This window comes from Mercurialis annua, linkage group LG7 (assembly GCF_937616625.2).
Source record: "Mercurialis annua linkage group LG7, ddMerAnnu1.2, whole genome shotgun sequence".
Lineage (NCBI taxonomy): Eukaryota > Viridiplantae > Streptophyta > Magnoliopsida > Malpighiales > Euphorbiaceae > Mercurialis > Mercurialis annua.
The window spans coordinates 24817914-25106271 of NC_065576.1; positions in this window are offsets into that span (position 1 = coordinate 24817914).

Genomic DNA, 288358 nt, shown 5'->3' on the forward strand with positions numbered 1-288358 from the left:
CACACTTTGAGTAAAATAACCTAACAATTCTTAGGTAATCAAAACAGCGGGTTAGAGAGACTTGTGATTCGACATAAGCATGGTAATCAAAACAACGCGTTAAAGAGACTTAAGATGCGACATACTAATCTAGCGTCACTTTTCAAGCACACATTGCGTTATAACCTAACCATGCTTAGGTAATCGGAACGACGAGTTAAAGAGCCTTGACACGGGACATACTAATCTAGCGTTACTTTTCACGCAAACCTTGCGTAATATAACCTAACCATGTTTAGGTAATCGGAACGACGCGTTAAAGAGACTTGAGACGCGACATACTAATCTAGCGTCACTTTTCACGCACACTTTGTGTAACCTAACAATGCTTAGGTAATCAGAACGACGCGTTAAAGAGACTTGAGACGCGACATACTAATCTAGCGTCACTTTTCACGCACTTGTTGCGTAATATAACCTAACCATGCTTAGAAAATCGGAACAACGTGTTAAAGAGAAATGAGATGCGACATACTAATCTATCCTTGTCACGCACAATTTGCGTAATATATCCTAACCATGCTTAGGTAATCGGAAAGACACGTCAACTCGACTTGAGACGCGTACTAATCTATTGTTACTTTTCATGCACACATTGCGTAATATAACCTAACCATGCTTAGGCAATAAGAACGGCACGTTAGAGAGACTTGTGACCCGATATAAGCATGGTAATCGAAACGATAAGTTTAAGAGACTTGAGACGCGACATACTAATCTTGCGTCACTTTTCACGACATACTAATAACGTAACCATGCTTAGGTAATCGGAACGACGCGTTCGAGGGATTTGAGACACGACATACTAATCTAGCCTCACTTTTCAAGCACACTATCGTAATATAACCTAACCGTGCTTAGGTAATTGCAACGACGCGTTAAAGTGACTTTTGACGCGAAACAAGCATGGTAATCAAAACGACGCGCTTAAGAGACTTGAGAGGCGACATACTAAATCTCGCGTCATTTTTCACACATACTTTGCATAATATAACCAAAACAAGCTTAGGTAATCCAAACGACGCGTTAGATAGACTTGAGACGCGACATACTAATCTATTGTCATTTTTAACGCACAATTTGCGTAATACAACCTAACCATTCTTAGTAATCGGAACGATGCGTTAAATAGACTTGAGACACGACATACCAATCAATTGTCATTTTTCACGCACACTTTGCGTGATATAACCTAAACATGCTTAGTTAATCGGAACGACAAGTTAGAGAGACTTGTGACGCGACATAAGCATGGTAATCGAAAAGACGCGTTAAAGAGACTTGAGACGCGACATATTAATCTAGCGTCACTTTTTACGCACACTTTGCGTAATATAACCTAACCATGCTTAGGTAATCGGAACAACACGTTAAAGAGACTTGAGACGCGACATACTAATCTAGCATCACTTTTCACGCACTCTTTGCTTTATCTAACCTAAGCATGCTTAGGTAATCGGAACGACGCGTTAAAGAGACTTGATACGCGACATACTAATCTATTGTTACTTTTCACGCACGCTTTACGTAATATAACCTAACCATGCTTAGGTAATCTGAATGACGCGTTAGAGAGAATTGTGACGCAACATAAGCATGGTAATCGGAACGATGCGTCAAAGACACTTGAGCCGCGACGTACAAATCTAATGCCACTTTTCATGCGTACTTTGCGTAATATAACCTAACCATGCATAGGTAATCGGAACGATGTGTTAGATAGACTTGAGACTTGACATACTAATCTATTGTCATTTTTCACATACACTTTGCATAATATAACCTAACCATGATTAGGTTATCGGAACGACGTATTAAATAGATTTGACACGCGACATAATAATCCATTGTCATTTTTCACGCACACTATGCGTAATACAACCTAACCATGCTTAGGTAATCCGAACAAAGCGTTAGAGAGAATTGAGACGCGACATAGTAATCTAGTGTCACTTTTCACGTACTCTTTGCGTAATATAACCTAACCATGCCTAGGACTTCGGAACAACGCATTAGAGAACCTAAGACGCGACATACTAATCTAGCGTCACCTTTTACGCACACTTTGCGTAATATATCCTAACCATGTTTAGGAGATCGGAACGACGCGCTAAAGAGACTTGAGATGCGATATACTAATCTAGCGTCACTCATTACGCACACTTTGCGTAATATAACATAACCATGATAAGGTAATTGGAACAACGCGCTAAAGAGAATTTAGACGCGACATACTAATCTAGTGTCACCTTTCAAGCACACTTTGCGTAATATAACCTAACCATGCTTAGGTATTCGGAAAGATGTGTTAGATAGACTGGAGCGCGACATACTAATCTATTGTCATTTTTCAAGAACACTTTGCGTAACCTAACCTAACCATGCTTAGGTAATCGGAAAGACGCATTAGAGAGACTTGTGACGCAAAATAAGCATGGTAATCGAAACAACGCGTTAAGGAAACTTGAAACTCGCCATACTAATCTAGCGTTACTTTAAACGCACACTTTGCGTAATATAACCTAACCATGCATAGGAAATCGGAACGACGCGTTTGAGAACTAGAGACGCGACATACTAATCCAGCGCCTCTTTTCACGCATTCTTTGCTTAATATAACCTAACCATGCTTAGGTAATTGTATCGACGCGTTAACGAGACATATGACGCTAGATAAGCATGGTAATCGAAACGACGCGTTAAAGCAACATGAGACACGACATACTAATCTAGCATCACTTTTCACGCACACTTTGCATAATGTTACCAAAGCATGCATAGGTAATCAGAAAGACGCGTTTGATAGACTTGAGACGCGACATACTAATCCATTGTCATTTTTCACGCACATTTTGTGTAATACAACATAACTATGCTTAGGTAATCGGAACGACGCGATAAATAGACTTGAGACGCGACATATGCATGGCAATCGTAACAACGCCTTAAAGAGACTTGAGAAGCGCCCTACTAATCTAGCGTCAGTTTTTACGCACACTTTGCATAATATAACCTAACCATACATAGGTAATCATAACGACGCGTTAAAGAGACTTGAGACGCGATATTCTAATCTAGCGTCACTTTTCACGCACACATTGCATAAAATAACCTAACCATGCTTATGTAATTGGAACGACGCGCTAGAGACTTTTGACGCAACATAAGCATGGCAATCGAAACGACGCGTTAAAGAGACTTGAGATGCGCCATACTAATCTAGCGTCACTTTTGACGCAAACTTTGCGTAATATAACCTATCCATGCTTAGGATAAGAACGGCGCGTTAAAGAGACTTGAGACGCGTTATACTGATCTAGCGTCACTTTTCATGCACACTTTGCGTAATATAACCTAACCATGCATAGGTAATCAGAACGGGGAGATAAAGAGACTTGAGACGCGACATAATAATCTAGCGTCACTTTTCACACACACTTTGTGTAATATAAACTAACCATGCTTAGGTAAGCAAAACGACTCGTTAAAGAGATTTGTGGCACGACATACTAATCTAGGGGCACTTTTAACGCACACACTGCGTAATATACCCTAACCTTGCTTAGGTAATCTGAACGACGCGTTAAAGAGACTTGAGACACGACTTACTAATCTAGTGTAACTTTTCACGCACTATTTGTGTAATATTACCTAACCATGCTTAGGTAATCGGAACGACACGTTAGAGAGACTTCTGATGCAACATACTAATCTACCGTCACTTTTCATGCAAACTTTGCGTAATATAAACTAATCATGCATAGGTAATCGGAACGACACGTTAGAGAGACTTATGACGCGACACAAGGATGGTAATCAAAACGACGAGTTAAAGAGATTTAAAACGTGCCATACTAATAACATAACCATGCTTTGATAATCGGAACGATGCGTTAAAGAGACTTGAGAGGCGACATACTAATCTAGCGTCACTTTTCACGCACACATTGCGTAATATAACCTAACCATGCTTAGGAAATCGCAACGACGCGTTAAAGAGACTTGAGACACGACATACTTATCTAGCGTCAGTTTTCACGCACAATTTGCGTAATAGAACCTAACCATCCTTAGATAATCGGAACGACACGTTAAAGAGACTTGATACACGACATACAAATCTATCGTCACTTTTCACGCACCTTTTAAGTAATATAACCTAACCATACTTAGGTAATCAGAACGACGCGTTAGAGAGACTTGTGACCGGACAAACTAATCTAGCGTCACTTTTCATGCACACTTTGCGTAATATAACCTAACCATGCATATGTAAGCGGAATGACGCGTTAGCGAGACTTGTGACGCGACATAAGCATGGTAATTAGAACGACTCATTAAAGAGACTTGAGACTCGACATACTAATCTAGCGTCATTTTTCGCGCACACTTCCATAATATATAACACAACCATGTTTAGGTAATCGCAACGACGAGCTAAAGAGACCTGTGACGTGACATACTAATCTAGCGACACTTTTAACACTCATTTCACGTAATATAACCTAACCAAGCATAGGTAAACGGAACGGCGCGTTATAGAGACTTGAGACACGACTTACTAATCTAGTGTCACTTTCCACGCTCTATTTGCGTAATATAACCTAACCATGCATAGGTAATCAGAACGACACGTTAGAGAGACTTGTGCGGCAACATACTAATCTAGCGGTACTTTACACGCACACTTTGCATAATACAACCTAACCATGCTTAGGTAATCAAAACGACGCATTAAAGAGACTTGTGACGCGACATTCTAATCTAGCAGCACTTTTAACGCACACTTTGCATAATATATCACAACCACGCTTAGGTAATCAGAACGACGAGTTAAAGAGACTTGTGACGTGACATACTAATCTTGCGGAACTTTTTAACGCACACTTTGCTTAATATAACCTAACCATGCATAGCTAACCGGAACGACGCGTTATAGAGACTTGAGACGCGACTTACTAATCTAGTGTCACATTCCACGCTCTATTTTCATAATATAACCTAACCATGCTTAGGTAATCAGAACAACACGTTAGAGAGACTTGTGAGGCAACATACTAATCTAGCGTCACTTTACACGCACACTTTGCGTAATATAACCTAACCTTGCTTAAGTAATCAGAACAAACGCGTTATAGAGACTTGAGTCGCGACTTACTAATCTAGTGCCACTTTTCACGCACAATTTGCGTAATATAACCTAAACTTGGTAATCAGAACGACACGTTAGGGAGACTTGTGATGCAACATACTAATCTATCGTCACTTTTCAAGCACACTTTGCGTAATATAACCTAATTAGGTAATCGAAACGACGCGTTATAGAGACTTGTGACGCGACATACTAATGTAGCAGCACTTTTAACGCACACTTTGCGTAATATAACCTAACCATGCTTAGATAATCGGAACGACGCGTTACAGAGATTTATGACGCGACACAAGGATGGTAATCGAAACGATGAGTTAAAGAGACTTATAGTGCGCCATACTAATCAAGCGTTACTTTTTTACACACACTTTACGTAATATAACATAACCGTGCTTAGATAATAGTAACGACGCGTTAAAGAGACTTGAGAGGGGACATACTAATCTAGCGTCACTTTTCACGCACACTTTGCGTTATCCATGATTAGGAAATCGGAACGACGCGTTAAAAAAAACTTGAGACGCGACATACTTATCAAGCGTCACTTTTAACGCACAGTTTGCGTAATAAAACTTAACCATCCTTAGATAATCGGAACGACAGGATAATGAGACTTGAGACACGACATACTAATCTACCCTCACTTTTCACGTACACTTTGCATAATATAACCTAACCATGCTTAGGTAAACGGAACGATGCGTTAGCAAGACTTGTGAAGCGACATAAGTATGGTAATCGAAACAACCCGTTAAAGAGACTTGCGACGCGCCATACTAATCTAGCGTGACTTTTTACGAAAACTTTGCGTAATAAAAGCTAACCATGCTTAGGTAATCAGAACGACACGTTAATGAGACTCGAGACTTGACATACTAATCTAGCGTCACTTTTCCCCCACACTTTGCGTAATACAACCTAACCATGCTTCGTTAATCGGAAAAACGCGTTAAAGAGAATTGAGACGCGACATACTAATCTAGCGTCACTTTTCACGCACACTTTGCATAATATAACCTAGCCATGCTTAAGTAATCGGAACGACGCGTTAAAGAGACTTGTGCCGCGACATACTAATCTAGCGTCACGTTTTACGCATTCTTTGCGTAATATAAAATAACCATGCTTAGGTAATCCGGATTACGCGTTAAAGAGACTTGAGACACGATATACTAATCTAGCGTCATTTTTCACGCACACTTTTTGTAATATAATCTAACCATGCCTAGGTAATCGGAACAACGCGTTGAAGAGACTTATGACGCACCATACTAATCTAGCGTCGCTATTCTCGCACACTTTGCGTAATATAACCTAACCATGGTTACGTTATAAGAACGACGCGTTAAAGAGACTTGTGATGCGACATATAAATCAATTGCAACTTTTCACGCACATTTTGAGTAATATAACCTAACCATCTTAGGTAATCGGAACAATGCGTTAGAGAGATTGTGACGCGATATACTAATTTAGCGTCACTTTTCACGCACACGTTTTCTAATATAACCTATTCATGCTTTTGTAATTCGAACAACTCGTTAGAGAGACTTGTGACGCGACAAAAGCATGACGCATTAAAGAGACTTGAGACGCGCCATACTAATATAACGTCACTTCTTACGCACACTTCGGGTAACCAAACCAAAGCATGCTTAGGTAATCAGAACGACGCGTTAAAGAGACTTTAAATGCAGCATAATAATCTAGCGTCACTTTTCATGCACACTTTACGTAATATAACCTGACCATGCTTAGGTAATCAGAATGACGCGTTAGAGAGACTTGTGACGCGACATACTAATCTAGCGTCACTTTTCACGCACACATTGCGTAATATAACCTAACGATACTTAGGTAATAGGAACGACGCGTTAGAGAGACTTTTAATGCGACATAAGCATGGTAATCGAAACAATGCGTTTAAGAGACTTGAGACGCGTCATACTAATTTAGCATCACTTTTCACGCACACATTGCGTAATATAACCTAATCCTGCTTAGGTAATAAGAATGACGCGTCAAAGACACTTGTGACACGACATAAGCATGCTAATCGAAACGACGGGCTATAAAACTTGAGATGCGACATAGTAATTTTAGCGTCACTTTGCACGCACACAAAATTAACATAACCAAACCATGCTTAGGTAATTGGAATGACGCGTTAAAGAGACTTGAGACGCGCCACACTAATCTAGTGTCACTTTTTACGCACACTTTGCATAATATAACCAAACCATTCTTAGTTAATCAGAACAACGCGTTGCATCACTTTTAACGCACACTCGCGTGAAATAACCTAACCATGCATAGGTAATCGGAACGACGCGCGAAAGAGACTTGAGATGCGACATACTAATCTAGCGTCACTTTTCACACACACTTTGCATAAAATAACATAACTATGCTTAGGAAATCGGAACGACGCGTTAAAAAGGCTTCAGAATCGACATATTAATCTAGCGTTACTTTTCACGCACACTTTGCGTCGTATAACCTAACCATGCTTAGGTAATCGAAACGACGCGTTAAAGAGACTTTTGACACGACATACTAATCTAGCGGCACTTTTGACGCACACTTTGCGTAATATAACCTAACCATATGCTTAGGTAATCGGAACAACGCGTTAAAAAGACTTGAGACGCGACTTACTAATATAGTGTCATTTTTCACGCACTATTTGCGTAATATGACCCAACCGTGCTTAGGTAATCGGAACAACACGTTAGAGAGACTTGTGACGCGACATACTCATCTAGCGTCACTTTCACGCACACTTTGTGTAATATAACCTAACCTAGCTTATGTAATCGGAACGACGCGTTAGAGAGACTTGTGACACGACATAAGGAAGGTATCGAAACGACGCACTAAATAGACTTATGACGCGCCTTACTAATCTAGCGTCTCTTTTTACGCTCACTTTGCATAATATAATATAATCATGCTTAGATAACCGGAACGGCGCGTTAAAGAGACTTGAGAGGCGAAATACTAATCTAGCATCACTTTTCACGCACACTTTGCGTAATGTAATCTAACCATGCTTAGGTAATCAGAACGACGCGTTAAAGAGACTTGAGACACGGCATACTAATCTAGTGTCAGTTTTCACGCCCCCTTTGCTTAGTATAACCTAACCATCCTTACGTAATCGGAAAGATATTTAAAGAGACTTAAGACGTGATATATTGATCTAGCGTCACTTTTCACGCACACTTTGAGTAAAACAACCTAACCATGCTTAGGTAATCGGAACGACGCGTTAAAGAGACTTGAGACGCGACATACTAATCTATTGTAACTTTTCACGCACAGTTTGCGTAATATATCATAACCACGCTTAGGTAATCGGAACAACGCGTTAGAGAGTCTTGTGACGCGATATACTAATATAGCGTAACTTTTCACGCACACTTTGCGTAATATAACCTAACTATTATTATCAGAACGAGTTAAAGAGACTTGAGACGCGACATACTAATCTAGCCTTAATTTTCACGCACACTTTGCTTAATCTAACCTAACCATATTTAGGTAATCGGAATGACGCCTTACAGAGACTTGAGACATGACATACTAATCTAGAGTCGCTTTTCACGTACACTTTGCTTAAAATAACCTATCCGTGCTTAGGTAATTAGAACGACGCGTTTGAGAGACTTATGACGCGACATACTAATCTAGCGTCACTTTTCACGCACACATTGCGTAATATAACCTAACCATGCTTAGGTAATCGGAACGACGCATTATAGAGACCCGAGACGCGACTTACTAATCTTGTGTCATTTTTCACGCACTATTTGCGTATATAACCTAACCATGCTTAGGTAATCGGAACGACACGTTAGAGAGACTTGTGACGCAACATACTAATCTAGCACCACTTTTCACGCACACTTTGGGTAATATAACCTAACCATGCTTAGGTAATCGAAACGACGCATTAAAGAGACTTGAGACACGACATACTAACCTAGTGTAACTTTTCACGCACACTTTGTGTAAAATAACCTAACCAAGCTTAGGTAATCAGAAGGATGCGTTAAAGAGACTTGAGACGCAACATACTATTCTATTATCACTTTTCACGCACACTTTGTGTAATATAACCTAACCATGTATAGGTAATAAGAAAGACGCGTTAGAGACACTTGTGACACGACATAAGCATGTTAATCGAAACGACGGGTTAAAGAGACTGAAGACGCGACATAGCGGCACTTTTCACTTACACTTTGCTTAATTTAACCTAACCATGCTTAGGTAATTGGAACGACACGTTAGAGAGACTTGTGACGCGACATACTAATCTAGCGTCACTTTTCCACCACACTTTGCGTAATATAACCTATCCATGCTTAGGTAATCAGAATGTCGCGTTAGAGAGACTTGTGACGCAACTTACAAATCTAGCATTACTTTTCACGCACACTTTGTGTAATATAACCTATCCATGCTTAGGTAATCGGAAAGATGCGTTAGAGAGACTTGTGACGCAGCATAAGGATGTTAATCAAAACGACGCGTTAAGGAGACTTATGATGCGACATACTAATAGAACCTAACCATGCTTAGGTAATCAGAATGACGCGTTAGAGAGACTTGTGATGCAATTTACAAATCTAGCGTTACTTTTCACGCACACTTTTCGTAATATAACCTATCCATGCGTAGCTAATCGGAATGACGCATTAGAGAGACTTGTGACGCGGCTTACTAATCTGGCATCACTTTTCATGCACTCTTTGCATAAATATAACCTAACCATGCTTAGGTAATCGGAACGACGCGTTAAAGAGACTTGAGACGCGACATACTAATCTAGCGTTACTTTTCACGGACACTTTGTGTAATATAATGAAACCATGCTTAGGTAATCGGAACAACGCATTAAAGAGACTTGAGATGCGATATACTAATAATACTTTTCATGCACACTTTGCGTAAAATAACCCAACCATGCTTAGGTAATCGGGACGACGCGTTTAAGAGACTTGAGAAGTGACATACTAATCTAGCGTCACTTTTCACGCACACTTTGCGCAATGTAACCTAACCATGCTTAGGTAATCGGAACGACGCGTCAAAGACACTTCAGACGCGGCATAATAATCTACCGTCACTTTTCCACCACACTTTGCGTAATAAAACCTAACCATGCTTGAATGATCAGAATAACGCGTTAAAGAGACTTGAGACGCGACATACTAATCTAGCGTTAGTTTTCACGCACAATTTGCTTAATATAATGAAACCATGCTCAGAACGACGCGTTAAAGACACTTGTGACGTGACATACTAATCTAGCAGCACTTTTAAAGTGCACTTGGAGTAATATAACCTAAACATTCTTAGGTAATCGGAACGACGCATTAAAGAGACTTAAGACGCGACTTACTAATCTAGCGTCATTACTCTCGCACTCTTTGCTTATATAACCTAACAATGCTTAGGCAATCGGAACGACTCGTTAAAGAGACTTGTGACACGACATACTAATCTATTGTAACTTTTCACGCACACTTTGCATAATATAACTTAACCATGCTTAGGTAATCGGAACAAGGCGTTAGAGAGACTTGTGATGCGATATACTAATCTAGCGTCACTTTTCACGCACACTTTGTTGAAAAGTTATAACCTAAACATGCTTAGGTAATTGGAACGATGAGTTAGAGTGACTTGTGACACGACATAAGCATGGTAATCGAAACGACGCGATAAAGAGACTGTAGACGCGCCATACTAATCTAGCGTCACTTTTTACAAACAATTTGCGTAATATAACCTAACCATGCTTAGGTAATCGGTATGGCGCGTTAAAGAGACATGAGACGCGACATACCAATCTAGCGTCACTTTTTACAAACAATGCGTAATATAACCTAACCATGCTTAGGTAATCGGTATGGCGCGTTAAAGAGACTTGAGACGCGACATACCAATCTAGCGTCACTTTTTACGCACACTTTGCGTAATATAACCTAACCATGCTTTGTTAATCGGAACAACGCTTTAGAGAGACTTGTGACGCGACATAAGCATGACGCATTAAAGAGACTTGAGACGCGCCAAACCAATCTAGCGTCACTTCTTACGCACACTTCGTGTAACCTAACCTAACCATGCTTAGGCAATCGGAACGACGTGTTAAAGAGTAGCAACATACTAATCTAGCGTCACTTTTCACGCACACTTTGCATAATATAACCTTACCATACTTCGGTAATGGAACGACGCGTTAGAGAAACCGGTGACGTGATATACTAATCTACCGTTACTTTTCATGCACACTTTGCGTAATATAACCTAACCATGCTTAGGTAATCGGAACGACGCGTTAGAGAGGCATGTGACTCGACATAAACATGGTTATCGAAATGACGCGTTAAACAGACTTGAGACTCGACATGCTAATCCAGCGTCATTTTTCATGCTTACGTTGCGTAATATAACCATGCTTAGGTAATTGGAATGACGCGTTGAAGAGACTTGAGAGGCGACATACTAATCTAGCGTCACTTTTCACGCACACCTTGCGTAATATAACCTAACAATGATTAGGTAATGGAACGACGCGTTAAAGAGACTTGTGACGCGACGTACTAATCTAGCATCACGTTTCACGCACAATTTGAGTAATATAACCTTTAGGTAATCGAAATGACGCGTTAAAGAGACTTGGGACGCGCCATACTAATCTAGCAGCACTTTTAACACGCACTTGGGTTAATATAACCTAACCATGCTTAAGTGTAATTGGAACGACGCGTTAAAGAGACTTATGATGCGACATACTTATCTAGCGGCACTTTTCGCTCACACTTTGCATAATATAATCTAACCATGCTTAGGTAAACAGAACGACGCATTAAAGAGACTTGAGACGCGCCATATTAATCTAGCATCACTTCTTACGAACACTTTCTGTAATATAACCTAACCATTCTTAGGTAATCGGAACGACACGTTTAAGAGACTTGCGACACGACATACTAATCTAGCATAGCTTTTCACGCACACTTGCGTAATATAACCTAACCATGCTTAGGTAATCGGAACGACGTGTTAAACAAACTTGAGACGTGACATACTAATCTAGCGTCACTTTTCACGCACGCTTTGCGTAATATAACCTAGCCATACTTAGGTAATCGGAAAAACGCGTTAAAGAGAATTGAGACGCGACATACTAATCTAGTGTCACTTTTCACGCACAATTTGCATAATATAACCTAACCATGCGTAGGTAATCAGAACGACGCGTTAAAGAGACTTGACATGTGACATACTAATCTAGCGTCACTTTTCACGCACGCTTTGCGTAATATAACATAACGATGCTGATGTAATCAGAATGACGCGTTAAAGAGACTTGAGACGCGGCATACTAATCTAGCGTCACTTTTCACGCACATTTTACGTAATATAACCTAACCATGGGTAGGTAATCGGAAAGCATGGTAATCGAAACGACGCGTTAAACAGACTTGAGACATGCCATATTAATCTAGCGTCAATTTTTACACACACTTTGCCTAATATAACCTAACCAAGCTTAGGTAATCGGAACGACGCGTTAAAGAGACTTGAGACGCGACATACTAATCTAGCGTCACTTTTCTCGCACACTTTACCTAAAATAACCTAACCATGCTTGGGTAATTGGAACGATGCGTTAAATAGACTTGAAAGGCAGCATACTAATCTATTATTACTTTTCTACACGCACACTTTGCGTAATATTACCTAACCATGCTTAGGTAATCGGAACGACGCGTTAAACATGGTTAGGTAATCGGAACGACGCGTTAAGCAGACTTGAGACGCGACATACTAATCTAGCGTCACCGTAATATGACCTAACCATGCTTAGGTAATTGGAACGATGCGTTAAATAGACTTGAGACGGGATATACTAATCTATTGTCATCTTTCACGCACACTTTATGTAATATAACCTAACCATTCTTAGGTAATCAGAACAATGCTTTAGAGAGACTTCTGACGCGATATAAGCATGGTAATCGACACGACGCGTTAAAGAGACTTGAGATGCACCGTATTAATCTAGCGTTGCTTTTTGCGCACACATTGTGTAGCATAACTTAACCATGCTTAGCAAATCGAAACGACGCGTTAGAGAGACTTGAGACGCGACATACTAATAATCTAAAGTAACTTTTCACGCACACTTTGCGTAATATAACCTAACCATGCTTAGGTAATCGAAACGACGCGTTAAAAAGACTTGTGAAGCGACATACTATAACCAAACCATGCTTAGGTAATCCGAACGACACGCTAAAGAGACTTAAGATGCGACATACTAATCTATTGTTACTTTTCACGCACACTTTGCATAATATAACCTAACCATGGCTAGTTAATCGGAACGACGCGTTAGAAAGACTTATGACGCGACATACTAATCTAGCATTACTTTTTCACGCCTACTTTACGTAATATAACCAAACAATGCTTAGGTAATCGGAACGACGCGTTAAAGACACTTGAGACGCGACATACTAATCTAGCGTCAGTTTTCACGCACACTTTGCATAATATAACCTAAGCCTAGGTAATCGGAACGACGCGTTAAATAGACTTGAGAAGTAACATACTAATCTATAGTCACTTTTCACACACACTTTGCGTAATATAACCTAATCATGCTTAGGTAATCGGAACGATGGTTAAAGAGCCGCGACATACTAATCTATTGTTACTTTTCACGCACTTTGCGTAGTATAACCTAACAATGCTTTTGTAATCGGAACGATGCGTTATAGAAACTTGTGACGCAACATAAGAATGGTAATCGAAACGACGCGTTAAAGATACTTGAGACGCGACATACTAATCTAGCGTCACTTTTCACGCAAACTTTGTATAATTTAACCTAACCATGTAAGGTAATCGGAACGACGCGTAAAAGAGCCTTGAGACGCGACATACTAATCTAGCGTCACTTTACACGCACACTTTGCGTAATATAACATAACCATGCTTAGCTAATCATAGCGACGTGTTAAATAGACTTGTGACGCGACATTCTAATCAATTGTAATTTTTTAGTCTCACTTTGCGTAATATAACATAACCATGCTTTAGAATTAAAACAACACGTTAGAGAAAGTTTTCAAGCGACATAAGCATGGAAATCGAAACGACGCGTTAAATAAACTTAAGACGCGCCTTACTAATCTATCATCACTTTTTACGCACACTTGCGTAATGTAACCTAACCAGACTTAGGAAATTAGAACGACGTGTTAAAGAGACTTGAAACGTCACATACTAATCTAGCGTTACTTTTCACGCACACTTTGCGTAATATAACCTAACCATGCTAAGGTAATCGTAACGACGTGTTACAGAGACCTGAAACGCGACATACTAATCTAGCATCTCTTTTCACGCACACTTTTCTTAATATAACCTAACCATGCTTAGGTAATCAGAACGACGCGTTAAAGAGAATTGAGACGCGGCAAATTAATCTAGCGTCACATTTCAAACACACTTTGCGTAATATAACATAACCATGCTTAGGTAATTAGAATGGCGCGTTAAAGAGACTTGAGACGCGGCATACTAATCTAGCGTCACTTTTCACGCACATTTTACGTAATATAACCTAACCATGCGTAGGTAATCGGAACGACGCGTTAGAGAGCCTTGTGACGCGACATGAGCATGGTAATCGAAACGACACGTTAAACAGACTTGAGACACGCCATATTAATCTAGCGTCAATTTTTGCACACACTTTGCCTAATATAACCTAACCAAGCTTAGGTAATCGGAACGACGCGTTAAAGAGACTTGAGACGCGACATACTAATCTAGCGTCACTTTTCTCGCACACTTTACCTAAAATAACCTAACCATGCTTGGGTAATTGGAATGACGAGTTAAATAGACTTGAAGGCAGCATACTAATCTATTATTACTTTTCTACACGCAAACTTTGCGTAATATTACCTAACCATGCTTAGGTAATCGGAACGACGCGTTAAACATGGTTAGGTAATCGGAACGACGCGTTAAGCAGACTTGAGACGCGACATACTAATCTAGCGTCACCGTAATATGACCTAACCATGCTTAGGTAATTGGAACGATGCGTTAAATAGACTTGAGATGGGATATACTAATCTATTGTTACTTTTCTGCACGCACACTTTGCGTAATATAACCTAACATGCCTTGGTAATCGGAACGACGCATTAAAGAGACTTGAGACGCGACATACAAATCTATCATCCCTTTTCACGCACACTTTTCCTAATATAACCTAACCATGCATAGGTAATTGGAACGATGCGTTAAACAGACTTGAGACACGACATACTAATCTAGCGTTGAGACGCAATATACTAATCTATTGTCATTTTTCACGCACACTTTTCTAATATAACCTAACCATACTTAGTTAATAAGAACAATGCGTTAGAGAGACTTCTGACGCGACATAAGCATGGTAATCGATACGACGCGTTAAAGTGACTTGAGATGCGTCGTACTAATCTATAGTCACTTTTCACGCACACTTTGCGTAATATAACCTAACCATGCTTAGGTAATCGGAACGACGTGTTAAAGAGACTTGAGCCGCGACATACTAATCTATTGTTACTTTTCACGCACACTTTGCGTAGTATAACCTAACAATGCTTTGGTAATCGGAACGATGCGTTAGAGAGACTTGTGACGCAACATATGAATGGTAATCGAAACGACGCATTAAAGATACTTTAGACGCGACATACTAATCTAGCGTCACTTTTCACGCAAACTTTCCATAATTTAACCTAACCATGTAAGGTACTCGGAACGACGCGTAAAAGAGCCTTGAGACGCGACATACTAATCTAGCGTCACTTTTCACGCACACTTTGCGTAATATAACATAAGCATGCTTAGCTAATCGTAACGACGTGTTAAATAGACTTGCGACGCGACATTCTAATCAATTGTAATTTTTCAGTCACACTCTGCGTAATATAACCTAACCATGCTTTATTAATTAGAACGACGCGTTAGAGAAAGTTGTCATGCGACATAACAATGGTAATCGAAACGACGCTTTAAATAGACTTAATACGCGCCATACTAATCCATCATCACTTTTACGCACACTTGCGTAATATAACCTAACCATGCTTAGGAAATTAGAACGACGTGTTAAAGAGACTTGAGACGTCACATACTAATTTAGCGTCACTATTCATGCACACTTTGCGTAATAAACCTAACCATGCTAAGGTAATCGCAACGACGCGTTACAGGGACCTAAAACGCGACATTCTAATCTAGCATCTCTTTTCACGCACACTTTGCTAAATATAACCTAACCATTCTTAGGTAATCGGAATGACGCGTTAAAGAGAATTGAGACGCGACAAATTAATCTAGCGTCTCTTTTCAAGCACACTTTGCGTAATATAACATAACCATGCTGAGGTAATCAGAAAAACGCGTTAAATAGACTTGAGACACGGCATACTAATCTAGCGTCACTTTTCACGCACATTTTACGTAATATAACATAACCATGCTGAGGTAATCAGAATGACGCGTTAAAGAGACTTGAGATGCGGCATACTAATCTAGTGTCACTTTTCACGCACATTTTACGTAATATAACCTAACCATGCATAGGTAATCGGAACGACGCGTTAGAGAGCCTTGTGACGCGACATAAGCATGGTAATCGAAAGGACATGCTAAACATACTTGAGACACGCCATATTAATCTAGCGTCAATTTTTACACACACTTAACCAAGCTTAGGTAATCGGAACGAAGCGTTAAAGAGACTTGAGACGCAACATACTAATCTAGCGTCACTTTTCTCGCACACTTTACCTAAAATAACTTAACCATGCTTGGGTAATTTGAGCGACGCGTTAAATAGATTTAAGCGCATACTAATCTATTGTTACTTTTTTGCACGCACACTTTCTGTAATAACCATGCTTAGGTAATCGGAACGACGCGTTAAAGAGACTTGAGACGCGACATAAAAATCTAACTTCCCTTTTCACGCACACTTTGCCTAATATAACCTAACCATGCTTAGGTAATCGGAACGACGCGTTAAACAGACTTGAGACGCGACATACTAATCTAGCGTCACCGCAATATGACCTAACCATGCCTAGGTAATTGGAACTATGAGTTAAATAGACTTGAGAGGCGATATACTAATTTATTGTCATTTTTCACGCACACTTTACGTAACATAACCTAGCCATGCTTAGGTAATCAGAACAATGCGTTAGAGAGACTTCTGACGCGACATATGCATGGTAATCGATACGACGCGTTAAAGAGACTTGAGATGCGCCGTATTAATCTAGCGTCTCTTTTAACGCACACATTGTGTAACATAACTTAACCATGCTTAGGAAATCGAAACGACGCGTGAGAGAGACTTCAGACGCGACATACTAATCTAAAGTAACTTTTCACGCACACTTTGCGTAATATAACCTAACCATGCTTTGGTAATCAAAACGACGCATTAAAAAAGACTTGTGACGCGCCATACTATAACCAAACCATGCTTAGGTAATCCGAATGACACGTTAAAGAGACTTAATATGCGACATACTAATCTATTGTTATTTTTCACGCACACTTTGCATAATATAACCTAACCATGGTTAGTTAATCGGAACGACCCGTTAGAAAGACTTCTGACGCGACATACTAATCTAGCATTACTTTGCACGCGTACTTTACGTAATATAACCAAACAATGCTTAGGTAATCGGAACGACGCGTTAAAGACACTTGAGACGCGACATACTAATCTAGCGTCAGTTTTCACTCACACTTTGCGTAATACCTAAGCCTAGGTAATCGAAACGACGCGTTAAATAGACTTGAGAAGCAACATACTAATCTATATTCACTTTTCACGCACACTTTGCGTAATATAACCTAACCATGCTTAGGTAATCGGAACGACGTGTTAAATAGACTTGAGCCGCGACATACTTAATCTATTGTTACCTTTCACGCACACTTTGCGTAGTATAACCTAACAATGCTTTGGTAATCGGAACGATGCGTTAGAGAGACTTGTGACGCGACATAAGAATAGTAATTGAAACGACGCGTTAAAGATACTTGAGACGCGACATACTAATCTAGCGTCACTTTTCACGCACACTTTGCGAATATAACATAACCATGCTTAGCTAATGGTAACGACGTGTTAAATAGACTTGCGACGCGACATTCTAATCAATTGTAATTTTTCAGTCACACTCTGCGTAATATAACCTAACCATGCTTTGGTAATTAAAACGACGCGTTAGAGAAAGTTGTCACGTGACATATGCATGGTAATCGAAACGACGCGTTAAATAGACTTAATACGTGCCATACTAATCCATCATCACTTTTTACGCACACTTGTGTAATATAACCTAACCATGCTAAGGAAATTAGAGCGACGTGTTAAAGAGACTTGAGACGTCACATACTAATTTAGCGTCACTTTACACGCACACTTTGCATAATATAACCTAACCATGCTAAGGTAATCGTAACGACGCGTTACAGAGACTTGAAACGCGACATTCTAATCTAGCGTCTCTTTTCACGCACACTTTGCTTAATATAACCTAACCATATGCTTAGGTAATCGGAATGACGCGTTTAAGAGAATTGAGACGCGACAAATTAATCTGGCGTCACTTTTCAAGCACACTTTGCGTAATATAACATAACCATGCTAAGGTAATCAGAATGACGCGTTAAAGAGACTTGAGACGCGGCATACTAATCTAGCGTCACTTTTCACGCACATTTTACGTAATATAACCTAACCATGCGTAGGTAATCGGAACGACGCGTTAGAGAGCCTTGTGACGCGACATACGCATGGTAATCGAAACGACGCGTTAAACAGACTTGAGACACGCCATATTAATCTAGCGTCAATTTTTACACACACTTTGCCTAATATAACCTAACCAAGATTAGGTAATCGGAACGACGCGTTAAAGAAACTTTAGACGCGACATACTAATCTAGCGTCACTTTTCTCGCACAGTTTACCTAAAATAACCTAACCATGCTTGGGTAATTGGAACGACGCGTTAAATAGACTTGAGAGGCAGCATACTAATCTATTATTACTATTTTGCACGTACACTTTGCGTAATATAACCTAACCATGCTTCGGTAATCGGAACGACGCGTTAAAGAGACTTGAGACACGACATACAAATCTAGCGTCCCTTTTCACGCACACTTTGCCTAATATAACCTAAACCATGCTTAGGTAATCGGAACGACGCGTTAAACACACTTGAGACGCGACATACTAATCTAGCGTCACCGTAATATGACCTAACCATGATTAGGTAATTGGAACGATGCGTTAAACAGACTGGAGACGCGATATACTAATCTATTGTCATCTTTCACGCACACTTTATGTAATATAACCTAACCATGCTTAGTTAATCAGAACAATGCGTTAGAGAGACTTCTGACGCGACATAAGCATGGTATTCGATACGACGCGTTAAAGAGACTTGAGATGCACCGTATTAATCTAGCGTCGCTTTTTACGCACACATTGTGTAACATAACTTAACCTACTTAGCAAATCGAAACGACGCGTTAGAGAGACTTGAGACGCGACATACTAATAATCTAAAGTAACTTTTCCTGCACACTTTGCGTAATATAACCTAACCATGCTTAGGTAATAGAAACGACGCGTTAAAAAGACTTGTGACGCGACATACTATAACCAAACCATGCTTAGGTAATCTGAACGACACGTTAAAGAGACTTAAGATGCGACATACTAATCTATTGTTACTTTTCACGCACACTTTGCATAATATAACCTAACCATGGTTAGTTAATCGGAACGACGCGTTAGAAAGACTTCTGACGCCACATACTAATCTAGCATTACTTTTCACGCGTACTTTACGTAATATAACCAAACAATGCTTAGGTAATCGGAACGACGCATTAAAGACACTTGAGACGCGACATGCTAATCTAGCGTCAGTTTTCAAGCACCCTTTGTGTAATATAACCTAAGCCTAGGTACTCAGAACGACGCGTTAAATAGACTTGAGAAGTAACATACTAATCTATAGTCACTTTTCACGCATAGTTTGCATAATATAACCTAACCATGCTTAGGTAATCGGAACAATGTGTAAAAGAGATTTGAGCTGCGACATACTAATCTATTGTTACTTTTCACGCATACTTTGCGCAGTATAACCTAACAATGCTTTGGTAATCGGAACGATGCGTTAGAGAGACTTGTGACGCGACATAAGAATGGTAATCGAAACGACGCGTTAAAGATACTTGAGACGCGACATACTAATTTAGCGTCACTTTTCACGCAAACTTTGCATAATTTAACCTAACCATGTAAGGTAATCGGAACGACGCGTAAAAGAGCCTTGAGACGCGACATACTAATCTAGTGTCACATTTCACGCACACTTTGCGTAATATAACATAACCATACTTAGCTAATCGTAACGACGTGTTAAATAGACTTGCGACGTGACATTCTAATCAATTATAATTTTTCAGTCACACTCTGCGTAATATAACCTAACCATGCTTTAGTAATTAGAACGACGCGTTAGAGAAAGTTGTCACGCGACATAAGCATGGTAATCGAAACGACGCTTTAAATAGACTTAATACGCGCCATACTAATCCATCATCACTTTTTACGCACACTTGCTTAATATAACCTAACCATGCTTAGGAAATTAGAACGACGTGTTAAAGAGACTTCAGACGTCACATACTAATTTAGCGTCACTTTTCACGCACACTTTGCGTAATAACCTAACCATGCTAAGGTAATCGTAACGACTCGTTACAGAGACCTGAAACGTGACATTCTAATCTAGCGTCTCTTTTCACGCACACTTTGCTTAATATAACCTAACCATGCTTAGGTAATCGGAATGACGCGTTAAAGAGAATTGATACGCGACAAATTAATCTAGCGTCACTTTTCAAGCACACTTTGCGTAATATAACATAACCATGCTGAGGTAATCAGAATGACGCGTTAAAGAGACTTGAGATGCGGCATAATAATCTAGCGTCACTTTTCACGCACATTTTACGTAATATAACCTAACCATGCGTAGGTAATCGGAACGTTGCGTTAGAGAGCCTTGTGACACGACATAAGCATGGTAATCGAAACGACGCGTTAAACAGACTTGAGACACGCCATATTAATCTAGCGTCAATTTTTACACACACTTTGCCTAATATAACCTAACCAAGCTTAGGTAATCGGAACGACGCGTTAGAGAGACTTGAGACGCGACATACTAATCTAGCGTCACTTTTCTCGCACACTTTACCTAAAATAACCTAACCATACTTGGGTAATTGGAACGACGCGTTTAATAGACTTGAGAGGTAGCATACTAATCTATTATTACTTTTCTTCACGCACACTTTGCGTAATATAACCTAACCATGCTTAGGTAATCGGAACGACGCGTTAAAGAGACTTGAGACACGACATACAAATCTAGCGTCCATTTTCATGCACACTTTGCCTAATATAACCTAACCATGCTTAGGTAATCGTAACGACGCGTTAAACAGACTTGAGACGCGACATACTAATCTAGCATCACCGTAATATGACCTAACCATGCTTAGGTAATTGGAACGATGTGTTAAATTGACTTGAGACGCGATATACTAATCTATTGTCATCTTTCACGCACTTTATGTAATATAACCTAACCATGCTTAGGTAATCAGAATAATGCGTTAGAGAGACTTCTGACGCTACATAAGCATGGTAGTCGATACGACGCGTTAAAGAGACTTGAGATGCGCCGTATTAATCTAGCGTCGCTTTTTACGCACACATTGTGTAACATAACTTAACCATGCTTAGGAAATCAAAACGACGAGTTAGAGACACTTGAGACGCGACATACTAATAATCTAAAGTACCTTTTCACGCACATTGTGCGTAATATAACCTATCCAGGCTTAGGTAATCGAAACGACGCGTTCAAAAGACTTGTGACGCGACATACTAATCTAAAGTAACTTTTCACGCACACTTTGCTTAATATAACCTAACCATGCTTAGGTAATCGGAATGACGCGCTAAAGAGAATTGAGACGCGATAGATTAATCTAGCGTCACTTTTCAAGCACACTTTGCATAATATAACATAACCATGCTGAGGTAATCAGAACAACGCGTTAAAGAGACTTGAGACGCGGCATACTAATCTAGCGTCACTTTTCACGCACATTTTACGTAATATAACATAACCATGCTGAGGTAATCAGAATAACGCGTTAAAGAGACTTGAGACGCGGCATACTAATCTAGCGTCACTTTTCACGCACATTTTACGTAATATAACCTATCCATGCGTAGGTAATCGGAACGACGCATTAGAGAGCCTTGTGACGCGACATAAGCATGGTAATCGAAACGACGCGTTAAACATACTTGACACATGCCATATTAATCTAGCGTCAATTTTTACACACACTTTGCCTAATATAACCTAACCAAGTTTAGATAATCGGAACGACGCGTTAAAGAGACTTGAGACGCGACACACTAATCTAGCGTCACTTTTCTCGCACACTTTACCAAAAATAACCTAACCATGCTTGGTTAATCGGAACAACGCGTTAAATAGACTTGAGCGCATACTAATCTATTGTTACTTTTCTGCACGCACACTTTGTATAATAACCATGCTTAGGTAATCGGAACGACGCGTTAAAGAGACTTGAGACGCGACATACTAATCTAAAGTAACTTTTCACGCACACTTTGCGTAATATAACCTAACCATGCTTTGGTAATCAAAACGACGCGTTAAAAAGACTTGTGACGCGACATACTATAACAAAACCATGCTTAGGTAATCCGAACGACATGTTTAAGAGACTTAAGATGCGACATACTAATCTATTGTTAATTTTCACGCACACTTTGCATAATATAACCTAACCATGGTTAAATAATCGGAACGACGCGTTAGAAAGACTTCTGACGCGACATACTAATCTAGCATTACTTTTCACGCGTACTTTACGTAATATAACCAAACAATGCTTAGGTAATCGGAACGACGCGTTAAAGACACTTGAGACGCGACATACTAATCTAGCGTCACTTTTCACGCACACTTTGCGTAATATAACCTAAGCCTAGGTAATCGGAACGACGCGTTAAATAGACTTGAGAAGCAACATACTAATCTATAGTCACTTTTCACGCACACTTTGCGTAATATAACTAACCATGCTTAGGTAATCGGAACGACGTGCTAAAGAGACATGAGCCGCGACATTCTAATTTATTGTTACTTTTCACGCACACTTTGCGCAGTATAACCTAACAATGCTTTGGTAATCGGAACGATGCGTTAGAGAGACTTGTGACGCGACATAAGAATGGTAATCGAAACGACGCGTTAAAGATACTTGAGACGCGACATACTAATCTAGCGTCATTTTTCACGCAAACTTTGCATAATTTAACCTAACCATGTAAGGTAATCGGAACGACGCGTTAAAGAGACTTGAGACGCGACATACTAATCTAGCGTCTCTTTTCCCGCACACTTTGTGTAATATAACCTAACCATGCTTAGGTAATCGGAGCGACGCGTTAAAGAGACTTGAGACACGACATACAAATCTAGCATCCCTTTTCACGCACACTTTGCCTAATATAACCTAACTATCCTTAGGTAATAGGAACGACGCGTTAAACAGACTTGAGACGCGACATACTAATCTAGCGTCACCGTAATATGACTTAACCATGCTTAGGTAATTGGAACAATGCGTTAGAGAGACTTCTGACGCGACATAAGCATGGTAATCGATACGACGAGCTAAAGAGACTTGAGATGCGCCATATTAATCTAGCGTCGCTTTTTACGCACACATTGTGTAACATAACTTAACCATGCATAGAAAATCGAAACGACGCGTTAGAGAGACTTGAGACGCGACATACTAATAATCTAAAGTAACTTTTCAGGCACACTTTGCGTAATATAACCTAACCATGCTTAGGTAATCGAAACGACGCGTTAAAAAGACTTGTGACGCGACATACTATAACCAAACCATGCTTAGGTAATCCGAACGACACGTTAAAGAGACTTAAGATGCGACATACTAATCTATTGTTACTTTTCACGCACACTTTGCATAATATAACCTAACCATAGTTAGTTAATCAGAACGACGCGTTAGAAAGACTTCTGATGCGACATACTAATCTAGCATTACTTTTTCACGCATACTTTACGTAATATAACCAAACAATGCTTAAGTAATCGGAACGACGCGTTAAAGACACTTGAGACGCGACATACTAATCTAGCGTCAGTTTTCACGCACACTTTGCGTAATATAACCTAAGCCTAGGTAATCGGAACGACGCGTTAAATAGACTTGAGAAGCAACATAGTAATCTATAGTCACTTTTCACATACACTTTGCGTAATATAACCTAACCATGCTTAGGTAATCGGAACGACGTATTAAATAGCCGCTACATACCAATCTATTGTTACTTTTCACGCACACTTTGCGTAGTATAACCTAACAATGCTTTGGTAATCGGAACGATGCGTTAGAGAGACTTGTGACGCGACATAAGAATGGTAATCGAAACGACGCGTTAAAGATACTTGAGACGCGACATACTAATCTAGCGTCACTTTTCACGCAAACTTTGCATAATTTAACCTAACCATGTAAGGTAATCGGAACGATGCGTAAAAGAGCCTTGAGATGCGACATACTAATCTAGCGTCACTTTGCACGCACACTTTGCGTAATATAATATAACCATGCTTTGCTAATCGTAACGACGTGTTAAAGAGACTTGCAACGCGACATTCTAATCAATTGTAATTGTTCAGTCACACTCTGCGTAATATAACCTAACCATGCTTTAATAATTAGAACGACACGTTAGAGAAAGTTGTCAAGCGACATAAGCATGGAAATCGAAACGACGCGTTAAATAAACTTAAGACACGCCATACTAATCTATCATCACTTTTTACGCACACTTGCGTAATATAACCTAACCAGGCTTAGGAAATTTGAAAGACGTGTTAAAGAGACTTGAAACGTCACATATTAATCTAGCGTCACACACTTTGCGTAATATAACCTAACCATGCTAAGGTAATCGTAACGACGCGTTACAGAAACCTGAAACGCGACATACGAATCTAGCGTCTCTTTTCACGCACACTTTGCTTAATATAACCTAACCATGCTTAGGTAATCAGAACGATGCGTTAATGAGAATTGAGACGCGAAAAATTAATCTAGCGTCACATTTCAAACACACTTTGCGTAATATAACATAACCATGCTTAGGTAATCAGAACAACGCGTTAAAGAGACTTGAGACGCGACATACTTATCTAGCGTCACTTTTAACGCACATTTTACGTAATATAACCTAACCATGCGTAGGTAATCGGAACGACGCGTTAGAGAGCCTTGTGACGCGACATAAGCATGGTAATCGAAACGACGCTTTAAACAGACTTGAGACACGCCATTTTAATCTAGCGTTAATTTTTACACACACTTTGCCTAATATAACCTAACCAAGCTTAGGTAATCGGAACGACACGTTAAAGAGACTTGAGACGCGACATACTAATCTAGCGTCACTTTTCTCGCACACTTTACCTAAAATAACCTAACCATGCTTGGGTAATTGGAACGACGCGTTAAATAGAATTGAGCGCATACTAATCTATTGTTACTTTTCTGCACGCACACTTTGCGTAATATAACCTAACCATGCTTTGGTAATTGGAACGACGCGTTAAAGAGACTTGAGACGCGACATACACATCTAGCGTCCCTTTTCACGCACACTTTGCCTAATATAACCTAACCATGCTTAGGTAATCGGAACGACGCGTTAAACAGACTTGAGACGCGACATACTAATCTAGCGTCACCGTAATTTGACCTAACCATGCTTAGGTAATTGGAACGATGCGTTAAATAGACTTGAGACGCGATATACTAATCTATTGTCATTTTTCACGCACACTTTTCTAATATAACCTAACCATACTTAGGTAATCAGAACAATGCGTTAGAGAGACTTCTGACGAGACATAAGCATGGTAATCGATACGACGCGATAGAGAGACTTGAGATGCGCCGTATTAATCTAGCGTCTCTTTTTACGCAAACATTGTGTAACATAACTTAACCATGCTTAGGAAATCGAAACGACGCGTTAGAGAGATTTGAGCCGCGACATACTAATCTATTGTTACTTTTCACGCACCCTTTGCGTAGTATAACCTAAGAATGCTTTGGTAATCGGAACGATGCGTTAGAGAGACTTGTGACGCGACATAAGAATGGTAATCGAAACGACGCGTTAAAGATACTTGAGACGCGACATACTAATCTAGCGTCACTTTTCATGCAAACTTTGCATAATTTAACCTATCCATGTATGGTAATCGGAACGACGCGTAAAAGAGCCTTAAGACGCGACATACTAATCTAGCGTCACTTTTCACGCACACTTTGCGTAATATAACAAAACCATGCTTAGCTAATCGTAAGTAGACTTGCGACGCAACATTCTAATCAATTGTAATTTTTCAATCACACTCTGCGCAATATAACCTAACCATGCTTTAGTAATTAGAACGACACGTAAGAGAAAGTTGTCAAGCGACATATGCATGGAAATCGAAACGACGCGTTAAATAAACTTAAGACGCGCCATACTAATCTATCATCACTTTTGACGCACACTTGCGTAATATAACCTAACCACGCTTAGGAAATTAGAACGACGTGTTAAAGAGACTTGAGACGTCACATACTAATCTAGCGTCACTTTTCACGCACACTTTTCGTTATATAACCTAACCATGCTAAGGTAATCGTAACGACGCGTTACAGAGACCTGAAACGCGACATACTAATCTAGCGTATCTTTTCATGCACACTTTGCTTAATATAACCTAACCATGCTTAGGTAATCAGAACGACGCGTTAAAGAGAATTGAGACGCGACAAATTAATCTAGCGTCAAATTTCAAACACACTTTGCGTAATATAACATAACCATGCTTAGGTAATCAGAACGACGCCTTAAAGAGACTTGAGACGCGACATACTAATCTAGCATCACTTTTCACGTACACATTGCATAATATAATCTAACCATGCTAAGGTAATCGGAACGACGAGTTAGATAGACTTAAGTCGCGACATACTAATCTATTGTCATTTTTCACGCACACTTTGCGTAATAAAACCTAACCATGCTTAGGTAATCGGAACAACTTGTTAAATAGACTTAAGACGCTATATTACGCAAAGTGTGCGTAAAAAGTGACGCTAGATTAATATGACGCGTCTCAAGTCTTTTTAATGCGTCGTTTCGATTACCATGCTTATGTCGCATCACAAGTCTCTCTAACGCGTCGTTCTGATTACCAAAGTGTGCGTGAAAAATGACAATAGATTAGTATTTCGCGACTCAAGTCCATTTATCGAGTCGTTCCAACTACTTAATCAAGGTTAGGTTATATTACGCAAAATGTGCGTGAAAAATGACAATAGATTAGTATGTCGCGACTTGAGTCTATCTAACTCGTCGTTCCAATTACCTTAGCATGGTTAGATTATATTATGCAATGTGTACGTGAAAAGTGATGCTAGATTAGTATGTCGCGTCTCAAGTCTCTTCAACGCGTTGTTTTGATTACCATGCGTATGTCTTGTCACAAGTCTCTCTAATGGGCCGTTCCGATTACCAAAGAATGGTTAGGTTATATTACGCAGAGTGTGCGTGAAAATTAACAATTGATTAGTATGCCGCGTCTCAAGTCTCTTTAACGCATCGTTCCGGTTATCCAAGAATGGTTAGGTTATATTACGCAAAGTGTGCGAGAGAAGTAATGCTAGATTAGTATGTCGCGTCTCAAGTCTCTTTAATGCGTCGTTCCGATAACCTAAGCATGGTTAGGTTATATTACGCAAGGTGTGCGTGAAAGGTGACGCTACATTAGAATGTCCCGTCTCAAGGCACTTTAATGCGTCATTCCGATTACCTAAGTATGGTTGTTATATTATGCAAAGTTTACATGAAAAGTGACGCTAGATTAGTATGTCGCGTCTCAACTGTCTTTAACGCGTCGTTTCGATTACCATGCTTATGTCGTGTCACAAGCCTCTCTAACGCGTCGTTCCGATTACCTTAAGCATGCTTAGGTTATAGTACGCAAAGTGTGCGTGAAAAGTAACAATAGAATACTACGTCACGTCTCAAGTCTCTTTAACGCGTCGTTACGATTACCTAAGCGTGGTTAGGTTATACTATGCAAAGTGTGCGTAAAAAGTGACTAGATTAGTATGTCGCATCTCAAGTTTATTTAACGCGTCGTTCCGATTACCTAATCATGGTTAGGTTATATTACGCAAAGGGTGCGTGAAAAGTGGCGCTAGATTAGTACGTCGCATCTCAAATCTCTTTAACGCGTCGTTCCGATTACCTATGCATATGGTTAGTTTATTTACGCAAAGCGTGTGTCAAAAGTGACGCTAAATTATTATGCCGCGTCTCAAGTCTGTTAAACGAGTCGATCGGATTACCTAAGCATGGCTAGGTTATATTACGCAAAGTGTGCGTGAAAAGTGACGCTAGATTAGTATGTCGTGTCTCAAGTCTCTTTAACGCGTCGTTTCCATTACCTAAGCATGGTTAGGTTATATTACGTAAAGTGTGCGTAAAAAGTGACGCTAGATTAGTATGGCGCGTCTCAAGTCTCTTAAACGCGTCGTTTCAATTACCATGCTTATGTCGAGTCACAAGTCTCTTTAACGCGTCGTTCCGGTTACCTAAGCATGGTTAGGTTATATTACGCAAGGTGTGCTCTTTAATGCGTCGTTCCGATTACCTAAGTCTGCTTGTTATATTATGCAAAGTTTACTTGAAAAGTGATGCTAGATTAGTATGTCGCGTCTCAACTGTCTTTAACGCGTCGTTTCGACTACCATGTTTATGTCGCGTCACAAGTCTCTCTGACGCGTCGTTTCGATTACCTTAAGCATGGTTAGGTTATAGTACGAAAAGTAACAATAGATTAGTACGTCATGTTTCAAGTCTCTTTAACGCGTCGTTACGAATACCTAAGAATGGTTAGGTTATATTACGCAAACGGTGCGTGAAAAGTGACGCTAGATTAGTATGTCGCATCTCAAATCTCTTTAACGCGTTGTTCCGATTACCTAAGCATGGTTAGGTTATTTACGTAAAGCGTGTGTCAAAAGTGACGCTAGATTATTATGCCGCGTCTCAAGTCTGTTTAACGTGTCGAACGGATTACCTAACCATGGCTAGGTTATATTACACAAAGTGTGCATGAAAAAGTGACGCTAGATTAGTATGTCGCGTCTCAAGTCTCTTTAACGCGTCGTTCCGATTACCTAAGCGTGGTTAGGTCATATTACGCAAATTGTGCGTAAAAAGTGATGTTGGATTAGTATGGCTTGTCTCAAGTCTCTTTGACTCTTTGTTTTGATTACCATGCATATGTCGCGTCACAAGTCTCTCTAACGCGTTGTTCCGATTACCTAAGCATGCTTAGGTTATATTACGCAAAGTGTGCGTAAAAAATGACAATAGATGTATGTCGTGTCTCAAGTCTATTTAACGAGTCGTTCCGATTACCTAAGCATGGTTAGGTTATATTACGCAAAGTGTGCGTGATAAATGAAAATAGATTAATATGTCGTGCCTTAAGTCTATCTAACGCGTTGTTCCGATTACCTATGCATGGTTAGGTTATATTATGCAACGTATGCGTGAAAAGAGATGCTAGATTAATATGTCGCGTCTCAAGGCTCTTTAATGCGTCGTTCCGATTACCTAAGCATGGTTAGGTTATATTATGCAAAGTTTGCGTAACAAGTGACGCTAGATTAGTATGTCGTGTCACAAGTCTCTTAAACGCATCGTTTCGATTTCCATGCTTAGGTCGCGTCACACGTCTCTCTAAGGCGTCGTTCCGATTAACTAAGCATGGTTAGGTTAAATTACCCAAAGTGTGCATAAAAAGTGACGCTAGATTAGTATGTCCAATCTCAATTCTCATTAACGCGTCGTTTCGATTATCTTAGCATGGTTAGGTTGTAATACGCAAAGTGTGCGTAAAAAGTGGCGCTAGATTAGTATGATTCGTCTCAAGTCTCTTTAAAGTGTCGTTTCGATTACCATGCTTATCTCGCGTCACAAGTTTATTTAACGCGTTGTTCCGATTACATAATCATGGTTAGGTTATATTACGCAAAGTGTGCGTGAAAAGTGACGTTAGATCAGTATCTCGCGTCTCAAGTCTTTCTAACACGTCGTTTCAATTTCCTAAGCATGGTTAGGTTATATTACGCAAAATGTGCGTGAAAACTGACGCTAGATTAGTATATCGCGTTTCAAGTCTCTTTAACGCGTCATTTCAATTACCTAAGCATGTTAGGTTATATATATTACACAAAATGTGCATAAAAGTGACACTAGATTAGTATGGCGCGTCTCAAGTTTCTTTAACGCGTCGTTTCGATTACCATGCTTATGTCGCGTCACAAGTCTCTTTAACAAGTTGTTCCGATTACCAAAGCATGGTTAGGTTATATTACGCAAAGTGTGCGTAAAAAATAACAATTGATTAGTATGTCGCGTCTCAAGTCTATTTACGAGTCGTTCCGATTAGCTAAGCATGGTTAGGTTATATAACGCAGAGTGTGTTCTAAAAGTGTTGCTAGTTTAGTATGTCACGTCTCAAGTCCCTTTGACGCATCGTTCCGATTACCTAAACATGGTTAGGTTATATTATGCAAAGGGTGCGTTAAAAGTGACACTAGATTAGTATGTCACGTCACAAGTCTCTTTGATGTGTCATTTTGATTACCTAACAATGGTTAGGTTATTTTATGTAAAGTGTGCGTGAAAAGCGACGCTATATAAGTATGTTGCATCACAAGTCTCTTGAACGCGTCGTTCCGATTATCTAAGCACGGTTAGGTTATATTACGCTAAGTCTGCGTTAAAAGTGACTAGATTAATAGGCCGTGTTATAAGTCTCTTTAACGCGTCGTTCTTATTGCCTAACAATGGTTTGGTTATATTATGCAGTGTGCGTGAAAAGTGACGTTATATAAGTATGTCTCATCACAAGTCTCTTTAACTCGTCGTTCCAATTACCTAAGCATGTTTAGGTTATATTAAGCAAAGTGTGCGTGAAAAGTGATGCTATATAAGTAAGTCGCGTAACAACTCTCTTTAATGCGTCGTTCCGATTACCTAAGCATGGTTAGGTTACATTACGCAAAGTGTGCGTTAAAAGTGAGGCTAGAATAGTATATCGCGTCACAAGTGTCTTTAACGCGTTTTCCGATTACCTATGCATGGTTAGGTCATATTATGCAAAGTGTGCGTGAAAAGGGACGCTATATAAGTAAGTCGCTTCAGAAGTCTCTTCAACGCGTCGTTCCAATTACCTATGCATGGTTAGTTTATATTACGCAAGTGTGCGTTAAAAGTAACGCTATATAAGTATGTTGCGTCTTATGTCACTTTAACGCGTCGTTCCAATTACCTAAGCATGGTTCGGTTATGTTGCGCAAAGTGTGCGTTAAAAGTGACGCTAGATTAGTATGTCGCGTCTAAAGTCTCTTTAACGCGTCGTTCCGATTACCTAAGCATGGCTAGGTTATATTACGCTAAGTGTGCATTAAATGGGATGCTAGAAACAAGTATCTTTTACGCGTCGTTCCGATTACCTAAGCATGGTTAGATTATATTACGCAAAGTGTGCGGTAGATAAGTATGTCGCGTCACAAGTCTCTTTAATGCGACGTTCCGATTAGCTATATGCATGGTTAGGCTATATTACGCAAAGTGGGCGTTAAAAGTGACGCTAGATTATTATGTCGCGTCACAAGTCTTTTTAACGCTCTGTTCCAACCTATGCATGGCTAGGTTATATTATGCAAAGTGTGCGTGAAAAGTGAATTTAGATTACTATGTCCCGTCACAAGTCTATTCAATGAGTCGTTCCGATTACCTAAGCATGGTTAGGTTATATAGCGCAAAGTGTGAGTTAAAAGTGACGGTAGATTAGTAGTATGTCGCGTCTCAAATCTCGTTAACGTGTCATTCCAATTTCCAAAGCGTGGTTAGGTTATATTATGCAATGTGTGCGTGAAAAGTGATGCTAGATTAGTAGAATGTCGCGTCTCAAGTCTCTTTAACGCGTCGTTCCGATTACCTAAGCGTGGTTAGGTTATATGACCCAAAGTGTGCGTTTAAAGTGACGCTAGATTAGTATATCGCGTTTAAAGTGACCCAAAGTGTGCGTTTAAAGTGACACAAGTCTTTTTAACGCGTCGTTCCGACCTAACAATGGTTAGATTATATTACGTAAACTGTGCGTGAAAAGTGCCGCTATATAAGTATGTCGCATCACAAGTCTTTTTAACACGTCTTTCCGATTACCTAAGCATGGTTAGGTTATATTAGGCAAAGTGTGCGTTATAAGTGACGCTATTTTAGTATGTCGCGTCTCAAGTCTCTTTAACGCATCGTTCCGATTGCCTAAGCTTGTGTTTTAAAAGTGTCGCTAGATTAGTATGTCGCGTCTCAAGTCTCTTTGTCGCATCGTTCCGATTACCTAAGCATGGTTAGGTTATATTACGCGAAGGGTGCATGAAAAGTGACGCAATAAAAGTATATCGCGTCACAAGTCTCTTTAACGCTTCGTTCCAATTACCTATGCATGGTTTGGTTATATTACACAAAGTGTGCGTTAAAAGTGACGCTTTATAAGTATGTTCCGTCTTAAGTCTCTTTAACGCGTCGTTGCGATTACCTAAGTATAATTTGGTAATATTACGCAAAGTGTGCGTCAAAAGTGACGCTAGATTAGTATGTCGCGTCTCAAGTCTCTTGAACGCGTCGTTCCGATTACCTAAGCATGGTTAGGTTATATTACGCTAAGTGTGCGTTAAATGTGACGCTAGATACAAGTCTCTTTAACGCGCCGTTCCGATTACCTAAGCATGGTTAGGTTATATTACGCAAAGCGTGCGTGAAAAGTGATGCTAGATAAGTATGTCGCGCACAAGTCTCTTTATCGCGTCGTTCTGAATACCAAAGCATGGTTAGGCTATATTACGCAAAGTGTGCGTTAAAAGTGACACTCGATTATTCTTTCGCATCAGAAGTCTCTTTAACGCGCCGTTCCGATTAGCTATGCATGGTTAGGCTATATTACGCAAAGTGTGCGTGAAAAGTGACTCTATATTACTATGTCCCATCACAAGTCTATTCAACGAGTTGTTCCGATTACCTAGGCATGGTTAGGTTATATAACGCAAAGTGTACATTAAAAGTTACACTAGATTAGAATGTCGCGTCACAAGTCTTTTTAACTCATCGTTCTTACCTAACAATGGTTAGGTTATATTACATAAAGTGTGTGTGAAAAGTGATGCTAGATAAGTATGTCACATCATCAGTCTTTTTAACACGTCGTTCCGATTACCTAAGTATGCGTTATAAGTGACGCTAGATTAGTATGTCGCGTCTCAAGTCTCTTTAACGCGTCGTTCCGATTACCTAAGCATGGTTAGGTTATATAACGCAAAGTGTGTTTTAAAAGTGTCACTAGATTAGTAGGTCGCATCTCAAGTCTCTTTGTTGCATCATTCCGATTAACTAAGCATGGTTAGGTTATTTTACGCGAAGGGTGAGTTAAAAGTGACATTAACTTGTCGTTTTGGTATAACACAGTGGTTGGGTTATTTTACGTAAAGTGTGCGTGAAAAGTGACGCTATATAAGTATGTTGCATCACAAGTCTCTTTAACGCTTCGTTTCGATTATCTAAGCATGGTTAGGTTATATTACGTTAAGTGTGCGTTTAAATGACGCTAGATTAATATGTTGCGATACAAGTCTCTTTAACGCGTCGTTCTGATTAACTAACAATGTTTTGGCTATATTACGCAAAGTTTGCGTGAAAAGTGACGCTATATAAGTATGTCGCGTCACAAGTCTCTTTGACGCGTTGTTCTGATTACCTAAGCATGGTTAGGTTATATTACGCAAAGTGACCATGAAATGTGACGCTATATAAGTATGTCGCGACACAAGTCTCTTTAACGCGTCATTCCGATTACCAAAGCATGGTTAAGTTATATTACGCAAAGTGTGCGTTAAAAGTGAGGCTAGATTAGTATGTCGCGTCACAAGTCTCATTAACGCGTCGGCCGATTACCTATGCATGGTTAGGTTATATTATGCAAAGTGAGCGTGAAAAGGGACGCTATATAAGTATGTCGCGTCACAAGTCTCTTTAAGGCGTCGTTCCAACTACCTATGCATTGTTAGGTTATATTACGCAAAGTGTGCGTTAAAATTGGCGCTATATAAGTATGTCGCGTCATAAGTCTCTTTAACGCGTCATTTCTATTACCTAAGCAAGATTCGGTTATATTACGCAAAGTGTGCTTTAAAAGTGATGCTAGATTAGTATGTCGCGTCTCAAGTCTCTTTAACGGGTTGTTCTGATTACCTATGGTTTGGTTATATTACGCTAAGTTTGCGTGAAAACTGACGCTAAGTATCTTTAACGCGTTGTTCCGATTACCTAAGCATGCTTAGGTTATATTACGCAAAGTGTGCGCGAAAAGTGACGCTATATAAGTATGTCGCGACACAAGTCTCTTTAACGCGTCGTTCCGATTAACAAAGCATGGTTAGGTTATATTACGCAAAGTGTGCGTTAAAAGTGAGGCTAGATTAGTATGTCGCGTCACAAGTCTCATTAACGCGTCGGCCGATTACCTATGCATGGTTAGGTTATATTATGCAAAGTGAGCATGGAAAGGGACGCTATATAAGTATGTCGCGTCACAAGTCTCTTTAAGGTGTCGTTTCAATTACCTATGCATTGTTAGGTTATATTACGCAAAATGTGCGTTATAAGTGACGCTATATAAGTATGTCGCGTCTTAAGTCTCTTTAACGCGTCGTTTCGATTACCTAAGCATGGTTCGGTTATATTACGCAAAGTGTGCGTTAAAAGTGATGCTAGATTAGTATGTCGCGTCTCAAGTCTCTTTAACGGGTTGTTCTGATTACCTAAGATTGGTTAGGTTATATTACTCTAAGTATGCGCTAAAAGTGACGCTAGATTATTATGTCGTGTCACAAGTCTCTTTAACGCGTCGTTCAGATTACCTATGCATGGTTAGATTATATAACGCAAAGTGTGCGTTAAAAGTTACGCTAAATTAGTAGTATGTCGCTTCACAAGTCTCTTTAACGCGTCGTTTTGATTTCCTAAGCATGGTTAGGTTATATTATGCAAAGTGTGCATGAAAAGTTATTCTAGATTAGTATGTTGCTTCTCAAGTCTCTTTAACACGTCGTTCCGATTATCTAAACATGGTTAGGTTATATTACACAAAGTGTGCGTTAAAGAGTGACGCTAGATTAGTATGTCGTGTCATAAGTCTCTTTAACGCATCGTTCTGATTACCTAACAATGGTTATGTTATATTACGTAAAGTGTGCGTGAAAAGTGACGCTATATAAGTAAGTCGCGTCACAAGTCTCTTTAACGCGTCGTTCCAATTACCGAAGCATGGTTAGGTTATATTGCGCACAGTGCGCGTTAAAGTGATACTAGATTAGTATGTTGCGTCTCAAGTCTCTTTAACGCGTCGTTTCGATTACCATGCTTATGTCGCGTCACAAGTCACTCTAACCCGTCGTTACGGTTACCTAAGCATGGTTAGGTTATAGTATGGTTAGGTTATATTACGCGAAGTGTGCGTGAAAAGTGACGCTATATAAGTATGTCGTGTCACAAGACTCTTTAACGCGTCGTTCTGATTACCTAAGCATGGCTAGGTTATATTACGCAAAGTGTGCATTAAAAGTGAGGCTAGATTAGTATGTCGCGTCACAAGTCTCTTTAACGCGTCGTTCCGATTACTATGAATGGTTAGGTTATATTATGCAAAGTGTGCGTGAAAAGGGACGCTATATAGTTATGTCGTGTCACAAGTCTCGTTAACGCGTTGTTCCAATTACCTATGCATAGTTAGGTTATACTATGCAAAATGTGTGTCAAAAGTGACGCTATATATGTCGCATCTCAATTTTCTTTAACGCGTTGTTCCAATTACCTAAGCATGGTTAGGATGCTTGTAAAGTGATGCAATTTAAGTATGTCGCATCACAAGTCTCTGCAACGCATCGTTCCGATTACCTAAGCATGGTTAGGTTATATTACGCAAAGTGTGCGTTAAAAGTGACACTAGAATTGTATGTCGCGTCACAAGTCTCTTTAACGCGTCGTTCCGATTACCTATGCATGGTTAGGTTATTTTATGCAAAGTGTGCGTGAATAGGGTCGCTATATAAGTATGTCGCATCTCAAGTCTTATAAAATCGTCGTTCCGATTACCATGATTATCTCGCGTCACAAGTCTCTTTAACGCGTCGTTCCGATTACCTCTAAGCATGGTAATATTACGCAAAGTGTCCTTGAAAAGTGACTTTAGATCAGTATGTCGCGTCTCAAGTCTCTCTAACGCGTCGTTCCGATTTCCTAAGCATGGTCCGGTTATATTACGCAAAATGTGCGTGAAAAGTGAAACTAGATTAGTATGGGCATCTCAAGTCTCTCTAGCGCTTCGTTCCAATTTCCTTAGCATGGTTAGGCTATATTACGCAAAGTGTGCGTACAAAGTGACGCTAGATTTATATGGCGCGTCTAATGTCTTTTTAACACATCGTTCCGATTACCTAAGCATGGTTAGGTTATATCACGCAGAGTGTGCAAGAAAAATGACAATAGATTAGTATGTCGCGTCTTAAGTGTATTTAACGCGTCGTTCCAATTACTTAAGCATGGTTAGGTAATATTACGCAAAGTGTGCGTGAAAAATGACAATAGATTAGTATGTTGCATCTTAGGTCAATCTAACTCATCGTTCCGATTACCTAAGCATTGTTAGGCTATATTATGCAATGTGTACGTGAAAAGTGACGCTAGATTATCACGTCTTAAGTCTCTTTAACGCGTCGTTTTGATTGCCATGCTTATGTCGCGTCACAAGTCTCTCTAACGGGTCGTTCCGATCACCTAAGAATGGTTAGGTTATATTACGCACAGTGTGCGTGAAAAGTAACAATAGATTAGTATGTCTCATCTCAAGTCTCTTTAACGCATCATTCCGATTACCCATGAATGGTTAGGTTATATTACGCAAGGTGTGCTTGAAAGGTGATGCTAGATTAGAATGTCCCGTCTCAAGGCTCTTTTATGCGTCGTTCCGATTTCCTAAGCATGGTTATGTTATATTATGCAAATTGTGAGTGAAAAGTGAAACTAGATTAGTATGGGCGTCTCAAGTCTCTCTAACGCGTCATTCCGATTTCTGAAGCATGGTTACGTTATATTATGCAAAGTGTGCGTACAAAGTGACGCTAGATTAATATGGCATGTCTTAAGTCTTTTTAACGCGTCTTTTCAATTACCATGCTTATGTCGCGTCAGAAGTCTCTCTAACACATCGTTCCGATTACCTAAGCATGGTTAGGTTATATTACCCAAAGAGTGCGTGAAAAATGACAATAGATTAGTATGTCGCATCTCAAGTCCATTTAACGCGTCGTTCCAATTACTTAAGCATGGTTAGGTAATATTACGCAATGTGTGCGTGAAAAATGACAATAGATTAGTATGTCACGTCTTAGGTCAATCTAACTCGTCGTTTCAATTACCTAAGCATAGTTAGGTTTTGTTATGCAATGTGTACGTGAAAATTGACACTAGATTAGTATATCGCGTCTCAAGTCTCTTTAACGCGTCGTTTTGATTACCATGCTTATGTCGCGTCACAAGTCTCTCTAACGGGTCGTTCCGATTACCTAAGAATAGTTAGGTTATATTACACAAAGCGTGCGTGAAAAGTAAAAATAGATTAGTATATCGCGTCTCAAGTCTCTTTAACGCGTCGTTCCGATTACCCAAGAATGGTTAGGTTATATTGCGCAAAGTGTGCGAGAAAAGTAATGCTAGATTAGTATGTCGCGTCTCTAGTCTCTCTAACGCGTCGTTCCGATTACCTAACCATGGTTACGTTATATTACGCAAGGTGTGCGTGAAAGGTGACGCTAGATTAGTATGTCGCGTCTCAAGGCTCTTTAATGCATCGTTCCGATACCTAATCATGGTTGTTATATTATGCAAAGTTTGCGTAAAAAGTGATGCTAGATTAGTATGTCGCGTCTCAAGTATCTTTAACACGTCGTTTTGATTACCATGCTTATGTCGCGTCACAAGTCTCTCTAACGCGTCGTTCCGATTACCTTAAGCATGGTTAGATTATAGTACGCAAAGTGTGCGTGAAAAGTAACAATAGATTAGTATGTCGCGTCTGAAGTCTCTTTAACGCGTCGTTACGATTACCCAAGCATGGTTAGGTTATATTACGCAAAGTGTGCGTGAAAAGTGACTAGATTAGTTTGTCGCATCTCAAGTCTATTGAACGCGTCGTTCCGATTACCTAAGCATGGTTTGGTTATATTACGCAAAGGGTGCGTGATAAGTGACGCGAGATTAGTATGTCGTGTCTCAAATCTATTTAACACGTTGTTCCGATTACCTAAGCATGGTTTGGTTATTTACGCAAAGCGTGTGTCAAAAGTGACGCTAGATTATTATGTCGCGTCTCAAGTGTGTTTAACGTGTCGATCGGATTACCTAAGCATGGCTAGGTTATATTACACAAAGTGTGCGTGAAAAATGACAAAAGATTAGTATGTTGCATCTCAAGTCTATTTACGCGTCGTTCAGATTACTTAAGCATGGTTAGGTTATGCGTGAAAAAAGACTATTGATAAATATGTCGCGTCTTAAGTCTATCTAACGCGTCGTTCTGATTACCTAAGCCTTGTTAGGTTATTTTACGCAAGGTGTGCGTGAAAAGTGACGCTAGATTAGTATGTCATGTCTCAAGTCTCTTTAGCACATCATTTCGATTTGCGTCGTCCCGTTTACCTAAGCAGGGTTTGGTTATATTACGCAAAGTGTGCGTGAAAAGTGACGCTAGAATAGTATGTCCAATCTCAAGTCTTTTTAACGCGTCGTTTCGATTATCTAAGCATGGTTAGGTTATATTACGCAAAGTGTGTGTTAGTATGATTCGTCTCAAGTCTCTTTAAAGCGTCGTTTCGATTACCATGCTTATCTCGCATCACAAGTCTCTTTAATGCGTTGTTCTGATTACCTATACTTGGTTAGGTTATATTACGCAAAGTTTGCGTGAAAAGTGACGTTAAATCAGTATGTCGCGTCTAATGTCTCTATAACGCGTCGTTTCAATTTCCTAAGCATGGTTATATTACGTAAAGTGTGCGTGAAAAGCGACACCAGAGTAGTATGTCGCATCTCAAGTCTCTCTAACGCGTCGTTCCGATTTCCTAAGCATTGTTAGGTTATATTACGCAAAGTGTGCGTAAAAAGTGACGCTAGATTAATATGACGCGTCTCAAGTATTTTTAACGCGTCGTTTGGATTACCATGCTTATGTCGCATCACAAGTCTTACTAACGCGTCGTTCTGATTACCAAAGTGTGCTTGAAAAATGACAATAGATTAGTATGTTGCGACTCAAGCCCATTTAAAGAGTCGTTCCAATTACTTAAGCATGGTTAGGTTATATTACGTAAAATTTGCGTGACAAATGACAATGGATTAGTATGTCGCGACTTAAGTCTATCTAACTCGTCGTTCCGATTACCTTAGCATGGTTAGGTTATATTACGCAAATTGTGCGTGAAAAGTAACAATAGATTAGTATGTTGCGTCTGAAGTCTCTTTAACGCGTCGTTACGATTACCCAAGCATGGTTAGGTTATATTACGCAAAGTGTGCGTGAAAAGTGACTGGATTAGTTTGTCGCATCTCAAGTCTATTGAACGCGTCGTTCTGATTACCTAAGCATGGTTAGGTCATATTACGCAAAGGGTGTGTGAAAAGTGACGCTAGATTAGTATGTCACGTCTCAAATCTCTTTAACGCGTTGTTCCGATTACCTAAGCATGGTTAGGTTATTCATGCAAAGCGTGTGTAAAAAGTGACGCTAGATTATTATGACGCGTCTCAAGTCTGTTTGACGTGTCGATCGGATTACCTAAGCATGGCTAGGTTATATTACACAAAGTGTGCGTGAAAAGTGACGCTAGATTAGTATGTCGCGTCTCAAGTCTCTTTAACGCGTCGTTCCGATTACCTAATCATGGTTACGTTATATTATGCAAAGTGTGCGTAAAAAGTGACACTAGATTAGTATGGCGCATCTCAAGTCTATTTACGCGTCGTTCAGATTACTTAAGCATGATTAGGTTGTGCGTGAAAAAAGACAATTGATATGTATGTCGCGTCTCAAGTCTATCTAACGCGTCGTTCTGATTACCTAAGCATGGTTAGGTTATATTACGCAAAGTGTGCGTAAAAAGTGACGCTAGATTAATATGGCGCGTCTCTAGTCTTTTTAACGCGTCGATTCGATTACCATGCTTATGTCGCATCACAAGTCTCTCTAACGCGTCGTTCCGATTACCAAAGTTTGCATAAAAAATGACAATAGATTAGTATGCTGCGACTCAAGTCCATTTAAAGAGTCGTTCCAATTACTTAAGCATGGTTAGGTTATATTACGCAAAGTTTGCATGAAAAATGACAATAGATTAGTATGTCGCGACTTAAGTCTATCTAACTCGTCGTTCCGATTACCTTAACATGGTTAGGTTATATTTTACAATGTGTACGTGAAAAGTGATGCTAGATTAGTATGTCGCATCTGAAATCTCTTTAACGCGTCGTTCCGATTACCTAAGCATGGTTAGGTTATTTACACAATGCGTGTGTCCAAAGTGACGCTACATTATTATGCCAGGTCTCAAGTCTGTTTAACGCGTCGATTGGATTACCTAAGCATGGCTAGGTTATATTACCAAATTGTCGCGTCTCAAGTCTTTTTAACGCATCGTTCCAATTATCCAAGAATGGTTAGGTTATATTACACACAGTGTGCGAGAGAAGTAATGCTAGATTAGTATGTTGCATCTCAAGTCTATTTAACGCGTCGTTCCGATTACCTAACCATGGTTAGGTTATATTACGCAAGTTGTGCGTGAAAGGTGACGCTAGATTGGAATGTCCCGTCTTAAGGCTCTTTAATGCGTCGTTCCGATTACCTAAGTATGGTTGTTATATTATGCAAAGTTTACGTGAAAAGTGACGCTAGATCGCGTCTCAACTGACTTTAATGCATCGTTTCTATTGCCATGCTTATGTCGCGTCCCAAGTCTCTCTAACGCGCTGTTCCGATTACCTTAAGCATGGTTAGGTTATAGTACACAAAGTGTGCGTGACAAGTAACAATAGATTAGTATGTCACGTCTAAAGTCTCTTTAGCGCATCGTTACGATTACCTAAGCATGGTTAGGTTATATTACGCAAAGTGTGTGTGAAAAGGGACTAGCTTAGTATGTCGCATCTCAAGTCTATTTAACGCGTCGTTCCGATTACCTAAGCATGGTTAGGTTATATTACACAAAGGGTGCCTGAAAAGAGACGCTAGATTAGAATGTCGCGTCTCAAATCTCTTAAACGCGTCGTTCCGATTACCTAAGAATGGTTAGGTTATTTACCCAAAGCGTGTGTCAAAAGTGACGCTAGATTATTATGCCGTGTCTCAAATCTGTTTAACGCGTCGATCGGATTACCTAAGCATGCCTGGGTTATATTACACAAATTGTGCGTGAAAAGTGACGCTAGATTAGTATGTCGCGTCTCAAGTCTCTTTAACGCGTCGTTTCGATTACCATGCTTATGTCGCGTCACAAGTCTCTTTTACGCGTTGTTCCGATTACCTAAGCATGGTTAGGTTATATTACGCAAAGTGTGCGTGAAAAGTAATAATAGATTAGTATGTCACGTATGAAGTCTCTTTAACGCGTCGTTACGATTACCCAAGCATGGTTAGGTTATATTACGCAAAGGGTGCGTGAAAAGTGACGCTAGATTAGTATGTCGCGTCTCAAATCTGCGTTGTTCCGATTACCTAAGCATGGGTAGGTTATTTACGCAAAGCACAGCGTGTGTCAAAAGTGACGCTAGATTATTATGTCGCGTCTCAAGTCTGTTTAACGTGTCGATCCGATTACCTAAACATGGCTAGGTTATATTATACAAAGTGTGCGTGAAAAGTGATGCTAGATTAGTATGTCGTGTCTTCTCTTTAACGCGTCGTTCCGATTACCTAAGCATGGTTAGGTTATATTACGCAAAGTGTGCGTAAAAATTGACACTAGACTAGTATGGCACGTCTCAAGTCTCTTTAACTCGTCGTTTCGATTACCATGCTAATGTCGCGTCACAAGTCTCTTTAACGTGTTGTTCCGATTACCTAAGCATGGTTAGGCTATATTACGCAAAGTGTGCATAAAAAATGACAATTGATTAGTATGTCGCATCTTAAGTCTATTTACGTGTCGTTCATATTACTTAAGCATGGTTAGGTTGTGCGTGAAAAAAGACAATTTATATGTATGTCGCGTCTTCAGTCTATCTAACGCGTCGTTCTGATTACCTAAGCCTTCTTAGGTTATTATACGCAAGGTGTGCGTGAAAAGTGACGCTAGATTAGTATGTCGTGTCTCAAGTCTCACACAACATTTCGATTACCATGCTTAGGTCGCGTCATACGATTCTCTAACGCGTCGTTCCGTTTACCTAAGCAGGGTTAGGTTATATTACGCAAAGTGTGCGTGAAAAGTGACGCTAGAATAGTATGTCCAATCTCAAATCTCTTTAACACGTCGTTTCGATTATCTAAGCATGGTTAGGTTATATTACGCAAAGTGTGTGTTAGTATGATTCGTCCCAAGTCTCTTTGATGCGTCGTTTTGATTACCATGCTTATCTCGCGTCACAAGTCTCTTTAACGCGTTGTTACGCTTACCTATGCATGGCTAGGTTATATTACGCAACGTTTGCGTGAAAAAGTGACGCTAGATTAGTATGTCCAGTCTCAATTCTCATTAACGCGTCGTTTCGATTATCTGAGCATGGTTAGGTTGTAATACACAAAGTGTGCATAAAAAGTGACGCTAGATTAGTATGATTCGTGTCATGTCTCTTTAAAGTGTCGTTTCGATTACCATGCTTATCTCGCATCACAAGTCTCTTAAACGCGTTGTTCCGATTACATAATCATGGCTAGGTTATATTACGCAAAATGTGCGTGAAAAGTGACGTTAGATCAGTATGTCGCGTCTCAAGTCTTTCTAAAACGTCGTTTCAATTTCCTAAGCATGGTCAGGTTATATTACGCAAAATGTGCATGAAAAGTGACGCTAGATTAGTATGTGGCATCTCAAGTATCTTTAACGTGTCGTTTCGATTACCTAAGCATGGTTAGGTTATATTACACAAAATGTGCGTAAAAAGTGACGCTAGATTAGTATGGCACGTCTCAAGTTTCTTTAACGTGTCGTTCCGATTACCTAAGTATGGTTAGGTTATATTACGCAAAGTGTGCGTGAAAAGTGATGCTAGATAAGTATGTCGCGCACAAGTCTCTTTAACGCGTCATTCAGAATACCAAAGCATGGTTAGGCTATATTACGCAAAGTGTGCGTTAAAAGTGACGCTCGATTTTTCAATCGCATCACAAGTCTCTTTAACACGCCGTTCCGATTAGGAATGCATGGTTAGGTTATATTACGCAAAGTGTGCGTGAAAAGTGACTCTATATTACTATGTCCCATCACAAGTCTATTCAACGAGTTGTTCCGATTACCTAGGCATGGTTAGGTTATATAACACAAAGTGTGCATTAAAAGTGACGCTAGTTTAGTAGTATGCCGCGTATGAAATCTCTTTAACATGTCATTCTGATTACCTTAGTGTGGTCAGGTTATATTACACAAAGTGTGGGTGAAAAGTGATACTAGATTAGTAGTATGTCGCGTCTCAAGTCTCTTTAACGCGTCGTTCAGATTACCTAAGCGTGGTTAGGTTATATGATGCAAAGTGTACATTAAAAGTGACACTAGATTAGTATGTCGCGTCACAAGTCTTTTTAACGCATCGTTCTGACCTAACAATGGTTAGGTTATATTACATAAAGTGTGTGTGAAAAGTGACGCTAGATAAGTATGTCACATCACAAGTCTTTTTAACACGTCGTTCCGATTACCTAAGACTTTAAATTAGTATGTCGCGCCTCAAGTCTCTTTAACGCGTCGTTCCGATTACCTAAGCATGGTTAGGTTATATAACACAAAGTGTGTTTTAAAAGTGTCACTAGATTAGTATGTCGCGTCTCAAGTCTCTTTGTTGCATCATTCCGATTACCTAAGCATGGTTAGGTTATTTTACGCGAAGGGTGCGTTAAAAGTGACACTAGATTAGTATATCGGGTCACAAGTCTCTTTAACTAGTCGTTCTGATTACCTATCAGTGGTTGGGTAATTTTACGTAAAGTGTGCTTGAAAAGTGACGCTATATAAGTATGTCGCATCACAAGTCTCTTTAACGCTTTGTTTCGATTATCTAAGCATGGTTAGGTTATATTACGATAAGTGTGCGTTAAAAATGACGCTAGATTAATATGTCGCGATACAAGTCTCTTTAACGCATCATTCTGATTAACTAACAATGGTCTGGTTATATTACGCAAAGTTTGCATGAAAAGTGACGCTATATAAGTATGTCGCGTCACAAGTCTCTTTAACGTGTTTTTCCGATTACCTAAGCATGGTTAGGTTATATTATGCAAAGTGTGCGTGAAAAGTGACGCTATATAAGTATGTCGTGACACAAGTCTCTTTAACGCGTCGTTCCGATTACCAAAGCATGGTTAGGTTATCTTACGCAAAGTGTGAATTAAAAGTGAGGCTAGATTAGAATGTCGCGTCACAAGTCTCATTAACGCGTCGGCTGATTACCTATGCATGGTAAGGTTATATTATGCAAAGTGAGCGTGAAAAGGGATGCTATATAAGTATGTCGCGTCACAAGTCTCTTTAAGGCGTCATTCCAATTACCTATGCATTGTTTTGTTATATTACGCAAAGTGTGCGTTAAAAGTGACGCTATATAAGTATGTCGCGTCTTAAGTCTTTTTAACGCATCGTTTCTATTACATATGCATGGTTCGGTTATATTACGCAAAGTGTGCGTTAAAAGTGATGCTAGATTAGTATGTCGCGTCTCAAGTCTCTTTAACGAGTTGTTCTGATTACCTATGGTTTGGTTATATCACGCTAAGTTTGCGTTAAAAGTGACGCTATATAATGTCGCGTCACAAGTCTCTTTATCGCATTGTTCCGATTACCTAAGCATGGTTATGTTATATTACGCAAAGTGTGCATGAAAAGTGAAGCTATATAAGTATGTCGCAAGACAAGTCTTTTTAACGTGTCGTTTCGATTACCAAAGCATGGTTAGGTTATATCACGTAAAGTGTGCGTTAAAAGTGAGGCTAGATTAGTATGTCGCGTCACAAGTCTCATTAACGCCTCGGCCGATTACCTATTACTTAAGCATGGTTAGGTTATATTACGTAAAATTTGCGTGACAAATGACAATGGATTAGTATGTCGCGACTTAAGTCTATCTAACTCGTCGTTCCGATTACCTTAGCATGGTTAGGTTATATTACGCAAATTGTGCGTGAAAAGTAACAATAGATTAGTATGTTGCGTCTGAAGTCTCTTTAACGCGTCGTTACGATTACCCAAGCATGGTTAGGTTATATTACGCAAAGTGTGCGTGAAAAGTGACTGGATTAGTTTGTCGCATCTGAAGTCTATTGAACGCGTCGTTCTGATTACCTAAGCATGGTTAGGTCATATTACGCAAAGGGTGCGTGAAAAGTGACGCTAGATTAGTATGTCACGTCTCAAATCTCTTTAACGCGTTGTTCCGATTACCTAAGCATGGTTAGGTTATTCATGCAAAGCGTGTGTAAAAAGTGACGCTAGATTATTATGACGCGTCTCAAGTCTGTTTGACGTGTCGATCGGATTACCTAAGCATGGCTAGGTTATATTACACAAAGTGTGCGTGAAAAGTGACGCTAGATTAGTATGTCGCGTCTCAAGTCTCTTTAACGCGTCGTTCCGATTACCTAATCATGGTTACGTTATATTATGCAAAGTGTGCGTAAAAAGTGACACTAGATTAGTATGGCGCATCTCAAGTCTATTTACGCGTCGTTCAGATTACTTAAGCATGATTAGGTTGTGCGTGAAAAAAGACAATTGATATGTATGTCGCGTCTCAAGTCTATCTAACGCATCGTTCTGATTACCTAAGCATGGTTAGGTTATATTACGCAAAGTGTGCGTAAAAAGTGACGCTAGATTAATATGGCGCGTCTCTAGTCTTTTTAACGCGTCGATTCGATTACCATGCTTATGTCGCATCACAAGTCTCACTAACGCGTCGTTTCGATTACCAAAGTTTGCATAAAAAATGACAATAGATTAGTATGCTGCGACTCAAGTCCATTTAAAGAGTCGTTCCAATTACTTAAGTATGGTTAGGTTATATTACGCAAAGTTTGCATGAAAAATGACAATAGATTAGTATGTCGCGACTTAAGTCTATCTAACTCGTCGTTCCGATTACCTTAACATGGTTAGTTTATATTTTACAATGTGTACGTGAAAAGTGATGCTAGATTAGTATGTCGCATCTGAAATCTCTTTAACGCGTCGTTCCGATTACCTAAGCATGGTTAGGTTATTTACACAATGCGTGTGTCCAAAGTGACGCTACATTATTATGCCAGGTCTCAAGTCTGTTTAACGCGTCGATTGGATTACCTAAGCATGGCTAGGTTATATTACCAAATTGTCGCGTCTCAAGTCTTTTTAATGCATCGTTCCAATTATCCAAGAATGGTTAGGTTATATTACACACAGTGTGCGAGAGAAGTAATGCTAGATTAGTATGTTGCATCTCAAGTCTATTTAACGCGTCGTTCCGATTACCTAACCATGGTTAGGTTATATTACGCAAGTTGTGCGTGAAAGGTGACGCTAGATTGGAATGTCCCGTCTTGAGGCTCTTTAATGCGTCGTTCCGATTACCTAAGTATGGTTGTTATATTATGCAAAGTTTACGTGAAAAGTGACGCTAGATCGCGTCTCAACTGACTTTAATGCATCGTTTCTATTGCCATGCTTATGTCGCGTCCCAAGTCTCTCTAACACGCTGTTCCGATTACCTTAAGCATGGTTAGGTTATAGTACGCAAAGTGTGCGTGACAAGTAACAATAGATTAGTATGTCACGTCTAAAGTCTCTTTAGCGCATCGTTACGATTACCTAAGCATGGTTAGGTTATATTACGCAAAGTGTGTGTGAAAAGGGACTAGCTTAGTATGTCGCATCTCAAGTCTATTTAACGCGTCGTTCCGATTACCTAAGCATGGTTAGGTTATATTACACAAAGGGTGCCTGAAAAGAGACGCTAGATTAGAATGTCGCGTCTCAAATCTCTTAAACGCGTCGTTCCGATTACCTAAGAATGGTTAGGTTATTTACCCAAAGCGTGTGTCAAAAGTGACGCTAGATTATTATGCCGTGTCTCAAATCTGTTTAACGCGTCGATCGGATTACCTAAGCATGCCTGGGTTATATTACACAAATTGTGCGTGAAAAGTGACGCTAGATTAGTATGTCGCGTCTCAAGTCTCTTTAACGCGTCGTTTCGATTACCATGCTTATGTCGCGTCACAAGTCTCTTTTACGCGTTGTTCCGATTACCTAAGCATGGTTAGGTTATATTACGCAAAGTGTGCGTGAAAAGTAATAATAGATTAGTATGTCACGTATGAAGTCTCTTTAACGCGTCGTTACGATTACCCAAGCATGGTTAGGTTATATTACGCAAAGGGTGCGTGAAAAGTGACGCTAGATTAGTATGTCGCGTCTCAAATCTGCGTTGTTCCGATTACCTAAGCATGGGTAGGTTATTTACGCAAAGCACAGCGTGTGTCAAAAGTGACGCTAGATTATTATGTCGCGTCTCAAGTCTGTTTAACGTGTCGATCCGATTACCTAAACATGGCTAGGTTATATTATACAAAGTGTGCGTGAAAAGTGATGCTAGATTAGTATGTCGTGTCTTCTCTTTAACGCGTCGTTCCGATTACCTAAGCATGGTTAGGTTATATTACGCAAAGTGTGCGTAAAAATTGACACTAGACTAGTATGGCACGTCTCAAGTCTCTTTAACTCGTCGTTTCGATTACCATGCTAATGTCGCGTCACAAGTCTCTTTAACGTGTTGTTCCGATTACCTAAGCATGGTTAGGCTATATTACGCAAAGTGTGCATAAAAAATGACAATTGATTAGTATGTCGCATCTTAAGTCTATTTACGTGTCGTTCATATTACTTAAGCATGGTTAGGTTGTGCGTGAAAAAAGACAATTTATATGTATGTCGCGTCTTAAGTCTATCTAACGCGTCGTTCTGATTACCTAAGCCTTCTTAGGTTATTATACGCAAGGTGTGCGTGAAAAGTGACGCTAGATTAGTATGTCGTGTCTCAAGTCTCACACAACATTTCGATTACCATGCTTAGGTCGCGTCACATGATTCTCTAACGCGTCGTTCCGTTTACCTAAGCAGGGTTAGGTTATATTACGCAAAGTGTGCGTGAAAAGTGACGCTAGAATAGTATGTCCAATCTCAAATCTCTTTAACACGTCGTTTCGATTATCTAAGCATGGTTAGGTTATATTACGCAAAGTGTGTGTTAGTATGATTCGTCCCAAGTCTCTTTGATGCGTCGTTTTGATTACCATGCTTATCTCGCGTCACAAGTCTCTTTAACGCGTTGTTACGCTTACCTATGCATGGCTAGGTTATATTACGCAAAGTTTGCGTGAAAAAGTGACGCTAGATTAGTATGTCCAGTCTCAATTCTCATTAACGCGTCGTTTCGATTATCTGAGCATGGTTAGGTTGTAATACACAAAGTGTGCGTAAAAAGTGACGCTAGATTAGTATGATTCGTGTCATGTCTCTTTAAAGTGTCGTTTCGATTACCATGCTTATCTCGCATCACAAGTCTCTTAAACGCGTTGTTCCGATTACATAATCATGGCTAGGTTATATTACGCAAAATGTGCGTGAAAAGTGACGTTAGATCAGTATGTAGCGTCTCAAGTCTTTCTAAAACGTCGTTTCAATTTCCTAAGCATGGTCAGGTTATATTACGCAAAATGTGCATGAAAAGTGACGCTAGATTAGTATGTGGCATCTCAAGTATCTTTAACGTGTCGTTTCGATTACCTAAGCATGGTTAGGTTATATTACACAAAATGTGCGTAAAAAGTGACGCTAGATTAGTATGCCACGTCTCAAGTTTCTTTAACGCGTCGTTCCGATTACCTAAGTATGGTTAGGTTATATTACGCAAAGTGTGCGTGAAAAGTGATGCTAGATAAGTATGTCGCGCACAAGTCTCTTTAACGCGTCATTCAGAATACCAAAGCATGGTTAGGCTATATTACGCAAAGTGTGCGTTAAAAGTGACGCTCGATTTTTCAATCGCATCACAAGTCTCTTTAACACGCCGTTCCGATTAGGAATGCATGGTTAGGTTATATTAAGCAAAGTGTGCGTGAAAAGTGACTCTATATTACTATGTCCCATCACAAGTCTATTCAACGAGTTGTTCCGATTACCTAGGCATGGTTAGGTTATATAACACAAAGTGTGCATTAAAAGTGACGCTAGTTTAGTAGTATGCCGCGTATGAAATCTCTTTAACATGTCATTCTGATTACCTTAGTGTGGTCAGGTTATATTATACAAAGTGTGGGTGAAAAGTGATACTAGATTAGTAGTATGTCGCGTCTCAAGTCTCTTTAACGCGTCGTTCAGATTACCTAAGCGTGGTTAGGTTATATGATGCAAAGTGTACATTAAAAGTGACACTAGATTAGTATGTCGCGTCACAAGTCTTTTTAACGCATCGTTCTGACCTAACAATGGTTAGGTTATATTACATAAAGTGTGTGTGAAAAGTGACGCTAGATAAGTATGTCACATCACAAGTCTTTTTAACACGTCGTTCCGATTACCTAAGACTTTAAATTAGTATGTCGCGCCTCAAGTCTCTTTAACGCGTCGTTCCGATTACCTAAGCATGGTTAGGTTATATAACACAAAGTGTGTTTTAAAAGTGTCACTAGATTAGTATGTCGCGTCTCAAGTCTCTTTGTTGCATCATTCCGATTACCTAAGCATGGTTAGGTTATTTTACGCGAAGGGTGCGTTAAAAGTGACACTAGATTAGTATATCGGGTCACAAGTCTCTTTAACTAGTCGTTCTGATTACCTATCAGTGGTTGGGTATTTTACGTAAAGTGTGCTTGAAAAGTGACGCTATATAAGTATGTCGCATCACAAGTCTCTTTAACGCTTTGTTTCGATTATCTAAGCATGGTTAGGTTATATTACGATAAGTGTGCGTTAAAAATGACGCTAGATTAATATGTCGCGATACAAGTCTCTTTAACGCATCATTCTGATTAACTAACAATGGTCTGGTTATATTACGCAAAGTTTGCATGAAAAGTGACGCTATATAAGTATGTCGCGTCACAAGTCTCTTTAACGTGTTTTTCCGATTACCTAAGCATGGTTAGGTTATATTATGCAAAGTGTGCGTGAAAAGTGACGCTATATAAGTATGTCGTGACACAAGTCTCTTTAACGCGTCGTTCCGATTACCAAAGCATGGTTAGGTTATATTACGCAAAGTGTGAATTAAAAGTGAGGCTAGATTAGAATGTCGCGTCACAAGTCTCATTAACGCGTCGGCTGATTACCTATGCATGGTAAGGTTATATTATGCAAAGTGAGCGTGAAAAGGGATGCTATATAAGTATGTCGCGTCACAAGTCTCTTTAAGGCGTCATTCCAATTACCTATGCATTGTTTTGTTATATTACGCAAAGTATGCGTTAAAAGTGACGCTATATAAGTATGTCGCGTCTTAAGTCTTTTTAACGCATCGTTTCTATTACATATGCATGGTTCGGTTATATTACGCAAAGTGTGCGTTAAAAGTGATGCTAGATTAGTATGTCGCGTCTCAAGTCTCTTTAACGAGTTGTTCTGATTACCTATGGTTTGGTTATATCACGCTAAGTTTGCGTTAAAAGTGACGCTATATAATGTCGCGTCACAAGTCTCTTTATCGCATTGTTCCGATTACCTAAGCATGGTTATGTTATATTACGCAAAGTGTGCATGAAAAAGTGAAGCTATATAAGTATGTCGCAAGACAAGTCTTTTTAACGCGTCGTTTCGATTACCAAAGCATGGTTAGGTTATATTACGTAAAGTGTGCGTTAAAAGTGAGGCTAGATTAGTATGTCGCGTCACAAGTCTCATTAACGCCTCGGCCGATTACCTATGCATGGTTAGGTTATATTATGCAAAGTGAGCGTGAAAAGGGACGCTATATAAGTATGTCGCATCACAAGTCTCTTTAAGGCATCGTTCCAATTACCTATGCATTGTTAGGTTATATTATGCAAAGTGTGCGTTAAAAGTGACACTATGTAAGTATGTCGCGTCTTAAGTCTCTTTAACGCGTCGTTTCGATTACCTAAGCATGGTTCGGTTATATTATGCAAAGTGTACGTTAAAAGTGATGCTAGATTAGTATGTCGCGTCTCAAGTCTCTTTAACGGGTTGTTTTGATTACCTAACCATGGTTAGGTTATATTACGCTAAGTGTGCGCTAAAAGTGACGCTAGATTATTATGTCGTTTCACAAGTCTCTTTAATGCGTCGTTCTGATTACCTATGCATGGTTAGATTATATAACGCAAAGTGTGCGTTAAAAGTGACGCTAAATTAGTAGCATGTCACGTCACAAGTCTCTTTAACGCGTCGTTTTGATTACCTACGCATGGTTAGGTTATATTACGCATAATGTGCGTGAAAAGTGATGCTAGATTAGTATGTCGCTTCTCAAGTCTCTTTAACACATCGTTCCGATTACCTAAGCATGGTTAGGTTATATTACGCAAAGTGTGCGTTAAAGAGTGACACTAGATTAGTATGTCGTGTCACAAGTCTCTTTAACGCGTCGTTCTGATTACCTAACAATGGTTATGTTATATTACGAAAAGTGTGCGTGAAAAGTGACGCTATAGATTAGTATGTCGCATCATAGGTCAATCTAACTCATCGTTCCGATTACCTAAGCATTGTTAGGCTATATTATGCAATATGTACGTGAAAAGTGACGCTAGATTAGTATATCACGTCTCAAGTCTCTTTAACGCGTCGTTTTGATTACCATGCTTATGTCGCGTCACAAGTCTCTCTATCGGGTTGTTCCGATTACCTAAGAATGGTTAGGTTACCATGCTTATGTCGCATCTCAAGTCTCTTTAACGCGTCGTTCCAATTACCCAAGAATGGTTAGGTCATATTACGCAAAGTGTGCGAGAAAGTAATGCTAGATTAGTTTGTCGCCTCTCAAGTCTCTTTAACGTGTTGTTCCAATTACCTAAGCATGGTTAGGTTATATTACGCAAGGTGTGCGTGAAAGGTGATGCTAGATTAGAATGTCCCGTCTCAAGGCTCTTTTATGCGTCATTCCGATTTCCTAAGCATGGTTAGGTTATATTATGCAAAGTGTGAGTGAAAAGTGAAACTAGATTAGTATGGGCGTCTCAAGTCTCTCTAACGCGACATTCCGATTTCCTAAGCATGGTTACGATATATTACGCAAAGTGTGCGTACAAAGTGACGCTAGATTAATATGGCGCGTCTAAAGTCTTTTTAACGCGTCTTTTCGATTACCATGCTTATGTCGCGTCAGAAGTCTCTCTAACGCATCGTTCCGATTACCTAATCATGGTTAGGTTATATTACCGAAAGTGTGCGTGAAAAATGACAATATATTAGTATGTCGCGTCTCAAGTCCATTTAACGCGTCGTTCCAATTACTTAAGCATGGTTAGGTAATATTACGCAATGTGTGCGTGAAAAATGACAATTGATTAGTATGTCGCGTCTTAGGTCAAACTAACTCGTCGTTCCAATTATCTAAGCATGGTTAGGTTATATTATGCAATGTGTACGTGAAAATTGACACTAGATTAGTATATCGCGTCTCAAGTCTCTTTAACGCGTCGTTTTGATTACCATGCTTATGTCGCGTCACAAGTTTCTCTAACGGGTCGTTGCGATTACCTAAGAATGGTTAGGTTATATTACGCAAAGCGTGCGTGAAAAGTAACAGTAGATTAGTATGTAGCGTATCAAGTCTCTTTAACGCGTCATTAGTATGTCGCGTCTCCGGTCTCTTTTACGCGTCGTTCCGATTACCTAAGTATGGTTACGTTATATTACGCAAGGTGTGCGTGAAAGGTGACGCTAGATTAGTATGTCGCGTCTCAAGGCTATTTAATGCGTCGTTTCGATATCTAATCACGGTTGTTATATTATGCAAAGTTTGCGTGAAAAGCGATGCTAGATTAGTATGTCTTGTCTCAAGTCTCTTTAACGAATCATTCCAATTACCTTAGCATGATTAGGTTATATTATGCAATGTGTACGGGAAAAGTGATTCTAGATTAGTATGTCGCGTCACAAGTCTCTTTAACGCGTTGTTTTGATTACCATGCTTATGTCGTGTCACAAGTCTCTCAAATGGGTCGTTCCGATTACCTAAGAATGGTTAGGTTATATTACGCAAAGTGTGCGTGAAAATTAACAATTGATTAGTATGTCGCATCTCATGTCTCTTTAACGCATCGTTCCGATTATCCAAGAATGGTTAGGTTATATTACGCAAAGTGTGCGAGAGAGGGAATGCTAGATTAGTATGTCGCGTCTCAAGTCTCTTTAACTCTTCGGTCCGATTACCTAAGCTTGGTTAGGTTATATTACGCAAGGTGCGCGTGAAAGATGACGCTAGATTAGAATGTCCCATCTCAAGGCTCTTTAATGCGTCGTTCCGATTACCAAAATATGGTTGTTGTTTTTTTCTAAAGAAGATAAGTATGGTTGTTATATTATTCAAAGTTTACGTGAAAAGTGATGCTAGATTAGTATGTGCGTGAATGAAAATAGATTAGTATGTTGCGACTTAAGTCTATCTAACTCGTCGATCCGATTATGCAATGTGTATGTGAAAACTGATGCTAGATTAGTATGTCGTGTCTCAAGTCTCTTTAACGCGTTGTTTTGGTTACCATGCTTATGTCGTGTCACAAGTCTCTCTAATGGGTCGTTCCGATTACCTAAGAATAGTTAGGTTATATTACGCAGAGTGTGCGTGAAAATTAACAATTGATTATTAGTATGTTGGGTCTCAAGTCTCTTTTACGCATCGTTCCGATTATCCAAGAATGGTTAGGTTATATTACGCAAAGTGTGCGACAGAAGTAATGCTAGATCAGAACGTCGCGTTTCAAGTCTATTTAACGCATCATTCAGATTACCTAAGCATGGTTAGGTTATATTACGCAAGGTGTGCGTGAAAGGTGACTCTAGATTAGAATGTCCCGTCTCAAGGCTCTTTAATGCGTCGTTCCGATTACCTAAGTATGGTTGTTATATTATGCAAAGTTTACGTGAAAAGTAACTCTAGATTAGTATGTCGCGTCTCAACTATCTTTAACGCGTCGTTTCGATTACCATGCTTATGTCGCGTCACAAGTTTCTCTAACGCGTCGTTTAGTACGCAAAGTGTGCGTGAAAAGTAACAATTGATTAGTATTTCACGTCTCAAGTCTCTTTAACGCGTCGTTACGATTACCTATGCATGTTTAGGTTATATTACGCAAAATGTGCGTTAACAGTGACTAGATTAGTATGTCGCATCTCAAGTATATTTAACGCGTCGTTCCGATTACATAAGCACGGTTAGGTTATATTACGCAAAGGGTGCTTGAAAAGTGATGCTAGATTAGTATGTCGCGTCTTAAATCTCATTAACGTGTTGTTCCGATTACCTAAGCATGGTTAGGTTATTTACGCAAAGCGTGTGTCAAAAGTGACGCTAGATTATTATGTCGTGTCTAAGTCTGTTTAACGTATCGATCGGATTACTGAAGCATGGCTAGGTTATATTACACAACGTGTGCGTGAAAAGTGACTCTAGATTAGTATGTTGCATCTCAAGTCTCTTTAACGCGTTGTTCTGATTACCTAAGCATGCGTAAAAAGTGATGCTAGATTAGTATGGCGCGTCTCAAGTCTCTTTAACGCTTTGTTTCGATTACCATGCTTATGTCGCGTCACAAGTCTCTCTAACGCGTTGTTCCGATTACCTAAGTATGCTTCGGTTATATGACGCAAAGTGTGCGTAAAAAATGACAATGGATTAGTATGTCGTGTCTCAAGTCTATTTAACGCGTCATTCCGATTACCTAAGCATGGTTAGGTTATATTGCGCAAAGTGTGCGTGATAAATGACAATAGATTAGTATGTCGTGTCTTAAGTCTATCTAACGCGTTGTTCCGATTATCTATGCATGGTTAGGTTATATTACGCAAGGATTGCGTGAAAAGAGACGCTAGATTAATATGTCGCGTCTCAAGACTCTTTAATGCGTCGTTCCGATTACCTAAGCATGGTTCGGTTATATTACGCTAAGTTTGTGTGAAAAGTGACGTAAAGTCTCTTTAACGCGTTGTTTTAATGCTTATGTCGTGTCACAAGTCTCTCTAATGGGCCGTTCCGATTACCAAAGAATGGTTAGGTTATATTACGCAGAGTGTGCGTGAAAATTAACAATTGATTAGTATGTCGCGTCTCAAGTCTCTTTAACGCATCGTTCCGATTATTCAAGAATGGTTAGGTTATATTACGCAAAGTGTGCGAGAGAAGTAATGCTAGATTAGTATGTCGTGTCTCAAGTCTCTTTAACGCGTCGTTCCGATTACCTAAGCATGGTTAGGTTATATTACGCAAGGTGTGCGTGAAAGGTGACGCTAGATTAGAATGTCCCGTCTCAAAGCTCTTTAATGCGTCGTTCCGATTGCCTAAGTATGGTTGTCATATTATGCAAAGTTAACGTGAAAAGTGACGCTAGATTAGTATGTCGCGTATCAAGTTTGTTTAATGCGTCGTTCCGATTACCTAAGCATGGTTAGGTTATTTACGCAAAACGTGCGTGGAAAGTGACGCTAGATTAGTATGTAGCGTCTCAAGTCTGTTTAACGCGTGATTCCAATTACCTAAGCATGGTTAGGTTTGATTAAGAAAAGTGTGCGTGAAAAGGGGACACTAGATTAGTATTAAGCATGGTTAGGTTATTTACGCAAAACGTGCGTGAAAAGTGACGCTAGATTAGTATGTCGCGTCTCAAGTCTGTTTAACGCGTCATTCCAATTACCTAAGCATGGTTAGGTTTGATTAAGCAAAGTGTGCGTGAAAAGGGGACACTGGATTAGTATGTCGCGTCTCAAGTAACTTTAACGCGTCATTCCGATTACCTAAGCATGGTAGGTTATATTACGCAAAGTGTGCGTATACAGTGATGCTAGATTAGTATGGCGCGTCTCAAGTCTCTTTAACGCTTTGTTTCGATTACCATGCTTATGTCGCGTCACAAGTCTCTCTAATGCGTTGTTCCGATTACCGAAGCATGCTTAGGTTATATTACGCAAAGTGTGCGTAATAAATGACAATAGATTAGTATGTCGTGTCTCAAGTCTATTTAACGCGTCGTTCCGATTACCTAAGCATGGTTAGGTTATATTACGCAAAGTGTGCCTGATAAATGACAATAGATTAGTATGTCGTGTCTTAAGTCTATCAAACGCGTTGTTCTGATTACCTGTGCAAGGTTAGGTTATATTACGCCAGGTGTGCGTGAAAAAAGACGCTAGATTAATATGTCGCGTCTCAAGGCTCTTTAATGCGTCGTTCTGATTACCTAAGCATGGTTACGATTTGCGTAAAAAGTGACCTTAGATTAGTATGTCGTGTCACAAGTCTCTTAAACGCATCATTTCAATTACCATGCTTATGTCGCGTCACACGTCTCTCTAAGGCGTCGTTACGATTACATAAGCATGGTTAGGTTAAATTACCCAAAGTGTGCGTGAAAAGTGACGCTATATTAGTATGTTCAGTCTCAATTCTCTTTAACGCGTCGTTTCTATTATCTAAGCATGGTTAGGTTGTGTTATACGCAAAGTGTGCAAAAGTGACGCTAGATTAGTATGATTCGTCTAAAGTCTCTTTAAAGTGTCGTTTCGATCACCATGCTTATCTCGCGTCACAAGTCTCTTTAACGTGTTGTTCCGATTACATAATCATGGTTAGCTTATATTACGCAAAGTGTGCGTGAAAAGTGACGTTAGATGAGTATGTCGCGTCTCAAGTCTTTCTAACACGTCGTTTCAATTTCCTAAGCATGGTTAGGTTATATTACGCAAAATGTGCGTGAAAAGTGACGCTAGATTAGTATGTCGTGTCTCAAGTGTCTTTAACGCATCGTTTCTAAGCATGGTTAGGTTATATTATACAAACTGTGCGTGAAAAGTGACGCTAGATTAGTATGGCGTGTCTCAAGTTTCTTTAACGCGTCGTTTCGATTACCATGCATATGTCGCGTCACAAATCTCTTTAACGCGTTGTTCCGATTAACAAAGCATGGTTAGGTTATATTACGCAAAGTGTGCGTTAAAAATAACAACTGATTAGTATGTCGCGTCTCAAGTCTATTTACGCGTCGTTCCGATTACTTAAGCATGGTTAGGTATTACGCAAAGTGTGCGTGAAAATGACAATTAATTAGTATGTCGCGTCTTAAGTCTATCTAACGCGTCGTTCTGATTACCTAAGCATGGTTAGGTTATTTTACGCAAGGTGTGCATCAAAAGTGACGCAAGATTATTATGTCACGTCTCACAGCTCTTTAATACGTCGTTCCGATTACCTAAGCATGGTTAGGTTATATTATGCAAAGTTTGCGTAAAAAGTGACGCTAGATTAGTATATCGTGTCTCAAGTCTCTTTTACGCATCATTTCGATTACCATGCTTAGGTCACGTCACACGTCTCTCTAACGCGTCGTTTTGATTACCTATGTAGGGTTAGGTTATATTACGCAAAGTGTGCGTGAAAAGTAACGTTAGACTATATCTAGTGTCAAGTCTCTTTAACACGTCGTTTCGATTATCTAAGCATGGTTTGGTTATATTACGCAAAGTGTGCGTAAAAAGTGACGCTAGATTAGTATGATAAGTCTCAAGTCTCTTTAAAGCGTCGTTTCGATTACCATTCTTATCTCGGGTCACAATTCTCTTAAACGCGTCGTTCCATTACCTAAGCATGGTTAGGTTATATTATGCAAAGTGTGCGTAAAAAGTGACGCTAGATTAGTATGTTGCTACTCAATTCTCTTTAACGCATCGCTCCGATTACCTAAGCATGGTTAGGTTAGGTTACACAAAGTGTGCGTAAGAAATGACGCTAGATTAGTTTGGCGCGTCTCAAGTCTCTTTTATGCGTCATGCTTATGTCGCGTCACAAGTCTCTCTAGCGCGTCGTTCCGATTAACAAAGCATGGTTAGGTTATATTACGCAAAGTGTGCATAAAAAGTGACGCTAGATTGGTATGTCACGTCTCAAGTCTCTTTAACGCGTCATACCGATTACCAAAGCATGGTTAGGTTACGTCACAACTCTCTCTAACGCGTCATTCTAATTACCTAAGTATGGTTAGGTTCTATTACGCAAAGTTTGGTGGAAAAGTGACGGTAGATTATTAAGCCGCGTCTTAAGTCTCTTTAACGCGTCGTTCCGATTACCTAAGCATGGTTATGTTACAATGCGCAAAGTGTGCATGACAAGTGACGCTAGATTAGCATGTCACTTCTCAAGTCTCTTTAACGCGTCGTCCCGATTACATAAGCATGGTTGGGTTATTTTACGCAAAGTATGCATGAAAAGTATTGCTAGATTAGTATATCGCATCTCAAGTCTCTTTAACACGTCGTTCCGATTACCTCAGCATCGTTATGTTATATTACGCAAAGTGTCCGTGAAAAGTGACGCTAGATTAGTATGTCGCGTCTCAAGTATCTTTAACGCGTCGTTTATGTCGCCTCACAACTTTCTCTAACACGTCGTTCCAATTACCAAAGCATGGTTAGGTTATATTACACAGAGTGTGAATTTAAAATTACAATTGATTAGAATGTCGCGTCGCAAGTCTATTTAATGCGTCGTTACTATTACAATGCTTATGTCGCGTCACAAGTCTGTCTAACGCGTCGTTTCGATTACCTAACTATGGTTAGGTTATTGTACGCAAAGTGTGTGTGAAAAGTACAAATAGATTAGTATGTCGTGTCTCAAGTCTCTTTAACGCGTCGTTCGGATTACCTAAGCATGGTTAGGTTATATTACACAAAGTGTGTGTGAAAAGTGACAATTGATTAGTATGTTGCGTCTCAAGTCTATTTAACGCGTCGTTCCGATTACCTAAGCATGGTTTCTATTATAGTACGCAAAGTGTGTGTGAAAAGTCATGCTGGATTAGTATGTCGCGTCTCAATTATCTTTATCCCGTTATTCCGATTACCTAAGCATGGTTAGGTTATATTACGAAAAGCGTGAGTGAAAAGTGACGATAGATTAGTATGTTGCGTCTCAAGTCTCTTTAACGCGTCGTTCCGATTATCAATGCATGGTTAAGTTATATTATGCAAAGTGTACGTGAAAAGTGACCCTAGATTAGTATGTCGCGTCTAAAGTCTCTTTAACACGTCGTTCCGATTACCTAAGCGTGGTTAGGTTATATTAAACAAAGTGTGCGTAAAATGCGACTCAAGAATTGTATGACGTGTTTCAAGTCTCTTTAACGCGTCGTTTCAATTACCATGCTTATGTCGAGTCACAAGTCTTTCTTACGTGTCGTTCCGATTACCTAAGCATGGTTAGGTTATATTACTCAAAGTGTGCGTGAAAAATGACAATTGATTAGTATGCCGCCTCTCCAGTCTATTTAATGCGTCGTTCCTATTACCTAAGCATGGTTAGGTTATATTACGCAGGGTATGCAAAAAGTAATGCTAGATTAGTATGTAGCGTCTCAAGGCTCTTTAATGTGCCGTTCCGATTAACTAAGCATGGTTAGGTTATATTACGCAATTTTTGCGTGAAAAGTGACGCTAGATTAGTATGTTGCGTCTCAAGTCTCTTTAACGCGTCGTTTCGATTACCATGCTTATGTCGCGTGACAAGTCTCTCTAACGCGTCGTTCCTATTACCTTAGCATGGTTAGTTTATAGTACGCAAAGTGTGCGTGAAAAGGATCAATAGATTAGTATGTCACGTCTCAAGTCTCTTTAACGCGTCGTTCCGATTACCTAAGCATGGTTAGGTCATATTACGCAAAGTGTGCATGATAAGTGACGATAGATTAGTATGTCGCATCTCAAGCCTATTTAACGCGTCCTTCCAATTACCTAAGCATGCTTAGTTTATATTACGCAAAGTGTGCGTGAAAAGTGACGCTAGATTAGTATGTCGCGTCTCGAATCTGTTTTCCGTGTTATTCCGATTACCTAAGCATGGTTAGGTTATATTACGCAAAGTGTGCGTGAAAAGTGACGCTAGATTAGTATGTAGCGTCTCAAGTCTATTTGATGTATCGTTCCGATTACTTAAGCATTGTTTGGTTATATTACGCAAAGTTTGTGTGAAAAGTGATGCTAGATTAGTATGACGCGTCTCCATTCTCTTCAACGCATTGTTCCGATTACCTAAGCATGGTTAGGTTATATTACGCAAAGCGTGCGTCAAAAGTGACGCTAAATTAGTAAGTCGCGCCTCAAGTTTGTTTAACGCGTTGTTCCGATTACCTAAGCATGGTTAGGTTATATTAGAAAAAGTGTGCGTGAAAAGTGACGCTAGATAATTAAGTCGCGTCTCAAGGATCAATAGATTAGTATGTCGCGTTAGAAGTCTCTTTAACGCGTCGTTCCGATTATCTAAGCATGGTTAGGTTATATTATGCAAAATGTGCGTGAAAAGTGACGCTAGATTAGTATGTCCAGTCTGAAGAGTCTTTAACGCGTCGTTCCGATTACCTAAGCAAGGTTAAGTTATCTTAAGCGAAGTGTGCGTAAAAAGTGACCCTATATGAGTATGTTTCGTCTCAAGTCTCTTTAATGCGTAGTCCCGATTACCATGCTTATGTCGCGTCAGAAGTCTCTCAAACGCGTCGTTCGGATTACCTAAGCATGGTTAGGTTATATTACGCAAAGTGTGCGTGAAAAATGACAATAGATTAGTATATCGCATCTCAAGTTTATTTAACGTGTGGTTCCAATTACTTAAGCATGGTTGGTTATATTATTACGCAAAGTGTGCGTGTAAAATGACAATAGATTAGTATGTCGCGTATTAAGTGTATCTAACGCGTCTTTCCGATTACCTAAGCATGGTTAGGTTATATTATGCAAAGTGTGCAGGAAGAGTGACGCTAGATTAGTAAGTCGCATCTCAATTCTCTTTAACGCGTTGTTCCGATTACCTAAGCATGCTTAGGTTATATTACGCAAAGCGTGCGTGAAAAGTGACGCTAGATTAGTATGTCTCCTCTCATGTCTATTTAACGCGTAGTTCCGATTACCTAAGAATGGTTAGGTTATTAGGCAAAGTGTGCGTGAAAAGTAATGCTAGATTAGTATGTCGCTTCTCAAGTCTATTTAACGCGTTGTTTCGATTACCATTCTTATGTCGCGTCACAAGTCTCTCTAACACGTCGCTTAGCTTACCTAAGCATGGTTAGGTTATATTACGTAAAGTGTGCGTTTTCAGTGACGCTAGATTAGTATGCCGCGTCATAAGTCTCTTTAACGTGTCGTTCCGATTACCTAAGCATGGTTAGGTTATATTACGCAAAGTGTTCTTGAAAAGTGACGCTAGATTAATTTGTCACGTCTTAATTCTCTTTAACGCGTTGTTCCGACTACCTAAGCATGGTTAGGTTATATTACGCAAAGTTTGCGTGAAAAGTGACGCTAGATTAGTATGTCGCGTCTCAAATATCTTTAACGCGTCGTTTCGATTACCATTCTTATGTCGCGTCATAAGTCTCTCTAACGCGGCGTTCCGATTCCCTAAGCATGGTTAGGTTATAGTACGCAAAGTGTGCGTGAAAAGGATCAATTGATTAGTATGTCGCGTCTCAAGTATCTTTAACCCGTCGTTCCGATTACCTAAGCATGGTTAGGTATATTTTGCAAAATGTGCATGAAAAGTGACGCTAGATTAGTATGTCCAATCTCAAGTCTCTTTAACGTTTTGTTCCGTTTACCTAAGAATCGTTAGGTATACTACGCAAGTGTGCGTAAAAAGTGACCCTAGATTAGTATGTTTCGTCACAAGTCTATTTAACGCGTCATTTCGATTACAATGCTTATGTCGCGCCACAAGTCTCTCTAACGTGTCGTTTTGATTACCTAAATATGGTTAGGTTATATTACGAAAAGTGTGCGTGAAAAATGACGTTAGATTAGTATATCGCGTCTCAAGTTTCTTTAGCGCTTCGTTCCGATTACCTAAGCATGGTTAGGTTATATTACGCAAAGTGTGCTTGAAAACTGAGGCTAGATTAATTTGTCGCGTCTCAAGTCTCTCTAACGCGTCGTTACGATTTCCTAAGCATGGCTAGGTTATATTACGCAAAGTGTGCGTAAAAAGTAACGCTAGTTAATATCAAGCGTCTCAAGTCTCTTTAACGCGTTGTATCGATTACCATGCATATGTCTCGTCAGAAGTCTCTCTAATGCGTTGTTTTGATTACCTAAGCATGGTTAGGTTATATTACGCAAAGTGCGCATGAAAAATGACAATAGATTAGTATATCGCGTCTCATGTCTATTTAACGCGTCGTTCCAATTACCTAAGCGTTGTTAGGTTATAATTCGCAATGCGTGCATGAAAAGTGACGCTAGATTAGTAGGGCGTTTAATGCGTTAAAAAGACAGGAGACGAAACATACTAATCTATCGTCAATTTTCATGCACACTTTGCGTAATATAACCTAACTATGCTTAGGTAATTGGAACGACGCGTTAAAGAGACTTGAGACGCAACATACTAATCTAGTGTCACCTTTTATGCACACTTTGCGTAATATAACATAACCATGCTTAGATAGTCGGAACAACACGTTAAAGAGACTTGAGAGGCGACATACTAATCTAGCGTCACTTTTCAAGCACACTCTGCATAATATATCCTAACCAAGCTTAGGTAATCAGAACGACGCGTTAAAGGGATTTGAGACGCGACATACTCATCTAGCGTCACATTTCATTTACACTTTGAGTAAAACAACCGAACCATGCTTAGGTAATCGGAATGACGCGTTAAAGATACGTATGACGCGTCATGCTAATCTAGCGTCACTATTCTCGCACTCTTTGTGTAATGTAACCTAACCACGGTTAGGTAATCGGAACGACGCGTGAAAGAGACATTAGACGCGACATACTAATCTAGCGTCACTTTTTACGCGCACTTTGCGTAATATAACCTAACCATGCTTCGGTAGTTGGAACGACGCGTTAGAGAGACTTATGACACGAAATAAGCATGGTAATCGAAACAACGCGTCAAAGATACTTAAGACGTGCCATACTAACTAGCATAACTTTTTACGCACACTTTGTGAAATATAACCTAACCATGCTTAGGTAATCGGAACGGTGCGTTAAAGAGACTTGAGACGCGAGATACTAATCTAGCGTCGGTTTTCACGCACACTTTTCTTAATATAACCTAACCATTCTTAGGGAATCAGAAGACGCGTTAAAGAGACTTGAGACGCGACATACTAATCATGCGTCACTTTTCACGCACACTTTGCATAAAATAACCTAACCCAGCTTAGATAATCGGAACGACGCGTTAGAGAGACTTGTGACTCGACATACTAATCTAGCGTGACTTTTCACGCACACTTCGCGTTATATTAGATAACCATGCTTAGGTAATCGGAACGACGCGTCAAAGAGACTTGGCACGCGACATACTAATCTAGCGGCACTTTTAACGCACGCTTTGCGTAATATAACCTAACCATGCTTAGGTAATCGGAACGACACATTGTAGATACTTGAGATGCGACTTACTAATCTTCTGCCACTTTTCACGCACTATTTGCTTAATATAACTTAACCATGCTTAGGTAATCGGAACGACACGTTAGAGAGACTTGTGATGCGTCACAAGGATTGTAATCAAAACGACGCGTTAAAGAGACTTATGACGCGCCATACTAATCTAGCGTCACTTTTTACGCACACTTTGCATAATATAACATAACCATGCTTAGATAATCGGAACGACGCGTTAAAGAGACTTGAGAGGCGACATACCAATCTAGCGTCACTTTTCACGCACACTTTGCGTAATATGACCTAACTATGCTTAGGAAATCAGAACGACACGTTAAAGAGAATTGAGACGTGACATACTTATCTAGCGTCAATTTTCATGCACATTTTTCATAATATAACCTAACCATCCTCAGGTAATCAGAACGACTCGTTAAAGAGACTTGAGACGCGACATACTAATCTTGCGTTACTTTTCATGCACATTTTGCGTAATATAACCTAACCATACTTATGTAGTCAGAACGACGCGTTAGAGAAACTTGTGACGCAACATACTAATCTAGCATCACTATTCACGCACTCTTTGCGTAATTGACTTAACCATGCTTAGGTAATCGGAACGACGCGTTAAAGAGACTTAGGACAAAACATACTAATCAATTGTTATTTTTCACGAACGACGCGTTAGAGAGACTTGTGACGCGACATAAGCATGGTAATCGATAGGACGCGATGAAGAGACTTGAGATATGACATACTTATCTAGCGGCATTTTTCACCCAAACTTTGCGTAATATAACCTAGTCATGCTTAGGTAATTGGAACGACGCGATAGAGAGACTTGAGGCGCGACGTACTAATCTAGCGTCACTTTTCATGCACACTTTGCATAATATAACCTAACCATGCTTAAGTAATCAGAACAACGCGTTAAAGAGACTTGAGACGCGACATACTAATCTAGCGTCACTTTGCACTTTGCATAAAATAACCTAACCATGCGTAGGTAATCGGAACGACGCGTTCAAGAGACTTGTGACGCTATGGTGACTTTTCACGCACACTTTGTATAATATAACCTAACTTTGCTTAGGTAATTAGAACGATGCGTTAAAGAAACTTATGAACGACATGTAATCTAGCGTCACTTTTCACGCATACTATAACTTTTACCATGCTTAGGTAATCAAAATGACGCATTTAAGAAACTTAAGACGCAACATACTAATCTAGCATCACTTTTCACGCACATGTTGCGTAATATAACCTAACCATGCATAGGTAATCAGAACTTAAAGAGACGTGAGACGCGACATACTAATCTAGCTTCCCTTTTCACGCACATTTTGCATAATATAACCTAACCATACTTAGGTAATCGGAACGATGCGTTAAAGTGACTTAAGACGCGACATACTAATCTAGCGTCACTTTTCATGCACACTTTGCGTAAAATAACCTAACCATGCTTAGGTAATCGAAAAGACGCAATAAAGAGACTTGAGACATGACATACTAATCTTTTGTGACTTTTCATGCACACTTTGCGTAATATAACCTAACCATGCTTAGGTAATCGGAACGATGTGTTAGAGAGACTTGTGACGCTGCATAAGCATGGTAATCGAACTGACGCGTTATAGAGACTTGAGACGCGCTATACTAATCTAGCAAAACGTTTAAAGCGCACTTGGCGTAATATACCCTAACCATGCTTAGGTAATTGGAACGACGCGTTAAAGAGACTTGAGACACGACATACTAATCTAGCGTCACTATTCACGCACGCTTTGCGTAATATAGCCTAACCATGCTTAGATAATTGGAATGACGCGTTAAAGAGACTTGAGACACGACATACTAATCTATTGTTACTTTTCATGCACACTTCGCGTTATATAACCTAACCAAGCTTAGGTATTCGGAACGACGGTTTAGAGAAACTTATGACGCGACATAAGCATGGCAATCGAAATGACGCGATAAAGAGACTTGAGACGCGACATACTTATCTAGCGTCACTTTTCACGCACACTTTGCGTAAAATAACCAAACCATACTTAGGTAATCGGAACGACGCATTAAATAGACTAAATTTGTGACATACTAATCTAGTGTCACTTTTCACGCACAGTTCATGTAATATAACCTACCATACTTAGATAATTAGAACGACGCGTTAAAGTGACTTGAGAGGCGACATACTAATAATCTTTTGTCACTTTTCATACACACTTTGCGTAATATAACCAAACCATGCTTAGATAATCGGAACGACACATTAAGGAAATTTGAGACGCGACATACAAATCTAGCATCACTTTTCACGCACACTTGCGTAACATAACCTAACCATAATTAATCGGAACGACGCATTAAAGAGAGTTGAGACGCAACATACTAATCTAGCGTCACTTTTTACGCACACTATGTGTAATATAACCTAACAAAGCTTAGGTAATGGAACGACGCGTTAGAGAGACTTGTGACGCGACATACTAACCTAGCGACACTTTCAACGCGCACTTGGCGTACTATAACCTAACCATGCTTAGGTAATCAGAACGATGCGTTAAAGAGACTTGAGACGCAACATACTATTTTAGCGGCACTTTTCGCGCACACTTTGCGTAATATAACGTAACCATGCTTAGGTAATAGGAACGACGCGTGAAAGAGACTTGAAACGCGACATACTAATCTAGCGTCAATTTTCCCGCACACTTTAAGTAATAACCTAACCATGATGCTTAGGTAATCAGATCGACGTGTTAGAGAGACTTGAGATGCGACATAAACATGGTTATCAAAACGACGCGTTACAAAGACTTGAGACCCGACATACTAATCTAGCGTCGCTTTTCATGCACACTTTGTGTAATATAACCTAACCATGCTTAGGTAATCAGAACGACACGTTAAAGAGACTTGAGACGCGACATACTAATCTGGCATCACTTTTCACGCACTCTTTGCCTTATATAACCTAAGCATGCTTAGGTAATCAGAACGACGCGTTAAATAGAATTGATACGCGACATACTAATCTATTGTTACTTTTCACGCACGCTTTGCGTAATATAACCTAACCATGCTTAGGTAATCGGAACGACGCGTTAAAGAGACTTGAGACGCGACATACTAATCTGGCATCACTTTTCACGCACACTTTGCGTAATACAACCTAACCATGCCTGGGTTATCAGAACGACGCGTTAAAGAGACTTGAGACGCGACATACTAATCTGGCGTCACTTTTCATGCACACTTTGCGTATAAAAACCTAACCATGCTTGGGTAATCAGAACGACGCATTAAAGAGACTTGAGACACGACATAATAATCTGGCATCACTTTTCACGCACAATTTTCTTAATATAACCTAACCATGCTTAGGTAAACGGAATGACGCGTTAAAAACACTTGTGACGCGACATACTAATCTAGCGGCACTTTTAACGCACACTTTGTGTATTGTAACCTAACCATGCTTAGGTAATTGGAACGTTGCGTTAAAGAGACTTAAGACGCGACTTACTAATCTATTGTCACTTTTCACGCTAACTTTGCATAATATAACCTAACCATGCTTAGGTAATCGGAATGACGCGTTAGAAAGACTTGTGACTTAACATATTAATCTAGCGTCACTTTTCACGTACACTTTGCGTAATATTAGATAACCATGCTTATAGGTAATCAGAACAACGCGTTAGAGAGAGACTTGTAACGCGACACGAGCATGGTAATCAAAATAACGCGTTAAAGAGACTTGAGATGCGACATACTAATATAGCGTCACTTTTCACGACACTTTGCGTAATATAACCTAACCATGCTTAGGTAATCAGAACGACGCGTTAAAGAGACTTGTGATCTGACATACTAATCTAGCGGCACTTTTAACGCACACTTTGCATAATATAACCTAACCATGCTTAGGTAATCGGTATAACGCGATAAAGAGACATGAGACACGACTTACTAATCTAGCGTCACATTTCAAGCAGACTTTTCGTTATATGACCTAACTATGCTTAGGATATTGGAACGACGCGTTAGAGAGACTTGTGACGCGACATAAGCATGGTAATCGAAATGACGCGTTAAAGAGACTTGAGACGCTACATACTACTCTAGCGTCACTTTTCACGCATACTTTGCGTAACATAATCTAACCATACTTAGGTATTCAGAATGACGCGTTAGAGAGACTTGTTAGGCGACATTCTAATCTAGCGTCACTTTTCACACACACTTTGCGTAATATAACCTAACCATTCTTAGGTAATCGAAACGACGCGTTAAAGAGACTCTAGACGTGACTTACTAATCTAGCGTCACTATTCACGCACTCTTTGCGTAATATAACCTAACCATGCTTAGGTAATCGGAACGACACGTTAGAGAGACTTGTGACGCGACTTACTAATCTAGCGTCACTTTTCACGCACACCTTGCGTAATATAACCTAACCATGCTTAGGTAATCGGAACGACACTTTAGAGAGACTTTTGATGCAACATACAAATCTAGCGGCACTTATATCGCACACATTGCGTAATATATAACCATGCTTAGGTAATTGTAACGACGCGTTAGAGAGACTTTTGACGCGACATAAGCATATGACAATCGAAACGACGCGTTATAGAGACTTGAGACGCGCCATACTAATCTAGCGTCGCTTTTCACGTACACTTTGCGTAATATAACCTAACCATGCTTAGGTGCACTTAACGACGCGTTAAAGAGACTTGAGACGCGACATACTAATCTAGCGTTTCTTTTCACGCACACTTTGCATAATATAATCCAATAATGCTTAGTTAATAGAAACGACGCGTTAAAGAGACTTTCGACGCGTTATAATAGTCTAGCTTCACTTTTCACGCACATTTTGCGTAAAATGACCTAACCATGCATAGGTAATCGGAACGACGCGTTAAATAGACTTGAGACGCGACATACTAGTCTAGCGTAACTTTTCACGCACACATTGCGTAATTTAATCTAACCATGCTTAGGTAATCGGAACGACGAGTTAAAGGGACTTGTGACATGACATACTAATCTAGCGGCACTTTCAATGCACACTTTGCTTAATATTACATAACCATGCTAAGGTAATCGGAACAACGCGTTAAAGAGACTTGAGACGTGACTTACTAACCTAGTGTCACTTTTCACGCACTATTTGCGTATTATATCCTAACCATGCTTACGTAATTAGAACGCACGTTAGAGAGACTTGTGACGCAACATACTAATCTAGCATCAGTTTTTACGCACACTTCCCGTAATATAACCGAACAATGCTTAGGTAATCAGAACGACGCATTAGGGAGACTTGTGACACGACATAAGGATGGTAATCGAAACAACGCGTTAAAGAGACTTAAGACGCGCCTTACTAATCTACTGTCACTTTTATGGAAACTTTGCGTAATATAACATAACCATGCTCAGATAATCTGAACGATGCGTTAAATAGACTTGAGAGGCGACATACTAATCTAGCGTAACTTTTCACGCACACTTTGCGTAATATAACTAAACCATGCTTAGGCAATCTGAACAACGCGTTAAAGAGACTTGAGGCATGACATACTTATCTAGCGTCAGTTTTCACGCACACTTTGCATAATATAACTTAACAATCCCTAGGTAATTGGAACGACGTGTTAAAGATACTTGGACGCGACATACTAATATAGCGAATTTTTGCGAAAACTTTGAGTAATATAACCCAACCATGCTTAAGGTAATCGGAACGACGCGTTATAGAGACTTGTGACGTGACATACTAATCTAGCGTCGCTTTTCACGCACACTTTGCATAATATAACCTAACCATGGATAGGTAATCGGAACGACGCATTTGAGAGACATGTTGCGCAACATAAGCATGGTAATAGAAACGACCTGTTAAAGACACTTGAGACGCGGCATACTAATCAAGCGACTCTTTGCTTAAACTTTTAGTAATATAACCTAACCATGCTTAGGTAATCGGAACGACGCGTTATAGAGACTTGAGACGCGACTTACTAACTTAGTGTCACGTTTCACGCATTATTTGCGTTATATAACCTAACCATGCATAGGCAATCGAAACGATGCGTTAAATAGACTTGAGACACGCCACACTAATCTAGCGTCACTTTTTACGCACACTTTGCATAATATAACCTAACCATTCTTAGGTAATCAGAACAACGCGTTAAAGAGACTCTAGACGCGACGTGCTAATCTAGCGTCACTTTTCATGCACACTTTGCGTAATATAACCTAACCATGCTTAGGTAATCGGTACAACGCATTAAAGAGACTGGAGACAGAAAATACTAGTTTAGCGTCACATTTCACGCACACTTTACGTAAAATAATCTAACAATGCTTAGGTAATCGGTACAACGAGTTATAGAGACTTGAGACGCGACATACTAAGCTAGCGTAACTTTTCACGCAGACTTCGCATAATATAACCTAACCATGCTGAGCTAATCAGAACGATGCGTTAAAGAGACTTGTGACGAGACACACTAATCTAGCGGCACTTTTGACGCACACTTTGCGTAATATAACCTAACCATGCTTAGGTAATCAGAACGACGCGTTAAAGAGACTTGAGACGCGGCTTACTAATCTAGCGTCACTTTTCACGCACACTTTTGATAATATAACCTAATTATGCTTAGGTAATTAGAATGAAGCTTTAGAGGGACTTGAGAAATGACATACTAATATGTTGTCAATTTTCACGCACACTTTGCGTAATATAACCTAACCATACCTAGGTAATCGGAACGACGCGTTAAAGAGACTTGAGACGCGACATACTAATCTAGCGTCAGTTTTCACGCACACTTTGAGTAATATAACCTAGCCATGGTAATCAGACCGACGCGATAAAGAGACTTGAGACGCGACATACTAATCTAGCGTCACTTTTCACGCACACTTTGCGTAATATAAGATAACCATGCTTAGGTAATATTACGCGAGGTGTGCTTGAAAAGTGATGCAATTTAAGTATGTCGCATCACAAGTCTCTGTAACGCGTCTTTCCGATTACCTAAGCATGGTTAGGTTATATAATAAGTGTGCGTTAAAAGTGACACTAGAATAGTATGTCGAGTCACAAGTCTCTTTAACGCGTCGTTCCGATTACCTATGCATGGTTAGGTTATTTTATGAAAAGAGTGCGTGAATAGGGACGCTATATAAGTATGTCGCATCACAAGTCTTATTAAATCATCGTTCCGATTACCATGATTATCTCGCGTCACAAGTCTCTTTAACGCGTCGTTCCGATTACCTCTAAGCATGGTTATATTGCGCAAAGTGTGCGAGAAAAGTAATGCTAGATAGTATGTCGCGTCTCCAGTCTCTTTAACGCGTCGTTCTGATTACCTAAGCATGGTTATGTTATATTACGCAAAATGTGCATGAAAAGTGAAACTAGATTAGTATGGGCGTCTCAAGTCTCTCTGACGCGTCGTTCCAATTTCCTCACCATGGTTAGGTTATATTACGCAAAGTATGCGTACAAACTGACGCTAGATTAATATGGCGCGTCTAATGTCTTTTTAACGCATCGTTCCGATTACCTAAGCATTGTAAGGCTATATTATGCAATGTGTACGTGAAAAGTGACGCTAGATTAGTATATCGCGTCTCAAGTCTCTTTAACGCGTCGTTTTGATTACCATGTTTATGTCGCGTCACAAGTCTCTCTAACGGTTTGTTCTGATTACCTAAGAATGGTTAGGTTATATTACGCACAGTGTGCGTGAGAAGTAACAATAGATTAGTATGTCGCATCTCAAGTCTCTTTAACGCGTCGTTCCGATTACCCAAGAGTTGTTAGGTTATATTACGCAAAGTTTGCGAGAAAAGTAATGCTAGATTAGTATGTCGCCTCTCAAGTCTCTTTAATGTGTCGTTACGATTACCTAAGCATGGTTAGGTTATATTACGCAAGGTGTGCGTGAAAGGTGATGCTAGATTAGAATGTCCCGTCTCAAGGCTCTTTTATTCGTCGTTCCGATTTCCTAAGCATGGTTAGGTTATATTATGCAAAGTGTGAGTGAAGTGAAACTAGATTAGTATGAGCATCTCAAGTCTCTGTAACGCGTCATTCCGATTTCCTAAGCATGGTTACGTTATATTACGCAAAGTGTGCGTACAAAGTGACGCTAGATTAATATGGCGCGTCTAAAGTCTTTTTAACGCGTCTTTTCAATTACCATGCTTATGTCGCGTCAGAAGTCTCTCTAACACATCGTTTCGATTACCTAAGCATGGTTTGGTTATATTACGCAAAGGGTGCGTGAAAAATGACAATATATTAGTATGTCGCGTCTCAAGTCCATTAACGCGTCATTCCAACTACTTAAGCATGGTTAGGTAATATTACACAATGTGTGCGTGAAAAATGACAATAGATTAGTATGTCGCGTCTTAGGTCAATCTAACTCGTCGTTCCAATTACCTAAGCATGGTTAGGTTTTCTTATGCAATGTGTACGTGAAAATTGACACTAGATTGGTATATCGCGTCTCAAGTCTCTTTAACGCGTCGTTTTGATTACCATGCTTATGTCGCGTCACAAGCCTCTCTAACGGGTCGTTCCGATTACCTAACAATGGTTAGGTTATATTACGCAAAGCGTGCGTGAAAAGTAAAAATAGATTAGTATGTCGCGTCTCAAGTCTCTTTAACGCGTCGTTCCGATTACCCAAGAATGGTTTGGTTATATTGCGCAAAGTGTGCGAGAAAAGTAATGCTAGATTAGTATGTCGAGTCTCCAGTCTCTTTAACGCGTCGTTCCGATTACCTAAGCATGGTTATGTTATATTATGCAAAATTTGCGTGAAAAGTGAAACTAGATTAGTATGGGTGTCTCAAGTCTCTCTGACGCGTCGTTCCAATTTCCTCACCATGGTTAGCTTATATTACGCAAAGTATGCGTACAAACTGACGCTAGATTGATATGGCGCGTCTAATGTCTTTTTAACGCATCGTTCCGATTACCTAAACATGGTTAGGTTATATCACGCAGAGTGTGCAAGAAAAATGACAATCGCGTCTTAAGTGCATTTAACGCGTCGTTCCAATTACTTAAGCATGGTTAGGTAATATTACGCAAAGTGTGCGTGAAAAATGACAATTGATTAGTATGTCGCATCTTAGGTCAATCTAACTCATCGATCCGATTACCTAAGCATTGTTAGGCTATATTATGCAATGTGTACGTGAAAAGTGACGCTAGATTAGTATATCACGTCTCAAGTCTCTTTAACGCGTCGTTTTGATTACCATGCTTATGTCGCGTCACAAGTCTCTCTAACGGGTCATTCCGATTACCTAAGAATGGTTAGGTTATATTACGCACAGTGTGCGTGAAAAGTAACAATAGATTAGTATGTCGAATCTCAAGTCTCTTTAACGCGTCGTTCCGATTACCCGAGAATGGTTAGGTTATATTACGCAAAGTGTGCGAGTAAAGTAATGCTAGATTAGTATGTCGCCTCTCAAGTCTCTTTAACGTGTCGTTCCGATTACCTAAGCATGGTTAGGTTATATTACGCAAGGTGTGCGTGAAAGGTGATGCTAGATTAGAATGTCCCGTCTCAAGGCTCTTTTATGCGTCGTTCCGATTTCCTAAGCATGGTTATGTTATATTATGCAAAGTGTCAGTGAAAAGTTAAACTAGATTAGTATGGGCGTCTCAAGTCTCTCTAACACGTCATTCCGATTTCCTAAGCATGGTTACGTTATATTACGCAAAGTGTGTGTACAAAGTGACGCTAGATTAATATGGCGCGTCTAAAGTCTTTTTAACGCGTCGTTTCAATTACCATGCTTATGTCGCGTCATAAGTCTCTCTAACACATCATTCCGATTACCTAAGCATGGTTTGGTTATATTACCCAAAGGATGCGTGAAAAAATGAAAATAGATTAGTATGTCTCGTCTTAAGCATGGTTAGGTAATATTACGCAATGCGTGCGTGAAAAATGACAATAGATTAGTATGTCGCGTATTAGGTCAATCTAACTCGTCGTTTTAATTACCTAAGCATGGTTAGGTTTTCTTATGCAATGTGTACGTAAAAATTGACACTAGATTGTTATATCGCGTCTCAAGTCTCTTTAACGCGTCGTTTTGATTACCATGCTTATGTCGCGTCACAAGTCTCTCTAACGGGTCGTTCCGATTACCTAACAATGGTTAGGTTATATTACCCAAAGCGTGCGTGAAAAGTAAAAATAGATTAGTATGTCACGTCTCAAGTCTCTTTAACGCGTCGTTCCGATTACCCAAGAATGGTTAGGTTATATTGCGCAAAGTGTGCGAGAAAAGTAATGCTAGATTAGTATGTCGCGTCTCCAGTCTCTTTAACGCGTCCTTTTGATTACCTAAGCATGGTTACGTTATATTACGCAAGGTGTGCGTGAAAGGTGACGCTAGATTAGTATGTCGCGTCTCAAAGCTCTTTAATGCGTCGTTCCGATACCTAATCATGGTTGTTATATTATGCAAAGTTTGCATGAAAAGTGATGCTAGATTAGTATGTCGCGTCTTAAGTATCTTTAACACGTCGTTTCAATTTACCATGCTTATGTCGCGTCACAAGTCTCTCTAACGCGTCGTTCCGATTACCTTATGCATGGTTAGATTATAGTATGCAAAGTGTGCGTGAAAAGTAACAATAGATTAGTATGTCGCGTCTGAAGTCTCTTTAACGCGTCGTTACGATTACCCAAGCATGGTTAGGTTATATTACCCAAAGTGTGCGTTAAAAGTGACTAGATTAGTATGTCGCATCTTAAGTCTATTGAACGCGTCGTTCCGATTACCTAAGCATGGTTAGGTTATATTACGCAAAGGGTGCGTGAAAAGTGACGCTAGATTAGTATGTCGCGTCTCAAATCTCCTTAACGCGTTGTTCCGATTACCTAAGCATGGTTAGGTTATTTACGCAAAGCGTGTGTCAAAAGTGACGCTATATTATTATGCCGCGTCTCAAGTCTGTTTAACGTGTCGATCGGATTACCTAAGCATGGCTAGGTTATATTACATAAAGTGTGCGTGAAAGTGATGCTAGATTAGTATATCGCGTCTCAAGTCTCTTTAACGCGTCGTTCCGATTACCTAAGCATGGTTAGGTTATATTACGCAAAGTGTGAGTAAAAAGTGAGGCTAGATTAGTATGGCGCGTCTCAAGTCTCTTTAACGCGTCGTTTCGATTACCATGCTTATGTCGCGTCACAAGTCTCTTTAACGCGTTGTTCCGATTACCTAAGCATGGTTTGGCTATATTATGCAAAGTGTGCATAAAAAATGACAATAGATTAGTATGTCGCATCTTAAGTCTATTTACGCGTCGTTCAGATGAATTAAGCATGGTTAGGTTGTGCGTGAAAAAAGACAATTGATATGTATGTCGCGTGTTAAGTCTATCTAACGCGTCGTTCTGATTACCTAAGCCTTGTTAGGTTATTTTACGCAAGGTGTGCGTGAAAAGTGACGCTAGATTAGTATGTCGTGTCTCAAGTCTCTTTAACGCATTATTTCGATTACCATGCTTAGGTCGCGTCACACGTCTCTCTAACTCGTCATTCCGTTTACCTAAGTAGGGTTAGGTTATATTACGCAAAGTGTGCGTGAAAAGTGACGCTAGAATAGTATGTCCCATCTCAAGTCTCTTTAACGCGTCGTTTCTATTATCTAAGCATGGTTAGGTTATATTACGCAAAGTTTGTGTTAATATGATTCGTCTCAAGTCTCTTTAAAGCGTCGTTTCGATTACCATGCTTATCTCGCGTCACAAGTCTCTTTAACGCATTGTTCCGATTACCTATGCATGGTTAGGTTATATTACGCAAAGTTTGCGTGAAAAGTGACGTTAAATCAGTATGTCGCGTCTAATGTCTCTCTAACGAGTCGTTTCAATTTCCTAAGCATTGTTAGGTTATATTACGTAAAGTGTGCGTGAAAAGTGACACTAGAGTATATGTCGCGTCTCAAGTCTCTCTAACCCGTCGTTCCGATTTCCTAACCATGGTTAGGTTATATTACGCAAAATGTGCGTAAAAAGTGACGCTAGATAAATATGGCGCGTCTCAAGTCTTTTTAACGCGTCGTTTCGGTTACCATGCGTATGTCGCATCACAAGTCTCTCTAACGCGAAAAATGACAGTAGATTAGTATGTTGCGACTCAAGTCCATTTAAAGAGTCGTTCCAATTGCTTAAGCATGGTTAGGTTATATTACGCAAAGTTTGCGTGAACAATGACAATAGATTAGTATGTCGCGACTTAAGTCTATCTAACTCGTCGTTCCGATTACCTTAGCATGGTTAGGTTATATTATGCAATGTGTGCGTGAAAAGTGATGCTAGATTAGTATGTCGCGTCTTTAATTTCTTTAACGCGTCGTTCCGATTACCTAAGCATGATTAGGTTATTTACATAAAGAGTGTTTCAAAAGTGACGCTAGATTATTATGCCGGGTCTCAAGTCTGTTTAACGCTTCGATCGGATTACCTAAGCATGGCTAGGTTATATTACGCAAATTGTGCGTGAAAAGTGATGCTAGATTAGTATGTCGCGTCTCAAGTCTCTTTAACGCATCGTTCTGATTATCCAAGAATGGTTAGGTTATATTACGCAAAGTATGCGAGAGAAGTAATGCTAGATTAGTATATCGCATCTCAAGTCTATTTAACGTGTCGTTCCGATTACGTAAGCATGGTTAGGTTATATTACGCAAGGTGTGCGTGAAAGTCCTAGATTAGAATGTCCCGTCTCAAGGATCTTTAATGCGTCGTTCCAATTATCAACTGTCTTTAACGCGTCGTTTCGATTACCATGCTTATGTCGCGTCACAAGTCTCTCAAACACGCCGTTCCGATTACCTTAAGCATGGTTAGGTTATAGTACGCAAAGTTTGCGTGAAAAATGACAATAGATTAGCATGTCGCGACTTAAGTCTATCTAACTCGTCGTTCCGATTACCTTAGCATGGTTAGGTTATATTACACAAAGTGTGCGTGAAAAGTAACAATTGATTAGTATGTCGCGTTTGAAGTCTCTTTAACGCGTCGTTACGATTACCCAAGCATGGTTAGGTTATATTACGCAAAGTGTGCGTGAAAAGTGACTAGCTTAGTATGTCGCATCTCAAGTCTATTTAACGCGTCGTTCCGATTACCTAAGCATGGTTAGGTTATATTAAGCAAAGGGTGCGTGAAAAGAGACGCTAGATTAGTATGTCGCGTCACAAATCTCTTTAACGCGTCGTTCCGATTACCTAAGTATGGTTAGGTTATTTACACAAAGCGTGTGTCAAAAGTGACGCGAGATTAATATGCCGGGTCTTCAGTCTGTTTAACGCGTCGATCGGATTACCTAAGCATGGCTAGGTTATATTACGCAAATTGGGCGTGAAAAGTGACACTAGATTAGTATGTCGCGTCTCAAGTCTCTTTAACGCGTCGTTCCGATTACCTAAGCATGGTTAGGTTATATTACGAAAAGTGTGCGTAAAAAGTGACGCTAGATTAGTATGGCGTGTCTCAAGTCTCTTTAACGCGTCGTTTCGATTACCATGCTTATGTCACGTCACAAGTCTCTTTCACGCGTTGTTCCGATTACCTAAGCATGGTTAGGTTATATTATGCAAAGTGTGCATAAAAAATGACAATAGATAAGTATGTCGCATCTCAAGTCTATTTACGCGTCTTTCAAATTACTTAAGCATGGTTAGGTTGTGCGTGAAAAAAGAAAATAGATAAGTATGTCGCGTCTTAAGTCTATCTAACGCGTCGTTCTGATTACCTAAGCCTTGTTAGGTTATTTTACGCAAGGTGTGCGTGAAAAGTGACGCTAGATTAGTATGTTGTGTCTCAAGTCTCTGTAACGCATCATTTCGATGACCATTTTTAGGTCGTGTCACAAGTCTCTAACGCGTCGTCCCGTGTACCTAAGTAGGGTTTAGGTTATATTACCCAAAGTGTGCGTGAAAAGTGACGCTAGAATAGTATGTCCAATCTCAAGTCTCTTTAACGCGTCGTTTCGATTATCTAAGCATGGTTAGGTTATATTACGCAAAGTGTGTGTTAGTATGATTCGTCTTAAGTCTCTTTAAAGCGTCGTTTCGATTACCATACTTATCTCGCATCACAAGTCTCTTTAACGCGTTGTTCCGATTACCTATGCATGGTTAGGTTATATTACGCAAAGTTTGCGTGAAAAGTGACGTTAAATCAGTATGCCGCGTCTAATGTCTCTCTAACGCGTCGTTTCAATTTCCTAAGCATGGTTAGGTTATATTACGGAAAGTGTGCGTGAAAAGTGACACTAGAGTATAGTGTCGCGTCTCAATTCTCTCTAACACGTCGTTCCCATTTCCTAAGCATGGTTAGGTTATATTACGCAACGTGTGCGTAAAAAGTGACGCTGGATTAATATGGCGTGTCTCAAGTCTTTTTAACGCGTCGTTTCGATTACCATGCATATGTCGGATCACAAGTCTCTCTAACGCGTCGTTCCGATTAACAAAGTGTGCGTGAAAAATGACAATAGATTAGTATGTTGCGACTCAAGTCCATTTAACGAGTCGTTCCAATTACTTAAGCATGGTTAGGTTATATTACGCAAAGTTTGGGTGAAAAATGACAATAAATTAGTATGTCGCGACTTAATTCTATCTAACAAGTTGTTCCGATTACCTTAACATGGTTAGGTTATATTATGCAATGTGAACGTGAAAAGTGATGCTAGATTATATTGCGTCTCAAATCTCTTTATCGCGTCGTTCCGATTACCTAAGCATGGTTAGGTTATTTACACAAAGCGTGTGTCAAAAGTGACGCTAGATTATAATGCCGGGTCTCAAGTCTGTTTAACTCGTCGATCGGATTACCTAAGCATTGCTAGGTTATATTACGCAAATTGTGCGTGAAAAGTGACGCTAAATTAGTATGTCGCGTCTCAAGTCTCTTTAACGCATCGTTGCGATTATCCAAGAATGGTTAGGTTATATTACGCAAAGTGTGCGAGAGAAGTAATGCTAGATTAGTATGTCGCATCTCAAGTCTATTTAACGCGTCGTTCCGATTACGTAAGCATGGTTAGGTTATATTAAGCAAGGTGTGCGTGAAAGGTGACGCTAGATTAGAATGTCCCGTCTCAAGGCTCTTTAATGTGTCGTTCCGATTACCTAAGTATGGTTGTTATATTATGCAAAGTTTACGTGAAAAGTGACGCTAGATTAGTATATCGCTTCTCAACTGTGTTTAATGCGTCGTTTCGATTACCATGCTTATGCCGCGTCACAAGTCTCTCTAACGCGCCGTTCCGATTACCTTAAGCATGGTTAGGTAATAGTACGCAAAGTGTGCGTGACAAGTAACAATAGATTAGTATGTCATGTCTAAAGTCTCTTTAGCGCATCGTCACGATTACCTAAGCATGGTTTGGTTATATTACGCAAAGTGTGCGTGAAAAGTGACTAGTTTAGTATGTCGCATCTCAAGTATATTTAACGCATCGTTCCGATTACCTAAGCATGGTTAGGTTATATTACGCAAAGGGTGCGTGAAAAGTGACGCTAGATTAGTATGTCGCGTCTCAAATCTCTTTAACGCGTCGTTCCGATTACCTAAGCATGGTTAGGTTATTTACACAAAGCGTGTGTCAAAAGTGACGCTAGATTATTTTACCGGGTCTCAAGTCCGTTTAACGCGTCGATCAGATTACCTAAGCATGGCTAGGTTATATTACGCAAATTGTGCGTGAAAAGTGACGCTAGATTAGTATGTTGCGTCTCAAGTCTCCTTAGCGCGTCGTTCCGATTACCTAAGCTGGTTATGTTATATTACGCAAAGTGTGCGTAAAAAGTAACGCTAGATTAGTATGGCGCGTCTCAAGTCTCTTTAATGCGTCGTTTCGATTACCATGCTTATGTCGCGTCACAAGTCTCTTTTACGCGTTGTTCCGATTCCCTAAGCATGGTTAGGTTATATTACGCAAAGTGTGCATAAAAAATGACAATAGATTAGTATGTCGCATCTCAAGTCTATTTACGCATCGTTCCGATTACTTAATCATGGTTAGGTTGTGCATGAAAAAAGACAATAGATTAGTATGTCGCGTCTTATGTCTATCTAACGCGTCGTTCTGATTACCTAATCCTTGTTAGGTTATTTTACGCAAGGTGTGCGTGAAAAGTGACACTAGATTAGTATGTCGTGTCTCAAGTCTCTTTAACGCATCATTTTGACTACCATGCTTAGGTCGCGTCACACGTCTCTCTAACGCGTCGTTCCGATTACCTAAGCAGGGTTAGGTTATATTACGCAAAGTGTGCGTGAAAAGTGACGCTAGAATAGTAAGTCAAATCTCAAGTCTCTTTAACGCGTCGTTTGAATATCTAAGCATGGTTAGGTTATATTACGCAAAGTGTGTGTAAAAAGTGACGCTAGATTAGTATGATCCGTCTCAAGTCTCTTTAAAGCGTCGTTTCGATTATCATGCTTATCTCGCGTCACAATTCTCTTTAACGCGTTGTTCCGATTATCTATGCATGCTTAGGTTATATTACGCAAAGTTTGCATGAAAAGTGACGTTAAATCAGTATGTCACGTCTAAAGTTTCTCTAACGCGTCGTTTCAATTTCCTAAGCATGGTTAGGTTATATTACGTAAAGTGTGCGTGAAAAGTGACACTAGAGTAGTGTGTCGCGTGTCAAGTCTCTCTAACGCATCGTTCCGATTTACTAAGCATGGTTAGGTTATATTATGCAAAGTGTGCGTAAAGAGTGACGCTAGATTAATATGGCGCGTCTCAAGTCTTTTTAACGCGTCGTTTCGATTACCATGCTTATGTTGCATCACAATTCTCTCTAACACGTCGTTCCGATTACCAAAGTGTGCGTGAAAAATGAAAATAGATTAGTATGTCGCGACTCAAGTCCATTTAACGAGTCGTTCCAATTACTTAAGCATGGTTAGGTTATATTACGCAAAGTGTGCGTGAAAAATGACAATAGATTAGTATGTCACGACTTAAGTCTATCTAACTTGTCGTTCCGATTACCTTAGCATGGTTAGGTTATATTATGCAATGTGTATGTTAAAAGTGATGCTAGATTAGTATGTCGAGTCTCAAGTCTCTTGAACGCGTTGTTTTGATTACCATGCGTATGTCGTGTCACAAGTCTCTCTTACGAGTCGTTCCGCTTACCTAAGAATGGTTAGGTTATATTAAGCAGTGTGCGTTAAGATTAGTATGTCGCGTCTCAAGTCTCTTTAACGCATCGTTCCGATTATCCAAGCATGGTTAGGTTATATTATGCAAGGTGTGCGTGAAAGGTGACGCTAGATTAGAATGTCCCGTCTCAAGGCTTTTTAATGCGTCGTTCCGATAACCTAAGTATGGTTGTTCTATTATGTAAAGTTAACGTGAAAAGTGACGCTAGATAAGTATGTCGCGTCTCAACTGTCTTTAACGCGTCGTTTCGATTACCATGCTTATGTCGCGTCACAAGTCTCTCTAACGCGTTGTTCCGATAAACTTAAGCATGGTTAGGTTATAGTACGTAAAGTGTGCGTGCAAAGTAACAATAGATTAATATGTCACATCTCAAGTCTCTTTAACGCGTCGTTACGATTACCTAAGCATGGTTAGGTATATTACGCAAAGTGTGCGTGGAAAGTAACAATAGATTAGTATGTCGCATCTCAAGACTATTTAACACGTCGTTCCGATTACCTAAGCATGGTTAGGTTATATTACGCAAAGGGTGCGTGAAAAGTGACGCTAGATTAGTATGTCGCTTCTGAAATCTCTTTAACGCGTCGTTTTGATTACCTAAGCATGGTTAGGTTATTTACGCAAAACGTGTGTCAAAAGTGACGCTAGATTAGTATGTCGCGTCTCAAGTCTGTTTAACGAGTCATTCCGATTACCTAAGCATGCTTAGGTTAGATTAAGCAAAGTGTGCGTGAAAAGGGACACTAGATTAGTATATCGCGTCTCAAGTCTCTTCAACGCGTCATTCCGATTACCTAAGCATGGATAGGTTATATTACGTAAAGTGTGCGTAAAAAGTGATGCTAGATTAGTATGGCGCGTCTCAAGTCTCTTTAACGCTTTGTTTCAATTACCATGCTTATGTCGCGTCACAAGTCTCTCTAACGCGTTGTTCCGATTACCTAAGCATGCTTAGGTTATATTACGCAAAGTGTGCGTAAAAAATGACAATAGATTAGTATGTTGTGTCTCAAGTCTATTTAAGTCGTTCCGATTACCTAAGCATGGTTAGGTTATATTACGCAAAGTGTGCGTGAAAAATGACAATAGATTAGTATGTCGCGTCTTATCTAACGCATCAGTCTGATTACCTAATCATGGTTAGGTTATATTACGCAAGGTGTGCGTGAAAAGTGATGCTAGATTAATATGTCGTCTCAAGGCTCTTTAATGCGTCGTTCTGATTACCTATGCATGGTTAGGTAATATTATGTAAAGTTTAAGTAACAAGTGACGCTAGATTAGTATGTCGTGTCACAAGTCTCTTAAACGCATTGTTTCGATTACCATGCTTAGGTCGCGTCACACGTCTATCTAAGGCGTCGTTCCGATTACCTAAGCATGGTTAGGTTAAATTACCCAAAGTGTGCGTGAAAAGTGACACTAGATTAGTATGTCCTGTCTCAATTCTCATTAACGCGTCGTTTCGATTATCTAAGCATGGTTAAGTTGTAATACGCAAAGTGTGCGTAAAAAGTGACGCTAGATTAGTATGATTCGTCTCAAGTCTCTTTAAAGTGTCGTTTCGATTACCATGCTTATCTCGCGTCACAAGTCTCTTGAACGCGTTATTCCGATTACATAATCATGGTTAGGTAGTGTGCGTGAAAAGTGACGTTAGATCAGTATGTCGCGTCTCAAGTCTTTCTAACACGTCGTTTCAATTTCCTAAGCATGGTTAGGTTATATTACGCAAAATGTGCGTGAAAAGTGACGCTAAATTAGTACGTCGCATCTCAAGTCTCTTTAACGCGTCGTTTCGATTACCGAAGCATGGTTAGGTTATACTACACAAAATGTGCGTAAAGAGTGACGCTAGATTAGTATGGCGCGTCTCAAGTTTCTTTAACGCGTCGTTTCAATTACCATGCTTATATCGCGTCACTAGTCTCTTTAACGCGTTGTTCCGATTACCAAAGCATGTTTAGGTTATACTACGCAAAGTTTGCGTAAAAAATAACAATTTATTAGTATGTCGCGTCTCACGTCTATTTACGCGTCGTTCCGATTAGCTAAGCATGGTTAGGCTATAAAACGCAGAGTGTGTTTTAAAAGTGTTGCTAGTTTAGTATGTCGCGTCTCAAGTCTCTTTGACGCATCGTTCCGATTACCTAAGCATGGTTAGGTTATATTACGCAAAGGATACGTTAAAAGTGACACTAGATTAGTATGTCCCGTCACAAGTCTCTTTGACGCGTCATTTTGATTACCTAACAATGGTTAGGTTATTTTATGTAAAGTGTGCGTGAAAAGCGGCACTATATAAGTATGTCGCATCACAAGTCTCATTAACGCGTCGTTCCGATTATTTAAGCACAGTTAGGTTATATTACGCTAAGTGTGTGTTAAAAGTGACTAGATTAATATGTCGCGGTACAACTCTCTTTAACGCGTCATTCTGATTACCTAACAATGGTTTGGTTATATTATGCAGTGTGCGTGAAAAGTGACGCTATATAAGTATGTCTCGTCACAAGTCTCTTTAACTCGTCGTTCTGATTGCCTAAGCTTGTGTTTTAAAAGTGTCGCTAGATTCGTATGTCGCGTCTCAAGTCTCTTTGTCGCATCGTTCCGATTACCTAATCTTGGTTAGGTTATATTACGCGAAGGGTGCATGAAAAGTGACGCAATAAAAGTATATCGCGTAACAAGTCCCTTTAGCGCTTCGTTCCAATTACCTATGCATGGTTAGGTTATATATTACACAAAGTGTGCCTTAAAAGTGACGCTATATAAGTATGTTGCGTCTTTAGTCTCTTTAACGCGTCGTTGCGGTTACCTAAGTATAATTCGGTTATATTACACAAAGTGTGTTAAAAGTGACGCTAGATTAGTATGTCGCGTCTCAAGTCTCTTTAACGCAAAGTGTGCGTTAAATGTGATGCTAGATACAAGTCTCTTTAACGCGTCATTCCGATTACCTAATCATGGTTAGGTTATACTACGCAAAGTGTGCGTGAAAAGTGATGCTAGATAAGTATGTCGCGCACAAGTCTCTTTAACGCGTCGTTCTGAATATCAAAGCATGGTTAGGCTACATTACGCAAAGTCCGCGTTGAAAGTGATGCTCTATTTTTCAGTCGCATCAGAAGTCTCTTTAACGCGCCGTTCCGATTAGCTATGCATGGTTAGGTTATCTTACGCAAAGTGTGCGTGAAAAGTGACTCTATATTACTATGTCCCATCACAAGTCTATTCAACGAGTTGTTCCGATTACCTAGGCATAGTTAGGTTATATAACGCAAAGTGTGCATTAAAAGTGACGCTAGTTTAGTAGTATGTCGCGTATGAAATCTCTTTACGTGTCATTCTGATTACCTTAGCGTGGTTAAGTTATATTACGCAAAGTGTGGGTGAAATGTGATGCTAGATTAGTAGTATGTCGCGTCTCAAGTCTCTTTAACGCGTCGTTCAGATTACCTAAGCGTGGTTCGGTTATATGATGCAAAGTGTACATTAAAAATGACACTAGATTAGTATGTCGCGTCATAAGTCTTTTTAACGCATCGTTCTGACCTAAGAATGGTTAGGTTATATTACATAAAGTGTGTGTGAAAAGTGACGCTAGATAAGTATGTCACATCACAAGTCTTTTTAACACGTCGTTCCGATTACCTAAGCATGGATAGGTTATATTACGCAAAGTATGCATTATAAGTGACTTTAGATTAGTATGTCGCGCCTCAAGTCTCTTTAACGCAAAGTGTGCGTTAAATGTGACGCTAGATATAAGTCTCTTTAACGCGTCATTCCGATTACCTAATCATGGTTAGGTTATATTACGCAAAGTGTGCGTGAAAAGTGATGCTAGATTAGTATGTCGCGCCTCAAGTCTTTTTAACGCATCGTTCAGATTACCTAAGCGTGGTTAGGTTATATGATGCACAAAGTGTACATTAAAAGTGACACTAGATTAGTATGTCGCGTCACAAGTCTTTTTATCGCATCGTTCTGACCTAATAATGGTTAGGTTATATTACATAAAGTGTGTGTGAAAAGTGACGCTAGATAAGTATGTCACATCACAAGTCTTTTTAACACGTCGTTCCGATTACCTAAGCATGGATAGGTTATATTACGCAAAGTATGCGTTATAAGTGACGCTAGATTAGTATGTCGCGCCTCAAGTCTCTTTAACGCGTCGTTCCGATTACCTAAGCATGGTTAGGTTATATAACGCAAAGTGTGTTTTAAAAGTGTCACTAGATTAGTATGTCGCGTCTCAAGTCTCTTTGTTGCATCATTCCAATTACCTAAGCATGGTTAGGTTTTTTTACGCGAAGGGTGCGTTAAAAGTGACACTAGATTAGTATTTCGGGTCACAAGTCTCTTTAACTCGTCGTTCTGATTACCTATCAGTGGTTAGGTAATTTTACGTAAAGTGTGCGTGAAAAGTGACGCTATATAAGTATGTCGCATCACAAGTCTCTTTAACGCTTCGTTTCGATTATCTAAGCATGGTTAGGTTACATTACACTAAGTGTGCGTTAAAAATGACGTTAGATTAATATGTCGCGATACAAGTCTCTTTAACGCGTCGTTCTGATTAACTATCAATGGTTTGGTTATATTACGCAAAGTTTGAGTGAAAAGTGACGTTATATAAGTATGTCGAATCACAATTCTCTTGAACGCGTTGTTCCGATTACCTAAGCATGGTTAGGTTATATTACGCAAAGTGTGCGTGAAAAGTGACGCTATATAAGTATGTCACGACACAAGTCTCTTTAACGCGTCGTTCCGATTACCAAAGCATGTTTAGGTTATATTACGCAAAGTGTGGGTTAAAAGTGAGGCTAGATTAGAATGTCGCGTCACAAGTCTCATTAACGCGTCGGCCGATTACCTATGCATGGTTAGGTTATATTATGCAAAGTGAGCGTGAAAAGGGACGCTATATAAGTATGTCACGTCACAAGTCTCTTTAAGTCGTCAATCCAATTACCTATGCATTGTTTGGTTATATTACGCAAAGTGTGCGTTAAAAGTGACGCTATATAAGTATGTCGCGTCTTAAGAATCTTTAACGCGTCGTTTCTATTACATAAGCATGGTCGGTTATATTACGCAAAGTGTGCGTTAAAAGTGATGCTAGATTAGTATGTCGTGTCTCAAGTCTCTTTAACGGGTTGTTCTGATTACCTATGGTTTGGTTATATTACGCTAAGTTTGCATGAAAATTGACGCTATATAATGTCGTGTCACAAGTCTCTTTAACGAGTTGTTCCGATTACCTAAGCATGGTTAGGTTATATTACGCAAAGTGTGCGTGAAAAGTGACGCTATATAAGTAAGTCGCGACACAAATCTCCTTAACGCGTCGTTCCGATTACCAAAGCATGGTTAGGTTATATTACGTAAAGTGTGCGTGAAATGTGACGATAGATTAGTATGTCGCGTCTCAAGTCTCTTTAACGCGTCGTTTCGATTACCATGCTTATCTCGGGTCACAAGTCTCATTAACGCGTCGTTCCAATTACCTAAGCATGGTTAGGTTATATTACGCACAGTGCGCGTTAAAGTTACACTAGATTAGTATGTTGCGTCTCAAGTCACTTTACCGCGTCGTTTCGATTACCATGCTTATGTCGCGTCACAAGTCACTCTAACCCGTCGTTCCGGTTACCTAAGCATGGTTAGGTTATAGTACGCAAAGTGTGCGTGAAAGGATCAATAGAATAGTATGTAGCGTCTCAAATCTTTTTAACGCATCGTTCCGATTACCTAAGCATGGCTAGGTAATATTACCCACGGTGTGCTTGAAAAGTGATGCTATATAAGTATGTCGCATCTCAAGTCTCTTTAACGCGTCGTTCCGATTACCCAAGAATAGCTAGGTTATATTACGCAAAGTGTGCGAGAAAAGTAACAATAGATTAGTATGTCGCCTCTCAAGTCTCTTTAACGTGTCGTTCCTATTACCTAAGCATGGTTAGGTTATATTACGTAAGGTGTGCGTGAAAGGTGACGCTAGATTAGAATGTCCCGTCTCAAGGCTCTTTTATGCATCGTTCCGATTTCCTAAGCATGGTCAGGTTATATTATACAAAGTGTGAGTTAAAAGTGAAACTAGATTAGTATGGGCGTCTAAAGTCTCTCTAACGCGTCATTCCGATTTCCTAAGCATGGTTATGTTATATTACGCAAAGTGTGCGTACAAAGTGACGCTAGATTAATATGGCGCGTCTAAAGTCTTTTTAACTCGTCTTTTCGATTACCATGCTTATGTCGCGTCAGAAGTCTCTCTAACGCATAATTCCGAGTACCTAAGCATGGTTAGGTTATATTACCCAAAGTGTGCGTGAAAAATGACAATAGATTAGTATGTCATGTCTCAAGTCCATTTAACTCGTCGTTCCAATTACTTAAGCATGGTTAGGTAATATTACGCAATGTGTGCGTGAAAAATGACAATAGATTAGTATGTCGCGTCTTAGGTCAATCTAACTCATCGTTCCAATTACCAGAGCATGGTTAGGTTATATTATGCAATGTGTACGTGAAAATTGACACTAGATTAGTATATCGCGTCTCAAGTCTCTTTGACGCGTCGTTTTGATTACCATGCATATGTCGCGTCACAAGTCTCTCTAACGGGTCGTCCCGATTACCTAAGAATGGTTAGGTTATATTACGCAAAGCGTGCGTGAAAAGTAACAGTAGATTAGTATGTCGCGTATCAAGTCTCTTTAACGCGTCGTTCCGATTACCCAAGAATGGTTAGGTTATATTGCGCAAAGTGTGCGAGAAAAGTAATGCTAGATTAGTATGTCGCGTCTCCAGTCTCTTTAACGCGTCGTTCCGATTACCTAAGCATGGTTACGTTTGTTACGCAAGGTGTGCGTGAAAGGTGACGCTAGATTAGTATGTCAGGTCTCAAGGCTCTTTAATGCGTCGTTCCGATACCAAATCAAGGTTGTTATATTATGCAAAGTTTGCGTGAAAAGTGATGCTAGATTAGTATGTCGTGTCTCAAGTCTCTTTAACGAATCATTTCGATTACCATGCTTAGGTCGCATCACAAGTCTCTCTAACGCGTCGTTCCGATTACCTAAGCAGGGTTAGGTTATATTACGCAAAGTGTGCGTGAAAAGTGACGCTAGAATAGTATGTCCAATCTAAAGTCTCTTTAACGCGTCGTTTCGATTATCTACGCATTGTTAGGTTATATTACGCAAAGTGTGTGTAAAAAAGTGACGCTAGATTAGTATGATTCGTCTCAAGTCTCTTTAAAGCGTCATTTTGATTACCATGCTTATCTCGCGTCACAAGTCCTTTAACGCGTTGTTCCAATTACCTATGCATGGTTAGATTATATTATGCAAAGTTTGCGTTAAAAGTGACTTTAAATCAGTATGTCGCGTCTAAAGTCTCTCTAACGCGTCGTTTCAATTTCCTAAGCATGGTTAGGTTATATTACGTAAAGTGTGTGTGAAAAGTGACACTCGAGTAGTATGTCGCATCTCAAGTCTCTCAAACGCGTCGTACCAATTTTCTAAGAATGGTCAGGTTATATTACGCAAAGTGTGCGTAAAAAGTGAGGCTTAATTAATATGGCGCGTCTCAGATCTTTTTAACGCGTCGTTTCGATTACCATGCTTATGTTGCATCACAAGTCTCTCTAACGCCTCGTTCCGATTACCAAAGTGTGCGTGAAAAATGACAATAGATTAGTATGTCGCGACTCTAGTCTATTTAACGAGTCGTTCAAATTTTCTTAAACATGGTTAGGTTATATTACGCCAAAGTGTGCGTGAAAAATGACAATAGATTCGTATGTCGCGACTTAAGTCTATCTAACTCGTCGTTCCGATTACCTTAGCATGATAAGGTTATATTATGCAATGTGTACGTGAAAAGTGATGCTAGATTAGTATGTCGCGTCTCAAGTCTCTTTAACGCATTGTTTTAATTACCATGCTTATGTCGTGTCACAAGTCTCTCTAATGGGTCTTTCCGATTACGTAAGAATAATTAGTATGTCGGGTCTCAAGTCTCTTTTACGCATCGTTTCGATTATCCAAGAATGGTTCGGTTATATTACGCAAAGTGTGCGAGAGAAGTAATGCTAGATTAGTACGTCGCGTCTCAATTATATTTAACGCGTCATTCCGATTACCTAAGCATGGTTAGGTTATACTACGCAAGGTGTACGTGAAATGTGACGCTAGATAAGAATGTCCCGTCTCAAGGATCTGTAATGCGTCGTTCCGATTACCTAAGTATGGTTGTTATATAATGCAAAGTTTACGTGAAAGTGACTCAAGATTAGTATGTCGCGTCTCAACTGTCTTTAACGCGTCGTTTCGATTATCATGCTTATGTCGCGTCAGAAGTCTCTCTAACGCGTCGTTCCGATTACCTTAAGCATGGTTAGGTTATATTATACGAAGTGTGCGTGAAAATTAACAATAGATTAGTATGTCACGTCTCAAGTCTCTTTAACGCGCCGTTACGATCACCTAAGCCTGGTTAGGTTATATTATGCAAAGTATGCGTGAAAATCGACTAGATTAATATGTCGCGTCTCAAATCTCTTTAACGCGTCGTTCCGATTACCTAAGCATGGTTAGGTTATATTACGCAAAGGGTGCGTGAAAAGTGACGCTAGATTAGTATGTCGCGTCTCAAATCTCTTTAACGCGTCGATCGGATTACCTAAGCATGGCTAGGTTATATTACGCAAAGTGTCCGTGAAAAGTGACGCTAGATTAGTATGTCGCGTCTCAAGTCTATTTATCGCGTCGTTCCGATTACCTAAGCATGGTTAGGTTATATTACTCAAAGGGTGCGTGAAACGTGACGCTAGAGTAGTATGTCGTATCTCAAGTCCTTTTTAATGCGTCGTTCCGATTACCTAAGCATGGTTAGGTTATTTACGCAAAACGTGCGTGAAAAGTGACGCTAGATTAGTATGTCACGTCTCAAGTCTGTTTAACGCGTCATTCCGATTACTTAAGCATGGTTAGGTTTGATTAAGCAAAGTGTGCATGAAAAGGGACACTAGATTAGTATGTCGCGTCTCAAGTCTCTTTAACGCGTCATTCCGATTACCTAAGCATGGTTAGGTTATATTACGCAAAGTATGCGTGAAAATCGACTAGATTAATATGTCACATCTCAAGTCTATTTAACGCGTCGTTCCGATTACCTAAGCATGGTTAGGTTAAATTACGCAAAGGGTGCGTGAAAAGTGACGCTAGATTAGTATGTCGCGTCTCAAATCTCTTTAACGCGTCGTTCCGATTACCTAAGCATGGTTAAAGGTTATTTACGCAAAGCGTGTGTCAAAAGTGACGCTAGATTATTATGCCGCGTCTCAAGTCAGTTTAACGCGTCGATCAGATTACCTAAGCATGGCTAGGTTATATTTACGCAAAGTGTGCGTGAAAAGTGACGCTAGATTAGTATGTCGCGTCTCAAGTCTATTTATCGCGTCGTTCCGATTACCTAAGCATGGTTAGGTTATATTACGCAAAGGGTGCGTGAAACGTGACGCTAGAGTAGTATGTCGTATCTCAAGTCCTTTTTAATGCGTCGTTCCGATACCTAAGCATGGTTAGGTTATTTACGCAAAACGTGCGTGAAAAATGACGCTAGATTAGTATGTCGCGTCTCAAGTCTGTTTAACGCGTCATTCCGATTACTTAAGCATGGTTAGGTTTGATTAAGCAAAGTGTGCGTGAAAAGGGACACTAGATTAGTATGTCGCGTCTCAAGTCTCTTTAACGCGTCATTCCGATTACCTAAGCATGGTAGGTTATATTACGCAAAGTGTGCGTAAACAGTGATGCTACATTAGTATGGCGCGTCTCAAGTCTCTTTTACGCTTTGTTTCGATTACCATGCTTATGTCGCATCACAAGTCTCTCTAACGCGTTTTTCCGATTACCTAAAGTGTGTGTAAAAAATGACAATTGATTAGTATGTCGTGTCTCAAGTCTATTTAACGCGTCGTTCTGATTACCTAAGCATAGTTAGGTTATATTACGCAAAGTGTGCGTGATAAATGACAATAGATTAGTATGTTGTGTCTTAAGTCTATCTAACACGTTGTTCCGATTATCTATGCATGGTTAGGTTATATTACGTCAGGCGTGCGTGAAAAGAGACGCTAGATTAATATGTCACGTCTCAAGGCTCTTTAATGCGTCGTTCCGATTTACCTAATCATGTTTAGGTTTTGCGTAAAAAGTGACGTTAGATTAGTATGTCGTGTCACAAGTCTCTTAAACGTATCGTTTCGATTACCATGCTTATGTCGCGTCACACGTCTCTCTAAGGCGTCGTTCCGATTACCTAAGCATGGTTAGGTTAAATTACCCAAAGTGTGCATGAAAAGTGACGCTAGATTAGTATGTCCAGTCTCAATTCTCTTTAACGCGTCGTTTCGATTATCTAAGCATGGTTAGGTTGTGCTATACGCAAAGTGTGCAAAAGTGACAGTATGATTCATCTCAAGTCTCTTTAAAATGTCGTTTCGATCACCATGCTTATCTCGCGTCACAAGTCTCTTTAACGCGTTGTTCCCATTACATAATCATGGTTAGGTTATATTACGCAAAGTGTACGTGAAAAGTGACGTTAGATCAGTATGTCGCGTCTCAAGTCTTTCTAACACGTCGTTTCAATTTCCTAAGCATGGTTAGGTAATATTACGCAAAATGTGCGTGAAAAGTGACGCTAGATTAGTATGACGCGTCTCAAGTCTCTTTAACGCGTCGTTTTGATTACCATGCTTATGTCGCGTCACAAGTCTCTTTAATGCGTTATTTCGATTACCAAAGCATGGTTAGGTTATATTACACAAAGTGTGCGTTAAAAATAACAGTTGATTAGTATGTCGCGTCTCAAGTCTATTTACGCGTCGTTCCGATTACTTAAGCATGGTTAGGTATTACGCAAAGTGTGCGTGAAAAATGACAATTAATTAGTATGTCGTGTCTTAAGTCTATCTAACGCGTCGTTCTGATTACCTAAGCATGGTTAGGTTATTTTACGCAAGGTGTGCGTCAAAAGTGACGCTCGATTAAAATGTCACGTCTCACAGCTCTTTAATGCGTCGTTCCGATTACCTAAGCATGGTTAGGTTATATTATGCAAAGTTTGCGTAAAAAGTGACGCTAGATTAGTATATCGTGTCTCAAGTCTCTTTTACGCATCATTTCGATTACCATGCTTAGGTCACGTCACACGTCTCTCTAACGCGTCGTTCCGATTACCTATGTAGGGTTAGGTTATATTACGCAAAGTTTGCGTGAAAGGTGACGTTAGACATACTCTTTAACGCGTCGTTTCAATTATCTAAGCATGGTTTGGTTATATTACGCAAAGTGAGCGTAAAATGTGACGCTAGATTAGTATGATACGTCACTAGTTTCTTAAAAGCGTCGTTTCGATTACCATTCTTATCTAGGGTCACAATTCTCTTCAACACGTTGTTCCGATTACCTATGCATGGTTAGGTTATATTACGCAAAGTTTGCGTGAAAAGTGACATTAGATCAGTATGTCGCGTCTCAAGTCACTCTAACGCGTCGTTTCAATTTCCTTAGCATGGTTACGTTATATTATGCAAAGTTTGAGTGAAAAGTGACACTAGATTAATATGGCGCGTCGCAAGTCTTTTTAACGCGTCGTTTCGATTACCATGCTTATGTCGCGTCAGAAGTCCCTCCAAACGCGTCGTTCCGATTAACTAAGCATGGTTTGGTTATATTACGGAAAGTGTGCGTGAAAAATGACAATAGATTGTATGTCGCGACTCAATTCCATTTAACAAGTCGTTCCAATTACTTAAGCATAGTTAGGTTATATTACTCAAAGTGTGCGTGAAAAATGACAAAAGATTAGTATGTCGCGTCTTAAGTCTATCTAACTCGTTGTTCTGATTACTTTAGCGTGGTTAGGTTATATTATGCAATGTATACGTGAAAAGTGAAGCTAGATTAGTATGCCGCGTCTCAAGTCTCTTTAGCGCGTCGTTCTGATTACCATGCTTATGTCGCGTCAGAAGTCTCTCTAATGGGTAATTCCGATTACCTAAGAATGGTTAGGTTATATTACGTAGGGTGTGCGTGAATATTAATAATTGATTAGTATGTCGCGTCTCAAGTCTCTTTAACGCGTCGTTCTGATTACCCAAGAGTGGTTAGGTTATATTACGTAAAGTGTGCGAGAAAAGTAATGCTAGATTAGTATGTCGAGTCTCCAGTCTCTTTAACGCGTCGTTCCGATTAGCTAAGCTTGGTTAGGTTATATTAACAAGGTGTGCGTGAAAGGTGACGCTAGATTAGAATGTCCCGTCTCAAGGCTCTTTAATGCATCGTTCCGATTACCTAAGGGCGGTTATTATATTATGCAAAGTTTGCGTGAAAAGTGACGCTAGATTAGTATGTCGCGTCTCAAGTCTCTTTAACGCGTCGTTTCGATTACCATGCTTATGTCGCGTCACAAGTCTCTCTAACGCGTTGTTCTGATTACCTGAGCATGGTTAGCTTATAATACGCAAAGTGTGCGTGAAAAGTAACAATTGATTAGTATGTCGCGTCTCAAGTCTCTTTATAGCGTCGTTCCGATTACCTAAGCATGGTTAGGTTATATTACGAAAGTGTGCGTGAAAAGTGACAATAGAATGTCGCATCTCAAGTCTATTTAGCGCGTCGTTCTGACTACCTAAGCATGGTCAGGTTATATTTCGCAAAGTGTGCGTGAAAAGTTACCTTAGATTAGTATGTCGCGTCTCAAATCTCATTAACGCGTCATTCCGATTACTTAAGCATGGTTAGGTTATTTACGCAAAGCCTGCGTGAAAAGTGACGTTAGATTAGTATGTCGCGTCTCTGATTTGTTTAACGCGTCATTCCGATTACCTAAGCATGGTTAGGTTTTATTAAGCGAAGTGTTCGTGAAAAGTGACGCTAGATTAGTATGTCCCGTCTCATGTCTCTTTAGCGCGTCGTTCCGATTACCTAAGCATGGTTAGGTTATATTACGCAAAGTGTGCGTAAAAAGTGACGCTAGATAAGTATGGCCCGTCTCAAGTCTCTTTGACGCGTCGTTTCGACTATAAAGCTTAAGTCGCGTCATAAGTCTCTTTAACGCGTTGTGTCAATTACCTAAGCATGGTTAGGTTATATTACGTAAAGTTTGCCTAAAAAATGACAATAGATTAGTATGTCGCCTCTCAAGTCTATTTAACGCGTCGTTCCGATTTCTTAAGCATGGTTAGGTTATATTACGCAAAGTGTGCGTGAAAAATGACAATTGATTAGTATGTCGCGTTTTAAGTCTATCTAACGCGTCGGTCTGATTACCTAAGCATGGTTAGGTTATATTACGCAAGGTGTGCATGAAAAGTGACGCTAGATTAATAGGTCGCGTCTCAAGGCTCTATAATGCGTCGTTCCGATTACCTAAGCATGGTGTTATGCATAGTTTGCGTTCAAAGTGACACTATATTAATATGTCACGTCTCACGGCTCTTTAATGCGTCGTTCTAATTACACCTAAGCATGGTTAGGTTATATTAACCCAAGTGTGCGTTAAAAGTGCTGCTAGATTATTTATGTCGCGTCCCAAGTCTCTTTAACGCATCATTTCGATTACCTAAAGGTTATATTACGCAAATTGTGCGTGAAACGTGATGCTAGATTAATACGTCGCGTCTAACGCGTCATTCCATTACCTAATCATTGTTAGGTTATATTACGCAAAGTGTGCGTGAAAAGTGACACTAGATTAGTATGTCGTATCTCAAGTCTCTTTAACGCGTCATTCCAATTACCTAAGCATGGTTATATTACGCAACGTGAGCATGAAAAATGACGCTAGATTAGTATGCCGGGTCTCAAGTCTGTTTAACGCGTCATTTCGATAACCATGTTTATGTCGCGTTACAAGTCTCTCTATTTGCGTGAAAAGTAACGCTAGATTAGTATATCACGTCACCAGTTTCTCTAACGCGTCGTTCCATTACCTAAGCATGGTTAGGTTATATTATGCAAAGTGTGCGTGAAAAGTGACGCTAGATTAGAATGTTGCTACTCAATTCTCTTTAACGCGTCGTTCCGATTACCTAAGCATGGTTAGGTTAGGTTTCACGAATTGTGCGTAAGAAGTGACGCTAGATTAGTTTGGCGCGTCTCAAGTCTCTTTTATGCGGCATGCTTATGTCGCGTCATAAGTCTCTCTAACGCGTCGTTCCGATTAACTAAGCATGGTTAGGTTATATTACGCAAAGTGTGCGTAAAAAGTGACGCTAGATTGGCATGTCACGTCTCAAGTCTCTTTAACGCGTCATACCGACTACCTAAGCATGGTTAGGTTATATTACGCAAAGTGTTTGTAAGAAGTGACGCTAGATTAGTATGGCGCATCTACAGTCTCTATAACACGTCGTTTTGATTACCATGCTTATGTCGTGTCACAAGTCACTCTAACTCGTCGTTCCAATTACCTAAGCATGTTTAGGTTATAACTTTTCAACAAAGTGTGCGTGAAAAGTGACGCAAGAATAGTATATCATATCACAAGTCTCTCTAACGCCTTGTTTCGAATAGCTAAGCATGGTTAGGTTATATTACGCAAAGTGTGCGTGAAAAGTTACAATAGATTAGTATGTTGCATCACAAGTCTCTTTAAGGAGTCGAACCGATTGCCTGCATTGTTAGGTTATAAGCAAAGAGTGCGAGAATAATGACGCTAGGTTAGTATGTCGCGTCTTAAGTCTCTTTAACGCGTCATTCTGATTACCTAAGAATGGTTAGGTTATATTACTCCAAGTGCGCGTTAAAAGTGCTGCTAGATTAGTATGTCACGTCACAAGTCTCTTTAACGCATCGTTCTGATTACCTATGCATGGTTTCATTATATTAAGCAAAGTGTGCGTGAAAACTGGCGCTAGATTAGTATGTCGCATCTCAAGTCTCTTTAACGCGTCGTTCCGATTACCTAAGCATGGTTAGGTTATATTACGCAAAGAGTATGAGAATAGTGACGCTATATTAGTATGCCGCGTCACAAGTCTCTCTAACGCGTCATTCCGATTAGCTACGCATGGATAGGTTATATTACGAAAAGTGTGCGTGAAAAGTAACGCTAGATTTGTAAATTGCGTCACAACTCTCTCTAATGCGTCATTCTGATTACCTAAGTATGGTTAGGTTCTATTACGCAAAGTGTGGTGGAAAAGTGACGGTAGATTATTAAGCCGCGTCTTAAGTCTCTTTAACGAGTCGTTCCGATTACTTAAGCATGGTTATGTTACATTGCGCAAAGTGTGCATGAAAAGTGACGCTAGATTAGCATGTCACTCCTCAAGTCTCTTTAACGCGTCGTCCCGATTACATAAGTATTGTTGGGTTATTATAAGCAAAGTATGCATGGAAAGTATTGCTAGATTAGTATATCGCATCTCAAGTCTCTTTAACACGTCGTTCCGATTACCTCAGCATCGTTATGTTATATTACGGAAAGTGTCCGTGAAAAGTGACGCTAGATTAGTATGTCGCGTCTCAAGTCTCTTTAACGCGTCGTTTATGTCGCCTCACAACTTTCTCTAACACGTCGTTCCAATTACCAAAGCATGGTTAGGTTATATTACGCAGAGTGTGAATTAAAAATTACAATTGATTAGAATGTCGCGTCGCAAGTCTATTTAACGCGTCGTTATGATTACAATGCTTATCTCACGTCACAAGTCTGTCTAACGCGTCGTTTCGATTACCTAATAGGGTTAGGTTATTGTACGCAAAGTGTGTGTGAAAAGTACCAATAGATTAGAATGTCGTGTCTCAAGCCTCTTTAACGCGTCGTTCCGATTACCTAAGCATGGTTAGGATATATTATGCAAAGTGTATGTGAAACGTGACAATAGATTAGTATGTTGCGTCTCAAGTCTATTTAACGCGTCGTTCCGATTACCTAAGCATGGTTTCTATTATAGTACGAAAAATGTGCGTGATATGTCGCGTCTCAATTATCTTTATCGCGTTATTCCGATTACCTAAGCATGGTTAGGTTATATTATGGAAAGCGTGAGTGAAATGTGACGATAGATTAGTATGTTGCGTCTCAAGTCTCTTTAACGCGTCGTTCCGATTATCAATGCATGGTTAAGTTATATTATGCAAAGTGTACGCTAAAAGTGACCCTAGAATAGTATGTCGCGTCTAAAGTCTCTTTAACACGTCGTTCCGATTACCTAAGCATGGTTAGGTTATATTAAACAAAGTGTGCGTAAAATGCGACTCAAGAATCGTATGACGTGTTTCAAGTCTCTTTAACGCGTCGTTTCAATTACCATGCTTATGTCGAGTCACAAGTATTTCTTATGCGTCGTTCCGATTACCTAAGCATGGTTAGGTACACAAAGTGTGCGTGAAAAATGACAATAGATTAGTATGGCGCGTCTCAAGTCTATATAACGTGTCGTTCCTATTACCTAAGCATGGTTAGGTTATATTACGCAGAGTGTGCGTAAAAAGTGACGCTAGATTAGTATGTCGCGTCTCAAGGCTCTTAAATGCGTCGTTCCGATTAACTAAGCATGGTTAGGTTATATTACGCAATGTTTGCGTGAAAAGTGACGCTAGATTAGTATGTCGCGTCTCAAGTCTCTTTAACGCGTCGTTTCGATTACCATGCTTATGTCGCGTCACCAGTCTCTCTAACGCGTCTTTCCGATTACCTAAGCATGGTTAGTTTATAGTACCCAAAGTGCGCGTGAAAAGGATCAATAGATTAGTATGTCGCGTCTCAAGTCTCTTTAACGCGTCGTTCCGATTACCTAAGCATGGTTAGGTTATATTACGCAAAATGTGCATGATAAGTGACGATAGTCTCAAGCCTATTTAACGCGTCCTTCCGATTACCTAAGCATGCTTAGTTTATATTACGCAAAGTGTGCGTGAAAAGTGACGTAGATTAGTATATCGCCTCTCAATTCTCTTTTCCATGTTATTCTGATTACCTAAATTACGCAAAGTGTGCGTGAAAAGTGACGCTAGATTAGTATGTCGCGTCTCAAGTCTGTCTAACGCGTCGTTCCGATTACCTAAGAATGGTTAGGTTATATTAAGAAAAGTAAGCGTGAAAAGTGACGCTAAATTAGTATGTCGCGTCCAAGTCTCTTTAACTCGTCGTATCAATGTTGCTTATGTCGCGTTTGAAGTCTCTCTAACGCGTCGTTCTGATTACCTAAGCATGATTAGGTTATATTACGCAAAGTGTGCGTGAAAAGTGAGGCTAGATTAGTATGTAGTGTCTCAAGTCTATTTAACGTATCGTTCCGATTACTTAAGCATCGTTAGGTTATATTACGCAAAGTTTGCGTGAAAAGTGATGCTAGATTAGTATGACGCGTCTCCATTCTCTTCAACGCATTGTTTCGATTACCTAAGCATGGTTAGGTTATATTACTCAAAGCGTGCGTCAAAAGTGACGATAGATTAGTAAGTCGCTCCTCAAGTTTGTTTAACGCGTTGTTCCGATTACCTAAGCATGGTTAGGTTATATTAGGGAAAGTGTGCGTGAAAAGTGACGCTAGATAAGTAAGTCGCGTCTCAAGTCTCTTTAACGCGTCGTTCCGATTACATTAAGGATGGTTATGCAAACTGTGTGTAAACAGTGACGCTAGATTAGTATGGCACGACTCAAGTCTATTTAACGCGTTGTTTCGATTACCAAGCTTATGTCGCGTCACAAGTCTCTCTTACACGTCGTTCTGATTACCTAAGCATGGTTAGGTTATATTACGCAAAGTGTGCGTGAAAAATGACAATTGGTTAGGATGTCGCGTTTCAAGTCTATTTAACGCGTCGTTCCAATTACCTAAGCATGGTTAGGTTATATTACGCAAGGTGTGCGTAAAACGTGACGCTAGATTAATTTGTCGCGTCTCAATTCTCTTTAACTCATCGTTCCGATTACCTAAGCATGGTTATGTTATATTACACAAAGTTTGCGTGGAAAGTGATGCTATATTCGTATGTCGCGTCTCAAGTGTCCGTAACGCTTCTTTTCGATTACCATGCTTATGTCGTGTCACAAGTTTCTCTAACACGTCGTTCCAATTGCCTAAGCATGGTTAGGTTATAGTACACAAAGCGTGCATGAAAAGGATCAATAGATTAGTATGTCGCGTTACAAGTCTCTTTAACACGCCGTTCCGATTACCTAAGCATGGTTATGTTATATTATGCAAAATGTGCATGAAAAGTGACGCTAGATTAGTATGTCCAGTCTGAAGTCTCTTTAACGCGTCGTTCCAATTACCTAAGCAAGGTTAAGTTATCTTACGCGAAGTGTGCGTAAAAAGTGACCCTATATGAGTATGTTTCGTCTCAAGTCTCTTTAATGCGTAGTTCCGAATACCATGCTTATGTCGCGTCAGAAGTCTCTCAAACGCGTCGTCCGGATTACCTAATTAGGATGGTTAGGTTATATTACGCAAAGTGTGCGTGAAAAATGACAATAGATTAGTATATCGCGTCTCAAGTCTATTTAACGTGTGGTTCCAATTACTTAATCGTGGTTTGGTTATATTATTACGCAAAGTGTGCTTGTAAAATGACATTAGATTAGTGTATCGCGAAAAATGACAATAGATTAGTATATCGCGTCTCAAGTCTATTTAACGTGTGGTTCCAATTACTTAATCGTGGTTTGGTTATATTATTACGCAAAGTGTGCTTGTAAAATGACATTAGATTAGTGTATCGCGTCTTAAGTGTATCTGACGCGTCGTTCCGATTACCTAAGCATGGTTAGGTTATATTATGCAAAGTGTGCAGGAATAGTGACACTAGATTAGTAAGTCGCATCTCAATTCTCTTTAACGCGTTGTTCCGATTACCTAAGCATGGTTAGGTTATATTACGCAAAGCGTGCGTGAAAAGTGACGCTAGATCAGTATATCGCCTCTCATGTCTATTTAACGCGTAGTTCCGATTACCTAAGAATGGTTGGGTTATATGAGGCAAAGTATGCGTGAAAAGTAATGCTAGATTAGTATGTCGCGTCTCAAGTCTATTTAACGCGTTGTTTCGATTACCATTCTTATGTCGCGTCACATTCCTTAGCATGGTCAGGTTATATTGTGTAAAATGTGCGTTTTCAGTGACGCTAGATTAGTATGCCGCGTCTTAAGTCTCTTTAACGTGTCGTTCCAATTACCTAAGCATGGTTAGGTTATATTACGCAAAGTGTTCTTGAAAAGTGACGCTAGATTAATTTGTCAAGTCTTAATTCTCTTTAACGCGTTGTTCCGACTACCTAAGCATGGTTAGGTTATATTACGCAAAGTTTGCGTGAAAAGTGACGCTAGATTAGTATGTCGCGTCTCAAGTCTCTGTAACGCGTCGTTTTGATTACCATGCTTATGTCGCGTCATAAGTCTCTCTAACGCAGCGTTCCGATTTCCTAAGCATGGTTAGGTTATAGTACGCAAAGTGTGCATGAAAAGGATGAATAGATTAGTATGTCGCGTCTTAAGTCTCTTTAACGCGTCGTTCCGATTACCTAAACATGGTTAGGTATATTATGCAAAATGTGCATGAAAAGTGACGCTAGATTAGTATGTCCAATCTCAAGTGTCTTTAACGTGTTGTTCCGATTACCTAAGAATCGTTAGGTATACTACGCAAAGTTTGCGTAAAAAGTAACCCTAGATTAGTATGTTTCGTCACAAGTCTATTTAACGCGTCGTTTTGATTACAATGCTTATGTCGCGTCACAAGTCTCTCTAACGTGTCGTTTTGATTATCTAAGTATGGTTAGGTTATATTACGAAAAGTGTGCGTGAAAAGTGACATTAGATTAGTATGCCGCGTCTGAAGTCTCTTTAGCGCTTCGTTCCGATTACCTAAGCATGGTTAGGTTATATTACGCAAAGTGTGCTTGAAAAGTGATGCTAGATTAATTTGTCGCGTCTCAAGTCTCTCTAACGCGTCGTTCCGATTTCCTAAGCATGGTTAGGTTATATTAGGAAAAGTGTGCGTAAAAAGTGACGCTAGTTAATATCGCGCGTCTCAAGTCTCTTTAACGCGTCGTATCGATTACCATGCATATGTCTTGTCAGAAGTCTCTCTAATGCGTTGTTCTGATTACCTAAGAATGGTTAGGTTATCTTACGCAAAGTGTGCATGAAAAATGACAATAGATTAACGCGTCGTTCCAATTACGTAAGCATGGTTAGGATATAATACGCAATGCGTGCGTGAAAAGTGACGCTAGATTAGTATGTCGCGTCTCAAGTCTGCTTAACGCGTCGTTCAGATTACCTAAGCATCGTTAGGTTATATTAGGCAAAGTGTGCGTGAAGAGTGACGCTAGATTAGTATGTCGTGTCTCAAGTCTCTTTCACGCGTCGTTCCAGTCACCCTTATGGTTAGGTTATTTTACGCAACGTGTGTGTAAAAAGTGACGCTAGATTAGTATGGCGTTTCTCAAGTCTCTTTAACACGTCATATCGATTACCATGCTTATGTCGCGTCAGAAGTCTCTCCCACGCGTCGTTCTGATTACCTAACCATTATATTACGCAAAGTGTGCGTGAAAAATAACAATAGATTAGTATATTGCGTCTCAAGTCTATTTAACGCGTCTTCCAATTACTTAAGCATGGTTAGGTTGTATTACGCAAAGTGTGCGTGAGAAATGATGATAGATTAGTATGTCGCGTCTTAAGCTCAGATTTCCTATGCATCGTTAGGTTATATTACGCAAAGTGTGCGTTAAAAGTGACGCTAGATTAGTAAGTCGCGTCTCAAGTCACTTTAACGCGTCGTTTCGATTATCATGCTTATGTCGCGTCAGAAGTCACTCTATTACGCATCGTTCCGATTACCTAAGCATGGTTAGGTATATTACGCAAAGTGTGCGTGAATAATGATAATAGATAAGTATGTCGCGTCTCAAGTCTATTTAACGCGTTGTTCCGATTACCTATGCATGGTTATGTTTTAGTATGCACAGTGTGAGTGAAAAGTGATGCAAGATTAGTATGGCGCGTCTCAAGTCTCTTTAACGCGTCGTTTCGATTACCATGGTTATGTCGCGTCACAAGTCTCTCTAACGCGTCGTTCCGAATACCTAAGCACGGTTACGCTATATTGCGCAGAGTGTGCGTGAAAAGTGAAGCTAGATTAGTTTGTCGCTTCTCAAGTCTCTTTATCGCATCGTTCCAATTACCTAAGCATGGTTAAGTTATATTACGCAAAGTGTTCTTGAAAAGTGACGCTAGATTAATTTGTCGCGTCTCAATTCTCATTAACAATTTTTTCCGATTACCTAAGCATGGTTAGATTATATTACGCAAAGTTAGCGTGAAAACTGACGCTAGATAAGTATGTCGTGTCTCAAGTCTCTTTAACACATCGTTTCGATTACAATGCTTATGTCGCGTCACAAGTATCTCTAACGCGTTGTTCGATTAACAAAGCATGGTTAGGTTATAACGCAAAGTGTCCCTGTAAAGTAACAATAGATTAGTATGTTGCGTCACAAGTCTCTTTAACTCGTCGTTCCGATTACCTAGGCATGGTTAGGTTATATTACGCAAAGTGTGCGTGAAAACTGACGCTAGATGAGTATGTCGCGTCTCAATTCTCTTTAACGCGTTGTTTCGATTACCTAAGCATGGTTAGGTTATATTATGCAAAGTGTGCGTGAAAAAGTGACGCTAGATTAATATGGTGCTTCTCAAGTCTCTCTAACGTGTTGTTCCGATTACCTAAGTATGGTTAGGGTAAATTACGAAAAGTGTGCGTGAAAAATGACAAAAGTCATTCCGATTACCTAAGCATGGTCTGTTTATATACGTAAAGTGTGCGTGAAAAGTGACGCTAGATTAGTAAGTCGCGTCTCAAGTCTCTTTAACGCATCGTTTCGATTATCATGCTTATGTCGCGTCACAAGTCACTCTAACGCATCGTTCTGATTACCTAAGCATGGTTAGGTTATATTACGCAAAGTGTGCTGGAATAATGATAATAGATTAGAATGTCAGGTCTCAAGTCTATTTAACGCGTCGTTTCGATTACCTAAGCATGGTTATGTTTTATTATGCACAGTGTGGATGAAAAGTGATGCAAGATTAGTATGGCGCGTCTCAAGTCTCTGTAACGCGTCGTTTCGATTACCATGGCTATGTCGCGTCACAAGTCTCTCTAACGCGTCGTTTCGATTACCATGGCTATGTCGCGTCACAAGTCTCTCTAACGCGTCGTTCAAATTACCTAAGCATGGTTAGGCTATATTACGCAGAGTGTGCGTGAAAAGTGACGCTAGATTAGTTTGTCGCGTCTCAAGTCTCTTTATCGCATCGTTCCAATTACCTAAGCATGGTTTGGTTATATTACACAAAGTGTGCGTGAAAACTGACGCTAGATGAGTATGTCGTGTCTCAAGTGTCTTTAACGCGTTGTTTCAATTACCTAAGCATGGTTAGGTTATATTATGCAAAGTGTGCGTAAAAAAGTGACACTAGATTAATATGGCGCGTTTCAAGTCTCTCTAACGCGTTGTTCCGATTACCCAAGTATGGTTAGGGTAAATTACGCAATGTGTGCGTAAAAAGCGACGCTAGATTAATACGGCGTGTCTAAAGTCTCTTTTACGTGTCCTATCGATTACCATGCTTATGTCGCGTCAGAAGTCTCTTTTACACGCCGTACTGCTTACCTAAGCATGGTCAGGTTGTATTACGTGAAGTGTGCGTGAAAAATGACAATAGATTAGTATATCGCGTCTCAAGTCTATTTAACGCGTCGTTCCAATTACCTAAGCATGGTTAGGTCATATTACGGTGACGCTAGATTAGTATGTCGCGTCTCAAGTCTGTTTAACGCGTCGTTCCGATTACCTAAGCATGGTTAGGTTATATTAGGCAAAGTATGCGTGAAAAGTGACGTTAGATTTGTATGTCACGCCTCAAGTCTCTTTAGCGCGTCGTTCCGATTACCTAAGCATGGTTAGCTTCTATTACGCATATTGTGCGTGAAAAGTGACAATATATTAGTATGTTGCGTCTCAAGTCTATTTAACACGTCGTTCCGATTACCTATGCATGGTTAGGTTATATTAGGTAAAGTGTGCGAGAAAAGTGATGCTAGATTAGTATGTCGCATCTCAGGTCTCTTTAACGCGTCGTTCCGATTACCTTAAGCATGGTTAGGGTTTATTATGCAAAGTGTGTGTGAAAATTGACGCTAGATTAGTATAGCGCGTCTTAAGTCTGTTTAACGCGTCGTTTCGATTTCCATGCTTATGTCGCGTCACAAGGCTCTCTAACGCATCGTTCTGATTACCTAAGCCAATTAGGTTATATTACGTAAAATGTGCGTGAAAAGTGACGCTAGATTAGTATGCCTCGTCTCAAGTCTCTTTTAGGCGTCGTTCTGATTACCTAAGCATGGTTATGTTATGACGCTAGATTAATTTGTCGCGTCTCAATTATCTTTAACGCGTCGTTCTGATTACAGGCATGGTTAGGTTATATTTAGCAAAGTGTGCGTGAAAAGAGACGCTAGATTAGTATGCCGCGTTTCAGGTCTCTGTAACGCGTCGTTAAGATTATCTTAGCATGGTTAGGTTATATTACGCAAAGTGCGCGTGAAAAGTGACGCTAGATTAGTATTTGACGTCTCAAGTCTCTTTAACTCGTCGTTCTAATTTCCTAAGCGTGGTTTGGTTATATTACTCAAGTGTGCGTAAAAAGTGATGATAGATTAGTATGGCGCCTAACCATGCTTAGGAAATCGGAACGACGCATTAGAGAGACTTGAGACACGACATACTACTCTAGTGTCACTTTTCACTCACACTTTACGTAATATAACCTAACCAGACTTGAGACGCGACATACTAAACTAGCAACACTTTTAAAACACACTCTGCGTTATATAACCTAACCATACTTAGCTAATTGGAAAGACGCGTAAATAGACTTGAGACGCGACATACCAATCAATTGTTATTTTTTACGCACACTTTGCGTAATATAACCTAACCATGCTTTGATAATCGGAACAACACGTTAAAGAGACTTGTGACGCGACATAAGCATGGTAATCGAAACGACGCGTTAAAGAAACTTGAGACGCGCCATACTAATCTAGCGTCACTTTTTACGCACATTTTGTGTAATATAACCTAACCATGCTTAGGTAATCGAAACGACGTGTTAAAGAGACTTGAGACGCGACATACTAATCTAGCGTCACTTTTCATGCACATTTGGCGTAATATAACCTAACCATGCTTAGGAAATTGAAACGACGTGTTAGAAAGACTTGAGACGCGACATACTAATCCAACGTAACTTTTCAGGCTCACTTTGCTTGATATAACTTAACCATGATTATGTAATCGGAACAAGGCGTTAATGAGACTTGTGATGCGAGATAAGCATGGTAATGGAAACGACACTTTAAAGAAACCTAACCATGCTTAGATTATCGAAACGACGCGTTAATGAGAATTGAGACTGGACATAATCTACCGTCACTTTTCACACACACTTTGGGTAATTTAACCTAACCATGCTTTGGTGATCGAACGACGCCTTAGAGAGACGTGTGACGCGACCTAAGCATGGTAATCAAAACGATGCATTTAAAAGACTTGTGACACGACATACTAATCTAGCGTCACTTTTTACGCACACCTTTTGTAATATAACAAAACCATGCATAGGTAATTGGAACAACGCGTTAGATAGACTAAAGACACGACATACTAATCTATTGTCATTTATCACGCACACTTTGCGTAATATAACCTAACCATGTATGGGTAATCGGAACGACGCGTTAAATAGACTTGAGACACGACATACTAATCTATTGTCATTTTTTACGCACACTTTGCGTAATATAACCTAAGCATGCTTAGGTAATCGGAACAACGCGTTAGAGACTTGTGACGCGATATCAGCATGGTAATCGAAACAAAGCGTTAAAGAGACTTGAGACGCGCCATACGAATCTAGCATCACTTTTTACGCACACTTTGCATAATATAACCTAACCATGCTTAGGTAATCGGAATGACGCGTTAAAGAGACTTGAGACGCGACATACTAGTCTAGTGTCCCTTTTCACGCACACTTTGCTTAATCTAACCTAACCATGCTTAGGTAATCCGAATGACGCGTTAAACAGACTTGAGACGCGACATACTATTCTAGCGTCACTTCCGACACACGCTTTGTGTAAATAACCTAACCATACTTAGATAATTGGAACGACGCGTTAAAGAGATTTTAGACGCGACATACTAATCTAGTCACTTTTCACGCACACTTTGGGTAATATAACCTAACCATGCTCAGGTAATCGTAACGATTCGTTAAAAAGACGTGAGACGTGACATACTAATATATTGTTACTTTTCACGCACACTTTACGTACTATAACCTAACCATGCTTACGTTAATCGGAACGACGCGTTAGAGAGACTTGTGACGCAACATAAGCATGGTAATCGAAATGACGCGTTAATGACAGTTGAGACGCGACATACTAATCTAGCATCACTTTTCACGTTAACTTTGCATAATATAACAACCATACTTAGGTAATCGGAACGATGCATTAAAGAGCCTTGAGACGGGACATTCTAATCTAGCATCACCTTTCACGCACACCTTGCGTAATATAACCTAACCATGCTTGGATAATCGGAACGATGCGTTAAAGAGACTTAAGACGCGACATACTAATCAATTGTTAATTTTCACGCACACTCTGCGTAATATAACCTAACCATTCATAGGTAATCGGAACAACCCATTAGAGAGACTTGTGAGACGACATAAGTATGGTAATCAAAACAACATGTTAAAGAGACTTGAGACGCGACATACTAATCTAGAATCACTTTTCACGTACACATTGCATAATATAACCTAACCATGCTAAGGTAATCGGAACGATGAGTTAGATAGACTTAAGTAGTGACATACTAATCTATTGTCATTTTTCACGCACACTTTACGTAATATAACCTAACCATGTTTAATTAATTGGAACGACTCGTTAAATGGACTTGAGTCGCGACATACTAATCTATTGTCATTTTTCACGCACACTTTGGTAATCGGAACGACACGTTAGAGAGACTTGTGATGCGACATAAGCATGGTAATCGAAACGACGCGTTAAAAAGACTTGAGACGTGCCATATTAATCTAGCGTCACTTTTTACGCACACTTTGCGTAATATAACCTAACCATGCTTAGGAAATCGGAACGACGCGTTAGAGCGACTTGAGAAGCGACATACTACTCCAGTGTCACTTTTCACGCACACTTTACGTAATATAACCTAACCATGCTTAGGAAATTGAAACGATGCGTTAGAGAGACTTTACACGCGACATACTAATTTAACGTCACTTTTCACGCAAACTTTGCGTAATATAACCTAACAATACATAGGTAATCGAAACAACGCGTTAAAGAGACTTGTGACGCGAGATAAGCATGGTAATCGAAACAACGTTTTAAAGAGACTTGAGAGGAATCATACTAATCTAGCGTCATTTTTTACACAAACTTTGCGTAATATAACCTAACCATGCTTAGATTATCAAACGACGTGTTAAAGAGACTTGAGATTTGACATACTATTCTAGCGTCACTTTTCACACACACTTTGTGTAATATAACCTAACCCTGCTTAGGTAATCGGAACGACGCGTTAGAAAGACGTGTGACGCGACCTAAGCATGGTAATCGAAAAGATGCGTTAAAGAGACTTGAGAGACGACATACTAATCTAACGTCACTTTTCACGCACACCTTGCGTAAAATAACCTAACAAGGCTTAGGTAATCAGAACGACGCGTTAGATAGACTTAAGACACGACGTACTAATCTATTGTCTTTTCTCACGCACAACCTAACAATGATTAAGTAATCGGAACGACGCGTAAATAGTCTTGAGATGGGACATACTAATCTATTGTCATTTTTTATGCACACTTTGCGTAATACAACCTAACCATGCTTAGGTAATCGGAACAACGCGTTAAAGAGACTTGTGACGCGACAAAAGCATGGTAATCGGAACGACGCGTTAAAGAGACTTGAGACGCGCCATACTAATCTAGCGTCACTTTTACGCACACTTTGCGTAATATAACCTAACCATGCTTAGGTAATCGGAACGACGCGTTAAAGAGACTTCAGACGCGACATACTAATCTAGCGTCATTTATAACGCATACTTTGCGTAATATAACCTAACCATGCTTAGGTAATCAGAATGACGCGTTAAATAGACTGGAGATGCGACATACTAATCTAGTCACTTTTCACGCACACTTTGCGTAATATAACCTAACCATGCTTAGCTAATCGTAACGACGAGTTAAAGAGACTTGAGACGTGACATAATAATCTATTGTTACTTTTCACGCACACTTTGCGTACTATAACCTAAGCATGCTTAAGGTAATCGGAACTACGCGTTAGAGAGACTTGTGACGCGACATAAGCATGGTAATCGAAACGACGCGTTCAAGACAGTTGAGACGCGACATACTAATCTAGCGTCACTTTTCATGTAAACTTTGCATAATATAACAACCATACTTAGGTAATCGAAACAACGCATTAAAGAGCCTTAAGACGGGACATTCTAATCTAGTGTTACCTTTCACGCATACCTTGCGTAATATAACCTAACCATGCTTAGGTAATCCGAACGACGCGTTAAATAGACTTGAGACGCGACATACTAATCTGGCATTACTTCTCTCGCACACTTTGCGTAATATAACCTAACCATTCTTGGATAATGGAAACGATGCGTTAAAGAGACATGAGACGCGACATACTAATCAATTGTTAATTTTCACGCACACTCTGCGTAATATAGCCTAACTATTCTTAGGTAATCGGAACGACCCATTAATCTAGCATCACTTTTCACGTACGCATTGCATAATATAACCTAACCATGCTAAGGTAATCGAAACGACGAGTTAGATAGACTTAAATGGCGACATACTAATCTATTGTTATTTTTCACGCAAACTTTGCGTAATATAACCTAACCATGCTTAAGTAATTGGAACGAGTCAATAAATGGACTTGAGTCGCGACATACTAATCTATTGTCATTTTTTCGCACACTTTGGAAATCGGAATGGCGCGCTAGAGAGACTTGTGATGCGACATAAGCATGGTAATTGAAACGACGCGTTAAAAAGACTTGAGACGCGTCATATTAATCTAGCGTCACTTTTTACGCACACTTTGCGTAATATAACCTCACCTTGCTTAGAAAATCGGAACGACGCGTTAGAGACACTTGAGACACGACATACTATACTCTAGTGTCACTTTTCAAGCACACTTTACATAATATAACCTAACCATGCTTAGGAAATTGAAACGACGCGTTAGAGAGACATTAGACGCGACATACTAATATAACCTAACCATGCTTAAGTAATTGGAACGACTCTTTAAATGGACTTGAGTCGCGACATACTAATCTATTGTTATTTTTCACGCACACTTTGGCAATCGGAATGGCGCGTTAGAGAGACTTGTGATGCGACATAAGCATGGTAATCGAAACGACGCGTTAAAAAGACTTGAAACGCGTCATAATAATCTAGCGTCACTTTTTACGCACACTTTGCATAATATAACCTAACCTTGCTTAGAAAATCGGAACGACGTGTTAGAGAGACTTGAGACACGACATATTATACTCTAGTGTCACTTTTCACGCACACTTTACGTAATATAACCTAACCATGCTTAGGAAATTGAAACGACGCGTTAGAGAGACATTAGACGCGACATACTGATACAACCTAACCATGCATAGGCAATCGGAACAACGCGTCAAAGAGACTTGTGACGCGAAATAAGCATGGTAATCAAAACGACGCTTTAAAGAGACTTGAGACGAATCATACTAATCTAGCGTCACTTTTTACACACACTTTGCGTAATATAACCTAATCATGCTTAGATAATCAAAACGACGCGTTAAAGAGACTTGAGATTGGACATACTATTCTAGCGTCACTTTTCACGCACACTTTGCGTAATATAATCTAACCCTGCTTAGGTAATCGGAACGACGCGTTAGAGAGACGTGTGACGCGACCTAAGCATGGTAATCGAAATGATGCGTTAAAGAGACTTGAGACACGACATACTAATCTAGCGTCACTTTCCACGCACACCTTGCGTAAAATAACCTAACAAGACTTAGGTAATTAGAACGATGCATTAGATAGACTTAAGACGCGACATACTTATCTATTGTCTTTTTTCACGCACAACCTAACCATGCTTAAGTAATCGGAATGACGCGTAAATCGACTTGAGATGCGACATACTAATCTGCTGTCATTTTTTATGCACACTTTGCTTAATATAAGCTAACCATGCTTAGGTAATCAGAACAACGCGATAAAGAGACATGTGATGCGACATAAGCATGGTAATCGAAACGACGCGTTAAAGAGACTTGAGACGCGCCATACTAATCTAGCGTCACTTTTTACGCACACTTTACGTAATATAACCTAACCATGCTTAGGTAATCGGAACGACGCGTTAAAGAGACTTGAGACGCGACATACTAATCTAGCGTCACTTTTCACCCATACTTTGTGTAATATAACCTAGCCATACTTAGGTAATCCGATCGACACGTTAAACAGACTTGACACGAGGCATAATAATCTAGCGTCACTTTTGACACACGCTTTGCGTAAATAACCTAACCATCCTTAGGTAATCGAAAAAACGTTAAAGAGACTTGAGACGCGACATACTAATCTAGCGTCACTTTCACGCACCATTTGCGTAATATAACCTAACCATTTAGGTAATCGGAACGACGTGTTAAATAGACTTGAGACGCGAAATACTAATCTAGCATCACTTTTCACACACACTTTGGTAATCGGAACGACGCGTTAGAGAGACTTGTGATGCGACATAAGCATGGTAATCTAAACGACGCGTTAAAAAGACTTGAGACACGCCATATTAATCAAGCGTCACTTTTTACGAACACTTTGCATATTATAACCTGACCATGCTTAGGAAATCGGAATGACGCGTTAGAGAGAACTTGAGACGCGACATACTACTCTAGTGTCACTTTTCACACACACTTTACGTAATATAACCTAACCATGCTTAGGAAATTGAAACGACGCGTTAGAGAGACTTTAGACGCGACATACTGATTTAACGTCACTTTTCACGCAAACTTTGCGTAATATAACCTGACCATGCATAGGTAATCGGAACAACGCGTTAAAGGGACTTGTGATGCGAGATAAGCATGGTAATCAAAACGACGCTTTAAAGAGACTTGAGACGAATCATACTAATCTAACGTCACTTTTTACACACACTTTGCGTAATATAACCTAACTATGCGTAGATAATTGAAACGACGCGTTAAAGAGACTTGAGATTGGACATACTATTCTAGCGTCACTTTTCACGAACACTTTGCGTAATATAACCTAACCCTACTTAGGTAATCGGAACGACACGTTAGAGAGACGTGTGATGCGACCTAAGCATGGTAATCAAAATGATGCGTTAAAGAGACTTGAGACACGACATACTAATCTAGCGTCACTTTTCACGCACACCTTGCGTAAAATAACCTAACAAGGCTTAGGTATTCGGAACGACGCGTTAGATAGACTTAAGACGCGACATACTAATCTATGTCATTTTTTATGCACACTTCGCGTAATATAACCTAACCATGCTTAGGTAATTGGAACAACACGTTAAAGAGACTTGTGATGCGACATAAGCATGGTAATCGAAACGACGCGATAAAGAGACTTGAGTCGCGCCATACTAATCTAGCGTCACTTTTCACGCACACTTTGCGTAATATAACATAACCATGCTTAGTTAATCGGAACGACGCGTTAAAGAGACTTGAGACACGACATACTAATCTAGCGTCACTTTTCACGCACACTTTGCGTAATATTACCTAGCCATGCTTAGGTAATCTGATCGACGCGTTAAACAGACTTGAGACGCGGCATAATTATCTAGCGTCACTTTTGACACACGCTTTGCGTAAATAACCTAACCATGCTTACGTAATCGGAACGACGCTTTAAAGAGATTTGAGACGCGACATACTATAATCTAGCGTCACTTTTCACGCACACTTTGCGTAATATAACCTAACCATGTTTAGGTAATCGGAACGACACGTGAAAGAGATTTGAGATGCGACATACTAATCTATTGTTACTTTTCACGCACACTTTGCGTACTATAACCTAACCAGGGTAATCGGAACGACGCGTTTGAGAGACTTGTGACGCGACATAAGCATGGTAATCGAAATGACGCGTTGAAGATACTTGTTATGCGACATACTAATCTAGCATCACATTTCACGCAAACTTTACATAATATGACAACCATGATTAGGTATCAGAACGACGCATTAAAGAGCCTTGAGACGCGACATACTAATCTAGCGTCAGCTTTCACGCACACCTTGCGTAATATAACGTAACCATGCTTAGGTAATCGGAACGACGCGTTAAAGAGACTGGAGACGCGACATACTAATCTAGCATTACTTTTCTTGCACACTTTGCGCAATATAACCTAACCATTCTTGGGTAATCGGAACGACCCATTAGAGAGACTTTAGAAGCGATGTCAATTTTCACGTACACATTGCATAATATAACCAAACCATGCTTAGGTAATTGGAACGACGAGTTAGATTGACCTAAGACGCGACATACTAATATATTGTCATTTTTCACGCACACTTTGCGTAATATTACCTAACCATGCTTAAGTAATTGGAACGACGCGTTAAATGGACTTGAGACACGATATACTAATCTATTGTCATTTTTCACGCACACTTTGCGTAATATAACCTAACCATGCTTAGGTAATCGGAACCATGGGTTAGAGAGACTTCTGACGCGACATAAGCATGGTAATTGAAAAGACGCGTTAAAAAGACTTTAGACACGCCATATTAATCTAGCGTCACTTTATACGCACACTTTGCGTAATATAACGTAACCATGCTTAGGAAATCGGAATGACGCGCTAGAGAGACTTGAGACGCCCATACTAATCTAGTTTCACTTTTCACTCACACTTTGCATAATATAACCTGACCATGCTTAGGAAATCGGAACGACGCATAAAAAGATCCTTGAGACGGGACATTCTAATCTAGCGTCACCTTTCACGCACACCTTGCGTAGTATAACCTAACCATGCTTAGGTAATCAGAATGACGCGTTAAATAGACTTGAGATGCGACATACTAATCTAGTCACTTTTCACGCACACTTTGCGTAGTAACGACGAGTTAAAGAGACTTGAGACGTGACATAATAATCTATTGTTACTTTTCACGCACACTTTGCGTACTATAACCTAAGCATGCTTAAGGTAATCGGAACTACGCGTTAGAGAGACTTGTGACGCGACATAAGCATGGTAATCGAAACGACGCTTTAAAGACTGTTGAGACGCGACATACTAATCTAGCGTCACTTTTCATGTAAACTTTGCATAATATAACAACCATACTTAGGTAATCGGAACAACGCATTTAAGAGCCTTGAGACGGGACATTCTAATCTAGCGTCACCTTTCACGCATACCTTGCGTAATATAACCTAACCATGCTTAGGTAATCCGAACGACGCGTTAAATAGACTTGAGACGCGACATACTAATCTGGCATTACTTCTCTCGCACACTTTGCGTAATATAACCTAACCATTCTTGGATAATGGAAACGATGCGTTAAAGAGACATGAGACGCTACATACTAATCAATTGTTAATTTTCACGCACACTCTGCGTAATATAACCTAACTATTCTTAGGTAATCGGAACGACCCATTAATCTAGCATCACTTTTCACGTACGCATTGCATAATATAACCTAACCATGTGAAGGTAATCGAAACGACGAGTTAGATAGACTTAAATGGAGACATACTAATCTATTGTTATTTTTCACGCAAACTTTGCGTAATATAACCTAACCATGCTTAAGTAATTGGAACGACTCAATAAATGGACTTGAGTCGCGACATACTAATCTATTGTTATTTTTACGCACACTTTGGCAATCGGAATGGCGCGCTAGAGAGACTTGTGATGCGACATAAGCATGGTAATCGAAACGACACGTTAAAAAGACTTGAGACGCGTCATATTAATCTAGCGTCACTTTTTACGCACACTTTGCGTAATATAACCTCACCTTGCTTAGAAAATCGGAACGACGCGTTAGAGACACTTGAGACACGACATACTATACTCTAGTGTCACTTTTCAAGCACACTTTACGTAATATAACCTAACCATGCTTAGGAAATTGAAACGACGCGTTTGAGAGACATTAGACGCGACATACTAATATAACCTAACCATGCTTAAGTAATTGGAACGACTCTTTAAATGGACTTGAGTCGCAACATACTAATCTATTGTTATTTTTCACGCACACTTTGGCAATCGGAATGGCGCGTTAGAGAGACTTGTGATGCGACATAAGCATGGTAATCGAAACGACGCGTTAAAAAGACTTGAAACGCGTCATATTAATCTAGCGTCACTTTTTACGCACACTTTGCGTAATATAACCTAACCTTGATTAGAAAATCGGAACGACGCGTTAGAGAGACTTGAGACACGACATATTATACTCTAATGTCACTTTTCACGCACACTTTACGTAATATAACCTAACCACGCTTAGGAAATTGAAACGACGCGTTAGAGAGACATTAGACGCGACATACTGATATAACCTAACCATGCATAGGCAATCGGAACAACGCTTCAAAGAGACTTGTGACGCGAAATAAGCATGGTAATCAAAACGACGCTTTAAAGAGACTTGAGACGAATCATACTAATCTAGCGTCACTTTCTACACACACTTTGCGTAATATAACCTAACCATGCTTAGATAATCGAAACGACGCGTTAAAGAGACTTGAGATTGGACATACTATTCTAGCGTCACTTTTCACGCACACTTTGCGTAATATAATCTAACCCTGCTTAGGTAATCGGAACGACGCGTTAGAGAGACGTGTGACGCGACCTAAGCATGGTAATCTGAATGATGCGTTAAAGAGACTTGAGACACGACTTACTAATCTAGCGTCACTTTCCACGCACACCTTGCGTAAAATAACCTAACAAGACTTAGGTAATTAGAACGATGCATTAGATAGACTTAAGACGCGACATACTTATCTATTGTCTTTTTTCACGCACAACCTAACCATGCTTAAGTAATCGGAATGACGCGTAAATCGACTTGAGATGCGACATACTAATCTGCTGTCATTTTTTATGCACACTTTGCTTAATATAAGCTAACCATGCTTAGGTAATCAGAACAACGCGATAAAGAGACTTGTGACGCGACATAAGCATGGTAATCGAAACGACGCGTTAAAGAGACTTGAGACACGCCATACTAATCTAGCGTCACTATTTACGCACACTTTGCGTAATATAACCTAACCATGCTTAGGTAATCGGAACGACGCTTAAAAGAGACTTGAGACGCGACATACTAATCTAGCGTCACTTTTCACCCATACTTTGTGTAATATAACCTAGCCATACTTAGGTAATCCGATCGACACGTTAAACAGACTTGACACGAGGCATAATAATCTAGCGTCACTTTTGACACACGCTTTGCGTAAATAACCTAACCATCCTTAGGTAATCGGAAAAACGTTAAAGAGACTTGAGACGCGACATACTAATCTAGCGTCACTTTTTACGCACCATTTGCGTAATATAACCTAACCATTTAGGTAATCGGAACGACGTGTTAAATAGACTTGAGACGCGAAATATTAATCTAGCATCACTTTTCACACACACTTTGGTAATCGGAACGACGCGTTAGAGAGACTTGTGATGCGACATAAGCATGGTAATCTAAACGACGCGTTAAAAAGACTTGAGACACGCCATATTAATCAAGCGTCACTTTTTACGAACACTTTGCATATTATAACCTGACCATGCTTAGGAAATCGGAATGACGCGTTAGAGAGACTTGAGACGCGACATACTACTCTAGTGTCACTTTTCACACACACTTTACGTAATATAACCTAACCATGCTTAGGAAATTGAAACGACGCGTTAGAGAGACTTTAGACGCGACATACTGATTTAACGTCACTTTTCACGCAAACTTTGCGTAATATAACCTGACCATGCATAGGTAATCGGAACAACGCGTTAAAGGGACTTGTGATGCGAGATAAGCATGGTAATCAAAACGACGCTTTAAAGAGACTTGAGACGAATCATACTAATCTAACGTCACTTTTTACACACACTTTGCGTAATATAACCTAACTATGCGTAGATAATTGAAACGACGCGTTAAAGAGACTTGAGATTGGACATACTATTCTAGCGTCACTTTTCACGAACACTTTGCGTAATATAACCTAACCCTACTTAGGTAATCGGAACGACACGTTAGAGAGACGTGTGATGCGACCTAAGCATGGTAATCAAAATGATTCGCTAAAGAGACTTGAGACACGACATACTAATCTAGCGTCACTTTTCACGCACACCTTGCGTAAAATAACCTAACAAGGCTTAGGTATTCGGAACGACGCGTTAGATAGACTTAAGACGCGACATACTAATCTATGTCATTTTTTATGCACACTTCGCGTAATATAACCTAACCATGCTTAGGTAATCGGAACAACACGTTAAAGAGACTTGTGATGCGACATAAGCATGGTAATCGAAACGACGCGATAAAGAGACTTGAGTCGCGCCATACTAATCTAGCGTCACTTTTCACGCACACTTTGCGTAATATAACATAACCATGCTTAGTTAATCGGAACGACGCGTTAAAGAGACTTGAGACGCGACATACTAATCTAGCGTCACTTTTCACGCACACTTTGCCTAATATTACCTAGCCATACTTAGGTAATCCGATCGACGCGTTAAACAGACTTGAGACGCGGCATAATTATCTAGCGTCAGTTTTGACACACGCTTTGCGTAAATAACCTAACCATGCTTACGTAATCGGAACGACGCTTTAAAGAGATTTGAGACGCGACATACTAATCTAGCGTCACTTTTAACGCACACTTTGCGTAATATAACCTAACCATGTTTAGGTAATCGGAACGACACGTGAAAGAGATTTGAGATGCGGCATACTAATCTATTGTTACTTTTCACGCACACTTTGCGTACTATAACCTAACCAGGGTAATCGGAACGACGCGTTAGAGAGACTTGTGACGCGACATAAGCATGGTAATCGAAATGACGCGTTGAAGATACTTGTTATGCGACATACTAATATATTGTCATTTTTCACGCACACTTTGCGTAATATAACCTAACCATGCTTAGGTAATCGGAACCATGGGTTAGAGAGACTTCTGACGCGACATAAGCATGGTAATTGAAAAGACGCGTTAAAAAGACTTTAGACAAGCCATATTAATCTAGCGTCACTTTATACGCACACTTTGCGTAATATAACGTAACCATGCTTAGGAAATCGGAATGACGTGCTAGAGAGACTTGAGACGCCCATACTAATCTAGTTTCACTTTTCACTCACACTTTGCATAATATAACCTGACCATGCTTAGGAAATCGGAACGACGCATAAGAAGATCCTTGAGACGGGACATTCTAATCTAGCGTCACCTTTCACGCACACCTTGCGTAGTATAACCTATTCATGCTTAGGTAATCAGAACGACCCGTTAAAGAGACTTGAGAGTCGACATACTAATCTAGCATTACTTTTCTCGCACACTTTGCATAATATAACCTAACCATTCTTGGGTAATCGGAACGACGCGTTAAAGAGACTTGAGATGCGACATACTAATCTATTGTTACTTTTCACGCACACAGTGCGTAATAAAACCTAACCATTCTTAGGTAATCAGAAAGACCCGTTAGAGACACTTGTGACGCAACATAAGCATGGTAATCAAAATGACGCGTTAAAGAGACTTGAGACGTGATATACTAATCTAGCGTCACTTTTCACGTACACATTGGATAATATAGCCTAACAATGCTTAGGTAATCGGAACGATGAGTTAGATTGACCTAAGATACGACATACTAATCTATTGTCATTTTTCGCGCACACTTTGCGTAATATTACCTAACCATGCTTAAGTAATTGGAACTACGCTTTAAATGCACTTAAGACGTGACATACTAATCTATTGTCCTTTTTCACGCACACTTTGCGTAATATAACCTAACCATGCTTAGGTAATCGGAATGACGCGTTAAAAAGACATTAGACGCGCCATATTAATCTACCGTCACTTTGTACGCACACTTTGCGTAATATAACCTAACCATGCTGAGGAAATCAGAACGACGCGTTAGAGAGGCTTGAGACGCCCATACTAATCTAGTTTCACTTTTCACGCACATTTTGCATAATATAACCTGACCATGCTTAGGAAATCGGAACGACGTCACTTTTCAAGGACACTTTGCGTAATATAACCATGCTTAGAGGTAATCGGAACGACGCGTTAAAGAGACTTGTGACGCGACATACTTATATAGCGTCCCTATTCACGCATACTTTGCATAAAATAACCTAACCATGCATAGGTAATCGGAACGGAGCGTTAAAGAGACTTGTGACGCGGCATAATAATCTAGCATCACTTTTAACGCCCACTTTGCGTAATATAGCCTAACCATGCTTATAGCTAATCGGAACGTCGCGATACAGAGAATTGTGACGCGACATACTTATCTACCGCACACTTTGCGTAATATAACCTAACCATAAAGGGTAATCAGAACGACGCGTTAATGAGACTTGTATCTAGCATCACATTTAACGAACACTTAGCGTAATATAACCTAGCCATGCTTAGGTAATCGGAACGACGCGTTAAAGAAACTTTAGATGCGACATACTAATTTAGCGTCACTTTTAACGCACACTTTGCGTAACATAAACAAACATGCTTACGTAATCGAAACGACGCGTTAAAGAACCTTAAGACGCAACATACTTGTATAGCGTTACTTTTAACGCACACTTGCGTTATATAAATTAACCATGCATAGGTAATTGGAACGACGCGTTAAAGAGACTTCTGAAGCGACATACTTATATAGCGTCCCTTTTTACGCACACTTTGCATAATATAACCTAACCATGCATAGGTAATCGGCAAACGCGTTAAAGACACTTGTGACGCCATATACTAATCGAGCCTCACTTTTAACGCACACTTTGCGTAATGTAACCTAACCATGCTTAGGTAATCAGAACGACGCGTTAAAGAGAGTTGTGACGCGACTTACTTATATAGCGTCACTTTTCACGCACACTTTACTTAATATAACCTAAACATGCTTAGGTAATCGGAACGACGAGTTAAAGAGACTTGTGACGAGACATACTTATATAGCGTCACTTTTCACGCACAGTGCGTAATATAACAAAACCATTGTTAGTTAATCAGAACGACGCGTTAAAGAGACTGGTAACTCGACATATTAATCTAGTCACTTTTAACGCACACTTAGCGTAATATAACCTAACCGTGCTAAGATAATCGGAACGACGTGTTTAAGAGACTTGTGATCCGACATACTTATATAGCGTCGCTTTTCACGCACACTTTACATAAAATAACCTAACCGTTGTTAGGTAATCAGAATGACGCGTCAAAGAGACTTGTTACGTGACATACTAATCTAGTGTCACTTTTAACGCACCCTTTGCGTAATATAACCTAAACATGCTTAGGTAATCAAAACGATGCATCAAAGAGACTTGAGACGCGACATACTAAACTTAGTAACACTTTTAAAACACACTCTGCGTTATATAACCTAACCATGCTTAGGTAATCGAAACGATGCGTTAAAGAGACTTGAGACGCGACACACTAATCTAGCATCACTTATAACGCACACTTTGCGTAATATAACCTAACCATGCTTAGGTAATCGAAACGATGCGTCAAAGAGACTTGAGACGCGACATACTAAACTTAGAAACACTTTTAAAACACACTCTGCGTTATATAACCTAACCATGCTTAGGTAATCGGAACGATGCGTTAAAGAGACTTGAGACGCGACACACTAATCTAGCGTCACTTATAACGCACACTTTGCGTAATATAACCTAACCACGCTTAGGTAATCGGAACGACCCGTTAAAGAGAATTGAGACGCGACATACTAGTTTCTTTAACGCGACATACTAGTTTCTTTTACGCGACATACATGTCTCTTTAACTCGTTCCGATTACCTAAGCATGGTTAGGCTATTTTACGCAAATTGTGCATGAAAAGTGACGCTAGATTAGTATGTCGCGTCTTAGGTCTTTTTAACGCGTCGTTCTGATTACACAAGCATGGCTATGTTATTTTACGCAAAGTGTGCGTGAAAAGTGACGCTAGATTAGTATGTCGTGTCTCAAGTCTCTTTAACACGTCGTTCCGATAACCTAAAGCATGGTTAGGTTATATTATGCGAAGTGTGCGTGAAAAGTGATGCTAGATTAGTTTGTCGCATCCCAAGTCTCTCTAACGCGTCGTTCTGATTACCTAAGCATGGTTAGGTTATATTACGCAAAGTGTGCTTGAAAAGTGACGCTAGATTAGTATGTCGCAAATGAAGTCTCTTTAACGCATTGTTCTGATTACCTAAGCATGGTTATTTATATTACGTAAAGTGTGTGTAAAAAGTGACGCTAGATTAGTATGGCGCATCTTAAGTCTCTTTAACGCGTCGTTTCAATTACCATGCTTTTGTCGCGTCAAAAGTCTCTCTAACGCGTCATTCCAATTACCCAAGCATGGTTAGGTTATATTACGCAATATGTGATTTAAAAGTGACGCTAGATTAGTATGTCGCGTCAGAAGTCTCTCTAACGCGTCGTTCCGATTACCTAAGAATGGCTAGGTTATATTACGCAAAGTATTCATGAAAAGTGACGCTAGATTAGTATGTCGCGTCTCTAGTCTCTTTAAACCGTCTTTCCAATTACCTATGTATGGTTAGGTTATATTAAGGAATGTGTGCGTTCAAAGTGACGCTAGATTACTATGTCGACTCTCAAGTCTCTTTAACCCGTCGTTTCGATTAGCATGCTTATGTCGCGTTACAAGTGTCTCTAACGCGTTGTTCTTATTACTTAAGCATGGTTAGGTTATATTACGCAAAGTGTGCGTGAAAAGTGACAATAGATGTATGTTGTGTCTCAAGTCTCTTTAACTCGTCGTTCTGATTACCTAATCATGGTTAGATTATTTTACAAAAGTGTTCGTTAAAAGTGCCGCTAGATTAGTATGTCGCGTCACAAGTCTCATTAACGCATCGTTCACATTACCTGAGTTAGGTTATATTATGCAAATAGTGCGTGACAAAAGACGCTATATTAGTATGTCGCGTCTCAAGCATCTTTTACGCGCCGTTTTATTATCCAAGCATGGTTAGGTTATTTTACGCAAAGTGTGCGTAAAAAGTGACGCTAGATTAGTATGGTAAGTCTCAAGTCTCTTTAATGCGTCTTTCCAATTACCTATGTATGGTTAGGTTATATTTAGAAAATTATGCATGAAAAGTGACGCTAGAATACTATGTCGCGTCTCAAGTCTCTTTAACTCGTCGTTTCGATTAGCATGCTTAAGTCGCGTCGTAAGTGTCTCTAACGCATCGTTCTTCTTACCTAAGCATGGTTAGGTTATATTATGCAAAGTGTGCGTGAAAAGTGACGCTAGATTAGTATGTCGCGTCTCAAGTCTCTTTAACGCGTCGTTGCGATAACCTAAGCATGGTTAGGTTATATTATGCAAAGTGTGGGTGAAAAACGATGCTAGATTAGTATGTCGCGTCGCAAGTCTCTTTAACGCGTCGTTCCAATTACCTAAGCATGGTTAGGTTATATTATGCAAATTGTGAGTGAAAAGTGACGCTAGATTTAATGTCGTGTCTTAAGTCTCTTTAACGCGTCGTTTCGATTACGTAAGTATGGTTAGGTCATATTATTACACAAAGTGTGCATGAAAAGTGACGGTAGATTAGTACGTTGCGTCCCAAGTCTCTCTAACGTGTCGTTCCGATTACCTAAGCATGGTTAGGTTATATTACGCAAAGTGTGCGTAAAAAGTGACGCTAGATTAGTATGGCGCGTCTCATGTCTCTTTAGCGCGTCATTTCGATTACCATGCTAATATTGCGTCAAAGGACTCTCTAACGCGTCGTTCCAATTACCTAAGCATGGTTAGTTTATATTATGCAATGTGTGCGTGAAAAGTGACGCTAGATTAGTATGTCGCGTCACAAGTCTCTCTAGCGCGTTGTTCCGATTACCTAAGCATGGTTAGATTATATTACGCAAAGTATTCGTGAAAAGTGACGCTAGATTAGTATGTCGCGTCTCCAGTCTCTTTAAAGTGTCTTTCCAATTACATATGTATGGTTCGGGTATATTAAGCAAAGTGTGCGGGAAAAGTGACGCTAGATTACTATGTCGCGTCTCAAGTCTTTTTAACCCGTCGTTTTGATTAGCATGCTTATGTCGCATCACAAGTGTCTCTAACGCATCGTTTTTATTATATAAGGATGGTTATGTTATATTATGCAAAGTGTGCGTGAAAAGTGATAAGAGATTAGTATATTGCGTCTCAATTCTCTTTTACGTGTCGTTCCGATTACCTAAGCATGGTTAGGTTATATTACGCAAAGTGTGCATGAAAAGTGACGCTATATTAGTATATTTCTCGTCTGAAGTCTCTTTAACGCGTTGTTCCGATTACCTAAGCATGGTTATGTTATATTACGCAAATTGTGCGTGAAAAGTGACGCTAGATTAGTATGTCCCATCTCAAGTCTCTTTAACGAGTCGTTTCGATTACCTAAGCATGGTTAGGTTATATGATGCAAAGTGTGCGTAAAAAGTGACGTTAGATTAGTATGTCGCATCTCAAGTCTCTTTAACGTGTCGTTCCGATTAACTAAGCATGGTTAGGTTATAGTACGTGAAGTGTGCGCAAAAAGTGACTCTAGATTAGTATTGCGCGTCTCATGTCTCTTTAAGGCATCGTTTTTATTACTGTGCTTATGTCGCGTCACAAGTCTTGCTAACGCGTCGTTCCGGTTACGGTTAGGTTATATTACGCAAAGTGTGCAAACTGACGCTAGATTAGTATGTCACATCTCCAATCTCTTTAACGCGTCATTCTGATTACCTACGGATGGCTAGGTTTTATTAAGCAAAGTGCGCGTGCAAAACTGACGATAGATCAGTATGTCGCGTCTCAATTCCCTTTAACGCGTCGTTCCGATTACCTAAGCATGGTTAGGTTATATTATGCAAAGTGTGCGTGAAAAGTGACTCTAGATTAGTATGTCGCCTCTCAAGTCTCTTTAACGCGTCGTTCCGATTATCTAAGCATGGTTATGTTATATTACGCTAGACTAGTAAGGCGCGTCTTAAGTCTCTAGATTAGTAAGGCGCGTCTTAAGTCTCTAGATTAGTAAGGCGCGTCTTAAGTCACTTTAACACGTTGTTTTGATTACCATCCTTATGTCGTGTCACAAGTCTCTCTAACGCGTCGTTCCGATTACCTAAGCATGGTTAGGTTATATTACGCAAAGTGTGTGTGAAAAGAGACGCTAGATTAGTATGTTGCGTCACAAGTCTCTCTAACGTGTAGTTCCAATTACCTAAGCATGGTTCGGTTATATTACGCAAATAGTGCGTGAAAAGTGACACTAAGTTAGTAAGTCGCATGTCAAGTCTCTTTAACGCGTCATTTCGATTACCTAAGCATGGTTAGGTTATATTACGCAAAGTGTGCATTAAAAGTGCCGCTAGGATAGTATGTCACATCACAAGTCTCTTTAACTCGTTTCGATTACCTAAGCATGGTTAGGCTATTTTACGCAAATTGTGCATGAAAAGTGACGCTAGATTAGTATGTCGCGTCTCAGGTCTCTTTAACGCGTCGTTCTGATTACCCAAGCATGGTTAGGTTATTTTAAGCAAAGTGTGCGTGAAAAGTGACGCTAGATTAGTATGTCGAATCTCAAGTCTCTTTAATACGTCGTTCCGATAACCTAAGCATGGTTAGGTTATATTAAACAAAGTGTGCGTGAAAAGTGATGCTAGATTAGTTTGTCGCGTCTCAAGTCTCTTTAACGCGTCGTTCCGATTACCTAAGCATGGTTAGGTTATATTACGTAAAGTGTGCGTGAAAAGTAACGCTAGATTAGTATGTCGCGATTGAAGTCTCTTTAATGCGTTCTTCTGATTACCTAAGCATGGTTAGATTATATTACGCAAAGTGTGCGTAAAAAGTGACGCTAGATTAGTATGGCGCATAATATAACCTAGGTAATGGAAACGACGCGTTAAATAGACTTGATACGCGACATACTAAATCTATTATTATTTTTCACGCACACTTTGCGTAATATAACCTAATCATGCTTAGGTAATCGGAACGACGCATTAAATTGACTTGAGACGCGCCGTACTAATATTTTGTCATTTTTCACGCACACGTTGCGTAATATAACCTAAGCATGCTTAGGTAATCGGATCGACGCGTTATAGAGATTTGTGACGCGACGTAGGCATGGTAATCGAAACAACGCGTTATTGAGACTTGAGACGCGTAATACTAATCTAGTGTCACTTTTTTTCGAAATGCTTAGAAAAACGGAACGACGCATTAGAAAGACTTGATACGCAACATACTATTGTCATTTTTCACGCACACTTTGCTTAATATAACCTAACCTTGCTTAGGAAATAGGAACATCGCGTTAGAGAGACTTGAGAAACGACATACTAATCTAGTGACGCTTTTCAGGCACACTTTGCGTAATATAACCTAACCATGCTTAGGAAATAGGAACGACGAGTTACAGAGACTTGAGACGCGACATACTAATCTAGCGTCACTTTTCACGAACACGTTTAGTAATATAACCTAACCATACTTAGGTAATCGGAACGACGCGTTAAAGAGACTTTTGACGCGAGATAAGCATGGTGATCGAACGACGCGCTAAAGAGACTTGAGACGCGACATACTAATCTAGCGTCACTTTTCACGCACACTTTTCGTAATATAGCCTAACCATGCTTCGTTAATCAAAACAACGCTTAAAGAAAATTGAGATGCAACATACTAATCTAGTGTCACTTTTCATGCAAACGGTGCAATATAACCTAACCATGCTTAGGTAATCGGAACGACGCGTTAAAGAGCCTTGAGACGCGACATACTAATCTAGCGTCACCTTTCACGCACACCTTGCGTAATATAACCTAACCATGCTTAGGTAATCAGAACGACGCGTTAAACAAACTTGAAACGAGAAATACTAATCTAGTGTCACTTTTCACGCACACTTTGCATAATATAACCTAACCATTCTTAGGTAATGGGAACGACGCGTTAAATAGACTTGATACGCGACATACTAATCAATTGTCATTTTTCACGCACACTTTGCGTAATATAACCTAATCATGCTTAGGTAATCGGAACGACGCGTTAAATTGACTTGAGACGCGACATACTAATACATTATCATTTTTCACGCACACGTTGCGTAATATAACCTAATCATGCTTAGGTAATCGCAATGACACGTTAGAGAGACATGTGACGCGACATAGCATGGTAATCGAAACCACGCGTTATTGAGACTTGAGACGCGTAATACTAATCTAGTCTCACTTTTTTCGCAATGCTTAGAAATTGGAACGACGCATTAGAGAGACTTGATACGCAACATACTAATCTATTGTCATTTTTCATGCACACTTTGGTTAATATAACCTAACCATGCTTAGGAAATAGGAACATCGCGTTAGAGAGACTTGAGACACGACATACTAATCTAGCGACACTTTTTAGGCACACTTTGCGTAATATAACCTAACCATGCTTAGGAAATAGGAACGACGCGTTTCAGAGACTTGAGACGCGACATACTAATCTAGCGTCACTTTTCACAAACACGTTTTGTAATATAACCTAACCATACTTAGGTAATCGGAAAGACGCGTTAAAGAGACTTTTGACGCGAGATAAGCATGGTGATCGAACGACGCGTTAAAGAGACTTGAGACTCGACATACTAATCCAGCGTCACTTTTCACGCACACTTTTCGTAATGTAACCTAACCATGCTTAGTTAATCGAAACAAAGCGTTAAAGAGAATTGAGACGCGACATACTAATCTAGCATCACTTTTCATGCACACTTTGTGTAATATAACCTAACAATGCTTTAGATAATCGGAACGACTCGTTAAATAGCCTTGAGATGCGACATACTAATTTAGTGTCACTTTTCACGCACACCTTGCGTAATATATAACCTAGGTAATGGGAACAACGCGTTAAATAGACTTGATACGCGACATACTAATCTATTGTCATTTTTCACGCACACTTTGCGTAATATAACCTAATAATGCTTAGGTAATCGGAACGACGCATTAAATTGACTTGAGACGCGCCGTACTAGTATTTTGTCATTTTTCACGCGCACGTTGCGTAATATAACCTAACCATGCTTAGGTAATCGGAACGACGCGTTACAATGATTTGTGACGCGACGTAGGCATGGTAATCGAAACAACGCGTTATTGAGACTTGAGACGCGTAATACTAATCTAGTGTCACTTTTTTCGCAATGCTTAGAAATCGGAACGACGCATTAGAGAGACTTGATACGCAACATACTTATCTATTGTCATTTTTCACGCACACTTTGCTTAATATAACCTAACCTTGCTTAGGAAATAGGAACATCGCGTTAAAGAGACTTGAGAAACGACATACTAATCTAGTGACACTTTTCAGGCACACTTTGCGTAATATAACCTAACCATGCTTAGGAAATAGGAACGACGCGTTACAGAGACTTGAGATGCGACATACTAATCTAGCGTCACTTTTCACGAACATGTTTAGTAATATAACCTAACCACACTTAGGTAATCGGAACGACGCGTTAAAGAGACTTTTTGACGCAAATAAGCATGGTGATCGAACGACGCGCTAAAGAGACTTGAGACACGACATACTAATCTAGCGTCACTTTTCACGCACACTTTTCGTAATATAACCTAACCATGCTTCGTTAATCGAAACAACGCTTAAAGAGAATTGAGATGCAACATACTAATCTAGTGTCACTTTTCATGCAAACGTTGCGCAATATAACCTAACCATGCTTAGGTAACCGGAACGACGCGTTAAAGAGCCTTGAGACGCGACATACTAATCTAGCGTCACCTTTCACGCACACCTTGCGTAATATAACCTAACCATGCTTAGGTAATCAGAATGACGCGTTAAACAAACTTGAAACGAGACATACTAATCTAGCGTCACTTTTCACGCACACTTTGCATAATATAACCTAACCATTCTTAGGTAATGGGAACGACGCGTTAAATAGACTTGATACGCGACATACTAATCAATTGTCATTTTTCACGCACACTTTGCGTAATATAACCTAATCATGCTTAGGTAATCGGAACGACGCAGACGCGACATACTAATATATTGTCATTTTTCACGCACACGTTGCGTAATATAACCTAATCATGCTTAGATAATCGCAATGACGCGTTAGAGAGACATGTGACGCGACATAGCATGGTAATCGAAACCACGCGTTATTGAGACTTGAGACGAGTAATACTAATATAGTGTTACTTTTTTCGCAATGCTTAGAAATCGGAACGACGCATTAGAGAGACTTGATACGCTGTTATTGTCATTTTTCACGCACGCTTTGCTTAATATAACCTAACCATGCTTAGGAAATAGGACCATCGCGTTAGAGAGACTTGAGACACGACATACTAATCTAGCGACACTTTTTAGGCACACTTTGCAAAATATAACCTAACCATGCTTAGGAAATAGGAACGACGCGTTACAGAGACTTGAGATGCGACATACTAATCTAGCGTCACTTTTCACAAACACTTTTTTTAATATAACCTAACCATACTTAGGTAATCGGAAAGACGCGTTAAAGAGACTTGAGACTCGACATACTAATCTAGCGTCACTTTTCATGCACACTTTTCGTAATGTAACCTAACCATGCTTAGTTAATCGAAACAACGTGTTAAAGAGAATTGAGACGCGATATACTAATCTAGCGTCACTTTTCATGCACACTTTGTGTAATATAACCTAACAATGCTTTAGATAATCGGAACGACTCGTTAAAGAGCCTTGAGATGCGACATACTAATCTAGTGTCACTTTTCACGCACACCTTGCGTAATATAACCTAGCCATGCTTAGGTAATCAGAACGACGCGTTAAAGGGACTTGGGACGTGACATACTAATCTAGCGTCAATTTTCACACACACTTTGCGTAATATAACCTAACCATGCTTAGTTAATCCGAACGACGTGTTAAATAGACTTGAGACGTTACATACTAATCTAGCGTCACTTTTCAAGCACTCTTTGCGTATTATAACCTAACCATGCTTAGGTAATCTGAACGACTCCTTAAAGAGACTTGAGACACTATATACTAATCTATTGTCATTTTTCACGCACACATTGCGTAATATAACCTAATCATGCTTAGGTAATCGCAACGACGCGTTAGAGAGACATGTCACGCGACATAAGCATGGTAATCGAAACGACGCGTTAAAGAGACTAGAGACGCGACGTACTAATCTAGTGTCATTTTTCAGGCACACTTTGTGTAAAATAAGCTAACCATGCTTAGTTAATCGGAACGACGCGTTAAATAGACTTGAGATGCGACATACTAATCTATTTTCATTTTTCACGCACACGTTGCGTAATATAACCTAAACATGCTTAGGTAATTGGAACGACGCGTCAGATAGACTTGATACGTGACATACTAATCTATTGTCATTTTTCACGCACACATTGCGTAATATAACCTAACCATGCTTAGGTAATCGAAACAACGCGTTAAATAGACTTGAGATGCGACATACTAATCTATTTTCATTTTTCACACACACGGGACGTAATATAACCTAACCATGCTTAGATAATTAGAACGACGCGTTAGAGAGACTTGTGACGCGACAGAAGCATGGTAATCAAAACGACACGTTAAATAGACTGGAGACGCGTAATACTAATATAGCGTCACTTTGTTCGCACACTTTGCGCAATATAACCTAACCATGCTTAGAAATTAGAATGAAGCGTTAGATAGACTTGAGATGTGACTTACTTATCTAGCGTCCCTTTTCAGGCACACTGTGCGTAATATAACCTAACCATGCTTAGGTAATGGGAACGACGCATAAAAGAGACTTTTGACGGGAGATAAGCATGGTAATCGAAACGACGCGTTAAAGAGACTTGAGACGCGACATACTAATCTAGCATCACTTTTCACACACATTTTGTGTAATATAACCTAACCATGCTTAGTTAGTCGGACCAACGCGTTAAAGAGAATTGACACGCGACATACTAATTTAGCGTCACTTTTTACTCACACTTTGCGTAATATAACCTAACCATGCTTAGGTAATCCGAATGACGCGTTAGTCACTAAGCATGGTAATCGAAAACGACGCGTTAAAGAGACTTGAGATACACTAATCTAGCGTCACTTTTCACGGACAAATTGTGTGATATATCCTAACCATGCTTAGGTAATCAGAAAGGAGCCTTGAGACACGACATACTAATCTAGCGTCGCTTTTCACGCAAATTTTTCGTAATATAACCTTACCATGCTTAGTTAATCGGAACAACGCGATAAAGAGACTTGTGACGCAAAATAAGCATGGTAATCCAAACGACGCGTTAAAGAGACGTGAGAAGCAACATACTAATCTAGAGTCACTTTTCACGCACACTTTCTGTAAAATAACCTAACCATGCTTGGGTAATTTGAACGACTCATTAAAGAGACCTAAGACGCGACATAGTAATTTATAGTCACTTTTCACGCAGACTTTGAGAAATATAGCCGAACGACGTATTACAAAGACTTGAGATGCGAAATACTAATCTAGCGTCACTTTTCAAGCACACTTTGCGTAAAATAACTTAAAGTTTAGGTAATCGGAACAACGCATTAAAGAGCTTTGAGACGCGACATACTAATCTAGCGTCACATTTCAAGCACACTTTGCGTAATACTCCCTCCGTCCCGTAAAGATAGAAAAAGTATCCATTTTACAAGAATTAAGAAAGTAGTTATTTATAGGTAATTTGTGATAATTTGTCTAAATTACCCTTTGTACTTTATTAGTTATGTACATTTCCCAAAACCACTCTACTAATTATAGCACTTACAACTCATTTGTTTATCTTTTCAAAATATGCATTTAATGTTTTATGATAAGCATGTAGGGGTATTTTGATAATTTTTGACTTAACTAACTCTATTTTTTCTATTTTTATGGGACAAAAAAAGGTGGTACTTTTTCTATCTTTATGGGACGGAGGGAGTATAACATAACCATGCTTAGCTAATCGTAACGACGGTTAAATAGACTTGCGACGCGACATTCTAATCAATTGTAATTTTTCAGTCACACTCTGCGTAATATAACCTAACCATGCTTTAGTAATTAGAACGACGCGTTAGAGAAAGTTGTCACGCGACATAAGCATGGCAATCGAAACGACGCGTTAAATAGACTTAATACGCGCCATACTAATCCATCATCACTTTTTACGCACACTTGGATAATATAACCTAACCATGCTTAGGAAATTAGAATGACGTGTTAAAGAGACTTGAGACGTCACATACTAATTTAGCGTCACTTTTCACGCACACTTTGCGTAATATAACCTAACCATGTTAAGGTAATCGAAACGACGCGTTATAGAAACCTGAAACGCGACATTCTAATCTAGCGTCTCTTTTCACGCACACTTTGCTTAATATAACCTAACCATGCTTAGGTAATCGGAATGACGCGTTAAAGAGAATTGAGATGCGACAAATTAATCTAGCGTCACTTTTCAAGCACACTTTGCGTAATATAACATAACCATGCTGAGGTTATCACAATGACGCGTTAAAGAGACTTGAGACGCGGCATACTAATCTAGTGTCACTTTACACGCACATTTTACGTAATATAACCTAACCATGCGTAGGTAATAGGAACGATGCGTTAGAGAGCCTTGTGACGCGACATAAGCATGGTAATCGAAACGACGCGTTAAACAGATTTGAGACACGCCATATTAATCTAGCGTCAATTTTTACACACACTTTGCCTAATATATAACCTAACCAAGATTATTTAATCGGAACGACGCGTTAAAGAGACTTAAGACGCGACATACTAATGTAGCATCAGTTTTTTCGCACAGTTTACCAAAAATTACCTAACCATGCTTGGGTACTTGGAACGACGCGTTAAATAGACTTGAGAGGCAGCATACTAATCTATTGTTACTTTTCTGCACGCACACTTTGCGTAATATAACCTAACCATGCTTAGGTAATCGGAACGACGCGTTAAAGAGACTTGAGACGCAACATACAAATCTAGCGTTCCTTTTCACGCACATTTTGCCTAATATAACCTAACTTAGGTAATCGGAACGACGCGTTAAACAGACTTAAGACGCGACATACTAATCTAGCGTCACCGTAATATGACCTAACTGTTGGTGCAGCGGGACGTGAGGGTCCGAATCGTATATTTCAATTCAAAATTGGAATTCCAACAATTCGGATCCAGAAATTGATCATATCAATAACAAATGGATCGTCGTATCATCTAGTAATTAAAGCACGCATCTAGAAACCGTAAGAAGAATACCTATGTCGATTCTCCAACGATTCTTGTAGTCCCGATAGTACGGCGACCTCAAGCTCGTCCACACGAGTATGCGTCCGATTGAATCCTCGCCTTGAAGTAATCTGTAAGAGTTCCTCTTGCCGAGCAACCCTAAGCTCAAACTCTTGCCTCGATTACGTCTTTGCTGGGATGTATAAAAAACTTTCTCCAAGCTTTTCTGTGATTGATGACTACTTGAACTCCTTCAAATATTGTCTCTTAAGTGTGGTGTGTTTAGAATGAGCAAAGGCAACCTCTATTTATAGGGTAGAGCTTTGCTTAAGAATGCAACACCTCACATGCTAGGTGTCACACGCCAAGCAAAGGTGTTGCCACCATTCGACACCTCACATGCTAGGTGTCACACACCAAGCATAGGTGTTGCCACCATTCGACACATCATATGCTAGGTGTCACACATCAAGCATAGGTGTTGCCACCTTCTGACACGTCGGATGCTAGGTGTCACACACAGAGACATACATGACATCATCACGTGACATCATCATATGACATCATCGTGACATCATCACATGACATCATCGTGACATCATCACATGACATCATCGTGACATCATCACATGACATCATCGTGACATCATCACATGACATCATCGTGACATCATCACATGACATCATCGTGGCATCATCATATTAACTTGGATAAAATACAATTAGGTGCCTACTAATTTATAACTCTTACAAATTAGTCCCTAATTTATACTTGTTTTTCATCTTAGATTAATTTCCGAGATATGCTAGTATTTATATGAAATCGATCTCTCGTAAACTCAATCGGTTGCACACCCTATTGTGTGTGACTAACTAGGTTCACATCTATATGGCAACGAGAGTCATAAGAAACGCCTTTCTTATATTAAATAATTAAATCCCATTAATTATTAATTCTCGTAGATCGTGAGTGACGTCTAGCAACATATCACGACCCCCAAATAGATATGAATGTTTCGATGCATTCTTTATGAACCAATGTTCATAATTACCGTACACTCAAAATTCCCTTCATCTAAGATTCCGATCTCGACTAGTGTCACGGTTAAGTCAAACACTGTTTGTCTTAATCATATGACCTCATCTCAGTTCTTATTCTTGATAAATATGACTTCCACTAGAAACAACTTTTTAAGTAAGTCATATACACCCGCGCAGGTTTTATCATCCATCAAGAACAATTTGAGATAGCATAGAATCTTTTCTCCGTTCATCCGGAGTGATAAATCCTCTCTTGGTTAAACCCCTATCTCCATATACAACTAACTAGAGCCAACACATCCCGCGACCCTAGCTCATGAAAGATCTAGGGATAAGGAGTATCAAACTCTAATCACCTATATACAAGATAGTGTCACCGCAAGTCAAAGGACATATGTACAATTATGAACTAGATGACATTAAATTGACTTTGATGAAATACCATGTATAAGTCATCTAGCGTCACTTGTTCAACCCACTCAACATCTTGAGTGTCCACATGTTTATCCTGATCTCCATCAAGTAGTATGAGGCTCACTACTTCCTATAATTAGTAACTCCTTACTAATCAGGAGAATAAACAGAGGTGACAATCTTTCCGGGATAATACGATGCCCTTATTCGTAGGACCCCATCGATCATGAACTGTTATTTAGATCACATGTATAATAAAATCTGTAACTCATATTCTTAACACCTTAAGAATAGATTCTATCACAATGTGATAAGGACAATACGTAATAAATGAACACTTAGTTGATGAGACACTTAGTTCAATTAGAACATATATATCTTTGCCATTGGGATTAGTTCTACAAATATACATGATCAAATGGCCCTAGGGCACATACTACTAACAATCTCCCACTTGCACTAGTGCCATTGGCAACTATATCTAAGCCCCATCTTTACAAGATGTAAATCTTAATGACTCTTTGTCATGTAAACCTTAATGACTCTAAGTCATGGGCTTTGTCAGTGGGTCCGCCGTGTTATCGGCTGATGCTATCTTTTAGAGAAACAATTTTCTTTTTCCAACAATTTCTTTAGATAATATGATAATGCCTTTCCTTATATTCGGATAAGTTGTGAGACCCAGTTTCCTTTGCTATGGCAGTAGCACCATTGTGGTCGCAGAAAAGAGGAACTGTCGACTTAATGGAAGAAACCGTACTTAGTTCTATTAAGAACTATTTTATCCAAACACCTTCTATTACAACATCTCATGCCATAATATACTCGACTTCTATAATGGAATATGGAGTTGATTCTTGCTTAGAACACTTCTAGCTCACTACTCCTTCATTATAGATAAATATGAATCTGGAGATAGACTCTCTATTATCCATATCTGATTATTAATCAAAATCTGTAAAACGGTCTACTTAAAAATCTCGTTCTCCATTTGTTAATACCATATCTTTAGTTCTATAAAAGTACTTAAAGATACCTTTAACATCCATCCAATGTTCTCAACATAGATTGGATTAAAACCGATTAGTCCCACTAACCGCATAGACAATTTCTAGCTTTGTATGTGGCAACACATACCTCACACTACCAATTGCCGAAGCTTATGGTATCTTTGCTAGATTGTTTCTTTCTTCAGAAGTTTCGGAAGACACTCCCTTTGAAAGATTTATTTTATGCCTAACTAGTATCAATCCTCTCTTAGAACTTCCATATTGAACTACTTCAATATCTTTTCTAAGAAGAGCCTTTAGGAGAAACCAATTATTCTCTTAGATCTATCTATATAGAGTCTAATACTGAGAATTTAGGCTACCTCTTCGTGGTCTTTGATGGAGTACGTATTAGATAAACCAAAGTTTTACAAAAGTTAACATTCCTATATTATTATTTATTAGTAATAAGTTATCTACATACAAGATCATGAAAGTGAGTCTGCTCCCACTAACCTTCTTGTAAACATTGGGTTTATCATCGTTTTTAATAAATTCGTAACTCCTTACGGCTTTATCAAGACGACGAATCTCGAAACTTTGTTTCCATCCACTAGGGATCATTTTAGCTTACACGCCTCAGAACCTTCTTCGGATTCAAAATCCTCGGCTTGTTCCATATAGATATACTCCTTAATTTAACTATTAAGGAATATGGTTCTTACATCAACATGTCCAACCATAGAATCTACATATGTAGCTATGGCAAGAAGAATCTGGATGGACTTAAGCATGGCTACCAGCGAGAAAGTGTATTCACAATACAACTTCTTGCCTCTAGCAAAAATCTTTTGCAACAAGCCTAGCTTTAAAGGTCGCCACCTTTCCATTAGTACAAATTTTACACATGAAGATCCATTTAATCCTTATCGGTATAATACCTTCGGATGGATCGACTAGCTCCCAAAATTTGGTTACTATAAATGGAATCCATTTCAGATTTTATTGCTTCAAACCATTTTTTTTCTTTTCAGAATCTATATCATATATAGTTTCCAAATAAGTAGAGGGATCAACATTTGATCTTTTTCTCCATGACTAAACGACTTTTGTTTATCATGTGGGAAAACCATATCTCTCTGGTTGACGAGATACTCTACTTTATCTTCGAGATGTTAATGTAGATACATCTTTTACTAACTCCGGCTTTTAGTGGGTTTGATCAATCTTCATTGATTCATTATTTTGTTGGTAACTAGATGACTCCTCATCTAATTCTATATTCCTTTCTTAGTGTCCCTCTTGAATAAACGCTTTATTAAGAAAGACTACCACCGTTAAACAACGATTGTTTGTTCGGTTCGAATATAGAAACAATATCCTAAACTGTCTTTAGGATATCCAACATAACCTTTCCATGATTGATTTTGATTCCAAATTTATCGGATATCAGTTTCCTGATATGTTCCGAAAACCCTCAAATCTTAACATCCTTAAGACTTGATTCCATACCATATCTCATAAGGTATCTATGGTGCAAATTTAGTTGGAATTTAATTTAGAATTTTATTTGCGGTAAGAAGTGCTTGACCCTATAACGAGATGGATAAGTCAGTATATAGCTCATTATTGATCGTATCATTTCCCACAATATACGATACGTCCTTCTTGACAGACGCACCATTCAACCATGGTGTTCCCAAAGAGTAAGTTGAAAAATAATACCACATTCCTTTTAGGAACATACCAAATTCTGTAGTCAAGTATTCTTCCCTTTTCGATCACATCGTAAAGTATTAATACCTTTTCCAATTTGGTTTTCTACTTCATTCTTGAAGTCATTTGAACATTTCAAAATCTTCATGTTTGTTCTTCATAAGACAAACTTAACTATATCGTGATAAATCATCGATGTAGAAAATGAAGTATAAGTATCTACCTTGGTCCGTTTCTTTAAACGTACCATATACATCACTATGTATGATCTCTTAAACGGCTTTAGCTATACCTCTTTGTCCCACAAAGAATAATCAGGCCATGTTGCCTTTAAGATACGACTCACAAATCGAAAAAGATGCAAAATCTTGATTGCTCAAGATTCCCATCCTATCTAACTTGTTGTCTATCTTTTGCAATATGTCCTAATTATAAATGCCAAAGTTGTTTAGAAGTTTGATAACTTATGGTATTAATTTCCAAAACATCGTTTGCATTAAACATCTTTATTCAAGTCATAAAGAACATTTTGTACATATCCATACCCAACTCCGTATTATCAAACATAATACTACAAACATCCTTTGTAAATAGAAAATCAACTACCAAATATGTCATACAAATTCAGATATGATATTTCTATATATATTGGGTGAGTACAAAAAACTTGTTTAAGTACAACTTATGTTTATTTAAGAAAATTGAAGTTGATCCTATAGCTCTTGTCGCAACGCTTGCGTCATTCCCGAGATTTAAGATTACTTCATCTTTTTCCTTTCTTTCTCACTTTTACTAAATCCATAAAAGATAAACAAATGTGAGAATGAGCATCGGTATTCAATATCCGAGCTTTTAAATGAGCAATTGACATTGGAACATGAGATAGACACATGTTCTTGATGGAGTTGTTCCTCCAGTCATTGCCCTTTAAGTATTCACAATACTTAATGCAATTTCCATTTCAATGTCTTACGGTTTGACAAAAGAAACACTTTCTTTTATTGACCGAACCGCCTTTCAAATATTCCAAATATTTCCGGCAATGACTTATATTGTCCTACATTTTAACAAATGAAAACATTTTCCTTTGTTAACCGATGTGCATTTCTTTTTCGCAATAGCCTTGGAGGCATCTAAATATTTTAATCAAATAAAAATGATTTTAAACCACTAGCCGATTACTATCGTGAATGTCACTTAAAAGGATTCTATTTAATCTTATTATTCTTTAGATAGCAAAAATCTCTAATTAGTATTCGTGTTATTTTGTATATTTAACCATAATGATTTGGTCTCTATCAAAATGGCCTCCCACTATCTTTTTCGAATCCTACACTTCCAAAATAGGAAACGTGAATCTTTGTTGGAAAAGATTTCAAGCGGGTGATTGAATTCTTATACTCATTTATCTTTCCCTCAAGTACTTAATGCTATTCTTGGGATCAAAATGATATATAAGTGAACAACTACTTGTTCATCATATCTCATATGAGGTTCAATCATTTCCGGCTCCTAATGCTTTCACCCTCAAGTACTTAATGCTATTCTTGGGTTTCCACATTAGTTAAGTTTAACCCATTGAATCAACTAAGATGTATCGATTTGAATAATATACGACTCAGGTACGCCTAATTGCCTTTCTCGCCGTATATTATATCGACTACACCCGCAACATCGCATGCTTAACAATAAACTCGACAACATCTCTTGACGATATCATCTCACCCCTATGTATCCATAGCCGACAAGATGATAACTCAAAGCGTGTTAGTTTATTGCTCCAATGGAGAGCCATTGATAAATCAATTTAATGATTAATCAATATAAACTTAATCCTTTTACTTTTAGGAAGATTTCTTAGGGTTTTAAGTTATTCCGGTCTCACTAAGCCCACAACACATTTTAGCATGCATCTCATACATATTAAAGCTAAAATGAATCATGCAATCACACATGTATGATCATGGACTTCCTAGGTCTTATTCTTTAGCCACAAAAGAATGAGCAAAATATTATTTGTTCCGCATGTTTTGTTGACGACAACATAATGCACAAGCGAGTCACGTATTGTGTTAAATAATCACATTAGAAAAATTCCCAGGATAGATTGGAGGGTCACGAGCGGACCACTTAAGTACCAATCTCCTAGACAGAATTTAATCAAATGTAATTAATGTCACAATATTGTTTGCTCGTTTTCGCAAACAAGACCTAAGCCCTCGGAATTATAAATTACATGCCAATTAATAATTCCTAAGTCCATGATTATTAATACATGCATTCAATCGTAAAGCTTTAATACTTGCTGATACGGTGGCTCTGATACCACTGTTGGTGCAGCGGGACGTGAGGGTCCGAATCGTATATTTCAATTCAAAATTGGAATTCCAACAATTCGGATCCAGAAATTGATCATATCAATAACAAATGGATCGTCGTATCATCTAGTAATTAAAGCACGTATCTAGAAACCGTAAGAAGAATACCTATGTCGATTCTCCAACGATTCTTGTAGTCCCGATAGTACGGCGACCTCAAGCTCGTCCACACGAGTATGCGTCCGATTGAAGGGCATCGTATTATCCCGGAAAGATTGTCACCTCTGTTTATTCTCCTGATTAGTAAGGAGTTACTAATTATAGGAAGTAGTGAGTCTCATACTACTTGATGGAGATCAGGATAAACATGTGGACACTCAAGATGTTGAGTGGGTTGAACAAGTGACGCTAGATGACTTATACATGGTATTTCATCAAAGTCAATTTAATGTCATCTAGTTCATAATTGTACATATGTCCTTTGACTTGCGGTGACACTATCTTGTATATAGGTGATTAGAGTTTGATACTCCTTATCCCTAGATCTTTCATGAGCTAGGGTCGCGGGATGTGTTGGCTCTAGTTAGTTGTATATGGAGATAGGGGTTTAACCAAGAGAGGATTTATCACTCCGGATGAACGGAGAAAAGATTCTATGCTATCTCAAATTGTTCTTGATGGATGATAAAACCTGCGCGGGTGTATATGACTTACTTAGAAAGTTGTTTCTAGTGGAAGTCATATTTATCAAGAATAAGAACTGAGATGAGGTCATATGATTAAGACAAACAGTGTTTGACTTAACCGTGACACTAGTCGAGATCGGAATCTTAGATGAAGGGAATTTTGAGTGTACGGTAATTATGAACATTGGTTCATAAAGAATGCATCGAAACATTCATATCTATTTGGGGGTCGTGATATGTTGCTAGACGTCACTCACGATCTACGAGAATTAATAATTAATGGGATTTAATTATTTAATATAAGAAAGGCGTTTCTTATGACTCTCGTTGCCATATAGATGTGAACCTAGTTAGTCACACACAATAGGGTGTGCAACCGATTGAGTTTACGAGAGATCGATTTCATATAGATACTAGCATATCTCGGAAATTAATCTAAGATGAAAAACAAGTATAAATTAGGGACTAATTTGTAAGAGTTATAAATTAGTAGGCACCTAATTGTATTTTATCCAAGTTAATATGATGATGCCACGATGATGTCATGTGATGATGTCACGATGATGTCATGTGATGATGTCACGATGATGTCATGTGATGATGTCACGATGATGTCATGTGATGATGTCACGATGATGTCATGTGATGATGTCACGATGATGTCATGTGATGATGTCACGATGATGTCATATGATGATGTCACGTGATGATGTCATGTATGTCTCTGTGTGTGACACCTAGCATCCGACGTGTCAGAAGGTGGCAACACCTATGCTTGATGTGTGACACCTAGCATATGATGTGTCGAATGGTGGCAACACCTATGCTTGGTGTGTGACACCTAGCATGTGAGGTGTCGAATGGTGGCAACACCTTTGCTTGGCGTGTGACACCTAGCATGTGAGGTGTTGCATTCTTAAGCAAAGCTCTACCCTATAAATAGAGGTTGCCTTTGCTCATTCTAAACACACCACACTTAAGAGACAATATTTGAAGGAGTTCAAGTAGTCATCAATCACAGAAAAGCTTGGAGAAAGTTTTTTATACATCCCAGCAAAGACGTAATCGAGGCAAGAGTTTGAGCTTAGGGTTGCTCGGCAAGAGGAACTCTTACAGATTACTTCAAGGCGAGGATTCAATCGGACGCATACTCGTGTGGACGAGCTTGAGGTCGCCGTACTATCGGGACTACAAGAATCGTTGGAGAATCGACATAGGTATTCTTCTTACGGTTTCTAGATGCGTGCTTTAATTACTAGATGATACGACGATCCATTTGTTATTGATATGATCAATTTCTGGATCCGAATTGTTGGAATTCCAACGATCATGAACTGTTATTTAGATCACATGTATAATAAAATCTGTAACTCATATTCTTAACACCTTAAGAATAGATTCTATCACAATGTGATAAGGACAATACGTAATAAATGAACACTTAGTTGATGAGACACTTAGTTCAATTAGAACATATATATCTTTGCCATTGGGATTAGTTCTACAAATATACATGATCAAATGGCCCTAGGGCACATACTACTAACACTAACCATGCTTAGGTAATTGGAACGATGCGTTAAATAGACTTGAGACGCGATATACTAATCAATTGTCATCTTTCACGCACACTTTACGTAATATAACCTAACCATGCTTAGGTAATCAGAACAATGCGTTAGAGAGACTTCTACGCGACATAAGCATGGTAACTGATACAACGCGTTAAAGAGACTTGAGATGCGCCGTATTAATCTAGCGTCGCTTTTAACACACACATTGTGTAACATAACTTAACCATGCTTAGGAAATCAAAACGACGCGTTAGAGAGACTTGAGACACGACATACTAATCTAAAGTAACTTTTCACGCACACTTTGCGTAATATAACCTAACCATGCTTAGGTAATCGAAACGACGCGTTAAAAAGACTTGTGACGCGACATACTATAACCAAACCATCCTTAGGTAATCCGAACGACACGTCAAAGAGACTTAAGATGCGACATACTAGTCTATTGTTACTTTTCACGCACACTTTGCATAATATAACCTAACCATGGTTAGTTAATCGGAACGACGCGTTATAAAGACTTCTGACGCGACATACTAATCTAGCATTACTTTTTCACGCCTACTTTACGTAATATGACCAAACAATGCTTAGGTAATCGGAACGACGCGTTAAAGACACTTGAGACGCGACATACTAATCTAGCATTACTTTTTCGCGCCTACTTTACGTAATATGACCAAACAATGCTTAGGTAATCAGAACGACGCGTTAAAGACACTTGAGACGCGACATGCTAATCTAGCGTCAGTTTTCACACACACTTTGCGTAATATAAACCTAAGCCTAGGTAATCGGAACGACGCGTTAAATAGACTTGAGAAGCAACATTATATAACCTAACCATGCTTAGGTAATTAGAACGACGTGTTAAAGAGACTTGAGCCGCGACATACTAATCTATTGTTACTTTTCACGCACCCTTTGCGTAGTATAACCTAACAATGCTTTAGTAATCGGAACGATGCGTTAGAGAGACTTGTGACGCGACATAAGAATGGTAATCGAAACGACGCGTTAAAGATACTTGAGACGCGACATACTAATCTAGCGTCACTTTTCAGGCAAACTTTGCATAATTTAACCTAGCCATGTAAGGTAATCGGAACGACGCGTAAAACAGCCTTGAGATGCGACATACTAATCTAGCGTCACTTTTCACGCACACTTAGCGTAATATAACAAAACCATGCTTAGTTAATCGTAACGACGTGTTAAATAGACATGCGACGCGACATTCTAATCAATTGTAATTTTTCAATCACACTCTGCGCAATATAACCTAACCATGCTTTAGTAATTAGAACGACACGTTAGAGAAAGTTGTCAAGCGACATATGCATGGAAATCGAAACGACGCTTTAAATAAACTTAAGACGCGTCATACTAATCTATCATCACTTTTTACGCACACTTGCGTAATATAACCTAACCACGCTTAGGAAATTAGAACGACGTGTTAAAGAGAGTTGAGACGTCACATACTAATCTAGCGTCACTTTTCACGCACACTTTGCGTAATATAACCTAACCATGCTAAGGTAATCGGAACGACGAGTTAGATAGACTTAAGTCGCGACATACTAATCTATTGTCATTTTTCACGCACACTTTGCGTAATAAAACCTAACCATGCTTAGGTAATCGGAACGACTTGTTAAATAGACTTAAGACGCTATATTACGCAATGTGTGCGTATAAAGTGACGCTAGATTAATATGGCGCGTCTCAAGTCTTTTTAATGCGTCGTTTCGATTACCATGCTTATGTCGCATCACAAGTCTCTCTAACGCGTCGTTCTGATTACCAAAGTGTGCGTGAAAAATGACAATTGATTAGTATTTCGCGACTCAAGTCCATTTAACGAGTCGTTCCAACTACTTAAGCATGGCTAGGTTATATTACGCAAAGTGTGCGTGAAAAATGACAATAGATTAGTATGTCGCGACTTAAGTCTATCTAACTCTTCATTCCGATTACCTTAGCATGGTTAGATTATATTATGCAATGTGCACGTGAAAAGTATTACTAGATTAGTAGGTCGCGTCTCAAGTCTCTTTAACGCGTTGTTTTGATTACCATGCTTATGTCTTGTCACAAGTCTCTCTAATGGGCCAATCCGATTACCAAAGAATGGTTAGGTTATATTACGCAGAGTGTGCGTGAAAATTAACAATTGATTAGTATGTCGCGTCTCAAGTCTCTTTAACGCATCGTTCCGGTTATCCTAGAATGGTTAGGTTATATTACGCAAAGTGTGCGAGAGAAGTAATGCTAGATTAGTATGTCGCGTCTCAAGTCTTTTTAATTCGTCGTTCCGATAACCTAAGCATGGTTAGGTTATATTACGCAAGGTGTGCGTGAAAGGTGACGCTAGATTAGAATGTCCCGTCTCAAGGCACTTTAATGCGTCGTTCCGATTACCTATGTATGGTTGTTATATTACGCAAAGTTTAAATGAAAAGTGACGCTAGATTAGTATGTCGCGTCTCAACTGTCTTTAACTCGTCGTTTCGATTACCATGCTTATGTCACGTCACAAGCCTCTCTAACGCGTCATTCCGATTACCTTAAGCATGCTTAGGTTATAGTACGCAAAGTGTGCGTGAAAAGTAACAATAGATTACTATGTCATGTCTCAAGTCTCTTTAACGCGTCGTTACGATTACCTAAGCATGGTTAGGTTATACTACGCAAAGTGTGCGTAAAAAGTGACTAGATTAGTATGTCGCATCTCAAGTTTATTTAACGCGTCGTTCCGATTACCTAATCATGGTTAGGTTATATTACGCAAAGGGTGCGTGAAAAGTGGCGCTAGATTAGTATGTCGCATCTCAAATCTCTTTAACGCGTCGTTCCGATTACCTATGCATATGGTTAGGTTATTTACGCAAAGCGTGTGTCAAAAGTGACGCTAAATTATTATGACGCGTCTCAAGTCTGTTAAACGAGTCGATCGGATTACCTAAGCATGGCTAAGTTATATTACGCAAAGTGTGCGTGAAAAGTGACGCTAGATTAGTATGTCGCGTCTCAAGTCTCTTTAACGCGTCGTTTCGATTACCTAAGCATGGTTCCGTTATGTTACATAAAGTGTGCGTAAAAAGTGACGCTAGATTAGTATGGCGTGTCTCAAGTCTTTTAAACGCGTCGTTTCGATTACCATGCTTATGTCGAGTCACAAGTCTCTTTAACGCGTCGTTCCGGTTACCTAAGCATGGTTAGGTTATATTACGCAAGGTGTGCTCTTTAATGCGTCGTTCCGATTACCTAAGTCTGCTTGTTATATTATGCAAAGTTTACGTGAAAAGTGATGCTAGATTAGTATGTCGCGTCTCAAATGTCTTTAACGCGTCGTTTCGATTACCATGCTTATGTCGCGTCACAAGTCTCTCTGACGCGTCGTTCCGATTACCTTATGCATGGTTAGGTAATAGTACGCAAAGTGTGCGTGAAAAGAAACAATAGATTAGTACGTCATGTCTCAAGTCCCTTTAACGCGTCGCTACGAATACCTAAGAATGGTTAGGTTATATTACGCAAACGGTGCGTGAAAAGTGACGCTAGATTAGTATGTCGCATCTCAAATCTCTTTAACGCGGTGTTACGATTACCTAAGCATGGTTAGGTTATTTAAGCAAAGCGTGTGTCAAAAGTGACGCTAGATTATTATGCCGCGTCTCAAGTCTGTTTAGCGTGTCGATCGGATTACCTAACCATGGCTAGGTTATATTACACAAAGTGTGCGTGAAAAAGTGACGCTAGATTAGTATGTCGCGTCTCAAGTCTCTTTAACGCGTCGTTCCGATTACCTAAGCATGGTTAGGTCATATTACGCAAAGTGTGCGTAAAAAGTGATGCTGGATTAGTATGGCTTGTCTTAAGTCTCTTTAACGCTTTGTTTTGATTACCATGCTTATGTCGCGTCACAAGTCTCTCTAACGCGTTGTTCCGATTACCTAAGCATGCTTAGGTTATATTACGCAAAGTGTGCGTAAGAAATGACAATAGATTAGTATGTCGTGTCTCAAGTCTATTTAACGAGTCGTTCCGATTACCTAAGCATGGTTAGGTTATATATTACGCAAAGTGTGCGTGATAAATGACAATAGATTAATATGTCGTGCCTTAAGTCTATCTAACGCGTTGTTCCGATTACCTATGCATGGTTAGGTTATATTATGCAACGTATGCGTGAAAAGAGATGCTAGATTAATATGTCGCGTCTCAAGGCTCTTTAATGCGTCGTTCCGATTACCTAAGCATGGTTAGGTTATATTATGCAAAGTTTGCGTAACAAGTGACGCTAGATTAGTATGTCGTGTCACAAGTCTCTTAAACGCATCGTTTCGATTTCCATGCTTAGGTCGCGTCACACGTCACTCTAAGGCGTCGTTCCAATTACCTAAGCATGGTTAGGTTAAATTATGCAAAGTGTGCATAAAAGTGACGCTAGAATAGTATGTCCAATCTCAATTCTCATTAACGCGTCGTTTCGATTATCTAAGCATGGTTAGGTTATATTACGCAAAGTGTGCGTGATAAATGACAATAGATTAATATGTCGTGCCTTAAGTCTATCTAACGCGTTGTTCCGATTACCTATGCATGGTTAGGTTATATTATGCAACGTATGCGTGAAAAGAGATGCTAGATTAATATGTCGCGTCTCAAGGCTCTTTAATGCGTCGTTCCGATTACCTAAGCATGGTTAGGTTATATTACGCAAAGTGTGTGTTAGTATGATTCGTCTCAAGTCTCTTTAAAGCGTCGTTTCGATTACCATGCTTATCTCGCGTCACAAGTCTCTTTAATGCGTTGTTCTGATTACCTAATCTTGGTTAGGTTATATTACGCAAAGTTTGCGTGAAAAGTGACGTTAAATCAGTATGTCGCGTCTAATGTCTCTCTAACGCGTCGTTTCAATTTCCGAAGCATGGTTATATTACGTAAAGTGTGCGTGAAAAGCGACACCAGAGTAGTATGTCGCGTCTCAAGTCTCTCTAACGCGTCGTTCCGATTTCCTATGTATTGTGAGGTTATATTACGCAAAGTGTGCATAAAAAGTGACGCTAGATTAATATGACGCGTCTCAAGTATTTTTAACGCGTCGTTTCGATTACCATGCTTATGTCGCATCACAAGTCTCACTAACGCGTCGTTCCGATTACCAAAGTGTGCGTGAAAAATGACAATAGATTAGTATGTTGCGACTCAAGTCCATTTAAAGAGTCGTTCCAATTACTTAACCATGGTTAGGTTATATTACGCAAAGTTTGCGTGAAAAATGACAATGGATTAGTATGTCGCGACTTAAGTCTATCTAACTCGTCGTTCCGATTACCTTAGCATGGTTAGGTTATACTACGCAAAGTGTGCGTGAAAAGTAACAATAAATTATTATGTCGCGTCTGAAGTCTTTTTAACGCGTCGTTACGATTACCCAAGAATGGTTAGGTTATATTACGCAAAGTGTGCGTGAAAAGTGACTAGATTAGTTTGTCGCATCTCAAGTCTATTGAACGCGTCGTTCCGATTACCTAAGCATGGTTAGGTTATATTACGCAAAGGGTGCGTGAAAAGTGACGCAAGATTAGTATGTCGCGTCTCAAATCTCATTAACGCGTTGTTCCGATTACCTAAGCATGGTTAGGTTATTCATGCAAAGCGTGTGTCAAAAGTGACGCTAGATTATTATGACGCGTCTCAAGTCTGTTTAAAGTGTCGATCGGATTACCTAAGCATGGCTACGCTATATTACACAAAGTGTGCGTGAAAAGTGACGCTAGATTAGTATGTCGCGTCTCAAGTCTCTTTAACGCGTCGTTCCGATTACCTAAGCATGGTTAGGTTATATTACGCAAAGTGTGCGTAAAAAGTGACGCTAGATTAGTATGGCGCGTCTCAAGTCTCTTTAACGCGTCGTTTCGATTACCATGCTTATGTCGCGTCACAAGTCTCTTTAGCGCGTTGTTCTGATTACCTAAGCATGGTTAGCTTATATTAAGCAAAGTGTGCATAAAAAATGACAGCAGATTAGTATGTCGCATCTCAAGTCGATTTACGCGTCATTCCGATTACTTAAGCATGGTTAGGTTGTGCGTGAAAAAAGACAATAGATAAGTATGTCGCGTCTTAAGTCTATCTAATGCATCGTTCTAATTACCTAAGTCTTGTTAGGTTATTTTACGCAAGGTGTGCGTGGAAAGTGACGCTAGATTAGTATGTCGTGTCTCAAGTCTCTTTAACGCATCATTTCGATTACCATGCTTAGGTCGCGTCACACGTCTCTTTAACGCGTCGTTCCGTTTACCTAAACAGGGTTAGGTTATATTACGCAAAGTGTGCGTGAAAAGTGACGCTAGAATAGTATGTCCAATCTCAAATCTATTTAACGCGTCGTTTCGATTATCTAAGCATGGTTAGGTTATATTACGCAAAGTGTGTGTTAGCATGATTCGTCTCAAGTCTCTTTAAAGCGTCGTTTCGATTACAATGCTTATCTCGCGTCACAAGTCTCTTTAACGCGTTGTTCCGATTACCTATGCATGGTTAGTTATATTACGCAAAGTTTGCATGAAAAGTGACATTAAATCAGCATGTCGCGTCTATTGTCTCTCTAACGCGTTGTTTCAATTTCCTAAGCATGGTTAGGTTATATTACGTAAAGTGTGCGTGAAAAGTGACACGAGAGTATAGTATGTCGCGTCTCAATTCTCTCTAACGCGTTGTTCTGATTTCCTAAGCATGGTTAGGTTATATTACGCAAAGTGTGCGTAAAAAGTGACGCTAGAATAATATGGCGCGTCTCTAGTCTTTTTAACGCGTCGATTCGATTACTATGCTTATGTCGCATAACAAGTCTCTCTAACGCGTCGTTCCAATTACCAAAGTGTGCGTAAAAAATAAAAATAGATTAGTATGTTGCGACTCAAGTCCATTTAAAGAGTCGTTCCAATCACTTAAGCATGGTTAGGTTATTTTATGCAAAGTTTGCGTGAAAAATGACAATAGATTAGTATGTCGCGACTTAAGTCTATCTAACTCGTCATTCCGATTACCTTAACATGGTTAGGTTATATTATGCAATGTGTACGTGAAAAGTGACGCTAGATTGGATTACCTAAGCATGGCTAGGTTATATTACGCAAATTCTGCGTGAAAAGTGACGCTAGATTAGTATGTCGTGTCTCAAGTCTCTTTAACGCATCGTTCCGATTATCCAAGAATGGTTAGGTTATATTACGCAAAGTGTGCGAGGGAAGTAATGCTAGATTAGTATGTTGCATCTCAAGTCTATTTAACGCGTCGTTCCGATTACCTAAGCATGGTTAGGTTATATTACGCAAGGTGTGCGTGAAAGGTGACGCTAGATTAGAATGTCCCGTCTTAAGGCTCTTTAATGCGTCGTTCCGATTACCTAAGTATGGTTGTTATATTATGCAAAGTTTACATGAAAAGTGACGCTAGATTAGTATGTGGCGTCTCCACCGACTTTAATGCAACGTTTCTATTACCATGCTTATGTCGCGTCACAAGTCTCTCTAACGCGCCGTTCCGATTACCTTAAGCATGGTTAGGTTATAGTACGCAAAGTGTGTGTGACAAGTAACAATAGATTAGTATGTCACGTCTAATGTCTCTTTAGCGCATCGTTACGATTACCTAAGCATGGTTGGGTTATATTACGCAAAGTCTGCGTGAAAAGTGACTAGCTTAGTATGTCGCATCTCAAGTCTATTTAACGCGTCGTTCCGATTACCTAAGCATGGTTAGGTTACATTACGCAAAGGGTGCGTGAAAAGTGACGCTAGATTAGTATGTCACGTCTCAAATCTCTTAAACGCGTCGTTCCGATTACCTAAGCATGGTTAGGTTATTTACACAAAGCGTGTGTCAAAAGTGACGCTAGATTATTATACCGTGTCTAAAGTCTATTTAACGCGTCGATCGGATTACCTAAGCATGGCTGGGTTATATTACGCAAATTGTGCGTGAAAAGTGACGTAGTATGTCGCGTCTTAAGTCTCTTTAATGCGACGTTCCTATTACCTATGCATGGTTAGGTTATATTACGCAAAGTGTGCGCAAAGAGTGACGCTAGATTAGTATGGCGCGTCTCAAGTCTCTTTAACGCGTCGTCGATTACCATACTTATGTCGTGTCACAAGTCTATTTTACGCGTTGTTCCGATTACCTAAGCATGGTTAGGTTATATTACGCAAAATGTGCGTGAAAAGTAACAATAGATTAGTATGCCGCGTCTGAAGTCTCTTTAACGCGTCGTTACGATTACCCAATCATGGTTAGGTTATATTACGCAAAGGGTGCGTGAAAAGTGACGCTAGATTAGTATGTCGCGTCTCAAATCTGTGTTGTTCTGATTACCTAAGCATGGGTATGTTATTTACGCAAAGCAAAGCGTGTGTCAAAAGTGACGCTAGATTATTATGTCGCGTCTCAAGTCTGTTTAACGTGTCGATCCGATTACCTAAACATGGCTAGGTTATATTATACAAAGTGTGCGTGAAAAGTGACGCTAGATTAGTATGCCGCGTCTTCTCTTTAACGCGTCGTTCCGATTACCTAAGCATGGTTAGGTTATATTACGCAAAGTGTGCGTAAAAGTTGACGCTAGATTAGTATGGCGCGTCTCAAGTCTCTTTAACACGTCGTTTCGATTACCATGCTTATGTCGCGTCACAAGTCTCTTTAACGCGTTGTTCCGATTACCTAAGCATGGTTAGGCTATATTACGCAAAGTGTGCATAAAAAATGACAATAGATTAGTATGTCGCATCTTAAGTCTATTTACGCGTCGTTCAGATTACTTAACCATGGTTAGGTTGTGCGTGAAAAAAGACAATTGATATGTATGTCGCGTCTTAAGTCTATCTAACGCGTCGTTCTGATTACCTAAGCCTTGTTAGGTTATTATACGCAAGGTGTGCGTGAAAAGTGACGCTAGATTAGTATGTCATGTCTCAAGTCTCACACAACATTTCGATTACCATGCTTAGGTCGCGTCACACGATTCTCTAACGCGTCGTTCCGTTTACCTAAGCAGGGTTAGGTTATATTACGCAAAGTGTGCGTGAAAAGTGACGCTAGAATAGTATGTCCAATCTCAAGTCTCTTTAATGCGTCGTTTCGATTATCTAGGCATGGTTAGGTTATATTACGGAAAGTGTGTGTTAGTATGATTCGTCCCAAGTCTCTTTGATGCGTCGTTTTGATTACCATGCTTATCTCGCTTCACAAGTCTCTTTAATGCATTGTTCCGATTACCTATGCATGGCTAGGTTATATTACGCAAAGTTTGCATGAAAAAGTGACGCTAGATTAGTATGTCCAGTCTCAATTCTCATTAACGCGTCGTTTAGATTATCTAAGCATGGTTAGGTTGTAATACACAAAGTGTGCGTAAGAAGTGACGCTAGATTAGTATGATTCGTGTCAAGTCTCTTTAAAGTGTCGTTTCGATTACCATGCTTATCTCGCGTCACAAGTCTCTTGAACGCGTTGTTCCGATTACATAATCATGGCTAGGTTATATTACGCAAAATGTGCGTGAAAAGTGACGTTAGATCAGTATGTCGCGTCTCAAGTCTTTCTAAAACGTCGTTTCAATTTCCTAAGCATGGTTAGGTTATATTACGCAAAATGTGCGTGAAAAGTGACGCTAGATTAGTATGTCGCATCCCAAGTATCCTTAACGTGTCGTTTCGATTACCTAAGAATGGTTAGGTTATATTACACAAAATGTGCGTAAAAAGTGACGCTAGATTAGTATGGCACGTCTCAAGATTTTTTAACGCGTCGTTTCGATTACAATGCTTATGTCGCGTCACAAGTCTCTTTAACGCGTTGTTCCGATTAGCAAAGCATGATTAGTATGTCGTGTCTCAAGTCTATTTACGCGTCGTTCCGATTAGCTAAGCATGGTTATATAACGCAGAGTGTGTTTTAAAAGTGTTGCTAGTTTAGTATGTCGCATCTCAAGTCTCTTTGACGCATCATTCCGATTACCTAGGCATGGTTAGGATATATTTTGCAAAGGGTGAGTTTAAAGTGACACTAGATTAGTATGTCATGTAATGTGTGCGTGAAAAGCGACGCTATATAAGTATGTCGCATCACAAGTCTCTTTAACGCGTCGTTCCGATTATCTAAGCACGGTTAGGTTATATTACGCTGTGTGTGTTAAAAGTGACTAGATTAATATGCCGCATTACAAGTCTCGTTAACGCGTCATTCTGATTACCTAAAAATGGTTTGGTTATATTACGCAGTGTGCTTGAAAAGTGATGCTATATAAGTATGTCTCGTCACAAGTCTCTTTAACTCGTCGTTCAGATTACCTAAGCATGTTTAGGTTATATTAAGAAAAGTGTGCGTGAAAAGTGACGCTATATAAGTAAGCCGCGTAACAACTCTCTTTAACGCGTCGTTCCGATTACCTAAGCATGGTTAGGTTACATTACACAAAGTGTGCGTTAAAAGTGAGGCTAGATTAGTATATCGCATCACAAGTGTATTTAACGCGTTTGCCGATTACCTATGCATGGTTAGGTTATATTATGCCAAGTGTGCGTGAAAAGGGACGCTATATAATTATGTCGCTTCAGAAGTCTCTTCAACGCGTCGTTCCAATTACCTATGCATGGTTAGTTTATATTATGCAAGTGTGCGCTAAAAGTAACGCTATATAAGTATGTTGCGTCTTAAGTTAACGCGTCGTTCCGATTACCTAAGCATGGTTCGGTTATGTTACGCAAAGTGTGCGTTAAAAGTGACGTTAGATTAGTATGTCGCGTGTAAAGTCTCTTTAACACGTCGTTCCGATTACCTAAGCATGGCTAGGTTATATTACGCTAAGTGTGCATTAAATGTGATGCTATATACAAGTCTCTTTAACGCGTCGTTCTGATTACCTAAGCATGGTTAGGTTATTGTTTGCAAAGTGTGCGGTAGATAAGTATGTCGCGTCACAAGTCTCTTTAATGGGACGTTCCGATTAGCTATAAGCATGGTTAGGCTATATTACGCAAAGTCGGCGTTAAAAGTGACGCTAGATTATTATGTCGAGTCAAAAGTCTCTTTATCGCTCCGTTCCAATTACCTATGCATGGCTAGGTTATATTACGCAAAGTGTGCGTGAAAAGTGAATTTAGATCACTATGTCCCGTCACAAGTCTATTCAACGAGTCGTTCCGATTACCTTGGCATGGGTAGGTTATATAACGCAAAGTGTGAGTTAAAAGTGACGGTAGATTAGTAGTATGTCTCGTCTTAAATCTCTTTAACGTGTCATTTCGATTTCTTAAGCGAGATTAGGTTATATCACATGTGTGCGTGAAAAGTAATGCTAGATTAGTAGTATGTCGCGTCTCAAGTTTCTTTAACGCGTCGTTCCGATTACCTAAGCGTGGTTAGGTTATATGACCCAAAGTGTGCATTTAAAGTGACGCTAGATTAGTATGTCGCGTCACAAGTCTTTTTAAGGCGTCGTACCGACCTAACAATGGTTAGGTTATATTACGTAAATTGTGCGTGAAAAGTGACGCTATATAACTATGTCGCATCACAAATCTTTTTAACACGTTGTTCCGATTACCTAAACATGGTTAGATTATATTACGCAAAGTGTACGTTATAAGTGACGCTATATTAGTATGTCGCGTCTCAAGTCTCTTTAACGCATCGTTCCGATTGCCTAAGCTTGTGTTTTGAAAGTGTCGCTAGATTAGTATGTCGCGTCTCAAGTCTCTTTGTCGCATCGTTCCGATTACCTAAGCATGGTTAGGTTATATTACGCGAAGGGTGCATGAAAAGTGACGCAATAAAAGTATATCGCGTAACAAGTCTCTTTAACGCTTCGTTCCAATTACCTAAGCATGGTTAGGTTATATTACGCAAAGTGTGCGTGAATAGTTACGCTAGATTAGTATGTCGTGTCTCAAGTCTGTCTAACGCGTCATTTCGATTACCTAAGCATGGTTATGTTATATTAGGAAAAGTAAGCGTGAAAAGTGACGCTGGATTAGTATGTCGAGTTCAAGTCTCTTTAACGCGTCGTATCGATGTTGCTTATGTCGCGTTAGAAGTCTCTCTAACGCGTCGTTCTGATTACCTAAGCATGGTTAGGTTATATTACGCAAAGTGTGCGTGAAAAGTGACGCTAGATTAGTATGTAGTGTCTCAAGTCTATTTGATGTATCATTCCGATTACTTAAGCATCGTTTGGTTATATTACGCAAAGTTTGCGTGAAAAGTGATGTTAGATTAGTATGACGCGTCTCCATTCTCTTCAACGCATTGTTCCGATTACCTAAGCATGGTTAGGTTATATTACGCAAAGCGTGCGTCAAAAGTGACGCTAAATTAGTAAGTTGCGCCTCAAGTTTGTTTAACACGTTGTTCCGATTACCTAAGCATGGTTAGGTTATATTAGGAAAAGTGTGCGTGAAAAATGACGCTAGATAAGTAAGTCGCGTCTCAAGTCTCTTTAACGCGTCGTTCCGATTACTTAAGGATGGTTATGCAAAGTGTGTGTAAACAGTGACGCTAGATTAGTATGGCGTGTCTCAAGTCTATTAAACGCGTTGTTTCGATTACCAAGCTTATGTCGCGTCACAAGTCTCTCTAACACGTCGTTCTGATTATCTAAGCATGGTTAGGTTATATCACGCAAAGTGTGCGTGAAAAATGACAATTGGTTAGGATGTCGCGTTTCAAGTCCATTTAATGCGTCGTTCCTATTACCTAAGAATGGTTAGGTTATATTACGCAAGGGGTGCGTAAAACGTGACGCTAGATTAATTTGTCGCGTCTCAATTCTCTTTAACGCATCGTTCCGAATGCCTAAGCATGGTTTGGTTATAATACACAAAGTTTGCGTGGAAAGTGATGCTAGATTAGTACGTCGCGTCTCAAGTGTCCGTAACGCTTCTTTTCGATTACCATGCTTATGTCGTGTCACAAGTCTCTCTAACGCGTCGTTCCGATTACCTATCCATGGTTAGATTATAGTACACAAAGCGTGCATGAAAAGGATCAATAGATTAGTATGTCGCGTTACAAGTCTCGTTAACGCGCCGTTCCGATTATCTAAGCATGGTTAGGTTATATTATGCAAAATGTGCGTGAAAAGTGACGCTAGATTAGTATGTCCAGTCTGAAGAGTCTTTAACGCGTCGTTCCGATTACCTAAGCAAGGTTAAGTTATCTTACGCGAAGTGTGCGTAAAAAGTGACCCTATATGAGTATGTTTCGTCTCAAGTCTCTTTAATGCGTAGTTCCGATTACCATGCTTATGTCGCGTCAGAAGTCTCTCAAACGCATCGTTCGGATTACCTAAGCATGGGTAGGTTATATTACGCAAAGTGTGCGTGAAAAATGACAATAGATTAGTATATCGCATCTCAAGTCTATTTAAAGTGTGGTTCCAGTTACTTAAGCATGGTTTGGTTATATTATTACGCAAAGTGTGCGTGTAAAATGACAATAGATTAGTATGCCGGGTATTAAGTGTATCTAACGCGTCGTTCCGATTACCTAAGCATGGTTAGGTTATATTATGCAAAGTGTGCAGGAATAGTGACGCTAGATTAGTAAGTCGCATCTCAATTATCTTTAACGCGTTGTTCCGATTACCTAAGCATGCTTAGGTTATATTACGCAAAGCGTGCATGAAAAGTGACGCTAGATTAGTATGTCTCCTCTCATGTCTATTTAACGCGTAGTTCCGATTACCTAAGAATGGTTAGGTTATTAGGCAAAGTGTGCGTGAAAAGTAATGCTAGATTAGTATGTCGCGTCTCAAGTCTATTTAACGCGTTGTTTCGATTACCATTCTTATGTCGCGTCACAAGTCTCTCTAACACGTCGCTTCGCTTACCTAAGCATGGTTAGGTTATATTACGTAAAGTGTGCGTTTTCAGTGACGCTAGATTAGTATGCCGCGTCTTAAGTCTCTTTAACGTGTCGTTCCAATTACCTAAGCATGGTTAGGTTATATTACGCAAAGTGTTCTTGAAAAGTGACGCTAGATTAATTTGACACGTCTTAATTCTCTTTAACGCGTTGTTCCGACTACCTAAGCATGGTTAGGTTATATTACGCAAAGTTTGCGTGAAAAGTGACGCTAGATTAGTATGTCGCCTCTCAAGTATCTTTAACGCGTTGTTTCGATTACCATGCTTATGTCGCGTCATAAGTCTCTCTAACGCGGCGTTCCAATTCCCTAAGCATGGTTAGGTTATAGTACGCAAAGTGTGCGTGAAAAGGATCAATAGATTAGTATGTCGCATCTCAAGTCTCTTTAACCCGTCGTTCCGATTACCTAAGCATGGTTAGGTATATTTTGCAAAATGTGCATGAAAAGTGACGCTAGATTAGTATGTCCAATCTCAAGTCTCTTTAATGTGTTGTTCCGATTACCTAAGAATCGTTAGGTATACTACGCAAAGTGTGCGTAAATAGTGACCCTAGATTAGTATGTTTCGTCACAAGTCTATTTAACGCGTCGTTTCGATTACAATGCTTATGTCGCGTCACAAGTCTCTCTAACGTGTCGTTTTGATTACCTAAATATGGTTAGGTTATATTACGAAAAGTGTGCATGAAAAGTGACGTTAGATTAGTATGCCGCGTCTCAAGTCTCTTTAGCGCTTCGTTCCGATTACCTAAGCATGGTTAGGTTATATTACGCAAAGTGTGCTTGAAAAGTGAGGCTAGATTAATTTGTCGCGTCTCAAGTCTCTCTAACGTGTCGTTCCGGTTTCCTAAGCATGGTTAGGTTATATTATGCGAAGTGTGCGTAAAAAGTGACGCTAGTTAATATCGCGTGTCTCAAGTATCTTTAACGCATCATATCGATTACCATGCATATGTCTCGTCAGAAGTCTCTCTAATGCGTTGTTCTGATTACCTAAGCATGGTTAGGTTATATTACGCAAAGTGCGCATGAAAAATGACAATAGATTAGTATATCGCGTCTCATGTCTATTTAACGCGTCGTTCCAATTACCTAAGCATTGTTAGGTTATAATGCGCAGCGCGTGCGTGAAAAGTGACGCTAGATTAGTATGGCGTTTAATGCGTTAAAAAGACTGGAGACGAAACATACTAATCTAGCGTCAATTTTCATGCACACTTTGCGTAATATAACCTAACTATGCTTAGGTAATTGGAACGACGCGTTAAAGAGACTTGAGACGCAACATACTAATCTAGTGTCACCTTTTATGCACACTTTGCGTAATATAACATAACCATGCTTAGATAGTCGGAAAAACACGTTAAAGAGACTTGAGAGGCGACATACTAATCTAGCGTCACTTTTCAAGCACACTCTGTGTAATATATCCTAACCAAGCTTAGGTAATCGGAACGACGCATTAAAGAGATTTGAGACGCGACATACTCATCTAGCGTCACATTTCATTTACACTTTGAGTAAAACAACCTAACCATGCTTAGGTAATCGGAATGACGCGTTAAAGATACGTATGACGCGTCATGCTAATCTAGCGTCACTATTCTCACACTCTTTGTGTAATGTAACCTAACCACTGTTAGGTAATCGGAACGACGCGTGAAAGAGACTTAAGAAGCGACATACTGATCTAGCGTTACTTTTTACGCGCACTTTGCGTAATATAACTAACCATGCTTAGGTAGTTGGAACGACGTGTTAGAGAGACTTATGACACGAAATAAGCATGGTAATCGAAACGCGTCAAAGATACTTGAGACGTTCCATACTAATCTAGCGTCACTTTTTACGCACACTTTGTGAAATATAACCTAACCATGCTTAGGTAATCGAAACGGTGCGTTAAAGAGACTTGAGACGCGAGATACTAATCTAGCGTCAGTTTTCACGCACACTTTTCTTAATATAACCTAACCATTCTTAGGGAATCAGAAGACGCGTTAAAGAGACTTGAGACGCGACATACTAATCTTGCGTCACTTTTCACGCACACTTTGCGTAAAATAACCTAACCATGCTTAGGTAATCGGAACGACGCGTTAGAGATACTTGTGACTCGACATATTAATCTAGCGTGACTTTTCACGCACACTTCTCGTAATATTAGCTAACCATGCTTAGGTAATCGGAAAGACACGTCAAAGAGACTTGGCACGCGACATACTAATCTAGCGGCACTTTTAACGCACGCTCTGCGTAATATAACCAAACCATGCTTAGGTAATCGGAACGACACATTGTAGATACTCGAGACGCGACTTACTAATCTTCTGCCACTTTTCACGCACTATTTGCTTAATATAACCTAACATTGCTTAGGTAATCGTAACGACACGTTAGAGAGACTTGTGACGCGTCACAAGGATTGTAATCGAAACGACGCGTGAAAGAGACTTATGACGCTTACTAATTTAGCGTCACTTTTTACGCGCACTTTGCATAATATAACATAACCATGCTTAGATAATCGGAACGACGCGTTAAAGAGACTTGAGAGGCGACATACCAATCTAGAGTCACTTTTCACGCACACTTTGCGTAATATGACCTAACTATGCTTAGGAAATCAGAACGACACGTTAAAAAGAATTGAGACGCGACATACTTATCTAGCGTCAGTTTTCACGCACATTTTTCATAATATAACCTAACCATCCTTAGGTAATCAGAACGACTCGTTAAAGAGACTTGAGACGCGACATACTAATCTTTAGTTACTTTTCATGCACACTTTGTGTAATATAACCTAACCATACTTATGTAGTCAGAACGACGCGTTAGAGAGACTTGTGACGCGACATACTAATCTAGCATCACTATTCACGCACTCTTTGCGTAATTGACTTAACCATGCTTAGGTAATCGGAACGACGCGTTAAAGAGACTAAGGACAAAACATACTAATCAATTGTTATTTTTCACGAACGACGCGTTAGAGAGACTTGTGACGCGACATAAGCATGGTAATCGATACGACGCGATAAAGAGACTTTAGACATGACATACTTATCTAGCGGCATTTTTCACGCAAACTTTGCGTATTATGACCTAGTCATGCTTATGTAATTGGAACGATGCGATAGAGAGACTTGAGGCGCGACATACTAATCTAGCGTCACTTTTCATGCACACTTTTCATAATATAACCTGACCATGCTTAAGTAATCAGAACAACGCGTTAAAGAGACTTGAGACGCGACATACTAATCTAGCGTTACTTTGCACTTTGCATAAAATAACCTAACCATGCTTAGGTAATCGAAACGACGCGTTCAAGAGACTTGTGACGCTATGGTGACTTTTCACGCACACTTTGTATAATATAACCTAACTTTGCTTAGGTAATCAGAACGATGCGTTAGAGAGACTTATGAAGCGACATGTAATCTAGCGTCACTTTTCACGCATACTATAACTTTTACCATGCTTAGGTAATCAAAATGACGTATTTATGAAACTTAAGACGCAACATACTAATCTAGGATCATTTTTCACGCACATGTTGCGTAATATAACCTAACCATGCATAGGTAATCAGAACTTAAAGAGACGTGAGACGCGACATACTAATCTAGCTTCCCTTTTCACGCACATTTTGCATAATATAACCTAACCATGCTTAGGTAATCGGAACGACGGGTTAAAGTGACTTGAGACGCGACATACTAATCTAGCGTCACTTTTCATGCACACTTTGCGTAAAATAACCTAACCATGCTTAGGTAATCGAAAAGACGCGATAAAGAGACTTGAGCCATGACATACTAATCTTCTGTGACTTTTGACGTACACTTTGTGTAATATAACCTAACCATGCTTAGGTAATCGGAACGATGTGTTAGAGAGACTTGTGACGCTGTATAAGCATGGTAACCGAACTGACGCGTTAGAGAGACTTGAGACGCGCCATACTAATCTAGCGAAACGTTTAAAGCGCACTAGGCGTTATATACCCTAACCATGCTTAGGTAATTGGAACGACACGTTAAAGAGACTTGAGACACGACATACTAATCTAGCGTCACTATTCACGCACGCTTTGCGTAATATAGCCTAACCATGCTTAGATAATTGGAATGACGCGTTAAAGAGACTTGAGACACGACATACTAATCTATTGTTACTTTTCATGCACACTTCGCGTAATATAACCTAACCAAGCTTAGGTATTCGGAACGACGCTTTAGAGAAACTTGTGACGCGACATAAGCATGTCTATCGAAAGGACGCGATAAAGAGACTTGAGACACGACATACTTATCTAGCGTCACTTTTCACGCACACTTTGCGTAAAATAACCTAACCATACTTAGGTAATCGGAACGACGCATTAAAGAGACTAAATATGTGACATACTAATCTAGTGTCACTTTTCACACACACTTCATGTAATATAACCTACCATACTTAGGTAATTAGAATGACGCGTTAAAGTGACTTGAGAGGCGATATACTAATAATCTTTTGTCACTTTTCATACACACTTTGCGTAATATAACCAAACCATGCATAGGTAATCGGAACGACACGTTAAGGAAACTTGAGACGCGACATACAAATCTAGCGTCACTTTTCACGCACACTTGCGTAACATAACCTAACCATAATTAGGTTATCGGAACGACGCATTAAAGAGAATTGAGACGCGACATACTAATCTAGCGTCACTTTTCACGCACACTATGTGTAATATAACCTAACAAAGCTTAGGTAATGGAACGACGCGTTAGAGAGACTTGTGACGCGACATACTAACCTAGCGACACTTTCAACGCGCACTTGGCGTAATATAACCTAACCATGCTTAGGTAATCAGAACGATGCGATAAAGACACTTGAGACGCAACATACTATTTTAGCGGCACTTTTCGCGCACACTTTGCGTAATATAACCTAACCATGCTTAGGTAATAGGAACGACGCGTGAAAGAGACTTGAAACGCGACATACTAATCTAGCGTCACTTTTCCCGCACACTTTGAGTAATAACCTAACCATGATGCTTAGGTAATCAGATCGACGTGTTAGAGAGACTTGAGATGCGACATAAACATGGTTATCAAAACGACGCGTTACAGAGACTTGAGACCCGACATACTAATCTAGCGTCACTTTTCATGCACATTTTGTGTAATATAACCTAACCATGCTTAGGTAATCAGAACGACACGTTAAAGAGACTTGAGACGCGACATACTAATCTGGCATCACTTTTCACGCACTCTTTGCCTTATATAATCTAAGCATGCTTAGGTAATCAGAACGACGCGTTAAATAGAATTGATACGCAACATACTAATCTATTGTTACTTTTCATGCACGCTTTACGTAATATAACCTAACCATGCTTAGGTAATATGAACGACGCGTTAGAGAGACTTGTGACGCAACATAAGCATGATAATCGGAACGATGCGTCAAAGACACTTGAGCCGCGACATACAAATCTAATGTCCCTTTTCACGCGTATTTTGCGTAATATAACCTAACCATGTATAGGTAATCGGAACGATGTGTTAGATAGACTTGAGACGTGACATACTAATCTATTGTCATTTTTCACACACACTTTGCATAATATAACCTAACCATGCTTAGGTAATCGTAACGACGTGTGAAATAGACTTGGCACGCGACATAATAATCCATTATCATTTTTCACGCACACTATGCGTAATATATAACCTAACCATGCTTAGGTAATCGGAACAACGCGCTAGAGAGAATTGAGACGCGACATAGTAATCTAGTGTCACTTTTCACGTACACTTTGCGTTATATAACCAAACCATGCCTAGGAAATCGGAACAACGCATTAGAGAACTTAAGACGCGACATACTAATCTAGCGTCACCTTTTAGGCACACTTTGCGTAATATATCCTGACCATGTTTAGGAGATCGGAACGACGCGCTGAAGAGACTTGAGATGCAATATACTAATCTAGCGTCACTCATTACACACACTTTGCTTAATATAACATAACCATGGTTAGGTAATCGGAAAAACGCGTTAAAGAGAATTTAGACGCGGCATAATAATTTAGTGTCACTTTTCAAGCACACTTTGCGTAATATAACCTAACCATGCTTAGGTAATCAGAACGATGCGTTAGATAGACTTGAGAAGCGACATACTAATCTATTGTCATTTTTCACGAACACTTTGCATAATATAACCTAACCATGTTAATCGAAACAACGCATTAAAGAGACTTGAAACTCGCCATACTAATCTAGCATCACCTTAAACGCACACTTTGCGTAATATAACCTATCCATGCTTAGAAAATCGGAACGACGCATTTGAGAACTAGGGACGCGACATACTAATCCAGCGCCTCTTTTCACGCACTCTTTGCTTAATATAACCTAACCATGCTTAGGTAATTGTAACGACGCGTTAACCAAACTTATGACGCAAGATAAGCATGGTAATTGAAACGACGCGTTAAAGAGACTTGAGATGCGACATACTAATCTAGCGTCACTTTTCAGGCACACTTTGCCTAATATTACCTAACCATGCTTAGGTAATCGGAACGATGAATAGAGAGACTTGTGACGCGACATAAGCATGGTAATCGAAATGACGCGTTAAAGAGACTTGAGACGCGTAATACTAATCTAGCGTCACTTTTTACGCACACTTTGCGTAATATTAGCTAACCATGCTTAGGAAATCGGAACGACTCGTTAGAGAGACTTGATACGCGACATGCTAATCTAGCATCACTTTTCACGCACATTTTGCGTAATATAACCTAGCCATGCTTAGGTAGTTGGAAAAACGTGTTAGAGAGACTTGAGACGCGTCGTACTAATCTAGTGTCACTTTTTCACACACTTTGTGTAATATAACCTAACCATGCTTAGGTAATCGGAACGACGCGTTAGAGAGACTTGTGACGCGACTTACTAATCTAGTGTCACTTTTCACGCACACTTTGCGTAATATAACCTAACCATGCTTAGGTTATCGGAACGACGAGTTAAAGTGACTTGAGACGCGACATACTAATCTAGCGTCACTTTTCACGCACACTTTGCGTAATATAACCTAACTATGCTTAGGTAATCGGAACGACGCGTTAAAGAGACTTGAGACGCGACGTACTAATCTGGCATCACTTTTCACGCACACTTTGCGTAATATAACCTAACCATGCTTAGGTAATCAGAATGACGCGTTAAAGAGACTTGAGACGCGACATACTAATCTGGCATCACTTTTCACGCACACTTTGCGTAATACAACCTAACCATGCTTGGGTTATCAGAACGACGCGTTAAAGAGACTTGAGACGAGACATACTAATCAAGCGTCACTTTTCATGCACACTTTGCGTATAAAAACCTAACCATTCTTGGGTAATCAGAACGACGCATTAAAGAGACTTGAGACAGGACATAATAATCTAGCATCACTTTTCACGCACAATTTTCTTAATATAACCTAACCATGCTTAAGTAAACGGAATGACTCTTTAAAAACACTTGTGACGCGACATACTAATCTAGCGGCACTTTTAACGCACACTTTGTGTATTGTAACATAACCATGCTTAGGTAATTGGAACGTTGCGTTAAAGAGACTTAAGACGCGACTTACTAATCTATTGTCACTTTTCACGCTAACTTTGCATAATATAACCTAACCATGCTTAGGTAATCGGAATGACGCGTTAGAGAGACTTGTGACGTAACATACTAATCTAGCGTCACTTTTCACGTACACTTTGCGTAATATTAGATAACCATGCTTATAGGTAATCAGAACAACGCGTTAAAGAGAGACTTGTAACGTGACACAAGCATGGAAATCGAAATAACGCGTTAAAGAGACTTGAGAAGCGACATACTAATATAGCGTCACTTTTCACGACACTTTGCGTAATATAACCTAACCATGCTTAGGTAATCGGAACGACGCGTTAAAGAGACTTGTGATGTGACATACTAATCTAGCGGCACTTTTAACGCACACTTTGCATAATATAACCTAACCATACTTAGGTAATCGGAACGACGCGTTAAAGAGACTTGAGACGCGGCTTACTAATCTAACGTCACTTTTCACGCACACTTTTGATTATATAACCTAACCATGCTTAGGTAATCAGTATAACGCGTTAAACAGACATGAGACACGACTTACTAATCTAGCGTCACATTTCAAGCAGACTTTTCGTTATATGACCTAACTATGCTTAGGATATTGGAACGACGCGTTAGAGAGACTTGTGACGCGACATAAGCATGGTAATCGAAATGACGCGTTAAAGAGACTTGAGACGCTACATACTACTCTAGCGTCACTTTTCACGCATACTTTGCGTAACATAACCTTCTTAGGTATTCAGAATGACGCGTTAGAGAGACTTGTTAGGCGACATTCTAATCTAGCGTCACTTTTCACACACACTTTGCGTAATATAACCTAACCATTCTTAGGTAATCGGAACGACGCGTTAAAGAGACTCTAGACACGACATACTAATCTAGCGTCACTATTCATGCACTCTTTGCGTAATATAACCTAACCATGCTTAGGTAATCGGAACGACACGTTAGAGAGACTTGTGACGCGACTTACTAATCTAGCGTCACTTTTCACGCACACCTTGCGTAATATAACCTAACCATGCTTAGGTAATCGGAACGACACTTTAGAGAGACTTTTGATGCAACATACAAATCTAGCGGCACTTATATCGCACACATTGCGTAATATATAACCATGCTTAGGTAATTGTAACGACGCGTTAGAGAGACTTTTGACGCGACATAAGCATATGACAATCAAAACGACGCGTTATAGAGACTTGAGACGCGCCATACTAATCTAGCGTCACTTTTCACGTTCACTTTGCGTAATATAACCTAACCATGCTTAGATACACTTAACGACGCGTTAAAGAGACTTGAGACGCGACATACTAATCTAGCGTCCCTTTTCACGCACACTTTGCATAATATAATCCAATAATGCTTAATTAATAGAAACGACGCGTTAAAGAGACTTGAGACGCGTTATAATAGTCTAGCGTCACTTTTCACGCACATTTTGCGTAAAACAACCTAACCATGCATAGGTAATCGGAACGACGCGTTAAATAGACTTGAGACGCGACATACTAGTCTAGCGTAACTTTTCACGCACACATTGCGTAATTTAAACTAACCATGCTTAGGTAATCGGAACGACGAGTTAAAGGGACTTGTGACACGACATACTAATCGAGCGGCACTTTCAACGCACACTTTGCTTAATATTACATAACCATGCTTAGGTAATCGGAACAACGCGTTAAAGAGACTCGAGACGTGACTTACTAACCTAGTGTCACTTTTCACGCACTATTTGCGTATTATATCCTAACCATGCTTTGGTAATTAGAACGCACGTTAGAGAGACTTGTGACGCAACATACTAATCTAGCATCAATTTGTTTGCACACTTTCCGTAATATAACCGAACAATGCTTAGGTAATCAGAACGACGCATTAGAAAGACTTGTGACACGACATAAGGATGGTAATCGAAACGACGCGTTAAAGAGACTTAAGACGCGCCTTACTAATCTACCGTCACTTTTACCCAAATTTTGCGTAATATAACATAACCATGCTCAGATAATCTGAACGATGCGTTAAATAGACTTGAGAGGCGACATACTAATCTAGCGTAACTTTTCACGCACAGTTTGCGTAATATAACTAAAAAATGCTTAGGCAATCGGAACAACGCGTTAAAGAGACTTGAGGCGTGACATACTTATCTAGCGTCAGTTTTCACGCACACTTTGCATAATATAACTAAACCATCCCTAGGTAATTGGAACGACGTGTTAAAGATACTTGAGACGCGACATACTAATCTAGCGAATTTTTGCGAAAACTTTGAGTAATATAAACTAACCATGCTTAAGGTAATCGGAACGACGCGTTAGAGACACTTGTGACGTGACATACTAATCTAGCGTCGCTTTTAACGCACACTTTGCATAATATAACCTAACCATGGATAGGTAATCGAAACGACGCATATGAGAGACTTGTTGCGCAACATAAGCATTGTAATAGAAACGACCTGTTAGAGACACTTGAGACGCGGCATACTAATCAAGCGACTCTTTGCGCAAACTTTTAGTAATATAGCCTAACCATGGTTAGGTAATCGGAACGACGCGTTATAGAGACTTGAGACGCGACTTACTAACTTAGTGTCACTTTTCACGCACTATTTGCGTAATATAATCTAACCATGCATAGGCAATCAAAACGATGCGTTAAATAGACTTGAGACGCGCCACACTAATCTAGCGTCACTTTTTACGCACACTTTGCATAATATAACCTAACCATTCTTAGGTAATCAGAACAACGCGTTAAAGAGACTCTAGACGCGACGTACTAATCTAGCGTCACTTTTCATGCACACTTTGCGTAATATAACCTAACCATGCTTAGGTAATCGGTACAACGCATTAAAGAGACTGGAGACGGAAAATACTAGTTTAACGTCACATTTCACGCACACTTTACGTAAAATAATCTAACCATGCGTAGGTAATCGGTACGACGAGTTATAGAGACTTAAGACGCGACATACTAAGCTAGCGTAACTTTTCACGCAGACTTCGCGTAATATAAACTAACCAAGCTGAGTTAATCAGAACGACGCGTTAAAGAGACTTGTGACGAGACACACTAATCTAGCGGCACTTTTGACGCACACTTTGCGTAATATAACCTAACCATGCTTAGGTAATCGGAACGACGCGTTAAAGAGACTTGAGACGCGTCTTACTAATCTAGCGTCACTTTTCATGCACACTTTTGATAATATAACCTAACCATGCTTAGGTAATTAGAACGAAGCTTTAGAGAGACTTGAGAAATGACATACTAATATGTTGTCCCTTTTCACGCACACTTTGCGTAATATAACATAACCATACCTAGGTAATCGGAACGACGCGTCAAAGAGACTTGAGACGCGACATACTTATCTAGCGTCAGTTTTCACGCACACTTTGAGTAATATAACCTAGCCATGGTAATCAGACCGACGCGATAAAGAGACTTCAGACGCGACATACTAATCTAGCGTCACTTTTCACGCACACTTTGCGTAATATAAGATAACCATGCTTAGGTAATATTACGAGAGGTGTGTATGAAAAGTGATGCAATTTAACTATGTCGCATCACAAGTCTCTGTAACACGTCTTTCCGATTACCTAAGCATGGTTAGGCTATATTAAAAGTGTGCGTTAAAAGTGACACTAGAATAGTATGTCGCGTCACAAGTCTCTTTAACGCGTCGTTCCAATTACCTATGCATGGTTAGGTTATTTTATGCAAAGTGTGCGTGAATAGGGACGCTATATAAGTATGTCGCATCACAAGTCTTATTAAATCGTCGTTCCGATTACCATGATTATCTCGCGTCACAAGTCTCTTTAACGCGTCGTTCCGATTACCATGATTATCTCGCGTCACAAGTCTCTTTAACGCATCGTTCCGATTACCTCTAAGCATGGTTATATTACGCAAAGTATCCTTGAAAAGTGACTTTAGATCAGTATGTCGCGTCTCAAGTCTCTCTAACGCGTCATTCCGATTTCCTAAGCATGGTCAGGTTATATTACGCAAAATGTGCGTGAAAAGTGAAACTAGATTAGTATGGGCGTCTCAAGTCTCTCTAACGCGTCGTTCCAATTTCCCCAGCATGGTTCGGTTATATTATGCAAAGTGTACGTACAAACTGACACTAGATTAATATGGCGCATCTAATGTCTTTTTAACGCATCGTTCCGATTAGCTAAGCATGGTTAGGTTATATCACGCAGAGTGTGCAAGAAAAATGACAATCGCGGCTTAAGTGCATTAAACGAGTCGTTCCAATTACCTAAGCATGGTTAGGTAATATTACGCAAAGTGTGCGTGAAAAATGACAGTAGATTAGTATGTCGCATCTTAGGTCAATCTAACTCATCGATCCGATTACCTAAGCATTGTTAGGCTATATTATGCAAGGTGTACGTGAAAAGTGACGCTAGATTAGTATATCGCGTCTCAAGTCTCTTTAACGCGTCGTTTTGATTACCATGCTTATGTCGCGTCACAAGTCTCTCTAACGGGTCGTTCCGATTTCGTAAGCATGGTTACGTTATATTATGCAAAGTGTGCGTACAAAGTGACGCTAGATTAATATGGCGCGTCTAAAGTGTTTTTAACGCGTCTTTTCAATTACCATGCTTATGTCGCGTCAGAAGTATCTCTAACACATCGTTCCGATTACCTAAGCATGGTTTGGGTATGTTACCCAAAGGGTGCGTGAAAAATGACAATTGATTAGTATGTCGCGTCTCAAGTCCATTTAACGCGTCATTCCAACTACTTAAGCATGGCTAGGTAATATTACGCAATGTGTGCGTGAAAAATGACAATAGATTAGTATGTCGCGTGTGAGGTCAATCTAACGCGACGTTCCAATTACCTAAGCATGGTTAGGTTATATTATGCAATGTGCACGTGAAAATTGACACTAGATTGGTATATCGCGTCACAAGTCTCTTTAACGCGTCGTTTTGATTACCATGCTATGTCACGTCACAAGTCTCTCTAACGGGTCGTTCCGATTACCTAACAATGGTTAGGTTATATTACGCAAAGCGTGCGTGAAAAGTAAAAATAGATCAGTATGTCGCGTCTCAAGTCTCTTTAACACGTCGTTCCGATTACCCAAGAATGGTTAGGTTATATTGCGCAAAGTGTGCGAGAAAAGTAATGCTAGATTAGTATGTCGCGTCTCCAGTCTCTTTAACGTGTCGTTCCGATTACCTAAGCATGGTTGCGTTATATTACGCAAAATGTTCGTGAAAAGTGAAACTAGATTAGTATGGGCGTCTCAAGTCTCTCTGACGCGTCGTTCCAATTTCCTCACCATGGTTAGGTTATATTACGCAAAGTGTGCGTACAAACTGACGCTAGATTAATATGGCGCGTCTAATGTCTTTTTAACGCATCGTTCCGATTACCTAAGCATGGTTAGGTTATATCACGCAGAGTGTGTAAGAAAAATGACTATATATTAGTATGTCGCATCTTACGTCAATCTAACTCATCGATCCGATTATCTAAGCATTGGTAGGCTATATTTTGCAATGTATACGTGAAAACTGATGCTAGATTAGTATATCACGTCTCAAGTCTCTTTAACGCGTCGTTTTGATTACCATGCTTATGTCGCGTCACAAGTCTCTCGAACGGGTCGTTCCGATTACCTAAGAATGGTTAGGTTATAGTACGCACAGTGTGCGTGAAAAGTAACAATAGATTAGTATGTCGCATCTCAAGTCTCTTTAACACGTCGTTCCGATTACCCAAAAATGGTTAGGTTATATTACGCAAAGTGTGCGAGAAAAGTAATGCTAGATTAGTATGTCGCCTCTCAAGTCTCTTTAACGTGTCATTCCGATTACCTAAGCATGGTTAGGTTGTATTACGCAAGGTGTGCGTGAAAGGTGATGCTAGATTAGAATGTCCCGTATCAAGGCTCTTTTAGGCGTCGTTCCGATTTCCTAAGCATGGTTAGGTTATATTATGCAAAGTGTGAGTGAAAAGTGAAACTAGATTAGTATAGGCGTCTCAAGTCTCTCTAACGCGTCATTCCAATTTCCTAAGCATGGTTACGTTATATTACGTAAAGTGTGCGTACAAAGTGACGCTAGATTAATATGGCGCGTCTAATCTCTTTTTAACGCGTCTTTTCAATTACCGTGCTTATGTCGCGTCAGAAGTATCTCTAACACATCGTTCCGATTACCTAAGCATGGTTTGGTTTTGTTACCCAAAGGGTGCGTGAAAAATGACAATTGATTAGTATGTCGCGTCTCAAGTCCATTTAACGCGTCATTCCAACTACTTAAGCATGGCTAGGTAATATTACGCAATGTGTGCGTGAAAAGTGACAATAGATTAGTATGTCGCGTGTTAGGTCAATCTAACTCGTCGTTCCAATTACCTAAGCATGGTTAGGTTATATTATGCAATGTGCACGTGAAAATTGACACTAGATTGGTATATCACGTCTCAAGTCTCTTTAACGCGTCGTTTTGATTACCATGCTTATGTCGCGTCACAAGTCTCTCTAACGGGTCGTTCCGATTACCTAACAATGGTTAGATTATATTACGCAAAGCGTGCGTGAAAAGTAAAAATAGATCAGTATGTCGCGTCTCAAATCTCTTTAACACGTCGTTCCGATTACCCAAGAATGGCTAGGTTATATTGCGCAAAGTGTGCGAGAAAAGTAATGCTATATTAGTATGTCGCTTCTCCAGTCTCTTTAACGTGTCGTTCCGATTACCTAAGCATGGCTGCGTTATATTACGCAAAATGTGCGTTAAAAGTGAAACTTGATTAGTATGGGCGTCTCAAGTCTCTCTGACGCGTCGTTCCAATTTCCTCAGCATGGTTAGGTTATATTACGCAAAGTGTGCGTACAAAATGACGCTAGATTAATATGGCGCGTCTAGTGTCTTTTTAATGCATCGTTCCGATTACCTAAGCATGGTTAGGTTATATCACGCAGAGTGTGCAAGAAAAATGACAATAGATTAGTATGTCGCATCTTACGTCAATCTAACTCATCGATCCGATTACCTAAGCATTGTTAGGCTATATTATGCAATGTGTACGTGAAAAGTGATGCTAGATTAGTATATCACGTCTCAAGTCTCTTTAACGCGTCGTTTTGATTACCATGCTTATGTCGCGTCACAAGTCTCTCGAACGGGTCGTTCCGATTACCTAAGAATGGTTAGGTTATATTACGCACAGTGTGCGTGAAAAGTAACAATTGATTAGTATGTCGCATCTCAAGTTTCTTTAATGCGTCGTTCCGATTACCCAAAAATGGTTAGGTTATATTACGCAAAGTGTGCGAGAAAAGTAATGCTAGATTAGTATGTCGCCTCTCAAGTCTCTTTAACGTGTCGTTCGGATTACCTAAGCATGGTTAGGTTATATTACGCAAGGTGTGCGTGAAAGGTGATGCTAGATTAGAATGTCCCGTATCAAGGCTCTTTTATGCGTCGTTCCGATTTCCTAAGCATGGTTAGGTTATATTATGCGAAGTGTGAGTGAAAAGTGAAACTAGATTAGTATAGGCGTCTCAAGTCTCTCTAACGCGTCATTCCAATTTCCTAAGCATGGTTACGTTATATTACGCAAAGTGTGCGTACAAAGTGACGCTAAATTAATATGGCGCGTCTAATGTCTTTTTAACGCGTCTTTTCAATTACCATGCTTATGTCGCGTCAGAAGTATCTCTAACACATCGTTCCGATTACCTAAGCATGGTTTGGTTATGTTACCCAAAGGGTGCGTGCAAAATGACAATTGATTAGTTTGTCGCGTCTCAAGTCCATTTAATGCGTCATTCCAACTACTTAAGCATGGCTAGGTAATATTACGCAATGTGTGCGTGAAAAATGACAATAGACTAGTATGTCGCGTGTTAGGTCAATCTAACTCGTCGTTCCAATTACCTAAGCATGGTTCGGTTTTATTATGCAATGTGTACGTGAAAATTGACACTAGATTGGTATATCGCGTCTCAAGTCTCTTTAACGCGTCGTTTTGATTACCATGCTTATGTCGCGTCACAAGTCTCTCGAACGGGTTGTTCCGTTTACCTAAGAATGGTTAGGTTATATTACGCACAGTGTGCGTGAAAAGTAACAATAGATTAGTATGTCGCATCTCAAGTCTCTTTAACGCGTCGTTCCGATTACCCAAAAATTGTTAGGTTATATTACGCAAAGTGCGCGAGAAAAGTAATGCTAGATTAGTATGTCGCTCTCAAGTCTCTTTAACGTGTCGTTCGGATTACCTAAGCATGGTTAGGTTATATTACGCAAGGTGTGCGTGAAAGGTGATGCTAGATTAGAATGTCCCGTATCAAGGCTCCTTTATGCGTCGTTCCGATTTCCTAATTATGGTTAGGTTATATTATGCAAAGTGTGAGTGAAAAGTGAAAATAGATTAGTATGGGCGTCTCAAGTCTCTCTAACGCGTCATTCCAATTTCCTAAGCATGGTTACGTTATATTACGCAAAGTGTGCGTACAAAGTGACGCTAGATTAATATGGCGCGTCTAAAGTCTTTTTAACGCGTCTTTTCAATTACCATGCTTATGTCGCGTCAGAAGTATCTCTAACACATCGTTCCGATTACCTAAGCATGGTTTGGTTTTGTTACCCAAAGGGTGCGTGAAAAATGACAATTGATTAGTATGTCGCGTCTCAAGTCCATTTAACGCGTCATTCCAACTACTTAAGCATGGCTAGGTAATATTACGCAATGTGTGCGTGAAAAATGACAATAGATTAGTATGTCGCGTGTTAGGTCAATCTAACTCGTCGTTCCAATTACCTAAGCATGGTTAGGTTATATTATGCAATGTGCACGTGAAAATTGACACTAGATTGGTATATCGCGTCTCAAGTCTCTTTAACGCTTCGTTTTGATTACCATGCTTATGTCGCGTCACAAGTCTCTCTAACGGGTCGTTCCGATTACCTAACAATGGTTAGGTTATATTACGCAAGCGTGCGTGAAAAGTAAAAATAGATCAGTATGTCGCGTCTCAAATCTCTTTAACACGTCGTTCCGATTACCCAAGAATGGTTAGGTTATATTGCGCAAAGTGTGCGAGAAAAGTAATGCTAGATTAGTATGTCGCGTCTCCAGTCTCTTTAACGTGTCGTTCCGATTACCTAAGCATGGTTGCGTTATAATACGCAAAATGTGGGTGAAAAGTGAAACTAGATTAGTATGGGCGTCTCAAGTCTCTCTGACGCGTCGTTCCAATTTCCTCAGCATGGTTAGGTTATATTACGCAAAGTGTGCGTACAAACTGACGCTAGATTAATATGGCGCGTCTAATGTCTTTTTAACGCATCGTTCCGATTACCTAAGCATGGTTAGGTTATATCACGCAGAGTGTGCAAGAAAAATGACAATTGATTAGTATGTCGCATCTTAGGTCAATGTAACTCATCGATATGATTACCTAAGCATTGTTAGGCTATATTATGCAATGTGTACGTGAAAAGTGATGCTAGATTAGTATATCACGTCTCAAGTCTCTTTAACGCGTCGTTTTGATTACCATGCTTATGTCGCGTCACAAGTCTCTCCAACGGGTCGTTCCGATTACCTAAGAATGGTTAGGTTATATTACGCACAGTGTGCGTGAAAAGTAACAATTGATTAGTATGTCGCATCTCAAGTCTCTTTAACGCGTCGTTCCGATTACCCAAAAATGGTTAGGTTATATTACGCAAAGTGTGCGAGAAAAGTAATGCTAGATTAGTATGTCGCCTCTCAAGTCTCTTTAACGTGTCGTTCGGATTACCTAAGCATGGTTAGGTTATATTACGCAAGGTGTGCGTGAAAGGTGATGCTAGATTAGAATGTCCCGTATCAAGGCTCTTTTATGCGTCGTTCCGATTTCCTAAGCATGGTTAGGTTATATTATGCGAAGTGTGAGTGAAAAGTGAAACTAGATTAGTATAGGTGTCTCAAGTCTCTCTAACGCGTCATTCCAATTTCCTAAGCATGGTTACGTTATATTACGCAAAGTGTGCGTACAAAGTGACGCTAAATTAATATGGCGCGTCTAATGTCTTTTTAACGCGTCTTTTCAATTACCATGCTTATGTCGCGTCAGAAGTATCTCTAACACATCGTTCCGATTACCTAAGCATGGTTTGGTTATGTTACCCAAAGGGTGCGTGCAAAATGACAATTGATTAGTATGTCGCGTCTCAAGTCCATTTAATGCGTCATTCCAACTACTTAAGCATGGCTAGGTAATATTACGCAATGTGTGCGTGAAAAATGACAATAGACTAGTATGTCGCGTGTTAGGTCAATCTAACTCGTCGTTCCAATTACCTAAGCATGGTTCGGTTTTATTATGCAATGTGTACGTGAAAATTGACACTAGATTGGTATATCGCGTCTCAAGTCTCTTTAACGCGTCGTTTTGATTACCATGCTTATGTCGCGTCACAAGTCTCTCGAACGGGTTGTTCCGTTTACCTAAGAATGGTTAGGTTATATTACGCACAGTGTGCGTGAAAAGTAACAATAGATTAGTATGTCGCATCTCAAGTCTCTTTAACGCGTCGTTCCGATTACCCAAAAATGGTTAGGTTATATTACGCAAAGTGTGCGAGAAAAGTAATGCTAGATTAGTATGTCGCCTCTCAAGTCTCTTTAACGTGTCGTTCGGATTACCTAAGCATGGTTAGGTTATATTACGCAAGGTGTGCGTGAAAGGTGATGCTAGATTAGAATGTCCCGTATCAAGGCTCCTTTATGCGTCGTTCCGATTTCCTAAGCATGGTTAGGTTATATTATGCAAAGTGTGAGTGAAAAGTGAAAATAGATTAGTATGGGCGTCTCAAGTCTCTCTAACGCGTCATTCCAATTTCCTAAGCATCGTTACGTTATATTACGCAAAGTGTGCGTACAAAGTGACGCTAGATTAATATGGCGCGTCTAAAGTCTTTTTAACGCGTCTTTTCAATTACCATGCTTATGTCGCGTCAGAAGTATCTCTAACACATCGTTCCGATTACCTAAGCATGGTTTGGTTTTGTTACCCAAAGGGTGCGTGAAAAATGACAATTGATTAGTATGTCGCGTCTCAAGTCCATTTAACGCGTCATTCCAACTACTTATGCATGGCTAGGTAATATTACGCAATGTGTGCGTGAAAAATGACAATTGATTAGTATGTCGCGTGTTAGGTCAATCTAACTCGTCGTTCCAATTACCTAAGCATGGTTAGGTTATATTATGCAATGTGCACGTGAAAATTGACACTAGATTGGTATATCGCGTCTCAAGTCTCTTTAACGCTTCGTTTTGATTACCATGCTTATGTCGCGTCACAAGTCTCTCTAACGGGTCGTTCCGATTACCTAACAATGGTTAGGTTATATTACGCAAGCGTGCGTGAAAAGTAAAAATAGATCAGTATGTCGCGTCTCAAATCTCTTTAACACGTCGTTCCGATTACCCAAGAATGGTTAGGTTATATTGCGCAAAGTGTGCGAGAAAAGTAATGCTAGATTAGTATGTCGCGTCTCCAGTCTCTTTAACGTGTCGTTCCGATTACCTAAGCATGGTTGCGTTATAATACGCAAAATGTGGGTGAAAAGTGAAACTAGATTAGTATGGGCGTCTCAAGTCTCTCTGACGCGTCGTTCCAATTTCCTCAGCATGGTTAGGTTATATTACGCAAAGTGTGCGTACAAACTGACGCTAGATTAATATGGCGCGTCTAATGTCTTTTTAACGCATCGTTCCGATTACCTAAGCATGGTTAGGTTATATCACGCAGAGTGTGCAAGAAAAATGACAATTGATTAGTATGTCGCATCTTAGGTCAATGTAACTCATCGATATGATTACCTAAGCATTGTTAGGCTATATTATGCAATGTGTACGTGAAAAGTGATGCTAGATTAGTATATCACGTCTCAAGTCTCTTTAACGCGTCGTTTTGATTACCATGCTTATGTCGCGTCACAAGTCTCTCCAACGGGTCGTTCCGATTACCTAAGAATGGTTAGGTTATATTACGCACAGTGTGCGTGAAAAGTAACAATTGATTAGTATGTCGCATCTCAAGTCTCTTTAACGCGTCGTTCCGATTACCCAAAAATGGTTAGGTTATATTACGCAAAGTGTGCGAGAAAAGTAATGCTAGATTAGTATGTCGCCTCTCAAGTCTCTTTAACGTGTCGTTCGGATTACCTAAGCATGGTTAGGTTATATTACGCAAGGTGTGCGTGAAAGGTGATGCTAGATTAGAATGTCCCGTATCAAGGCTCTTTTATGCGTCGTTCCGATTTCCTAAGCATGGTTAGGTTATATTATGCGAAGTGTGAGTGAAAAGTGAAACTAGATTAGTATAGGTGTCTCAAGTCTCTCTAACGCGTCATTCCAATTTCCTAAGCATGGTTACGTTATATTACGCAAAGTGTGCGTACAAAGTGACGCTAAATTAATATGGCGCGTCTAATGTCTTTTTAACGCGTCTTTTCAATTACCATGCTTATGTCGCGTCAGAAGTATCTCTAACACATCGTTCCGATTACCTAAGCATGGTTTGGTTATGTTACCCAAAGGGTGCGTGCAAAATGACAATTGATTAGTATGTCGCGTCTCAAGTCCATTTAATGCGTCATTCCAACTACTTAAGCATGGCTAGGTAATATTACGCAATGTGTGCGTGAAAATGACAATAGACTAGTATGTCGCGTGTTAGGTCAATCTAACTCGTCGTTCCAATTACCTAAGCATGGTTCGGTTTTATTATGCAATGTGTACGTGAAAATTGACACTAGATTGGTATATCGCGTCTCAAGTCTCTTTAACGCGTCGTTTTGATTACCATGCTTATGTCGCGTCACAAGTCTCTCGAACGGGTTGTTCCGTTTACCTAAGAATGGTTAGGTTATATTACGCACAGTGTGCGTGAAAAGTAACAATAGATTAGTATGTCGCATCTCAAGTCTCTTTAACGCGTCGTTCCGATTACCCAAAAATGGTTAGGTTATATTACGCAAAGTGTGCGAGAAAAGTAATGCTAGATTAGTATGTCGCCTCTCAAGTCTCTTTAACGTGTCGTTCGGATTACCTAAGCATGGTTAGGTTATATTACGCAAGGTGTGCGTGAAAGGTGATGCTAGATTAGAATGTCCCGTATCAAGGCTCCTTTATGCGTCGTTCCGATTTCCTAAGCATGGTTAGGTTATATTATGCAAAGTGTGAGTGAAAAGTGAAAATAGATTAGTATGGGCGTCTCAAGTCTCTCTAACGCGTCATTCCAATTTCCTAAGCATCGTTACGTTATATTACGCAAAGTGTGCGTACAAAGTGACGCTAGATTAATATGGCGCGTCTAAAGTCTTTTTAACGCGTCTTTTCAATTACCATGCTTATGTCGCGTCAGAAGTATCTCTAACACATCGTTCCGATTACCTAAGCATGGTTTGGTTTTGTTACCCAAAGGGTGCGTGAAAAATGACAATTGATTAGTATGTCGCGTCTCAAGTCCATTTAACGCGTCATTCCAACTACTTATGCATGGCTAGGTAATATTACGCAATGTGTGCGTGAAAAATGACAATTGATTAGTATGTCGCGTGTTAGGTCAATCTAACTCGTCGTTCCAATTACCTAAGCATGGTTAGGTTATATTATGCAATGTGTACGTGAAAATTGACACTAGATTGGTATATCGCGTCTCAAGTCTCTTTAACGCGTCGTTTTGATTACCATGCTTATGTCGCGTCACAAGTCTCTCTAACGGGTCGTTCCGATTACCTAACAATGGTTAGGTTATATTACGCAAAGCGTGCGTGAAAAGTAAAAATAGATCAGTATGTCGCGTCTCAAATCTCTTTAACACGTCGTTCCGAATACCCAAGAATGGTTAGGTTATATTGCGCAAAGTGTGCGAGAAAAGTAATGCTAGATTAGTATGTCGCGTCTCCAGTCTCTTTAACGTGTCGTTCCGATTACCTAAGCATGGTTGCGTTATATTACGCAAAATGTTCGTGAAAAGTGAAACTAGATTAGTATGGGCGTCTCAAGTCTCTCTGACGCGTTGTTCCAATTTCCTCACCATGGTTAGGTTATATTACGCAAAGTGTGCGTACAAACTGACGCTAGATTAATATGGCGCGTCTAATGTCTTTTTAACGCATCGTTCCGATTACCTAAGCATGGTTAGGTTATATCACGCAGAGTGTGCAAGAAAAATGACAATAAATTAGTATGTCGCATCTTACGTCAATCTAACTCATCGATCCGATTACCTAAGCATTGTTAGGCTATATTATGCAATGTGTACGTGAAAAGTGATGCTAGATTAGTATATCAAGTCTCAAGTCTCTTTAACGCGTCGTTTTGATTACCATGCTTATGTCGCGTCACAAGTCTCTCGAACGGGTCGTTCCGATTACCTAAGAATGGTTAGGTTATATTACGCACAGTGTGCGTGAAAAGTAACAATTAATTAGTATGTCGCATCTCAAGTCTCTTTAACGCGTCGTTCCGATTACCTAAAAATGGTTAGGTTATATTACGCAAAGTGTGCGAGAAAAGTAATGCTAGATTAGTATGTCGCCTCTCAAGTCTCTTTAACGTGTCGTTCGGATTACCTAAGCATGGTTAGGTTATATTACGCAAGGTGTGCGTGAAAGGTGATGCTAGATTAGAATGTCCCGTATCAAGGCTCTTTTATGCGTCGTTCCGATTTCCTAAGCATGGTTAGGTTATATTATGCGAAGTGTGAGTGAAAAGTGAAACTAGATTAGTATAGGCGTCTCAAGTCTCTCTAACGCGTCATTCCAATTTCCTAAGCATGGTTACGTTATATTACGCAAAGTGTGCGTACAAAGTGACGCTAAATTAATATGGCGCGTCTAAAGTCTTTTTAACGCGTCTTTTCAATTACCATGCTTATGTCGCGTCAGAAGTATCTCTAACACATCGTTCCGATTACCTAAGCATGGTTTGGTTATGTTACCCAAAGGGTGCGTGCAAAATGACAATTGATTAGTATGTCGCGTCTCAAGTCCATTTAATGCGTCATTCCAACTACTTAAGCATGGCTAGGTAATATTACACAATGTGTGCGTGAAAAATGACAATTGACTTGTATGTCGCGTGTTAGGTCAATCTAACTCGTCGTTCCAATTACCTAAGCATGGTTCGGTTTTATTATGCAATGTGTACGTGAAAATTGACACTAGATTGGTATATCGCGTCTCAAGTCTCTTTAACGCGTCGTTTTGATTACCATGCTTATGTCGCGTCACAAGTCTCTCGAACGGGTTGTTCCGTTTACCTAAGAATGGTTAGGTTATATTACGCACAGTGTGCGTGAAAAGTAACAATAGATTAGTATGTCGCATCTCAAGTCTCTTTAACGCGTCGTTCCGATTACCCAAAAATGGTTAGGTTATATTACGCAAAGTGTGCGAGAAAAGTAATGCTAGATTAGTATGTCGCCTCTCAAGTCTCTTTAACGTGTCGTTCGGATTACCTAAGCATGGTTAGGTTATATTACGCAAGGTGTGCGTGAAAGGTGATGCTAGATTAGAATGTCCCGTATCAAGGCTCCTTTATGCGTCGTTCCGATTTCCAAAGCATAGTTAGGTTATATTATGCGAAGTGTGAGTGAAAAGTGAAACTAGATTAGTATAGGCGTCTCAAGTCTCTCTAACGCGTCATTCCAATTTCCTAAGCATGGTTACGTTATATTACGCAAAGTGTGCGTACAAAGTGACGCTAAATTAATATGGCGCGTCTAATGTCTTTTTAACGCGTCTTTTCAATTACCATGCTTATGTCGCGTCAGAAGTATCTCTAACACATCGTTCCGATTACCTAAGCATGGTTTGGTTATGTTACCCAAAGGGTGCGTGCAAAATGACAATTGATTAGTATGTCGCGTCTCAAGTCCATTTAATGCGTCATTCCAACTACTTAAGCATGGCTAGGTAATATTACACAATGTGTGCGTGAAAAATGACAATTGACTAGTATGTCGCGTGTTAGGTCAATCTAACTCGTCGTTCCAATTACCTAAGCATGGTTCGGTTTTATTATGCAATGTGTACGTGAAAATTGACACTAGATTGGTATATCGCGTCTCAAGTCTCTTTAACGCGTCGTTTTGATTACCATGCTTATGTCGCGTCACAAGTCTCTCGAACGGGTTGTTCCGTTTACCTAAGAATGGTTAGGTTATATTACGCACAGTGTGCGTGAAAAGTAACAATAGATTAGTATGTCGCATCTCAAGTCTCTTTAACGCGTCGTTCCGATTACCCAAAAATGGTTAGGTTATATTACGCAAAGTGTGCGAGAAAAGTAATGCTAGATTAGTATGTCGCCTCTCAAGTCTCTTTAACGTGTCGTTCGGATTACCTAAGCATGGTTAGGTTATATTACGCAAGGTGTGCGTGAAAGGTGATGCTAGATTAGAATGTCCCGTATCAAGGCTCCTTTATGCGTCGTTCCGATTTCCAAAGCATAGTTAGGTTATATTATGCAAAGTGTGAGTGAAAAGTGAAAATAGATTAGTATGGGCGTCTCAAGTCTCTTTAACGCGTCATTCCAATTTCCTAAGCATGGTTACGTTATATTACGCAAAGTGTGCGTACAAAGTGACGCTAGATTAATATGGCGCGTCTAAAGTCTTTTTAACGCGTCTTTTCAATTACCATGCTTATGTCGCGTCAGAAGTATCTCTAACACATCGTTCCGATTACCTAAGCATGGTTTGGTTTTGTTACCCAAAGGGTGCGTGAAAAATGAAAATTGATTAGTATGTCGCGTCTCAAGTCCATTTAACGCGTCATTCCAACTACTTAAGCATGGCTAGGTAATATTACGCAATGTGTGCGTGAAAAATGACAATAGATTAGTATGTCGCGTGTTAGGTCAATCTAACTCGTCGTTCGGATTACCTAAGCATGGTTAGGTTATATTATGCAATGTGTACGTGAAAATTGACACTAGATTGGTATATCGCGTCTCAAGTCTCTTTAACGCGTCGTTTTGATTACCATGCTTATGTCGCGTCACAAGTCTCTCTAACGGGTCGTTCCGATTACCTAACAATGGTTAGGTTATATTACGCAAAGCGTGCGTGAAAAGTAAAAATAGATCAGTATGTCGCGTCTCAAATCTCTTTAACACGTCGTTCCGATTACCCAAGAATGGTTAGGTTATATTGCGCAAAGTGTGCGAGAAAAGTAATGCTAGATTAGTATGTCGCGTCTCCAGTCTCTTTAACGTGTCGTTCCGATTACCTAAGCATGGTTGCGTTATATTACGCAAAATGTGCGTGAAAAGTGAAACTAGATTAGTATGGGCGTCTCAAGTCTCTCTGACGCGTCGTTCCAATTTCCTCAGCATGGTTAGGTTATATTACGCAAAGTGTGCGTACAAACTGACGCTAGATTAATATGGCGCGTCTAATGTCTTTTTAACGCATCGTTCCGATTACCTAAGCATGGTTAGGTTATATCACGCAGAGTGTGCAAGAAAAATGACAATAGATTAGTATGTCGCATCTTACGTCAATCTAACTCATCGATCCGATTACCTAAGCATTGTTAGGCTATATTATGCAATGTGTACGTGAAAAGTGATGCTAGATTAGTATATCACGTCTCAAGTCTCTTTAACGCGTCGTTTTGATTACCATGCTTATGTCGCGTCACAAGTCTCTCGAACGGGTCGTTCCGATTACCTAAGAATGGTTAGGTTATATTACGCACAGTGTGCGTGAAAAGTAACAATTGATTAGTATGTCGCATCTCAAGTCTCTTTAACGCGTCGTTCCGATTACCCAAAAATGGTTAGGTTATATTACGCAAAGTGTGCGAGAAAAGTAATGCTAGATTAGTATGTCGCCTCTCAAGTCTCTTTAACGTGTCGTTCCGATTACCTAAGCATGGTTAGGTTATATTATGCAAGGTGTGCGTGAAAGGTGATGCTAGATTAGACTGTCCCGTATCAAGGCTCTTTTATGCGTCGTTCCGATTTCCTAAGCATGGTTAGGTTATATTATGCAAAGTGTGAGTGAAAAGTGAAACTAGATTAGTATAGGCGTCTCAAGTCTCTCTAACGCGTCATTCCAATTTCCTAAGCATGGTTACGTTATATTACGCAAAGTGTGCGTACAAAGTGACGCTAGATTAATATGGCGCGTCTAATGTCTTTTTAAAGCGTCTTTTCAATTACCATGCTTATGTCGCGTCAGAAGTATCTCTAACACATCGTTCCGATTACCTAAGCATGGTTTGGTTATGTTACCCAAAGGGTGCGTGCAAAATGACAATTGATTAGTATGTCGCGTCTCAAGTCCATTTAATGCGTCATTCCCACTACTTAAGCATGGCTAGGTAATATTACGCAATGTGTGCGTGAAAAATGAGAATAGATTAGTATGTCGCGTGTTAGGTCAATCTAACTCGTCGTTCCAATTACCTAAGCATGGTTAGGTTATATTATGAAATGTGTACGTGAAAATTGACACTAGATTGGTATATCGCGTCTCAAGTCTCTTTAAGGCGTCGTTTTGATTACCATGCATATGTCGCGTCACAAGTCTCTCGAACGGGTCGTTCCGTTTACCTAAGATTGGTTAGGTTATATTACGCACAGTGCGCGTGAAAAGTAACAATTGATTAGTATGTCGCATCTCAAGTCTCTTTAATGCGTCGTTCCAATTACCCAAAAATGGTTTGGTTATATTACGCAAAGTGTGCGAGAAAAGTAATGCTAGATTAGTGTCACGACCCAATCTCAGAGCCGAGACCGGCGCTAGGGAATGGGAGTGGTTGCTCCGAAACCCGTAGCAAGCATAAAACGTAAAATAATTTTTCGCAAAACACAAACGTCATGCATGACATAAGCAATCACGTGTCATGCAGAAGCACACATGCCAGGTACACATATCCTCTGGCAGTCACAATATATATAACGCAGCAAGCGTAAAACGTTTAGAACTTTAAGACGTTAAAGTTATATTTACAGAAAACTATACATACAAGCTGACTGGCCAAAATACTTATCTACTGCAGCTCTAAGAGTAAAGTACTGTTTCTTTACATACTCAAAAATACAGACTTCTGGAAGTAGGATAGAAGTCCGTTGCTTCAAAGCGTCTTTATCCTGAAAGGAAATCTGTGAGGGGTCAGTATATGGGAATATACTGAGTGAGTTCATACATTTACTGATAAGTATTCAAATAAAACATAAAGTCGTAATCAATCATATGCAGCCAAGTACAAGATCCGATTGAAACCCTAATCCTCAAATATGTTAACCGTATATACTCAGAGGAAGACTTATCCAATAGTCCGACCCGGGAGTATTCACACACTACCACGTCAGTCGCGACACTTCTCTTAATCCCAGTGGTGGGTTTAACCCACTAGATACGGGGCTCAGGTTACACTGTAACCGAGTTCACTCTCGTATCACAATCATACATCTACCTTCAGAATTCATGTACTTAATCATATTCACAGCTGTATCAAATCAAAACTGGTGATCACACAGTCCTATTGCCGCTCAATAGGTAGCACGTTCCATCGGATCAATACTGGTTTCAAATCAAGCATATGTGCAACTCACTTAAAGATTTAATATATAAATCATGCAATTCAAATATAAAGCAATATAAAATAATTGCTTAATTAAATACTTTAAAAGCAAATCGTATAAACTCACAGAAAACGCTTATCCAAAAATACGTCGGGGCTTTAGAACGTCAAGCTTCCCGAACTCCTGGTCCAGCTCCTTCTTGCCTCGCTGGATCTAAAACAATTTCAAAACATTTGACTCACATCAGAATCCTATTCTAAGATTGACTCTAGACTCGAGACACGACAAGACACAAAACATTGTGCTTCAAACGTAATCTTTTCCGATAAACGAATCATTCTTCTCTCATTTCTTACTACTTCTCAATTCAATTCTCAATAGAGAATATAGGTTTTCTCAATGAAACCAATTGATATCCATAAACTAACTTATCCCAAACAACTAGTCATAATTTACTCGTTTTACGTCCGAATCTCGCATTTTCGGAGTCCGGGAGTCGATATCAGGATGGGGAATCGTCAAATTAGGTTTTTAGGGTCATTCCGTTCAAAAGAGGGGTGGTGCACGTCGTGCACCCCCCTTGTGCACGTCGTGCACCTTGGGTGCACGTCGTGCACCTCACTGGTGCACGTCGTGCCCCTGCACGACGTGCACTGTGTTGTGCACGTCGTGCCCCCTTCGTGGGCACGACCCTGGCCACTGAAAAAGGCCCTCCCGACATGCTAAATCGATCCCAAATCATCCAAATCACCAAAACATCAATCAAGCTAGTCGGAAACACGAGAAAAACGCTTAAAACGAATCGAATACGTAATCACGATTCGGTTTCGCCGTAACCTATCGTTTAAAATCGTTTTTCCATCAAATATACTCAAATAAACGGAAAACACGACTTGCTTACCGTGATTGCCCTTCGGAATACGATCGATTCGAGTTATAGAACGTCGAAAACGGACGAGAAACGGAGATCGTACGAGAGAAACGGCGTTGATCGTTAAGAAAGAAAAGAAATGAAACTGAAGGCTCTGGATCCTTCATTTCATCATTCTGATCTTATATATATAATGGCTAACTTGCACTTTGGTCCTTGAAACTTTTCAAAATTTTCAATTTAGCCCAAAACCTATCCGCGTCCAAAATTTAAACGGTCTCTGATTGACTCGAAACTTTTACCACTAATACTATAAATTATTTCGCGAACTTTGGCGAAATAAAATCCATTACGGGATTTATATTTTATTTTATATTAATTTATGAAGTTAAATCCTCAAATCCCGCTAACTAACTTATTAAAATTTATTCTAAATTCCCGATATAATTAAACTAAATTCTCCTTAATTTAATTTATCGGAAATCTTGACACGTGGCACGACGTAATTATCTTAAAATATTTTGGGGTATTACATTCACCCCCCCTTAAAATAAATTCGTCCTCGAATTTAAAATTTAGCCACGTACCTTGAGTGAAAAGATATGGGTACTTCTGCCTCATATCCTCTTCTGTCTCCCACGTGCATTCTTCTACGGATTGACTTCTCCAAAGAACTTTCACCATTGGAATCCTCTTTGTTCGTAATTGTCGTATCTGCGTGTCGACAATCTGCACTGGTCGTTCTTCGTAAGTCAGTTCTTCGCTCACGTCCACCACTTGTGGTTGAATTATTCGAGAAGGGTCTGGTACATATTTCCGGAGCATGGAAATATGGAAGACAGGATGAACTTGCGACATCTCTGGTGGCAAATCCAGCTTATAGGCAACTAAGCCTATGCGTTCTACGATCTGGTAAGGTCCGACATATCTCGGTGCCAATTTACCCTTCTTTCCAAAATGAATTACTCCCTTCATCGGTGATACTTGAGAAACACGTAGTCTCCGATCTGAAATTTGATATCCTTCCTCTTGGGGTCCGCGTAACTTTTCTGTCAACTGGAAGCAGTAGTCAAATGCTGCTTTATCAATGGCACTTTTTCTGACGTAATCTGGATGATCTCTGCTCCAGTGAGCTTTCGTTCACCGACTTCGTCCCAACAAATAGGGGATCGACACTTGCGACCGTATAATGCTTCGTAAGGAGCCATCTCGATGCTTGAATGATAGCTGTTGTTGTAGGAAAACTCGACTAGAGGTAGGTACGTATCCCAACTACCTCCAAAGTCTAATACGCAAAGTCGAAGCATATCTTCTAACGTTTGAATCGTCCGCTCAGACTGACCGTCTGTCTGAGGGTGAAACGCAGTGCTGAAATTCAATCGTGTTCCTAACGCGTCTTGTAAGCTCTTCCAAAAATGAGAGGTAAATACGGAACCTCTATCTGAAACGATTGACACGGGAACTCCGTGTAGGCTCACGATCTTATCGATATAAATCTCCGCCAACTTTGCTGCAGAATAAGTCGTCTTTATAGGAATGAAGTGCGCTGACTTCGTCAAACGATCCACGATTACCCAAATAGAGTCAAAACCTTTCTGCGTCTTGGGCAATCCAATTATGAAATCCATCGTAATTTGCTCCCACTTCCACTCTGGAATGGGTAAGGGCTGAAGAAAACCGTATGGTCGCTGATGCTCTAACTTGACTTGTTGACAAGTCGGGCATTTCGCCACGAACTCTGCGATATCTTTCTTCATTCCGCTCCACCAGTACGTTGTCTTAATGTCGTGATACATCTTCGTGGAACCAGGATGAACGCTATACATCGTTCCATGAGTCTCTTCTATGATCTTCTGTCTTAAGTCTTCCACGTCTGGAACGCACATTCGACTGCCGTATTTCAGCATTCCGTTAACGATACTGAAATCTTGACTCTTTCCTTGTTGAACTTCCTCAATTAGATGCTTTAATTGAGGGTCGTCTGCTTGCAACTCTTTGATCTGATCTATCAACGTCGATCGTATCGTTAGTTGAGCCATTAGGTTTTCGAGAGATGAAATCTCGAACTCCACTCCTTGGCTAAACATCGTATGAATCTCGTTGATTAATGGTCTCCGCCATGTCGTTGTAACGTGCGCGAGACTTCCTGCCGACTTCCTGCTTAAGGCATCCGCCACTACGTTGGCCTTGCCTGGATGGTATTGTATCGTGCAGTCGTAATTTTTAGTAGCTCCATCCATCTCCGCTGTCTGAGGTTTAACTCTCGTTGGTCAAAAATGTACTTCAAGCTTTTATGATCTGTAAAGATCTCGCACGTAGCGCCGTATAAATAATGTCTCCAGATCTTTAGCGCGAAAATCACCGCTGCTAGCTCCAGATCATGCGTCGGGTAGTTCGTTTCGTGCTTCTTAAGCTGTCGCGAAGCGTATGCAATCACTCTACCGTGTTGCATAAGGACGCATCCCAGTCCAACTCTTGAGGCATCACAGTAAACTGTGAATCCTTCCGTTCCTTCTGGTAGCGCTAAGACTGGTGCTGTCGTCAGACACTCTTTCAGTTTTAGAAAACTGAGTTCACACTGGTCCGTCCAGTTGAATTTCGCGTTTTTCTGAGTTAACTTCGTCAAAGGTACAGCGATCTTCGAAAAGTCCTGTACAAATCGTCTATAATATCCTGCCAAACCAAGGAAACTTCTAACTTCCGTAACTGATTCAGGTCGTTTCCATTCTATCACAGCTTCAATCTTCTTTGGATCAACCTTAATGCCGCTTTGTGAAACCACGTGACCTAAGAAAGCCACTTCCGTTAGCCAAAATTCACATTTAGAGAATTTGGCGTAAAGCTGATGCTCTTTTAGCGTCTGTAGTACTATCCGCAAATGTTGTGCATGCTCTTCTTCTGAACGTGAATAGATCAAAATATCGTCGATAAACACGATCACGAACTGATCCAAGTACGGTTTGAATATTCTATTCATCAAATCCATGAAGGCTGCTGGGGCGTTCGTCAATCCGAATGACATAACGAGAAATTCGTAATGACCGTATCGAGTTCGAAAAGCAGTCTTCTGAACATCATCATCGCGAATCTTCAGTTGATGATAACCTGATCTCAGATCAATCTTGGAGAAATACTTTGCTCCTTGCAACTGGTCGAATAAATCGTCGATTCTAGGTAACGGATACTTATTCTTGATCGTCACCTTATTCAGCTGTCGATAATCGATACATAGTCGAAGCGATCCATCCTTCTTTTTCACAAATAGCACTGGTGCACCCCATGGGGATACACTCGGTCTGATGAAACCACGATCAAACAATTTTTCTAGCTGATCCTTAAGTTCTTTAAGCTCTGCTGGCGCCATACGATAAGGAGGTATCGATATCGGCTTTGTGCCAGGAGCCAATTCGATACAAAATTCAATCTCACGATCTGGGGGTAATCCAGGTAATTCCTCTGGAAAAACGTCTGGGTACTCCGACACCACTGGTACATTACTTAAGTTTACACTTTTCTTCTCCACGTCTCGTACTATCGCTAAGAATCCTTGACATCCCTTCTTCAACATGCGACAAGCTTTAATAGCTGAGATAATACTCGCAGAAGATTCCATCTTATCACCTTGAATTGAAACCGCTTCAATTCCAGGCGTGTTAAACGTTACCGTCTTCTTCCGGCAATCCACATTGGCATAGTGCTGAGCTAGCCAATCCATTCCTAATATGACGTCAAAAGCTAATACTTCGAGTAAAATCAAGTCAACTAACAAATCTCGTCCTTGAACTTTCACAGGACAGGACGGATAAACGATACTAACTTCCACACTTTCTCCGACTGGGGTAGCTACTAACAAAGGATTCCTAAGGTACGCTGGTTGCACTCCTAACTTACTAGCAAAACTAGGCGAAACAAACGAATGCGTAGCGCCCGGATCAAATAAAATTAATGCGTCTTGAGAAGCGATAGGAAAGGTACCTTGCACCACTGCATTGGAAGCCTGAGCCTCCTGAGGATTCAGTGCAAAGACCCTAGCCTGACTTCCGCCAGTCTGCGAAGTCTGACCAGTACCGCGTCCTCCGCCATTTCTGCCTCCTCGATTTGCGTAACCACGGCCTCTCTGGCCAGTGAAGGTACTCCCTGTCTGATCATATCCTGACGCTGCCTGATGTGCAGTCCTCTGCTGCTGATAAGAAGGCTGTACTACTGTAGTCATCGAACCCTGGGGCATCTGCCTCGGACAGTCTTTAGCAAAGTGACCTCGTTGACCACAGTTAAAACATGCTCCATTAGCAGTGTAACACGCGCCATAGTGCCTCCTATTACAGTTCAAACATAAAGGAACTCCACCTCCCATGTCACTCATCGATCTGGCACTAAATCCGGTGCCTGAGGTACTAACTCGTGTTCCGCGTCGAGGTCTTTTGCGTTCTCGCTGGCGTTGTGTATATCGAGAATAATTCCCAACATATGACTGAGTAGGCGCACTCTGTACGCTACGAAACGTATTATCTCTCACAGGTGCAACATTGGAAGGGTCAGGAATTCTTCCAAAACGGATCAGAGAAACTTCCATTTGCCTAGCGCTATCAATCAATTGCACTAGGGTTCTTCCGATATCAGACGTCAGACTCACAAATTCAGCTCCTAGACCCTCTACAAACCTTGAGTTCACTCTAACCGGGTCTGTAGTCAGGTCTGATGCAAACCTACTCACTCTGGTGAACTCCGTCACATACTCTTGCACAGACCGGTTGCCTCTACTCAGGGTCAACCACTGACTACGATAACTCTCCGTCACCGCATAGGGTAAAAAGTATTCCCTAAAGTGGTTTGCAAATTCAGCCCAGGTCATAGTGTCCATGGTTGGCTGAATATGCTGCTGAAACCAATCTTTCGCAGGTCCTTTCAATGACATTTCCACCATAATGATGGTCTGTCTCTCATTAGCTTGCAGGCGTCGAGCGTTACGTTCTACTTCTTCGAGGAAATCGAGAGCATCGCCTGTACTGTCAAACTTAGTTGGTTTGAGACGCATATAAGCCAAGACGATATCTCGATCGGTGAAAGCCACATTACGTAACTGTTGCTGCTGTAGTTGCTCACGATGCATATTCTGCACCTCAGCCTGATTGGCTTGCATAGCCGCAATTCCCGTAAGAAACTGATTCAGATCAAAACCCACAACATTAGGTTGTTGGGCTTGCGCTTGCACTCCAGGTGCCTGCGCCTGGGCCTCTTGGCCACCTCCTCCTCCCTGAACAGAAGACTCATCTTGAGCTTCTGGATGGACGTCATGCGCCCCTTCTATAACATTTCGTGCTACAGCGGCAGCTCGCTCGACTTCTTGTCGTTGGTCAGACATCCTGACCAAGACAAACAGCGTTACTTAACCACATAATCACATATTATCGCAAACGCATACCGTATAAAACGCGCATCTCATCACATGCGAACACACACGTAAGACAGACTCACAACCTAGAGGGAAAGCTGAAAGTTTGAAAATCAAATGAATACGTAACAAAGACAAGATTCGAATCCTATGTGCTGCAGTAGAATCCTAGGAAAATCAATCACTCTTCTGACATAAGCAATGGTAACTGGACCATGCTCTGATACCAACATTGTCACGACCCAATCTCAGAGCCGAGACCGGCGCTAGGGAATGGGAGTGGTTGCTCCGAAACCCGTAGCAAGCATAAAACGTAAAATAATTTTTCGCAAAACACAAACGTCATGCATGACATAAGCAATCACGTGTCATGCAGAAGCACACATGCCAGGTACACATATCCTCTGGCAGTCACAATATATATAACGCAGCAAGCGTAAAACGTTTAGAACTTTAAGACGTTAAAGTTATATTTACAGAAAACTATACATACAAGCTGACTGGCCAAAATACTTATCTACTGCAGCTCTAAGAGTAAAGTACTGTTTCTTTACATACTCAAAAATACAGACTTCTGGAAGTAGGATAGAAGTCCGTTGCTTCAAAGCGTCTTTATCCTGAAAGGAAATCTGTGAGGGGTCAGTATATGGGAATATACTGAGTGAGTTCATACATTTACTGATAAGTATTCAAATAAAACATAAAGTCGTAATCAATCATATGCAGCCAAGTACAAGATCCGATTGAAACCCTAATCCTCAAATATGTTAACCGTATATACTCAGAGGAAGACTTATCCAATAGTCCGACCCGGGAGTATTCACACACTACCACGTCAGTCGCAACACTTCTCTTAATCCCAGTGGTGGGTTTAACCCACTAGATACGGGGCTCAGGTTACACTGTAACCGAGTTCACTCTCGTATCACAATCATACATCTACCTTCAGAATTCATGTACTTAATCATATTCACAGCTGTATCAAATCAAAACTGGTGATCACACAGTCCTATTGCCGCTCAATAGGTAGCACGTTCCATCGGATCAATACTGGTTTCAAATCAAGCATATGTGCAACTCACTTAAAGATTTAATATATAAATCATGCAATTCAAATATAAAGCAATATAAAATAATTGCTTAATTAAATACTTTAAAAGCAAATCGTATAAACTCACAGAAAACGCTTATCCAAAAATACGTCGGGGCTTTAGAACGTCAAGCTTCCCGAACTCCTGGTCCAGCTCCTTCTTGCCTCGCTGGATCTAAAACAATTTCAAAACATTTGACTCACATCAGAATCCTATTCTAAGATTGACTCTAGACTCGAGACACGACAAGACACAAAACATTGTGCTTCAAACGTAATCTTTTCCGATAAACGAATCATTCTTCTCTCATTTCTTACTACTTCTCAATTCAATTCTCAATAGAGAATATAGGTTTTCTCAATGAAACCAATTGATATCCATAAACTAACTTATCCCAAACAACTAGTCATAATTTACTCGTTTTACGTCCGAATCTCGCATTTTCGGAGTCCGGGAGTCGATATCGGGATGGGGAATCGTCAAATTAGGTTTTTAGGGTCATTCCGTTCAAAAGAGGGGTGGTGCACGTCGTGCACCCCCCTTGTGCACGTCGTGCACCTTGGGTGCACGTCGTGCACCTCACTGGTGCACGTCGTGCCCCTGCACGACGTGCACTGTGTTGTGCACGTCGTGCCCCCTTCGTGGGCACGACCCTGGCCACTGAAAAAGGCCCTCCCGACATGCTAAATCGATCCCAAATCATCCAAATCACCAAAACATCAATCAAGCTAGTCGGAAACACGAGAAAAACGCTTAAAACGAATCGAATACGTAATCACGATTCGGTTTCGCCGTAACCTATCGTTTAAAATCGTTTTTCCATCAAATATACTCAAATAAACGGAAAAAACGACTTGCTTACCGTGATTGCCCTTCGGAATACGATCGATTCGAGTTATAGAACGTCGAAAACGGACGAGAAACGGAGATCGTACGAGAGAAACGGCGTTGATCGTTAAGAAAGAAAAGAAATGAAACTGAAGGCTCTGGATCCTTCATTTCATCATTCTGATCTTATATATATAATGGCTAACTTGCACTTTGGTCCTTGAAACTTTTCAAAATTTTCAATTTAGCCCAAAACCTATCCGCGTCCAAAATTTAAACGGTCTCTGATTGACTCGAAACTTTTACCACTAATACTATAAATTATTTTGCGAACTTTGGCGAAATAAAATCCATTACGGGATTTATATTTTATTTTATATTAATTTCTGAAGTTAAATCCTCAAATCCCGCTAACTAACTTATTAAAATTTATTCTAAATTCCCGATATAATTAAACTAAATTCTCCTTAATTTAATTTATCGGAAATCTTGACACGTGGCACGACGTAATTATCTTAAAATATTTTGGGGTATTACAATTAGTATGTCGCCTCTCAAGTCTCTTTAACGTGTCGTTCGGATTACCTAAGCATGGTTAGGTTATATTACGCAAGGTGTGCGTGAAAGGTGATGCTAGATTAGAATGTCCCGTATCAAGGCTCTTTTATGCATCGTTCTGATTTCCTAAGCATGGTTTGGTTATATTATGCAAAGTGTAAGTGAAAAGTGAAACTAGATTTGTATGGGCGTCTCAAGTCTCTCTAACGCGTCATTCCAATTTCCTAAGCATGGTTACGTTATATTACGCAAAGTGTGTGTACAAAGTGACGCTAGATTAATATGGCGCGTCTAAAGTCTTTTTAACGCGTCTTTTCAATTACCATGCTTATGTCGCGTCAGAAGTATCTCTAACACATCGTTCCGATTACCTAAGCATAGTTTGGTTATGTTACCCAAAGGGTGCGTGAAAAATGACAATTGATTAGTATGTCGCGTCTCAAGTCCATTTAACGCGTCATTCCAACTACTTAAGCATGGCTAGGTAATATTACGCAATGTGTGCGTGAAAAATGACAATAGATTAGTATGTCGCGTGTTAGGTCAATCTAACTCGTCGTTCCAATTACCTAAGCATGGTTAGGTTATATTATGCAATGTGTACGTGAAAATTGACACTAGATTGGTATATCGCGTCTCAAGTCTCCTTAACGAGTCGTTCCGATTAACTAACAATGGTTAGGTTATATTACGCAAAGCATGCGTGAAAAGTAAAAATAGATCAGTATGTCGCGTCTCAATTCTCTTTAACACGTCGTTCCGATTACCCAAGAATGGTTAGGTTATATTGCGCAAAGTGTACGAGAAAAGTAATGCTAGATTAGTATGTCGCGTCTCCAGTCTCTTTAACGCATCGTTCCGATTACCTAAGCATGGTTAGGTTATATCACGCAGAGTGTGCAAGAAAAATGACAATAGATTAGTATGTCGCGTCTTAAGTGCATTTAACGCGTCGTTCCAATTACGTAAGCATGGTTAGGTAATATTACGGAAAGTGTGCGTGAAAAATGACAATAGATTAGTATGTCGCATCTTAGGTCAATGTAACTCATCGATCCGATTACCTAAGCATTGTTAGGCTATATTATGCAATGTGTACGTGAAAAGTGACGCTAGATTAGTATATCACGTCTCAAGTCTCTTTAACGCGTCGTTTTGATTACCATGCTTATGTCGCGTCACAAGTCTCTCTAACGGGTCGTTCCGATTACCTAAGAATGGTTAGGTTATATTACGCACAGTGTGCGTGAAAAGTAACAATAGATTAGTATGTCGCATCTCAAGTCTCTTTAACGCGTCTTTCCGATTACTCGAGAATGGTTAGGTTATAGTACGCAAAGTGTGCGAGAAAAGTAATGCTAGATTAGTATGTCGCCTCTCAAGTCTCTTTAACGTGTCGTTTCGATTACCTAAGCATGGTTAGGTTATATTACGCAAGGTGTGCGTGAAAGGTGATGCTAGATTAGAATGTCCCGTCTCAAGGCTCTTTTATGCGTCGTTCTGATTTCCTAAGCATGGTTAGGTTATATTATGCAAAGTGTGAATGAAAAGTTAAACTAGATTAGTATGGGCGTCTCAAGTCTCTCTAACGCGTCATTCCAATTTTCTAAGCATGGTTACGTTATATTACGCAAAGTGTGTGTACAAAGTGACGCTAGATTAATATGGCGCGTCTAAAGTCTTTTTAACGCGTCTTTTCAATTACCATGCTTATGTCGCGTCAGAAGTCTCTCTAACACATCATTCCGATTACCTAAGCATGGTTTGGTTATATTACCCAAAGGATGCGTGAAAAATGAAAATAGATTAGTATGTCGCGTCTCAAGTCCATTTAACGCGTCATTCCAACTACTTAAGCATGGTTAAGTAATATTACGCAATGTGTGCGTGAAAAATGAAAATAGATTAGTATGTCGCGTCTTAGGTCAATCAAACTCGTCGTTCCAATTACCTAAGCATGGTTAGGTTTTATTATGCAATGTGTACGTGAAAATTGACACTAGATTGGTATATCGCGTCTCAAGTCTCTTTAACGTGTCGTTTTGATTACCATGCTTATGTCGCGTCACAAGTCTCTCTAACGGGTCGTTCCGATTAACTAACAATGGTTACGTTATATTACGCAAAGAGTGCATGAAAAGTAAAAATAGATTAGTATGTCGCGTCTCAAGTCTCTTTAACGCGTCGTTCCGATTACCCAAGAATGGTTAGGTTATATTGGGCAAAGTGTGCGAAAAAAGTAATGCTAGATTAGTATGTCGCGTCTCCAGTCTCTTTAACGCGTCCTTCTGATTACCTAAGCATGGTTACGTTATATTACGCTAGGTGTGCGTGAAAGGTGACGCTAGATTAGTATGTTGCGTCTCAAGGCTCTTTAATGCGTCGTTTCGATACCTGATCATGGTTGTTATATTATGCAAAATTTGCGTGAAAAGTGATGCTAGATTAGTATGTCGCGTCTTAAGTATCTCTAACACGTCGTTTCAATTTACCATGATTATGTCGCGTCACAAGTCTCTCTTACGCGTCGTTCCGATTACCTTATGCATGGTTAGATTATAGTATGCAAAGTGTGCGTGAAAAGTAACAATAGATTAGTATGTCGCGTCTGAAGTCTCTTTAACGCGTCGTTACCATTACCCAAGCATGGTTAGGTTATATTACCCAAAGTGTGCGTGAAAAGTGACTAGATTAGTATGTCGTATCTCAAGTCTATTAAACGCGTTGTTCCGATTACCTAAGCATGGTTAGGTTATTTACGCAAAGCGTGTGTCAAAAGTGGCGCTATATTATTATGCCGCGTCTCAAGTTTGTTTAACGTGTCGATCAGATTACTTAATCATGGCTAGGTTATATTACACAAAGTGTGCGTGAAAAGTGATGCTAGATTAGTATGTCCTGTCTCAAGTCTCTTTAACGCGTCATTCCGATTACCTAAGCATGGTTAGGTTATATTACTCAAAGTGTGCGTAAAAAGTGACGCTAGATTAGTATGGCGCGTCTCAAGTCTCTTTAACGCATTGTTTCGATTACCATGCTTATGTCGCGTCACAAGTCTCTTTAACGCGTTGTTCCGATTACCTAAGCATGGTTAGGCTATATTACGCAAAGTGTGGATAAAAAATGACAATAGATTAGTATGTCGCATCTCAAGTCTATTTACGCGTCGTTCAGATCACTTAAGCATGGTTAGGTTGTGCGTGAAAAAAGACAATTGATATGTATGTCGCGTCTTAAGTCTATCTAACGTGTCGTTCTGATTACCTAAGCCTTGTTAGGTTATTTTACGCAAGGTGTGCGTGAAAAATGACGCTAGATTAGTATGTCGTGTCTCAAGTCTCTGTAACGCATCATTTCGATGACCATGCTTATGTCGCGTCTCAACTGTCTTTAACGCGTCGTTTCGATTACCATGCTTATGTCGCGTCACAAGTCTCTCAAACGCGCCGTGTGACAAGTAACAATAGATTAATATGTCACGTCTAAAGTCTCTTTAGCGCATCGTTACGATTACCTAAGCATGGTTAGGTTATATTACGCAAAGTGTGCTTGAAAAGTGACTAGCTTAGTATGTTGCATCTCAAGTCTATTTAACGCGTCGTTCTGATTACCTAAGCATGGTTAGGTTATATTACGCAAAGGGTGCGTGAAAAGAGACGCTAGATTAGTATGTCGCGTCTCAAATCTCTTTAACGCTTCGTTACGATTACCTAAGTATGGTTAGGTTATTTACACAAAGAGTGTGTCAAAAGTGACGCTAGATTATTATGCCGGGTCTCAAGTTGTTTAACGCGTCGATCGGATTACCTAAGTATGGCTAGGTTATATTACGCAAATTGGGCGTGAAAAGTGACTCTAGATTAGTATGTCGCGTCTCAAGTCTCTTTAACGCGTCGTTCTGATTACCTAAGCATGGTTAGGTTATATTACGAAAAGTGTGCGTAAAAAGTGACGCTAGATTAGTATGGCGTGTCTCAAGTCTCTTTAACCCGCCGTTCCGATTACCATGCTTATGTCACGTCACAAGTTTCTTTAACGCGTTGTTCCGATTACCTAAGCATGGTTAGGTTATATTATGCAAAGTGTGCATAAAAAATGACAATAGATAACTATGTCGCATCTCAAGTCTATTTACGCGTCGTTCAGATTACTTAAGCATGGTTAGGTTGTGCGTGAAAAAAGAAAATAGATAAGTATGTCGCGTCTTAAGTCTATCTAACGCGTCGTTCTGATTACCAAAGCCTTGTTAGGTTATTTTACGCAAGGTGTGCGTGAAAAATGACGCTAGATTAGTATGTCGTGTCTCAAGTCTCTGTAACGCATCATTTCGATGACCATGCTTAGGTCGCGTCACACGTCTCTAACGCGTCGTCCCGTGTTCCTAAGCAGGGTTAGGTTATATTACCCAAAGTGTGCGTGAAAAGTGACGCTAGAATAGTATGTCCAATCTCAAGTCTCTTTAACGCGTCGTTTCGATTATCTAAACATGGTTTGGTTATATTATGCAAAGTGTGTGTTAGTATGATTCGTCTCAAGTCTCTTTAAAGCGTCGTTTCGATTACCATTCTTATCTCGCGTCACAAGTCTCTTTAATGCGTTGTTCCGATTACATAATCTTAGGTAGTGTGCGTGAAAAGTTACGTTAGATCAGTATGTCGCGTCTCAAGTCTTTCTAACACGTCGTTTCAATTTCCTAAGCATGGTTAGGTTATATTACGCAAAATGTGCGTGAAAAGTGACACTAGAGTATATAGTATGTCAAGTCTCAAGTCTCTCTAACGTGTCGTTCCGATTTCCTAAGCATGGTTAGGTTATATTACGCAAAGTGTGCGTAAAAAGTGACGCTAGATTAAAATGGCGCGTCTCAAGTCTCTCTAACGCGTCGTTCCGTATACCTAAGCAGGGTTAGGTTATATTACGCAAAGTGTGCGTGAAAAGTAACGCTAGAATAGTATGTCCAATCTCAAGTCTCTTTAACGCGTCGTTTCGATTATCTAAGCATGGTTAGGTTATATTATGCAAAGTGTGTGTTAGTATGATTCGTCTCAAGTCTCTTTAAAGCGTCGTTTCGATTACCATGCTTATCTCGCGTCACAAGTCTCTTTAACGCGTTGCTCCGTTTACCTATGCATGCTTAGGTTATATTACGCAAAATTTGCGTGAAAAGTGACGTTAAATCAGTATGTCGCGTCTAATGTCTCCCTAACGCGTCGTTTCAATTTCCTAAGCATGGTTAGGTTATATTACGGAAAGTGTGCGTGAAAAGTGACACTAGAGTATAGTGTCGCGTCTCAATTCTCTCTAACACGTCGTTCCGATTTCCTAAGCATGGTTAGGTTATATTACGCAACGTGTGCGTAATAAGTGACGCTAGATTAATATGGCGAGTTTCAAGTCTTTGTCACGCGTCGTTTCGAATACCATGCTTATGTCGCATCACAAGTCTCTCTAACGCGTCGTTCCGATTACCAAAGTGTGCGTGAAAAATGACAATAGATTAGTATGTTGCGACTTAAGTCTATCTAACTAGTTGTTCCGATTACCTTAGCATGGTTAGGTTATATTATGCAATGTGTACGTGAAAAGTGATGCTAGATTATGTTGCGTCTCAAATCTCTTTATCGCGTCGTTTCGATTACCTAAGCATGGTTAGGTTATTTACACAAAGCGTGTGTCAAAAGTGACGCTAGATTAGAATGCCGGGTCTCAAGTCTCTTTAACGCATTGTTTCGATTACCATGCTTATGTCGCGTCACAAGTCTCTTTAACGCGTTGTTCCGATTACCTAAGCATGGTTAGGCTATATTACGCAAAGTGTGGATAAAAAATGACAATAGATTAGTATGTCGCATCTCAAGTCTATTTACGCGTCGTTCAGATCACTTAAGCATGGTTAGGTTGTGCGTGAAAAAAGACAATTGATATGTATGTCGCGTCTTAAGTCTATCTAACGTGTCGTTCTGATTACCTAAGCCTTGTTAGGTTATTTTACGCAAGGTGTGCGTGAAAAGTGACGCTAGATTAGTATGTCGTGTCTCAAGTCTCTTTAACGCATCATTTCGATTACCATGCTTAGGTCGCGTCAAACGTCTCTCTAGCGCGTCGTTCGTTTACCTAAGCAGAGTTAGGTTATATTACGCAAAGTGTGCGTGAAAAGTGACGCTAGAATAGTGTGTCCAATACCAAGTCTCTTTAACGCGTCGTTTCGATTATCTAAGCATGGTTAGGTTATATTACGCAAAGTGTGTGTTAGTATGATTCGTCTCAAGTCTCTTTAAAGCGTCGTTTCGATTACCAAGCTTATCTCGCGCCACAAGTCTCTTTAACGCGTTGTTCCGATTACCTATGCATGGTTAGGTTATATTACGCAAAGTTAGCGTGAAAAGTGACGTTAAATCAGTATGTCGCGTCTAATGTCTCTCTAACCCGTCGTTTCAATTACTTAAGCATGGTTTGGTTATATTATGCAAAGTTTGCGTGAAAAATGACAATGGAATAGTATGTCGCAACTTAAGTCTATCTACCTCGTCGTTCTGATTACCTTAGCATATGGTTAGGTTATATTACGCAAAGTGTGCGTGAAAAGTAACAATAGATTAGTATGTCGCGTCTGAAGTCTCTTTAACGCGTCGTTACGATTACCCAAGCATGGTTAGGTTATATTACGCAAAGTGTGCGTGAAAAGTGACTAGATTAGTATGTCGCATCTCAAGTCTATTGAACGCGTCGTTCCGATTACCTAAGCATGGTTAGGTTATATTACGCAAAGGGTGCGTGAAAAGTGACGCTAGATTAGTATGTCGCGTCTCAAATCTCCTTAACGCGTTGTTCCGATTACCTAAGCATGGTTAGGTTATTTACGCAAAGCGTGTGTCAAAAGTGACGCTATATTATTATGCCGCGTCTCAAGTCTGTTTAACGTGTCGATCGGATTACCTAAGCATGGCTAGGTTATATTACACAAAGTGTGCGTGAAAAGTGACGCTAGATTAGTATGTCGCGTCTCAAGTCTCTTTAACGCGTCGTTCCGATTACCATGCTTATGTCGCGTCACAAGTCTCTTTAACGCGTCGTTTCGATTACCATGCTTATGTCGCGTCACAAGTCTCTTTAACGCGTTGTTCCGATTACCTAAGCATGGTTAGTCTATATTATGCAAAGTGTGCATAAAAAATGACAATAGATTAGTATGTCGCATCTTAAGTCTATTTACGCGTCGTTCAGATGACTTAAGCATGGTTAGGTTGTGCGTGAAAAAAGACAATTGATATGTATGTCGCGTGTTAAGTCTATCTAACGCGTCGTTCTGATTACCTAAGCCTTGTTAGGTTATTTTACGCAAGGTGTGCGTGAAAAGTGACGCTAGATTAGTATGTCGTGTCTCAAGTCTCTTTAACGCATCATTTCGATTACCATGCTTAGGTCGCGTCACACGTCTCTCTAACTCGTCGTTCTGTTTACCTAAGCAGGATTAGGTTATATTACGCAAAGTGTGCGTGAAAAGTGACGCTAGAATAGTATGTCCATTCTCAAGTCTCTTTAACGCGTCGTTTCGATTATCTAAGCATGGTTATGTTATATTACACAAAGTGTGTGTTAGTATGATTTGTCTCAAGTCTCTTTAAAGCGTCGTTTCGATTACCATGCTTATCTCGCGTCACAAGTATCTTTAACGCGCTGTTCCGATTACCTATGCATGGTTAGGTTATATTACGCAAAGTTTCCGTGAAAAGTGACGTTAAATCAGCATGTCGCGTCTAATGTCTCTCTAACGCGTCGTTTCAATTTCCTAAGCATTGTTAGGTTATATTACGTAATGTGTCCGTGAAAAGTGACACTAGAGTATATGTCGCGTCTCAAGTCTCTCTAACGCGTCGTTCCGATTTCCTAACCATGGTTAGCTTTTACTACGCAAAGTTTGCGTAAAAAGTGACGCTTGATAAATATGGCGCGTCTCAAGTCTTTTTAACGCGTCGTTTCGGTTACCATGCTTATGTTGCATCACAAGTCTATCTAACGCGAAAAATGACAATAGATTAGTATGGTGCGACTCAAGTCCATTTAAAGAGTCGTTCCAATTGCTTAAGCATGGTTAGGTTATATTACGCAAAGTGTGCGTGAACAATGACAATAGATTAGTATGTCGCGACTTAAGTCTATCTAACTCGTCGTTCCGATTACCTTAGCATGGTTAGGTTATATTATGCAATGTGTGCGTGAAAAGTGATGCTAGATTAGTATGTCGCGTCTCAAATCTCTTTAACGCGTCGTTCCGATTACCTAAGCATGGTTAGGTTATTTACACAAAGCCTGTGTCAAAAGTGACGCTAGATTATTATGCTGGGTCTCAAGTCTGTTTAACGCGTCGATCGGATTACCTAAGCATGGCTAGGTTATATTATGCAAATTGTGCGTGAAAAGTGATGCTAGATTAGTATGTTGCATCTCCAGTCTATTTAACGTGTCGTTCCGATTACCTAAGCATGGTTAGGTTATATTACACAAGGTGTGCGTGAAAGTCCTAGATTAGAATGTCCCGTCTCAAGGATCTTTAATGCGTCGTTCCGATTACCTAAGTATGGTTGTTATATTATGCAAAGTTTACATGAAAAGTGATGCTAAATTAGTATGTCGCGTCTCAACTGTCTTTAACGCGTCGTTTCGATTACCATGCTTATGTCGCGTCACAAGTCTCTCAAACGCGCCGTGTGACAAGTAACAATAGATTAATATGTCACGTCTAAAGTCTCTTTAGCGCATCGTTACGATTACCTAAGCATGGTTAGGTTATATTACGCAAAGTGTGCTTGAAAAGTGACTAGCTTAGTATGTTGCATCTCAAGTCTATTTAACGCGTCGTTCTGATTACCTAAGCATGGTTAGGTTATATTACGCAAAGGGTGCGTGAAAAGAGACGCTAGATTAGTATGTCGCGTCTCAAATCTCTTTAACGCTTCGTTACGATTACCTAAGTATGGTTAGGTTATTTACACAAAGAGTGTGTCAAAAGTGACGCTAGATTATTATGCCGGGTCTCAAGTTGTTTAACGCGTCGATCGGATTACCTAAGTATGGCTAGGTTATATTACGCAAATTGGGCGTGAAAAGTGACTCTAGATTAGTATGTCGCGTCTCAAGTCTCTTTAACGCGTCGTTCCGATTACCTAAGCATGGTTAGGTTATATTACGAAAAGTGTGCGTAAAAAGTGACGCTAGATTAGTATGGCGTGTCTCAAGTCTCTTTAACCCGCCGTTCCGATTACCATGCTTATGTCACGTCACAAGTTTCTTTAACGCGTTGTTCCGATTACCTAAGCATGGTTAGGTTATATTATGCAAAGTGTGCATAAAAAATGACAATAGATAACTATGTCGCATCTCAAGTCTATTTACGCGTCGTTCAGATTACTTAAGCATGGTTAGGTTGTGCGTGAAAAAAGAAAATAGATAAGTATGTCGCGTCTTAAGTCTATCTAACGCGTCGTTCTGATTACCAAAGCCTTGTTAGGTTATTTTACGCAAGGTGTGCGTGAAAAATGACGCTAGATTAGTATGTCGTGTCTCAAGTCTCTGTAACGCATCATTTCGATGACCATGCTTAGGTCGCGTCACACGTCTCTAACGCGTCGTCCCGTGTTCCTAAGCAGGGTTAGGTTATATTACCCAAAGTGTGCGTGAAAAGTGACGCTAGAATAGTATGTCCAATCTCAAGTCTCTTTAACGCGTCGTTTCGATTATCTAAACATTGTTTGGTTATATTATGCAAAGTGTGTGTTAGTATGATTCGTCTCAAGTCTCTTTAAAGCGTCGTTTCGATTACCATTCTTATCTCGCGTCACAAGTCTCTTTAATGCGTTGTTCCGATTACATAATCTTAGGTAGTGTGCGTGAAAAGTTACGTTAGATCAGTATGTCGCGTCTCAAGTCTTTCTAACACGTCGTTTCAATTTCCTAAGCATGGTTAGGTTATATTACGCAAAATGTGCGTGAAAAGTGACACTAGAGTATATAGTATGTCAAGTCTCAAGTCTCTCTAACGTGTCGTTCCGATTTCCTAAGCATGGTTAGGTTATATTACGCAAAGTGTGCGTAAAAAGTGACGCTAGATTAAAATGGCGCGTCTCAAGTCTCTCTAACGCGTCGTTCCGTATACCTAAGCAGGGTTAGGTTATATTACGCAAAGTGTGCGTGAAAAGTAACGCTAGAATAGTATGTCCAATCTCAAGTCTCTTTAACGCGTCGTTTCGATTATCTAAGCATGGTTAGGTTATATTATGCAAAGTGTGTGTTAGTATGATTCGTCTCAAGTTTCTTTAAAGCGTCGTTTCGATTACCATGCTTATCTCGCGTCACAAGTCTCTTTAACGCGTTGCTCCGTTTACCTATGCATGCTTAGGTTATATTACGCAAAATTTGCGTGAAAAGTGACGTTAAATCAGTATGTCGCGTCTAATGTCTCCCTAACGCGTCGTTTCAATTTCCTAAGCATGGTTAGGTTATATTACGGAAAGTGTGCGTGAAAAGTGACACTAGAGTATAGTGTCGCGTCTCAATTCTCTCTAACACGTCGTTCCGATTTCCTAAGCATGGTTAGGTTATATTACGCAACGTGTGCGTAATAAGTGACGCTAGATTAATATGGCGCATTTCAAGTCTTTGTCACGCGTCGTTTCGAATACCATGCTTATGTCGCATCACAAGTCTCTCTAACGCGTCGTTCCGATTACCAAAGTGTGCGTGAAAAATGACAATAGATTAGTATGTTGCGACTTAAGTCTATCTAACTAGTTGTTCCGATTACCTTAGCATGGTTAGGTTATATTATGCAATGTGTACGTGAAAAGTGATGCTAGATTATGTTGCGTCTCAAATCTCTTTATCGCGTCGTTTCGATTACCTAAGCATGGTCAGGTTATTTACACAAAGCGTGTGTCAAAAGTGACGCTAGATTAGAATGCCGGGTCTCAAGTCAGTTTAACTCGTCGATCGGATTACCTAAGCATGGCTAGGTTATATTACGCAAATTGTGCATGAAAAGTGACGCTAAATTAGTATGCCGCGTCTTAAGTCTCTTTAACGCATCGTTGCTATTATCCAAGAATGGTTAGGTTATATTACGCAAAGTGTGCGAGAGAAGTAATGCTAGATTAGTATGTCGCATCTCAAGTCTATTTAACGCGTCGTTCCGATTACGTAAGCATGGTTAGGTTATATTAAGCAAGGTGTGCGTGAAAGGTGACGCTAGATTAGAATGTCCCGTCTCAAGGCTCTTTAATGTGTCTTTCTGATTACCTATGTATGGTTGTTATATTATCCAAAGTTTACGTGAAAAGTGACGCTAGATTAGTATGTCGCTTCTCAACTGTGTTTAACGCGTCGTTTCGATTACCATGCTTATGTCGCGTCACAAGTCTCTCTAACGCGCTGTTCCGATTACCTTAAGCATGGTTAGGTTATAGTACGCAAAGTGTGCGTGACAAGTAACAATAGATTAGTATGTCATGTCTAAAGTCTCTTTAGCGCATCGTCACGATTACCTAAGCATGGTTAGGTTATATTACGCAAAGTGTGCGTGAAAAGTGACTAGTTTAGTATGTCGCATCTCAAGTCTATTTAACGCGTCATTCCGATTACCTAAGCATGGTTAGGTTATATTACGCAAAGGGTGCGTGAAAAGAGACGCTAGATTAGTATGTCGCGTCTCAAATCTCTTTAACGCATGGTTAGGTTATTTACACAAAGCGTGTGTCAAAAGTGACGCCAGATTATTTTACCGGGTCTCAAGTCTGTTTAACGCGTCGATCGGATTACCTAAGCATGGCTAGGTTATATTACGCAAATTGTGCGTGAAAAGTGACGCTAGATTAGTATGTTGCGTCTCAAGTCTCTTTAACGCGTCGTTCCGATTACCTAAGCTAGTTAGGTTATATTACGCAAAGTGTGCGTAAAAAGTGACGCTAGATTAGTATGGCGCGTCTCAAGTCTCTTTAATGCGTCGTTTCGATTACCATGCTTATGTCGCGTCACAAGTCTCTTTTACGCGTTGTTCCGATTACCTAAGCATGGTTAGGTTATATTACTCAAAGTGTGCATAAAAAATGACAATAGATTAGTATGTCGCATCTCAAGTCTATTTACGCGTCATTCCGATTACTTAATCATGGTTAGGTTGTGCGTGAAAAAAGACAATAGATTAGTATGTCGCGTCTTATGTCTATCTAACGCGTCGTTCTGATTACCTAATCCTTGTTAGGTTATTTTACGCAAGGTGTGCGTGAAAAGTGACATTAGATTAGTATGTCGTGTCTCAAGTCTCTTTAACGCATCATTTCGATTACCATGCTTAGGTCGCGTCACACGTCTCTCTAACGTGTCGTTCCGATTACCTAAGCAGGGTTAGGTTATATTACGCAAAGTGAGCGTGAAAAGTGACGCTAGAATAGTATGTCAAATCTCAAGTCTCTTTAACGCGTCGTGTGAATATCTAAGCATGGTTAGGTTATATTACGCAAAGTGTGTGTAAAAAGTGACGCTAGATTAGTATGATCCGTCTCAAGTCTCTTTAAAGCGTCGTTTCGATTATCATGCTTATCTCGCGTCACAAGTCTCTTTAACGTGTTGTTCCGATTACCTATGCATGCTTAGGTTATATTACGCAAAGTTTGCGTGTAAAGTGACGTTAAATCAGTATGTCACGTCTAAAGTTTCTCTAACGCGTCGTTTCAATTTCCTAAGCATGGATAGGTTATATTACGTAAAGTGTGCGTGAAAAGTGACATTAGAGTAGTATGTCGCGTCTCAAGTCTCTCTAACGCGTCGTTCCGATTTACTAAGCATGGTTAGGTTATATTACGCAAAGTGTGCGTAAAGAGTGACGCTAGATTAATATGGAGCGTCTCAAGTCTTTTTAACGCGTCGTTTCGATTACCATGCTTATGTTGCATCACAATTCTCTCTAACACGTCGTTCCGATTACCAAAGTGTGCGTGAAAAATGACAAAAGATTAGTATGTCGCGACTCAAGTCCATTTAGCGAGCTGTTCCAATTACTTAAGCATGGTTTGGTTATATTACGCAAAGTGTGCGTGAAAAATGACAATTGATTAGTATGTCACGACTTAAGTCTATCTAACTCGTCGTTCCGATTACCTTAGCATGGTTAGAATATATTATGCAATGTGTACGTGAAAAGTGATGCTAGATTAGTATGTCGAGTCTCAAGTCTCTTGAACGCGTTGTTTTGATTACCATGCTTATATCGTGTCACAAGTCTCTCTAATGGGTCGTTCCGATTACCTAAGAATGGTTAGGTTATATTAAGCAGAGTGTGCGTGAAAATTAACAATTGATTAGTATGTCGCGTCTCAAGTCTCTTGTTCCGATTATCCAAGCATGGTTCGGTTATATTACGCAAGGTGTGCGTGAAAGGTGACGCTAGATTAGAATGTCCCGTCTCAAGGCTTTTTAATGCGTCGTTCCGATAACCTAAGTATGGTTGTTATATTATGCAAAGTTAACGTGAAAAGTGACGCTAGATTAGTATGTCGCGTCTTAACTGTCTTTAACGCGTCGTTTTGAATACCATGCTTATGTCGCGTCACAAGTCTCTCTAACGTGTCGTTCCGATAAACTTAAGCATGGTTAGGTTATAGTACATAAAGTGTGCGTGCAAAGTAACAATAGATTAGTATGTCACATCTCAAGTCTCTTTAACGCGTCGTTACGATTACCTAAGCATGGTTAGGTATATTACGCAAAGTGTTTGTGAAAAGTAACAATAGATTAGTATGTCGCATCTCAAGACTATTTAACGCGTCTTTCCGATTACCTAAGCATGGTTAGGTTATATTACGCAAAGGGTGCGTGAAAAGTGACGCTAGATTAGTATGTCACGTCTCAGATCTCTTTAACGCGTCGTTTTGATTACCTAAGCATGGTTAGGTTATTTACGCAAAGCGTGTGTCAAAAGTGACGCTAGATTAGTATGTTGCGTCTCAAGCTTGTTTAACGAGTCATTCCAATTACCTAAGCATGCTTAGGTTAGATTAAGCAAAGTGTGCGTGAAAAGGGACACTAGATTAGTATATCGCGTCTCAAGTCTCTTCAACGCGTCATTCCGATTACCTAAGTATGGATAGGTTATATTACGCAAAGTGTGCGTAAAAAGTGATGCTAGATTAGTATGGCGCGTCTCAAGTCTCTTTAACGCTTTGTTTCAATTACCATGCTTATGTCGCCTCACAAGTCTCTCTAACGCGTTGTTCCGATTACCTAAGCATGCTTAGGTTATATTACGCAAAGTGTGCGTAAAAAATGACAATAGATTAGTATGTTGTGTCTCAAGTCTATTTAAGTCGTTCCGATTACCTAAGCATGGTTAGGTTATATTACGCAAAGTGTGCGTGAAAAATGACAATAGATTAGTATGTCGCGTCTTAAGTCTATCTAACGCGTCGGTCTGATTACCTAAGCATGGTTAGGTTATATTATGTAAAGTTTAAGTAACAAGTGACGCTAGATTACCATGCTTAGGTTGCGTCACACGACTATCTAAGGCGTCGTTCCGATTACCTAAGCATGGTTAGTTTAAATTACCCAAAGTGTGCGTGAAAAGTGACACTAGATTAGTATGTCCTGTCTCAATTCTCATTAACGCGTCGTTTCGATTATCTAAACATGGTTAGGTTGTAATACGCAAAGTGTGCGTAAAAAGTGACGCTAGATTAGTATGATTCGTCTCAAGTCTCTTTAAAGTGTCGTTTCGATTACCATGCTTATCTCGCGTCACAAGTCTCTTGAACGCGTTGTTCCGATTACATAATCATGGTTAGGTAGTGTGCGTGAAAAGTGACGTTAGATCAGTATGTCGCGTCTCAAGTCTTTCTAACACGTCGTTTCAATTTCCTAAGCATGGTTAGGTTATATTACGCAAAATGTGCGTAAAAAGTGACGCTAGAATAGTATGGCGCGTCTCAAGTTTCTTTAACGCGTCGTTTCAATTACCATGCTTATGTCGCGTCACAAGTCTCTTTAGCACGTTTTTCCGATTACCAAAGCATGTTTAGGTTATACTACGCAAAGTTCGCGTAAAAAATAACAATTGATTAGTATTTCGCGTCTCACGGCTATTTACGCGTCGTTCCGATTAGCTAAGCATGGTTAGGCTATATAACGCAGAGTGTGTTTTAAAAGTGTTGCTAGTTTAGTATGTCGCGTCTCAAGTCTCTTTGACGCATCGTTCCGATTACCTAAGCATGGTTAGGTTATATTACGCAAAGGATACGTTAAATGTGACACTAGATTAGTATGTCCCGTCACAAGTCTCTTTGACGCGTCATTTTGATTACCTAACAATGGTTAGGTTATTTTATGAAAAGTGTGCGTGAAAAGCGACGCTATATAAGTATGTCGCATCACAAGTCTCATTAACGCGGCATTCCGATTATCTAAGCACAGTTAGGTTATATTACGCTAAGTGTGTGTTAAAAGTGACTAGAGTAATATGTCGCGGTACAAGTCTCTTTAGCGCGTCATTCTGATTACCTAACAATGGTTTGGTTATATTACGCAGTGTGCGTGAAAAGTGACGCTATATAAGTATGTCTCGTCACAAGTCTCTTTAACTCGTCGTTCCGATTGCCTAAGCTTGTGTTTTAAAAGTGTCGCTAGATTAGTATGTCGCGTCTCAAGTCTCTTTGTCACATCGTTCCGATTACCTAAACTTGGTTAGGTTATATATTACGCGAAGGGTGCATGAAAAGTAACGCAATAAAAGTATATCGCGTAACAAGTCCCTTTAGCGCTTCGTTCTAATTACCTATGCATGGTTAGGTTATATATTACACAAAGTGTGCTTTAAAAGTGACGCTATATAAGTATGTTGCGTCTTAAGTCTCATTAACGCGTCGTTGCGGTTACCTAAGTATAATTCGGTTATATTATGCAAAGTGTGCGTTAAAAGTGACGCTAGATTAGTATGTCGCGTCTCAAGTCTCTTTAACGCAAAGTGTACGTTAAATGTGACGCTAGATACAAGTCTCTTTAACGCGTCATTCCGATTACCTAATCATGGTTAGGTTATATTACGCAAAGTGCGCGTGAAAAGTGATGCTAGATAAGTATGTCGCGCACAAGTCTCTTTAACGCGTCGTTCTGAATATCAAAGCATGGTTAGGCTATATTACGCAAAGTGTGCGTTGAAAGTGACGATCGATTTTTCAGTCGCATCACAAGTCTCTTTAACGCGCCGTTCCGATTAGCTATGCATGGTTAGGTTATATTACGCAAAGTGTGCGTGAAAAGTGACTATATATTACTATGTCCCATCACAAGTCTATTCAACGAGTTGTTCCGATTACCTAGGCATGGTTAGGTTATATAACGCAAAGTGTGCATTAAAAGTGACGCTATATAAGTATGTCGCGTCACAAGTCTCTTTAAGGCGTCATTCCAATTACCTATGCATTGTTTGGTTATATTACGCAAAGTGTGCGTTAAAAGTGACGCTATATAAGTATGTCGCGTCTTAAGTCTCTTTAACGCGTCGTTTCTGTTACATAAGCATGGTCGGTTATATTACGCAAAGTGTGCGTTAAAAGTGATGCTAGATTAGTATGTCGCGTCTCAAGTCTCTTTAACGGGTTGTTCTGATTACCTATGGTTTGGTTATATTACGCTAAGTTTGCATGAAAAGTGACGCTATATAATGTCGCGTCACAAGTCTCTTTAACGCGTTGTTCCGATTACCTAAGCATGGTTAGGTTATATTACGCAAAGTGTGCGTGAAAAGTGACGCTATATAAGTAAGTCGCGACACAAGTCTCTTTAACGCGTCGTTCCGATTACCAAAGTATGGTTAGGTTATATTATGCAAAGCGAGCGTGAAAAGGGACGCTATATAAGTATGTCGCGTCACAAGTCTCTTTAAGGCGTCGTTCCAATTACCTATACTTTGTTAGGTTATATTACGCAAAGTGTGCGTTAAAAGTGACACTATATAAGTATATCGCGTCTTAAGTCTCTTTCACGCGTCGTTTCGATTACCTAAGCATGGTTTGGTTATATTATGCAAAGTGTGCGTTAAAAGTGATGCTAGATTAGTATGTCGCGTCTCAAGTCTCTTTAACGGGTTGTTCTGATTACCTAAGCATGGTTAGGTTATATTACGCTAAAGGTGCGCTAAAAGTGACGCTAGATTATTATGTCGTTTCACAAGTCTCTTTAATGCGTCGTTTCGATTACCTATGCATGGTTAGATTATATAACGCAAAGTGTGCGTTAAAAGTGATGCTACATTAGTAGTATGTCGCGTCACAAGTCTCTTTAACATGTCGTTTTAATTACCTAAGCATGGTTAGGTTACGCAAAGTGTGCGTGAAAAGTGATGCTAGATTAGTATGTCGCTTCTCAAGTCTCTTTAGCACGTCGTTCCGATTACCTAACCATGGTTAGGTTATATTATGCGAAGTGTGCGTTAAAGAGTGACACTAGAATAGTATGTCGTGTCAGAAGTCTCTTTAACGCGTCGTTCTAATTACCTAACAATGGTTATGTTATATTACGTAAAGTACGCGTGAAATGTGACGCTATATAATTAAGTCGCGTCACAAGTGTCTTTAACGCGTCGTTCCAATTACCTAAGCATGGTTAGGTTATATTACACACACTTTAACGCGTCGTTTCGATTACCATGCTTATGTCGCGTCACAAGTCACTCTAACCCGTCGTTCCGGTTATCTAAGCATGGTTAGGTTATAGTACGCAAAGTGTGCGTGAAAGGATCAATAGAATAGTATGTAGCGTCTCAAATCTCTTTAACGCATCGTTCCGATTACCTAAGCATGGCTAGGTTATATTACGCACAGTGTGCATGAAAAGTGACGCTATATAAGTATGTCGCATCTCAAGTCTCTTTAACGCGTCGTTCCGATTACCCAAGAATGGCTAGGTTGTATTACGCAAAGTGTGCGAGAAAAGTAACAATAGATTAGTATGTCGTCTCTCAAGTCTCTTTAACGTGTCGTTCCTATTACCTAAGCATGGTTATGTTATATTACGCAAAGTGTGCGTACAAAGTGACGCTAGATTAATATGGCGCGTCTAAAGTCTTTTTAACGCGTCTTTTCAATTACCATGCTTATGTCGCGTGAGAAATCTCTCCAACACATAGTTCCGATTACCTAAGCATGGTTAGGTTATATTACCCAAAGTGTGCGTGAAAAATGACAATAGATTAGTATGTCACGTCTCAAGTCCATTTAACTCGTCGTTCCAATTACTCAAGCATGGTTAGGTAATATTACGCAATGTGTGCGTGAAAAATGACAATAGATTAGCATGTCTCGTCTTAGGTCAATCTAACTTGTCGTTCCAATTACCTGAGCATGGTTAGGTTATATGATGCAATGTGTACGTGAAAATTGACACTAGATTAGTATATCGCGTCTCAAGTCTCTTTAACGCGTCGTTTTGATTACCATGCTTATGTCGCGTCACAAGTCTCTCTAACGGGTCGTCCCGATTACCTAAGAATGGTTAGGTTATATTACGCAAAGCGTGCGTGAAAAGTAACAGTAGATTAGTATGTCGCGTATCAAGTCTCTTTAACGCGTCGTTCCGATTACCCAAGAATGGTTAGGTTATATTGCGCAAAGTGTGAGAGAAAAGTAATGCTAGATTAGTATGTCGCGTCTCCAGTCTCTTTAACGCGTCGTTCCGATTACCTATGCATGGTTACGTTATATTACGCAAGGTGTGCGTGAAAGGTGACGCTAGATTAGTATGTCAGGTCTCAAGGTTCTTTAATGCGTCGTTCCGATACCTAATCAAGGTTGTTATATTATGCAAAGTTTGCGTGAAAAGTGATGCTAGATTAGTATGTCGTGTCTCAAGTCTCTTTAACGAATCATTCGATTACCATGCTTAGGTCGCATCACAAGTCTCTCTAACGCGTCGTTCCGATTACCTAAGCAGGGTTAGGTTATATTACGCAAAGTTTGCGTGAAAAGTGACGCTAGAATAGTATGTCCAATCTAATGTCTCTTTAACGCGTCGTTTCGATTATCTACGCATGGTTAGGTTATATTACGCAAAATGTGTGTAAAAAAGTGACGCTAGATTAGTATGATTCGTCTCAAGTCTCTTTAAAGCGTCGTTTTGATTACCATGCTTATCTCGCGTCACAAGTCCTTTAACGTGTTGTTCCAATTACCTATGCATGGTTAGATTATATTATGCAAAGTTTGCGTTACAAGTGACTTTAAATCAGTATGTCGCGTCTAAAGTCTCTCTAACGCGTCGTTTCAATTTCCTAAGCATGGTTAGGTTATATTACATAAACTGTGTGTGAAAAGTGACACTAGAGTAGTATGTCGCATCTCAAGTCTCTCTAACGCGTCGTACCGATTTTCTAAGAATGGTCAGGTTATATTACGCAAAGTGTGCGTTAAAAGTGACGCTTAATTAATATGGCGCGTCTCAAGTCTTTTTAACGCGTCGTTTCGATTACCATGCTTATGTCGCATCACAAGTCTCTTTAACGCCTCGTTCCGATTACCAAAGTGTGCGTGAAAAATGACAATATATTAGTATGTCGCGACTCAAGTCTATTTAACGAGTCGTTCAAATTACTTAAACATGGTTAGGTTATATTACGCAAAGTGTGCGTGAAAAATGACAATAGATTAGTATGTCGCGACTTAAGTCTATCTAACTCGTCGTTCCGATTACCTTAGCATGATAAGGTTATATTATGCAATGTGTACGTGAAAAGTGATGCTAGATTAGTATGTCGCGTCTCAAGTCTCTTTAATGCGTTGTTTTGATTACCATGCTTATGTCGTGTCACAAGTCTCTCTAATGGGTCTTTCCGATTACCTAAGAATAATTAGGTTATAATACGCATAGTGTGCATGAAAATTAACAATTGATCAGTATGTCGGGTCTCAAGTCTCTTTTACGCATCGTTCCGATTATCCAAGAATGGTTAGGTTATATTACGCAAAGTGTGCGAGAGAAGTAATGCTAGATTAGTATGTCGCGTCTCAATTTTATTTAACGCATCATTCCGATTACCTAAGCATGGTTAGGTTATATTACGCAAGGTGTGTGTGAAAGGTGACGCTAGATAAGAATGTCCCGTCTCAAAGCTCTTTAATGCGTCGTTCCGATTACCTAAGTATGGTTTTTATATTATGCAAAGTTTACGTGAAAGTGACTCTAATTAGTATGTCGCGTCTCAACTGTCTTTAACGCGTCGTTTCGATTACCATGCTTATGTCGCGTCACAAGTCTCTCTAACGAGTCGTTCCGATTACCATAAGCATGGTTAGGTTATAGTACGCAAAGTGTGCGTGAAAAGTAACAATAGATTAGTATGTCACGTCTCAAGTCTCTTTAACGCGCCGTTACGATCACCTAAGCCTGGTTAGGTTATATTACGCAAAGTATGCGTGAAAATCGACTAGATTAATATGTCACATCTCAAGTCTATTTAACGCGTCGTTCCGATTACCTAAGCGGTTAGGTTATATTACGCAAAGGGTGCGTGAAAAGTGACGCTAGATTAGTATGTCGCGTCTCAAATCTCTGTAACGCGTCGTTCCGATTACCTAAGCATGGTTAAAGGTTATTTACGCAAAGCGTGTGTCAAAAGTGACGCTAGATTATTATGCCGCGTCTCAAGTCAGTTTAACGCGTCGATCAGATTACCTAAGCATGGCTAGGTTATATTACGCAAAGTGTGCGTGAAAAGTGACGCTAGATTAGTATGTCGCGTCTCAAGTCTATTTAACGCGTCGTTCCGATTACCTAAGCATGGTTAGGTTATATTACGCAAAGGGTGCGTGAAAAGTGACGCCAGAGTAGTATGTCGTATCTCAAGTCCTTTTTAATGCGTCGTTCCAATTACCTAAGCATGGTTAGGTTATTTACGCAAAACGTGCGTGAAAAGTGACGCTAGATTAGTATGTCACGTCTCAAGTCTGTTTAACGCGTCATTCCGATTACCTAAGCATGGTTAGGTTTGATTAAGCAAAGTGTGCGTGAAAAGGGACACTAGATTAGTATGTCGCGTCTCAAGTCTCTTTAACGCGTCATTCCGATTACCTAAGCATGGTAGGTTATATTACGCAAAGTGTGCGTAAACAGTGATGCTACATTAGTATGGCGCGTCTCAAGTCTCTTTAACCCTTTGTTTTGATTACCATGCTTATGTCGCGTCACAAGTCTCTCTAAGGCGCTTTTCCGATTACCTAAGCATGCTTAGGTTATATAACGCAAAGTGTGCGTAAAAAATGACAATTGATTAGTATGTCGTGTCTCAAGTCTATTTAACGCGTCGTTCCGATTACCTAAGCATGGTTAGGTTATATTACGCAAAGTGTGCATGATAAATGACAATGGATTAGTATGTCGTGTCTTAAGTCTATCTAACGCGTTGTTCCGATTATCTATGCATGGTTAGGCTATATTACGCCAGGTGTGCGTGAAAAGAGACGCTATATTAATATGTCACGTCTCAAGGCTCTTTAATGCGTCGTTCCGATTTACTTAAGCATGGTTAGGTTTTGCTTAAAAAGTGACGTTAGATTAGTATGTCGTGTCACAAGTCTCTTAAACGCATCGTTTCGATTACCATGCTTATGTCGCGTCACACGTCTCTCTAAGGCGTCGTTCCGATTACCTAAGCATGGTTAGGTTAAATTACCCAAAGTATGCGTGAAAAGTGACGCTAGATTAGTATGTCCAATCTCAATTCTCTTTAACGCGTCGTTTCGATTATCTAAGCATGGTTAGGTTGTGCTATACGCAAAGTGTGCAAAAGTGACGCTAGATTAGTATGATTCGTCTCAAGTCTCTTTAAAATGTCGTTTCGATCACCATGCTTATCTCGCGTCACAAGTCTCTTTAACGCGTTGTTCCGATTACATAATCATGGTTAGGTTATATTACGCAAAATGTACGTGAAAAGTGATGTTAGATCAGTATGTCACGTCTCAAGTCTTTCTAACACGTTGTTTCAATTTCCTAAGCATGGTTAGGTTATATTGCGCAAAATATGCGTGAAAAGTGACGCTAGATTAGTATGTCGCGTCTCAAGTCTCTTTAACGCGTCGTTTTGATTACCATGCTTATGTCGCGTCACAAGTCTCTTTAATTCGTTATTCCGATTACCAAAGCATGGTTAGGTTATATTACGCAAAGTGTGAGTTAAAAATAACAGTTGATTAGTATGTCGCGTCAAGTCTATTTACGCGTCGTTCCGATTACTTAAGCATGGTTAGGTATTACGCAAAGTGTGCGTGAAAAATGACAATTAATTAGTATGTCGCGTCTTAAGTCTATCTAACGCGTCGCTCTGATTACCTAAGCATGGTTAGGTTACTTTACGCAAGGTGTGCGTCAAAAGTGACGCTCGATTAAAATGTCACGTCTCACAGCTCTTTAATGCGTCGTTCCGATTACCTAAGCATGGTTAGGTCATATTATGCAAAGTTTGCGTAAAAAGTGACGCTAGATTAGTATATCGTGTCTCAAGTCTCTTTTACGCATCATTTCGATTACCATGCTTAGGTCACATCACACGTCTCTCTAACGCGTCGTTCCGATTACCTATGTAGGGTTAGGTTATATTACGCAAAGTGTGCATGAAAAGTGACGTTAGACATACTCTTTAACGCGTCGTTTCGATTATCTAGGCATGGTTTGGTTATATTATGCAAAGTGTGCGTAAAAAGTGACTCTAGATTAGTATGATACGTCTCAAGTCTCTTAAAAGCGTCGTTTCGATTACCATTCTTATCTCGGGTCACAATTCTCTTCAACACGTTGTTCCGATTACCTATACATGGTTAGGTTATATTACGCAAAGTTTGCGTGAAAAGTGACATTAGAATAGTATGTCGCGTCTCAAGTTACTCTAACGCGTCGTTTCAATTTCCTTAGCATGGTTACGTTATATTACGCAAAGTGTGCGTGAAAAGTGACACTAGATTAATATGGCGCGTCACAAGTCTTTTTAACGCGTCATTTCGATTACAATGCTTATGTCGCGTCAGAAGTCCCTCCAAACGCGTCGTTCCGATTAACTAAGCATGGTTAGGTTATATTACGCAAAGTGTGCGTGAAAAATGACAATAGATTGTATGTCGCGATTCAAGTCCATTTAACGAGTCGTTCCAATTACTTAAGCATAGTTAGGTTATATTACGCAAAGTGTGCGTGAAAAATGACAATAGATTAGTATGTCGCGTCTTAAGTCTATCTAACTCGTCGTTCTGATTACTTTAGCGTGGTTAGGTTATATTATGCAATGTATACGTGAAAAGTGATTCTAGATTAGTATGTCGCATCTCAAGTCTCTTTAGCGCGTCGTTTTGATTACCATGCTTATGTCGCGTCACAAGTCTCTCTAATGGGTAGTACCGATTACCTAAGAATGGTTAGGTTATATTACGCAGGGTGTGCGTGAAAATTAAAAATTGATTAGTATGTCGCGTCTCAAGTCTCTTTAACGCGTCGTTCTGATTACCCAAGAGTGGTTAGGTTATATTACGTAAAGTGTGCGAGAAAAGTAATGCTAGATTAGTATGTCGAGTCTCCAGTCTCTTTAACGCGTCGTTCCGATTAGCTAAGCTTGGTTAGGTTATATTAACAAGGTGTGCGTGAAAGGTGACGCTAGATTAGAATGTCCCGTCTCAAGGCTCTTTAATGCATCGTTCCGATTACCTAAGAGCGGTTGTTATATTATGCAAAGTTTGCGTGAAAAGTGACGCTAGATTAGTATGTCGCGTCTCAAGTCTCTTTAACGCGTCGTTTCGATTACCATGCTTATGTCGCGTCACAAGTCTCTCTAACGCGTTGTTCTGATTACCTAAGCATGGTTAGCTTATAATACGTAAAGTGTGCGTGAAAAGTAACAATAGATTAGTATGTCGCGTCTCAAGTCTCTTTATAGCGTCATTCCGATTACCTAAGCATGGTTAGGTTAAATTATGAAAGTGTGTGTGAAAAGTGACAATAATATGTCGCATCTCAAGTCTATTTAACGCGTCGTTCCGACTACCTAAGCATGGTCAGGTCATATTTCACAGAGTGTGCGTGAAAAGTGACCTTAGATTAGTATGTCGCGTCTCAAATCTCATTAACGCGTCATTCCGATTACCTAAGCATGGTTAGGTTATTTATGCAAAGCCTGCGTGAAAAGTAACGCTAGATTAGTATGTCGCGTCTCAGGTTTGTTTAACGCGTCATTCCGATTACCTAAGCATGTTTAGGTTATATTAAGCAAAGTGTTCGTGAAAATTGACGCTAGATTAGTATGTCCCGTCTCATGTCTCTTTAACGTGTCGTTCCAACTAAGCATGGTTAGGTTATATTACGCAAAGTGTGCGTAAAAAGTGACGCTAGATTAGTATGGCCCGTCTCAAGTCTCCTTGACGCGTCGTAAGGATTACCAAGCTTAAGTCGCGTCATAAGTCTCTTTAACGCGTTGTGCCGATTACCTAAGCATGGTTAGGTTATATTACGTAAAGTGTGCCTAAAAAATGACAATAGATTAGTATGTCGCCTGCCAAGTCTCTTTAACGCGTCGTTCCGATTACCTAAGCATGGTTAGGTTATATTACGCAAAGTGTGCGTGAAAAATGACAATTGATTAGTATGTCGCGTTTTAAGTCTATCTAACGCGTCGGTCTGATTACCTAAGCATGGTTAGGTTATATTACGCAAGTTGTGCGTGAAAAGTGACGCTAGATTAATATGTCGCGTCTCAAGGCTCTTTAATGCGTCGTTCCGATTACCTAAGCATGGTATTATGCATAGTTTGCGTTCAAAGTGACACTAGATTAATATGTCACGTCTCACGGCTCTTTAATGCGTCGTTCCAATTACACCTAAGCATGGTTGGGTAATATTAACCCAAGTGTGCGTTAAAAGTGCTGCTAGATTAGTATGTCACGTCCCAAGTCTCTTTAACGCGTCATTTCGATTACCTAAAGGTTATATTACGCAAATTGTGCGTGAAACGTGATGCTAGATTAGTACGTCGCGTCTAACGCGTTGTTCTATTACCTAATCATTGTTAGGTTATATTACGCAAAGTGTGCGTGAAAAGTGACGCTAGATTAGTATGTTGCATCTCAACTCTCTTTAACGCGTCATTCCAATTACCTAAGCATGGTTATATTACGCAACGTGAGCATGAAAAATGACGCTAGATTAGTATGCCGGGTCTCAAGTCTGTTTAACGCGTCATTTCGATAACCATGTTTATGTCGCGTCACAAGTCTCTCTATTTGCGTGAAAAGTAACGCTAGATTAGTATATCACGTCACCAATTTCTCTAACGCGTCGTTCCATTACCTAAGCATGGTTAGGTTATATTATGCAAAGTGTGCGTGAAAAGTGACGCTAGATTAGAATGTTGCTACTCAATTCTCTTTAACGCGTCGTTCCGATTACCTAAGCATGGTTACGTTAGGTTTCACGAAGTGTGCGTAAGAAGTGACGCTAGATTAGTTTGGCGCGTCTCAAGTCTCTTTTATGCGGCATGCTTATGTCGCGTCACAAGTCTCTCTAACGCGTCGTTCCGATTAACTAAGCATGGTTAGGTTTTATTACGCAAAGTGTGCGTAAAAAGTGACGCTAGATTGGTATGTCACGTCTCAAGTCTCTTTAACGCGTCATACCGATTACCTAAGCATGGTTAGGTTATATTACGCAAAGTGTTTGTAAAAAGTGACGCTAGATTAGTATGGCGCGTCTACAGTCTCTATAACACGTCGTTTCAATTACCATGCTTATGTTGTGTCACAAGTCACTCTAACTCGCCGTTCCAATTACCTAAGCATGTTTACGTTATAACTTTTCAACAAAGTGTGCGTGAAAAGTGACGCAAGATTAGTATTTCACATCACAAGCCTCTCTAACGCCTTGTTCCGATTAGTTACGCATGGTTAGGTTATATTACGGAAAGTGTGCGTGAAAAGTTACAATAGATTAGTATGTCGCGTCACAAGTCTCTTTAACGAGTCGTTCCGATTGCCTAAGCATTGTTAGGTTATAAGCAAAGAGTGCGAGAATAATGACGCTAGATTAGTATGTCGCGTCTTAAGTCTCTTTAACGCGTCATTCCGATTACCTAAGAATGGTTAGGTTATATTATGCAAAGTGTGCGTGAAAAGTGACGCTAGATTAGAATGGTGCTACTCAATTCTCTTTAACGCGTCGTTCCGATTACCTAAGCATGGTTAGGTTAGGTTTCCCGAAGTGTGCGTAAGAAGTGACGCTAGATTAGTTTGGCGCGTCTCAAGTCTCTTTTATGCGGCATGCTTATGTCGCGTCACAAGTCTCTCTAACGCGTCGTTCCGATTAACTAAGCATGGTTAGGTTTTATTACGCAAAGTGTGCGTAAAAAGTGACGCTAGATTGGTATGTCACGTCTCAAGTCTCTTTAACGCGTCATACCGATTACCTAAGCATGGTTAGGTTATATTACGCAAAGTGTTTGTAAAAAGTGACGCTAGATTAGTATGGCGCGTCTACAGTCTCTATAACACGTCGTTTCGATTACCATGCTTAAGTTGTGTCACAAGTCACTCTAACTCGCCGTTCCAATTACCTAAGCATGTTTAGGTTATAACTTTTCAACAAAGTGTTCGTGAAAAGTGACGCAAGATTAGTATATCACATCACAAGCCTCTCTAACGCCTTGTTCCGATTAGTTAAGCATGGTTAGGTTATATTACGGAAAGTGTGCGTGAAAAGTTACAATAGATTAGTATGTCGCGTCACAAGTCTCTTTAACGAGTCGTTCCGATTGCCTAAGCATTTTTAGGTTATAAGCAAAGAGTGCGAGAATAATGACGCTAGATTAGTATGTCGCGTCTTAAGTCTCTTTAACGCGTCATTCCGATTAAGCATGGTAATCGAAACGACGCTTTAAAGAGACTTGAGACGAATCATACTAACACACACTTTGCGTAATATAACCTAACCATGCTTAGATAATCGAAACGACGCGTTAAAGAGACTTGAGATTGGACATACTATTCTAGCGTTACTTTTCACGCACACTTTGCGTAATATAACCTAACCCTGCTTAGGTATACGGAACGACGCGTTAGAGAGACGTGTGACGCGACCTAAGCATGGTAATCGAAATAATGCGTTAAAGAGACTTGAGACACGACATACTAATCTAGCGTCACTTTTCACGCACACCTTGCGTAAAATAACCTAACAAGGCTTAGGTAATCAGAACGACGCGTTAGATAGGCTTAAGACGCGACATACATATCAATTGTCTTTTTTCACGCACAACCTAACCATGCTTAAGTAATCTGAACGACGCGTAAATAGACTTGAGATGCGACATACTAATCTATTGTCATTTTTTATGCACACTTTGCGTAATATAGCCTAACCATGCTTAGGTAATCGAAACAACGCGTTAAAGAGACTTGTGACGCGACATAAGCATGGTAATCGAAATGACGCGTTAAAGAGACTTGAGACGCGCCATACTAATCTACCGTCACTTTTTAAGCACACTTTGCGTAATATAACCTAACCATGCTTAGGTAATCGGAACGACGCGTTAAAGAGACTTGAGACGCGACATACTAATCTAGCGTCACTTTTCACGCACACTTTGTGTAATATAACCTAGCCATGCTTAGGTAATCTGATTGACACGTTAAACAGACTTGAGACGCGACATAATAATCTAGTGTCACTTTTGACACACGCTTTGCGTAAATAACCTAACCATGCTTAGGTAATAAGAACAACGCGTTAAAGAGATTTGAGACGCGTGATACTAATCTAGCGTCGCTTTTCACGCACCCTTTGCGTAATATAACCTAACCATGCTTAGGTAATCGGAACGACGCGTTCAATAGACTTGAGATGCGACATACTAATCTAGTCACTTTTCACGCACACTTTACGTAATATAACCTAACCATGCTTGGGTAATCATAACTACGCGTTAAAGAGACTTCAGACGCGACATACTAATCTATTGTTACTTTTCACGCACACTTTACGTAATATAACCTAACCATGCGAAGGTAATCGGAACGACGAGTTAGATAGACTTAAGTCGCGACATACTAATCTATTGTAATTTTTCACCCAAACATTGCGTAATATAACCTAACCATGCTTAAGTAATTGGAACGACTCTTTAAATGGACTTGAGTCGCAACATACTAATCTATTGTCAATTTTCACGCACACTTTGGTAATTGGAACGACGCGTTAGAGAGACTTGGGATGCGACATAAGCATGGTATTCGAAACGACGTATTAAAAAGACTTGAGACGCGCCATATTAATCTAGCGTCACTTTTTACGCACACGTTCCGTAATATAACCTACCCATGCTTAGGAAATCGGAACTACGCGTTAGAGAGACTTAAGACGCGACATACTATACTATAGTGTCACTTTTCACGCACACTTTACGTAATATAACCTAACCATGCTTAAGAAATTGAAACAACGCGTTAGAGAGACATTAGATGCGACATACTGATTTAACGTCACTTTTCACGCAAACTTTGCGTAATATAACCTAACCATGCATAGGTAATCGGAACAACGCGTTAAAGAGACTTGTGACGCGAGATAAGCATGGTAATCGAAACGACGCTTTAATGAGACTTGAGACGAATCATACTAACACACACTTTGCGTAATATAACCTAACCATGCTTAGATAATCGAAACGACGCGTTAAAGAGACTTGAGATTGGACATACTATTCTAGCGTTACTTTTCACGCACACTTTGCGTAATATAACCTAACCATGCTTAGGTAAACGGAACGACGCGTTAGAGAGACGTGTGACGCGACCTAAGCATGGTAATTAAAATGATGCGCTAAAGAGACTTGAGACACGACATACTAATCTAGCGTCACTTTTCACGCACACCTTGCGTAAAATAACCTAACAAGGCTTAGGTAATAAGAACGACGCGTTAGATAGACTTAAGACGCGACATACATATCAATTTTTTTTTCACGCACAACCTAACCATGCTTAAGTAATCTGAACGACGCGTAAATAGACTTGAGATGCGACATACTAATCTATTGTCATTTTTTATGCACACTTTGTGTAAAATAGCCTAACCATGCTTAGGTAATCGGAACAACGCTTTAAAGAGCCTTGTGACGCGACATAAGCATGGTAATCAAAACGATGCGTTAAAGAGACTTGAGACGCGCCATACTAATCTAGCGTCACTTTTTACGCACACTTTGCGTAATATAACCTACCATGCTTAGGTAATCGGAATGAGGCGTTAAAGAGACAAGACGCGACATACTAATCTAGCGTCACTTTTCACGCACACTTTGTGTAATATAACCTAGCCATGCTTAGGTCATCCGATCGACACGTTAAACAGACTTGAGACGGGACATAATAATCTAGCGTCACTTTTGACACACGCTTTGCGTAAATAACCTAACCATGCTTAGGTAATCGGAACAACGCGTTAAATACTAATCTAGCGTCACTTTTCACGCACTTTTTGCGTAATATAACCTAACCATGCTTAGGTAATCGGAACGACGCGTTCAATAGACTTGAGATGCGACATACTAATCTAGTCACTTTTCACGCACACTTTGCGTAATATAACCTAACCATGCTTGGGTAATTGTAATGACGCGTTAAAGAGACTTCAAACGCGACATACTAATCTACTGTTACTTTTCACGCACACTTTGCGTATTATAACCTAACCATGCTAAGGTAATCGGAACGACGAGTTAGATAGACTTAAGTCGCGACATGCTAATCTATTGTCATTTTTCACGCAAACTTTGTGTAATATAACCTAACCATGCTTAGGTAATTGGAAGGACTCTTTAAATGGACTTGAGTCGCAACATACTAATTTATTGTCATTTTTCACGCACACTTTGGTAATCGGAACGACGCGTTAGAGAGACTTGTGATGCGACATAAGCATGGTAATCGAAACGACGTGCTAAAAAGACTTGAGACGAGCCATATTAATCTAGCGTCACTTTTTACGCACACTTTGCGTAATATAACCTAACCATGCTTAGAAAATCGGAACGACGCGTTAGAGAGACTTGAGACGCGACATACTATACTCTAGTGTCACTTTTCACGCACACTCTACGTAATATAACCTAACCATGCTTAGGAAACTGAAACGACGCGTTAGAGAGACATTAGACGCGACATACTGATTTAACGTCACTTTTCAAGCAAACTTTTCGAAATATAACCTAACCATGCATAGGTAATCGGAACAACGCGTTAAAGAGACTTGTGACGCGAGATAATTATGGTAATCGAAACGAGACGCTTTAAAGAGTCTTGAGACGAATCATACTAACACACACTTTGCGTAATATAACCTAACCATGCTTAGATAATCGAAACGACGCGTTAAAGAGACATGAGATTGGACATACTATTCTAGCGTCACTTTTCACGCACACTTTGGGTAATATAATCTAACCATGCATAGGTAAAAGGAACGACGAGTTAGAGAGACGTGTGACGCGACCTAAGCATGGTCATCGAAATGATGCGTTACAGAGACTTGAGACACGACATACTAATCTAGCGTCACTTTTCACGCACACCTTGCGTAAAATAACCTAACAAGGCTTAGGTAATCAGAACGACGCGTTAGATAGACTTAAGACGCGACATACTTATCTATTTTCTTTTTTCACGCACAACCTAACCATGCTTAAGTAATCTGAACGACGCGTAAATAGACTTGAGATGCGACATACTTATCTATTGTCATTTTTTATGCACACTTTGCATAATATAACCTAACCATGCTTAGGTAATCGGAACAACCGTTAAAGAGACTTGTGACGTGACATAAGCATGGTAATCGAAACGACGCGTTAAATAGTCTTGAGACACCCGTACTAATCTAGCGTCACTTTTTACGCACACTTTTCGTAATATAACCTAACCATGCTTAGGTAATCGGAACGACGCGTTAAAGAGACTTGAGACGCGACATACTAATCTAGCGTCACTTTTCACGCCCAATTTGCGTAATATAACCTAGCCATGCTTAGGTAATCCGATCGACGCGTTAAACAGACTTGAGACCCGGCATAATAATCTAGCGTCACTTTTGACACACACTTTGTGTAAATAACCTAACCATGTTTAGGTAATCGGAACGACGCGTTAAAGAGATTTGAGACGCGACATACTAATCTAGCGTCACTTTTCACGCCCAAATTGCGTAATATAACCTAGCCATGCTTAGGTAATCCGATCGATGCATTAAACAGACTTGAGACCCGGCATAATAATCTAGCGTCACTTTTGACACACGCTTTGTGTAAATAACCTAACCATGCTTAGGTAATCGGAACGACGCGTTAAAGAGATTTGAGACACGACATACTAATCTAGCGTCTCTTTTCACGCACCCTTTGCGTAATATAACCTAACCATGCTTAGGTAATCGGAACGACGCGTTAAATAGACTTGAGATGCGACATACTAAGCTAGTCACTTTTCACGCACACTTTGCGTAATATAATCTAACCATGCTTAGGTAATCGTAACGATGCGCTAGAGAGTTAAGACGTGACATATTAATCTATTGTTACTTGTCACACACACTTTGCGTACTATAACCTAACCATGCTTAAGGTAATCGGAATGACGCGTTTGAGAGACTTGTGACGCGACATACTAATTTAGCGTCACTTTTCACGTAAACTTTGCATAATATAACAACCATACTTAGGTAATCGGAACGACGCATTAAAGATCCTTGAGACGGGACATTCTAATCTAGGACTTTCACGCACACCTTGCGTAATAAAACCTAACCATGCTTAGGTCATCGGAACGACACGTTAAATAGACTTGAGATGCGACATACTAATCCAGCCTTACCTCTCTCGCATACTTTGCGTAATATAACCTAACCATTCTGGGATAATCGGAACGATGCGTTAAAGAGACTTGAGACGCGACATACTAATCTAGCGTCACTTTTAACGCACAATTTGCGTAATATAACCTAGCCATGCTTAGAAATGGTTAGGTTATATTACTCCAAGTGCGCGTTAAAAGTGCTGCTAGATTAGTATGTCACGTCACAAGTCTCTTTAACGCGTCGTTCTGATTACCTATGCATGGTTTCATTATATTAAGCAAAGTGTGCGTGAAAATTGGCGCTAGATTAGTATGTCGCGTCTTAAGTCTCTTTAACGCGTCGTTCCGATTACCTAAGCATGGTTAGGTTATATTACGCAAAGAGTACGAGAATAGTGACGCTATATTAGTATGCCGCGTCACAAGTCTCTCTAACGCGTCATTCTGATTAGCTACGCATGGATAGGTTATATTACGAAAGGTGTGCGTGAAAAGTAATGCTAGATTTGTAAATTGCGTCACAACTCTCTCTAACGCGTCATTCTGATTACCTAAGTATGGTTAGGTTCTATTACGCAAAGTGTGGTGGAAAAGTGACGGTAGATTATTAAGCCGCGTCTTAAGTCTCTTTAACGCGTCGTTCCGATTACCTAAGCATGGTTATGTTACATTGCGCAAAGTGTGCATGAAAAGTGACGCTAGATTAGCATGTCACTTCTCAAGTCTCTTTAACGCGTCGTCCCGATTACATAAGTATGGTTGGGTTATTTTACGCAAAGTATGCATGGAAAGTATTGCTAGATTAGTATATCGCATCTCAAGTCACTTTAACACGTCGTTCCGATTACCTCAGCATCGTTATGTTATATTACGCAAAGTGTCCGTGAAAAGTGACGCTAGATTAGTATGTCGCGTCTCAAGTCTCTTTAACGCGTCGTTTATATCGCCTCACAACTTTCTCTATCACGTCGTTCCAATTACCAAAGCATGGTTAGGTTATATTACGCAGAGTGTGAATTAAAAATTTCAATTGATTAAAATGTCGCGTCGCAAGTCTATTTAACGCGTCGTTACGATTACAATGCTTATCTCGCGTCACAAGTCTGTCTAACGCGTCGTTTCGATTTCCTAATAGGGTTAGGTTATTGTACGCAAAGTGTGTGTGAAAAGTACCAGTAGATTAGAATGTCGTGTCTCAAGCCTCTTTAACGCGTCGTTCCGATTACCTAAGCATGGTTAGGTTATATTACGCAAAGTGTATGTGAAAAGTGACAATAGATTAGCATGTTGCGTCTCAAGTTTATTTAACGCGTTGTTCCGATTACCTAAGCATGGTTTCTATTATAGTACGAAAAGTGTGCATGATATGTCGCGTCTCAATTATCTTTATCGCGTTATTCCTATTACCTAAGCATGGTTAGGTTATATTACGGAAAGCGTGAGTGAAAAGTGACGATAGATTAGTATGTTGCGTCTCAAGTCTCTTTAACGCGTCGTTCCGATTATCAATGCATGGTTAAGTTATATTATGCAAAGTGTACGTGAAAAGTGACCCTAGAATAGTATGTCGCGTCTAAAGTCTCTTTAACACGTCGTTCCGATTACCTAAGCGTGGTTAGGTTATATTAAACAAAGTGTGCGTAAAATGCGACTCAAGAATCGTATGACGTGTTTCAAGTCTCTTTAACGCGTCGTTTCAATTACCATGCTTATGTCGAGTTACAAGTCTTTCTTACGCGTCGTTCCGATTACCTAAGCATGGTTAGGTACACAAATTGTGCGTGAAAAATGACAATAAATTAGTATGGCGCGTCTCAAGTCTATTTAACGTGTTGTTCCTATTACCTAAGCATGGTTAGGTTATATTACGCAGGGTGTGCGTAAAAAGTGACGCTAGATTAGTATGTCGCGTCTCAAGGCTCTTTAATGCGTCGTTCCGATTAACTAAGCATGGTTAGGTTATATTACGCAATGTTTGCGTGAAAAGTGACGCTAGATTAGTATGTCGCGTCTCAAGTCTCTTTAACGCGTCATTTCAATTACCATGCTTATGTCGCGTCACCAGTCTCTCTAACGCGTCGTTCTGATTACCTAAGCATGGTTAGTTTATAGTATGCAAAGTGCGCGTGAAAAGGAATAGATTAGTATGTCGCGTCTCAAGTCTCTTTAACGCGTCGTTCCGATTACCTAAGCATGGTTAGGTTATATTACGCAAAGTGTGCATGATAAATGACGATAGTCTCAAGCCTATTTAACGCGTCCTTCCGATTACCTAAGCATGCTTATTTTATATTACGCAAAGTGTGCGTGAAAAGTGACGTAGATTAGTATGTCGCCTCTCAATTCTCTTTTCCATGTTATTCCGATTACCTAAGCATGGTTAAGGTTATATTACGCAAAGTGTGCGTGAAAAGTGACGCTAGATTAGTATGTCGCGTCTCAAGTCTGTCTAACGAGTCGTTCCGATTACCTAAGAATGGTTAGGTTATATTAGGAAAATTAAGCGTGAATAGTGACGCTGGATTAGTATGTCGCGTCCAAGTCTCTTTAACGCGTCGTATCAATGTTGCTTATGTCGCGTTTGAAGTCTCTCTAACGCCTCGTTCAGATTACCTAAGCATGGTTAGGTTATATTACGCAAAGTGTGCGTGAAAAGTGAGGCTAGATTAGTATGTAGTGTCTCAAGTCTATTTAACGTATGGTTCCGATTACTTAAGAATCGTTAGGTTATATTACGCAAAGTTTGCGTGAAAAGTGATGCTAGATTAGTATGACGCATCTCCATTCTCTTCAACGCATTGTTTCGATTACCTAAGCATGGTTAGGTTATATTACGCAAAGCGTGCGTCAAAAGTGACGATAGATTAGTAAGTCGCGCCTCAAGTTTGTTTAACGCGTTGTTCCGATTACCTAAGCATGGTTAGGTTATATTAGGGAAAGTGTGCGTGAAAAGTGACGCTAGATAAGTAAGTCGCGTCTCAAGTCTCTTTAACGCGTCGTCCCGATTACTTAAGGATGGTTATGCAAACTGTGTGTAAACAGTGACGCTAGATTAGTATGGCGCGTCTCAAGTTTATTTAACGCGTTGCTTCGATTACCAAGCTTATGTCGCGTCACAAGTCTCTCTAACACGTCGTTCTGATTACCTAAGCATGGTTAGGTTATATTACGCAAAGTGTGCGTGAAAAATGACAATTGGTTAGGATGTCTCGTTTCAAGTCTATTTAACGCGTCGTTCCAATTACCTAAGCATGGTTAGGTTATATTACTCAAGGTGTGCGTAAAACGCGACGCTAGATTAATTTGTCGCGTCAATTCTCTTTAACTCATCGTTCCGATTGCCTAAGCATGGTTAGGTTATATTACACAAAGTTTGCGTGGAAAGTGATGCTATATTCGTATGTCGCGTCTCAAGTGTCCGTAACGCTTCTTTTCGATTACCATGCTTATGTCGCGTCACAAATTTCTGTAACGCGTCGTTCCGATTGCCTAAGCATGGTTAGGTTATAGTACACAAAGCGTGCATGAAAAGGATCAATAGATTAGTATGTCGCGTTACAAGTCTCTTTAACGCGCCGTTCCGATTACCTAAGTATTGTTAGGTTATTTTACGCATGGTGTGCGTCAAAAGTGACGCTCGATTAAAATGCCACGTCTCACGGCTCTTTAATGCGTCGTTCCGATTACCTAAGCATGGTTAGGTCATATTATGCAAAGTTTGCGTAAAAAGTGACGCTAGATTAGTATATCGTGTCTCAAGTCTCTTTTACGCATCATTTCGATTACCATGCTTAGGTCACGTCACACGTCTCTCTAACGCGTCGTTCCGATTAACTATGTAGGGTTAGGTTATATTACGCAAAGTGTGCGTGAAAAGTGACGCTAGACATACTCTTTAACGCGTCGTTTCGATTATCTAGGCATGGTTTGGTTATATTACGCAAAGTGTGCGTAAAAAGTGACGCTAGATTAGTATGATACGTCTCAAGTCTCTTAAAAGCGTCGTTTTGATTACCATTCTTATCTCGGGTCACAATTCTCTTTAACACGTTGTTCCGATTACCTATGCATGGTTAGGTTATATTACGCAAAGTTTGCGTGAAAAGTGACATTAGATCAGTATGTCGCGTCTCAAGTCACTCTAACGTGTCGTTTCAATTTCCTTAGCATGGTTACGTTATATTACGCAAAGTGTGCGTGAAAAGTGACACTAGATTAATATGGCGCGTCGCAAGTCTTTTTAACGTGTCGTTTCGATTACCATGCTTATGTCGCGTCAGAAGTCCCTCCAAACGCGTCGTTCCGATTAACTAAGCATGGTTAGGTTATATTACGCAAAGTGTGCGTGAAAAATGACAATAGATTGTATGTCGCGACTCAAGTCCATTTAACGAGTCGTTCCAATTACTTAAGCATAGTTAGGTTATATTACGCAAAGTGTGCGTGAAAAATGACAATAGATTAGTATGTCGCGTCTTAAGTCTATCTAACTCGTCGTTCTGATTACTTTAGCGTGGTTAGGTTATATTATGCAATGTATACGTGAAAAGTGATGCTAGATTAGTATGTCGCGTCTCAAGTCTCTTTAGCGCGTCGTTTTGATTACCATGCTTATGTCGCGTCACAAGTCTCTCTAATGGGTAGTTCCTATTACCAAAGAATGGTTAGGTTATATTACGCAGGGTGTGCGTGAAAATTAATAATTGATTAGTATGTCGCGTCTCAAGTCTCTTTAACGCGTCGTTCTGATTACCCAAGAGTGGTTAGGTTATATTACGTAAAGTGTGCGAGAAAAGTAATGCTAGATTAGTATGTCGAGTCTCCAGTCTCTTTAACGCGTCGTTCTGATTAGCTAAGCTTGGTTAGGTTATATTAACAAGGTGTGCGTGAAAAGTTACGCTAGATTAGAATGTCCCGTCTCAAGGCTCTTTAATGCATCGTTCCGATTACCTAAGGGCGGTTGTTATATTATGCAAAGTTTGCGTGAAAAGTGACATAGTATGTCGCGTCTTAAGTCTCTTTAACGCGTCGTTTCGATTACCATGCTTATGTCGCGTCACAAGTCTCTCTAACGCGTTGTTCTGATTACTTGAGCATGGTTAGCTTATAATACGCAAAGTGTGCGTGAAAAGAAACAATAGATTAGTATGTCGCGTCCCAAGTCTCTTTATAGCGTCATTCCGATTAACTAAGCATGGTTAGGTTATATTATGAAAGTGTGCGTGAAAAGTGACAATAGTATGTCGCATCTCAAGTCTATTTAACGCGTCGTTCCGACTACCTAAGCATGGTCAGGTTATATTTCGCAGAGTGTGCGTGAAAAGTGACATTAGATTAGTATGTTGCGTCTCAAATCTCACTAACGCGTCATTCCGATTACCTAAGCATGGTTAGGTTATTTACACAAAGCCTGCGTGAAAAGTGACGCTAGATTAGTATGTCGCGTCTCGGGTTTGTTTAACGCGTCATTCCGATTACCTAAGCATGGTTAGGTTATATTAAGCAAAGTGTTCGTGAAAAGTGACGCTAGATTAGTATGTCCCGTCTCATGTCTCTTTAACGCGTCGTTCCTATTACCTAAGAATGGTTAGGTTATATTACGCAAAGTGTGCGTAAAAAGTGACGCTAGATTAGTATGGCCCGTCTCAAGTCTCTTTGAAGCGTCGTTTCGATTACCAAGCTTAAGTCGCGTCATAAGTCTCTTTAACGCGTTATGCCGATTACCTAAGCATGGTTAGGTTATATTACGTAAAGTGTGCCTAAAAAATGACAATAGATTAGTAAGTCGCCTGTCAAGTCTATTTAACGCGTCGTTCCGATTACCTAAGCAGCATGTTGCGTCTTAAGTCTCTTTAACGCGTCGTTGCGGTTACCTAAGTATAATTCGGTTATATTACGCAAAGTGTGCGTTAAAAGTGAAGCTAGATTAGTATGTCGCGTCTCAAGTCTCTTTAACGCGTCGTTCCGATTACCTAAGCATTGTTAGGTTATATTACGCTAAGTGTGCGTTAAATGTGACGCGAGATACAAGTCTTTTAACGCGTCGTTCCGATTACCTAAGTATGGTTAGGTTATATTACGCAAAGTGTGCGTGAAAAGTGATGCTAGATAAGTATGTCGCGCACAAGTCTCTTTAACGCGTCATTCAGAATACCAAAGCATGGTTAGGCTATATTACGCAAAGTGTGCGTTAAAAGTGACGCTCGATTTTTCAGTCGCATCACAAGTCTCTTTAACACGCCATTCCGATTAGCTATGCATGGTTTGGTTATATTACGCAAAGTGTGCGTGAAAAGTGACTCTATATTACTATGTCCCATCACAAGTCTATTCAACGAGTTGTTCCGATTACCTAGGCATGGTTAGGTTATATAACGCAAAGTGTGCGTGAAAAGTGACTCTATATTACTATGTCCCATCACAAGTCTATTCAACGAGTTGTTCCGATTACCTAGGCATGGATAGGTTATATAACGCAAAGTGTGCATTAAAAGTGACGCTAGTTTAGTAGTATATCGCGTATGAAATCTCTTTAACGTGTCATTCTGATTACCTTAGCGTGGTTAGGTTATATTACGCAAAGTGTGGGTGAAAAGTGATACTAGGTTAGTAGTATGTCGCGTCTCAAGTCTCTTTAACACGTCGTTCAGATTACCTAAGCGTGGTTAGGTTATATGATGCAAAGTGTACATTAAAAGTGACACTAGATTAGTATGTCGCATCACAAGTCTTTTTAACACGTCGTTCTGATTACCTAAGCATGGATAGGTTATATTATGCAAAGTATGCGTTATAAGTGACTTTAGATTAGTATGTCGCGCCTCAAGTCTCTTTAATGCGTCATTCCGATTACCTAAGCATGGTTAGGTTATATAACGCAAAGTGTGTTTTAAAATTGTCACTAGATTAGTATGTCGCGTCTCAAGTCTCTTTGTTGCATCATTCTGATTACCTAAGCATGGTTAGGTTATTTTACGCGAAGGGTGCGTTAAAAGTGACACTAGATTAGTATATCGGGTCACAAGTCTCTTTAACTTGTCGTTCTGATTACCTATCAGTGGTTGGGTAATTTTACGTAAAGTGTGCGTGAAAAGTGACACTATATAAGTATGTCGCATCACAAGTCTCTTTAACGCTTTGTTTCGATTATCTAAGCATGGCTAGATTATATTACCCTAAGTGTGCGTTAAAAATGACGCTAGATTAATATGTCGCGATACAAATCTCTTTAACGCGTCGTTCTGATTAACTAACAATGGTTTGGTTATATTACGCAAAGTTTGCGTGAAAAGTGACGCTATATAAGTATGTCACGTCACAAGTCTCTTTAACGTGTTGTTCCGATTACCTAAGCATGGTTTGGTTATATTACGCAAAGTGTGCGTTAAAAGTGACGCTATATAAGTATGTCGTGACACAAGTCTCTTTAACGCGTCGTTCCGATTACCAAAGCATGGTTAGGTTATATTAAGCAAAGTGTGAGTTAAAAGTGAGGCTAGATTAGAATGTCGCGTCACAAGTCTCATTAACGCGTCGGCTGATTACCTATGCATGGTTAGGCTATATTATGCAAAGTGAGCGTGAAAAGGGACGCTATAGTATGTCGCGTCACAAGTCTCTTTAAGGCGTCATTCCAATTACCTATGCATTTTTTGGTTATATTACGCAAAGTGTGCGTTAAAAGTGACGCTATATAAGTATGTCGCGTCATAAGTCTCTTTTACGCGTCGTTTCTATTACATAAGCATGGTTCGGTTATATTACGCAAAGTGTGCGTTAAAAGTGATGCTAGATTAGTATGTCGCGTCTAAAGTCTCTTTAACAAGTTGTTCTGATTACCTATGGTTTGGTTATATTACGCTAAGTTTGTGTGAAAAGTGACGCTATATAATGTCGCGTCACAAGTCTCTTTATCGCGTTGTTCCGATTACCTAAGCATGGTTAGGTTATATTACGCAAAGTGTGCGTGAAAAGTGACGCTTTATAAGTATGTCGCGACACCAGTCTCTTTAACGCGTCGTTCCGATTACCAAAGCATGGTTAGGTTATATTGCGTAAAGTGTGCGTTAAAAGTGAGGCTAGATTAGTATGTCGCGTCACAAGTCTCATTAACTCCTCGGCCGATTACCTATGCATGGTTAGGTTATATTATGCAAAGTGAGCGTGTAAAGGGACGCTATATAAGTATGTTGCGTCACAAGTCTCTTTAAGGCGTCGTTCCATGCTTAGGTAATACGAATGACGCGTTAGTTACTAAGCATGGTAATCGAAAACGACGCATTAAAGAGACTTGAGATACACTAATCTAGCGTCACTTTTCACGGACAAATTGCGTGATATATCCTAACCATGCTTAGGTAATCGGAAAGGAGCCTTGAGATACGACATACTAATCTAGCGTCGCTTTTTCACGCAAAATTTTCGTAACATAACCTAACCATGCTTAGTTAATCGGAACAACGCGATAAAGAGACTTGTGAAGCAAGATAAGCATGGTAATCCAAACGACGCGTTAAAGAGACGTGAGAAGCAACATACTAATCTAGCGTCACTTTTCACGCACACTTTGTGTAAAATAACCTAGCCATGCTTGGGTAATTTGAACGACTCATTAAAGAGACCTAAGACGCGACATAGTAATTTATAGTCACTTTTCACGCAGACTTTGCGAAATATAGTCGAACGACGTGTTACAAAGACTTGAGATGCGAAATACTAATCTAGCGTCACTTTTCATGCACACTTTGCGTAAAATAACCTAAAGTTTAGGTAATCGGAACAACGCATTAAAGAGCCTTGCGACGCGACACACTAATCTAGTGTCACTTTTCACGCACACTTTGCGTAATATAACATAACCATGCTTAGCTAATTGTAACGACGTGTTAAATAGACTTGCGACGCGACATTCTAATCAATTGTAATTTTTCAGTCACACTCTGCGTAATATAACCTAACCATGCTTTAGTAATTAGAACGACGCGTTAGAGAAAGGTGTCACGCGACATAAGCATGGCAATCGAAACGACGCGTTAAATAGACTTAATACGCGCCATACTAATCCATCATCACTTTTTACACACACTTGGGTAATATAACCTAACCATGCTTAGGAAATTAGAACGACGTGTTAAAGAGACTTGAGACGTCACATACTAATTTAGCGTCACTTTTCACGCACACTTTGCGTAATATAACCTAACCATGTGAAGGTAATCGTAACGACGCGCTATAGAAACCTGAAACGCGACATTCTAATCTAGCGTCTCTTTTCACGCACACTTTGCTTAATATAACCTAACCATGCTGAGGTTATCAGAATGACGCGTTAAAGAGACTTGAGACACGGCATACTAATCTAGCGTCACTTTTCACGCACATTTTACGTAATATAACCTAACCATGCGTAGGTAATCGGAACGACGCGTTAGAGAGCCTTGTGACGCGATATAAGCATGGTAATCGAAACGACGCGTTAAACAGATTTGAGACACGCCATATTAATCTAGCGTCAATTTTTACACACACTTTGCCTAATATATAACCTAACCAAGCTTATTTAATCGGAACGACGCGTTAAAGAGACTTAAGACGCGACATACTAATCTAGCATCAGTTTTCTCGCACACTTTACCTAAAATTACCTAACCATGCTTGGGTACTTGGAACGACGCGTTAAATAGACTTGAGAGGAAGCATATTAATCTATTGTTACTTTTCTGCACGCACACTTTGCGTAATATAACCTAACCATGCTTAGGTAATCGGAACGACGCGTTAAAGAGACTTGAGACGCAACATACAAATCTAGTGTTCCTTTTCACACACACTTTGCCTAATATAACCTAACTTAGGTAATCGGAACGACGCTTTAAACAGACTTGAGATGCGACATACTAATCTAGCGTCACCGTAATATGACCTAACCATGCTTAGGTAATTGGAACGATGCGTTAAATAGACTTGAGACGCGATATACTAATCTATTGTCATCTTTCACGCACACTTTACGTAATATAACCTAACCATACTTAGGTAATCAGAACAATGCGTTAGAGAGACTTCTGACACGACATAAGCATGGTAACTGATACGACGCGTTAAAGAGACTTGAGATGCGCCATATTAATCTAGCGTCGCTTTTGACACCCACATTGTGTAACATAACTTAACCATGCTTAGGAAATCGAAACGACGCGTTAGAGAGACTTGAGACGCGACATACTAATCTAAAGTAACTTTTCACGCACACTTTCCGTAATATAACCTAACGATGCTTAGGTAATCGAAACGACGCGTTAAAAAGACTTGTGACGCGACATAGTATAACCAAACCATGCTTAGGTAATCCGAACGACACGTTAAAGAGACTTAAGATACGACATACTAATCTATTGTTACTTTTCACGCACACTTTGCATAATATAACCTAACCATGGTTAGTTAATCGGAACGACGCGTTACAAAGACTTCTGACGAGACATACTAATCTAGCATTACTTTTTCACGCCTACTTTACGTAATATGACCAAACAATGCTTAGGTAATCGGAACGACGCGTTAAAGACACTTGAGACGCGACATACTAATCTAGCATTACTTTTTCGCGCCTACTTTATGTAATATGACCAAACAATGCTTAGGTAATCAGAACGACGCCTAAAAGACACTTGAGACGCGACATACTAATCTAGCGTCAGTTTTCACGCACACTTTGCGTAATATAAACCTAAGCCTAGGTAATCGGAACGACGCGTTAAATAGACTTGAGAAGCAACATACTAATCTATAGTCACTTTTCACACACACTTTGGGTAATATAACCTAACCATGCTTAGGTAATCAGAACGACGTGTTAAAGAGACTTGAGCCGCGACATACTAATCTATTGTTACTTTTCACGCACCCTTTGCGTAGTATAACCTAACAATGCTTTGGTAATCGGAACGATGCGTTAGAGAGACTTGTGACGCGACATAAGAATGGTAATCGAAACGACGCGTTAAAGATACTTGAGACGCGACATACTAATCTAGCGTCACTTTTCATGCAAACTTTGCATAATTTAACCTAACCATGTAAGGTAATCGGAACGACGCGTAAAAGAGCCTTGAGACGCGAGATACTAATCTAGCGTCACTTTTCACGCACACTTTGCGTAATATAACAAAACCATGCTTAGCTAATCGTAACGACGTGTTAAATAGAATTGCGACGCGACATTCTAATCAATTGTAATTTTTCAGTCACACTCTGCGCAATATAACCTAACCATGCTTTAGTAATTAGAACGACACGTTAGAGAAAGTTCTCAAGCGACATATGCATGGAAATCGAAACGACGCGTTAAATAAACTTAAGACGCGCCATACTAATCTATCATCATTTTTTACGCACACTTGCGTAATATAACCTAACCACGCTTAGGAAATTAGAACGACGTGTTAAAGAGACTTGAGACGTCACATACTAATCTAGCGTCACTTTTCACGAACACTTTGCGTAATATAACCTAACCATGCTAAGGTAATCGTAACGACGCGTTACAGAGACCTGAAACGCGACATACTAATCTAGCGTATCTTTTCACGCACACTTTTCTTAATATAACCTAACCAAACTTAGGTAATCAGAACGACGCGTTAAAGAGAATTGAGACGCGACAAATTAATCTACCGTCACATTTCAAACACACTTTGCGTAATATAACATAACCATGCTTAGGTAATCAGAACGACGCCATAAAGAGACTTAAGATGCGACATACTAACTAGCATCACTTTTCACGTACACATTGCATAATATAATCTAACCATGCTAAGGTAATCGGAACGACGAGTTAGATAGACTTAAGTCGCGACATACTAATCTATTGTCATTTTTCACGCACACTTTGCGTAATAAAACCTAACCATGCTTAGGTAATCGGAACGACTTGTTAAATAGACTTAAGACGCTATATTACGCAAAGTGTGCGTATAAAGTGACGCTAGATTAATATGGCGGGTCTCAAGTCTTTTTAATGCGTCGTTTCGATTACCATGCTTATGTCGCATCACAAGTCTCTCTAACGCGTCGTTCTAATTACAAAAGTGTGCGTGAAAAATGACAATAGATTAGTATTTCGCGACTCAAGTCCATTTAACGAGTCGTTCCAACTACTTAAGCATGGTTATGTTATATTACACAAAGTGCGTGAAAAATGACAATAGATTAGTATGTCGCGACTTAAGTGTATCTAACTCGTCGTTCCGATTACCTTAGCATGGTTAGATTATATTATGCAATGTGTACGTGAAAAGTGATACTAGATTAGTAGGTCGCGTCTCAAGTCTCTTTAACGCGTTGTTTTGATTACCATGCTTATGTCTTGTCACAAGTCTCTCTAATGGGCCAATACGATTACCAAAGAATGGTTAGGTTATATTACGCAGAGTGTGCGTGAAAATTAACAATTGATTAGTATGTCGCGTCTCAAGTCTCTTTAACGCATCGTTCCGATTATCCAAGAATGGTTAGGTTATATTACGCAAAGTGTGCGAGAGAAGTAATGCTAGATTAGTATGTCGCATCTTAAGTCTCTTTAATGCGTCGTTCCGATAACCTAAGCATGGTTAGGTTATATTACGCAAGGTGTGCGTGAAAGGTGACGCTAGATTAGAATGTCCCGTCTCAAGGCACTTTAATGCGTCGTTCCGATTACCTAAGTATGGTTGTTATATTATGCAAAGTTTACATGAAAAGTGACGCTAGATTAGTATGTCGCGTCTCAACTGTCTTTAACTCGTCGTTTCGATTACCATGCTTATGTCGCGTCACAAGCCTCTCTAACGCGTCATTCCGATTACCTTAAGCATGCTTAGGTTATAGTACGCAAAGTGTGCGTGAAAAGTAACAATAGATTACTATGTCACGTCTCAAGTCTCTTTAACGCGTCGTTACGATTACCTAAGCATGGTTAGGTTATACTACGCAAAGTGTGCGTAAAAAGTAAATAGATTAGTATGTCGCATCTCAAGTTTATTTAACGCGTCGTTCCGATTACCTAATCATGGTTAGGTTATATTACGCAAAGGGTGCGTGAAAAGTGGCGCTAGATTAGTATGTCGCATCTCAATTCTCTTAAACGCGTCGTTCCGATTACCTATGCATATTGTTAGGTTATTTACGCAAAGCGTGTGTCAAAAGTGACGCTAAATTATTATGACGCGTCTCTAGTCTGTTAAACGAGTCGATCGGATTACCTAAGCATGGCTAGGTTATATTACGCAAAGTATGCGTGAAAAGTGACGCTAGATTAGTATGTCGCGTCTCAAGTCTCTTTAACGCGTCGTTTCGATTACCTAAGCATGGTTCGGTTATATTACGTAAAGTGTGCGTAAAAAGTGACGCTAGATTAGTATGGCGCGTCTAGAGTCTCTTTAACGCGTCGTTCCGATTACCATGCTTATGTCGAGTCACAAGTCTCTTTAACGCGTCGTTCCGGTTACCTAAGCATGGTTAGGTTATATTACGCAAGGTGTGCTCTTTAATGCGTCGTTCCGATTACCTAAGTCTGCTTGTTATATTATGTAAAGTTTACGTGAAAAGTGATGCTAGATTAGTATGTCGCGTCTCAACTGTCTTTAACGCGTCGTTTCGATTACCATGCTTATGTCGCGTCACAAGTCTCTCTGACGCGTCGTTCAGATTACCTTATGCATGGTTAGGTTATAGTATGCAAAGTGTGCGTGAAAAGTAACAATAGATTTGTACGTCATGTCTCAAGTCCCTTTAACGCGTCGTTACGAATACCTAAGAATGGTTAGGTTATATTACGCAAACGGTGCGTGAAAAGTGACGCTAGATTAGTATGTCGCATCTCAAATCTCTTTAACGCGGTATTCCGATTACCTAAGCATGGTTAGGTTATTTAAACAAAGCGTGTGTCAAAAGTGACGCTAGATTATTATGCCGTGTCTCAAGTCTGTTTAGCGTGTCGATCGGATTACCTAACCATGGCTAGGTTATATTACACAAAGTGTGCGTGAAAAAGTGATGCTAGATTAGTATGTCGCGTCTCAAGTCTCTTTCACGCGTCGTTCCGATTACCTAAGCATGGTTAGGTCATATTACGCAAAGTGTGCGTAAAAAGTGATGCTGAGGATTAGTATGGCTTGTCTCAAGTCTCTTTAACGCTTTGTTTTGATTACCATGCTTATGTCGCGTCACAAGTCTCTCTAACGCGTTGTTCCGATTACCTAAGCATGCTTAGGTTATATTACGCAAAGTGTGCGTAAAAAATGACAATAGATTAGTATGTCGTGTCTCAAGTCTATTTAACGAGTCGTTCCGATTACCTAAGCATGGTTAGGTTATATTACGCAAAGTGTGCGTGATAAATGACAATAGATTAATATGTCGTGCCTTAAGTCTATCTAACGCGTTGTTCCGATTACCTATGCATGGTTAGGTTATATTATGCAACGTATGCGTGAAAAGAGATGCTAGATTAATATGTCGCGTCTCAAGGCTCTTTAATGCATCGTTCCGATTACCTAAGCATGGTTAGGTTATATTATGCAAAGTTGCGTAACAAGTGACGCTAGATTAATATGTCGTGTCACAAGTCTCTTAAACGCATCGTTTCGATTTCCATGCTTAGGTCGCGTCACACGTCACTCTAAGGCGTCGTTTCGATTACCTAAGCATGGTTAGGTTAAATTACCCAAAGTGTGCATAAAAAGTGACGCTAGATTAGTATGTCCAATCTCAATTCTCATTAACGCGTCGTTTCGATTATCTAAGCATGGTTAGGTTGTAATACGCAAAGTGTGCGTAAAAAGTGGCGTTAGATTAGTATGATTTGTCTCAAGTCTCTTTAACGCGTTGTTCCGATTACATAATCATGGTTAGGTTATATTACGCAAAGTGTGCGTGAAAAGTGACGTTAGATCAGTATGTCGCGTCTCAAGTCTTTCTAACACGTCGTTTCAGTTTCCTAAGCATGGTTAGATTATATTACGCAAAATGTGCGTGAAAGGTGACACTAGATTAGTATGACGCGTTTCAAGTCTCTTTAACGCGTCGTTTCGATTACCTAAGCATGTTAGGTTATATTACACAAAATGTGCGTAAAAGTGACGCTAGATTAGTATGGCGCGTCTCAAGTTTCTTTAATGCCTCGTTTCGATTACCATGCTTATGTCGCGTCACAAGTCTCTTTTACAAGTTGTTCCGATTACCAAAGCATGGTTAGGTTATATTACGGAAAGTGTGCGTACTAAATAAAAATTGATTAGCATGTCGCGTCTCAAGTCTAGTTACGCGTCGTTCCTATTAGCTAAGCATGGTTAGGTTATATAACGCAGAGTGTGTTTTAAAAGTGTTGCTACTTTAGTATGTCGCGTCTCAAGTCCCTTTGACGCATCGTTCCGATTACCTAAACATGGTTAGGTTATATTAAGCAAAGGGTGCGTTAAAAGTGACACTAGATTAGTATGTCACGTCACAAGTCTCTTTGATGCGTCATTTTGATTACCAAACAATGGTTAGGTTATTTTATGTAAAGTGTGCGTGATAAGCGACGCTATATAAGTTTGTTGCATCACAAGTCTCTTGAACGCGTCGTTCCGATTATCTAAGGACGGTTAGGTTATATTATGCTAAGTGTGCGTTAAAAGTGACTAGATTAATATGCCGCGTTACAAGTCTCTTTAACGCGTCGTTCTTATTACCTAACAATGGTTTGGTTATATTATGCAGTGTGCGTGAAAAGTGACGCTATATAAGTATGTCTCGTCACAAGTCTCTTTAACTCGTCGTTCCAATTACCTAAGCATGTTTAGGTTATATTAAGCAAAGTGTGCGTGAAAAGTGACGCTATATAAGTAAGTGGCGTAACAACTCTCTTTAACGCGTCGTTCCGATTACCTAAGCATGGTTAGGTTACATTACGCAAAGTGTGCGTTAAAAGTGAGGCTAGATTAGTATATCACGTCACAAGTGTCTTTAACGCGTTTGCCGATTACCTATGCATGGTTAGGTCATATTATGCAAAGTGTGCGTGAAAAGGGTTGCTATATAAGTATGTCGCTTCAGAAGTCTCTTGAACGCGTCTTTCCAATTACCTATGCATGGTTAGTTTATATTACGCAAATGTGCGTTAAAAGTAACGCTATATAAGTATGTTGCGTTTTATGTCACTTTAACGCGTCGTTCCAATTACCTAAGCATGGTTCAGTTATGTTGCGCAAAGTGTGCGTTAAAAGTGACGCTAGATTAGTATGTCGCGTCTAAAGTCTCTTTAACGCGTCGTTCCGATTACCTACGCATGGCTAGGTTATATTACACTAAGTGTGCATTAAATGTGATGCTAGAAACAAGTCTCTTTAACGCGTCGTTCCGATTACCTAAGCATGGTTAGGTTATATTACGCAAAGTGTGCGGTAGATAAGTATGTCGCGTCACAAGTCTCTTTAATGCGACGTTCCGATTAGATATAAGCATGGTTAGGCTATATTACGCAAAGTGGGCGTTAAAAGTGACGCTAGATTTTTATGTCGCGTCACAAGTCTCTTTAACGCTCCGTTCCAATTACATATGCATGGCTAGGTTATATTACGCAAAGTGTGCGTGAAAAGTGAATTTAGATTACTATGTCCCGTCACAAGTCTATTCAATGAGTCGCTCCGATTACCTAAGCATGGTTAGGTTATATAATGCAAAGTGTGAGTTAAAAGTGACGGTAGATTAGTAGTATGTCGCGTCTGAAATGTCTTTAACGTGTCATTCCAATTTCCAAAGCGTGGTTAGGTTATATTATGCAATGTGTGCATGAAAAGTGATGCTAGATTAGTAGTATGTCGCGTCTCAAGTCTCTTTAACGCGTCGTTCCGATTACCTAAGCGTGGTTAGGTTATATGACCCAAAGTGTGCGTTTAAAGTGACGCTAGATTAGTATGTCGCGTCACAAGTCTTATTAATGCGTCATTCTGTCCTAACAATGGTTAGGTTATATTACGTAAACTGTGCGTGAAAAGTGCCCTATATAAGTATGTCGCATCACAAGTCTTTTTAACACGTCTTTCCGATTACCTAAGCATGGTTAGGTTATATTAGGCAAAGTGTGCGTTATAAGTGACGCTATATTAGTATGTCGCGTCTCAAGTCTCTTTAACGCATCGTTCTAATTGCCTAAGCTTGTGTTTTAAAAGTGTCGCTAGATTAGTATGTCGCGTCTCAAGTCTCTTTGTCGCATCGTTAAGATTACCTAAGCATGGTTAGGTTATATTACGCGAAGGGTGCATGAAAAGTGACGCAATAAAAGTATATCGCTTCACAAGTCTCTTTAACGCTTCGTTCCAATTACCTATGCATGGTTAGGTTATATTACACAAAGTGTGCGTTAAAGTGACGCTTTATAAGTATGTTGCGTCTTAAGTCTCTTTAACGCGTCGTTGCGATTACCTAAGTATAATTCGGTTATATTACGCAAAGTGGCGTCAAAAGTGACGCTAGATTAGTATGTCGCGTCTCAAGTCTCTTGAACGCGTTGTTCCGATTACCTAAGCATGGTTAGGTTATATTACGCTAAGTGTGCGTTAAATGTGACGCTAGATACAAGTCTCTTTAACGCGCCGTTCCGATTACCTAAGCATGGTTAGGTTATATTACGCAAAGTGTGCGTGAAAAGTGATGCTAGATAAGTATGTCGCGCACAAGTCTCTTTATTGCGTTGTTTTGAATACCAAAGCATGGTTAGGCTATATTACGCAAAGTGTTCGTTAAAAGTGACGCTCGATTATTCTTTTGCATCACAAGTCTCTTTAACGCACCGTTCCGATTAGCTATGCATGGTTAGGTTATATTACGCAAAGTGTGCGTGAAAAGTGACTCTATATTACTATGTCCCATCACAAGTCTATTCAACGAGTTGTTCCGATTACCTAGGCATGGTTAGGTTATATAATGCAAAGTGTACATTAAAAGTGACACTCGATTAGAATGTCGCGTCACAAGTCTTTTTAACTCATCGTTCTGACCTAACAATGGTTAGGTTATATTACATAAAGTGTGTGTGACAAGTGATGCTAGATAAGTATGTCACATCACCAGTCTTTTTAACACGTCGTTCCGATTACCTAAGTATGCGTTATAAGTGATGCTAGATTAGTATGTCGCGTCTCAAGTCTCTTTTACGCATCGTTCCGATTACTTAAGCATGGTTAGGTTATATAACGCAAAGTGTGTTTTAAAAGTGCCACTAGATTAGTAGGTCGCATCTCAAGTCTCTTTGTTGCATCATTCCGATTACCTAAGCATGGTTAGGTTATTTTACGCGAAGGGTGAGTTAAAAGTGACACTACATTAGTATATCGGATCACAAGTCTCTTTAACTCTTCGTTCTGGTATAACACAGTGGTTGGGTTATTTTATGTAAAGTGTGCGTGAAAAGTGACGCTATATAAGTATGTTGCATCACAAGTCTCTTTAACGCTTCATTTTGATTATCTAAGCATGGTTAGGTTATATTACGCTAAGTGTGCGTTAAAATGACGCTAGATTAATATGTTGCGATACAAGTCTCTTTAACGCGTCGTTCTGATTAGCTAACAATGTTTTGGCTATATTACGCAAAGTTTGCGTGAAAAGTGACGCTATATAAGTATGTCGCGTCACCAGTCTCTTTAACGCGTTGTTCCGATTACCTAAGTATGGTTAGGTTATATTACGCAAAGTGTGCGTGAAACGTGACGCTATATAAGTATGTCGCGACACAAGTCTCTTTAACGCGTCGTTCCGATTACCAAAGCATGGTTAGGTTATATTACGCAAAGTGTGCGTTAAAAGTGAGGCTAGATTAGTATGTCGCGTCACAAGTCTCATTAACGCGTCGGCCGATTACCTATGCATGGTTAGGTTATATTATGCAAAGTGAGCGTGAAAAGGGACGCTATATAAGTATGTCGCGTCACAAGTCTCTTTAAGACGTCGTTCCAATTACCTATGCATTGTTAGGTTATATTAAGCAAAGTGTGCGTTAAAATTGGCGCTATATAAGTATGTCGCGTCTTAAGTCTCTTTAACGGGTCGTTTCTATTGCCTAAGCATGATTCGGTTATATTACGCAAAGTGTGCGTTAAAAGTGATGCTAGATTAGTATGTCGCATCTCAAGTCTCTTTAACGGGTTGTTATGATTACCTATGGTTTGGTTATATTACGCTAAGTTTGCGTGAAAAGTGACGCTATATAATGTCGCGTCACAAGTATCTTTAACGCGTTGTTCCGATTACCTAAGCATGCTTAGGTTATATTGCGCAAAGTGTGCGTGAAAAGTGACGCTATATAAGTATGTCGCAACACAAGTCTCTTTAACCCGTCGTTCCGATTACCATAGCATGGTTAGGTTATATTACGCAAAGTGTGCGTTAAAAGTGAGGCTAGATTAGTATGTCGCGTCACAAGTCTCATTAAGGCGTCGGCTGATTACCTATGCATGGTTAGGTTATATTATGCAAAGTGAGCGTGAAAAGGGATGCTATATAAGTATGTCGCGTCTCTCTTTAAGGTGTCGTTCCAATTACCTATGCATTGTTAGGTAATATTACGCAAAGTGTGCGTTATAAGAGACGCTATATAAGTATGTCTCGTCTTAAGTCTCTTTAAAGCGTCGTCTCGATTACCTAAGCATGGTTCAGTTATATTACGCAAAGTGTGCGTTAAAAGTGATGCTAGATTAGTATATTGCGTCTCAAGTCTCTTTAACGGGTTGTTCTGATTACCTAAGCATGGTTAGGTTATATTACGCTAAGTGTGCGCTAAAAGTGACGCTAGATTATTATGTCGTGTCACAAGTCTCTTTAACGCGTCATTCCGATTACCTATGCATGGTTAGATTATATAACGCAAAGTGTGCGTTAAAAGTGACGCTAAATTAGTAGTATGTCGCGTCACAAGTCTTTTTAATGCGTCGTTTTGATTACGTAAGCATGGTTAGGTTATATTACGCAAAGTGTGCATGAAAACTGATTCTAGATTAGTACGTCGCTTCTCAAGTCTCTTTAACACGTCGTTCCGATTACCTAAGCATGGTTAGGTTATATTACCCAAAGTGTGCGTTAAAGAGTGACGCTAGATTAGTATGTCGTGTCACAAGTCTCATTAACGCATCGTTCTGATTACCTAACAATGGTTATGTTATATTATTACGTAAAGTGTGCGTGAAAAATGACGCTATATAAGTAAGTCGCGTCACAAGTCTCTTTAACGCGTCGTTCCAATTACCGAAGCATGGTTAGGTTATATTACGCACAGTGCGCGTTAAAGTGCTACTAGATTAGTATGTTGCGTCTCAAGTCTCTTTAACGCGTCGTTTCGATTACCATGCTTATGTCGCGTCACAAGTCACTCTAACCCGTCGTTACGGTTACCTAAGCATGGTTAGATTATAGTACGCAAAGTTTGCGTGAAAGGAGATTAGTATGTAGCGTCTCAAATCTCTTTAACGCATCGTTCCGATTATCTAAGCATGGCTAGGTTATATTAGGCGAAGTGTGCGTGAAAAGTGACGCTATATAAGTATGTCGTGTCACAAGACTCTTTAACGCGTCGTTCTGATTAACTAAGCATGGCTAGGTTATATTACGCAAAGTGTGCATTAAAAATGAGGCTAGATTAGTATGTCGCGTCACAAGTCTCTTTAACGCGTCGTTCTGATTACCTAAGCATGGCTAGGTTATATTACGCAAAGTGTGCATTAAAAGTGAGGCTAGATTAGTATGTCGCGTCACAAGTCTCTTTAAAGCGTCGTTCCGATTACTATGAATGGTTAGGTTATATTATGCAAAGTGTGCGTGAATAGGGACGCTATATAGTTATGTCGTGTCACAAGTCTCGTTAACGCGTCGTTTCAATTACCTATGCATAGTTAGGTTATTCTACGCAAAGTGTGCGTCAAAAGTGACGCTATATATGTCGCATCTAAATTTTCTTTAACGCGTCGTTCCAATTACCTAAGCATGGTTAGGATGCTTGAAAAGTGATGCAATTTAAGTATGTCGCATCACAAGACTCTGTAACGCATCGTTCCGATTACCTAAGCATGGTTAGGTTATATTACGCAAAGTGTGCGTTAAAAGTGACACTTGAATTGTATGTCGCGTCACAAGTCTCTTTAACGCGTCGTTCCGATTACCTATGCATGGTTAGGTTATTTTATGCAAAGTGTGCGTGAATAGAGTCGCTATATAAGTATGTCGCATCTCAAGTCTTATTAAATCGTCGTTCTGATTACCATGATTATCTCGCGTCACAAGTCTCTTTAACGCGTCGTTTCGATTACCTCTAAGCATGGTAATATTACGCACAGTGTCCTTGAAAAGTGACTTTAGATCAGTATGTCGCGTCTCAAGTCTCTCTAACGCTTCGTTCCGATTTCCTAAGCATGGTCAGGTTATATTACGCAAAATGTGCGTGAAAAGTGAAACTAGATTAGTATGGGCGTCTCAAGTCTCTCTAGCGCTTCGTTCCAATTTCCTTAGCATGGTTAGGGTATATTATGCAAAGTGTGCGTACAAAGTGACGCTAGATTAATACGGCGCGTCTAATGTCTTTTTAACGCATCGTTCCGATTACCTAAGCATGGTTAGGTTATATCACGCAGAGTGTGCAAGAAAAATGACAATAGATTAGTATGTCGCGTCTTAAGTGCATTTAATGCGTCGTTCCAATTACATAAGCATGGTTAGGTAATATTACGCAAAGTGTGCGTGAAAAATGATAATAGATTAGTATGTCGCATCTTAGGTCAATCTAACTCATCGTTCCGATTACCTAAGCATTGTTAGGTTATATTATGCAATGTATACGTGAAAAGTGACGCTAGATTATCACGTCTCAAGTCTCTTTAACGCGTCGTTTTGATTACCATGCTTATGTCACGTCACAAGTCTCTCTAACAGGACTTTCCGATTACCTAAGAATGGTTAGGTTATGTTACGCACAGTGTGCGTGAAAAGTAACGATAGATTAGTATGTCGCATCTCAAGTCTCTTTAACGCATCGTTCTGATTACCCAAGAATGGTTAGGTTATATTACGCAAGGTGTGCGTGAAATGTGATGCTAGATTAGAATGTCCCGTCTCAAGGCTCTTTTATGCGTCGTTCCGATTTCCTAAGCATGTTTATGTTATATTATGCAAATTGTGAGTGAAAAGTGAAACTAGATTAGTATGGGCGTCTCAAGTCTCTCTAACGCGTCATTCCGATTTTCTGAAGTATGGTTACGTTTTATTACGCAAAGTGTGCGTACAAAGTGACGTTAGATTAATATGGCATGTCTTAAGTCTTTTTAACGCGTCTTTTCAATTACCATGCTTATGTTGCGTCAGAAGTCTCTCTAACACATCGTTCTGAATACCTAAGCATGGTTAGATTATATTACACAAAGGGTGCGTGAAAAATGACAATAGATTAGTATGTCGCGTCTCAAGTCCATTTAACGCGTCGTTCCAATTACTTAAGCATGGTAAGGTAATATTACGCAATGTGTGCGTGAAAAATGACAATAGATTAGTATGTCACGTCTTAGGTCAATCTAACTCGTCGTTTCAATTACCTAAGCATGGTTAGGTTTTGTTATGCAATGTGTACGTGAAAATTGACACTAGATTAGTATATTACGTCTCAAGTCTCTTTAACGCGTCGTTTTGATTACCATGCTTATGTCGCGTCACAAGTCTCTCTAACGGGTCATTCCGATTACCTATGAATGGTTAGGTTATATTACGCAAAGCGTGCGTGAAAAGTAAAAATAGATTAGTATATCGCGTCTCAAGTCTCTTTAACGCGTCGTTCCGATTACCCGAGAATGGTTAGGTTATATTGCGCAAAGTGTGCGAGAAAAGTAATGCTAGACTAGTATGTCGCGTCTGCAGTCTCGTTAACACGTCGTTCCGATTACCTAAGCATGGTTACGTTATATTACGCAAGGTGTGCGTGAAAGGTGACGCTAGATTAGTATGTCGCGTCTCAAGGCTCTTTAATGCATCGTTCTGATACCTAATCATGGTTGTTATATTATGCAAAGTTTGCGTGAATAGTGATGCTAGATTAGTATGTCGCGTCTCAAGTATCTTTAACACGTCGTTTTGATTACCATGCTTATGTCGCGTCACAAGTCTCTCTAACGCGTCGTTCCGATTACTTTAAGCATGGTTAGATTATAGTACGCAAAGTGTGCGTGAAAAGTAACAATAGATTAGTATGTCGCATCTGAAGTCTCTTTAACGCGTCGTTACGATTACCCAAGCATGGTTAGGTTATATTACACAAAGTGTGCGTGAAAAGTGACTAGATTAGTTTGTCGCATCTCAAGTCTATTGAACGCGTCGTTCCGATTACCTAAGCATGGTTAGGTTATATTACGCAAAGGGTGCGTGAAAAGTGACGCGAGATTAGTATGTCGCGCCTCAAATCTCATTAACGCGTTGTTCCGATTACCTAAGCATGGTTTGGTTATTTACGAAAAGCGTGTGTCAAAAGTGACGCTGGATTATTATGTCGCGTCTCAAGTGTGTTTAACGTGTCGATCGGATTACCTAAGCATGGCTAGGTTATATTACACAAAGTGTGCGTGAAAATAACAATAGATTAGTATGTCGCATCTCAAGTCTATTTACGCGTTCGTTCAGATTACTTAAGCATGGTTAGGTTATGCGTGAAAAAAGACAATTGATAAGTATGTCGCGTCTTAAGTCTATCTAACGCGTCGTTCTGATTCCCTAAGCCTTGTTAGGTTATTTTACGCAAGGTGTGCATGAAAAGTGACGCTAGATTAGTATGTCGTGTCTCAAGTCTCTTTAGCACATCATTTCGATTTGCGTCGTCCCGTTTACCTAAGCAGGGTTAGGTTATATTACGCAAAGTGTGCGTGAAAAGTGACGCTAGAATAGTATGTCCAATCTCAAGTCTTTTTAACGCGTCGTTTCGATTATCTATGCATGGTTAGGTTATATTACGGAAAGTGTGTGTTAGTATGATTCGTCTCAAGTCTCTTTAAAGCGTCGTTTCGATTACCATGCTTATCTCGCGTCACAAGTCTCTTTAATGCGTTGTTCTGATTACCTAAACTTGGTAAGGTTATATTACGCAAAGTTTGCGTGAAAAGTGACGTTAAATCAGTATGTCGCATCTAATGTCTCTCTAACGCGTCGTTTCAATTTACTAAGCATGGTTATATTACGTAAAGTATGCGTGAAAAGCAACACCAGGGTAGTATGTCGCGTCTCAAGTCTCTCTAACGCGTCGTTCCAATTTCCTAAGTATTGTTTGGTTATATTACGCAAAGTGTGCGTAAAAAGTGACGCTAGATTAATATGACGCGTCTCAAGTATTTTTAACGCGTCGTTTCGATTACCATGCTTATGTCGCATCACAAGTCTCACTAACGCGTCGTTCCGATTACCAAAGTGTGCGTGAAAAATGACAATAGATTAGTATGTTGCGACTCAAGTCCATTTAAAGAGTCGTTCCAATTACTTAAGCATGGTTAGGTTATATTACGCAAAGTTTGCGTGAAAAATGACAATGGATTAGTATGTCGCGACTTAAGTCTATCTAACTCGTCGTTCCGATTACCTTAGCATGGTTAGGTTATATTACGCAAAGGGTGCGTGAAAAGTGACGCAAGATTAGTATGTCGCGTCTCAAATCTCATTAACGCGTTGTTCCGATTACCTAAGCATGGTTAGGTTATTCATGCAAAGCGTGTGTCAAAAGTGACGCTAGATTATTATGACGCGTCTCAAATCTGTTTAACGTGTCGATCGGATTACCTAAGCATGGCTACGCTATATTACACAAAGTGTGCGTGAAAAGTGACGCTAGATTAGTATGTCGCGTCTCAAGTCTCTTTAACGCGTCGTTCCGACTACCTAATCATGGTTAGGTTATATTACGCAAAGTGTGCGTAAAAAGTGACGCTAGATTAGTATGGCGCATCTCAAGTCTATTTACGCGTCGTTCAGATTACTTAAGCATGGTTAGGTTGTGCGTGAAAAAAGACAATTGATATGTATGTCGCGTCTTAAGTCTATCTAACGCGTCGTTCTGATTACCTAAGCCTTGTTAGGTTATTTTACGCAAGGTATGCGTGAAAAGTGACGCTAGATTAGTATGTCGTGTCTCAAGTCTCTTTAACGCATCATTTAGATTACTATGCTTAGGTCGTGTCACACGTCTCTCTAACGCGTCGTTTCGTTTATCTAAACAGGGTTAGGTTATATTACGCAAAGTGTGCGTGAAAAGTGACGCTAGAATAGTATGTCCAATCTCAAGTCTCTTTAGCGCGTCGTTTCGATTATCTAAGCATGGTTAGGTTATATTACGCAAAGTGTGTGTTAGCATGATTCGTCTCAAGTCTCTTTAAAGCGTCGTTTCGATTATAATGCTTATCTCGCGTCACAAGTCTCTTTAACGCGTTGTTCCGATTACCTATGCATGGTTAGTTATATTACGCAAAGTTTGCGTGAAAAGTGACATTAAATCAGCATGTCGCGTCTATTGTCTCTCTAACGCGTTGTTTCAATTTCCTAAGCATGGTTAGGTTATATTACGTAAAGTGTGCGTGAAAAGTGACACTAGAGTATAGTATGTCGCGTCTCAAGTCTCTCTAACGCGTCGTTCTGATTTTCTAAGCATGGTTAGGTTATATTACGCAAAGTGTGCGTAAAAAGTGACGCTAGATTAATATGGCGCGTCTCTAGTCTTTTTAACGCGTCGATTCGATTACCATGCTTATGTCGCATCACAAGTCTCTCTAACGCGTCGTTCCGATTACCAAAGTGTGCGTAAAAAATAAAAATAGATTAGTATGTTGCGACTCAAGTCCATTTAAAGAGTCGTTCCAATTACTTAAGCATGGTTAGGTTATATTACGCAAAGTTTGCGTGAAAAATGACAATTGATTAGTATGTCGCGACTTAAGTCTATCTAACTCGTCGTTCCGATTACCTTAACATGGTAAGGTTATATTATGCAACGTGTACGTGAAAAGTGATGCTAGATTAGTATGTCGCATCTCAAATCTCTTTAACGCGTTGTTCCGATTACCTAAGCATGGTTAGGTTATTTACACAAAGCGTGTGTCCAAAGTGACGCTAGATTATTATGCCGGGTCTCAATTCTGTTTAACGCGTCGATTGGATTACCTAAGCATGGCTAGGTCATATTACGCAAATTCTGCGTGAAAAGTGACGCTAGATTAGTATGTCGTGTCTCAAGTCTCTTTAACGCATCGTTCCGATTATCCAAGAATGGTTAGGTTATATTACGCAAAGTGTGCGAGAGAAGTAATGCTAGATTAGTATGTTGCATCTCAAGTCTATTTAACGCGTCGTTCCGATTACCCAAGCATGGTTAGGTTATATTACGCAAGGTGTGCGTGAAAGGTGACGCTAGATTAGAATGTCCCGTCTTAAGGCTCTCTCATGCGTCGTTCCGATTACCTAAGTATGGTTGTTATATTATGCAAAGTTTACGTGAAAAGTGACGCTAGATTAGTATGTCGCGTCTCAACTGACTTTAATGCAACGTTTCTATTACCATGCTTATGTCGCGTCACAAGTCTCTCTAACGCGCCGTTCCGATTACCTTAAGCATGGTTAGGTTATAGTACGCAAAGTGTGCGTGACAAGTAACAATAGATTAGTATGTCACGTCTAAAGTCACTTTAGCGCATCGTTACGATTACCTAAGCATGGTTAGGTTATATTACGCAAAGTCTGCGTGAAAAGTGACTAGCTTAGTATGTCGCATCTCAAGTCTATTTAACGCGTCGTTCCGATTACCTAAGCATGGTTAGGTTATATTACGCAAAGGGTGCGTGAAAAGAGACGCTAGATTAGTATGTCGCGTCTCAAATCTCTTAAACGCGTCGTTCCGATTACCTAAGCATGGTTAGGTTATTTACACAAAGCGTGTGTCAAAAGTGACGCTAGATTATTATACCGTGTCTCAAGTCTGTTTAACGCGTCGATCGGATTACCTAAGCATGGCTGGGTTATATTACGCAAATTGTGCGTGAAAAGTGACGCTAGATTAGTATGTCGCGTCGTAAGTCTCTTTAACGCGACGTACCGATTACCTATGCATGGTTAGGTTATATTACGCAAAGTGTGCGTAAAAAGTGACGCTAGATTAGTATGGCGCGTCTCAAGTCTCATTACCATGCTTATGTCGCGTCACAAGTCTCTTTTACGCGTTGTTCCGATTACCTAAGCATGGTTAGGTTATATTACGCAAAATGTGCGTGAAAAGTAACAATAGATTAGTATGCCGCATCTGAAGTCTCTTTAACGCGTCGTTACGATTACCCAAGCACGGTTAGGTTATATTACGCAAAGGGTGCGTGAAAAGTGACGCTAGATTAGTATGTCGCGTCCCAAATCTGCGTTGTTCCGATTACCTAAGCATGGGTAGGTTATTTACGCAAAGCAAAGCGTGTGTCAAAAGTGACACTAGATTATTATGTCTCGTCTCAAGTCTGTTTAACGTGTCGATCCGATTACCTAAACATGGCTAGGTTATATTATACAAAGTGTGCGTGAAAAGTGACGCTAGATTGGTATGTCGCGTCTTCTCTTTAACGCGTCGTTCCGATTACCTAAGCATGGTTAGGTTATATTACGCAAAGTGTGCGTAAAAGTTGACGCTAGATTAGTATGGCGCGTCTCAAGTCTCTTTAACGCGTCGTTTCGATTACCATGCTTATGTCGCGTCACAAGTCTCTTTAACGCGTTGTTCCGATTACCTAAGCATGGTTAGGCTATATTACGCAAAGTGTGCATAAAAAATGACAATAGATTAGTATGTCGCATCTTAAGTCTATTTACGCGTCGTGCAGATTACTTAAGCATGGTTAGGTTGTGCGTGAAAAAAGACAATTGATATGTATGTCGCGTCTTAAGTCTATCTAACGCGTCGTTCTGATTACCTAAGCCTTGTTAGGTTATTATACGCAAGGTGTGCGTGAAAAGTGACGCTAGATTAGTATGTCGTGTATCAAGTCTCACACAACATTTCGATTACCATGCTTAGGTCGCGTCACACGATTCTCTAATGCGTCGTTTCGATTATCTAAGCATGGTTAGGTTATATTACGCAAAATGTGCGTAAAAGGTGACGCTAGATTAGTATGATTCGTGTCAAGTCTCTTTAAAGTGTCGTTTCGATTACCATGCTTATCTCGCGTCACAAGTCTCTTGAACGCGTTGTTCCGATTGCATGATCATGGCTAGGTTATATTACGCAAAATGTGCGTGAAAAGTGACGTTAGATCAGTATGTCGCGTCTCAAGTCTTTCTAAAACGTCGTTTCAATTTCCTAAGCATGGTTAGGTTATATTACGCAAATTGTGCGTGAAAAGTGACGCTAGATTAGTATGTCGCATCTCAAGTATCTTCAACGTGTCGTTTCGATTACCTAAGCATGGTTAGGTTATATTACACAAAATGTGCGTAAAAAGTGACGCTAGATTAGTATGGCACGTCTCAAGTTTCTTTAACGCGTCGTTTCGATTACAATGCTTATGTCGCGTCACAAGTCTCTTTAACGCGTTGTTCCGATTACCAAAGCATGATTAGTATGTCGCGTCTCAAGTCTATTTACGCGTCGTTCCGATTAGGTAAGCATGGTTAGGTTATATAATGCAGAGTGTGTTTTACAAGTGTTGCTAGTTTAGTATGTCGCATCTCAAGTCTCTTTGACGCATCGTTCCGATTACCTAAGCATGGTTAGGATATATTTCGCAAAGGGTGCGTTTAAAGTGACACTAGATTAGTATGTCATGTAAAGTGTGCGTGAAGAGCGACGCTATATAAGTATGTCGCATCACAAGTCTCTTTAACGCGTCGTTCCGATTATCTAAGCACGGTTAGGTTATATTACGCTAAGTGTGTGCTAAAAGTGACTAGATTAATATGTCGTATTACAAGTCTCTTTAACGCATCATTCTGATTACCTAACAATGGTTTGGTTATATTACGCAGTGTGCGTGAAAAGTGATGCTATATAAGTATGTCTCGTTTACAAGTCTCTTTAACTCGTCGTTCAGATTACCTAAGCATGTTTAGGTTATATTAAGAAAAGTGTGAGTGAAAAGTGACGCTATATAAGTAAACCGCGTAACAACTCTCTTTAACGCGTCGTTCCGATTACCTAAGCATGGTTAGGTTACATTACGCAAAGTGTGCGTTAAAAGTGAGGCTAGATTAGTATATCGCATTACAAGTGTCATTAACGCGTTTGCCGATTACCTATGCATGGTTAGGTTATATTATGCCAAGTGTGCGTGAAAAGGGACGCTATATAATTATGTCGCTTCAGAAGTCTCTTCAACGCGTCGTTCCAATTACCTATGCATGGTTAGTTTATATTACGCAAGTGTGCGCTAAAAGTAACGCTATATAAGTATGTTGCGTCTTAAGTTAACGCGTCGTTCCGATTACCTAAGCATGGTTCGGTTATGTTACGCAAAGTGTGCGTTAAAAGTTACGCTAGATTAGTATGTCGCGTGTAAAGTCTCTTTAACACGTCGTTCCGATTACCTAAGCATGGCTAGGTTATATTACGCTACGTGTGCATTAAATGTGATGCTAGATACAAGTCTCTTTAATGCGTCGTTCTGATTACCTAAGCATGGTTAGGTTATAGTTTGCAAAGTGTGCGGTAGATAAGTATGTCGCGTCACAAGTCTCTTTAATGCGACGTTCCGATTAGCTATAAGCATGGTTAGGCTATATTACACAAAGTCGGCGTTAAAAGTGACGCTAGATTATTATGTCGCGTCAAAAGTCTCTTTAACGCTCCGTTCCGATTACCTATGCATGGCTAGGTTATATTACGCAAAGTGTGCGTGAAAAGTGAATTTAGATTACTATGTCCCGTCACAAGTCTATTCAACGAGTCGTTCCGATTACCTAGGCATGGTTAGGTTATATAACGCAAAGTGTGAGTTAAAAGTGACGGTAGATTAGTAGTATGTCTCGTCTCAAATCTCTTTAACGTGTCATTCCGATTTCCTAAGCGAGATTAGGTTATATCACATGTGTGCATGAAAAGTAATACTAGATTAGTAGTATGTCGCGTCTCAAGTCTCATTAACGCGTCGTTCCGATTACCTAAGCGTGGTTAGGTTATATGACCCAAAGTATGCGTTTAAAGTGACGCTAGATTAGTATGTCGCGTCACAAGTCTTTTTAACGCGTCGTTCCGACCTAACAATGGTTAGGTTATATTACGTAAATTGTGCGTGAAAAGTGACGCTATATAACTATGTCGCATCACAAATCTTTTTAACACGTCGTTCCGATTACCTAAGCATGGTTAGATTATATTACGCAAAGTGTGCGTTATAAGTGACGCTATATTAGTATGTCGCGTCTCAAGTCTCTCTAACGCGTCGTTCCGATTGCCTAAGCTTGTGTTTTAAAAGTGTCGCTAGATTAGTATGTCGCTTCTCAAGTCTCTTTGTCGCATCGTTCCGATTACCTAAGCATGGTTTGGTTATATTACGCGAAGGGTGCATGAAAAGTGACGCAATAAAAGTATATCGCGTAACAAGTCTCTTTAACGCTTCGTTCCAATTACCTATGCATGGTTAGGTTATATTACACAAAGTGTCCGTTAAAAGTGACGCTATATAAGCATGTTGCGTCTTAAGTCTCTTTAACGCGTCGTTGCGGTTACCTAAGTATAATTCGGTTATATTACGCAAAGTGTGCGTTAAAAGTGACGCTAGATTAGTATGTCCTGTCTCAAGTCTCTTTAACGCGTCGTTCCGATTACCTAAGCATTGTTAGGTTATATTACGCTAAGTGTGCGTTAAATGTGACGCTAGATACAGGTCTCTTTAACGCGTCGTTCCGATTACCTAAGTATGGTTAGGTTATATTACGCAAAGTGTGCGTGAAAAGTGATGCTAGATAAGTATGTCGCGCACAAGTCTCTTTAACGCATCATTCAGAGGTTATATTATGCAAAGTATGCGTTATAAGTGACTTTAGATTAGTATGTCACGCCTCAAGTCTCTTTAACGCGTCGTTCCGATTACCTAAGCATGGTTAGGTTATATAACGCAAAGTGTGTTTTAAAAGTGTCACTAGATTAGTATGTCGCGTCTCAAGTCTCTTTGTTGCATCATTCTGATTACCTAAGCATGGTTAGGTTATTTTACGCGAAGGGTGCGTTAAAAGTGACACTAGATTAGTATATCGGGTCACAAGTCTCTTTAACTCGTCGTTCTGATTACCTATCAGTGGTTGGATAATTTTACGTAAAGTGTGCGTGAAAAGTGACACTATATAAGTATGTCGCATCACAAGTCTCTTTAACGCTTTTTTTCGATTATCTAAGCATGGTTTGGTTATATTACGCTAAGTGTGCGTTAAAAATGACGCTAGATTAATATGTCGCGATACAAATCTCTTTAACGCGTCGTTCTGATTAACTAACAATGGTTTGTGGTTATATTACGCAAAGTTTGCGTGAAAAGTGATGCTATATAAGTATGTCGCGTCACAAGTCTCTTAAACGTGTTGTTCCGATTACCTAAGCATGGTTAGGTTATATTACGCAAAGTGTGCGTGAAAAGTGACGCTATATAAGTATATCGTGACACAAGTCTCTTTAACGCGTTGTTCCGATTACCAATGCATGGTTCGGTTATATTGCGCAAAGTGTGAGTTAAAAGTGAGGCTAGATTAGAATGTCGCGTCACAAGTCTCATTAACGCGTCGGCTGATTACCTATGCATGGTTAGGTTATATTATGCAAAGTGAGCGTGAAAAGCGACGTTATATAAGTATGTCGCGTCACAAGTCTCTTTAAGGCGTCATTCCAATTACCTATGCATTTTTTGGTTATATTACGCAAAGTGTGCGTTAAAAGTGACGCTATATAAGTATGTCGCGTCTTAAGTCTCTTTAACGCGTCGTTTCTATTACATAAGCATGGTTCGGTTATATTACGCAAAGTGTGCGTTAAAAGTGATGCTAGATTAGTATGTCGCGTCTAAAGTCTCTTTAACAAGTTGTTCTGATTACCTATGGTTTGGTTATATTACGCTAAGTTTGCGTGAAAAGTGACGCTATATAATGTCGCGTCACAAGTCTCTTTATCGCGTTGTTACGATTACCTAAGCATGGTTAGGTTATATTACGCAAAGTGTGCGTGAAAAGTGACGCTATATAAGTATGTCGCGACACAAGTCTCTTTAACGCGTCGTTCCGATTACCAAAGCATGGTTAGGTTATATTACGTAAAGTGTGCGTTAAAAGTGAGGCTAGATTAGTATGTCGCGTCACAAGTCTCATTAACTCCTCGGCCGATTACTTATGCATGGTTAGGTTATATTATGCAAAGTGAGCGTGAAAAGGGACGCTATATAAGTATGTCGTGTCACAAGTCTCTTTAGGGCGTCGTTCCAATTACCTATGCATTGTTAGGTTATATTACGCAAAGTGTGCGTTAAAAGTGACACTATGTAAGTATGTCGCGACTTAAGTCTCTTTAACGCGTCGTTTCGATTACCTAAGCATGGTTCGGTTATATTATACAAAGTGTGCGTTAAAAGTGATTCTAGATTAGTATGTCGCGTCTCAAGTCTCTTTAACAGGTTGTTCTGATTACCTAACCATGGTTAGGTTATATTACGCTAAGTGTGCGCTAAAAGTGACGCTAGATTATTATGTCGTTTCACAAGTCTCTTTAATGCGTCCTTCTGATTACCTATGCATGGTTAGATTATATAACGCAAAGTGTGCGTGAAAAGTGACGCTAAATTAGTAGTATGTCACGTCACAAGTCTCTTTAACGCGTAGTTTTGATTACCTAAGCATGGTTAGGTTATATTACGCATAGTGTGCGTGAAAAGTGATGCTAGATTAGTATGTCGCTTCTCAAGTCTCTTTAACACGTCGTTCCGATTACCTAAGCATGGTTAGGTTATATTACGCAAAGTGTGTGTTAAAGAGTGACACTAGATTAGTATGTTGTGTCACCAGTCTCTTTAACGCGTCGTTCTGATTACCTAACAATGGTTATGTTATATTACGAAAAGTGTGCGTGAAAAGTGACGCTAAATAAGTAAGTCGTGTCACAAGTCTCTTTAACGCGTCGTTCCGATTACCTGAGCGTGGTTAGGTTATATTACGCACAGTGCGCGTTAAAGTGACACTAGATTAGTATGTCGTTTCGATTACTATGCTTATGTCGCGTCACAAGTCACTCTAACCCGTCGTTCCGGTTACCTAAGCATGGTGAGGTTATAGTACGCAAAGTGTGCGTGAAAGGATCAATAGAATAGTATGTAGCGTCTCAAATCTCTTTAACGCATCGTTCCGATTACCTAAGCATGGCTAGGTTATATTACGCGAAGTGTGCGTGAAAAGTGACGCTAGATAAGTATGTCGTGTCACAAGACTCTTTAACGAGTCGTTCAGATTACCTAAGCATGGCTAAGTTATATTACGCAAAGTATGCGTTAAAAGTGAGGCTAGATTAGTATGTCGAGTCATAAGTTTCTTTAACGCGTCGTTCCGATTACTATGAATGGTTAGGTTATATTATGCAAAGTGTGCGTGAAAAGGGACGCTATATAGTTATGTCATGTCACAAGTCTCTTTAACGCATTGTTCCAATTACCTATGCATAGTCAGGTTATATTACGCAAAGTGTGCGTTAATAGTGACGTTATATATGTCGCGTCTCAATTTTCTTTAACGCGTCGTTCCAATTACCTAAGCATGGTTAGGTTATATTACGCGAGGTGTGCTTGAAAAGTGATGCAATTTAAGTATGTCGCATCACAAGTCTCTGTAACGCGTCGTTCCGATTACCTAAGCATGGTTAGGTTATACAACGCAAAGTCTGCGTTAAAAGTGACACTAGATTAGTATGCCGCGTCACAAGTCTCTTTAACGCGTCGTTCTGATTACCTATGCATGGTTAGGTTATTTTATGCAAAGTGTGCGTGAATAGGGACGCTATATAAGTATATCGCATCACAAGTCTTATTAAAGCGTCGTTTCGATTACCATGATTATCTCGCGTCACAAGTCTCTTTAACGCGTCGTTCCGATTACCTCTAAACATGTTTATACTACGCATAGTGTCCTTGAAAAGTGACTTTAGATCAGTATGTCGCGTCTCAAGTCTCATTTCCTAAGCATTGTCAGGGTATATTACGCAAAATGTGCGTGAAAAGTGAAACTAGATTAGTATGGGCGTCTCAAGTCTCTCTAACGCGTCGTTCCGATTTCCTCAGCATGGTTAGGTTATATTACGCAAAGTTTGCATACAAAGTGACGCTAGATTAATATGGCGCGTCTAATGTCTTTTTAACGCGTCGTTCCGATTACCTAAGCATGGTTAGGTTATATTACGCAAAGTGTGCGTGAAAAATGACAATAGATTAGTATGTCGCGTCTTAAGTGCATTTAACGCGTCGTTCCAATTACTTAAGCATGGTTAGGTAATATTACGCAAAGTGTGCGTGAAAAATGACAATAGATTAGTATGTCGCATCATAGGTCAATCTAACTCATCGTTTCGATTACCTAAACATTGTTAGGCTATATTATGCAATATATACGTGAAAAGTGACGCTAGATTAGTATATCACGTCTCAATAGATTAGTATGTCGCATCTCAAGTCTCTTTAACGCGTCGTTCCAATTACCCAAGAATGGTTAGGTCATATTACGCAAAGTGTGCGAGAAAAGTAATGCGAGATTAGTATGTCGCCTCTCAAGTCTCTTTAACGTGTCGTTACGATTACCTAAGCATGGTTAGGTTATATTTCGCAAGGTGTGCGTGAAAGGTGACGCTAGATTAGAATGTCCCGTCTCAAGGCTGTTTTATGCGTCGTTCCGATTTCCTAAGCATGGTCAGGTTATATTATGCAAAGTGTGAGTGAAAAGTGAAACTAGATTAGTATGGGCGTCTCAAGTCTCTCTAACGCGTCATTCCGATTTCCTAAGCATGGTTACGATATATTACGCAAAGTGTGCGTACAAAGTGACGCTAGATTAATATGGCGCGTCTATAGTCTTTTTAACTCGCCTTTTCGATTACCATGCTTATGTCGCGTCAGAAGTCTCTCTAACGCATCGTTCCGATTACCTAATCATGGTTAGATTATATTACCGAAAGTGTGCGTGAAAAATGACAATATATTAGTATGTCGCGTCTCAAGTCCATTTAACGCTTCGTTCCAATTACTTAAGCATGGTTAGGTAATATTATGCAATGTGTGCGTGAAAAATGACAATAGATTAAGTATGTCGCGTCTTAGGTCAATCTAACTCGTCGTTCCAATTACCTAAGCATGGTTAGGTTATATTATGCAATGTGTACGTGAAAATTGACACTAGATTAGTATATCGCGTCTCAAGTCTCTTTAACGCGTCGTTTTGATTACTATGCTTATGTCGCGTCACAAGTCTCTCTAACTGGTCGTTGCGATTACCTAAGAATGGTTAGGTTATATTACGCAAAGCGTGCGTGAAAAATAACAGTAGATTAGTATGTCGCGTCTCCAGTCTCTTTTACGCGTCGTTCCGATTACCTAAGCATGGTTACGTTATATTATGCAAGGTGTGCATGAAAGGTGACGCTAGATTAGAATGTCCCGTCTCAAGGCTATTTAATGCGTCGTTTCGATACCTAATCATGGTTGTTATATTATGCAAAGTTTGCGTGAAAAGTGATGCTAGATTAGTATGTCTTGTCTCAAGTCTCTTTAACGAATCATTCCGATTACCTAAGCATGATTAGGTTATATTATGAAATGTGTACGTGAAAAGTGATGCTAGATTAGTATGTCGTGTCTCAAGTCTCTTTAACGCGTTGTTTTGATTACCATGCTTATGTCGTGTCACAAGTCTGTCTAATGGGTCGTTCCGATTACCTAAGAATGGTAAGGTTATATTACGCAGAGTGTGCGTGAAAATTAACAATTGATTAGTATGTCGCGTCTCAAGTCTCTTTAACGTATCGTTCCGATTATCTAAGAATGGTTAGGTTATATTACGCAAAGTGTGCGAGAGAGGTAATGCTAGATTAGTATGTCGCGTCTCAAGTCTCTCTAACGCTTCGTTCCGATTACCTAAGCATGGTTAGGTTATATTACGCAAGGTGTGCGTGAAAGATGACGCTAGATTAGAATGTCCCGTCTCAAGGCTCTTTAATGCGTCGTTCCGTTTACCTAAGTATGGTTGTTGTTTTTTTTAAGAAGATAAGTATGGTTGTTATATTATGCAAAGTTTACGTGAAAAGTGACGCTAGATTAGTATGTCGCGTTCCGATTACCTTCATTATGTTTAGGTTATAGTACGCAAAGTGTGCGTCAAAAGTAACGATAGATTAGTATGTCACGTCTCAAGTCTCTTTAACGCATCGTTACGATTACCTAAGCCTGGTTAGGTTATATTACGCAAAGTATGCATGAAAAGCGACTAGATTAATGTGTCACATCTCAAGTCTATTTAACGCGTCGTTCCGATTACCTAAGCATGGTTAGGTTATATTACGCAAAGGGTGCGTGAAAAGTGACGGTAGATTAGTATGTCGCGTCTCAAATTTCTTTAACGCGTCGTTCCGATTAACTAAGCATGGTTATAGGTTATTTACGCAAAGCGTGTGTCAAAAGTGACGCTAGATTATTATGCCGCGTCTCAAGTCTGTTTAACGCGTCGATCAGATTACCTAAGCATGGCTAGGTTATATTACGCAAAGTGTGCGTGAAAAGTGACGCTAGATTAGTATGTCGCATCTCAAGTCTCTTTAACGCGTCGTTCCGATTACCTAAGCATGGTTAAGTTATATTACGCAAAGTGTGCATAACAAGTGACGCTATATTAGTATGGCGCCTCTCAAGTCTCTTTAACGCGTCGTTTCGATTACCATGCATATGTCGCATCACAAGTCTCTCTAACGCGTCTTTCCAATTACCAAAGTGTACGTGAAAAATGACAATAGATTAGTATGTCGCGACTCAAGTCCATTTAACGAGTCATTCCAATTACTTAAGCATGGTTAGGTTATATTACGCAAAATGTGCGTGAATGACAATAGATTAGTATGTCGCGACTTAAGTCTATTTAACGCGTCGTTCCGATTACCTAAGCACGGTTAGGTTATATTACGCAAAGGGTGCGTGAAAAGTGATGCTAGATTAGTATGTCACGTCTTAAATCTCTTTAACGCGTTGTTCCGATTACCTAAGCATGGTTAGGTTATTTACGCAAAGCGTGTGTCAAAAGTGACGCTAGATTATTATGCCGTGTCTAAGTCTGTTTAACGTATCGATCGGATTACCTAAGCATGGCTAGGTTATATAGAAAAAGTGTGCGTGAAAAGTGACGCTAGATTAGTATGTTGCGTTTCAAGTCTCTTTAACGCGTTGTTCTGATTACCTAAGCATGCATAAAAAGTGATGCTAGATTAGTATGGCGCGTCTCAAGTCTCTTTAACGCTTTGTTTCGATTACCATGCTTATGTCGCGTCACAAGTCTCTCTAATGCGTTGTTCCTATTACCTAAGCATGCTTAGGTTATATTACGCAAAGTGTGCGTAAAAAATGACAATAGATTAGTATGTCGTGTCTCAAGTCTATTTAACGCGTCGTTCCGATTACCTAAGCATGGTTATGTTATATTTCGCAAAGTGTGCCTGATAAATGATAATAGATTAGTATGTCGTGTCTTAAGTCTATCTAACGCGTTGTTCCGATTACCTGTGCATGGTTAGGTTATATTACGCCAGGTGTGCGTGAAAAGAGACGCTAGATTAATATGTCGCGTCTCTAGGCTCTTTAATGCGTCGTTCCGATTACCTAAGCATGGTTAGGTTTTGCGTAAAAAGTGACCTTAGATTAGTATGTCGTGTCACAAGTCTCTTAAACGCATCGTTTCGATTACCATGCTTATGTCGCGTCACACGTCTCTATAAGGCGTTCCGATTACATAAGCATGGTTAGGTTAAATTACCCAAAGTGTGCGTGAAAAGTGACGCTATATTAGTATGTCCAGTCTCAGTTCTCTTTAACGCGTCGTTTCGATTATCTAAGCATGGTTAGGTTGTGCTATACGCAAAGTTTGCAAAAGTGACGCTAGATTAATATGATTCGTCTCAAGTCTCTTTAAAGTGTCGTTTTGATCACCATGCTTATCTCGCGTCACAAGTCTCTTTAACGCGTTGTTCCGATTACATAATCATGGTTAGCTTATATTACGCGAGTGTGCGTGAAAAGTGACGTTAGATGAGTATGTCGCGTCTCAAGTATTTATAACACGTCGTTTCAATTTCCTAAGCATGGTTAGGTTATATTACGCAAAATGTGCGTGAAAAGTGACGCTAGATTAGTATGTCGCGTCTCAAGTCTCTTTAACGCATCGTTTCTAAGCATGGTTAGGTTATATTATACAAAATGTGCGTGAAAAGTGACGCTAGATTAGTATGGCGTGTCTCAAGTTTCTTTAACGCGTCGTTTCGATTACCATGCTTATGTCGCGTCACAAATCTCTTTAACGCGTTGTTATGATTACCAAAGCATGGTTAGGTTATATTACGCAAAGTGTGCGTTAAAAATACAAATGATTAGTATGTCGCGTCTCAAGTCTATTTACGCGTCGTTCCGATTACATAAGCATGGTTAGGTATTACGCAAATTTTGCGTAAAAAGTGACGCTAGATTAGTATATCGTGTCTCAAGTCTCTTTTACGCATCATTTCGATTACCATGCCTAGGTCACGTCACACGTCTCTTTAACACGTCATTCCGATTACCTATGTAGGGTTAGGTTATATTACGCAAAGTGTGCGTGAAAAGTGACGTTAGACTATGTCTAGTGTCAAGTCTCTTTAACACGTCGTTTCGATTATCTAAGCATGGTTTGGTTATATTACGCAAAGTGTGCGTAAAAAGTGACTCTAGATTAGTATGATACGTCTCAAGTCTCTTTAAAGCGTCGTTTCAATTACCATTCTTATCTCGGGTCACAATTCTCTTAAACGCGTTGTTCCGATTACCTATGCATGGTTAGGTTATATTACGCAAAGTTTGCGTGAAAAGTGACATTAGATCAGTATGTCGCGTCTCAAGTCACTCTAACGCGTCGTTTCAATTTTCTTAGCATGGTTAGGTTATATTACGCAAAGTGTGCGTGAAAAGTGACACTAGATTAATATGGCGGGTCTCAAGTGTTTTTAACGCGTCGTTTCGATTACCATGCTTATGTCGCGTCTGAAGTCCCTCTAACGCGTCGTTCCGATTACCTAAGCATGGTTAGGTTATATTATGCAAAGTGTGCGTAAAAAATGACAATAGATTGTATGTCGCAACTCAAGTCCATTTAACGAGTCGTTCCAATTACTTAAGCATAGTTAGGTTATATTACACAAAGTGTGCGTGAAAAATGACAATAGATTAGTATGTCGCGTCTCAAGTCTATTTAATGCGTCATTCCTATTACCTAAGCATGGTTAGGTTATATTACGCAGGGTATGCGTAAAAAGTGACGCTAGATTAGTATGTCGCGTCTCAAGGCTCTTTAATGTGCCGTTCCGATTAACTAAGCATGGTTAGGTTATATTACGCAATGTTTGCGTGAAAAGTGACGCTTGATTAGTATGTCGCGTCTCAAGTCTCTTTAACGCGTCGTTTCGATTACCATGCTTATGTCGCGTCACAAGTCTCTCTAACGCGTCGTTCCGATTACCTAAGCATGGTTACTTTATAGTACGCAAAGTGTGCGTGAAAAGGATCAATAGATTAGTATGTCACGTCTCAAGTCTCTTTAACGCGTCGTTCCGATTACCTAAGCATGGTTAGGTTATATTACGCCAAGTGTGCATGATAAGTGACGATAGATTAGTATGTCGCATCTCAAGCCTATTTAACGCGTCCTTCCGATTACCTAAGCATGCTTAGTTTATATTACGCAAAGTGTGCGTGAAAAGTGACGCTAGATTAGTATGTCGCGTCTCAATTCTCTTTTCCGTGTTATTCCGATTACCTAAGCATGGTTAGGTTATATTACGCAAAGTGTGCGTGAATAGTGACGCTAGATTAGTATGTCGTGTCTCAAGTCTGTCTAACGCGTCGTTTCGATTACCTAAGCATGGTTATGTTATATAAGGAAAAGTAAGCGTGAAAAGTGACGCTGGATTAGTATGTCGCGTTCAAGTCTCTTTAACGAGTCGTATCGATGTTGCTTATGTCGCGTTAGAAGTCTCTCTAACGAGTCGTTCTAATTACCTAAGCATAATTAGGTTATATTACGCAAAGTGTGCGTGAAAAGTGACGCTAGATTCGTATGTAGCGTCTCAAGTCTATTTGATGTATCGTTCCGATTACTTAAGCATCGTTTGGTTATATTACGCAAAGTTTGCGTGAAAAGTGATGCTAGATTAGTATGACGCGTCTCCATTCTCTTCAACGCATTGTTCCGATTACCTAAGCATGGTTAGGTTATATTACGCAAAGCGTGCGTCAAAAGTGATGCTAAATTAGTAAATCGTGCCTCAAGTTTGTTTAACACGTTGTTCCGATTACCTAAGCATGGTTAGGTTATATTAGGAAAAGTGTGCGTGAAAAGTGACGCTAGATAAGTAAGTTGCATCTCAAGTCTCTTTAACGCGTCGTTCCGATTACTTAAGGATGGTTATGCAAAGTGTGTGTAAAAAGTGACGCTAGATTAGTATGGCGTGTCTCAAGTCTATTTAACGCGTTGTTTCGATTACCAAGCTTATGTCGCGTCACAAGTCTCTCTAACACGTCGTTCTGATTACCTAAGCATGGTTAGGTTATATTACGCAAGGTGTGCGTAAAACGTGATGCTAGATTAATTTGTCGCGTCTCAATTCTCTTTAACGCATCGTTCCGATTGCCTAATCATGGTTAGGTTATATTACACAAAGTTTGCGTGGAAAGTGATGCTAGATTAGTACGTCGCGTCTCAAGTGTCCGTAACGCTTCTTTTCGATTACCATGCTTATGTCGCGTCACAAGTCTCTCTAACGCGTCGTTCCGATTACCTAACCATGGTTAGGTTATAGTACACAAAGCGTGCATGAAAAGGATCAATAGATTAGTATGTCGCGTTACAAGTCTCTTTAACGCGTCGTTCCGATTATCTAAGCATGGTTAGGTTATATTATGCAAAATGTGCGTGAAAAGTGACGCTAGATTAGTATGTCCAGTCTGAAGAGTCTTTAACGCATCGTTCCAATTACCTAAGCAAGGTTAAGTTATCTTACGCGAAGTGTGCGTAAAAAGTGACCCTATATGAGTATGTTTCGTCTCAAGACTCTTTAATGCGTAGTTCCGATTACCATGCTTATGTCACGTCAGAAGTCTCTCAAACGCGTCGTTCGGATTACCTAAGCATGGTTAGGTTATATTACGCAAAGTGTGCGTGAAAAATGACAATAGATTAGTATATCGCATCTCAAGTCTATTTAAAGTGTGGTTCCAATTACTTAAGCATGGTTTGGTTATATTATTACGCAAAGTGTGCGTGTAAAATGACAATAGATTAGTATGTCGCGTATTAAGTGTATCTAACGCGTCGTTCGGATTACCTAAGCATGGTTAGGTTATATTACGCAAAGTGTGCGTGAAAAATGACAATAGATTAGTATATCGCATCTCAAGTCTATTTAAAGTGTGGTTCCAATTACTTAAGCATGGTTTGGTTATATTATTATGCAAAGTGTGCGTGTAAAATGACAATTGATTAGTATGTCGCGTATTAAGTGTATCTAACGCGTCGTTCCGATTACCTAAGCATGGTTAGGTTATATTATGCAAAGTCTGCAGGAATAGTGACGCTAGATTAGTAAGTCGCATCTCAATTCTCTTTAACGCGTTGTTCCGATTACCTAAGCATGCTTAGGTTATATTACGCAAAGCGTGCGTGAAAAGTGACGCTAGATTAGTATGTCTCCTCTCATGTCTATTTAATGCGTAGTTCCGATTACCTAAGAATGGTTAGGTTATTAGGCAAAGTGTGCGTGAAAAGTAATGCTAGATTAGTATGTCGTGTCTCAAGTCTATTTAACGCGTTGTTTCGATTACCATTCTTATGTCGCGTCACAAGTCTCTCTAACACGTCGCTTCGCTTACCTAAGCATGGTTAGGTTATATTACGTAAAGTGTGCGTTTTCAGTGACGCTAGATTAGTATGCCGCGTCTTAAGTCTCTTTAACGTGTCGTTCCGATTACCTAAGCATGGTTAGGTTATATTACGCAAAGTGTTCTTGAAAAGTGACGCTAGATTAATTTGTCACGTCTTAATTCTCTTTAACGCGTTGTTCCGACTACCTAAGCATGGTTAGGTTATATTACGCAAAGTTTGCGTGAAAAGTGACGCTAGATTAGTATGCCGCGTCTCAAGTATCTTTAACGCGTTGTTTCGATTACCATGTGTCGCGTCATAAGTCTCTCTAACGCGGCGTTCCAATTCCCTAAGCATGGTTAGGTTATAGTACGCAAAGTGTGCGTGAAAAGGATCAATAGATTAGTATGTCGCGTCTCAAGTCTCTTTAACCCGTCGTTCCGATTACCTAAGCATGGTTAGGTATATTTTGCAAAATGTGCATGAAAAGTGACGCTAGATTAGTATGTCCAATCTCAAGTCTCTTTAACGTGTTGTTCCGATTACCTAAGAATCGTTAGGTATACTACGCAAAGTGTGCGGAAAAAGTGACCCTAGATTAGTATGTTTCGTCACAAGTCTATTTAACGCGTCGTTTCGATTACAATGCTTATGTCGCGTCTCAAGTCTCTTTATAGCGTCGTCCCGATTACAAGCATGGTTAGGTTATATTATGAAAGTGTGCGTGAAAAGTGACAATAGTATGTCGCATCTCAAGTCTATTTAACGCGTCGTTCCGACTACCTAAGCATGGTTAGGTTATATTTCGCAGAGTGTGCGTGAAAAGTGACGCTAGATTAGTATGTCGCGTCTCAAATCTCATTAACGCGTCATTCCGATTACCTAAGCATGGTTAGGTTATTTACGCAAAGCCTGTGTGAAAAGTGACGCTAGATTAGTATGTCGCGTCTCAGGTTTGTTTAACGCGTCATTTCGATTATCTAACCATGGTTAAGTTATATTAAGCAAAGTGTTCGTGAAAAGTGACGCTAGATTAGTATGTTCCGTCTCAAGTCTCTTCAACGCGTCGTTCCGATTACCTAAGCATGGTTAGGTTATATTACGCAAAGTGTGCGTAAAAAGTGACGCTAGATTAGTATGGCCCGTCTGAAGTCTCTTTAACGCGTCGTTTCGACTACCAAGCTTAAGTTGCATCACAAGTCTCTTTAACGCGTTGTTCCGATTACCTAAGCATGGTTTGGTTATATTACGCAAAGTGTGCGTAAAAAATGACAATAGATTAGTATGTCGCCTCTCAAGTCTATTTAACGCGTCGTTACGATTACCTAAGCATGGTTAGGTTATATTACACAAAGTGTGCATGAAAAATGACAATAGATTAGTATGTCGCGTCTTAAGTCTATCTAACGCGCCGGTCTGATTACCTAAACATGGTTAGGTTATATTACACAAGGTGTGCATGAAAAGTGACGCTAGATTAATATGTCACGTCTCAAGGCTCTTTAATGCGTCGTTCCGATTACCTAAGCATGGTATTTTGCATAGTTTGCGTTCAAAGTGACACTAGATTAATATGTCACGTCTCACAGCTCTTTAATGCGTCGTTCCAATTACACCTAAGCATGGTTAGGTTATACTAACCCAAGTGTGCGTTAAAAGTGCTGTTAGATTAGTCGTGTCCCAAGTCTCTTTAACGCGTCATTTCGATTACCTAAAGGCTATATTACGCAAATTGTGCGTGAAACGTGATGCTAGATTAGTACGTCGCGTCTAACGCGTCGTTCCATTACCTAATCATTGTTAGGTTATATTACGGAAAGTGTGCGTGAAAAGTGACGCTAGATTAGTATGTCGCATCTCAAGTCTCTTCAACGCGCCATTCCAATTACCTAAGCATGGTTATATTATGCAACGTGAGCATGAAAAATGACGCTAGATTAGTATGCCAGGTCTCAAGTCTGTTTAACCCGTCATTTTGATAACCATATTTATGTCGCGTCACAAGTCTCTCTATTTGCGTTAAAAGTAACGCTAGATTAGTATATCACGTCACCAGTTTCTCTAACGCATCGTTCCATTACCTAAGCATCATGGTTAGGTTATATTATGCAAAGTGTGCGTGAAAAGTGACGCTAGATTAGTATGTTGCTACTCAATTCTCTTTAACGCGTCGCTCCGATTACCTAAGCATGGTTTGGTTAGGTTACACAAAGTGTGCGTAAGGAGTGACGCTAGATTAGTTTGGCGCGTCTCAAGTCTCTTTTATGCGCATGCTTATGTCGCGTCACAAGTCTCTCCAACGCGTCATTCCGATTAACTAAGCATGGCTAGGTTATATTACGCAAAGTGTGCGTAAAAAGTGACGCTAGATTGGTATGTCACGTCTCAAGTCTCTTTAACGCGTCATACCGATTACCTAAGCATGGTTAGGTTATATTACGCAAAGTGTTTGTAAAAAGTGACGCTAGATTAGTATGGCGCGTCTACAGTCTCTATAACGCGTCGTTTCGATTACCATGCTTATGTCGTGTCACAAGTCACTCTAACTCGTCGTTCCAATTACCTAAACATGTTTAGGCTATAACTTTTCAACAAAGTGTGCGTGAAAAGCGACGAAAAGATTAGTATATCACATCACAAGTCTCTCTAACGCCTTGTTCCGATTAGCTAAGCATAGTTAGGTTATATTACGCAAAGTGTGCGTGAAAAGTTACAATAGATTAGTATGTCGCGTCACAAGTCTCTTTAACGAGTCGTTCCGAATGCCTAAGCATTGTTAGGTTATAAGCAAAGAGTGCGAGAATAATGACGCTAGATTAGTATGTCGCGTCTTAAGTCTCTTTAACGCGTCGTTCCGATTACCTAAGAATGGTTATGTTATATTACTTCAAGTGCGCTTTAAAAGTGCTGCTAGATTAGTATGTCATGTTACAAGTCTCTTTAACGCGTCTTTCTGAATACCTATGCATGGTTTCATTTTATTAAGCAAAGTGTGCGTGAAAACTGGCGCTAGATTAGTATGTCGCGTCTCAAGTCTCTTTAACGCGTTGTTCCGATTACCTAAGCATGGTTAGGTTATATTATGCAAAGAGTACGAGAATAGTGACGCTATATTAGTATGCCGCGTCACAAGTCTCTCTAACGCGTCATTCAGATTAGCTACGCATGGATAGGTTATATTACGAAAAGTGTGCTTGAAAAGTAACGCTAGATTTGTAAATTGCGTCACAACTCTCTCTAACGCGTCATTCTAATTACCTAAGTATGGTTAGGTTCTATTACGCAAAGTGTGGTGGAAAAGTGACGGTAGATTATTAAGCCGCGTCTTAAGTCTCTTTAACGCGTCGTTCCGATTACCTAAGCATGGTTATGTTACATTGTGCAAAGTGTGCATGACAAGTGACGCTAGATTAGCATGTCACTTCTCAAGTCTCTTTAACGCGTCGTCCCGATTACATAAGCATGGTTGGGTTATTTTACGCAAAGTATGCATGAAAAGTATTGCTAGATTAGTATATCGCATCTCAAGTCTCTTTAACACGTCGTTCCGATTACCGCAGCATCGTTATGTTATATTACGCAAAGTGTCCGTGAAAAGTGACGCTAGATTAGTATGTCGCGTCTCAAGTCTCTTTAACGCGTCGTTTATGTCGCCTCACAACTTTCTCTAACACGTCGTTCCAATTACCAAAGCATGGTTAGGTTATATTACGCAGAGTGTGAATTTAAAATTACAATTGATTAGAATGTCGCGTCGCAAGTCTATTTAATGCGTCGTTACGATTACAATGCTTATGTCGTGTCACAAGTCTGTCTAACGCGTTGTTTCGATTACCTAACTATGGGTAGGTTATTGTACGCAAAGTGTATGTGAAAAGTACCAATAGATTAGTATGTCGTGTCTAAAGTCTCTTTAACGCGTCGTTCCGATTACCTAACCATGGTTAGGTTATATTACGCAAATTGTGTGTGAAAAGTGACAATTGATTAGTATGTTGCGTCTCAAGTCTATTTAACGCGTCGTTCCGATTACCTAAGCATGGTTTCTATTATAGTACGCAAAGTGTGTGAAAAGTCACGCTGGATTAGTGCGTTATTCCGATTACCTAAGCATGGTTAGGTTATATTACGGAAAGCGTGAGTGAAAAGTGACGATAGATTAGTATGTTGCGTCTCAAGTCTCTTTAACGCGTCGTTCCGATTATCAATGCATGGTTAAGTTATATTATGCAAAGTGTACGTGAAAAGTGATCCTAGATTAGTATGTCGCGTCGAACGTTTCTTTAACACGTCGTTTCGATTACCTAAGCGTAGTTAGGTTATATTAAACAAAGTGTGTGTAAAATGCTACTCAAGAATCGTATGATGTGTTTCAAGTCTCTTTAATGCGTCGTTTCAATTACCATGCTTATGTCGAGTCACAAGTCTTTCTTACGCGTCGTTCCGATTACCTAAGCATGGTTAGGTTATATTACACAAAGTGTGCGTGAAAAATGACAATAGATTAGTATGTCGCGTCTCAAGTCTATTTAATGCGTCATTCCTATTACCTAAGCATGGTTAGGTTATATTATGCAGGGTATGCGTAAAATGTGACGCTAGATTAGTATGTCGCGTCTCAAGGCTCTTTAATGTGCCGTTCCGATTAACTAAGCATGGTTAGGTTATATTACGCAATGTTTGCGTGAAAAGTGACGCTTGATTAGTATGTCGCGTCTCAAGTCTCTTTAACGCGTCGTTTCGATTACCATGCTTATGTCGCGTCACAAGTCTCTCTAACGCGTCGTTCCGATTACCTAAGCATGGTTATTTTATAGTACGCAAAGTGTGCGTGAAAAGGATCAATAGATTAGTATGTCACGTCTCAAGTCTCTTTAACGCGTCGTTCCGATTACCTAAGCATGGTTAGGTTATATTACGCCAAGTGTGCATGATAAGTGACGATAGATTAGTATGTCGCATCTCAAGCCTATTTAACGCGTCCTTCCAATTACCTAAGCATGCTTAGTTTATATTACGCAAAGTGTGCGTGAAAAGTGACGCTAGATTAGTATGTCGCGTCTCAATACTCTTTTCCGTGTTATTCCGATTACCTAAGCATGGTTAGGTTATATTACGCAAAGTGTGCGTGAATAGTGACGCTAGATTAGTATGGCGTGTCTCAAGTCTGTCTAACGCGTCGTTTCGATTACCTAAGCATGGTTATGTTATATAAGGAAAAGTAAGCGTGAAAAGTGACGCTGGATTAGTATGTCGCGTTCAAGTCTCTTTAACGCGTCGTATCGATGTTGCTTATGTCGCGTTAGAAGTCTCTCTAACGCGTCGTTCTAATTACTTAAGCATAATTAGGTTATATTACGCAAAGTGTGCGTGAAAAGTGACGCTAGATTCGTATGTAGCGTCTCAAGTCTATTTGATGTATCGTTCCGATTACTTAAGCATCGTTTGGTTATATTACGCAAAGTTTGCGTGAAAAGTGATGCTAGATTAGTATGACGCGCCTCCATTCTCTTCAACGCATTGTTCCGATTACCTAAGCATGGTTAGGTTATATTACGCAAAGCGTGCGTCAAAAGTGATGCTAAATTAGTAAGTCGTGCCTCAAGTTTGTTTTACACGTTGTTCCGATTACCTAAGCATGGTTAGGTTATATTAGGAAAAGTGTGCGTGAAAAGTGACGCTAGATAAGTAAGTTGCATCTCAAGTCTCTTTAACGCGTCGTTCCGATTACTTAAGGATGGTTATGCAAAGTGTGTGTAAAAAGTGACGCTAGATTAGTATGGCGTGTCTCAAGTCTATTTAACGCGTTGTTTCGATTACCAAGCTTATGTCGCGTCACAAGTCTCTCTAACACGTCGTTCTGATTACCTAAGCATGGTTAGGTTATATTACGCAAGGTGTGCGTAAAACGTGACGCTAGATTAATTTGTCGCGTCTCAATTCTCTTTGAACGCATCGTTCCGATTGCCTAATCATGGTTAGGTTATATTGCACAAAGTTTACGTGGAAAGTGATGCTAGATTAGTACGTCGCGTCTCAAGTGTCCGTAACGCTTCTTTTCGATTACCATGCTTATGTCGCGTCACAAGTCTCTCTAACGCGTCGTTCCGATTACCTAACCATGGTTAGGTTATAGTACACAAAGCGTGCATGAAAAGGATCAATGGATTAGTATGTCGCGTTACAAGTCTCTTTAACGCGCCGTTCCGATTATCTAAGCATGGTTAGGTTATATTATGCAAAATGTGCGTGAAAAGTGACGCTAGATTAGTATGTCCAGTCTGAAGAGTCTTTAACGCATCGTTTCGATTACCTAAGCAAGGTTAAGTTATCTTACGCGAAGTGTGCGTAAAAAGTGACCCTATATGAGTATGTTTCGTCTCAAGTCTCTTTAATGCGTAGTTACGATTACCATGCTTATGTCGCGTCAGAAGTCTCTCAAACGCGTCGTTCGGATTACCTAAGCATGGTTAGGTTATATTACGCAAAGTGTGCGTGAAAAATGACAATAGATTAGTATATCGCATCTCAAGTCTATTTAAAGTGTGGTTCCAATTACTTAAGCATGGTTTGGTTATATTATTATGCAAAGTGTGCGTGTAAAATGACAATTGATTAGTATGTCGCGTATTAAGTGTATCTAACGCGTCGTTCCGATTACCTAAGCATGGTTAGGTTATATTATGCAAAGTCTGCAGGAATAGTGACGCTAGATTAGTAAGTCGCATCTCAATTCTCTTTAACGCGTTGTTCCGATTACCTAAGCATGCTTAGGTTATATTACGCAAAGCGTGCGTGAAAAGTGACGCTAGATTAGTATGTCTCCTCTCATGTCTATTTAATGCGTAGTTCCGATTACCTAAGAATGGTTAGGTTATTAGGCAAAGTGTGCGTGAAAAGTAATGCTAGATTAGTATGTCGTGTCTCAAGTCTATTTAACGCGCTGTTTCGATTACCATTCTTATGTCGCGTCACAAGTCTCTCTAACACGTCGCTTCGCTTACCTAAGCATGGTTAGGTTATATTACGTAAAGTGTGCGTTTTCAGTGACGCTAGATTAGTATGCCGCGTCTTAAGTCTCTTTAACGTGTCGTTCCGATTACCTAAGCATGGTTAGGTTATATTACGCAAAGTGTTCTTGAAAAGTGACGCTAGATTAATTTGTCACGTCTTAATTCTCTTTAACGCGTTGTTTCGACTACCTAAGCATGGTTAGGTTATATTACGCAAAGTTTGCGTGAAAAGTGACGCTAGATTAGTATGCCGCGTCTCAAGTATCTTTAACGCGTTGTTTCGATTACCATGTGTCGCGTCATAAGTCTCTCTAACGCGGCGTTCCAATTCCCTAAGCATGGTTAGGTTATACTACGCAAAGTGTGCGTGAAAAGGATCAATAGATTAGTATGTCGCGTCTCAAGTCTCTTTAACCCGTCGTTCCGATTACCTAAGCATGGTTAGGTATATTTTGCAAAATGTGCATGAAAAGTGACGCTAGATTAGTATGTCCAATCTCAAGTCTCTTTAACGTGTTGTTCCGATTACCTAAGAATCGTTAGGTATACTACGCAAAGTGTGCGGAAAAAGTGACCCTAGATTAGTATGTTTCGTCACAAGTCTATTTAACGCGTCGTTTCGATTACAATGCTTATGTCGCGTCACAAGTCTCTCTAACGTGTCGTTTTGATTACCTAAATATGGTTAGGTTATATTACGAAAAGTGTGCGTGAAAAGTGACGTTAGATTAGTATGCCGCGTCTCAAGTCTCTTTAGCGCTTCGTTCCGATTACCTAAGCATGGTTAGGTTATATTACGCAAAGTGTGCTTGAAAAGTGAGGCTAGATTAATTTGTCGCGTCTCAAGTCTCTCTAACGTGTCGTTCCGAATTCCTAAGCATGGTTAGGTTATATTACGCGAAGTGTGCGTAAAAAGTGACGCTAGTTAATATCGCGTGTCTCAAGTCTCTTTAACGCGTCGTATCGATTACCATGCATATGTCTCGTCAGAAGTCTCTCTAATGCGTTGTTCTGATTACCTAAGCATGGTTAGGTTATATTACGCAAAGTGCGCATGAAAAATAACAATAGATTTAGTATATCGCGTCTCATGTCTATTTAACGCGTCGTTCCAATTACCTAAGCATTGTTAGGTTATAATGCGCAATGCGCGCGTGAAAAGTGACGCTAGATTAGTATGGCATTTAATGCGTTAAAAAGACTGGAGATGAAACATACTAATCTAGCGTCAATTTTCATGCACACTTTGCGTAATATAACCTAACTATGCTTAGGTAATTGGAACGACGCGTTAAAGAGACTTGAGACGCAACATACTAATCTAGTGTCACCTTTTTTGCACACTTTGCGTAATATAACATAACCGTGCTTAGATAGTCGGAACAACACGTTAAAGAGACTTGAGAGGCGACATACTAATCTAGCGTCACTTTTCAAGCACACTCTGCGTAATATATCCTAACCAAGCTTAGGTAATCGGAACGACGCGTTAAAGAGATTTGAGACGCGACATACTCATCTAGCGTCACATTTCATTTACACTTTGAGTAAAACAACCTAACCATGCTTAGGTAATCGGAATGACGCGTTAAAGATACGTATGACGCGTCATGCTAATCTAGCGTCACTATTCTCGCACTCTTTGTGTAATGTAACCTAGGTTAGGTAATCGGAACGACGCGTGAAAGAGACTTAAGACGCGACGTACTAATCTAGTGTCACTTTTTACGCTCACTTTGCGTAATATAACCTAACCATGCTTAGGTAGTTGGAACGACGCGTTAGAGAGACTTATGTCACGAAATAAGCATGGTAATTGAAACGCGTCAAAGATACTTGAGACGTGCCATACTAATCTAGCGTCACTTTTTACGCACACTTTGTGAAATATAAGCTAATCATGCTTAGGTAATCGGAACGGTGCGTTAAAGAGACTTGAGACGCGAGATACTAATCTAGCGTCAGTTTTCACGCACACTTTTCTTAATATAACCTAACCATTCTTAGGGAATCGGAAGACGCGTTAAAGAGACTTGAGACGCGACATACTAATCTTGTGTCACTTTTCACGCACACTTTGCGTAAAATAACCTAACCATGCTTAGGTAATCGGAACGACGCGTTAGAGAGACTTGTGACTCGACATACTAATCTAGCTTGACTTTTCACGCACACTTCTCGTAATATTAGCTAACCATGCTTAGGTAATCGGAACGACGCGTCAAAGAGACTTGGCACGCGACATACTAATCTAGCGGCACTTATAACGCACGCTTTGCGTAATATAACCAAACCATGCTTAGGAAATCGGAACGATACATTGTAGATACTTGAGACGCGACTTACTAATCTTCTGCCACTTTTCACGCACTATTTGCTTAATATAAACCTAACCATGCTTAGGTAATCATAACGACACGTTAGAGAGACTTGTGACGCGTCACAAGGATTGTAATCGAAACGACGCGTGAAAGAGACTTATGACGGGCCATACTAATTTAGCGTCACTTTTTACGCGCACTTTGCATAATATAACATAACCATGCTTAGATAATCGGAACGACGCGTTAAAGAGACTTGAGAGGCGACATACCAATCTAGCGTCACTTTTCACGCACACTTTGCGTAATATGACCTAACTATGCTTAGGAAATCAGAACGACACGTTAAAGAGAATTGAGACGCGACATACTTATCTAGTGTCAATTTTCACGCACATTTTTCATAATATAACCTAACCATCCTTAGGTAATCAGAACGACTCGTTAAAGAGACTTGAGACGCGACATACTAATCTTGCGTTACTTTTCATGCACACTTTGCGTAATATAACCTAACCATACTTATGTAGTCAGAACGACACGTTAGAAAGACTTGTGTCGCGACATACTAATCTAGCATCACTATTCACGCACTCTTTGCGTAATTGACTTAACCATGCTTAGGTAATCGGAACGACGCGTTAAATAGACTAAGGACAAAACATACTAATCAATTGTTATTTTTCACGAACGACGCGTTAGAGAGACTTGTGACGCGACATAAGCATGATAATCGATACGACGCGATAAAGAGACTTGAGACATGACATACTTATCTAGCGGCATTTTTCACGCAAACTTTGCGTAATATAACCTAGTCATGCTTATGTAATTGGAACGACGCGATAGAGAGACTTGAGGCACGACATACTAATCTAGCATCACTTTTCATGCACACTTTTGATAATATAACCTAACCATGCTTAAGTAATCAGAACAACGCGTTAAAGAGACTTGAGACGCGACATACTAATCTAGCGTTACTTTGCACTTTGCATAAAATAACCTAACCATGCTTAGGTAATCGGAACGACGTGTTCAATAGACTTGTGACGCTATGGTGACTTTTCACGCACACTTTGTATAATATAACCTAACTTTGCTTAGGTAATCAGAACGATGCGTTAGAGAGACTTATGAAGCGACATGTAATCTAGCGTCACTTTTCACGCATACTATAACTTTTACCATGCTTAGGTAATCAAAATGACGCATTTAAAAAACTTAAGACGCAACATACTAATCTAGCATCACTTTTCACGCACATGTTGCGTAATATAACCTAACCATGCATAGGTAATCAGAACGTAAAGAGACGTGAGATGCGACATACTAATCTAGCTTCCCTTTTCACGCACATTTTGCATAATATAACCTAACCATGCTTAGGTAATCGGAACGACGCGTTAAAGTGACTTGAGACACGACATACTAATCTAGCGTCACTTTTCATGCACACTTTGCGTAAAATAACCTAACAATGCTTAGGTAATCAAAAAGACGCGATAAAGAGACTTGAGACATGACATACTAATCTTTTGTGACTCTTTGCGTACACTTTGTGTAATATAACCTAACCATGCTTAGGTAATCGGAACGATGTGTTAGAGAGACTTGTGACGCTGCATAAGCATGGTAATCGAACTAACGCGTTAGAGAGACTTGAGACGCGCCATACTAATCTAGCAAAAAGTTTAAAGCGCACTTGGCGTAATATACCCTAACCATGCTTAGGTAATTGGAACGACGCGTTAAAGAGACTTGAGACACGACATACTAATCTAGCGTCACTATTCACGCACGCTTTGCGTAATATAGCCTAACCATGCTTAGATAATTGGAATGACGCGTTAAAGAGACTTGAGACACGACATACTAATCTATTGTTACTTTTCATGCACACTTCGCGTAATATAACCTAACCAAGCTTAGGTATTCGGAACGACGCTTTAGAGAAACTTGTGACGCGACATAAGCATGGCAATCGAAAGGACGCGATAAAGAGACTTGAGATGCGACATACTTATCTAGCGTCACTTTTCACGCACACTTTGCGTAAAATAACCTAACCATACTTAGGTAATCGGAACGACGCATTAAAGATACTAAATATGTGACATACTAATCTAGTGTCACTTTTCACGCACACTTCATGTAATATAACCTACCATACTTAGGTAATTAGAACGACGCGTTAAAGTGACTTGAGAGGCGACATACTAATAATCTTTTGTCACTTTTCATACACACTTTGCGTAATATAACCAAACCATGCTTAGGTAATCGGAACGACACGTTAAGGAAACTTGAGACGCGACATACAAATCTAGCGTCACTTTTCACGCACACTTGTGTAACATAACCTAACCATAATTAGGTAATCGGAACGACGCATTAAAGAGAATTGAGACGCGACATACTAATCTAGCGTCACTTTTCACGCACACTATGTGTAATATAACCTAACAAAGCTTAGGTAATGGAACGACGCGTTAGAGAGACTTGTGATGCGACATACTAACCTAGCGACACTTTCAACGCGCACTTGGCGTAATATAACCTAACCATGCTTAGGTGATCAGAACGACGCGTTAAAGAGACTTGAGACGCAACATACTATTTTAGCGGCACTTTTCGCGCACACTTTGCGTAATATAACCTAACCATGCTTAGGTAATAGGAACGACGCGTGAAAGAGACTTGAAACGCGACATACTAATCTATCGTCACTTTTCCCGCACACTTTGAGTAATAACCTAACCATGATGCTTAGGTAATCAGATCGACGTGTTAGAGAGACTTGAGATGCGACATAAACTTGGTTATCAAAACGATGCGTTACAGAGACTTGAGACCCGACATACTAATCTAGCGTCACTTTTCATGCGCACACTTTGTGTAATATAACCTAACCATGCTTAGGTAATCAGAACGACACGTTAAAGAGACTTGATACGCGACATACTAATCTGGCATCACTTTTCACGCACTCTTTGCCTTATATAACCTAAGCATGCTTAGGTAATCAGAACGACGCGTTAAATAGAATTGATACGCGACATACTAATCTATTGTTACTTTTCATGCACGCTTTACGTAATATAACCTAACCATGCTTAGGTAATCTGAACGACGCGTTAGAGAGACTTGTGACGCAACATAAGCATGATAATCGGAACGATGCGTCAAAGACACTTGAGCCGCGACGTACAAATCTAATGTCCCTTTTCACGCGTATTTTGCGTAATATAACCTAACCATGTATAGGTAATCGGAACGATGTGTTAGATAGACTTGAGACGCGACATACTAATCTATTGTCATTTTTCACACACACTTTGCATAATATAACCTAACCATGCTTAGATAATCGTAACGACGTGTTAAATAGACTTGACACGCGACATAATAATCCATTGTCATTTTTCACGCACACTATGCGTAATATATAACCTAACCATGCTTAGGTAATCGGAACAACGCGTTAGAGAGAATTGAGACGCGGCATAGTAATCTAGTGTCACTTTTCACGTACACTTTGCGTTATATAACCAAACCATGCCTAGGAAATCAGAACAACGCGTTAGAGAACTTAAGACGCGACATACTAATCTAGCGTCCCCTTTTAGGCACACTTTGCGTAGTATATCCTGACCATGTTTAGGAGATCGGAACGACGCGCTGAAGAGACTTGAGATGCGATCTACTAATCTAGCGTCACTCATTACACACACTTCGCATAATATAACATTACCATGGTTAGGTAATCGGAACAACGCGTTAAAGAGAATTTAGACGCGACATAATAATTTAGTGTCACTTTTCAAGCACACTTTGCGTAATATAACCTAACCATGCTTAGGTAATCGGAACGATGCGTTAGATAGACTTGAGAAGCGACATACTAATCTATTGTCATTTTTCACGAACACTTTGCATAATATAACCTAACCGTGCTTAGGTAATCGGAAAGACGCGTTAGAGAGACTTGCGACGCGAAATAAGCATGGTAATCGAAACAACGCATTAAAGAGATTTGAAACTCGCCATACTAATCTAGCATCACCTTAAACGCACACTTTGCGTAATATAACCTAACCATGCTTAGAAAATCGGAACGACGCGTTTGAGAACTAGGGACGCGACATACTAATCCAGCGCCTCTTTTCACGCACTCTTTGCTTAATATGACCTAACCATGCTTAGGTAATTGCAACGACGCGTTAACGAGACTTATGACGCGAGATAAGCATGGTAATTGAAACGACGCGTTAAAGAGACTTGAGATGCGACATACTAATCTAGCGTCACTTTTCAGGCACACTTTGCGTAATATTACCTAACCATGCTTAGGTAATCGGAACGATGAATAGAGAGACTTGTGACGCGACATAAGCATGGTAATCGAAATGACGCGTTAAAGAGACTTGAGACGCGCAATACTAATCTAGCGTCACTTTTTACGCACACTTTGCGTAATATTAGCTAACCATGCTTAGGAAATCGGAACGACTCGTTAGAGAGACTTGATACGCGACATGCTAATCTAGCATTACTTTTCACGCACATTTTGTGTAATATAACCTAGCCATGCTTAGGTAGTTATAAAAACGTGTAAAAGAGACTTGAGACGCGACGTACTAATCTAGTGTCACTTTTTCACACACTTTGTGTAATATAACCTAACCATGCTTAGGTAATCGGAACGACGCGTTAGAGAGACTTGTGACGCGACTTACTAATCTAGCGTCACTTTTCACGCACACTTTGCGTAATATAACCGAACCATGCTTAGGTTATCGGAACGACGAGTTAAAGTGACTTGAGACGCGACATACTAATCTAGCGTCACTTTTCACGCACACTTTGCGTAATATAACCTAACTATGCTTAGGTAATCGGAACGACGCGTTAAAGAGACTTGAGACGCGACGTACTAATCTGGCATCACTTTTCACGCACACTTTGCGTAATATAACCTAACAATGCTTAGGTAATCGGAACGACGCGTTAAAGAGACTTGAGACGCGATATACTAATCTGGCATCACTTTTCACGAACACTTTGCGTAATACAACCTAACCATGCTTGGGTTATCAGAACGACGCGTTAAAGAGACTTGAGACGCGACATATTAATCTGGCGTCACTTTTCATGCACACTTTGCGTATAAAAACCTAACCATGCTTGGGTAATCAGAACAACGCATTAAAGAGACTTGAGACAGGACATAATAATCTAGCATCACTTTTCACGCACAATTTTCTTAATATAACCTAACCATGCTTAGGTAAACGGAATGACTCTTTAAAAACACTTGTGACGCGACATACTAATCTAGCGGCACTTTTAACGCACACTTTGTGTATTGTAACCTAACCATGCTTAGGTAATTGGACACTTCGCGTAATATAACCTAACCAAGCTTAGGTATTCGGAACGACGCTTTAGAGAAACTTGTGACGCGACATAAGCATGGCAATCGAAAGGACGCGATAAAGAGACTTGAGATACGACATACTTATCTAGCGTCACTTTTCACGCACACTTTGCGTAAAATAACCTAACCATACTTAGGTAATCGGAACGACGCATTAAAGATACTAAATATGTGACATACTAATCTAGTGTCACTTTTCACGCACACTTCATGTAATATAACCTACCATACTTAGGTAATTAGAACGACGCGTTAAAGTGACTTGAGAGGCGACATACTAATAATCTTTTGTCACTTTTCATACACACTTTGCGTAATATAACCAAACCATGCTTAGGTAATCGGAACGACACGTTAAGGAAACTTGAGACGCGACATACAAATCTAGCGTCACTTTTCACGCACACTTGTGTAACATAACCTAACCATAATTAGGTAATCGGAACGACGCATTAAAGAGAATTGAGACGCGACATACTAATCTAGCGTCACTTTTCACGCACACTATGTGTAATATAACCTAACAAAGCTTAGGTAATGGAACGACGCGTTAGAGAGACTTGTGACGCGACATACTAACCTAGCGACACTTTCAACGCGCACTTGGCGTAATATAACCTAACCATGCTTAGGTGATCAGAACGACGCGTTAAAGAGACTTGAGACGCAACATACTATTTTAGCGGCACTTTTCGCGCACACTTTGCGTAATATAACCTAACCATGCTTAGGTAATAGGAACGACGCGTGAAAGAGACTTGAAACGCGACATACTAATCTATCGTCACTTTTCCCGCACACTTTGAGTAATAACCTAACCATGATGCTTAGGTAATCAGATCGACGTGTTAGAGAGACTTGAGATGCGACATAAACTTGGTTATCAAAACGATGCGTTACAGAGACTTGAGACCCGACATACTAATCTAGCGTCACTTTTCATGCGCACACTTTGTGTAATATAACCTAACCATGCTTAGGTAATCAGAACGACACGTTAAAGAGACTTGAGACGCGACATACTAATCTGGCATCACTTTTCACGCACTCTTTGCCTTATATAACCTAAGCATGCTTAGGTAATCAGAACGACGCGTTAAATAGAATTGATACGCGACATACTAATCTATTGTTACTTTTCATGCACGCTTTACGTAATATAACCTAACCATGCTTAGGTAATCTGAACGACGCGTTAGAGAGACTTGTGACGCAACATAAGCATGATAATCGGAACGATGCGTCAAAGACACTTGAGCCGCGACGTACAAATCTAATGTCCCTTTTCACGCGTATTTTGCGTAATATAACCTAACCATGTATAGGTAATCGGAACGATGTGTTAGATAGACTTGAGACGCGACATACTAATCTATTGTCATTTTTCACACACACTTTGCATAATATAACCTAACCATGCTTAGATAATCGTAACGACGTGTTAAATAGACTTGACACGCGACATAATAATCCATTGTCATTTTTCACGCACACTATGCGTAATATATAACCTAACCATGCTTAGGTAATCGGAACAACGCGTTAGAGAGAATTGAGACGCGGCATAGTAATCTAGTGTCACTTTTCACGTACACTTTGCGTTATATAACCAAACCATGCCTAGGAAATCGGAACAACGCGTTAGAGAACTTAAGACGCGACATACTAATCTAGCGTCCCCTTTTAGGCACACTTTGCGTAGTATATCCTGGCCATGTTTAGGAGATCGGAACGACGCGCTGAAGAGACTTGAGATGCGATCTACTAATCTAGCGTCACTCATTACACACACTTCGCATAATATAACATTACCATGGTTAGGTAATCGGAACAACGCGTTAAAGAGAATTTAGACGCGACATAATAATTTAGTGTCACTTTTCAAGCACACTTTGCGTAATATAACCTAACCATGCTTAGGTAATCGGAACGATGCGTTAGATAGACTTGAGAAGCGACATACTAATCTATTGTCATTTTTCACGAACACTTTGCATAATATAACCTAACCGTGCTTAGGTAATCGGAAAGACGCGTTAGAGAGACTTGCGACGCGAAATAAGCATGGTAATCGAAACAACGCATTAAAGAGATTTGAAACTCGCCATACTAATCTAGCATCACCTTAAACGCACACTTTGCGTAATATAACCTAACCATGCTTAGAAAATCGGAACGACGCGTTTGAGAACTAGGGACGCGACATACTAATCCAGCGCCTCTTTTCACGCACTCTTTGCTTAATATGACCTAACCATGCTTAGGTAATTGCAACGACGCGTTAACGAGACTTATGACGCGAGATAAGCATGGTAATTGAAACGACGCGTTAAAGAGACTTGAGATGCGACATACTAATCTAGCGTCACTTTTCAGGCACACTTTGCGTAATATTACCTAACCATGCTTAGGTAATCGGAACGATGAATAGAGAGACTTGTGACGCGACATAAGCATGGTAATCGAAATGACGCGTTAAAGAGACTTGAGACGCGCAATACTAATCTAGCGTCACTTTTTACGCACACTTTGCGTAATATTAGCTAACCATGCTTAGGAAATCGGAACGACTCGTTAGAGAGACTTGATACGCGACATGCTAATCTAGCATTACTTTTCACGCACATTTTGTGTAATATAACCTAGCCATGCTTAGGTAGTTATAAAAACGTGTAAAAGAGACTTGAGACGCGACGTACTAATCTAGTGTCACTTTTTCACACACTTTGTGTAATATAACCTAACCATGCTTAGGTAATCGGAACGACGCGTTAGAGAGACTTGTGACGCGACTTACTAATCTAGCGTCACTTTTCACGCACACTTTGCGTAATATAACCGAACCATGCTTAGGTTATCGGAACGACGAGTTAAAGTGACTTGAGACGCGACATACTAATCTAGCGTCACTTTTCACGCACACTTTGCGTAATATAACCTAACTATGCTTAGGTAATCGGAACGACGCGTTAAAGAGACTTGAGACGCGACGTACTAATCTGGCATCACTTTTCACGCACACTTTGCGTAATATAACCTAACCATGCTTAGGTAATCGGAACGACGCGTTAAAGAGACTTGAGACGCGATATACTAATCTGGCATCACTTTTCACGAACACTTTGCGTAATACAACCTAACCATGCTTGGGTTATCAGAACGACGCGTTAAAGAGACTTGAGACGCGACATATTAATCTGGCGTCACTTTTCATGCACACTTTGCGTATAAAAACCTAACCATGCTTGGGTAATCAGAACGACGCATTAAAGAGACTTGAGACAGGACATAATAATCTAGCATCACTTTTCACGCACAATTTTCTTAATATAACCTAACCATGCTTAGGTAAACGGAATGACTCTTTAAAAACACTTGTGACGCGACATACTAATCTAGCGGCACTTTTAACGCACACTTTGTGTATTGTAACCTAACCATGCTTAGGTAATTGGACACTTCGCGTAATATAACCTAACCAAGCTTAGGTATTCGGAACGACGCTTTAGAGAAACTTGTGACGCGACATAAGCATGGCAATCGAAAGGACGCGATAAAGAGACTTGAGATACGACATACTTATCTAGCGTCACTTTTCACGCACACTTTGCGTAAAATAACCTAACCATACTTAGGTAATCGGAACGACGCATTAAAGATACTAAATATGTGACATACTAATCTAGTGTCACTTTTCACGCACACTTCATGTAATATAACCTACCATACTTAGGTAATTAGAACGACGCGTTAAAGTGACTTGAGAGGCGACATACTAATAATCTTTTGTCACTTTTCATACACACTTTGCGTAATATAACCAAACCATGCTTAGGTAATCGGAACGACACGTTAAGGAAACTTGAGACGCGACATACAAATCTAGCGTCACTTTTCACGCACACTTGTGTAACATAACCTAACCATAATTAGGTAATCGGAACGACGCATTAAAGAGAATTGAGACGCGACATACTAATCTAGCGTCACTTTTCACGCACACTATGTGTAATATAACCTAACAAAGCTTAGGTAATGGAACGACGCGTTAGAGAGACTTGTGACGCGACATACTAACCTAGCGACACTTTCAACGCGCACTTGGCGTAATATAACCTAACCATGCTTAGGTGATCAGAACGACGCGTTAAAGAGACTTGAGACGCAACATACTATTTTAGCGGCACTTTTCGCGCACACTTTGCGTAATATAACCTAACCATGCTTAGGTAATAGGAACGACGCGTGAAAGAGACTTGAAACGCGACATACTAATCTATCGTCACTTTTCCCGCACACTTTGAGTAATAACCTAACCATGATGCTTAGGTAATCAGATCGACGTGTTAGAGAGACTTGAGATGCGACATAAACTTGGTTATCAAAACGATGCGTTACAGAGACTTGAGACCCGACATACTAATCTAGCGTCACTTTTCATGCGCACACTTTGTGTAATATAACCTAACCATGCTTAGGTAATCAGAACGACACGTTAAAGAGACTTGATACGCGACATACTAATCTGGCATCACTTTTCACGCACTCTTTGCCTTATATAACCTAAGCATGCTTAGGTAATCAGAACGACGCGTTAAATAGAATTGATACGCGACATACTAATCTATTGTTACTTTTCATGCACGCTTTACGTAATATAACCTAACCATGCTTAGGTAATCTGAACGACGCGTTAGAGAGACTTGTGACGCAACATAAGCATGATAATCGGAACGATGCGTCAAAGACACTTGAGCCGCGACGTACAAATCTAATGTCCCTTTTCACGCGTATTTTGCGTAATATAACCTAACCATGTATAGGTAATCGGAACGATGTGTTAGATAGACTTGAGACGCGACATACTAATCTATTGTCATTTTTCACACACACTTTGCATAATATAACCTAACCATGCTTAGATAATCGTAACGACGTGTTAAATAGACTTGACACGCGACATAATAATCCATTGTCATTTTTCACGCACACTATGCGTAATATATAACCTAACCATGCTTAGGTAATCGGAACAACGCGTTAGAGAGAATTGAGACGCGGCATAGTAATCTAGTGTCACTTTTCACGTACACTTTGCGTTATATAACCAAACCATGCCTAGGAAATCGGAACAACGCGTTAGAGAACTTAAGACGCGACATACTAATCTAGCGTCCCCTTTTAGGCACACTTTGCGTAGTATATCCTGACCATGTTTAGGAGATCGGAACGACGCGCTGAAGAGACTTGAGATGCGATCTACTAATCTAGCGTCACTCATTACACACACTTCGCATAATATAACATTACCATGGTTAGGTAATCGGAACAACGCGTTAAAGAGAATTTAGACGCGACATAATAATTTAGTGTCACTTTTCAAGCACACTTTGCGTAATATAACCTAACCATGCTTAGGTAATCGGAACGATGCGTTAGATAGACTTGAGAAGCGACATACTAATCTATTGTCATTTTTCACGAACACTTTGCATAATATAACCTAACCGTGCTTAGGTAATCGGAAAGACGCGTTAGAGAGACTTGCGACGCGAAATAAGCATGGTAATCGAAACAACGCATTAAAGAGATTTGAAACTCGCCATACTAATCTAGCATCACCTTAAACGCACACTTTGCGTAATATAACCTAACCATGCTTAGAAAATCGGAACGACGCGTTTGAGAACTAGGGACGCGACATACTAATCCAGCGCCTCTTTTCACGCACTCTTTGCTTAATATGACCTAACCATGCTTAGGTAATTGCAACGACGCGTTAACGAGACTTATGACGCGAGATAAGCATGGTAATTGAAACGACGCGTTAAAGAGACTTGAGATGCGACATACTAATCTAGCGTCACTTTTCAGGCACACTTTGCGTAATATTACCTAACCATGCTTAGGTAATCGGAACGATGAATAGAGAGACTTGTGACGCGACATAAGCATGGTAATCGAAATGACGCGTTAAAGAGACTTGAGACGCGCAATACTAATCTAGCGTCACTTTTTACGCACACTTTGCGTAATATTAGCTAACCATGCTTAGGAAATCGGAACGACTCGTTAGAGAGACTTGATACGCGACATGCTAATCTAGCATTACTTTTCACGCACATTTTGTGTAATATAACCTAGCCATGCTTAGGTAGTTATAAAAACGTGTAAAAGAGACTTGAGACGCGACGTACTAATCTAGTGTCACTTTTTCACACACTTTGTGTAATATAACCTAACCATGCTTAGGTAATCGGAACGACGCGTTAGAGAGACTTGTGACGCGACTTACTAATCTAGCGTCACTTTTCACGCACACTTTGCGTAATATAACCTAACCATGCTTAGGTTATCGGAACGACGAGTTAAAGTGACTTGAGACGCGACATACTAATCTAGCGTCACTTTTCACGCACACTTTGCGTAATATAACCTAACTATGCTTAGGTAATCGGAACGACGCGTTAAAGAGACTTGAAACGCGACGTACTAATCTGGCATCACTTTTCACGCACACTTTGCGTAATATAACCTAACCATGCTTAGGTAATCGGAACGACGCGTTAAAGAGACTTGAGACGCGATATACTAATCTGGCATCACTTTTCACGAACACTTTGCGTAATACAACCTAACCATGCTTGGGTTATCAGAACGACGCGTTAAAGAGACTTGAGACGCGACATATTAATCTGGCGTCACTTTTCATGCACACGTTGCGTATAAAAACCTAACCATGCTTGGGTAATCAGAACGACGCATTAAAGAGACTTGAGACAGGACATAATAATCTAGCATCACTTTTCACGCACAATTTTCTTAATATAACCTAACCATGCTTAGGTAAACGGAATGACTCTTTAAAAACACTTGTGACGCGACATACTAATCTAGCGGCACTTTTAACGCACACTTTGTGTATTGTAACCTAACCATGCTTAGGTAATTGGACACTTCGCGTAATATAACCTAACCAAGCTTAGGTATTCGGAACGACGCTTTAGAGAAACTTGTGACGCGACATAAGCATGGCAATCGAAAGGACGCGATAAAGAGACTTGAGATGCGACATACTTATCTAGCGTCACTTTTCACGCACACTTTGCGTAAAATAACCTAACCATACTTAGGTAATCGGAACGACGTATTAAAGAGACTAAATATGTGACATAATAATCTAGTGTCACTTTTCACGCACACTTCATGTAATATAACCTACCATACTTAGGTAATTAGAACGATGCGTTAAAGTGACTTGAGAGGCGACATACTAATAATCTTTTGTCACTTTTCATACACACTTTGTGTAATATAACCAAACCATGCTTAGGTAATCGGAACGACACGTTAAGGAAACTTGAGACGCGACATACAAATCTAGCGTCACTTTTCACGCACACTTGCGTAACATAACCTAACCATAATTAGGTAATCGGAAAGACGCATTAAAGAGAATTGAGACGCGACATACTAATCTAGAGTCACTTTTCACGCACACTATGTGTAATATAACCTAACAAAGCTTAGGTAATGGAACGACGCGTTAGAGAGACTTGTGACGCGACATACTAACCTAGCGACACTTTCAACGCGCACTTGGCGTAATATAACCTAACCATGCTTAGGTGATCAGAACGACGCGTTAAAGAGACTTGAGACGCAACATACTATTTTAGCGGCACTTTTCGCGCACACTTTGCGTAATATAACCTAACCATGCTTAGGTAATAGGAACGACGCGTGAAAGAGACTTGAAACGCGACATACTAATCTATCGTCACTTTTCCCGCACACTTTGAGTAATAACCTAACCATGATGCTTAGGTAATCAGATCGACGTGTTAGAGAGACTTGAGATGCGACATAAACATGGTTATCAAAACGACGCGTTACAGAGACTTGAGACCCGACATACTAATCTAGCGTCACTTTTCATGCACACTTTGTGTAATATAACCTAACCATGCTTAGGTAATCAGAACGACACGTTAAAGAGACTTGAGACGCGACATACTAAATTGGCATCACTTTTCACGCACTCTTTGCCTTATATAA